This window comes from Cetorhinus maximus, chromosome 15, assembly GCF_964194155.1.
Source record: "Cetorhinus maximus chromosome 15, sCetMax3.hap1.1, whole genome shotgun sequence".
Taxonomy (NCBI): Eukaryota; Metazoa; Chordata; class Chondrichthyes; order Lamniformes; family Cetorhinidae; genus Cetorhinus; species Cetorhinus maximus.
The window spans coordinates 108,069,137-108,278,509 of record NC_135893.1 but is presented as its reverse complement, the minus strand read 5'-3'; the positions used below and the strand labels follow the sequence as shown (position 1 = coordinate 108,278,509).

The 209,373-nt window shown below is 45.5% G+C and overlaps 2 protein-coding genes across 5 annotated transcripts; one reads left to right on the top strand and one right to left on the bottom strand.

The window, feature by feature from the left end:
• The first annotated feature begins 41,968 nt into the window (after positions 1-41,968).
• Positions 41,969-56,887, top strand: gprc5ba (G protein-coupled receptor, class C, group 5, member Ba). Of its 3 annotated transcripts, XR_013579039.1 has the most exons (5): positions 48,556-48,618; positions 51,383-52,407; positions 52,890-52,999; positions 56,509-56,641; positions 56,760-56,887. XR_013579039.1 is itself a non-coding variant. In XM_078559178.1 (4 exons), exons 2-4 carry the CDS (start codon positions 51,396-51,398, stop codon positions 56,551-56,553), a joined length of 1,167 nt encoding a protein of 388 aa, XP_078415304.1. In that variant the 5' UTR covers positions 41,969-42,690; positions 51,383-51,395; the 3' UTR covers positions 56,554-56,887. The 3 variants fall into 3 exon arrangements, 2 of the variants coding, with proteins under 2 accessions (XP_078415304.1, XP_078415303.1); XM_078559178.1 differs by lacking the exon at positions 48,556-48,618 and adding an exon at positions 41,969-42,690 and having other exon boundaries at positions 56,509-56,887; XM_078559177.1 differs by having other exon boundaries at positions 56,509-56,887.
• Positions 56,888-57,820: 933 nt separating this feature from the next.
• On the bottom strand, positions 57,821-169,780 carry iqck (IQ motif containing K). Of its 2 annotated transcripts, XM_078559179.1 has the most exons (8): positions 169,650-169,774; positions 162,801-162,945; positions 157,466-157,563; positions 152,828-152,880; positions 147,306-147,383; positions 99,593-99,677; positions 87,208-87,322; positions 57,821-58,104 (listed from the first exon to the last, which is right to left on the bottom strand). In XM_078559179.1, the coding sequence occupies exons 1-8, from the start codon at positions 169,659-169,661 to the stop codon at positions 57,980-57,982; spliced, it is 711 nt and encodes a 236-aa protein (XP_078415305.1). In that variant the 5' UTR covers positions 169,662-169,774; the 3' UTR covers positions 57,821-57,979. The 2 variants fall into 2 exon arrangements, with proteins under 2 accessions (XP_078415305.1, XP_078415306.1); XM_078559180.1 differs by lacking the exon at positions 152,828-152,880 and having other exon boundaries at positions 169,650-169,780.
• Between the last annotated feature and the right edge of the window lie 39,593 nt (positions 169,781-209,373).

Here is a 209,373-nt window from a genome sequence, read left to right as displayed (position 1 = left end):
GGAAGGACAGGGAGGAGAGGGAGGAGAGGGAGTAGAGGGACAGGGAGGAGAGGGAGGAGAGGGAGTAAGAGGGAGGGACTGGGAGGAGAGGGAGGTGAGGGAGGAGAGGGAGGGACAGGGAGGAGAGGGAGGGACAGGGAGGAGAGGGAGGAGAGGGAGTGAGAGGGAGGGACTGGGAGGAGAGGGAGGTGAGGGAGGAGAGGGAGGTGAGGGAGGAGAGGGAGTGAGAGGGAGTGACAGGGAGGAGAGGGAGGAGAGGGAGTGAGAGGGAGGGACAGGGAGGAGAGGGAGAAGAGGGAGTGAGTGGGAGGAGAGGAAGTGAGAGGGTGGAGAGGAAGTGACTGGGAGTAGGTGAGGGAGGAGAGGGAGGGACAGGGAGGAGAGGGAGAGACAGGGAGGTGAGGGAGGTGAGGGAGGAGAGGGAGGAGAAGGTGGTGGATGGAGAGAGAGGAGAGGGAGGAGACGGAGGTGAGGGATGAGAGGGAGTGAGAGGGAGGAGAGGGAGGAGAAGGAAGGACAGGGAGTGAGAGGGAGGAGAGGGAGGAGAGGGAAGGACTGGGAGTGAGAGGGAGGAGAGGGAGGAGAGGGAGGAGAGGGAGAGGGACGGACAGCGAGGAGAGGGAGGAGAGGGAGTGAGAGGGAAGAGATGGAGGGACTGGGAGGAGAGGGAGGTGAGGGAGGAGAGGGAAGAGAGGGAGGGAGATGGAGGTGAGGGATGTGAGGGAGGAGATGGAGGAGACGGAGGGACAGGGAGGAGAGGGAGGAGAGGGAGGGAGAGGGAGGTGAGGGAGTAGAGGGAGGAGAGGGAGGGACAGCGAGGAGAGGGAGGAGAGGGAGGGAGAGGGAGGAGAGGGAGGTGAGGGACGAGAGGGAGTGACAGGGAGGAGAGGGAGGTGAGGGAGGAGAGGGAGGAGAGGGAGGGACAGTGAGGAGAGGGAGGAGAGGGAGGGACAGGGAGGAGAGGGTGGTGAGGGAGGAGAGGGAGGGACAGGGAGGAGAGGGAGGAGAGGGAGGGACAGGGAGGAGAGGGAGTAGAGGGAGGAGAGTGAGGAGAGGGAGGGACAGGGATGAGGGGGAGGAGGGGGATCGAGAGTGAGGAGAGGGAGGTGAGGGAGGAGAGGGAGTGACAGGGAGGAGGGAGAGGTGAGGGAAGAGAGGGAGGGACAGCGAGGAGAGGGAGGAGAGGGAGGAGAGGGAGGTGAGGTGGAGAGGGAGGAGAGGGAGGAGAGGGAGGTGAGGGAGGTGAGGGAGGAGAGGGAGGGACAGGGAGGAAGGGGAGGGACAGGAAGGAGAGGGAGATGAGGGAGGAGAGGGAAGTGAGGGAGGAGCAGGAAGGAGAGGGAGGAGAGGGAGGTGAGGGAGGAGAGGGAGGGACAGGGCGGAGAAGGATTGAGAGGGAGGAGAGGGATTGAATGGAATTGAGGGAGGAGAGGGAGGAGAGGGAGGGACAGGGAGGGGAGGGAGGAGAGGGAGTGAGAGGGAGGCGAGGGAGGCGAGGGAGTGAGAGGGAGGAGAGGGAGTGAATGGGAGGTGAGGGAGGAGAGGCAGGGACAGAGAGGAGAGGGAGGAGAGGGAGTGAGAGGGAGGAGAGGGAGGGACAGGGAGGAGAGGGAGGTGAGGGAGTGAGATGGAAGAGAGGGAGGGACTGGGAACAGAGGGAGGTGAGGGAGGAGAGGGTGAGGGAGTAGAGGGAGGAGAGGGTGGAGAGGGAGGAGAGGGAGGAGAGGGAGGGACAGCGAGGAGAGGGAGGAGCGGGAGGGACAGGGAGGAGATGGAGGAGAGGGAGGTGAGGGTGGAGAGGGAGGGAGAGGGAGGTGAGGGTGGAGAGGGAGGAGAGGGAGTTGATGGAAGGACAGGGAGGAGAGGGAGTAGAGGGAGGTGAGGGTGGTGAGGGAGGAGAGGGAGCAGAGGGAGGGACAGGGAGGAGAGGGAGGAGAGGTAGGGACAGGGAGGGGAGGGAGGAGAGGGAGTGAGAGGGAGGGACAGGGAGGGGTGGGAGGAGAGGGTTGAGAGGGAGTGAGAGGGAGAGACAGGGAGGGAGAGGCAGGAGAGGGAGTGAGAGGGAGGAGAGGGAATGAGAGGGAGGAGTGGGTGGAGAGGGAGGAGAGGGAGTGAGAGGGATGAGAGGGAGGTGAGGGAGGAGAGGGAGTGAGAGGGAGGAGAGGGAGGAGAGGGAGGAGAGGGAGTGAGAGGGAGGAGAGTGAGTGAGAGGGAGGAGAGGGTTGTGAGGGAAGAGAGAGAGGGACTGGGAGGAGAGGGAGGTGAGGGAAGAGAGGGAGTGAGAGAGAGAAGATGGAGGAGAGGGAGGAGAGGGAGGAGAGGGAGGGACAGGGAGTGAGAGGGAGGAGAGGGAGTGTGAGGGAGGAGAGGGAGTGAGAGGGAGGAGAGGGAGGAGGGGGAGGAGAGGGAGTGAGAGGGAGGAGAGGGAGTGAGAGGGAGTTGAGGGAGGTGAGGGAGGAGAGGGAGTGAGAGGGAGGAGAGGGTTGTGAGGGAAGAGAGGGAGTGAGAGGGAGAAGATGGTGGAGAGGGAGGAGAGGGAGGGACAGGGAGTGAGAGGGAGGAGAGGGAGTGACAGGGAGGAGAGGGAGGTGAGGGAAGAAAGGGAGCGGGAGAGAGGGACAGGGAGGAGAGGGAGGAGAGGGAGGCGAGGGAGGAGAGGGAGGAGAGGGAGGGACAGCGAGGAGAGGGAGGAGTGGGAGGAGAGGTGAAGTGAGGGAGGGACTGGGAGGAGAGGGAGGGACAGGGAAGAGAGGGAGGAGAGGGAGGAGACGGAGGAGAGGGAGGGACAGGGAGTAGAGGGAGGAGAGGGAGGGAGGGTCAGGGAGGAGAGGGAGGAGAGGGAGTGAGAGGGAGGGACAGGGAGAAGAGGGAGGAGAGGGAGGGACAGGGAGGAGAGGGAGATGATGGAGGAGTAGGAGGGACAGGGAGGAGAGGGAGGAGAAGGAGGAGAGGGTGGGACAGGGAAGAGAGGGAGGAGAGGGACGAGAGGGAGGGACAGGGAGGAGATGGAGGTTAGGGAGGAGAGGGAGGGACAGGGAGGAGGAGAGGGAGGAGAGGGAGGGACAGGGAGTAGAGGGAGGGACAGGGAGGAGAGGGAGGTGAGGGAGTGAGAGGGAAGAGAGGGAGGGACTGGGAACAGAGGGAGGTGAGGGAGGGACTGGGCGGAGAGGGAGGGACAGGGAGGATAGGGAGGAGAGGGAGGAGACGGCGGAGAGGGAGGGACAGGGAGGAGAGGGAGGAGAGGGAGGGACAGGGAGGAGAGGGAGGTGAGGGTGTAGAGGGAGGAGAGGGAGTGAGATGAAGGAGAGGGAGGAGAGGGAGTGAGAGGGAGGTGAGGGAGGAGAGGGAATGAGAGGGAGGAGAGGGAGTGAAAGGGAGGAGGAGAGGGAGGGAGGGACAGGGAGGTGAGGGAGGGACAGGGAGGAGAGGGAGGTGAGGCTGGAGAGGGAGGGACAGGGAGGAAAGGGAGTTGAGGGAGGAGAGGGAGGAGAGGGAGAAGACGGAGGAAAGGGAGGAGCGGGAGTGAGATGGAGGAGAGGGAGGAGAGGGAGGAGAGGGAGTATGAGGGAGGAGAGGGAGGAGAGGGAGTGAGAGGGAGGAGAGGGAGTGAGAGGGAGGAGAGGGAGTGAAAGGGAGGAGGAGAGGGAGGGAGGGACAGGGAGGTGAGGGAGGGACAGGGAGAAGAGGGAGGTGAGGGTGGAGAGGGAGTGACAGGGAGGAAAGGGAGTTGAGGGAGGAGAGGGAGGTGAGGGAGGAGAGGGAGGGACAGGGAGGAAGGGGAGGGACAGGAAGGAGAGGGAGACGAGGGAGGAGAGGGAAGTGAGGGAGGAGCAGGAAGGAGAGGGAGGAGAGGGAGGTGAGGGAGGAGAGGGAGGGACAGGGCAGAGAAGGAGTGTGAGGGAGGAGAGGGATTGAATGGAATTGAGGGAGGAGAGGGAGGAGAGGGAGGGACAGGGAGGGGAGGGAGGAGAGGGAGTGAGAGGGAGGCGAGGGAGGCGAGGGAGTGAGAGGGAGGAGAGGGAGTGAATGGGAGGTGAGGGAGGAGAGGGAGGGACAGAGAGGAGAGGGAGGAGAGGGAGTGAGAGGGAGGAGAGGGAGGGACAGGGAGGAGAGGGAGGTGAGGGAGTGAGATGGAAGAGAGGGAGGGACTGGGAACAGAGGGAGGTGAGGGAGGAGAGGGTGAGGGAGTAGAGGGAGGAGAGGGTGGAGAGGGAGGAGAGGGAGGAGAGTGAGGGACAGTGAGGGACAGGGAGTGAGAGGTAGGAGAGGGAGAAGAGGGAGGGACAGGGAGGAGAGGGAGGAGAGGGAGGAGAGGGAGGGACAGGGAGGAGAGGGAGGAGAGGGAGGAGAGGGACAGGGAGGAGAGGGAGGAGAGGGAGTAAGAGGGAGGGACTGGGGGGAGAGGGAGGTGAGGGAGGAGAGGGAGGGACAGGGCAGAGAGGGAGGGACAGGGAGGAGAGGGAGGAGAGGGAGGAGTGGGAGGGACAGGGAGGAGAGGGAGGAGAGGGAGTGAGGGGGAGGGACTGGGAGGAGAGGGAGGTGAGGGAGGAGAGGGAGCTGAGGGAGGAGAGGGAGTGAGAGGGAGGGACAGGGAGGAGAGGGAGGAGCGGGAATGAGGGGGAGGGAAAGGGAGGAGAGGGAGGAGAGGGAGGTGAGGGAGTGAGAGGGAAGAGAGGGAGTGACAGGGAGGAGAGGGAGGAGAGGGAGTGTGAGGGAGAGACAGAGAGGAGAGGGAGAAGAGGGAGTGAGTGGGAGGAGAGGAAGTGAGAGGGTGGAGAGGAAGTGACTGGGAGTAGGTGAGGGAGGAGAGGGAGGGACAGGGAGGAGAGGGAGGGACAGGGAGGTGAGGGAGGTGCGGGAGGAGAGTGAGGAGAAGGAGGTGGTTGGAGAGAGCGGAGAGGGAGGAGACGGAGGTGAGGGATGAGAGGGAGTGAGAGGGAGAGGGAGGAGAAGGAGGGACAGGGAGTGAGAGGGAGGAGAGGGAGGTGAGGGAGGGACAGGGAGGAGAGGGAGGTGAGGGTGGAGAGGGAGGGACAGGGAGGAAAGGGAGTTGAGGGAGGAGAGGGAGGAGAGGGAGGAGAGGGAGAAGACGGAGGAAAGGGAGGAGCGGGAGTGAGATGGAGGAGAGGGAGGAGAGGGAGTGTGAGGGAGGAGAGGGAGGAGAGGGAGTGAGAGGGAGGAGAGGGAGGAGAGGGAGTGAGAGGGAGGAGAGGGAGTGAAAGGGAGGAGGAGAGGGAGGGAGGGACAGGGAGGTGAGGGAGGGACAGGGAGAAGAGGGAGGTGAGGGTGGAGAGGGAGGGACAGGGAGGAAAGGGAGTTGAGGGAGGAGAGGGAGGAGAGGGAGGCGAGGGAGGAGAGGGAGGTGAGGGAGGAGAGGGAGGGACAGGGAGGAAGGGGAGGGACAGGAAGGAGAGGGAGATGAGGGAGGAGAGGGAAGTGAGGGAGGAGCAGGAAGGAGAGGGAGGAGAGGGAGGTGAGGGAGGAGAGGGAGGAACAGGGCGGAGAAGGATTGAGAGGGAGGAGAGGGATTGAATGGAATTGAGGGAGGAGAGGGAGGAGAGGGAGGGACAGGGAGGGGAGGGAGGAGAGGGAGTGAGAGGGAGGAGAGGGAGTGAATGGGAGGTGAGGGAGGAGAGGCAGGGACAGAGAGGAGAGGGAGGAGAGGGAGTGAGAGGGAGGAGAGGGAGGGACAGGGAGGAGAGGGAGGTGAGGGAGTGAGATGGAAGAGAGGGAGGGACTGGGAACAGAGGGAGGTGAGGGAGGAGAGGGTGAGGGAGTAGAGGGAGGAGAGGGTGGAGAGGGAGGAGAGGGAGGAGAGTGAGGGACAGTGAGGGACAGGGAGTGAGAGGTAGGAGAGGGAGGAGAGGGAGGAGAGGGACAGGGAGGAGAGGGAGTAAGAGGGAGGGACTGGGGGGAGAGGGAGGTGAGGGAGGAGAGGGAGGGACAGGGCGGAGAGGGAGGGACAGGGAGGAGAGGGAGGAGTGGGAGGGACAGGGAGGAGAGGGAGGAGAGGGAGTGAGGGGGAGGGACTGGGAGGAGAGGGAGGTGAGGGAGGAGAGGGAGCTGAGGGAGGAGAGGGAGTGAGAGGGAGGGACAGGGAGGAGAGGGAGGAGCGGGAATGAGGGGGAGGGAAAGGGAGGAGAGGGAGGAGAGGGAGGTGAGGGAGTGAGAGGGAAGAGAGGGAGTGACAGGGAGGAGAGGGAGGAGAGGGAGTGTGAGGGAGAGACAGGGAGGAGAGGGAGGGACAGGGAGGAGAGGGAGTGACAGGGAGGAGAGGGAGGGACAGGGAGGAGAGGGAGTAGAGGGAGGTGAAGGAGGAGAGCGAGGAGAGGGAGGGACAGGGAGTAGAGGGAGGAGAGGGAGGTGAAGGAGGAGAGGGAAGAGAGGGAGGAGAGGGAGTGACAGGGAGGAGGGGGAGGAGTGGGAGGAGAGGGAGGAGAGGGAGGGACAGGGAGGAGAGGGAGGGACAGGGAGTGAGAGGGATGAGAGGGAGGAGAGGGAGGGACAGGGTGTGAGATGGAGGAGAGGGAGGAGAGGGAGGGACAGGGAGTGAGAGGGAGGAGAGGGAGGAGAGGGAGGGACAGGGAGGAGAGGGAGGGGAGGGAGGAGAGGGAGGAGAGGGAGGAGAGGGATTGACAGGGAGGAGAGGGATGAGAGGGAGGAGATGGAGGGACAGGGAGGAGAGGGAGGAGAGAGAGTGAGAGGGAGGGACAGGGAGGAGAGGGAGGAGAGGGAGGGACAGAGTGGAGAGGGAGGAGAGGGACGGACAGGGAGGAGAGAGAGGGACAGGGAGGAGAGGGAGGAGAGGGAGGAGAGGGAGGAGAGGGAGTGAGAGGGAGGAGAGGGAGTTACAGGGAGGAGAGGGAGAGGGAGGGACAGGGAGGAGAGGGATGAGAGGGAGGGACAGGGAGGAGAGGGAGGAGAGAGAGTGAGAGGGAGGGACAGGGAGGAGAAGGAGGAGAGGGAGGGACAGGGAGGAGAGGGAGGAGAGGGAGGGACATGGAGGAGAGGGAGGAACAGGGAGGAGAGGGAGGAGAGGGAGGGACAGGGAGGAGAAGGAGGAGAGGTAGGAGAGGGAGGAGAGGGAGGAGGGGGAGTGAGAGGGAGGAAAGGGAGGGACAGGGAGGAGAGGGAGGGACAGAGAGGAGAGGGTGGAGAGGGAGGGACAGGGAGGAGAGAGAGGAGAGGGAGGTGAAGGAGAGGGAGGTACAGGGAGGAGAGGGAGGAGAGGGAGGAGAGAGAGGAGAGGGAGGGACTGGGAGGAGAGGGAGGAGAGGGAGGAGAGGGAGGAGAGGGAGGAAGGGGAGTGAGAGGGAGGAGAGGGAGGAGAGGGAGTGACAGGGAGGAGAGGGCGGAGAGAGAGTGAGAGGGAGGGACAGGGAGGAGAGGGAGGAGAGGGAGGGACAGGGAGGAGAGGGAGGAGAGGGAGGGACAGGGAGGAGAGGGAGGAGAGGGAGGAGAAGGAGGTGGTTGGAGAGAGAGGAGAGGGAGGAGACGGAGGTGAGGGATGAGAGGGAGTGAGAGGGAGGAGAGGGAGGAGAAGGAGGGACAGGGAGTGAGAGGGAGGAGAGGGAGGAGAGGGAGGGACAGGGAGTGAGAGGGAGGAGAGGGAGGAGAGGGAGAGGGAGGGACAGCGAGGAGAGGGAGGAGAGGGAGTGAGAGGGAAGAGATGGAGGGACTGGGAGGAGAGGGAGGTGAGGGAGTAGAGGGAAGAGAGGGAGGGAGAGGGAGGAGAGGGATGTGAGGGAGGAGATGGAGGAGACGGAGGGACAGGGAGGAGAGGGAGGAGAGGGAGGAGAGGGAGTGACAGGGAGGAGAGGGAGGTGAGGGAGGGACAGGGAGGAGAGGGAGGGACAGTGAGGAGAGGGAGGGACAGGGAGGTGAGGGTGGTGAGGGAGGAAAGGGAGGGACAGGGAGGAGAGGGAGGAGAGGGAGGGACAGGGAGGAGGGGGAGGAGGGGGATCGAGAGGGAGGAGAGGGAGGTGAGGGAGAAGAGGGAGTGACAGGGAGGAGGGGGAGGTGAGGGAAGAGAGGGAGGGACAGCGAGGAGAGGGAGGAGAGGGAGGAGTGGGAGGTGAGGGAGGGACAGCGAGGAGAGGGAGGGAGAGGGAGGAGAGGGAGGTTAGGGAGGAGAGGGAGTGACAGGGAGGAGAGGGAGGTGAGGGAGGAGAGGGACGAGAGGGAGGGACAGGGAGGAGAGGGAGGGAGAGGGAGGAGAGGGAGGTGAGGGAGGAGAGGGACGAGAGGGAGGGACAGGGAGGAGAGGGAGGGAGAGGGAGGAGAGGGAGGTTAGGGAGGAGAGGGAGTGACAGGGAGGAGAGGGAGGGACAGGGAGGAGAGGGAGGAGAGGGAGGTGAAGGAGGAGAGCGAGGAGAGGGAGGGACAGGGAGTAGAGGGAGGAGAGGGAGGTGAAGGAGGAGAGGGAAGAGAGGGAGGAGAGGGAGTGACAGGGAGGAGGGGGAGGAGAGGGAGGTTAGGGAGGAGAGGGAGGAGAGGGAGGGACAGGGAGGAGAGGGAGGGACAGGGAGTGAGAGGGATGAGAGGGAGGAGAGGGAGGGACAGGGTGTGAGATGGAGGAGAGGGAGGAGAGGGAGGGACAGGGAGTGAGAGGGAGGAGAGGGAGGAGAGGGAGGAGAGGGAGGGACAGGGAGGAGAGGGAGGCGAGGGAGGAGAGGAGGAGAGGGAGGAGAGGGAGGAGAGGGAGTGAGACGGAGGAGAGGGAGGAGAGGGATTGACAGGGAGGAGAGGGATGAGAGGGAGGGACAGGGAGGAGAGGGAGGTGAGAGAGTGAGAGGGAGGGACAGGGAGGAGAGGGAGGGACAGAGTGGAGAGGGAGGAGAGGGACGGACAGGGAGGAGAGGGAGGGACAGGGAGGAGAGGGAGGAGAGCGAGGAGAGGGAGGAGAGGGAGTGAGAGGGAGGAGAGGGAGTTACAGGGAGGAGAGGGAGAGGGAGGGACAGGGAGGAGAGGGATGAGAGGGAGGGACAGGGAGGAGAGGGAGGAGAGAGAGTGAGAGGGAGGGACAGGGAGGAGAAGGAGGAGAGGGAGGGACAGGGAGGAGAGGGAGGGACATGGAGGAGAGGGAGGAACAGGGAGGAGAGGGAGGAGAGGGAGGGACAGGGAGGAGAAGGAGGAGAGGTAGGAGAGGGAGGAGAGGGAGGAGAGGGAGTGAGAGGGAGGAAAGGGAGGGACAGGGAGGAGAGGGAGGGACGGTGAGGAGAGGGTGGAGAGGGAGGGACAGGGAGGAGAGAGAGGAGAGGGAGGTGAAGGAGAGGGAGGTACAGGGAGGAGAGGGGGGAGAGAGAGGAGAGGGAGGGACTGGGAGGAGAGGGAGGAGAGGGAGGGACAGGGAGGAGAGGGAGGAGAGGGAGGAGAGGGAGGAAGGGGAGTGAGAGGGAGGAGAGGGAGTGACAGGGAGGAGAGGGAGGAGAGGGAGGGACAGGGAGGAGAGGGCGGAGAGAGAGTGAGAGGGAGGGACAGGGAGGAGAGGGAGGAGAGGGAGGGACAGGGAGGAGAGGGAGCAGAGGGAGGAGTGGGAGGGACAGGGAGGAGAGGGAGGAGAGGGAGGAGAGGGAGCGACAGGGAAGAGAGGAAGGACAGGGAGGAGTGGGAGGAGAGGTAGGAGAGGGAGGAGAGGGAGGAGAGGGAGTGAGAGGGAGGAGAGGGAGGGACAGGGAGGAGAGGGAGGAGAGGGAGGTGAGGGAGGAGAGGGAGGGACAGGGAGGAGACGGAGGGACAGGGAGGAGAGGGAGTGAGAGTGAGGGACAGGGAGTGAGAGGGAGTGAGAGGGAGGGACAGGGAGGAGAGGGAGGAGAGGGAGGGACAGGGAGGAGAGGGAGGAGAGGGAGGGACAGGGAGGAGAGGGATGAGAGGGATGAGAGGGAGGGACAGGGAGGAGAGGGAGGAGAGGGAGGGACAGGGAGGAGAGGGAGGAGAGGGAGGGACATGGAGGAGAGGGAGGAACAGGGAGGAGAGGGAGGAGAGGGAGGAAAGGGAGTGAGAGGGAGGAGAGGGAGGAGAGAGTGAGAGGGAGGGACAGGGAGGAGAGGTAGGGACAGGGAGGAGAGGGAGGAGAGGGAGGAGTGGGAGGGACAGGGAGGAGAGGGAGGAGAGGGAGGAGAGGGAGGAGAGGGAGTGAGAGGGAGGAAAGGGAGGGACAGGGAGTAGAGGGAGGGACGGAGAGGAGAGGGTGGAGAGGGAGGGACAGGGAGGAGAGTGAGGAGAGGGAGGTGAAGGAGAGGGAGGTACAGGGAGGAGAGGGAGGAGAGAGAGGAGAGGTAGGGACTGGGAGGAGAGGGAGGAGAGGGAGGGACAGGGAGGAGAGGGAGGAGAGGGAGGAGAGGGAGGAGAGGGAGGAAAGGGAGTGAGAGGGAGGAGAGGGAGGAGAGAGTGAGAGGGAGGGACAGGGAGGAGAGGTAGGGACAGGGAGGAGAGGGAGGAGAGGGAGGAGTGGGAGGGACAGGGAGGAGAGGGAGGAGAGGGAGGAGAGGGAGCGACAGGGAAGAGAGGGAGGACAGGGAGGAGTGGGAGGAGAGGTAGGAGAGGGAGGAGAGGGAGGAGAGGGAGTGAGAGGGAGGAGAGGGAAGGACAGGGAGGAGAGGGAGGGACGGAGAGGAGAGGGAGGAGAGGGAGAGGGAGTGAGAGGGAGGAGAGGGAGGGACAGGGAGGAGAGGGAGGAGAGGGAGGTGAGGGAGGCGAGGGAGGGACAGGGAGGAGTGGGAGGGACAGGGAGCAGAGGGAGGAGAGGGAGTGAGAGTGAGGGACAGGGAGTGAGAGGGAGTGAGAGGGAGGGACAGGGAGGAGAGGAAGGAGAGGAAGGTGAGGGAGGAGAGGGAGGGACAGGGAGGAGTGGGAGGAGAGGGAGGGACAGGGAGGAGAGGGAGGAGAGGAAGGTGAGGGGGGAGAGGGAGGGACAGGGAGGAGAGGGAGGATAGGGAGGTGAGGGAGGAGTTGGAGGGACAGGGAGGAGAGGAAGGGATAGAATGGAATTTACAGAGTTGCAGAATCTCAAAAGTCTTACAGCACAGGAGGAGGCCATTCGGCCCATCCTGTCTGCACTCACTCTCCAAATGAGCGTTATGACCTAGTGTCATTGCCCTACCTTTTCCCCGAACCCCTGCACATTGTTTCTGTTCAAATAATCACCTAATGCTCTCTTGAATGCCTCGATTGAACCTGCCTCCACCACACTTCCAGGCAGTGCATTTCACACCCAAACCACTCGCTGTGTGAAAAAGTTTTTTCTCACGTCACATTTGCTTCTTTTGCAAATCACTTTAAATCTGTGCCCTCTCGTTTTTGATCCTTTTACGAGTGGGAACAGCTTCTCCCTATCTACTCTGTCCAACCCCCTCATGATTTTGAACATCTCTATCAAATCTCCTCTTAACCTTCTCCTCCCCAAGGAGAACAGCCCCAACTTCTCCAATCTATCCTCATAACTGAAGTTTCTCATCCCTGGAACCATTCTTGTAAACCTCTTCTGCACTTTCTCCAATGTGTTCACATCCTTCCTATAGTGTGGTATCCAGAACTGTACACAATGCTCCAGCTGAGGTCTAACAAGTGTCTTATATAAATTCAGCATAACCTCCCTGCTCTTGTACTCTATGCCCCTATGAATAAAGCCCAGGATACTATATGCTTTACTAGTGGCTCTCTCCACCTGTCCTGCCACCTTCAATGATCTATGCAAACATGTTCAAACCCTTCAAAATGTGAAATTTAACCCTAACCCAAAGAGCCTGTCACCATTTACATCGGACGCAGGCAAGTCCACCTCACACGTGTCTCATTTTGAAATTTTCATGGTGGGGCATCTCATTAACATATTCAAATCAGGTGCACACTCCTATTAGGAACCTGACTTGAATGTAACTCCTGCCCTGAGAGGGGAGCGATCAGCTCCAGAAGGTCAAGCTGACCAGGGTGAGTACAGCCGCCCCTCAGTGGACTCTCCGGCCCCCATCCTGCTGAGTGCAGCCTCTCTCCAGCCTTGGCCTTGATCCCCGAACTCTCCCAGTCACAAACTGCAGCCTGTTCCCAGTCACCATGGACCATCCACAAGGCTCCCCAGCCGTGGCCTCCTGCTCCTGGCTTTCCCAGACGCCCGCTGGCCAATCAGTGACTGGCTTTGAAGTGGTGATTGCATAAAATTAGCATAAAACCAGAACCACAATATCTAATTTTTCCATCAACATCAAAATATTAATGGGCAGATTGTGACATTCCCCTGCCGCTGGGTTTGCAGGCTGGGGGTGTGGGGCGGCTATAACATTCCCCGAATGGCCTTCCCACTGGGCTCCCACCCACTCCCACATCTCTGCATGTTCTGCTGGGAACCGGTGAGGCCCAGACTGGGCCCTCTGCCCTTGCCCCAATCCAGGCCCTTCAGTGGCCAATTAATGACCATTTAACAGCCATTTCCCACCCATCCTCAGGTTGGTGGGAAGAGTTCAGCAGTAAACACCCCCCCCCCCTCACAAGGTCTGGCCCCTGAGGGTGTTCCCTCCCCCTGCCCCACCTCTGGCCCCTACCCTGGGCTTCCCCTCCCCTCCCCTCCTCAAGACCCTACACTTCCCTGATCCTGGACTCCTAGGATGGAGATGCTGGGGACTGCTTGCAGTTCCAGTCCTGACCACTGCAGCTTCTGGCACTGTTGGGACTAGACAGCTAATGGCCAATCAGATTGACCGGCAGCTCTCGGAGGCGGGATTTCCTCCCAGGTGAGGGGCAGAGGTCCCGCTCCAGCCAATGGACACCTGTTGGAGACACCTGCAGGCCCGGGGTGGGGGCGGGTCCTCCAACACCATCCAAAATTTCCTGGCTAAACGAACAAATGGAATAAATTTGGCCGGGTTTGATCGGCTGGTTAGAGAAAATATTGTTAAAGTAAACACACCTTTAAAACACATTTTAATATTCAAACTTCTTTCTTAAATATTGACAGAAGAGGAAGAAAAGCATGTAAATGTATCATCAGTAAAGTAACGGAAGGGGTCATCAACAGTGCTATCAAGCAGCACTTGCTTAGCAATAACCTGCTCACTGATGCCCGGTTTGTGTTCCACCAGGGCCACTCAGCTCCTGACCTCATTACAGCCTTGGTTCAAACATGGACAAAAGAGCTGAACTCCCGAGGTGAGGTGAGAGTGACTGCCCTTGACATCAAGGCAGCATTTGACCGAGTGTGGCATCAAGGAGCCCTAGAAAAACTGCTGTCAATGGGAATCAGGGGGAAAACTCTCCACTGGTCGGATCATACCTAGCACAAAGGAAGATGGTTGTGGTTGTTGGAGGTCAGTCATCTCAGCTCCAGGACATCACTGCAGGAGTTCCTCAGGGTAGTGTCCTCAGCCCAACCACCTTCAGCTGCTTCATCAATGACCTTCCTTCCATCATAAGGTCAGAAGTGGGGATGTTCACTGATGATTGCACAATGTTCAGCACCATTCGCGACTCCTCAGATACTGAAGCAGCCCATGTCCAAATGCAGCAAGACCTAGGCAATATCCAGGCTTGTGCTGACAAGTGGCAAGTAACATTCGCGCCACACAGTGCCAGGCAATGACCATCTCCAACAAGTGAGAATCTAACCATCGCCCCTTGACATTCAGTGGCATTACCATCACTGAATCCCCCACTATCAACATCATGGGGGTTACTATTGACCAGAAACTGAGCTGGACTAGCCAGATAAATACTGTGGCTACAAGAGCAGGTCAGAGGCTAGGAATCCTGCAACGAGTAACTCACCTTCTGACTCCCCAAAGCCTGTCCACCATCTACAAGGCACAAGTCAGGAGTGTGATGGAATACTCCCCACTTGCCTGGATGAGTGCAGCCCCAACAACACTCAAGAAGCTTGACACTGTCCAGGACAAAGCAGCCCGCTTGATTGGCACCACATCCACAAACATTCACTCCCTCCACCACCGACGCACAGCAGCAGCAGTATGTACCATCTACAAGATGCACTGCATCTCCTTCAACAGCACCTTCCAAACCTACGACTGATACCACCTAGAAGGACAGGGGCAGCAGATAGATGGGAACACCACCAACTGGAAGTTCCCCTCCAAGTCACTCACCATCCTGACTTGGAAATATATCGCTGTTCCTTCACTGTTGCTGGGTCAAAATCCTGGAACTCCCTCCGTAACAGCACTGTGGGTGTACCTACACCACACGGACTGCAGCGGTTCAAGAAGGCAGCTCACCACCACCTTCTCAAGGACAACTAGGGATTGGCAATAAATGCTGGCCCAGCCAGCGAAGCCCACCTCCCATGAACAATTTTTTTCTTTAAGTTTAAAACAATTCTATACAATTCTACACAATTAAACCAAACAGGGGCAGAATGAATGGTCAGTGAAGACATCTTGAATTTTGGCCACAAAACAACTGAGGGAGGTTTGATAGAGAGAGGAGCCGGGGGAGTGAAGAAGGGAGGGAACGGGGAGGGTGAGAGATCCGCGAGAGGGAGGGATCCAGGAGAGTGAGGGATCCAGGAGAGTGAGGGATCCAGGAGAATGAGGGATCCAGGAGAGGGAGGGATCCGGGAGAGGGAGGGATCCAGGAGAGTGAGGGATCCAGGAGAATGAGGGATCCGGGAGAGGGAGGGACCCAGGAGAGGGAGGGATCCGGGAGAGGGAGGGATCCGGGAGAGGGAGGGGTCCGGGAGAGGGAGGGATCCAGGAGAGGGAGGAATTCAGGAGAGGGTGGGAACGAGGCAAAGGAGAGAACGAGTACAGGAAGACTACCGGGTGGGGGAGGGAACAGAGAAAAGGAGGGAATGGGGAGAGGGTAGGATCTTGGACATGAAGGGAATGGGGAGAGGGATAGACCTGGGAGAAAGAGCAGGCGGGGACAGGGAGGGAATGAGTGAGAGGCAGGGCACCAAGAGAAAGGGGGAACAGGGGAAGGGAGGGAAGCCTCTGATCCAAATGCTCCCTTAAATCACTAAACATTTAACACTGAACTTCCAAATTCTCAACCTTTAGCCCTCTAGTCACGAGAATATTTCTGCAATTTATGATCTGCTAAATCGCTCCCACTCCAGAACACACTCACTCCAGAACAGCGCCCTCCCCACACCATACCCACTCAGAAAGCACTTGGTCTAGAACACACCCTCTCTAGAATGCATTCAGTCCAGAATGCACCTTCTCCAGAATGTACTTAATCCAGAACGATCTCACTCCAGAACGCACTCGCTGCAGAACATACTCTCTCCAGCCACCGCTCACTTCAGAATGCACCCTCTCCATAACACACCCTCTCCAGAATGCACTCACAACAGAATGCGCCCTCTCCAGGACACATTCTTTCCAACAACTTTGATGCCTTTGACGCCATAAAAACTATTCCTCTCACCATGCTCATTGCCCCTGCTCCACACCTCAGGGATATACCCCAGTGTACCGCCCCCTTATACCTCTCTAGAGATCAATCATCTCAGCTCCAGGACATCACTGCAGGAGTTTCTCAGGGTAGTGTCCTCGGCCCAACCATCTTCAGCTACTTCATCAATGACCTTCCTTCCATCATAAGGTCAGAAGTGGGAATGTTCACTGATGATTGCACAATGTTCAGCACCATTCGCGACTCCTCAGACACTGAAGCAGTTCATGTCCAAATGCAGCAAGACCAGGACAATATCCAGGCTTGGGCTGACAGGTGGAAAGTAACATTCGCGCCACACAAGTGTCAGGCAATGACCATCTCCAAGAAGACAGAGTCTAAACATTGGCCATTGATGTTCAATGGCATTACCATCGCTGTATCCCCAACTATCAAAATCTTAGCATTTACCATTGACCAGAAACAGAACTGGATCAGCCATATAATTACTGTGGCTACAAGAGCAAGTCAGAGGCTGGGAATCCTGCAATGAGTAACTCGCCTCCTGACCCCCCAAAGCCTGCCACCATCTACAAGGCACAAGTCAGGAGTGTGATGGAATACTTCCCACTTGCCTGGATGAGTGCAGCGCCCACAACACTCAAGAAGCTTGACACAATCCAGGATAAAGCAGCCCACTTGATTGGCACCACATCCACAAACATTCACTCCTTCCACCACCGACACACAGTAGCAGCAGTGTGTACCATCTACAAGATGCACTGCAGGAATTCACCAAGGCTCCTTCCACAGCACCTTCCAAACCCACAAGCACTACCATCTAGAAGGTCAAGGGCAGCAGATAGATGGGAACACCACCACCTGGAAGTTCTCCTCCAAGCCACTCACCATCCTGACTGGGAAATATATCACCGTTCCTTCACTGTCGCTGGGTCAAAATCCTGGAACTCCCTCCCTAACAGCACTGTGGGTGTACCTACACCACATGGACTGCAGTGGTTCAAGAAGGCAGCTCACCACCACCTTCTCAAGGGCAACTAGGGATGGGCAATAAATGCTGGCCCAGCCAGCGAAGCCCGCATCCCGTGAATAATTTTCTTTTAAAGTGTAAAACAATTCTATACAATTAAACCAAACAAAAACAGAATGATTAGTCAGTGAAGACATCTTGAATTTTGGCCACAAAACAACTGAGGAAAGCTTGAGAGAGAGAGGAACCAGGGGAGTGAAGGATCCAGGAGAGGGAGGGATCCAGGAGAGGGAGGGATCCAGGAGAGGGAGGGATCCAGGAGAGGAAGAGATCCAGGAGAGGGAGGGATCCAGGAGATGGAGGGATCCAGGAGAGGAAGAGATCCAGGAAAGGGAGGGATCCAGGAGAGGGAGGGATCTGGGAGAGGGAGGGATCCAGGAGAGGGAGGGATTTGGGAGAGGGAGAGATCCAGGAGATGGAGGGATCCGGGAGAGGAAGAGATCCAGGAAAGGGAGGGATCCAGGAGAGGGAGGTACCTGGGAGAGGGAGAGATCCAGGAGATGGAGGGATCCGGGAGAGGAAGAGATTCAGGAAAGGGAGGGATCCAGGAGAGGGAGGGATCCGGGAGAGGGAGGGATCCAGGAGAGGGAGGGATCTGGTAGATGGAGGGATCCAGGAGATGGCGGGATCCGGAAGAGGGAGGAATCCAGGAGAGGGAGGGATCTGGGAGATGGAGGGATCCAGGAGAGGGAGGGATCTGAGAGAGGGAGAGATCCAGGAGATGGAGGGTCCTGGGAGAGGGAGAGATCCAGGAGATGGAGGGATCCGGGAGAGGAAGAGATCCAGGAAAGGGAGGGATCCAGGAGAGGGAGGGATCCAGGAGAGGGAGGGATCCAGGAGAGGGAGGGATCTGGTAGATGGAGGGATCCAGGAAATGGACGGATCAGGAAGAGGGAGGGATCCAGGAGAGGGAGGGATCTGGGAGATGGAGGGATCCAGGAGAGGGAGGGATCTGGGAGAGGGAGAGATCCAGGAGATGGAGGGATCCGGAAGAGGGAGGGATAAGGGAGAGGGAGGGATCTGGGAGATGGAGGGATCCAGGAGATGGAGGGATCCAGGGGGATCTGGGAGAGGGAGGATCCAGGAGAAGGAGGGAGCCAAGAGAGGGAGGGATTGGGGAGGGAGAGGGACTGGGGAGAGGGATAGATCTGGGAGAGAGTGGACGGGACAGGGAGGGATAAGGGAGAGGGAGGGCACCGAGAGAGAGGGGGAACAGGGGGAGGGAGGGCAGCCTCTGGTCCAAATGCTCCCTTAGGTCAAAAAAAATTTAACACTGAACCTCCAAATTCTCAACCTTTAGCCCTCTATTTATTAGAATATTTCAGTAGCTTCTGATCTGCTAAATCACTCCCACTCCAGACAACACTCACTCCAGAACATACCCTCTCCAGAACACACTCACTCCAGAATGCAGTAACTTCAGAATGTTCCCGCTCTAGAGCACACTCACTCTGGAATGCTCCCACTCCAGAATGCACTCAGTCCAGGACACGCCCTCTCCAGAACACACACACCAGAACAGCACCCTCTATAGAACAAACTTTCTCCAGAACCCTCCCATTCCAGAATGCATCCACTCCAGAACACACTCATTCCTGGATGCATTTGTTCCAGAAGACACCCTTTCCAAAATGTACTTACCCCAGAACAACACCCTCTTGAGAACACACCTACTCCAGAACACACACTGACCAGATCGGACTCGCTCCAGAATGCACCCACTCCAGGGTCATTGACTGTTCTCGACATCGTACAGGGTCACTGGCTGTTCCCGACATCGTACAGGATCATTGACTGTTCCCGTCGTCATACAGGGTCACTGACTGATTTCGACATCGTACAGGGTCACTGACTGATTTTGACATCGTACAGGGTCACTGACTGATTTCGACATCGTACAAGGTCACTGACTGTTCTCGACATCGTACAGAGTAATTGACTGATTTCGATATCGTACAGTGTCACTGACTGTTCTCGACATCGTACAGGGTCAGTGACTGATTTCAACATCGTACAGGGTCACTGACTGATTTCGTCATCGTACAGGGTCACTGACTGTTCCCGACGTTGTACAGGGTCACTGACTGATTTCGACATCGTACAGGGTCACTGACTGTTCCCGACGTCGTACAGGGTCACTGACTGATTTCGTCATCGTACAGGTCACTGACAGTTCTCGACGTCGTATACGGTAACTGACTGATTTCGACATCGTACAGGGTCACTGACTGATTTCGACATCGTACAAAGTCACTGGCTGTTCTTGATATCGTACAGGGTCACTGACTGTTCTCGACGTCGTACAGGGTCACTGACTGTTCTCGACATCGTACAGAGTAATTGACTGATTTCGATATCGTACAGGGTCACTGACTGATTTCGACATCGTGCAGGGTCACTGACTGTTCCCGACGTCGTACAGGGTAACTGACTGATTTCGACATCGTACTGTGTCACTGACTGTTCTGGACATCGTACAGGGTCACTGACTGTTCTGGACATCGTACAGGGTCACTGACTGATTTCGGCATCGTACAGGGTCACTGACTGATTTCGACATCGTGCAGGGTCACTGACTGTTCCCGACGTCGTACAGGGTAACTGACTGTTCTCGACATCGTACTGTGTCACTGACTGTTCTGGACATCGTACAGGGTCACTGACTGTTCTGGACATCGTACAGGGTCACTGACTGATTTCGGCATCGTACAGGGTCACTGACTGTTCTCGACGTCGTATACGGTAACTGACTGATTTCGACATCGTACACGGTCACTGACTGTTCTCGACATCGTACAGGGTCACCGACTGTTCTCGACATCGTACAAGGTCACCGACTGTTCTCGACATCGTTCAGGGTCACTGACTGTTCTGGACATCGTACAGGGTCACTGACTGTTCCCGACATCGTACAGGGTCACTGACTGTTCTCGACATCGTACAGGGCCATTGACTGTTCTCGACATCGTACAGGGTCATTGACTGTTCTCGACATCGTGCAGGGTCACTGACTGTTCTCGACATCGTACAGGGCCATTGACCGTTCTCGACATCGTACAGGGTCACTGACTGTTCCCGACATCATACGGGGTCACTGACTGTTCTCGACATCGTACAAGGTCACTGGCTGTTCTCGACATCGTACAGGGTCACTGACTGATTTCGACATTGTACAGGGTCACTGACGGTTTTCAACGTCGTACAGGGTCACTGACTGTTCTCGACATCGTACAGGGTCACTGACTGATTTCGACATCGTACAAGGTCACTGGCTGTTCTCGACATCGTACAAGGTCACTGGCTGTTCACGACATCGTACAGGGTCACTGACTGTTCTCGACATCGTACAGGGTCACTGACTGATTTCGACATCGTACAGGGTCACTGACTGTTCTCGACGTCGTACAGGGTCACTGACTGTTCTCGACATCGTACAGGGTCACTGACTGATTTCAACATCGTACAGGGTCATTGACTGATTTCAACATCGTACAGGGTCACTGACTGAATTCGGCATCGTACAGGGTCACTGACTGATTTCGGCATCGTACAGGGTCACTGACTGATTTCGGCATCGTACAGGGTCACTGACTGTTCTCGACGTCGTATACGGTAACTGACTGATTTCGACATCGTACAGGGTCACTGACTGTTCTCGACATCGTACAGGGTCACCGACTGTTCCTGACATCGTACAAGGTCACCGACTGTTCTCGACATCGTTCAGGGTCACTGACTGTTCTGGACATCGTACAGGGTCACTGACTGTTCCCGACATCGTACAGGGTCACTGACTGTTCTCGACATCGTACAGGGCCATTGACTGTTCTCGACATCGTACAGGGTCATTGACTGTTCTCGACATCGTGCAGGGTCACTGACTGTTCTCGACATCGTACAGGGCCATTGACCGTTCTCGACATCGTACAGGGTCACTGACTGTTCCCGACATCGTACAGGGTCACTGGCTGTTCTCGACATCATACAGGGCCATTGACTGTTCTCGACATCGTACAGGGTCACTGACTGTTCTCGATGTCGTACAGGGTCACTGACTGTTCTCAACATCGTACAGGGTCACTGACTGTTCTCGACATCGTACATGGTCACTGACTGTTCTCGGCATCGTACAGAATCACTGACTGTTCCCGACATCGTACAGGGTCACTGATTGTTCTCGACATCATACAGGGCCATTGACTGTTCTCGACATCGTACAGGGTTACTGACTGCTCCCGACATCGTACAGTATCACTGACCATTCTCGACATCGTACAGGGTCACTGACTGATTTCGACATCATACAGGGTCACTGGCTGTTCTCGACATCGTACAGGGTCACTGACTGATTTCGACATTGTACAGGGTCACTGACGGTTTTCAACGTCGTACAGGGTCACTGACTGTTCTCGACATCATACAGGGTCACTGACTGATTTCGACATCGTACAAGGTCACTGGCTGTTCTCGACATCGTACAAGGTCACTGGCTGTTCTCGACATCGTACAGGGTCACTGACTGTTCTCGACATCGTACAGGGTCACTGACTGTTCTCGACGTCGTGCAGGGTCACTGACTGTTCTCGATGTCGTGCAGGGTCACTGACTGTTCTCGACGTCGTACAGGGTCACTGACTGATTTCGACATCGTACAGGGTCACTGTATGATCTCGACATCGTACAGGGTTACTGACTGCTCCCGACATCATACAGGCTCACTGACTGTTCTCGACATCGTACAGGGTCACTGACTGTTCTCGACATCGTACAGGATCACTGACTATTCTCGATATCGTACAGGGTCACTGACTCTTCTGGACATCGTACAGCGTCACTGACTGATTTCGACATCGTACAGGGTCATTGACTGATTTCAACAACGTACAGGGTCACTGGCTGTTCTCGACATCGTACAGTGTCACTGACTGCTCCCGATATCGTACAGTGTCACTGACTGTTCTCGACATCGTACAGGGTCACTGACTGATTTCGACATCGTACAAGGTCACTGGCTGTTCTCGACATCGTACAGGGTCACTGACTGTTCTCGACATCGTACAGGGTCACTGACTGTTCTCGACATCGTACAGGGTCACTGACTGTTCTCGACGTCGTACAGGGTCACTGACTGATTTCGACATCGTACAGGGTCACTGTCTGATTTCGACATCGTACAGGGTCACTGTCTGATTTCAACATCGTACAGGGCCACTGACTGCTCCCGACATCGTACAGGCTCACTGACTGTTCTCGACATCGTACAGGATCACTGACTGTTCTCGACATCGTACAGGGTCAGTGACTGATTTCAACGTCGTACAGGGTCACTGACTGTTCTCGACATCGTACAGTGTCACTGACTGTTCTCGACATCGTACAGGGTCAGTGACTGATTTCAACATCGTACAGGGTCATTGACTGATTTCAACATCGTACAAGGTCACTGACTGTTCTCGATATCGTGCAGGGTCACTGACTGTTCTCGACATCGTACAGTGTCACTGACTGTTCTCGACATCGTACAGGGTCAGTGACTGATTTCAACATCGTACAGGGTCACTGACTGTTCTCGACATCGTACAGGGTCACTGACTATTCTCGATATCGTGCAGGGTCACTGACTCTTCTGGACATCGTACAGCGTCACTGACTGATTTCGACATCGTACAGGGTCATTGACTGATTTCAACAACGTACAGGGTCGATGGCTGTTCTCGACATCGTACAGGGTCACTGACTGTTCTCGACATCGTACAGGGTCACTGACTGTTCTCGATGTCGTGCAGGGTCACTGATTGTTCTCGATGTCGTGCAGGGTCACTGACTGTTCTCGATGTCGTGCAGGGTCACTGACTGTTCTCGATGTCGTGCAGGGTCACTGACTGTTCTCGACGTCGTACAGGGTCACTGACTGATTTCGACATCGTACAGGGTCACTGACTGCTCCCGACATCGTACAGGCTCACTGACTGTTCTCTACATCGTACAGGGTCACTGACTGTTCTCGACATCGTACAGGGTCACTGACTGTTCTCGACATCGTACAGTGTCACTGACTGTTCTCGACATCGTACAGGGTCAGTGACTGATTTCAACGTCGTACAGGGTCACTGATTGTTCTCAACAACGTACAGGGTCACTGACTGTTCTCGACATGGTATACGGTCACTGACTGATTTCGACATCGTACAGGGTCACTGACTGTTCAGGACGTAGTACAGCGTCACTGACTGTTTCCGACATCGTACAGGAACACCAACTGTTGTTGACATCGTACATGGTCACTCGACATCTTACAGGGTCACCGACTGTTCTCGACATCATACAGCGTCACTGACTGTTCCCAACGTCGTACAGGGTCATTGATTGTTTTCGACGTCGTACAGGGTCACCGACTGTTCTCGACATCATACAGCGTCACTGACTGTTCCCAACGTCGTACAGGGTCACCGACTGTTTTCGACGTCGTACAGGGTCACCGACTGTTTTCGACGTCATACAGGGTCACCGACTGTTTTCGATGTCGTACAGGGTCACCCACTGTTCTCGACATCGTACAGGGTTGCGAACCGCATTTGACCCACAGGATTGGGATCCTCACACTAACCTGATGTCCCTGCTCCTTATTCTCCAACTTGCTGTGTGTGAATAAGGAGATTGACTCATATACACAAACTATAAAATCGCAATTTTAGTTTGTCAGGTAGTGCAACACTTTCACACGAAAATGTCACAGTCCTGCCTTTGGGTGTAAAAAGTACACCACACAATGTGAATTTAATGAATATAGAATAGACAGAGAAACGTTCTCTCTGGTGGACGTAGTGCATGGAATCGTCCGAGATTTTTATTAAGTGCTCTAACGGGTACGAAAAGACATATTTCATTCACCGGCCACTTTGGCGGGTTTTTGTATCATATTGTCCCCATCCAGCCTCATAAATTATGCAGTCATGGGAGAAACACGCGATTGCTAGCAGCCAGCCTCCGAATTGCCCACCACGTGTTACTTTGCCGCTGCCTCGCGCCAGGCGCCATATTTAAACTGCAGCCACGCGCACACTTCTCAACGCCTGCAGCCCAGGACTGTCCCGGTGAGTACCTGGCCCCAAAAGCCAAGGCTGCGCCCCCCGACTGAGTGACACATCCCTCTGGACTCCATGGAGGCTGCTGCAATGCCTGATACCCCCGCTCTGGCTGCAGGAAGCCCATTAGTCTCACCACTCCGGCTTGGGGGGCAGTGGCAACGTGGTCAGTGCCAATACCACACACAAGAGGTCAGCCATACAGTACAGAAAGAGGATGAATGATCTCATCCATGCAGCCAGGGTAAGGCAACCATCTCATCACTCTAAACTCACACACTCACAAACCCATCACACATTCACTGGCATCTCACTCACTGCCAGCTCAAGGGACATCACCACTCACTCTCTCACACACACCCCCACATCTCCATCTGGCCTCATCTCCTCTGGAAATTACCTCCTCATCCCGTCCATGGCTGCACTCAGCACACACACACGCCTGGTATCTTTCTCATTTGGCCGGGCATGTGCCTTGCTCACACTCTCTCCATCTGTCTTTATGCCGGACAAGATGACGCACAATCACTGGGAGGGGTCCCAGACCAGGGGCGGGGTGCCGGACATCAAGATCCTTACCCCATTCGAGAGTCGCGCATCGGAGCTGGCCAGAGAGGACGTTCACCGTTCCTGCAGTTATGGTGAGGTCGGCAACAAACACCCACGTGAGGATTCTGCACCACATTATCCCTCCCTCCACGCTACTCTGAGTTCATTGTTCTGTGTGTATCATGGCTGCCAAGCACTAATAGTCTCCACTTTCTCCCCTAGGCACAGCTGACAAGTCGCCCTCAGGTAACCTTGGCCCTGACCCTAGCGCCAAGAGCACCTTGGATGAGGGCCCTGAGGGCAGTACCGTTGAAGTCCCGTCACAGCGCTCACCCACACCCCCCACCAGCGCACTGACATGCACCTCGGTGGGAAATAGATGTACAGCAGCAGGTCTCCCTCAGCCAGGTCCTCCCCTGGTTGCAGCGCCGGGTTGTGTCTCATGTAGCAAGCGATGATGATGCGCAGCCCCTTGGGTGGACTGTATGGCAGTGCTCCAGCTGTTATGGCACAGCCATTAGTAAATGCTAAGCCGCTCAAATCCCAAAGGTTTTGGTACCAGTGCAATAGACAAATTGCAGTTACTGCAACTAGACTCAATTATATCATTTGAAGCATGAATTCGATTTCTTTCTGTACTTGTGATAACTTTGCCAGATTTAACCTATTAAGATGTTGCCTTCACGAAGATGAAACTTCTACACTCACATCATGTGTAGCTAAATTTGTCCTCCCCAACTTATTTCCACAGATAGGTGTGTGTGACTGCAATAACTTCTCCAAATCACTTTGATACTTGCACCCCCTCATTATCCAATTTGATTAGAGGAAAATCAATTTCAGAATCCTGCATTTCTACTTCTTTCTCATTATCTACCAACACTATCACCTCTTTTTGGTCCTCTGCCCTGTCAAAGTGCTTTTTAAGCATATTTACATGATACACCCTCTGCTCCTTGCTTCTGTCTGGAGTATTTATTAAATAATTCACTTCACTCAGCTTCTTTTCCATCATGTCAGGCCCACTAAACCTTGCCTTTAATGAGTCACCCAGTACTGGTAACAGAACTAATGCTTTCGCCCCAGCAACAAAACTCCGAGCTGTAGCTTTCCTGTCTGTCTTCACTTCCATCACTCGCTGGGATATCTTTAAATGTTCCCAAACTAACTCACATACTCTGTCCAAACTTTCTCTGAAATTTGACGCAAAATCCAGGAGAGTAGTTTCTGAATTTTGACCCATCAATTTCTCATGAATCAATCCCCTTACCTCATGACCATAAACTTGTTCAAAAGGACTAAAACCAGTTGATGCATTAGGAGCGTCCCTGACAGCAAATAACAAGAACGGAATTTCCCTATCCCAATCCTGTGGATAATCCTGACTATACACCCTCATCATAGTTTTTAGAGTTTGATGTCATCTTTCCAAAGCCCCTTGTGACTCAGCATCATAAACTGTTAACTTAAACTGTTTTATCCCCAAACTGTACATTCCTTCCTTAAACAGCTGTGACATGAAATTTGAACTCTGACCTGATGGTATTTCTTTAGGTAAACCATATCTTGTAAAAAATGTAGTTAACTCTTCCACAATTTTCTTTGTTGTAATATTTCTCAAAGGTATCGCTTCAGAAAAGCATGCAGACACATCCATTATTGTCAGTAAGTACTGATTTCCACTTTTGGTCTTAGGGATGGGTTCTACACAATCAATCATGAACCTAGTGAAAGGTTCTTCAAATGCTGGAATGGGAATTAAAGGTGCCGGCTTAACCACTGCTCGTGGTTTCCCTATCACCTGACATGTGTGACATGTTCTACAGAATTTGACTACATCCCTATGCAATCCAGGTGATTTTCCATGAGTTCATAGAATGTACTCTGGGTAGAGGGCTTCAATCTCCATCACCAGGAGTGGCTCGGTAGCACCACTACTGACCGAGCTGGCCAAGTCCTAAATGACATAGCTGCTAGACTGGGTCTGCAGCAGGTGATGAGGGAACTAACAAGAGATAATAACATACTTGACCTCATCCTCACCAACCTGCCTGCCGCAGATACATCTGTCCATGACAGTATCAATAGGAGTGACAACTGCACAGTCATTGTGGAGACAAAGTCCCGCCTTCACATTGAGGATACCCTCCATCGTGTTGTGTGGCACTACCACCGTGCTAAATGGAATAGGTTTCAAACAGATCTAGCAACTAAAGACTGGGCATCCATGAGGCGCTGTGGGCCATCAGCAGCAGCAGAATTGTACTCAAACACAATCTGTAAACTCATGTCCCGGCATATCCCCCAATCTACCATTACCATCAAGCCAGGGGATCAACCCTGGTTCAAAGAAGAGTGCAGGAGGGCATGCCAGGAGCAGCACCAGACATATTTAAAAATGAGTTGTCAACCTGGTGAAGCTATAACACAGGACTACTTGCATGCCATAAGCAGCAAGTGATAGGGCTAAGCAATCCCACAACCAGCAGATCAGGCCTAAGATCTGCAGTCCTACCACATCCAATCATGAATGGCGGTGGACAATTAAACAACTCACTGGAGGAGGTGGCTCCACAAATATCCCCATCCTCAATGATGGAGGAGCCCAGCACATCAGTGCAAAAGATAAGGCTGAAGCATTTGCTACAATCTTCAGCCAGAAGTACCGAGTGGATGATCCATCTTGGCCTCCTCCAGAAATCCCCAGCATCACAGATGCCAGTCTTCAGCCAATTCGACTCACTCCACGTGATATCAAGAAACGGCTGAAGGCACTGGATACTGCAAAGGCTATGGACCCTGACAATATTCCAGCAACAACACTGAAGACTTGTGCTCCAGGACTTGCCACACCCCTAACTAAGCTGTTCCAGTACAGTTACAACACTGGCATCTACCATGCAATGTGGAAAATTGCCCAGGTATGTCCTGTACACAAAAAGCAGGACAAATCCAACCCAGCCAATTACCACCCCATCAGTCTACTCTCCATCATCAGTAAAGTAATGGAAGGGGTCATCAACAGTGCTATCAAACGGCACTTGCTTAGCAATAACCAGCTCACTGATGCCCAGTTTGGGTTCCGCCAGGGCCACTCAGCTCCTGACCTCATTACAGCCTTGGTTCAAACATGGACAAAAGAGCTGAACCCCTGAGGTGAGGTGACAGTGACTGCCCTTGACATCAAAGCAGCACTTAACCAAGTGTGGCATCAAGGAGCCCTAGCAAAACCGGAGTCAATGGGAATCAGGGGGCAAACCCTCCGCTGGTTGGAGTCATACCTAACACAAAGGAAGATAGTTGTGGTTGTGGGAGGTCAAGCATCTCAGCTCCAGGACATCACTGCAAATGTTCCTCAAGGTAGTGTCCTTGGCCCAACCATCTTCAGCTGCTTCATCAGTGACATTCCTTCCGTCATAAGGTCAGAAGTGGGGATGTTCGCTGATGATTGCACAATGTTCAGCACCATTCACAACTCCTCAGACACTGAAGCAGTCCATGTCCAAATGCAGCAAGACCTGGACAATATCCAGCCTTGGGCTGACAAGTGGCAAGTTACATTTGGGCCACACAAGTATCAGGCAATGACCATCTCCAACAAGAGAGAATCTAACTATTGCCCCTTGATGTTTAATGCCATTACCATCAGTGAATCCCCTACTGTCAACATCCTGGGGGTTACCATTGACCAGAAACTGAACTGGACTAGCTACATATATACTATGGCTACAAGAGCAGGTCAGAGGCTAGGAATCATGTGATGAGTAACTCACCTCCTGACTCCCCAAAGCCTGTCCACCATCTACAAGGCACAAGTCAGGAGTGTGATGGAATACTTCCCACTTGCCTGGATGAGTGCAGCTCCCACAACACTCAAGAAGCTCGACACCATCCAGGACAAAGCAGCCCGCTTGATTGGCACCACATCCACAAACATTCACTCCCTCCACCACCGATGCACAGTAGCAGCAGTGTGTACCATCTACAAGATGCACTGCAGGAATTCACCAAGGCTCCTTAGACAGCACCTTCCAAACCCATGACCACCACCATCTAGAAGGGCAAGGGCAGCAGATAGATGGGAACACCACCACCTGGAAGTTCCCCTCCAAGTCACTCACCATCCTGACTTGGAAATATATCACCGTTCCTTCACTGTCGCTAGGTCAAAATTGAGTCAAAACTCCCTTCCTACACCACATAGACTGCAGCGGTTCAAGAAGGCAACTCACCAGCACCTTCTCAAGGGCATCTAGGGACGGGCAATAAATGCTGGCCCAGTCAGCGAAGCCCACATCTCATAAATGATTTTTTTTTTTAAAAATCTCATTTCTATATCCAAATGCTGGTACAATCTGATGCACCTCCTTCCAGATTTCATTTGCTGAAACATGATAAGGCCTCCATTTTCTCACTAAAACATTTTACATTTTGCCTTTGGTTCTGAGTCCGCTGTCTGATATATATGTTATATTTGCGAATCCTTTTTCTGTAACTCCACTAACCTCCTTGAGTTAAACACTTCAGCTGAATTGTCTTCCAGACTTTCTTCCTGAACCAACTTTATCAAACACAGTGTCAACTAATTGGATTTCCACCCCTTCTCCCTGCCTTTGAACTTCCTGTGATCTCGTTATAACACAAGCTGGAAACAATCCAGGATGCTCTCTCTGCAACAGTTCTATTGAACACACTTCTCCAGGCTGTTAATCAGGTAAGCATAAGGAGGGCAGAAGGTAAAGTGTAAATTTGCATTTGTTAAAAGAAGCCATTCGAGGCTGCGGGTGAAATCTTACACCGAGCTAGGAGACACCAAGCAATGTGTTTATTTTTCAGCTTATTAATAAAATTGCTGGAATGAAAGGATGTTATTGTTAGAAGAAGTAAAGTTAAAATCCTAGTGATACAATGGAGAATTTACATTCAAAGAGATTTATATGTATAAAGGAGAAAGGGGATTGTGTATAAGGTAGAGGCATTTTAAGATCCAATAAGTGTGAGAAGCCTCCAGCCTGTAAGCCTCAAGCTGCTGTCTGTAAGGACCCAGAGCTGAAAGAAACTCATTTTGAATGTAACTGTCCAGGGTGTGCTTTGCCAGGTGTCTCTTTAAATCTATGAGATTTACAGATGCCTTAACAGGGGTGTAACTGAGAGTCAGATTAATTAGGGGATTTTTGTAGTTATTATGGTAGTAATTTTGTAGACGTATGTATGTGTTTACAATCCTTCTTGTATTAATAATTGTTAAATTTAATTTTATAAAAACCTCTTGGGGCTCAGTGGTCTTATTGCTATAGGCAGAATTTTGCCCTTGGTGGGCGGGCTCAGTGGGGGCGGGTGGGGACGGTCAGGAAGCTGACCACTGCCCACGATTGGCACAGCACCGTGATTTCACCCTGGTGAGCCAGATAGGTTCCGCCCAGCGTGAAAGGCAAGCGACAGCACTCAGCACTGCCTGTGCAGGTGGGGGGAGGAGGGCAAGCAGACTGAGTGTGAACTTTGTGCATGCACTCGAGTGAGCGCTGTATAATCTCCCTGAGGCACAGAGCTGTAATAAAACATATCCCCTCATGAGCAGGGACATGTTATTAATTAAATTTTAAAACTTTTATTTTATTTTTATTTGCTTTTGGAAACTTCATTCTGCCTGTGGATGAGGTTACCAAAAAATTGCAAAGGCCGCTTGGCCTTTTCACCTGCCCACCAACTGTTAGATAGGATGGGCAGCGAAAATTTTAATTTAATTGATTATTTAATGGCCATAACAGGCCCTTTAATAGTCAGAGGGTGTGCTGCCAACTCCAGTGTGCGCCCTCCGACTGAACTATTGCATAACTGTGCATTGACATCGGAATGCTTGGCTAACGTCAACATGCGTCATTTCAACGCTCGAGCAGGTCGGGCATGTGCCCACCCACCAAGTGAAAATTTCTGCCCTATGAATTCAAAGCCTGCATCTCAAAACATACACACTGTAAAGATGGGTTATGACAGTTGTTTCAAGTTTCCCTCTGGGATTTGAACAACTCAGCATTTAGCAACAGCTGTGTCATTATACCTGCTCCTGCAATACTCCCTCTGAACAACAAATGTCACTACTCCACAACATTAAGGATTGACTAGCCCTTGTGTCTCTTAATATTTTAACATCTTTACCAGCTCCACCCTGTACACATGGAAATACTTTCCCTTCACATACAAAGTCTTTAAACTTTTCTGCACAAATTGGAATTCTCCTCAGAATTCTCTTGGGTAAATTGTGAACACATTTCCACATCTTTATCTATCACTGGTTCTCCCCGTTTCACCTATACACAAACCATTGGTTTCACCTGTGCCTGAACCTCAGAACCCACAGCACTTTTACTTCCAGAACTTTTCTGCATCCCAATAATCCCAACAGGTTTTCCCTGCAACTTAATATGCCCAGATTTCAAGTGTCCCACTTTATTACAATGAAAACACCCCAATTTTCAAATGTCACTTCTACCTTCAGCATCTTCCTTTTTATTCTGGGAAAAAACTTCCTGGGAATTTCCACCTACTCCTCTTCCCTGACTACCCACCTTCCTTTCACCTTCCCACTTCTTATCCTTTTCAGATTTAAAAGAATGATGAAAAAAAGGTTTAGCTCCAAGAACTAACTCATAATCATCAGCTATCCCTGCTGCTTGTCTTAGTGTTTGAACCCTCTGTTCCTCCACATGAGTTCTCACTACCGGAGGAATTGAATCTTTAAATTCTTCCAAAAGAATTTCCTCTTTAAGGACTGTATATGTTGTCTCTATCTTTAATGCCCGTATCCACCAGTCAAAATTCTTTGTTTTACTCTCTCAAACTCAGTATAAGTTTGCTCAGGCTGTTTTCTCATATTCCTAAATTTCTGCCTGTATCCTTCAGGAACCAACTCATATACACTCAAAATAGCCTCTTTTTTTAACCAAAATCATAGATCACCGACATTTCTTCTGACAGTGAAGCATAAACCTCATGTGCTCTACCCACCAACCTGGATTGTAACAACAATGTCCAGTTTTCCTGTGGCCATTTCATCTGTTTAGCTGTTTTCTCAAATGAAATAAAGAATGCTTCAACACCTCCTTCCTCAAACTTTGTACAAATTTAAACATCTCTCCACTGGGTTTCAGGTTAAATGTTTTTTTCATCATCAGAACTTTCCTCAGAATCTGAGATCTCTTTTTTAGCTTCTAGCCTTCTAAGTTGATATTCCCTTTCTCGTTCCTTCTCTCTTTCCCTTGCCTCTCTTTCTTAATCCTTCTCTCTTGCCTGGAATTCCAGTTTCAGTTTCCTTTCTTTCTCCTGCCTTTCCACTTGCTCCCTTTGAAATGCCCCCTTTCTCTTTCTTCCCTTTCTGTTTCTGCTCCCTCAGGTTCCAATTTTTTCAGTTCCTTTGCTTGTTTAAGTTCAAGCGTCTTCATTTGTAACTGAACTCTCACTACCTCCAGCTGTGACTCACTAGTGTCAGGTATCGCTTCCAACTTTAAATGTTGTGCTACACCTTCAATTATATCTGATTTCCTTCCCCCCCACCTTGCAGGCAATCCCGATTGTTACTTATCCACCAATTCCATTAACTTAACTTTATTTACCTTTTGTGAACCAGCCAAAGTTCTAACTTCAACTCCCAGACAAGTCTTAGCAACTGCCAAAGCCATATTGCAGTCTCACTACTTGGAAAAAAACCTCATGCCAACTCCTGAATTCAAAGTGCTTCTCACACTCGTAATCTTAAAAGTCATCAACTCCAAACCAATCACAGAATTTCAAATATATCCTGCAAAGTGCCCCCAAGTGTGTTATGGCACAGCCGATGGTAAATGCTGAGCTGCTCAAATCCCAAAGGGAAACTTGAAACAACTGCTTCAACTGTTTTCCAATTTGTGTAAATTTCAAGATGCGTGCCCTGAATTCAGTATTAATAAGACCACCAAGTCTTATAGGTTTCTTATAAAACTAAATTAAACATTTATTAATAGAAGAAATTATTTTAAGCACATACATAGATCTACAAATTACTACAATAATAATTTCTAAATCCCCTACTTAATCTAACTCCCAGTTACACTTTCATTAAGGCAACAGTAAGACACACCGATTTTAACAGACCCAGGCAAAGTGACACACGATACCCTGAACCAGTCGATTTCTAAGTGAATTTTCTTAACTTCAGTTCTTTGTAGACAGCAGCTGGAGACATAGACGCTGAAGGCTTTTTCACATTTGTTTAGATCTTAGAATTCCTTTCCTTTCACACAGCCTTCTCTCCTTTATCCATATATACCCCGTTGAATGAAAATTCCCAATGTTTCACTATGACTTTGGACTTTACCTCTCTGATAATAAAAACCTCTCATAGTGCCAATTTTATCAGTAATCTTAGGAAAAATAAACAAACTGTTTCTAAACTTCTCCTGGCTAGGTGACAGATTTCACCCCTCCTTTGAAATCAATCTAGTCTGGCTTATTTCAAAATGCAAATGTTTCCTTCACACCCATGTTTACCTACTTAACATTTCAAACCGAGCTTATCTTCTGATACATCAAAGCCTTCAGACCAGCTGCCTTTAATCCAATTAAGTCCCACACACACAGACATGGACACAAACCCTCTATTACTATACTTTACAATAAATTCCAAGAACGTTATGAGAATTATTATATCTTCCTGACACAGCAGACCTGTTGAGCACCTGAATCTCATTTTGAAAATGCCTGTAGTTTGCTCCACCAAAGCCCAGGTTGCAGAATGAGCCTCGTTGTACTGTCGCTCTGCTGCAGTCTGAGGCCACCGCACAGGCATCATCAGCCACGTCCTCTCTGGTTAGTCCTTGTCCCCAAGGAGCCACCCCTGCAGCCTCTGTGGACCCTGGAAGGTGTCAGGGATCTGAGACCTGCTACGGATGTAGGAGTCGTGCACAGTCCCTGGGAGTCGTGCGCAGACCTGCAGGATGTGTTTGTGGTGGTCACAGACCAGCTGAACATTCAGCGAGTGGAAGCCCTTGCGGTTGATGTAGTTGACTGCTTGTTGCCATGGAGACCTAAGTGCCATGTGAGTGCAGTCAATGGCACCCTGCACCTGTGGAAAACCTGAGATCTGTGCAAATCCCAGACCTCTTGCTTCCTGGTTTTCCTGATCCCGGGTGAAATGCACAAATTTCTGTGCCTTCGCGAAGATGGTGTCCGTGACCTCCTGGATACACTTGTGCTTGGAGGCTTGTGAAACCACACACAGGTCACCTGGGGAGCCCTGAGAGGAGCCACTGGCATAAAAATTGGATGGCCAGTGTGTGGTGCGCTGATTGGCTGCCTGAAACCCCGCCCACCTCCGCCCCACTCCACTTGACCGATTGGCAGCAGCTTTGCCCACTGGACTGCAGGTTGTGCTCTCAGCTCAGGTACAGGCATTCTCCTAACCCACACTGCAAAGCTGCACTGTTAGCTTGAACCATGATGGAAACTGGTCCAACCCTGAATAAAGACATTACAAGGAGCTGTGAGCGTCTCCACCAGTGACTGCGCCATCGCCACCTTTCACAAGGGGATTGTACAACTTGCCCAGTCGGCCAATTGTTCTGCTGCCCCCTAAAACTCACATTAATTTGCAGTCTGTGCCCGAGGGGGTGAAAGGTTCTGGAGCATTTGGTGGCACTTTCATGCTTTTGTGTTGCTTGAATGGGCAGAAAAGCTTCAGAGGCTTGGATCCCAGCCAGTCAATGGAGCTGCAGCTGAACGGTCTCAGCACTGGAAGGATGCTCACTTCTGACAAACTTTTCCAAACGCGCGGCCACTTCCCTCACCACTCCCACCCCAGCTTGTGCTTCCTTCAGTTGATGCTACCTTGCTACTGCACCCCTCCACCCCAGTCTGACCCGCACTGGAGTCCTTGCCCCAGCACCACACTGAAATCCAGTCGGGAATAAACAACTTTCCAGTGCCCACCTCACAAATACCCGGCACCTCTCCCTCGATGTCCCACGGGTGATGTTCGTGAACACTGCGTGAGGTTGTGTGCACTCACCTCCGGGTTCCCCTCGAAGGTTCAGCTGCCCTGGTGCACTCCTGGCAGTCGTGAAGCACAGACTGTTCTAAAGTCACACTGACATGGGCGGTAGATTTGACGTGGGGGTGGGGGGATGATTCTCCTGAGCAGGGCTTATAATGAGATGCTAAAGTATTTAAATTAGGTTCCCGACAGGCAGCAGCAGGAAATGTGGCCCAACATTGACGGGTGGAGCAGACCATCACAAACTGGTTTCACAATGGCGTAAAACTGATTTTTGGCCTCCTCACCACATTGTTCACACCCGCCTCACCCTGACACCCAACGCCAATGGGACCAGGTGATTCTGCCCAGTGAGTTTATTCAGCTGCTTTCAGGGCTGCAGCCACATCTCAAGTTGTACTAGATTCCAATTACTACCTTAATATGATCGGTCCCTGGGCAAGGTCCCCAAATGTGTTAACTTCCCAAACAGGACCCCACTTTTGTTCTGTGGAGGAATGAGCTGAGCTGTCTGCCCTTCTCAGTTAGTGACAACAAGGTCAATTTAAAAAAGATCCCTTCCCTCCTGGATACCTTTTTCCAGTCCAAATGTATCTGTTTTAGCAGGAGCTAATTTAACCAGGCTGTCTTGAGTCAAAGAAAGAGCGAGTTTATTAGTTACTAAAAACCCAAGAAAACAATAAATATGCAACCCACACACACACAGATCAGAAATGAGAAGTTAAGAGTCCAAATAAAAGTTTTTTAAAAAATGAATCATTGGCTTGTTGGTGAGGAGTAGATGGTGATATATCGCAGCTGTTATGTTGGGTGATTCCGGTAGTGCTGACTTTGGTAGTTTGGCAGTGGGTTTGGAGACATTTGGTTCTGCAGGGTAGCTGAAGGAGCTGCACTATTTCCTTTATGATTGTCGCTTCTGCTTTAAGTGCCTGGACCTCCAGTAACAGAGAGACAGAGGCTTCACCTGCAGCTGCAGGGGTGACTAGTTGATCTTCTTGTACTCGAGTGCCCAGTGCTGATCCCTGTGGCACTCCAGTTACAGCTTGCCAATCTGAAAAGGACCCATTTATCCCTGCCCTCTGCTTCCTGTTAGCTAACCAATCCTTTATCCATGATCATATGTTACCCCCTAGACCATGTGCTCTTATCTTGTGTAGTAACATTTGATATGGCCCCATATCAAATGCCGTTTGGAAATCGAAGTACACCAAACATACAGTATCACAGTAACTTTACAGAGCAGGAGGACATTTAGCCCACTGAGTCTGCACTGTCTCTCTGAAAGAACATTCCACCTAGTCCCACTCCCCTGCCTTATCCCCGTAACCTTGCACATTCTCTCTCTTCAGGTAGCAATCCAATTCCCTTTTGAATTGGCTGAGGTGTTAAATAAATACTTTGCATCTGTCTTTACCTACGAGGTAGATGCTGCCCAGGCCATGGTGACAAAGGAGGGAACTCAGTAACTAGAAGGGTTTAAAATTGATAAGGAGGAGATATTGGATAAGCTGTCAGTACTTAAAGTTGATAAGGCACCGGGGCCGGGTGAGATGCATCCAAGGATATTGAAGGAAGTGAGAGTGGAAATTGTAGAGGCACTGGCAATAATCTTTCAATGATCCCTGGATTCGGTGGAGGTGCTGTAGGACTGGAGAATTGCAAACATTACGGCCTTGTTCAAAAAAGGTTGTAATTACAGACCAGTTAGTCTAACTTCGGTGATGGGGAAACTTCTAGAAGCAATTATTTTGGATAGAATTAATAGTCACATGGAAAAATGTGGATTGATTCTGAAGAGTCAGCATGGATTTGATAAAGGAAAATCATGTCTAACTAACTTGCTGGAGTTTTTTGAAGAGGTAACAGAGATGGTTGATGAGGGAAAGGCCGTTGATGTGGTGTATTTGGACTTCCAAAAGGCACTCGATACAGTGCCACACAACAGGCTTGTGAGGAAAGTTATAGGTTATGGAATAAAAGGGACAGTAGCAACGTGGGTACAAAATTGGCAGAGGGATAGGAAATAGAGAATAATGGGTAATGGGTATTTTTCAGGCTGGAAGAAGGTTTGTAGTGGAGTTCCCCAGGGGTTAGTATTGGGACCCTTGCTTTTCCTGATATATATTAATGATCAAGACCTTGGTGTGCAAGGGACAATTTCAAAGTTTGCGGATGACACAAAACTTGGGAGAATTGTAAACTGTGAAGAGGACAGTGTAGAACTTCAAAATTGACACAGTGGTGGAGTGGGCAGATAGATAGCAGATGAAGTTCAGTGTGGAGGAGTGTGGTGTGATACACTTTGGCACAAAGAACATGGAGAGACAGTATAAAGTAAAGGATACTATTCTAAAGGGTGTTCAGGAGCAGAGAGACCTGAGTGTATATGTACATAAGTCATTATAGGTGGCAGAATAGGTAGAGAGAGCTGTTTCTAAAACATACAGTATTCTAGGCTTCATTAATAGGGGCATAGAGTGCAGGAGCAGGGAGGTTATAGTGAACTTATATAAGACACTGGTTAGACCTCAGCTGGAGTATTGTGGACAGTTCTAAGTGCCATTCTATAGGAAGGATGTGAACACATTGGAGAAAGTCAGAAGAAGTTTATGAGAATAGTTCCAGGGATGAGACACTTCAGTTATGAGGAAAGATTGGAGAAGTTGGGACTGTTTTCCTTGGAGAGGAGAAGGCTGAGAAGAGACTTGATAGAAGTTTTCAAAATCATGAGGGGCCTGGACAGAGTAGAGAGAGAGAAACTGTTCCTGCTCATAAACAGATCAAGAACCAGAGGGCACAGTTTTAAAGTGTTTTGCAAAAGAAGCAAATGCGAGGTGAGAAAAAACTTTTTCACACAGCGAGTAATTCAGGCCTAGAATGCACTGCCTGGAGGCAAGTTCAATTGGATGATTATTTTAATAGAAACAATGGGCAGGATTACGGGGAAAGGCAAGAGATTAGCACTAAATTAAAATGCTCAAAGAGCCAGTGCAGACAGGATGGGCCGAATGGTCTCCTTCTACACCGTAACAATTCTGTGACTCTGTGACTCTGAGTATCTTGATCGAACCTGCCTCCACCACTCTTCAGGAAGTTTGTTCCAGACTCCGACCACCCTTTGGGCGAAAAAAAATTCCTTCACATCTACAGGTTCCCCTTTATCCACCTTGAATGTTATTACTGTTTAAAAAAACTCTCCCCAATTAATTAAACATGATTTCCCTTTCACAAAGCCATGTTGGCTCTGCCTGATCAAATCATGATTTTCTAAGTATCCTGCGATAGCCTCCTTAATAATGGATTCCAGCACTTCCTCCAGGACAGATGTTAGGCTAACTGGCCTATAGTTTCCTGCTTTCTGTCTCCATCCTTTCTTGAATAAAGGTGTTACATTAGCTATTTTCCAATCCGCTGGGACCCTTCCAGAATCTAAGGAAATTTGGAAGATTATAACCAATGTCTCTACTCTCTCTGCAACCACTTCTTTTAAGACCCTAGGATGCAGCCCATCAGGTCCTGGGAACTTATCAGCCTTTAGGTCCAATAGTTTTCCCAGTACCTTTTCCCTGGTGATGGTGACTGTTTTAAGTTTTTCCCTCCCTTTCACCTCTTGATATTTGAGTATCTTTGGGAAGTTTTCTAAGTCTTCCACAGTGAAGACAAACATAAAATACCTGGTCAATGCCTCCACCATTTCCTTGTTTTCCATTAACTTCCCAGAATCACTCTCTAGAGGACCAACACTAACTTTAGTTACTCTTTTCCTATTTAAATACTTGTAGAAACTCTTCCTATCTGTATTTATATTACTGGATAGCTTTCTCTCAGACTCTTTCTCCCTCTATTGTTTTTTTTGTAATTCTTTGCTGGTTCTTAAAGTCTGTCCAGTCCTCTGACCTCGCAGGTTTGTACAGAATTTCTTTCAATTCGATACCATCCTTAGTTCCCTTATTTGACCACAGACAATGCATCCTTCTCAAAGAGCCTTTTTCTTCTCACTGTAATAAATCTTTGCTGAAAGTTATTAAATATCTCCTTAAAAATCTGCCACTTCAACTCGACTGTGCTAGCTTTTAACCTCGTTTCCCAGTTCACCTTACCCAGCTCCGCCTTTGTTTCCTCATGGTTACCTTTATTTAGGTTTAAAACACTAGTCATGGACCCACACTCACAATGGTCTCCTCACTACCCTCCCAGTCTCCAACATTCACAAAACTTCAGCTTATCCAGAACTTCACAGCATACGTCTTCCCCTCCTCAGCCATCACCCTTGTGCCAGCTAAGCTATCCTGTCACCTTAGATAACAGTGAATTGACTCAATCTGTATGTAAAAACTCTTTATGGCCTCAGTTCCACCCACCCTCCAAACAATCTTCTTTAGCCTCATGTCCCTGGACCTGCCTTGACTTTATTCAATGTTTCTTTCCTTATTACCCCACTGAATCCTAACCATTTAGTCACAATATCATTGTACATTTCTCCAAAAGGCACATTGACTTCTTTTCAAAAGGCTTCTAAAAACCTAAAATAAAAGCAAAATACTGCAGATGCTGGAAATCTGAAATAAAAACAGAAAATGCTGGAAAAACTCAGCAGGTCTTGACAGCATCTGTGGAGAGAGAAACAGAGTTAATGTTTTGGGTATAATATGACTCTCTTTCAGAGCACCTTTGGCACTCCTTCTAAAAACCTATTATTGTCTTTGTATCTTCTCCCCATTCTCTGATGTTTTTCCCTTTTCCTACTTGTCCATTTCTGATATCTGGTGAAGTTTTTTTTCTGAGGCAGGTCACTGTCAACATCAGATCTGCAGGTTATATAAATAGCTCACACATCAGGCTCTTATTGAACTTTTTATATGTGCCAGCCCTCTGGTGAGCTGTGCAAAATAGCTTTTATTAAAACTTTTTATTAAATTTTAGTTTTGATAAAAATAGTCAGGACTTAAAGGTTACAAGTGAGTTGCACCTATCGGAGGAAATGAAATCCCAGTGCTCAGTTTAGCCTGTGGAGTGTGATGCTTTCATCTTTAACGGGCCTTGTACACGTCAGGGCTATTTTTGGTACTTTCTTCAATGTGTGGGTTAGCCGCTGTTGTCATTAGGCCCTGAGTTTTGATCTATTTTGAAGAGGACAATGAAAGCACATTCTTTTCATTGTGTGGTAATTTTATTTAATTCATTGCCACAGAAGGCTGAGGAGGGCAGGTCATTGAGTATATTTAAGACCGAGATAGATAGGTTCTTGATTGGTAAGGGGATCAAAGGTTACGGGGAGAAGGCGGGAGAATGGGGTTGAGAAACTTATCAGCCATGATTGAATGGGGGAGCAGACTCGATGGGCCGAATGGCCTAATTTCTGCTCCTATGTCTTATGGTCTTATAATATAAATATCATTTCAGCATTGTCTCTCTATGCTGAATAAATGTTAAATACAATTAAATATCTGTCACCCTTGTTGACACTGATCTACAACTTCAACTGCTTATCTCTTTCAGGCTATTCCTATAGAGAATGTTTTTGTCTCAGTTATGTGAGGATTTCATTCATTTCCCCTTAGGATTTGAACATGAATATATAAATCTCACCAGGACTTGTGTAGATCTGAGTGTCATGTTTTTTACTGATATGATTCTGCATTGATTCCTTGTCATGGACGTGATTCTCCCTCTTTTATATTGATCATTGACAAGCAGAGTCATCAATTAAAAAGGGTAATAAGGGACATCACTAATAAACTGTCAAGCACCTTCAGAATCTTCAATGTTTCAATGAGCAAGTGCATTCAAAGATTGGGTACGAATGCCTTGTGCATATGGTTAGTATGTCGATTGAATTCATTCAAAGCATCTCAAGCTGATAGCTTCCATATTTAATTTTTAAAAACGCCCTAAGAACTCATATCAAACTGGTGGTATAAAAGTGGATGACACCAGCAGTGTAATACGAAAATACTTCATTTCAGTCAATAATAATTGAATTATTTTTTAAAGTGCAGTCATTTTGTTATTTACATAGTCACAGCTGCCAATTTGTGTATAGTAAAATCAGATAAATAATATGATCTGCTTTTGGTGATGCTCGAGGGAGGAACACTAGACAAGACATCCTGGTCCCTCCTTGGTTAGGTGCTAAGGAATCTTTCATAGTCTTCTGAAACTTAGAAATGAGCAGCTAAAGCCTTGGGGTCACAGGATGCCGCATTGGGACAATGCAGCTGCACTGAATGGCAGAACTTCGATTAAGGATTCAAATCCAGGAGTGGGGCCTGACCAACTAGTTTCTGACAAGGAGGCAAGAATCTTACTAACTAACTTACTTACTAAGAATCTTACTAATCTTACTTAAGCTGACAACATCCACATCACAATCCACTGAATAACTCTAGGAAGCATAAGGCATCTAAGAAGCTCCAAGCAGACTAGTTTTAATAGCTGACATAATGAACAACATTCAAATGCCTTTAAAAGACATCTACTAAGGGAGAAGCCATTACAACTATGCCATTGAGTCAGAAAAAGTATTTTACTATCTACATCAGAGACCAATTCTTTCCTGATTTGATATGCAGTAACTTTTTGCCACTTCGCAGTTAAAAGTCTAAGAATTAACGATAATTGGGATGGCATTTACTGAAGCATTGCTACACTTAAGCACAAGGTGGTAAACAGTGGGATTCACACCTGCAGTTGATACAGAGAATTTTCAATCTCAGCTGGGAAAGCAATTCCTGACAAGAAGGGAAATTGAAAAGTGTTAAAAAGCTATTAGGGTGCTCTAAGCAAAGTCCTGGTGGCTGGTCAGTCTCTCAGTACCTAAGGACTTAAAAGGGCATCTTAATTTGCAATTCATTTTAAAATATCAATGTCACTGCAGAAACTGCCCCTCTGGCTGGATTTATCATAGTAAACATGAACAAATATATTTTTCTACAAAATGTAATTCTGCAGCTGGAGCTGAAACATTTATAATTTAAATAAAATATTACTGAGCAAATAGCTATACTAATCTGCATCTGTCCTTTTATCTTAACGATGTGTTAATTAAATGTTAATAACCAGCATTGTTTACCACGGTGGAGGAAGTTAATCAGTGAGTATAAAATTCAAACTAACATTTTATGTGAACGGCGAACGATTAGAAAAAGAGCGAAATGAGAAAACTACAAAAATGGCTTTAATGAATAATAAATTAACATTCTTAAACAAAAGAATCGTCTTCTCAGGGTCGGTTGTGAGGAAGCAGCGCCAGAGGGCAGCGTTGCTTGGTTTCAGCTGCTGCAGTGCAGATTTTCTATAAAAATCATCTCCAAGGGCTCCTGAGTTAAGATGCATCATAAACAACATTTATTCAGGGGGGAAAATAAAAACTTAACCCGCTCTTTAATCAACTCGCGCAGTTCTGTTTCTCCGCCGGCAAACATTGGCTCTGGGTCATTCCCACAATTGCTGCTGGTGAACACAGGGTCTGAGGATGCTGAACATTATTGAGACGAGCCTTATTGGTCATTTGTGACTGTGAACTGTAAATCTATAGGGGCTGCTCGCTGCTCACATGTGTCTTGTAAGAGCCAACGTCAGCGCCAATCGACCCCCTTTCAGCGCAATTGAATCAGTTCAGGTGAGGTGGTTATTGTTTTAATTTAAACGAGTGACTGTTGTCGTTTCACAGACAGAGAGAGAGACATGGAAACAAACCCCAGCCTCTGTGCGGCTGCCAGAGAGTCAGCGGCTTCTTTGAAGTGGTTTATCTGATGGACACAAAGAGCTGACAACACTTGGAACATTAAGAAGGTTGGAAAAGTTTTGACAGGGAGTCCGAGCGGAGCCGAATTCCCCTAAATGGGTCACGTTACAGTTTGTAACGAGTCAAACTCTGTTACACACACATTGTGACATCGCGGGGGGGGGGAATTATTATTCCCAACACTTGTCCTCCTGTCTCAGTTGCTCAGTCTTGGTGCAGGACCTGGGGTTTGTCAATTTCACAGGGGCCATGTGGCTGACGTCAGGAGTGAAATTACAATTGGGGAGCAGCCATTCGGAGTGAAGACAGACAGAGAGACAGACACAGAGAGAGACAGACACAGAGAGAGACAGACACAGAGAGAGACAGACACAGAGTGACAGAGAGACACAGAGTGACAGAGAGACACAGAGTGACAGAGAGAGACAGACACAGAGAGAGACAGACACAGAGAGAGACAGACACAGAGAGAGACACAGAGTGACAGAGAGAGACAGACACAGAGAGAGACAGACACAGAGAGAGACAGACACAGAGAGAGACAGAGAGACTGACTGACAGAGAGAGACAGAGACAGACACAGAGAGAGAGAGACACAGCCAGAGAGACTGACTGACACAGAGAGACAGAGACAGACAGAGAGACAGAGACAGACAGAGAGACAGACAGACAGACAGACACAGAGAGAGACACAGAGACACAGACAGAAAGAAAGACACACACAGAGAGAGAGAGAGACTGACAGACACAGACAGACAGACAGACACCGAGTCCCCGCTTCAGCCGGACACCAGTCACCCCGGGAGGATGAGCCACAGCATCGACCTCTCTCCACACAATCTCTGCGCCGCATTTTAGATCGAAATCCCGGCTCAAACCCGGAGCATTTCAGGTGTGTCCCGCTTCCGGCGAATTGGAATCTTTTTGTTGTTGTTATTTTGCATTTAAAAGTGGTTTGAAAGTGAGTGTGAGGGGGCTGATTGTCCGGGGGGGGTCCAGTGTGAGGGGGCTGATTGTCCGGGGGGGGTCCAGTGTGAGGGGGCTGATTGTCCGGGGGGGGGTCCAGTGTGAGGGGGCTGATTGTCCGGGGGGGGGTCCAGTGTGAGGGGGCTGATTGTCCGGGGGGGGGTCCAGTGTGAGGGGGCTGATTGTCCGGGGGGGGTCCAGTGTGAGGGGGCTGATTGTCCGGGGGGGGTCCAGTGTGAGGGGGCTGATTGTCCGGGGGGGGGTCCAGTGTGAGGGGGCTGATTGTCCGGGGGGGGGTCCAGTGTGAGGGGGCTGATTGTCCGGGGGGGGGTCCAGTGTGAGGGGGCTGATTGTCCGGGGGGGGGTCCAGTGTGAGGGGGCTGATTGTCCGGGGGGGGGTCCAGTGTGAGGGGGCTGATTGTCCGGGGGGGGGTCCAGTGTGAGGGGGCTGATTGTCCGGGGGGGGGTCCAGTGTGAGGGGGCTGATTGTCCGGGGGGGGGGGTCCAGTGTGAGGGGGCTGATTGTCCGGGGGGGGGTCCAGTGTGAGGGGGCTGATTGTCCGGGGGGGGGGTCCAGTGTGAGGGGGGTGGGGGTGGGGGGGGGTCCAGTGTGAGGGGGCTGATTGTCCGGGGGGGGGGGGGTCCAGTGTGAGGGGGCTGATTGTCCGGGGGGGGGGGGGGGTCCAGTGTGAGGGGGCTGATTGTCCGGGGGGGGGGGGGGGTCCAGTGTGAGGGGGCTGATTGTCCGGGGGGGGGGGGGGTCCAGTGTGAGGGGGCTGATTGTCCGGGGGGGGGGGGGGTCCAGTGTGAAGGGGCTGATTGTCCGGGGGGGGGGGGGGTCCAGTGTGAGGGGGCTGATTGTCCGGGGGGGGGGGGGGTCCAGTGTGAAGGGGCTGATTGTCCGGGGGGGGGGGGGGTCCAGTGTGAGGGGGCTGATTGTCCGGGGGGGGGTTCCAGTGTGAGGGGGGTGGGGGTGGGGGGGGTTCCAGTGTGAAGGGGCTGATTGTCCGGGGGGGGGGGGGTCCAGTGTGAAGGGGGTGGGGGGTGGGGGTGGGGGGGGGGGGGCGGGTTCCAGTGTGAAGGGGGTGGGGGGTGGGGGGGGGGGTCCAGTGTGAAGGGGGTGGCGGGGGGGGGGGGGTCCAGTGTGAAGGGGGTGGGGGGTGGGGGTGGGGGGGGGGGGGCGGGTTCCAGTGTGAAGGGGGTGGGGGGTGGGGGGGGGGGGGCGGGTTCCAGTGTGAAGGGGGTGGGGGGTGGGGGGGGGGGTCCAGTGTGAAGGGGGTGGCGGGGGGGGGGGGTGGGGGGTTTAAGTGTAAAACAACATTTCACCGTTTGGATATTTTCACAATGGCCCCTCCGTGTGAATTGTGAAGGATATTGAGTTAAAATCCAAGATAGTTCGGTGTAAAAGCGGCGGGAGGGGGGGGGAACAACCCCCCCTAAAGAGGCCCAGATGACTGGAGATTAGTGCGAGGAATTGTGATGAAACAACAGGCGTTTTGCTCCCGAGTCGGAATGAAAACAACCAGTTTGTGTGGAACTGGATCAGGGTCAGTGCCGAACACACGGGGACTGTTCGATCACACATGGGGCACCAACATGGGTCTGTAACTGGGGCTACACCTCACTCCTGGATCCTGTCACTCTTGCCAGAGACACTGGGACACTGACAGCTCCGTCTGCCTTGGAACTGGGGAATCGGATTCCGCTCCTGAAATGTGTGCACTGGTTTGTTATTTATGCCCAGAGAATGAGGTGGTTCATTGTTCAGATATGTGGACCGGGATTTCAGCTGTCGCTGCTAATTTTACACACGGTGGTTTATTCTGGTCCGGAATTGTAATGTATATCTGGCTGCACACGGTTCCTAGGGTCAATTTTGCATTGAAATGTTTCTTAACTCAACGTTACCAATAAAAACAAAAAGGCGCTGGGTTCAATGTGTTTATTGCGGATTTCCTGCTTTTTAAACATCCTGAGCCAGTGCTGGTGAATATTAACATCTCGTTAACTTACATTTTGTTTCTATTCTATCGGAAATACGAGCAGAGATTAATGTAAAAACGGCTTTTATATCATTGTAGGAATATATCATTGGTGTTTCCTGTCATTTTTAACCCTTTGCTTCTTGGTTTCCATGAGAATTATACAACCAGATTTGGTTTATCCTCTTTGTCCCAGTTTTGAACCAGCTGGAAGATTCGTCCATGCAGTTTGTTCACTGCCTGGATGTTTTTTTCCCCAAGTAGATCCCGAATCCCTTTTCAGAAGCTCTTATAAAATCATCTGCCACTTTTCCAATGCTGCAGTGCAAATCATTACCATTGCATTTTGACCTTGCTTTTTGTTATCATGTTGGGGCAATTTCCACCTTATCCAAAATGATTGAGGGAGCAGAGACCAAGTGGTTAACAAGGGACAATTTCATTTTATTTTAAAATGAGAGACTTGTATCAGAACTGGAATCACCATCAAGATGAGGTTCCTCCTCCTGAATCAGGGGTTCATATTCCAGGCCTGAAATCTCTGCAAATTAGAAACTTAAAAAAAAACACAGCAAAATGCCCTGTGACACCTCGACTATCAGCATCAGGGGGGTGTCGGTGATAACCCTCCCTGTCCGGGTGGGAGGGGGTGTCGGTGATAACCCTCCCTGTCCGGGTGGGGGGTGTCGGTGATAACCCTCCCTGTCCGGAGGGGGGCTATCGGTGATAATTATCGAGCTGCCAATGCCCTTTGGAAATAGAAAACCCAGAATCTGAATAAGATGCATGATCCTGATGAAAATATCTTGGGCCGAAGCGGGGAACCTAACTTAGTGAGAAAGCCCTGTAAGTGCTGGTAGAGACAGCAAATGCAGCAATACCAGTTGTGTCAGTGTTGACCTGGTGGTATCTCTCTCTCCTCCTGAGTGACAAGGTTATTGGTTTCAGTTCCCCTACAAGGACATGAATCCTCACTAACCATCATGAACCTGTCCGCTTCCACCTCTATAATATTTGCCAGTCTCCCTGCCTCATCCCAGCTGCTTCTCCGAGCCACTTCAATGCTTTTGTTGTCTCCCAGTCTTGATTATTCCAGTAGCTCATCAAAAACTTGCTGCCTCTGTCCTAACTCTCACTCAGTCCAGTTCACTCCCGGGTTTGCTGCTCTACTTTGCTTCATTGAACCATCAATGCCTTGAGTTGAAAATTCTCACCTTCTTGTTCAAATTGCTCTATGCTCTAATCCTCCCTATTTCTGTCCAAGAACTCTTCACTCCTCATACTCTGGCCTTCTGTGCATCCCCCCCTTCCCTTTGTTTCACCATTGGCAGCTGTGCTTTTATCCACCTCAGCCCTAAGCCTAAACATTCACTGCTCCATGCCACTACCTCCTTTTAAGACACTGCTTAAACCTATCTCTCTGACCCGGAGTTTGTTCACATATCCTAATGTCTCTCCTTTCAGCTCAGTATCAATGGTCTTTGCTGAATATGCCAGTTGTAAAGTGCTACAGGACATAAAGATACTTTATAAACACAAGTTCTTAATATTAAAGATGCTTTATAAGCACAAGTTGTTAATATCTAGTACAGATAGGAAATACAGTGGCCCATGTTGAAGTTCAGAGGACTATTAGTGCCTTAACCAAAGTGTCTCCTCCACCAAAACGGTAGCTGGTCTTTGATCTTGGTGCTGTTCATGGGACCTTGTCTGCATGTTGGCTGTTACTATGTTTTACAGAAATGCAGTCAACTGAAAGGAATAGACTGTGATACAAGCATAAACGCAAAATACTGCGGATGCTGGAAATCTGAAACAAAAACAGAAAATGCTGGAAAAACTCAGCAGGTCTGACAGCATTTTTCCAACATTTTCTGTTTTTGTTGATTGTGATGCACTTTGGGATGAGCTGAGGATATGAAAGGTGCTATGTCAATTCATGTTTTAGGATGGACAGGAGAATCAGAGGGGGAGGGTCACAAACAGCCCCCTCTCTTGCTCACAAAGAATGAAATATGGTGATATGAACATTATCTCAACAATATGAACATAATGCTCAGGACCTGTCAGAAATATGTAGCAACATCAACATCATGAGGAGCTACAATGGCACAGGAGAAGCATCTCTGCAGGAATATGTTCAGAATGTGCGGGTCACTACCCTGAATGCTGAGCACAGCTCACAAAAGGCATTTGCATTGAGCATTATTGCCCTTGGTAAAATGGGGTAGGCAGCCTGGATGGAGTGGTAGAGGAGCAGAAGCTGTGTGAGAGTTTGGGGATTCTGAAACCTTGCAGGTGCCAAGAAATATTTACATATTCATAGAGAACTAGAACCACTGCAAGAATTGAAGTATTTAGAAGCATCATATCTGCAGATGCAACAAGAAGGGAGGAGGTGGAGGTGGTGGAGGAGGAGGAGGAGGAGGAGGAGGAGGTGGTGGTGGTGGAGGAGGAGGAGGAGGAGGAGGTGGAGGGCAATGGAAAAGGCTGTATTTGGGGTAAGAGGTTGTGAACTGGAAAGCTGAATAAACAACTCGAGAAGCGATTTGTAAAGAGTTTGATTTGGAGCGTTGTTTTGTCTGGGTGGGAGACTTGGACCTCATGGAAACAGGAGACTAATTTGCTAAATAACTTTGAAATGTGGATTTGGAGGAGAATAAAAAGTATCAGCTGGACAGAAAAAATAACACATTAAGTGCTCAGGAGATGAATGAACAAAGAAATTTGCTGAATGTAATTAGGAAAAGACAGAGTCTGGGTGGGACACATCTTAAGAGGAGATGGCCTTGTAAGAGACGTGATGGAGAGAAGATTTCAAGGGAAAAGGGGGAAGAAGGGAATATGCCTCGAACCTTGAAGGAAGTCATTGGCAAATTTAAAAACTGGCACAGGATAGAGAGAAATGGAAAGGCTATAAACCAAGGAGCTGCCTCTGGGCAGAGCACACATGATGATGACAGATGCCAACTTTGCTATAGTTCTGCAGATTGAACATTGAAATGCCCTCAAACCATGTTATGCATGTATTGTAAGTACTCTCATGCTTGTTCTATGCCATTAAGTAGTTTTGCACAAATGACAATTGGTACTGGCTCTGAATGTACTGAGCCCACAAAGTGTATGGCGTCAGAAACGTCTGGCATGATGCAGGCTCATGCAGTTTTATGCAGGACTTTCTCGACAGCCTGCTTCTCTGCAGCTGCTTATCAATCAATACCAGTCCTAAATTTGGAGAATGACTTTCAGCACATTCGAAACTCAAAACTATCACAGCCGTTCATGACAACTTAGCAGGTTCTGATTCTGCATTTACCTCTAACCACATACACTGCTAATACTGCACAAAATAACTTCAGGATCATTTAGTCTACTGTTTCTTCTTTGTTCAGCAGATAAAGCATCTGTTGTTCGAAAGCAAAGCTGCATATGCAGCATTAACTAAATGGGGATAGTAAATAACAATCCTATTCAGTTGTAGAGCAGAGTTGGAGAACTGGGTAATGAGAATGTTATGGATCTGCTTTCCTGTACACACTGCCTGGTCTGGTGCAGTAATCTCTGCTGACCACTGGTCTCCATGGCTGTAGCTGCTACTCCTGGTGAAGCCTCTTATTGGGTGGTACAGATTTACATCACCATTTTTTAAATAAGTTCTCAGCAAGATGTTGTCGTGTATCATCTGTCCCTCTCCAGACCAGTCCCATTTTAGAATCTCAGATCTGTTTTTTTAAAAAACCACCACCTTCCTGGATGTGAGTGTTGCCATCAAGGCCAACATTTAATGGCTACCCTTGTTTCCATTGAGAAGGTGGTGGTGAGCTGCCTCAAACTGTGTCAGTTTATGTGGTGATGGTATACCCACAGTGCTGGTAAGTAGGGTGAGCCAGGATGTTGACTCATTGACAATGAATGAAAAGCGATTTAGGTCCAAATCAGGATGGAGTGTGACTTGGAGGTGGAATCTGGAGGACGTGATGTTATTCCCAGAGCCAGACTCTCTGCTCAATGCCTAGTTCTCTACTAGGTCTTGGGAGTTTGCAGACAAAGGGGCCATGATTACCCTAGTCCACATGTCACCAAGGAGTAAGCTATCTATAGGAGCAGGAGTAGGACAGTTCCTCAAGCCTGTTCTGTAATGCAGTGAGGTCATGGCTGATCTGTGACCTAACTCCATAAATCTGGCTTGCCCTGTATCCCTAACCATTGGGATAACGATCTATCAATCTTAGATTTGATCTAGGAACAATCACCATTTGTGGAAGAAAGTTCCAAACTCCTACCATCTCTTTTGTGTGTGGAAGTGTTTTTAAATTTCACTCCTGAAAAGTCTGGCTCTGATTTTTAGACTCCACCCCCTAGTTCTAGTTTCCCCAAGCAGTGGAAATCCATTTCCCTTAATACCTTCAACTTTCATCAAATCATTCTTTAGCCTTTTGTATCCTAGCCCTCTTGAGATAAGGGCCAACTTTCCAATTCCATTTAATGTTTTAGCTTGCTGTGCCGTTACTGCTTTCCTGTTTCTTAAACCCTTTGGCTGTAGTGAGGAAAATGAAGTCACAATGACGTGAAGTTTTAGAAACTTTTCCTTCAGTATCCTTTCAGAGTGGCAAAGTTCCTCTTGTCGAGGCTTTCGGCATAGCCTTTAGCAAGCTCTAGATTAGACCTTTTTTATTTTGACTTTGTTTTGAAGGTTGTAAATATTGAAGGTAGACCTAAAATGCATGTTTTTTGAAAATTGGATATGCAAACAAATTGGGCAGAATAGAATGATGGTTTGTGAAAAAAACTGGGTTCTGGTATTGGTGAAAAATAAAACCACCAAGTTAAAATGGACTATAGATTGGGTTATTTAGTACACAATCACAATAGATTGTTTTGGGTATACATGTTAACATATGTACTGAAATGATTGTGTAACCACCTTGTTACCTGTACATTAAGTGTACAGATCACAGATTTTTTTTGCATCATCCCTATTTCTATTGTAAACATTTTGGAAAGAATTATTTTGAAATAAATGCAGGAATGTTAGAGATTCCATGAAATGTTTGTTTGATTTAGTAACCATGGAAACCAGTATATGTGGTATATTAATTATAGGCTTCCAGCCTTATATTGCTGAAAGGGGCTTTTGTACTCCGATTCTCAAAAGCATGTCACTATTTAAACTGTGGCTCTCGGGCTACCACAAGTTAGTTTTCAAGTGTTTAAACCTCTCAAACCTCCTCTCCATTGAAAATTATTTCATTTAACTATCTATACTTCAGATCAGACGCACATTTATTGCTATGTTTATCAAATCTCTGTGCTGTGGAAACCAATTGCCTTCAGTTTGACACATGTAATCATTCCGAGGATAGTAGTCACAAGCCTGACTGACAGGACCGCTTTTGTACAAATTATTCTCCCTTATTAGATCTTGCACTTTATTTTATCTTTCCTCCTTTCTCCATTATGCTGATGGGCTTCAGTAGTACAGATAACTAGAAGCTTCTTCCTGATTATTATTCAGTACCATCCCTTATCCTATATTTATATTGCATCAGATTTTTAAGAAATTTAGGGTGCAAGTATTTGGAAATGGAAATTAATGAAGGCCATTTTGTGCAGCGAAACATTTTATAAGTTTAAAGTATCTTGCAACTAAATAGTCATTTTTTTCTTGTTAAATGTTTGATTATATTAAAGATACTTATAGAATAATTACAATCATTTACAAATGGCTTTATTGGTTTAAATTGTAAACTTCTCCACTTCTGATCAACTTGCTAATCTATGCAGAATTAAAGTGATTAAAAAGGCAAACAGCTTCCCCTGCAAAAGAGGAAACCATACAATTTATTTCTGGCTTTAGACTGATGTATCAATGTTAGAAAGGATTTTTTCAGTTGAGATGTGAATTAGAGGTATAAGACTTAATTCCTCCTCCTGGGTGTGAAAGGATTGCTTCAGAAGGAAACAGTTGGATGGCAGGATCTCACAGTTGGTAATGTTACCTGCTGAATATCTGCACATTAAATGGCAGGTGTGCGGACTGCTGTCCTCTCTGTTCTGCCCAGCCGATCTTCTGCACCCAATCATAATGAAGCAAGTCTACCTTTTTAAGACCACCACTTTTTGATCAATTGAAAGAAGCAATTTCATGGGTAGGGCAATTACTTTCTTGTGTGTACAACACTCGGTGCACAAATAAGACTTGATCTTACAGCCCAGGGTCCCAGGCTTTCTGTAGAACATTGATCAAATAGAGGTTCCTACCCTGAATTTAAAAATATCTCCTCTTGCTCACATTTTCTTTCTGTTTTCTGAAATTGACTGGTACCATTCTACAAGATGTCACTATAAAATTAAAGCTATTAATGCTGTACAACTTTCAGTTTAACTAATTTCATTTCTATGACATAAATGGAGGTGAGAATTGTTTGTTTCATTCTGTTTCAACAACTATGGAACTGAAGTGTTGTCTAATTTGAATGTTGGCCTCTTTACAAATAATGTGTGTTCAAACCAGCAAAAACTTATCATTCTGAAAGCAGCAAAGGTAAAAGAGGATAGTGTGCAATGTAGTCTGCTTCGAGCTAACATCTGCTTTTCTCTTTGCCTCCCCCGCCCCCACCCCCATTTCTTTTCCAGCATTTACTTCAATATGAAAATACTTCCGGCTGCTTCATTTATTCTTCTCTCGGTGATTAATTATGGATCCTCTCAGAACTCGAGCAATCCTCTTCCAGACAGGGGCTGCGGGTTAAACCTCCTTCCTCACTACCTGAACCTGTGCAGCCTGGATGTAATCTGGGGAATAGTTGTGGAGGCAGTAGCAGGTGCAGGAGTACTAACTGCATTCTTACTGATGCTGATTCTTCTGGTGAAGTTACCATTCATTAAAGACAAAGAAAAGAAAAGTCCTTTGGGAATCCAGTTCCTGTTCTTGCTTGGCACACTCGGGCTGTTTGGACTATCATTTGCATTCATTATACCAGAAGACAAAAGAACATGTCCCACAAGAAGATTCTTATGGGGAGTTCTGTTTGCACTTTGCTTTTCATGCTTGCTGGCGCAGGCATGGAGACTGCGTCAGTTGGTTCAGCACGGCAAAGGCCCATCTGGATGGCTGCTAGCTGGCATTGCAATCTGCCTCATGCTAGTTCAAGTTATAATTGCAGTGGAATGGTTGATCCTGACTGTTGTCAGAGATCAAAAACCTGCTTGCAACTACGAGCAGATGGACTTTGTCATGGCATCGATTTATGTTATGTTCCTGATGGCTGTCACCTTGTTGCTTTCTTTCTTAACCCTCTGCGGAAAGTTCAAGCAATGGAAGAAGAACGGAGCCTGCGTTATTCTAACCATCTTCTTCTCCATTTTGATTTGGGTGGCCTGGATGGCCATGTACCTGTACGGCAACAGAGAGCTGAAAAAACAACCCTTGTGGGATGACCCTGCTCTCGCCATTGCACTAGTCACCAATGGATGGGTGTTTCTTATTTTTCATGCCATCCCAGAAGTTCATTGTTCAATTATCCCATCAAAACACAACACACCAGATTACTTTGACGCAGTTCAGCCCAGAATACGTGAGACTAACTTTGAAGAAGATTTGCAACTTCCACGCACTTACATGGAAAATAAAGCTTTCTCTTTGGATGAATCTGGGGCAGGTAAGCAAAAGCTACGTTTGATTTGTTGATAGATATTGTTAAGCTGGGGGCTTGTCCTTGCTGCATTATTTTCCTCTTGTCCTTTCCTCCACCTTTCTTCCCCAACCAAAAGGAAATGCATGGTTTTCTGTGTAACACATAGAGACAACAGGAGTTAACTCAGTCCATTATTACTGCAGAAAATGGAGAGGTCTGAATGTTTTTAAAGATAGCAGCAGCTAGGAGGGGTTGTAGTGGCTTATTAATCAGAAAATGTTTTTGCTACTGTATTGTTAAACAATAACATAAGCTAATATATCTGCTTCATATTGATTCAGTGGGATTTTGGCTAAAAAAAAAAAATTCAGTTATACTTTACTACTTCAAAGCATAAAACAAAAATAGGAAATGTTTAAGTTTGAAATTGAGTAGGATTGTTATGCTGCTTTTATGTACTGTGCGAATTTGTGTGTCTCCTGTATTTCCTTACCTCCACCACGTAGCCTATAAATCTGGATTTCGCAATGGGAGTCTGGGACATAGACCCAACATTCAACTTCGGAGCAATGTTTATCAGCCTACTGAAATGGCAGTTGTCCTTAATGGTGGAAACGTAAGTTTTTAAAGAATCAATTTGTTGAACTTTTGAATTTTACGACTGGTGTTTTAACTTAAAGTCTAAAAGCGGAGAAATTAATTGATGTTGATTATAAAAGGATATGAATAAGATCATCTTTTGTAATTCCAATAGATGGATAATTATTGGGTAAAAGCAAATTATTTAAAATAAAAAGTGACCCTTTGGATCTATGCAATATAGTAATACAACTTTTTAATGGTAGTTTTAATCTCATCAAATTTTCAGATGTTAACTTTTTAAAACTCCAATGTATTTCAACAGATGGATCATTTGAGCCTTCAATGTCAGAGAGGGAGTTAAAATAAGCAACGATTTTGCAGGCACTCATATAGATAATACTGTAAAGTCTCTGGCCTTAAATCACCATCTTACCTGACTGCCAACTCGATCTGAGTCAGGCTGCATTAAATCTTACTTTTATTCTACCCTGAGCTCAGCTTCTTCCCTCATATCCTAATCTTTTTTTTTGTAAGATAAAGTTGACTGCTTAATTTTATAATCTTTTTAAAAAAATTGACAAGCACGTAAAGAAAATTCTTTGATTTCGAAAGATTAAAGGTGATTTACTCAATTGAACTAAACCTCTCTGCCATTAAGAATTTATTTTCCGCTTCAGAGTATCGTTTTATTTAAAGGGGATTAACTGAGTAAACTAACTGAAACTATAATTTTTTTTAGACAGTTTGGAATTTTTTGGATTGTGATATGCAAGTTCTAGTAGTTTGTTTGTATCCTTTACCTATAGTGCTGGGGTGCTGTGGTCAGTCTTTTCCCCACCTCCACCCCCCCCTGGTTAAAAGGTGGGAGGGTGGCATCCTCACAATCCAAACGCCTGCCCCGCGGTTATTTAATGCTGCGACCAGCATTCATTGCTTCAAGGTGAGACTTCCTCTTTTTCGGGAGGAAGGCCCACCTTAGCTGCCAGCTAATTGGATCGGCCAGCAGCTTTATACTCCCAGCAGTGGAAGCCACTGCACCACAATCAATTCCCAATGCTGAGGAGCCTGGATTGACAGGTAAGTCCAGGGCTGGGGGTGGGTATGGGAGCCGGGTTCAATGGAGAGGGTTAAAGGGATGGATGAACTTGTTGTGCAGCTGGGGTAGGGAGTGGGGGTGCCTGCCTTTTGTTTTCTTCATTCATGAGATGTGGGCTTCGCTGGCTGGGCCAGCATATACCCACCCCTAGTTGTCCTTGAGAAGGTGGTGGTGAGCTGCCTTCTTGAACCGCTGCAGTCCGTGTGGTGTAGGTACACCCACAGTGCTGTTAGGGAGGGAGTTCCAGGATTTTGACCCAGCGACAGCGAAGGAACGGCGATATATTTCCAAGTCAGGATGGTGCGTGACTTGGAGGGGAACTTCCAGGTGGTGGTGTTCCCATCTATCTGCTGCCCTTGTCCTTCTAGATGGTAGTGGTTGTGGATTTGGAAGATGCTGTCTAAGGAGCCTTGGTGAGTTGCAACAGTGCATCTTGTAGATGGTACACACTGCTGCTACTGTGGTGGTGGCGAAGGGAGCGAATGTTTAAGATAATGAATGGGGTGCCAGTCAAGTGGGCTTCTTTGTCCTGGATATTGAGCTTCTTGAGTATTGTTGGAGCTGCACTCATCCAGGCAAGTGGGGAGTATTCCATCACACTCCCTACTTGTGCCTTGTAGATGGTGGACAGGCTTTGGGGAGTCAGGTGAGTTACTCATCACAGGATTCCTAGCCTCTGACCTGCTCTTGTAGCCACAGTATTTATATGGCTAGTCCAGTTCAGTTTCTGGTCAGTGGTAACCCCCAAGATGTTGATGATGGGGGATTCAGCAATGGTAATGCCATTGAATGTCAAGGGGCAATGGTTGGATTCTCTCTTACTGGAGATGGTGATTGCCTGGCACTTGTGTGGCGCAAATGTTACTTGCCACTTGTCAGCCCAAGCCTGGATATTGTCCAGGTCTTGCTGCATTTGGACATGGACTGTTTCAGTCTCTGAGGAGTCGTGCATGGTGCTGAACATTGTGCAATCATCAGCAAACATCCCCACTTCTGACCTTGCCCAACACCAGTCCACACAGCCAAAGTTGCTGGACTTGTTGCTTAGCATAGGTCTCCCCCAACTGTGGGTAAAATACCAGTGGGGTCGGATTGAGGCCCTTAAGTTGGCATTAATTGATCACGTAAGGGCCTCATTTGGTCCAGGGGTGGATGGGCCACCTGATGACTCCCCGCCCCCTGCTTTTTAAAAAAAAAAAATTTCAGACAGGTCGAGAGCACTCAGGTAGGCGGGGGGAAGGTCACCAACTAGATTTTATGAGCCCCCTCCCACCTTCAAACCTGTCACAGAATTACAGAGTGCAGAAGAGGCCCTTCGGCCCATCGAGTCTGTACCGACACATGAAAAACACCTGTCAGTGGGGGAGGGTAAAATCCAACCCATACCTACTTTTCAGTATAATTGTCAAAGAATGTTTTTCATAGGTGTGGCTGTCTTTCTTTTGAATTGTGTGTAACCAATATATTTGGCCAGGTGTTGATGTAATACAGTATCTAATGGCCAGTTAGACTTGGCCCTGCACCTATTAACTCAAAAGAACTTTGCCCATGAATTGCTGAAAGTGCGAGCTGATAATGATATAGTAGGGGAAATAGGACATCTTGGACCTGAGTGAACAGGACAACCAACAGGGCATCTCCTTAATAAATGAGATTTAAGGATTGAGAAATAAACAGTGGTAGGATTGAGAAGGAGGGTGAATTAAAGGGGATGAATTCAATGACGAATCAGATACAGGAAGAGAAATAGTGAAGGAAGGAAGGATTGGATTAAAAGAAAGCAAAACAAGACCCAAAGAAAAAATAAGAAATATGAAATTTAAAACTTGATATTTGTAAAATGTCCCCCAAAAATTCAAAACCTGAAGGAATGAGACTCCACAATTGTAATAATTAACTTTCAGTGCCAGAGATGTTGATTGGCAGTAATTAACATTTATCACATTCTTAGTGCATTTGCACTTGTAATTACTAGCCCCAAATCTCTGGTGGGTGTAGTTGTGACCTATCGTACATATACAGCAAAATTCTGACATTTAATGCAGATCAATGGTGACAACAAAATGCCATTGTTACAAAGCTAACAGCAGAACGGCACAACTTTTAGGATATTTTCATTTAATTGCACATTTGTTCCTTGCCTGAAGTTGCTGTGCCATTTATGCAGAAATAATAGTCTGATTAGTCTCAGTGTTATTTTGACAGAAAAATCTGCCCTAGTGCAGTTCAATATTTGTTGCAGATATTATCTTTTATCTACATTTATGCAACTGTAGATACTCAACTCCTAATGAAATTACATTTTATTAAAATTGAACGCAAAAAATAATTTTGCTAAATTCAGGTTTTCAACCACCTATTGCACACTGTAACTATAAGTTGGCTGCAAGACTTCTCAAAATTAACTTCCAACAAGTACCTATAATTTTTTTAAAATTATCTTTCAGATCCCAACTGCTCCTCCGAGTTATGCAGGAAGGCACCTTTGGTGAAGGCTAAACTATTCAAGTTATAAGCAAATTCCAGCAGCTCAATGGACAAAATTCAATACAAGCAATGGAGACTGTGATAGTAACACAAGTAGGAGCTGTTGAAAGCCCAAGTAAATGGGAATTTATTCTAAACGGATAACTTTTTATAGGATGTACAGTGAAGCTTGTAGGGTGTACATACAAAGTACTTTTTCTTTCTTTTAAAGCCTCAAGACTGTAGTTGAAAGCAGCACCAGAGTGATGCTGAAGGAAACCTTGGCTCTGCAGTTTTTTGTGTTGATGTATATAGGGATTGCATTACATTTAATAAATTGTGGCAATGTGTAACTTTCAATATTGCTTCATTTCTGTAAAAACCAATATTTCACTGAGACTCCCTGGAGGAGATGGGGATAAGTTGTTTTATCTTTACTGATGCTGCTACAGTAAGACTAATGTATGTCACTAGTGGAGGTGAGTTAATTGAAATGGAGTAGTAACTTTGGTATTTTAAATTGATTGAGCATTCCATATTATCTGATAGAAAAGCTGTATTGTAAATTGGTGTGGCAATCTGCAGTGTAGTTTGTTCTAGACTCAAACAGTAATATTTCCTTTTGCAATGAAGATTCAGTCTGGTGCATGTGTACTGTATACTGAAAGTAAGTGAGATCTGAGAGTTTTAATAATTAAAACACTAGTATGCTTTGTATGCAATAAGTTTTTTGTTAATGCCATACTTGTTAAAATAGTGAACAAAAGATTATTAGTAAAGTGCAGACTTTTAAAGCTTGTATAAACCTCATCCTCAATTACTACATTTACCTACATTTTAACAAAAAAAGTTACTTTTGTAAAATGCCAATTTGCCAAATTCCTTGTAGCTACAAGTTGAAAGTTCCATTTGGCTCATTAAATTACAAAACCACTTTATAGTGTATATTGTAAGTTTAAAAAAATCTAAGCACAGATTTATAGATGATTCACAGAAACCAAGTAGGTTTTGGTGGTTTGCTCTTTTGCATTAATACTACGAAGCCTAATATTTTAGCTCAAAACCTGTCTTTGGTACACAAATTTTATTTATAACTAAACTGCTGCTCAATCTATTGACAAGTCTATTAAACATTGTGCTTTTTCTAACATACTATGAAATTTTGCACATATGCACTGTTTTTACAAGATATCCAATGAAGACAATCAATCTGTGCATATTCCAGAGTGTGTGTGTGTGTGTGTGTGTGTACACTTGCAGGAGTGCATACATATAATATAGACACATCACATGTTGACAATATTGAGCATGTGCAAAAGTTTTATTTTCAAAATGCTATTAAATAAATAACAATTATATTTACTTAGTGTCAAATCTCCTATTGTTTTTGAAATGCAGAACAAAATTTAATACAGATGAATATTATTGGAGGAGGAAAGATAATTCGTGCCATTAATCACAAGCTTTTCTGATGCTCAGCATAATCTCTTGGGGGATGGGTGGGAGCACTTTAACAGGCACTTCTTCTTCAGGAGGAGAGGGCGTGGACTCTTCGGCTTCCTCCATTTTCTGTCCAACTATATATAAAATAAAAGTGGATTAGTCAAATAACCAAATGTTAATTTTTTTGTTGAATAACGTTTTTTGTACTGTATCAAACATTGACTTTACTAAAGATTATGATTTATGCATTTGTTTAACATTTTTAATTCAGTAGAGAATTGTTCACTGCTTTAGCTGTAAGTTTAAATCCTGAATCTGATCATCATTCCACCTAGCTGATTTTTGATCTAATTTGGAGCAGGAGGAGGTTATCAGATAGTGGAGCAAACTGTGTTTCAATCTTGAAGTGTATCTCATTGACAGATAATTGGCTGCAGCTCTGTTTGTGCTCAAACTGAAACTTCACTCGGCTATACAAGATAGTGGTCAGGCCTACATAAATTATGATAAAGGATAGTTGCTTTCTACTATGATTTCTTAGCTTTCAGATTGTTTGAGCTGAAATAAATAAATGGTCACATGTTGTCTTTTATTTATACTGAGCTCAAAAACAATCTTTGTATGAACAGGAGGATATAACCATTTTTAAACTTTGGAGAGAGATTGTGAACATAACTGCTTCAATACACCAAATACAGGTGCATAAAGTTCAGCAGGAAGGAAAGTTGTTAGTAGAATATGTTCTCTTATTAGAAAATTCTGGAACACACTAAGTGCTTTTGAACTTCTCATCTGAAGTTTACACCTAGCCTGCAAGTGTAGTAGTGAATCAGCTAGGTTCTAACACACAGATTATTAAAATTGGAACACATGTGAGATTGTAATTCCAGACTGTCTAACCACATGAAACTGCTGTTTCTATGCCCATAAATTACTTATATGCTATCTCACATTTGTGCAGCCAATGCAATGCAAAGCTTTTCAGCTGTGCATTTTTTAAAAAAAAAGCAAATTCTATAAGTGTTTGGTGTTCAGTATTTTGCATATAAACTATGAATGCATTAGAGTAAAATGTGTAAATTAAATGTATACTTAACTTTAATTACTGTACCTATCTTCTGCATTTGATAATCCTAATGCCAGTTGAAATAACAGCTGTTACATGATGCCTAATACCACCAAGGGCCTTGTTTAAACAATGTATAGATGTCTCTGCTTCCCTTTAACAATCACAGCATGCACTGAATGTTAGGGGGCACTCCGGAAGATATCCCTTTGATCTTTGTCTCTTTTCATTAATTGCAGATACTAAATATATATTTTCATCTCTCATCTCAGTACATTTCAATGATGCTAGAAATTAAAATTGGCAATTTTTCTTTTGCAGGTACTTGAAATCTAGGACAGTTTTTTAACCACGTACACAGTAACAAATTAATATCATTATCTTAAGTTTTAAAATGTATTGCTCAGATGCTTACTGAGGATAATTGAATATTTTTCATAGGCACGTCAGAAGGGATGACTTTTAACTTTGACAAATGTGCAGAACATAATTGGGGAATGAGATACCTTCTTAAAAATTCAGAATTGCATGACTCACAGCAGCAAAATGTTAGGCACACAATGAAAGCTAAGCTAAAATGATTACAGGTTAGCACCTTAGCTGGCATGAAGAATCTCTTGCTCACTGTAGTATGCAATTAGAGTGGTGGGTGGACTTGGAGAAAATAATACATTTTTTGGAGCTATGTGGGGTGCCTAGAACAAAAGGTCGTAACCTTCTAATGAGAGCTAGGTTGTGCGGAAGTAATGTCAGAAAGCACTTCACACAAAGGGTAGTGGGAATCAGAAAGTCTTTTCTGCAAAAAGCTTTTGAGGTTAGGTCCATTTTCAAGTTTCAAAACTGGGATTGATTTTTTTTCAAGCAAGGATATTAAGGGATATGGAGCTAAGGCAAGGAGATAGAGGTAAGACACATAACAGTCATGGTCAAATTAAATTGTAAAACAGGCATAAGGGCCTGAATGGCCTACTCCTGTTACGATCTCATCACAAAGCAGATGCTGTTAGAGGGTAGCAATTTTCAGCACATGAACACAACCTCATCCACCGTGTTTGGCAGCAGGGACTCTGTGGAACTTTGTATGCATTAATTTATTGCTCTATTTGCCTGCGTGACAACAGACTGCAGTTCATAGACTATGAAGCACTTTGGGATGTTCCAACTCACCTCCAGACTCCCCCCTCCACCCCGTCTTTCTCTCCCCACACCACCCACCCCCCCCCCCCCCCCCCCCCCCCTCCAAAAGCCTGTCCTCATCATCTACAAGACACATGTCAGGAGTGTAATGGAATACTCCCACTTGCCTGGATCAGTGCAGTTCCCACAACACTCAAGAAGCTTAACACCATCCAGGACAAAGCTGCTCGCTTGATTGGTACCACATTCACTCCCTCCACCACCGATGCACAGTGGCAGCAGTGTGTACCATCTACAAGATGCACTGTAGGAATTCACCAAGGCTCCTTAGACAGCACCTTCCAAACCCAAGGGCAGTAAATACGTGGAAACACCACCACCTGGAAGTTCCCCTCCAAATCACTCATCATCCTGACTTGAAAATATATCGCCATTCCTCACTGTCGCTGGGTCAAAATCCTGGAACTCCCTTCCTAACAGCACTGTGGCTGTACCCACACAACAGGGACTGCAGGAGTTCAAGAAGGCAGCTCACCACCACCTTCTCAAGGGCAATTAGGGATGGGCAATAAATGCTGGTCCAGCCAGTGATGCCCATATCCCAGGAATGAATGTGAAAAAAAATGATCATCTTTCTATTGTAGTGGATCAAGCATCAGTCGGGAAACATTTAGGGGACAGTGATCACTGTATCATAAGGTTTAGGTTGGTTTTGGAAAATGGCAAGGAACAATCTGGATTAAGAATAATTAACTGGGGAAAGCCAACTTCAATGGAGTGAGAATGGATCTGACCCAGATGGGCTGGAATCAAAGATTGGTAAGCACAACAGTATCTGACCAATGGGCTGCTGTTATGGAAGATGGAGTTCAGGCACAGTCAAGGTATATTCGCACAAAGGAGAAAGGCAGTGCCAACAAATCCAGAGCTCCAGATGACAAAAGAGATTAAAATAAAAAGATAAAGTGTGCTTATGTCAGATGGACAACCGACAACTAGGCTGAATATCAAAGGTTCAGAGCAGAAGTTAAAATGCAAAAAGGGAAGCAAAGAGTATGAAAAACAAATCCAAAAGTCTTCTATAAGCATATAAGTAGAGAAAGGTTGGTAAAAAGGAGTGCAGAACCGATTAGGGACCAAAAAGGGGATTTACACATGGAGGCAGGGGACAAGGGTGAGGAATTAATTGAATACTTTGCGCCTGTCTTTGCCAAGGAAGAAGATGTTATTCAGGTCATGGTGCAAAAGGAGGCAATTCAGTCACTTGAAGAGTTTAAAATTGATAAGAAGGGGGTATTTGCTTGGCTATCTGAACTTAAAGTTGATAAACTCCTGGAAATAAAAGAGGCAGTAGCAACATGGGTATGAAATTGGTTGAGTGACAGGAAACAGACTAAGTGGTTAATGGGTATTTTTTTGAATTGGAGGAAGGTTTGTAGTGGAGTTCCCCAGGGGTCGGTGTTTGGACCCCTGCTCTTCCTGATGTTAATGACCTAAATCTTAAGAGTACAGGGCACAATTTTAAAATTTGCAGCAATACTAAACTTGGAAGCATTGTGAACTGTGAGGAGGATAGTGTAGAACTTCAAAAGGACATGGACAGGTTGGTGGTATGGGCAGACAAGTGGAAGATGAAATTTAATGCAGCGATGTTTGAAATGACTCATTTTGGTAGGATGAATGCAGAGAAACAATACAAAGTTAAAGGGGGTGCAGGAGCAGAGGGACCTCTGTGTATCTGTGCATAAATTATTGAAGGTGGTAGGACAGGTTGAGAGAGTGGTTAATAAAGCATACAGTATTCTAGGCTTTATTAATAGGGGCATAGAGTATAAGAGCAAGGAGGTTATGTTAAACTTGTATAAAACACTGGTTCAACCTTAATTGGAGCATTGCGTCCAGTTCTATGAAGGCATTAAAGAGAGCTCAGAAAAGAATCACGAGAATGGTTCCATTGAGGAGGAAGTTCAGTTTTGTAGGTAGATTGGAGAAGTTGGGACTGTTCTTGGAGAAGAGAAGGTTGAGGGGAGATTTGATAGAGGTATTCAAAATGATTGGGGATCTGGAGAGAGTTGACAGTGAGAAACTGTTCCCATTGGTGGAAGGATCGAGAGCAAGAGGACACGGATTTTAGATAATTGGCAAAAGAAGCAGTGGTGACATGAGAAATTTTTCACACAGCGAGTGGTTCGGGTCTGGAATGCATTGCCGGAGAGTGTGGTGGAGGCAAGTTCAATTGAAGCATTCAAGAAGGAATTGGGTGTTATCTGAGAAGGAAGAATGTGCAGGGTTACGGGAAGAAGGTGGGGGAATGACACTCGGTGAATTGCTCCTATGGAGTGCCAGTGCAGACGTGACCAGACGAATGGTCTCTCTCTGTGCTGGAACCATTCTGGGATTCTGGGATTTCTGACACACCAGCAGAAAATTGTTAGTGACTGTTTTCCTAGATCATAAAGTAGAAACCGTCACCAACTTGTCAAAATGAATCCTTCTGTCTATTTTACACATGGGTAAGCTAACCTTGTGGAAAAGGTAACACTGGGGAAAAAGTCACTTCCTAATTTACTCTATTTACACCATTAAATATCTAAAAGTGCTGGAGGCATACCCTTTTTGATTGAAGAAAATGCAAAGCTTGTGTTAAGAATGTACAAATAAATAGTGTACAATGAATGTATGAATGTACAAATAAATAAATATTAATAAACAGCGTTGCATCAAAACTACAGAAATATTACTGTATAAAGTACAGTAGTATTAAGTGTTACAAATGTGAGGTTTTGTAAGGTTATGTTTCAGGACTGTGTTTTTAATTTAGGGTAAGATGGCAGAATGAAGGGAGTTGTGTGACCTGCCCCAGGTTGTTTTACTGGGAAGCAGATGCAAGGTGTTCATACTTGTGGCTAATGGCAGAAGCATCTGTGCTGATAGTGGATTGATTGTTAGTTTCCAAAGTCCCAAGGAGGTGTTAAGAATGTCAGGTTTGGTAAACAGTTATACTTTAACTGTCTTTTGAATTTCAAGATAGAATGAAGTTGGGAGTCTAAAGGATAGCTGATTAGCATGTTTCCTTGGATACTAGGCCTTTGTGATTTATGTTACCATGGAGATGGGCTTTGAGAGGGGTAGGGTGTATAGGAAGCCATTGAAGGATTGGATTACAAGGTTCTCCTAAAAGATATCACTGAATTTTACAGACATGTCAGTCTGTCAGAATCTGAAAACAAGAGAACAGATAAAGGCAGCAAGTGTCTATGAATTACTGCGCAGGAATGCGGGTAGGAGATTGAAAATAGCAAATTTGCGAAGATTCAAAACGAGGCTGGAAGATTTGCCTAGCTTAAGTTGGAGGGGGAATCGCCAGGAAAACCCTCACCGTGAAAAAAAGTTCTGAGTTTCAAAGTTACTTGGCTAGAGAAAGAAAAGAACGGAAGTAAACTCTCCAGAGCTAAGAACCCCTTTGGACTGGTTCCTGGAGAATTAAATGTCGACTTAAGGCTTAGTAAAAGGTATAACCATGCTGTGGGAATTTGGATTGTGTTAAAAATAAAAGGAGAAAATTCTGTTCTGTAGTTTAAAATATAGATTGCCTACCAAAAATCATGATTAGTTAGTGTTGCTTTTGGTTTGTTTGTTGCTGTAAAAGTCTTAAAACTTGCAATCTTGTCATGTGATCCTTTAAGTTGAATACTGGGAATTCGAATTTCTTTTTTAGAGAGATCGTAATACACAAGTTAATCTCTAAAAACTGCAAAAGGGATCACGTGACAGAGAAATTAGGATTTTTTTTTATAAATACATGCTTTGCAGTTTGAGTGTTTATGGTTATTGACTTTTCCACAAGCATCTTGACAACACAGCATATTTACGTAATGTGTACAATTCAAATAATCTGAGTTAGTGCTAACCTCCAGGGAAACCCTATCTTAGGGCAGTGAAAGTAGTCAGAATTATCTTTTGTTCAAATCATCAAAGATAAGGTAACACATGAAGCAATTTTCCTAAAAAAGCAACACAACTTCTCATATTGATTGTTTGGGTATAGTGTGACGAATGTGAATAATAGGAAATTACAGAGCAGAATCTTTATATTTTGTAGTACAGTCTAAATAATCACAAGTTGTCTTTTATATGTTCATACTGGAAAGTCAAGTTTTTCATGAACTGGTGATTTCTGGAAGGAGATTCTGAATAATAAAACATATTTATTTTATTAACAAAGTATTTTGCCTCAATACACCAAATACTGTTGCCTAGATGTATGGTAAGAAAGAAGAAAGATGTAAATTTGACCATGTTCTCTTTATACTGCAGAACGGGTGGTGAACGTTTAAAAGTGAGTGTTTGATCTTCAGTAGAATTTTTCATACCCAAATTCAAAGAATATGGCATCTGTTGATGTTTCATTTGATAGTTTCTCTCCTACATGCTGTGAAGTGAAAATGGTAAATTATTTCTTATAGTTAGAATTAGTTTACTTTTATGAAGTGTGTTCAGAAAATGTACCTGAATTGGGGAACCTAGAGTATCTATAATTGGAAAACACACTATCAAAGATGTAAATATTTCCAATGTAAGCAATTTGCTTGTGTGGTTGTTCTTGAAAGTGTGAGTGTAGATAAAGCCATAAAAAAGGCCAATGGCATTTTGGGTCTTCAAAAAGGGGCATAGAGAACAGGAGTCAAAAAAAGGCAATGTTAAATTTCTACAGAGTATTGGTAAGGTTGTGCACTGTGTGTTGTGAGGAGTTTTAGGTATCCATAGGGCTAAATTTTACACTGGGGGTGGGGTTCCCACTCCCACCTCTCTACTGTGCAGAAAGGTTGGGGCAAGACCATTCCTGGCTGGCTTGCCCCACAGCCATTTAACGGCTAATTGGCTTGGTGCAAGACTTTGTCCCCAGTGGGGAGGAAGTTCTCAGAGAGCAGCTGGCCAATCAAATGATCCCAGCAGCATTGCCAGGGATGGTGGCCACTGCTGGGACTGCAGCGAGTCCCGGGGGAAGTGTGTTACGATGGACAGGACCTGAAGATATGTCCAGAGTACACGGGGGCCAGGCTGGTAGGTCCTGGTGGCAGGTGGGGGGGGGGGGGGGGGGGGGGGGGTAGAGGGGAAGGGATGGCGGCTCAGGGTGGACAAGGCAGGAGGGAGGGTAAACATAGGGGGTGGGGGCTCTCATGGGCACAGGGACCCAGCAAACAAGTCCTGCCTTGCCTGCCACCAATCCACCAGGTTTCAGTGGGTGACTGGACACTTGGGACTGACCTTCCTCGGCTGTGGATAAAATCCCAGGAGCAGCCAGAGGAGGCCCTTAAGTGACCATTAATTGACCACTCAAAAGCCTAAACTGGTCCCGCGGGTGAGTAGCCTCCTGACACCACCTCTTTCGCTGGTAAAATTGCAGCAGGGGCGGGCAGGTGGGAGCTGGCAATGGCACCACTACTATGGCATACAATTTTATGCCCTACTTCTGCCCTGGCAGAGCCATAAAATACAGCCCATTGAGTTCATAAAATCATAGAGTGATAGAATGGTTACATTCAGTGGAGATTCACCAGGATGGGAGGAGGAATGGGAACTATGGTTATGAGGAGGCTTGAGATATTTGTACTATTTCCACTGGAGCAGAAAAGACTGAGACTAGGGAAAATAGGTAAAGATTTTATTAAAATTATGAAGGTTTTTGATAGAGTGGACAGGGAAAGATTATTTCCTCTGGTTGGAGAGTGATGCGGGAATAATAATTTTAAAATTGTCACTGAGACTGAGACGTGAAAAACTTTACCACAGGAGTGATGGATGTAGACACCATTGCACCTTTTAAGGAAGAATAGAATAATATTTAAATGAGAGGAGCTTTGTGAAGAGAACTGTTAGATTTGTTTTGGATTGATCAATCCAAGAGCCCAGAACCCTCGTTCTGTGCTTCAAATATCAGCGGTTCTAAGAACCAATCAAATAGCTCAATTTAAAAAAAACATTCTTTTCTAATTTCTAATGGCCAAACTAAGGTTTTATACAAGTTTTAAAAGCCAGAAGATTACTTATTTCACAATAACATTAACATTTCCCACTGAATTGCTTCTTATGTTGTTTAATAAACTCACTAAAATGTCTGCTTCAAGACCTTAGCCTCTCTAAATGCTGAGCTTTAACTCTGTAATTTTACTTACAATAGTTGGAGACATCTTTCAATCACAGGTGCAAATTCTGAGAAAGTAGCTCTCAATTTTAACTCCCAGGCAGGAATACAGCAGAGTGAGCTACAGTGTCTGGGACCAGCAGCTGGTAGGCTAGACAGATTTTAGTGGCTGGACCTCAATAGCACACTGGTTGCTAAGGGTCCAAGACGATTGATGGGAAGTTGCTGTTGGGGTTGCAGGAAGCTATTATTGGGGATCCATGGGAATGGTCCCTGTAAAGAGGTAAGTTCCAGAAGGGAAATCCATATCGGGGGAGGGGCAGGTGAGGCCAAAGGCTTTGTTGTGGGGCCCATGAGAAACAAAAGTAAACTTTCTTGCTGGGCCTCTTCTGGGTCTGGCTGAAGTTTCAGGCAGGTTTTACCTGATGGGGAACCCTACTGCCCCCACCCTCCCCTCACCCCCAAGGCCTTGGGTTAACATGGTAGATAGGGCTCTGAGACCATCATCAGAGTCCAATCTCATAATTAACGGGGAATTCAAATTATCAGGACTTCAGTATGTAAATGTTATAGGAATCCCATTCTTGCAAATCTGCATTCAATATCTATTGAACACCAATGCATGAAGGTTAGTCGCTTTTACAAATTCACAAATAGCTGCATGATTTGATTAAAAATTCAATTGTATAAATAGACTGCTTTATTGACGATGCAATATCTTCCATTGTACATACCTCAGCATAGCTGAATAGTTTTTTTATCCTCTAAGTTGTGTTTAATCAAATAAGCTAACTTGCATTTATGAATAGCAGAGGAGAGGGAAGTTGGTGGCACTTTTATAGCTTCTTAAACACATTAGCTATCTCTTTGGGGAAAGATTTAAGGAGAAGGACACTTTGGGGAAAGTGTCTTTGCCGCCTGCAATTTAAAGCTGCGGTTGGCCAGATCACAGCAAGAAAGGAGTGGTGAGCTCCATGCTTCTGCCGGATGGGATCAGTTAAAATCAACCTGCACAGTTTGCAGAATTTCTCAGCATATATTCTGTACATCAACAGGAGTCGAAGAGTGGGTGTAGACCCTTATCCTGTAATAATTTGAGTTTCAGTTCGGGTTAGACAGGCTGGGCTTGTTTCCACTGGAGTTCAGTAGACTGATGGGTGACTTGATTGAAGTATATAAGATCCTGAATGGTCTTGACAAGGTGGACATGGAAAGGATGTTTCCTCTTGTGAGTGAGTCCAGAACTGGAGGCACATCTTTAAATTTGGGGTCATTCTTTTAGGACAGAGATGAGGGGAATTTTTCTCTGAGGGTTGTGCAACTTTGCCTCAGAAGGTGGTGGAGGCGGGGCCATTGAATATTTTTAAGATGGAGTTAAATAGATTCTTGTTAGGCAAGGGGATCAAAGGTTATCAGGGGTAGATGGGAATGTGGAATTCGAAACACAAACAGATCAGCCATGATCTTAATGAATGGCAGAGCAGGCTCGAGGGGCTGAATGGCCTACTTCTGCTCCCATTTCGTATGTTTGTACGTTCATATGTTCGTATATTTTTCAAAAAGATTAAATTCTCCAAGTTGGATTTCAGGAAAGGCTGGCATTAATTTAAATTAATTAACAAATTATATTATGAATTATTCAGATATAGAACCTGTTATGAAAGCTACATCCGCCTCGTCAGAGAGCGGGAGGTCAGGAACTCCCAAGTCCTGATAGACCTCCGAGTTTCCATGCATGTGCAAACCAGTAGCGGGCTGCACATGGGCAGTTATGCATTTTTAAATTCTTTGGGCCAAGGAACGGTCCAGCGTGCCTGTGCATGAAGAAAAATTATGTGATAATCTGGGTCAGGTGATGGGGAGTGGAGTGCCATTGAAGATAAGTGTTCCAGGCAGGGGACAGGGAGAGGTCCCAAAGGGAGAGGGGACAGGGAGAGGTCCCAAAAGGTCCCAGACAGGGGGCAGGGACAGGAAGATCTCCCAGTTAAGTTAAAAAACAGGAAAAGGCCTGTGGGTAGCAGGATTTAAGTGAAGTGGGCTCAGGAGAAGCCCTGAAGATCCAAGAAGGCGGCCAAAGGTCGGTGACTCCATGCCGCAAGCCACTTTGGAGCAGCGGGGTTCTGCTCTGCCTGGCTGCAGAGCTGAAATTGTGCTTGTGAGTTGATGTTTGGGTGCATACTCGGGAATCCAGTGAAACAGAATCTCGGGAGACGAGATTGAAACCCTGCGAGGTGGGCCATCATTGAGGCCGTCTGAATTGGAACGATTTGTGGAGAGAATTCCAAGCCAAGATCTTCGAAAGTGAAGATGGGAATCCTTCGTGAGAGAGACAGAGTTTCAGTAAGATTGGTTGACTCATAGTGTTTACTGATATCTGAGTGGATTGTTGAGAAATCCATGGACTCTCTTTTGGTCACCTCTGTCATTTATTGTGCAGTATGGTGTGTTTGACCACAGTTTGCCTGTTAATTCACATGTACCTCATACATACCCTGAATGTTTAGAGTATAAGATGGATATTGTAACTTGATTTATCTTTCTGACCTTGTACAGTAAAGCTTATTTTTGTTTGTTCAAAACCCATGGAATCTTGTGGCTTTATTCTCTTAGCAAGGTCTTGAATCTCAAACTTTGTCTATTTTAAACAAAACGTTATTAGTCCCAAACCGGATCTTATCAACAACTTGGGGGTTGGTCTAGGATCATAACATATAACTGTAAACAACAGCATCTATGATCACCATTTCTTGAATGACAGAAAAGTAAATGGATTGTTTATAGAGATAAGATTTTTTTGATGATAACTTGCTAATTGACCTGTTGAAGAGTCAATGAATAAATCTCTTCCTTGGATCATTTTAAGGCTTAAAGAAATTATATAGTTTTTAAATAGGGGACTAGTAGAATGAAAATAGGAACAACAAAGTAAAAATGCTAACTTGCCGCTGAATGTATGACTCTTCCAGTTTTTGAGTGGATATCACTGTAGTTGCAGCCATGCAGGGAGCTAATTAAATTATTTAAACAAAACTCAAGCGTTACAGTTAAAGCCCCAAGGCCATTTTCATGTCAATCAGTCACAACTCCCACAAGTAGGGAGGTGAACATTTCTAATGTTATTTAAAGGTATATTCACTTGCACTCAAATAAAATACTGCAAAGGTTTGGTGGGAATTGTGTTGTTAGTTCATAGTGGTTCTTGAAAAATTACTTGGTTTTAAAGTGCTTGTGGTGGCTGGACACCCTTCTGAAATCTTAAAAATACTTTTCGAGTCAAAACAATTAACTAAATTAACAATAACAAGGGATAAATCAAGCACAGCGCCTAATTCAGGTCAGCTGTAAAACCAAGGACAAAGTTTAAAGGAAACTTACAAACATTAAACCAAAATGTGATTAAAGGGGTCAACAAAACACACCAGTCCCCGCGGCACCCACCGGGCACGGAAGGCTGAAATCTTAAAGGGGGACTAGCAACACACTTTTTTAAATTGGCAATTATGGCTAGAGGAAGAGTAGCAGCAACAAGTAAAAGGAGCACTTTGAACTAGAGCTGCACACGTACAGGAGGATCAGCATAATGGGCATGAGCTCACAGGAATCCTTATCCTTCTAACATAATTTCTAGACTGTTATGAACAAAGTATAATTTTTAAGTTGAATATATATATATATATATATATATAAATATTTATCTGTTAAGAAAGGTAAACTAGTTTCAGTTTCCTTTAGGTTGTTTGTGAGCCTTGTTGTGTGGGAGTCTGAATAGACTCCTGACTAAAAAGTCAGGTCTTTTGGGTTTGTTTGTATATATACATTTTTAATGAGGTTTTACAACCTCAAGGTAAAGAGATGGGTTAAAAGGGGTAAGAAGTTTAGTGATTATAGGTAGAAAAAACACAAAGTAGAAAAACTTTACCATTGCCTAGCGACAGTGATCAAGTGACACAGACACAGAGAAAGACAGGGAAGAGAGTTCAGTGTGTGTCAGAGAGAGAGGACAGGAATTTCAAGCTCTGATAAGAAAGACTACAAGGCTATTGAGGACAATAGTTGACTGAATAGTCAGTTATAGAACTCAGTAAAATGATCAGTTTAGCAGAGGTGCAATAGGGAGAATAGTTTAGGGAACTCATTTGTTTGCTCTGCAGTTGAAAAAACGGAGTTTGGAGTGCAGTTTGGGTATCTCAGGGTGAGATACAAGTTGGGTGAAAAGCATCGAGTGAATGCTCAAGAATTCGCCAGAAGGAAACCATCTGCAACTGTGCCAGTCCCAAGTGAGAAGCCTGTGTGTCAAGCTAGCGGTAACATTTCACTGTAAAGATATTGCTGGGATAAAGGAATAGTGGGAATTTGAATCATCTTCTTGTGTTTAGACCTTTCCAACCATTTTGTCTGGTGTAATATAGTTCAATTTTTCTTGTTTAATAAATATTTTATTTTTCGTGTTAAAAGTTCATCAGCAGACTCCTGTGAATTTGTTCAGTAACTTTCTTCCATAGCTTTTAAAAAAGGTTAGGAACTAACAAACTAGGTTTCACTCTGGGATCTGGAATTGTCCAGTATTAACATCAGACAGGATTGTAACATAGGCCCAGGAGCAGTGCATAAGTAGGCTGTGCTTCTCCAGGGGGCTAGTTAAGAGTTGTCACCTCCTGAAATATCACAGGATGGGAACAAGTTGGAACAGGTTTAGAATAGTTGGTAGCCAGGAATATCCTTTCTGATAAAAAATGCTACTTCCCACCAAACACAACCCTTTATTTGTCTTCAACCATTTATCCATTCTTGCCTGAAGATATTCATACTAAGATCAAATAGGAATGGGAATAGATCATTCGGTTCCTCAAAGCTGCTGCACCATTCAATAAGATCATGGCCGATTTGAATGTGGCCTTAATACCACTTTCCTGCCCATCCCCCATGCCCATCCCCCATAACCCCTGACTCCCTTGTTGATCAAAAATCTGTCTAACCCTGCCTTGGATATATTCAATGACCCCGCTTCCACTGCTCTCTGGGGAAGAGAATTCCAAAGACTAATGACCCTCTGAGAAAAGAAATTCTTTCTCATCTCCATCTTAAATAAGAGACTCTTATTTTCAGTGCCCCCTAGTTTTAGATTCCCTCACAAGGGGAAACATCCTCTCAGCATCTACCCTGAACAGCCTCTTCAGAATCCTACTTGTTTCAATAAGATCACCTCTCATTCTTCTAAACTCCAATGAGTATAGGTGCAACCTGCTCAACCTTTCCTCATAGGACAACCCTTTCATCTCAGGAATCAGCCCAGTGAACCTTCTCTGAACTACTTACAATGTAAATATATTCCTCTGTAAATAGGGAGACCAAAACTATATGCAGTAGTCTGGTGGTCTCGCTATTGCCCTATACAGTTGTAGCAAGACTTCCCTACTTTTATATTCCAACCTCCTACCAATAAAGGCCAACATTCCATTTGCCTTCCTAATTACTTGCTGTACCTGCATGCTAACTTTTTATGATTCATGTACAAAGACACCCAGATCCCTCTACTGCAGCATTCTGTATTCTGTCTCTATTTAAATAATATGCTGCTTTTCTGTTCTTCCTGCCAAAGTGGACAACCTCACATTTTCCCACATTATATTCCATCTGCCAAATTTTTTGCCAGCTTATTTAACTTATTTATATCCCTTTGCAGATTCTTTGTTATTTAAAGTGGAGACAAAAACAGGTAGGCTTTCTCAACAAGGAATCAGCATTCTATTATTTATTAGAATACTTTGTACTCGCAAACCTCTGGAATTTTTGTATATTCTTTCTGGGTAGTGACTGCTGTGAGCAGCTGCCATCAGATGGAATCTGAAGTGATGCACCTAACCTATGACAACAGCACTGTGAATGTGGAATTCTATCCACTTGGAATGGAACGACATAGAAGAACAAGCAAAACCAACAACTTCTTTTGATGGTCGTAAGTTATTAATAGAAAGCATGAGCAAACCTCTATTAGACATGAGGGCCAACAACAGGCTGTCCTTTTGGGAAACAGAGTTCTAGATTTCCACTAACCTTCTACGTGAAAAATTGCTTCCTGAATAACCTAGCTCTAATTTTAAAATTGCTAGCTTTTAGTGATTTTTGTACCTGGGCATGCAAATCCCCTAGTTCCACTACCATTCTGTCTGTTGCCTCCTAACAAATTACAGACCCGCATTGTAAAGTTACCTTCAATTCTATGCACTTTTGTTTTTTCTAATACTCTTTTGTTCAGAACCATATCAAATGCCATCTGAAAGTCCATATTAACAACATCTATAGACATTACCAAATCCACCATGTCATTTTACTTCTCAAAAATTCAATGAGATTAATCAGATGCGGTCGATCCTCACAAATCCACGTTGGCTCTCTTTTCAACAGTTCATAGTTGTCTGAATTTTAGTCACGCTGTCCCTGATTATAGATAATATCCAGGTTTGGGCTGATAAGCAACAGGAAACAGTCACATTGCATAACTACCAGGAGCATCTCCATGGAACCATAGAATGAAGAAAAGTTACGGTGCAGAAAGAGGCCATTTAACCCTTTGTGTCTGCGCCCAACAAAATGAGAAAAAAGAAACTAGCCGCTCATTTTAATTCCACTTTCCAGCCGCTGGTCTGTAGCCTTGCAGGTTACAGCAATTCAGATGCAGATCCAGGTCCCATTTAAATGAGTTGAGCATTTCAACCTCAACTTCCAACTTAGGCAGTGAATTCCACACACCCACAACTCGCTGGGTGAAATGGTTTTTCCTCACGTCCCCATTAATCCTTCTACCAATCACCTTAAATCTATGCTTCCTGGTAATTGACTCCCCGCCCGCCCCCAGCTAGGGGAAACAGGTCTTTCCTGTCTACCCTATCTAGGCCCGTCACAATTGTGTACACCTCAATTAGGTCACCCCCTCAGCCTCCTCTGTCCTAAGGAAAACAGCCCGAGCCTATCCAACCTCTCACCATAGCTGCAATTTTCAGGTTCCGGCAACATTCTGCACTCTCTCCAGAGCAATTATGTCCTTCCTGTAATGTAGTGACCAAGGGGAGGTGGTGGCGTAGTGGTATTGTTGCTGGACTAGTAATCAAGAGACCCAGAGTAATGCTCCCGGTCTGGCCCAGATGTGACTCCATACCCACAGCAATGTGGTTGACTCTTAAATGTCCTCTGAAATGGGCCTAGCAAGCCACTCAGGTATAACAAACCACTACAAAGTCACAAACCCCCCTGCCAATCTAGTTTAACCCCTCCCACAACAGCACTAGCAAATCTCCCTCTGAGGATACTCATCCCAGTCCTGTCCGGCTTGTACAGATCCCACCTTCCCCAGAACCAGTCCCAATGCCTCAGAAATCTGATGCCCTCCCTCCTACACCAGCTTTCCAGTCACATGTTTAATCACTCAATTCTCCTTTTTCTATACTCGCTTGCACGTGGGACTGGGAGTAATCCTGAGATTACTGCTTTAGAGGTCCTGCTTTTCAATCTCCTTCCTAGCTCCCTATAGTCTGCTTTCAGGACCTCAACACCTTTCCTACCTAAGTCATTGGTACCAACATGTACTATGGCCTCTGGCTGATCACCCCTACCCCAGAAGAATGTCCTACAGCCACTCTGTGACATCCTTGACCCTGGCACCAGGGAGGCAGCATATCATCCTAGAGTAACATCTACAGCCACAGAAAACGTCTGTCTGTTCCCCAAACAATCAAATCCCCTATTACCACTGCTCTTCCCCTCTTCCTTCTCCCCTCCTGTACAGCAGAGCTGCCTGTGGTGCTGCGGGCCTGGCTCCGACTGCACTCCTCCGAAGAACCAACACCCTCACTGGAATCCAAAACAGAAAACTGATTGGTGAGCAGGACCCCAGGGAACTCCTGCACTAATTTTCTTGGACTTCCTTGTGGTCACCCATTCCCTATCTGCCTAAGCTCCTAAGCTGCAGTGTGACCACCTCTCTAAGTATGCTATTCACATAGCTCTCCGACTCGTGGATGCACCATAGTGACTCCAGCCACTGCTCGAGCTCCGAAACCTGGAACTTTAGGTTCTGCAGCTGTTGACACTTCCTGCACATGTGGTAATCTGGGACACTAGTAGCATCCACAACTTCCCACATATTACAAGACATGCATTCCACACAACCGAGATGTCCTGCCACGGCTGCAATTTACTTCCTTTGCGTTAGTTTTATTTTACTTTGGTTTAGTTATGCAACTTTATTTTATCTGGCCTTGACTTAAACTTTATTTCCCTATTGCTTGTGTTTCTTACTTAAATGTAATTAGCCCCTTCCTTTAAAAAGAATGTATTTTTCTAATTCTCAGCTACTCCCTAACAGCAATTTCTCACCAACCATTGAATTTATGTTTCTCCTGTGATGTTAGATGCTTGGTGCTGCTGACTGCCTGGCTCAGGATCCTCCTCCTCACATTCTCCTCTAGGTGCTGCTGACTGCCTGGCTCAGGATCCTCCTCTCACACTCTCCTCTAGGTGCTGCTGACTGCCTGTCCCAGGGTCCTCCTCTCGCACTCTCCTCCTAGTGTCCTCCTCTCACATTCTCCTCCAACAAGGGAGAGTCTAACCACTTCTCCATGGCATTCAATGGCATCATTACACAGTTTTTTAATGGTATTTACTGCACAGAAACAGGCTGTTTGGTCCATCAGGTCCAAATCGCCATTTACCTTTCTCATTCTTATTCATCTAATCTGATCAACATATCCTACTATTCCTTTCTCCCTCGTATGGTCATCCAGCTTTCCCTTAAATGCACCTATGCTATTTGCCTAACTATTCCTTGTGGTAGCGAGTACCACATTCTCACTGTTCCCTGGGTAGAGAAGTTTCTCCTCAATTCCCTATTAGATTTATTGGTGATCATCTTATAATAATGGCCCTAGTTCTGGTCTCCCCCACAAATGGAAATATCTTCTCTATGTCTGCCCTAGCAAATCCTTTCATAATTTTGTACACCTCAATTAGGTCACCCCCTCAGCCTCCTCTGTTCTAACGAAAACAACCCTAGCCTATCCAATCTCTCCTCATAGCTGCAATTTTCAAGACCTGGTAACATTCTTGTAAATCTCCTTTGTACTGTCTCCAAAGCAATTATGTCCTTCCTGTAACGTGGTGACCAGAACTGTACACAAATTCCAGCTGTGGCCTAACCAGCGTTTTATACAGTTCCCTCACTGCATCCCTGCTTTTGTATTCAATATCTCCACCAGTAAAGGAAAGCATTCCATAAGCTTCAGGAACCTCTGGACATGCAGTCCAAGGTCTCTCACTTCCTCAACCCCTCTCAATATCCTCCCATTTATTGAGTATCCCCTTGCTTTATTTGCCCTCCCCAAATGTATTACTTCACACTTTTCTGGATTGAATTCCATTTGCCATTTTTCCACCCACAACCAAACCATTGATATTATTCTGGAGACAACAAGCTATCCTCTTCACTATCAATTATGTGGCCAATTTTTGTGTCATCTGCAAATTTCCCACTCACACCTCCCACATTTAAGTGTGAGGTTTGTACTTGGGCAAGACAAACAAAGCACGGGAATACACGATGAGTGGTAGGACCCTGGGAAGTACCGAGGATCAAAGGGACCTTGGCGTACATGTCCACCAGTCCCTTAAGGTAGTGGGACAGGTAGATAAGGTGGTTAAGAAGGCATATGGGATACTTGCCTTTATTAGCCGAGGCATAGAATGTAAGAGCAGGGAGGTTATGATGGAACTATATAAAACGCTGGTTGGCCACAGCTAGAGTATTGCATGCAGTTCTGGAATCCACATTATAGGAAGGATGTGATTGCACTAGAGAGAGTGCAGAGGAGATTTACCAGGATGTTGCCTGGGCTTGAGCGTTTTAGTTATGAGGAGAGATTGGATAGACTGGGGTTATTTTCCCTGGAGCAGAGGAGATTGAGGGGGGACATGATGGAGGTGTTTAAAATTATGAGGGGCATGGATAGGGTAGACAGGAAGGAGCTTTTCCCCTTGGTGGAGGGATCAATAACTAGAGGGCATAGATTTAAGGTAAGGGGCAGGAGGTTTAGAGGGGATGTGAGGAAGAATTTTTTCACCCAGAGGGTGGTGGGAATCTGGAACGCACTGCCTGAAAGTGTGGTAGAGGCAGAAACCCTCATAACATTTAAGAAGTATTTGGATGTGCACTTGCTATGCCATAGCATACAAGGCTATGGGCCTAGTGCTGGAAAATGGAATTAGAATAGTTAGGTACTTGTTTGACTGGCACAGACTCGATGGGCCGAAGGGCCTTTTTCTGTGCTGTAGACCTCTATGACTTCTCTGCGCCCATGTTGCCGCTAGCCAGCAGCATGTTGCTGCAGCTGAAGTAGAGGCCAATACTTTTCTGCCATTTCCCATTCTCCACCAGCAAATGAACAGACAGCAGATTCCTGTTTCTAACAGGAGGCGCAGCAGGAGTCATCCAGCTCACACCTGGAATCAGTCAGCTTAATCAACTTAACCAAACTTAATCAAAAAATTACAGGTCAAGATCATAACCCATCCTTATTTCATTTTTTCTGTGGAAAAGTAATTTTTATTTAGCATGCCATTTTTCAGGAACACATTAAGAATGCTAGCAAAGGATATCTGTACTTTCCTAGACTTTTTGTATTCCCTTTCATCATTCTCTCTACTTTGTTGTCTATGTACCTAGTTTGTGCTTTTCTCTTCAGTTTTAATTTTGACTTTATTTCATTAATCATCCATCATGGGTCATTACTGGCTTGCTTTTTAGTGAGATATACTTCTCTTGGACTCTACTTACCATTTCAAATATTCTTCACTGCTGTTCTATTCATTTGTAAAACTTTCCAGTTTCTTTTCCCTAGGTCCATTCTCATCCCCTTAAAATCAGTGTTTTCCCCAATTTATTACTTTGGTCTTTGTCTTACAATCATTGTTCTTCCCAATCTTTGTCTTAAACCCTATGATGTTGTGATTGCTATTACCTAAATGTTCTCCTATGCTTACTTTTCTTATCAGAACTGATTCATTTCCCATCATTAGATCCAGCAGTGCTCCCTCTCACGTTAGGCTTTATTCACATTAGATAAGGAAAGAATCCTGCAAACATTGTAAATGCTCCAATCTCTGCCTCCCATTCTTTACCTCTTCTAGTCATATCCATATTATCATCACTAACTTCCCAACTATCAGCAATGACGGCCATTAATGACCAGAAGTTCAACTGGTTCAGCTACATAAATACCGTGAACACTTTCATAACACAGACTGCAATAGACCAAGAAGTTGGTTCACCACCACTTTCTCAAGGGTAACAAGGGAGGGACAAGAAATACTGGCCTTGCTAGTGATTCCCAGATCCCAAGAATGAATATTTTTTAAAAATGTCTTGTCAGGGCATTTCTGCAGCTTTAACAGTTAAATGGATGCAACCATGGCAACACAAAACCATGTTCTGTCCTTGAAAAATCATTTATACATGGATTTTGTATAGTCTGACTCAGTGAAATCTGAACTCTGACTTTCACTGGAAATTTAATACAACAGCTGAAAATAGCAGCAGATGCCGCTCCTCATTGATACTGCAGTGGCTTCTTGCAGCTACACAACATACACACACAACATAAAAAGGGCATAAAGTCAAAGTGCACACTTTCTGCTAACAGAGCACAGCACATTATAAATACAAACGCCATGGCAGCCAGGGTTTCCACAGTTAGGAGGAGTGCAGAAATGTCTGGACTTTATCAAATGCAGTTTTGGGAATATAGTAATGAACAAATCATCACTCATGGAGAAAGACAAAGGCAAAGGAAAAATGTTTTGTGCCCATGATTACTTTTATATTCACTGTAATAAAATATTTACAATTCTGGAGGGGAGGGATTTCCACTGTTCATTATTTTTGGCGATATTATTAATGTATTCTTTATCCTGTTTCAAATTGCAGAATGAAAACAGCAGAAATCTTCCCTCTGGGCCATGTATAACCAAGTTGGCCCCAATTTCTGCTAAGGCCACCCTTAAGGTGGTACATATTAGCATATGTCCAACTATCAAAGTATCAAGAGAGTTTACTCATTCTTATTCTGTGGCTGAGCTCCCAGCACAAATAACAGCAGTTAGTGACAACATGTCTCTTTGTGGGTAGGCAGACAGGATATAATGGGCCAGAATTTGTTTTGGCGGGGCATTTAACACTATCTGTCATTAGGCTTGCATCTTCACTGCAAAACAATTTATTCTTTCAAGGGATGTAGGCTATTTGTTACCCATTCCTAATTGCCCTTGAACTGAGTGGCTTGCTAGGCCATTTCAGAAGGCAATTAAGAATCAAAATATTGCTGTGAATCTGGAGTCACGTGTAAACCAGGCCAGATAAGGACAGCAGATTTCCTTCCGTAAAGGGAATGGGTGAACCAGATGGATTGTTACAACAATTGATGATAATTAAATGGTCAATATTACTGAGACTAGCTTTATATTCCAAATTTATTAATGCCCCCAAAGTATTAGCCTGGGCCTCTAGATTACTAGTCCAGTGATATTATCACTATGCCACCATCTACCCATGAAATTTTGCCCACAAAGTTGCTGAAACTATGAGCTGACAAAGCACAGGCAGGAAAATAAGGCATTTGAGGCTTACGTGAACAGTGTAACCAATAGGCTTTCTCCTTAACCAATGAGATTTAAAGATTGGGAAATAAACAACGGAAGCAGTGAGAAGGAGGGTGTATTAAATGTGGTGAATTCAATATCACATCAGTCGCAGAAAAAGAAATAGCAAGAGGGAAAGAAAGATTGGATTGAGAGAGAAAGGGGACCAAAGAGAAGAGCAACATAACTTAAATAGTTTAAAATGACATTTAAAAATGCAAAACCTGAAGGAATGAACCTCAGTTCATATACTAGTTATTTATTGGTGCCAGATAGGTTGCTCGGCAGTTGCTAACAATTATCATGTTGCTAAAAGGAAGCTTAAGTTCATAATGACCAGACAACTTTCCGTTGAGAATTTAATGAGCAAGATCCGAAAGAAAAATGTAGCTAAGGCCGAGATTCCACTTTTGCAAAGCAACAGGAAGTGCACAACTCTCCATGCAATTTTTGGATATTCACATTTAAATGTGCATCTGCTCCTCGCCTGAAGTTGCTGTACCATTTACCCAGAAATAATGGAGTGTGCCTTTACCCTTGTCTTTTAACAGAAAATTCTGGCCCAATTAAAAAGAAGGAACCTGCACAGGAAGGGGACACCACAATGTAGCCTTGTTGAGGAAGTGACCATGGAAATACTGAGAAGAGACAACACTGACACAGCAGATGGAATATGAGACAAAAGCAAAAAACTGCGGATGCTGGAAATCGAAAACAAAAACAAAAATACCTGGAAAAACTCAGCAGGTCTGGCAGCATCTGTGGAAGGGAGCACAGTTAACATTTCGAGTCCGCATGACTCTTCAACAGAACACAATATGGAATATGAGGCCTGGTCCATCTCTGGGTTATTATTCATATCAGTCTTCTCCTCATTGAATTTACTCATTCTTTAACTGACATCAAAAGAGAGACTGAAGTGCAATATAATGTCATGCACTTTACTAAAAGCTATACCAGCTAGTTTTGCAAAGCTGTGTCAGAAAAAGTCAGGGCCTTGTGATTCTGAGCAAAGCAACAATTCACAGGATGTAGCATCACTCCTAATCACCAAAGCACCAACTTAGGCACATCTAACTTGGGGAATTTCAAGACTGAAGTTGAGGGAGGTGACTTGGGTGATATACAGGGCAGGAGAAGGTTACGGTAGCAGAGGAACAGGAACCTGCTCTCTGTAAGCCAGCTATAATCCATCTTTAGTTAGTGAGGCAATGGATGCAGGCCTTGGGGGAATTGGTTTTAAAAGATGAGGTTGTTCTAAGCAACTTTCAACAGATGACAGCGAGCATTGTTAGGAAATAGAGATAATTCAAGTAAATTATACTGGTATTTGTGAGTGTTAGGAATGAGTTTTAGCTTTAATGTTTAAGTTTGATTTGTATTTCTATATGTGTGTGTTAAGAAAATGTCAAGTTGAGTTTTAGTTTCACTTTAAAAGGTGCCTGCATTTCTAATGAGAGTTTATGACTGTAGGAGGTGTTAGGCAAACACAAGAGTAGAAAAGCTGGGCTGTTGCCGAGCAACAGGGATCCAGAGAGGCAGGTCCTTCCCATAGACACATACAGAAGAAACTAGAAACAGCTGTTTTTGAGTTCAGTTTTGAAAACAGCTGCCAAGCAGAACACAGTGTCCAGCATTAGATGTGATTACCCGATTGGACAACATTTGCTAAGGAATCCTCACAGTGCTAAGAATTACGCTGACAATCAATCAGTTGGACTCGCAGTGTGGCACACTGTGTGTACAGGAAACTACATATATTAATACACAGGGCCCTGTTCTATACAGATAGAAAGAACATGTACACACATTATGCTTATTTCAGCTAAACAAGATAAGTGACTCAAGGCAATGCCTTGACCAATCATGGTCAAGCTGCCTGGTTTAAATTTCACACCTGCTTGGTAGTCACCATCACTGGTGCATTCCCCATGGCAATACCTCTACCAATTAGAGTCCACTTGCCAACAAATCAGAGTATCTCCACCTATTACTGGCTGCTTGTCCCAACAACACCCCTCCCCACCCCCTTAAACCAGCTTATATTTCACCCCTTTCCTATTTTTACTTAGTTCTGTTGAAGGGTCACGAGGACTCGAAATGTCAACTGTGCTCTTCTCCGCCGATGCTGCCAGACCTGCTGAGTTCTTCCAGGTATTTCTGTTTCTGTTTTTGCCAACAAATCAGCACTCTCTTCTCATACAGTATAAATTGTTGTTTTCTCCTTATATTGGTATTCTTGTGAAGTGTCCTGATGAGAGCGAGACGAAAAACTTTGACATGTCTCTTTTTTCAGCAATACTCAAGTTCTGTACACCAAATGACGAACAGTACTACTTCGCAGAATGCCAAAACATGTACTTCCAGACAGCCTTATTCTATCACTGCAAACGTGCCAAAACGTAGACCAAGTCAGGACAAATTCAATAAAATAAAAAAGCAAAATACTGCGGATGCTGGAAATCTGAAACAAAAACAGAAAATGCTGGAAGAACTAGCAGCATCTGTGGAGAGAGAAACAGAATCCGTATGGCCCTTCTTCAGAGATAGAGAGAAGTGATGAAACTTATGAAATGTCAACTCTGTTTCTCTCCACAGATGCTGCTAGACCTGTTGAGTTCTTCCAGCATTTTCTGTTTTTGTTTCTGGACAAATTCAAAATTGGAGAAGTGGCTGAACTGGTAACAGGGCCATATTGGGCCCTGGCTTACAGAGGCCATTGGCATCTCAATCCTACTGTTACAGAAGCACATTGAGCAGTCACCAGATTATGTTATAGAGCACATCAGTTATGCACTCTCACAAAAGAGAAGCAGCAAAACAGCAGTGATACACATACACACACCTTTCATACTTGGAAGAATTAAAATTTATATTGAATATAGTGCTGTGTTTGGAGAATGTTTTTTGTATGATGTTTGACAATATATCAACAGATGATAAGGGTATATTTTTTGCTCTTCAGTAGTACATCAAGGCAATGCAAGTAAAATAATATTTGTTGAGAGTATGATGGAGATATAGGGAGAATTGTTTATGCAGATATAGGGAGAGGAATTATCAGAGTCTCATACACAATACTAGTGGCTGGCAAAGATGCACCTTCAGCCTTTTTGAGCTCAAGATCATTTCTTTTGTGCTGTTCATTGTTTCCTCCTCTAGATACTCCATACTGTATTGATGCTTTGTAGGGTGTTGTGAGAACACTGCATGCAGCAGACTACTGTCAACCCCTACTATAGAATACCCCCAAACAGTCCAGGATGAAGAGTCACATGGACTCGAAACATTAACTCTGTTTCTCTCTCCACAGATGCTGCCAGACCTGCTGAGTTTTCCCAGCATTTTCTGTTTTTATTATAGGCAGCTGCATTTCTGATTTAACATATCTCTGTTGTGTTTTATGATGTTGCTGGTGGATGATTTACCCATTAATTCTCTGTGAAGCCAATCTACAGATGCCTGTATAGCTGCCTCTTAAGAACCTTGTACTTTTCTTTCTGGATCAAATAATGGCCTGGACTTTGTGGCAATGCAAAGGTGCTCCCCGATGGCCTGCAAGAAAACTGTGCTGAGAGCTCTAGCAATTTCTGTGGAGAGAACTTTACCCCTCAACATGCAATTAATTGTAGATGGAGTTTAGAAGAATGAGAGGTGATCTCATTAAAACGTACAAGATTCTGAAGGGGCTTGAAAGACAGGGTAGATACTGAGAGGTTGTGCAGGCTGGGGAATCTAAAACATGGGGATACAGGCTCAGGAAAGGGCCATGCACTCAGGACTGAATTGAGGAGAAATTTGTTCACTCAAAGGACTATGAATTTTTGGCATTCTCTACCCCAAAGGGTTGTGGATGCCCTATTGTTTATTATTTTTAAGGCTGGGATAAGCAGATTTTTATTGACTCAGGGAATTAAGGGATATGGGGAGTGTGTGAGAAAGTGGAGTTGAAGCCCAAGATCAGCCATATTGAGATCAGCAATCAGAGATCATATTGAATGGCAGAGCAGGCTTGACAGACTGTATGGTCCACTCCTGCTCCTACCCCTTGTATTCTTGTAGCGTTCTTTATTAGGGATTCCCAGTGACAAGCTGCAATGATGTCATCAAGCTGTCCGAGCAGCCAATCACACTAAAGGATTCTCACCGACAGCCATCCAGGAAATTAAAAGCATTTTCATGAGGGCTACATCCTACACTGGATGAATACTACTGAAGAAAAAGAAATGAAAAACTCATGGGAAAAATGGTCAAACGGTGGCTAACGAGAGAGAAATTAGCAATAGATTAAAGGAAGAGGCTTATAATGTTGTCAAGTGTTAGCGCCCTCGCTGTTTGTTGTATATTTTAATGATTTGGACTTAAATGACATACAGGTCTACAGCACAGAAAAACGCCCTTCGGCCCATCGAGTCTGTGCTAGTCAAACAAGTACCTAACTATCCTTGTATGCCATGGCATCGCAAGTGCACATCCAAATACTTCTTAAATATTATGAGGGTTTCTGCCTCTACCACACTTTCAGGCAGTGAGTTCCAGATTCCCACCACCCTCTGGGTGAAAAAATTCTTCCTCACATCCCCTCTAAACCTTCTGCCCCTTACCTTAAATCTATGCCCCCTGGTTATTGATCCCTCCACCAAGGTGAAAAGTTCCTTCCTGTCTACCCTATTTATGCCCCTCATAATTTTATACACCTCAATCATGTTCCCCCTCAATCTCCTCTGCTCCAGGGAAAATAACCCCAGTCTATCCAATCTCTCCTCATAACTAAAACTCTCCAGCCCAGGCAACATCCTGGTAAATCTCCTCTGCACTCTCTCTAGTGCAATCACATCCTTCCTATAATGCAGATTCCAGAACTGCATGCAATACTCTAGCTGTGGCCTAACCAGCATTTTATACAGTTCCAGCATAACCTCCCTGCTCTTATATTCTATGCCTCGGCTAATAAAAGCAAGTATCCCATATGTGTTCTTAACCACCTTATCTACCTGTCCCGCTACCTTAAGAGATCGGTGGACATGTACACCAAGGTCCCTCTGATCCTCGGTACTTCCCAGAGTCCTACCATTCATCATGTATTCCTGTGCCTTGTTTGTCCTGCCCAAGTGCATCACATCATACTTATAAATGTGGGAGGTGTGATCGGGAAATTTGCAGATGACACAAAAATTGGCCACATAATTGATAGTGAAGAGGATAGCTTGTCTCCAGAATAATATCAATGGTTTGGTTGTGGGTGGAAAAGTGGCAAATGGAATTCAATCCGGAAAAGTGTGAAGTAATGCATTTGGGGAGGGCAAACAAAGCAAGGGGATACTCAATAAATGGGAGGATATTGAGAGGGGTTGAGGAAGTGAGAGGCCTTGGACTGCATGTTATGGAATGCTTTCCTTTATTGGTGGAGATATTGAATACAAAGACAGGGATGTAATGATGGAACTGTATAAACCGCTGGTTAGGCCACAGCTGGAATTTATGTACAGTTCTGGTCACCACATCACAGGAAGGACATAATTGCTTTGGAGAGAGTACAGAGGCGATTTACAAGAATGTTGCCAGGTCTTGAAAATTGCAGCTATGAGGAGAGATTGGAGAGGCTAGGATTGTTTTCCTTAGAACAGAGGAGGCTGAGGGGTGACCTAATTGAGGTGTACAAAATTATGAGGGGCCTAGATAGGGCAGACAGGAAAGACCTCTTTCCCCTAGCTGAGGGGTCAAATTCTAGGGGGCATTTTTTAAAATTCGTTTATGGGATGTGGGTGTTGCTGGCTAGGCCAGCATTTATTGCCCATCCCTAATTGCCCTTGGGAAGATGATTGGTAGAAGGATTGGATGGGACATGAGAAAAAACGTTTTAACCCAGATGGTGTTGGGCACTGACTAAATTGGTGGTTGAGGCTGAAACCTTTCATTCATTTAAAGGGTACCTGGAACTGCACCTGAAGTGCTGTAACCTGCAAAGCTACGGACCAGGTGCTGGGAAATAGGATTAAACATAAGCGGCTAGTTTCTTTTCTTCTCTATTTTTGGTCGGAGCAGACACGATGGACTGAATGGCCTCTTTCTGCACCGTAACTTTTCTATGGTTCTAAGGTTCCAAGAACAGTAAGGCTGGGGATTGGAAAGATTTTAGAATTCAGCTATAGGTTGAGCAAGAAATTAATAAATAGAAAATAGGAGAGTAAACTAGTAAATAATTAAAAACTTTTATAGAATAGAAACATAGAATGGTTACAACACTGAAGGGGGCCATTCATCCAGTTATGCCTGTGCTGGTTCTTTGAAGGAGCAATTCCCCTTGTGCCACTCCCCTGCCTTTTCCCTGTAGCCCTGCAAATTATTTCCTTTTCAGATAACGATCTATTTCCCTCCTGAAAGCCTCAATTGATCCTGCCTCCATCACCCTGAGGCAGTGCATTCCAGATCCCAACCACGTAAAATGTTCCATAGATATGTAAAAGGAAGAGATTAGCAAAAGTAAGTGTGAGTCCCTTATGGGCACTGAGAAGAGAAATTGTGATGGGGAATAAGAAAATGGCAGAGGCAAATACTTTGCATCTGCCTTCAAGGTAGAAGACACAACCAAGGATCTATTGAGAATAAGGAACTTAAAGAGATTAGTATTTGTAAAGGAAATACTGGAGAAATTAATAGGACTGAGAGCCAACAGATCCCTTGGACCTGATGGCCTACATCTTGAGATTTTAAAAGAGATGGCTGCAGAGCTATTGGATGCATTGGTTTTGATCTTCTAGAATTCCCTAATTGCTAGAATGGTACCTGTGGATTGCAAGGTAGCAAAGGAAGAAATAAGAAATTTACAAATGGATATGGACAGGTTAGGTGAATGGGCCAAAATTTGGCAGAGGGAGTTTAACGTGGATAAGTGTGAGGTTATCCATTTTGGTCGGAAGAATAAAAAGGCGACTTATTATTTAAATGGAGAGAAACTTTACAACGCTTCAGTGCAGGGGGATCTGGGTGTCCTCGTGCATGAATCGCTGAAAGCTAGTATGCAGGTACAGCAGGTAATAAGGAAGGCAAGTGGAATTTTGGCATTTATTGCTAAAGGAATAGATTATAAAAATAGGGAAGTGTTGTTGCAACTGTACAAGGCATTGGTGAGACCGCACCTGGAGTATGTGCACAGTTTTGGTCCCCTTACTTGAGGAAGGATGTAGTTGCACTGGAGGCGGTTCAGAGGAGGTTCACTAGATCGATTCCAGAGATGCGGGGCTTGCCTTATGAGGAGAGATTGAGCAGTTTAGGCCTATACTCGCTAGAGATTAGAAGGATGAGAGGTGATCTAATTGAGGTATATAAGATGCTAAAGGGGATAGACAAAGTAGACGTGGAGCAGATGTTTCCCCTTCTGGGGCATTCTAGAATGAGAAGCCATAGTTTTAGGCTAAGGGGTGGTAGATTTAAATCAGAGATGAGGAGGAATTACTTTTCTCAAAGGGTCGTGAATCTGTGGAATTCACTACCTCAGAGTGCAGTGGATGCCGGGACGCTGAATGAATTTAAGGAAGAGATAGACAGATTTTTAACTAGTAATGGGTTGAAAGGTTATGGGGAGAGGGCGGGAAATTGGAGTTGAGGCCAAAATGAGATCAGCCATGATCGTAATGAATGGCGGGGCAGACTCGAGGGGCTGAATTGCCTACTCCTGCTCCTAGTTCTTATGTTCTTTTATTAACAGTTTGATACAACTGAGTGACTTACTAGGCCATTTCAGAGGGCAGTTGAGTCCAACGCATTGCTATGGGTCTCGGAGTCACATGAAGGCCAGACCTGATAAGGACTGTAGATTTCCTTCACTGAAGGACATTAATGAACCAGATAGCTTTTTACAACAATCAGGTAGTTACATGGTCACTATTACCGAGGCTAGCTTTTTATTCCAGTTTTATTTATTAATTGAGTTACCTCCCCCAGCTGCCGGGGTAAGATTTGAACTCTTGTTTCTGGAAGATTAGTCCAGGTTTCTGGATTATTAGTCCAGTTATTTTCAACTGAAAAGCACTATGCAACAGTGACTAACTGACCCAGTTTGACTGGGACTAATTAGCGTTGCCAGACAAACTGATGGACTGATCATTTCATTGCAGATTTGTCTTAGAATATTACCTTCTGAAAATCTGTTAAGGGTATCTTATACAATGATTTAATTCAAGTCTTGATAAAAGCTCATGTTACCTTTAGATTCTTGTTCAGCCCAAAATGTAATTACTTTTTCCTTAAAACCTCTTTTTTCTTCTCTCAGTTCTTTTTGCCACTGCCGCAGCTCTTGTATTTCTGGATCACAGCGAACCTGCAACAACACAATCAGATACAGGGGAAAATTAGTTCAAGTACTTTTTATCCAACATCAACTGTCTTTTTTCAGGGCTATATGAAACAAAACTGATTAAAACAGCTCTGATGTTCTGTTGCTTTGTGTTTTTAACGCTGTTTCAATTTAGAACATATTCTTCAATAGAAGAAGATGTAGCACATTACAGGAACAGGAAGAGGCCATTTAACTCCTCAAGCCTGTTCCATCATTCAATGCGATCATGGCTGATTTGCAACCTAACTCCATATACCCACTTCTGCCCCATATCCTTAATGCCTTTTGTTTACAATGGGCGGAATTTTCCCAGATTTGCACTAAGTGCGGTGGTGGGCGGGTAAAATAACGTTTTACCCACCGGCCACAATAGCGGGTTTTCATGCTGTAGCGTCCCAAACACACCTCCATCCGAAAGCACAGTGGTCATTGTTTCCAGCTCACCACTGCTGCACGGAAGACATGGCCAGCAAAGGAAAAAAGGCTGCAGCCTCCGACTTCAACAACAGTCGCTCAAGCAACTGCTGGTTGGGATGTACTGTACCCCCGCTCTGGCCACAGGGTGGGCAGCAACCTGACCAATCCAGTTTGGGAGGCGGTGGCAGGGGTGGTCAGCGCCAACGCCCTTCAGAAAAGGACAGCCACCCAGTGCCGCAAGAGGATGAATGATCTCCTTCGTTCCGCCAGGGTAAATCATTCTTCTCATCGCTCTCAGCTCTCACACTCACAAACCCATCACACATCCACAGGGCCCTCATTCACTGCCAGTTCAAGGGACAGCACCATTGACTCTCTCACACTCACCCTCATTGTCCTCATCCCGTCCATGGCACCATTCACCACCCACACAGACCAGGCATGCTTATCATCTGGCCTGGCAGGCATCTTGTTTACTCTTTCTCCATCTCTAACCATGCAGGACAAACTGGCACACGAGAGAGAGAGGTCACAGACTGGTGGCGGAATGCCCGAAATCAAGGTCCTCACAGACTTTGAAAACAGAACCATTCAGCTGGCTGGCCATGATCTGGACCGGTCCTGTGCTGATGGTGAGGTGGACGCTGATCTACCAAGTGAGGATCCAGCAGTGCAACATCCATCAGACAACAATGCTGTGAGTGATGTGTCCTCTTTCACAGGCCACTGCCATGCACTAATTATCTCCTCTAATTTTTACAGGCACATCTGCAAACACCCGGCAGACTCCAAGACTCAGGGCCTCCAATCAAGCCCCGAAGAAACCTCTGGAGGGGAATCTGAAGGCACCCTCCCTGAAGTCCTGTCACAGCGCTCACCCACACCCCCTACCAGCGCAGAGACACACACCTCGGTGGGACCTAGCTTTAGAGTAGCCTCAGGGTCACAATCTGGTGAGCACGTTGCACAGTCTGATCCACAGCAGGCGGCTACAGGGGCTTCCAAGGTCCCTGGCACTCGGAGGGCTGCTGGAGGCCAGAAATTTGCTGAGTCTGAGTCAGATGAGCAGCTTCCGGACTCGGTCATGTGACAGATGCTGCAGATGCAAAGGCAAACTCAGGAACATCAGGAAGGGATGTCCGCTGCACTCCTCAGATTGCAAGGCACGATGAAGGAGTCTGTCCACCTTCAGGCTGAGGTGATAGCGCCGGCATTGCCAACGCACCGAGGTCAACACTGGTAGGATGGTGGCCACCATGGAGACCTTGGTCCAGGACTTTGCTCCTGCACTGCTGTGCGGGCTCAACTCCATCACTGATGCCATAGTTAGCCTCCAACAGCGTGTAAGCGAGAGGGGTGCCAGGCAGCTCGATCTTACTCCAGCTACCCCAGCTCCTCAAGGAGTCAGCCAGAGACCCTCGGGCACTCATAAGGAGGAGATTCAACAGATGCACACTCCGAGTCCATCCATCCAAGTGACTCCGGGCATGTCCGGCCAATCCGACTCCCCTCTTCTTGTGACCTCAGCAGCTCCAGCTCCACAGGCCGAGGAGGGGGCCACTGCCACACAGCAGGACCCCGAAAGCAGGCTGGGGCTCTCCAAGTCTCGGCCCTCCAGCGGACGTCCGCCAAAGTCATCACAGACAGGGTATCGCAGTCAGCAGGCTGCCTCCACCTCCGCTGTGGATGTCCAGGGAGCACCAAGATGTAGCAGCAGAGTTAGGAAAGTTAAGGAGAATTAGTTGCACAGCCTGGGCACGGGTGTTAATCACTTGTACAGACTGTTCACCATTGCCAATAAACTCCAAAGAATGTCTCTCTGCCTGTGGCTCCTTGTTCTGATGAGCAGCGTTCTTGTCACTCAGATGTGAAACCTTTCTGCACAAGATAAAGGTGCCTAAGTCCAGGGCCTCTTGCCTGTGCTCTGTGCAGCCTTCAGATCAAAGTGTTGGTCCTTGCACTCCCTGGAAACATTACTGATGCCTGCGCCTTGGCAGTGCTGGTCATTGCTGCCAGAATGTAGTGGGCAGGTGCGACAGAGTTCTCTCATACTCTCTGTGTGCTCTCAGAACCTTTAAAGGTGGGGGGCTGGCCCCCACCACACCAGCATCTGTGACCGGTGACACTGTGCTCTAGCTCCTGAAGAGCTGTCAGGTGCTGAAAGCGGACAAAGCATCAGAACTTTGAAAGTTTCATGGCTGCGTTTTTTTTTCATTCATGGGATGTGGGCATCACTGGCTAAGCCAGCATTTATTGCCCATCCCTAATTGCCCTTCTTCAGAGGGCAGTTAAGAGTCAACCACATTGCTGTGGGTCTGGAGTCAGACCCAGGTAAGGACAGCAGATTTCCTTCCTTAAAGGACATTAGTGAACCAGAAGGGTTCAACAATTGACAGTGGTTTCATGGTCAACATTAGACTTTTATTTCTAGATTTTCATTGAATTTAAATTCCACCATCTGTTGTGGTGGGATTCGAACCTGGGTCCCCAGAGCATTGCCCTGGGTCTCTGGATTACTAGTCTAGCGACAATACAACTACACCAGCGCCTCCCCGCGTCTCTCTGATATGACCTTGATCATGGAACGCCCTCAGCCACACAGGAGTCAAACATTCTCAGAGGCTATGTGAAGATTTATGGAGTGTCCTCACTGCATTTCATCATCATCCTCTTCCGGCAATCGAGTGACTATTAAGGCCTCCACTGTGTTTCCATGACAGGAGCATTCTCACAGAGGGTATTGGCGCTGCCATAAGCCAGACTAGAGTCAAATGTTCTCAGATGAGGATCTATGGGGGTCACTTCACTGCATGTCATTATCATCCTCCGCAAATCTAGCAGCTATGAGGGCCTCCCGAGCACGCCTGCCTTGTCTAGCCAGTGCAAGGGCCTCCTCCCCGTCATCGTCGCCTCCGAGGACCTCCTCACCCTCATCCCCATCAGCATCCTCCTCATCGGAGGAGATGTGCAGCTCCTCCATCTCCTCCTCAGCCAGCTCCTCTCCCCGTTGGTGCGCCAGATTGTAAAGGGCACAGCAGACAACGAAGATGCGTGACACCCTCTGTGGACTGTATAGCAGGGCTCCACCAGACCGGTCCAGGCACCCCAATGGTCTGCTCCGCCAGGGAGCATTACTGAGGAGCACAGCATTTCATGTGGATGTTATACTGAAATAGGTGAGTGAGGGCAGCCTACTCATAAATCTTTCCCTCTCCATCCTGTAGGAAAAGAGAGCACATAATTCCAGGGAAATGTCTTGGATGGCTGGAGGTGTGCTGAAGCTCCACACTCTGACCCCAATGAAGTAGGAAACATTGGAGATCACGAGGCTGCCATCACATCAGGCAGTGGCAATGGCGAGATGGGAGGTCCTCAAGAGGAGAGTCATTTCATAGCTCAATCTTCAGCTGTAAGTTTTTTTTTGGAAAAGGTATTAAGGGTTACAGAACGAAGGCTGTTAAATGGAGTTAGGACATAAATCAGCTATGATCTAACTGAATGGTAGAACAAACTCAAGGGACTGAATGGCCTGCTCGAGGGGCCTCCTCAGGTTCCAATGATGTCTTATACCCATGATAATGAGCACAATTAATTCCAGTGAATATTCAGCCATCTATTAATGTAAGAAACAAAGCCAATTGCCCAAATAATGGCTTATAAACGAAGTAGACAAAAATGAAGGTACGGACTCAAAATGTTAATTTGGTTTCTCTTTCCACAAATGCAGCCAGACCTGCAGAGTTTTTCCAGCAATTTCTGTTTTTAATTCAGTATTCGATCCCTGATGTGCAACGTTATTTTCAAATATGATGTAAGAGGCAGCACAATGGTGTGGTATTCTAAATGGGCTATTTTACAGATTGGTAAAATAATCATGAATACAGGAAGGATATCAGTAAGATTGAAAGAGTGCAGAGAAGATTTACTAGGATGTTGCCGGGTCTTCAGGAGTTGAGTTACAGGGAAAGGTTAAACAGGTTAGGACTTTATTCCTTGGAGTGTAGAAGGATGAGGGGAGATTTGATAGAAGTTTACAAAATTATGAGGGGTATAGACAGAGTAAATGCGAGTGGGCTCTTTCCACTTAGATTAGGAGAGATAAACACGAGAGGACATGGCTTTAGGGTGAAAGGGGAAAGGTTTAGGGGGAACATTAGGGGGAACTTCTTCACTCAGAGAGTGGTGAGAGTGTGGAACGAGCTGCTATCTGACGTGGTAAATGCGGGCTTACTCTTAAGTTTTAAGAATAAATTGGATAGATACATGGACGGGAGAGGTCTGGAGGGCTATGGACTGTGTGCAGGTCAATGGGATTAGCGGAATAATATTTCGGCACAGACTAGAAGGGCCGAATGGCCTGTTTTCTGTGCTGTAGTGTTCTACGGTTCTATGGTTCTATGAGGTGTTGAACGGTCATTGGATGGAGGCTCAGCATTTCTTCTGAGGAGAGAAAAATCAGAGCTCAATCACCTGGACCACTTACACATAACTCAGACCTCAGGACTAACAACTTTAACTTTTCACAAAAGCCTTTTTTTTGTGAAGGCAACTGGCACTGCTGGAGCACAGCTTCCTGTAATATCCTATACAACTATAATATCCTATACAACTAACTATAATAATACAATATCCTATACAACCAACCATCGAACTGGCACTGCTGGAGCACAGCTTCCTGTAATATCCTATACAAACAAAAAAAATCTGAATTTACATCAGTGCACTTTCCTAAGGGACAGCACTAGATGGGCATTGGCCACTCATGGGGCCAAGCTTGTGGGAATGCTATCGGAGCATAGATAATGCATTGTGGATCTCTGCCCATATTTCCAATTGACTTTGCGTCTAGGGCCAAGGAAATCTGCTCTAATGTCTAATCTTTAACAAAATGTAAATGTTATACATCAAGTTTTAATTTAAGACAATTTATGAATCTTGGAAAGTGACTGCTTTTTTTCCCAAAGATAACAATTTGTGAAACACAATATTTGACTTCAAAAATCCCTTTGATAAAAACACAACCCCTGAGAATTGAAACAGGATAAATTGTAAAGACCCTCAGGTGAAGTTCAAACAGAAAGCTCAATGCAGAAAGGACATTCAGTACACTGCAGTTACTTCAATGTCACAGTCCGGTTATGTAATACTCTGAACAGGGAGACTGCCAGACTTAGGTTAGTTTCAAGCTGCCCTAAAGACACAGCCATGCATTCTGTATCACTCTGTATTGTTCACTCTTGTACATGATTTTCATTTTAAGCAGCCTGTTTTTTATTATGTTTCACACACTGTATTCTATGACTTACTGCATTGCTTAAATTATTTGTACATTTCCACTTATTTTGTGTACATTTTATTTACAACTAAAACATGTCACATTTCATTTCTCTGCTTTTCCTAATATATATAATAAATAAACTGGAGTTATTAAACTGTTCTTTCCTAACAATGACAATTTAATTGCAATTATGTTCTCTGTTTAAACATTAGTGGCAGTCAGTATCACTGGACACTAATGTTGCCTTAACAATCATGCATAATAACATTCTATTTTTAATGTATTAAAAATGTTCATTCAAAAATACAGTTAAGGCATGTCAGCAAGATAGTTAGCTTTTTAGAATGTGCGATTTTATGAACCAGCAAAGAATGACTAAAAAAAGGAGAGAAAGTAGTTTTTTTTAATATTCATTCAAGGGATGTGGGCTTCGCTGGCTGGACCAGCATTTATTGCCCATCCCTAGTTCCCCTTGAGAAGGTGGTGGTGAGCTGCCTTCTTGAACCACTGCAATCCATGTGGTGTAGGTACACCCACAGTGCTGTTAGGAATAGAGTTCCAGGATTTTGACCCAGCGACAGTGAAGGAACGGCGATATGTTTCCAAGTCAGGATGAGTGGTGAGTGATTTGGAGCGGAACTTCCAGGTGGTGGTGTTCCCATCTATCTGCTGCCCTTGTCCTTCTAGGTGGTAGCGGTCGTGAGTTTGGAAGGTGCTGTCGAAGGAGCCTTGGGGAATTCCTGCAGTGCATCTTGTAGATGGTACACACTGCTGCTACTGTGCATCGGTGGTGGAGGGAGTGAATGTTTGTGGATGTGGTGCCAATCAAGCGGGCTGCTTTGTCCTGGATGGTGTCAAGCTTCTTGAGTGTTATGGGAGCTGCACTCATCCAGGCAAGTGGAGAGTATTCCATCACAATCCTGACTTGTGCCTTGTACATGGTGGACAGGCTTTGGGGAGTCAGGAGGTGAGTTACTCATCGCACGATTACTAGCCTCTGACCTGCTCTTGTAGCCACAGTATTTATATGGCTAATCCAGTTCAGTTTCTGGTCAATGGTAACCCCCAGGATGTTGATAGTGGGGGATTCAGTGATGGTAATGCCATTGAACACCAAGGGGTGATGGTTGGATTCTTTCTTGCTGGAGATGATCCTTGCCTGGCACTTGTGTGGCGTGATGTTACTTGCCACTTGTCAGCCCAAGCCTGGATATTGTCCTGGTCTTGCTGCATTTGGACATGGACTGCTTCAGTATCTGAGGAGTTGCGAATGGTGTTGAATATTGTGCAATCATCAGTGAACGTCCCCACTTCTGACCTTATGATGGAAGAAAGGTCATTGACGAAGCAGCTGAAGATGTTATGAGAGATAGCTAGCTAGGAATATAAAAATAAATACTAAGAGTTTCTACAAGTATTTAAATAGGAAAAGTGTAACTAAAGTTAGTTTTGGTCCTCTAGAGAGTGATTCTGGGGAGTTAATGGAAAACAAGGAAATGGTGGAGGCGTTGACCAGGTATTTTATGTTTGTCTTCACTGTGGAAGACTTAGAAAACTTCCCAAAGATACTCAAAAATCAAGGGGTGAAAGGAAGGGAAAAACTTAAAACAGTCACCATCACCAGGGAAAAGGTACTGGGAAAACTATTGGACCTAAAGGCTGATAAGTTCCCAGGGCCTGATGGGCTGCATCCTAGGGTCTTAAAAGAAGTGGTTGCAGAGATAGGAACATAGGACATAGGAGCAGGAGTAGACCATTCAGCCCTTCCATCCCACCATTCCATGGCTGATCTGATCTTAGTCTCAGCCCCACTTTCCTGTCTGCCCCCTTGACTCCTTTATTTATCAACAAACATTGGGTGACCTTCCTGCCACCTTCCTGCACTCCCCACCCCCCGACCTGCCTGAAGTTTTACAGGGAGGGGAAGAGGTTTGGAGGATATCGAGCGGCCTGCCCACCTTTGGGCTTACTGAGGCCACTAAGTTGCCAATTAATTAATTTAGCTATGATGTGGCCCACGCTGAGCGGCCTATGGTACGTTATACGGCAGCTTTAGCTGCGCGGTCTACTGTCGAGCAGGTGGAAGCCCCTCCTTTGTGGGATCCCCAGGTCCCAGCAGAGACAGCCCGCCCCCACCAGGTCAAATCCCTTCCCTGCCCATGGCCTCTTGAACCTGGTCCCCCAACACTCTCACCAAGACCCCTGACCCTGGACTTACCTGGGCTCTTCGGCATGGTCAAAATGGCTATAGTCCCAGCAGTGGCCATCGCTCCTGGCTGGGCCTACAGAGCTGCTGGCCATCCTCCCGAGAAAGGGGCAGATGTCTCACCTTAAAGAAATTAATGCTGGTCCCAGCGTTAAATTGCTGTGGGGTAGCCGCCAGGATTATAGGCTGACTCCCCCACTCCCCCGCTCCCGTTGTTTTAGTGGGGTCAGGGACTACAGCACACAGTAAAATCCAGTCCATTCATTTGGTTATTTGGAGATGCATTTGAGCAACATGGAGAAGCCCAAATGCAAAAATATGTTGAGTCTGAGATTCAAATTCCAATTTCCTCATCAAGACTGAAATATTGATTCAATCTGGTTAATGTTTAACTTATTTTAAGCAGACCAAGATTTTTTAAATGTAATATGATCAGCTCCACATGATCTCCTACTGGAAAATAGCACATTTGATGTGTAAGTCATTCAGATCATTCCCACTGCAAAATTTGTGATTGATGAATAAATAGTTAAATATTTGCTCTGAGAAAACAATAAAATTATCCTAATTATTCATGGCTGGGGGACAGTGAGCTCAGTTACCTAGATAGCATGTGTTTCAGAATAACACCAACAGCATGAAGTAAACTTGGGGCCTGCCTCCTCACCCTGCCCCACAGCAAAATCAGCAACCCTCAAATAATCAAGGATGCTCCCCGGAGAAGAAGAATTATTCATATTTACACCAAATATTTTCTTTCTTTCTATTAAAGACAAGAAACTAAAAAGCCTAACTTTTGTTCTATCTTCACATGAAAATAAATGATGGTTAATATTTTTCACATTTTTAATTTAAGGTTTGTTCAGAATGATATGAAGATATGAACAAGGAGGAGTAGGCCATTCAGCCCCTCAAGCCTGCTCTGCCATTTAATAAGACAATGGCTGATCTGATAGTAACCTTAAATATGCATCCCGTCTACTCCCGATAACCTATCACCCCCTGCTTGCCAAGAATCTATCCATCCCTGCCTTAAAAATATTCAAAGATTCTGCTTCCACTGCCTTTTCAGGAAGATTTTGCCTTTGTGTATGTGTGTAGCCTTTGAGTAGTTTTGTATATTTGCTTTATATTTTTAAACTTGTATAGTTAATACAGGTGTTAAAATCTAGGCTTTAAAAATAAAGTGAACTTGGGCTAATCTTTGCCTGTATGCAAGTGTGTGACCTTCATGCATCTTTGTTCGTTAACTAGAGTTAATTTCAGGGTGAAAACATTACAGATCTAATGATACCATACCTTTCTTATTATCAGCCTACCTTGCTACTTTCTCTCGCTAAACATAGACAAAATAATGGGGAATCTTGTTTCAATCTGGTTTTAACGATATGCAAAGGAGCTAAAAGAACAATCTTTTTTCTTTCATTAAAAACAAGGAATTTACAGAAAGTCATTTGAAGCTAATGAAATAGTTATCTGCCTCACGTTTACTTGTCCTGATGTACACCTATTTCTCCCTTAGGTAAAATAAAAATTATGTCTAAGGGTGCTTGTTTACATAAATTGTGAAGCTTTAGTTTTGGCTCTCTTGCATTGATGTTAATGACCCTATTTTTGTCTCAGTTCATAGTGTTATGATTTCCTTCCAAATTAAGGACAGAGAATTTATCCAATCCAAATGCCCCAGGCAAATAAAGCATCAAATCATCCAATGATTAAAGCTGGTAAAACTTACTCCATAGAATGATGATGAGTATGTGCTTAGATGGTATCTGGTTCTTAATTACCTGTATCACTTTCATTAAATACCTTGAAGTCCACTTCAGGTATTAGTCATAGATTCCTAGAGTTTTACAGCATGGGAAGAGGCCCATCGGCCCATCGTGTGCATGCTGGTCATCAAGCTCCTATCTATTCTAATCCCATTTTCCAGCACTTGACCCGTAGCCTTGTATGCTGTGGCATTTCAAATGTTCATCTTGTTCATTTTACTTCTTAAATGTTGTGAGGATCCCCGCCTCTACCACCCTTTCATACAGTGAGTTCCAGATACACCCCCACCCTCTGGGTGAAATTTTTTTTTCTCAAATCCTCCCTAAACTCCTGCCCCTTACCTTAAATCTATGCCCCCCCCAACCCCCTGCTTATTGACCCCTCCACTAAGGGGAAAAATTTCCTCCTATCTACACTATCTATGCCCCTCATAATTTTGTACACCTCAATCAGGTCCCCCCTCAGCCTTCTCTGCTCTAAGTAAAACAACCCCAGCCTATCTAGTATTCATCACTATGTGTGAATAACTTCCCAAAATTAGCCCTATATTTGCCTATCTTCAGTTTAAATCTGTCACTTTGTCCTGTTTTAATTTGAAGTAGTTCTCCAAATTAACTTTTTCCTTACCATTATAGATTTATAGGCTTATAGATTTATATTATGATTCTCCCCAAGTTTCTCCTCTTTGTCTTCATAAGTCAACACTAATTCAGTATAATAGCTCCACTCTGCTTCAAACTGGCCCCAATTGCATCCTTTATACCTCTGTATCCAAACTGAATGCAGAGCTCAAATAGTGCTGCAATGATAGTTCTGAACAATTTAGTACATCATCCTAAACTTCCTAACTACACTGATTTATCCATATTGCCCACCATTATGTTTGCTTTGCTAATAATAGATTCAGTCACTAAATCAGTATAGTGACAAGTCTAGTAGCAATTCAATATCTTTTTCATCTTTTATTTTGTTTCATTTTTAAGTAATTTGATTTACACTGGTAGACACTTGAGCTAAACACCGATATAACAATTACAGATTATAAGGAAGTTTAATTTTAAACACAATTTTAAAAATACCGACACGACCCACACCCTGCAAACTATGGAATCAGTTACCACAAGAGTATTCTATGGGTAGTATTTGAAGTATCCCAAAGGGCTTTATATCTTATTAGTACTTTTTGAAGTGCAGTCACTGTAGGAACAGAGGCAACAAGGCATCCAATTTGCACACGGCGAAGGTCCACAAACAGCAATAAGATAATGACCAGGTTCTAAGGCCTGAATTTTTCGGATTGCTGGGGCTCACCTCCCGCCATCCAAAGCATTGGCGGGGATGACTCCGAGTGCCCTGAAGCCGGATCGTGATTTCACACTGGCGGGCCATTTAAGGCCGACCCAGTGTGAGTTTTGCACGGCAGTGCTCAGTGCTGCCTGTGTGGGTGGGGGAGGAGGGCAAGAGTGCATTCACGCATACGCGCACTGGAAAAGCTTCCTGAGGCACAGAGCTGACACAGGAGGAATGAGGTTTCCTTAATAATGTAAAGGCCACTTGGCCTTTTCGCCCGTCTGCCAACTGTAAGGTTGGGCAGGCAGCAACAAATTTCTTTCAATTTCTTTTCATTATGGGCAGGATTTCCTGGTTGGTGTGCAGGGGTGGGACCCACATGCCGTGTAAAATGACGCGGGCTGACGTCGGGCATGCTTCCCAACATCATCCCGCGTCATCTAGATTTTCAGTTCAGCAGGCATGCAGCCGATTTGGCTGCACGCCCGCCAAACTGTCAAAGGCCTATTAAGGCCTGTTAGTTACCTAATTGAGGTCGTTGTCAGGGCTGCCTGTCCAAACTTATGGTTGGCAGGTAGGTGAAGAGCCCAGGCGGCCTTCTGAAAAAGCGTGAAACCTCATCCACTGGCAGGATGAGGTTTCATGGGGGATTTTAAATGTTCGGAAAATTTTTAAATAAAAGTAATGGACATGTCCCAGCTCATGTGATAGTGTCAGATGAGGGGACACGTCAGGAAAATGTCTTCATACCTTTAATAAATTTTTAAAAGCTCAACCGATCTCCCTGAGACAGCACTTTGCCTCAGGGAGATCTGTGGGCTCTTCCGCGCGCATGCGTGAAAGAGTGCACAGACCTGCTCAGGGAATCCCCCACCCAGCCCACACACGGAGCGCACAGCGCTTCTGGTCGGACGTCACGCTGGGCGGGCCTTAATTGGCCTGTTCACGTAAAATGGCGGCACGCCCCCAGCCGGGGGAGCCGATCGGGAATCCGCCTGCTCCTGCACAACCCCCCCCACCCCGACGGGGGGGAAAACGTTGCCCTATAACTATAACGGCCTTAATAGGCCTTTTAATAATTGGCAGCATGCCCACCGACCGAAATATCGTGCGAGTGTGTGATGACATCAGGACGCTCGCCCGAAATCATCGCGTGTCATTTTACGTTCGGTCGGGTCAGGCACGTGCCCGCCCAACGAGCTAAAAATTCTGGCCCGAGGAAAGCAAATCTACTTTAAAAAAAAATCTGAAGGTTAAAGATTAAACAATATAAGGAACAGCATATTACCTGGTAACCTCTCCAGAAAGACTGAATTATAAGTGCAGCTTCATCATCTGACAACAAGAGAGACAGAGGAATTGGTGGCCTAGGGCTGGAAGAAAAGCAAAATAAATCTGTGATTATTCATAAATTATTAATCATTTGTCTTACGCTTAAGTGTAATGCAATCCTTCCCTCACAAGCAGATAATAAATTCAGGGAGAGCAGAATGAAGCAAACTGGGGAGAAACAAAATACTGATACAGTATTTAAGATTCCGTTACATCAGGGCTGATTAAATAGGCATTTCAGATAATAGGAATTAATTATTGTTAAGAGTCTAGAAAATCAATTGTTAACAAAGCATTTTTCTATGTAAATGTTTCATTTGTGAATTTTTGAAGTAAAGCCAGCAGGAGATGACAACAGACCAATATAGGCCTAGATTTCCCGGCCCTGTCATGGTGGGGCCCACTGCAGGAGATTTGGCGGCCCAGCCAAAAGTCTATTGACTTACCCCAGGATCAGAGGATCCCGGTGGCGGACAGGGCCGGAAAATCCCGCCCATCTTGTCCGATGAACAAAGTAGACAAAGATCATATGATGAAGGGTCCATTAGCTGGCACACTCGATTATCCTCACTAAAGAAAAAAAAAATGAATGGAGTTGCTAAGTAAGGGCATTGTATCAGGCCACCTTCCAACTTCCAAAACGGCACTTCTGACATGTCTTCCTTTTTTCCTTAACTGAGGGATCCCCCCAACGATGGTTGACAGGGCCCTCAATCATATCCGACCCATCTCCCGTACCTCTGTCCTCATCCCTTCCCCTTCCTCCCAGAACCATGATAGGGTCCCCCTTGTCCTCACTTATCACCCACCAGCCTCCGCATTCAAAGGATCATCCTCCGCCATTTCCGCCAACTCCAGCATGATGCCACCACCAAACACATCTTCCTTTCACCTCACCTCACCCCCCCACCCCAATCAGTATTCCATAGGGACGGCATCTGAAAATTGTGGGGCTGCCCTTGCCTGGGAACCTGATGTGCTGCTGCCTCGCTGCTCTCCTCTCTCTTCTATCCTTCAATAACTCTGTGACTACAATAATAGCTGCCATTTGCCATTTAAATTGCATCAATCTATATGCACCAACACCCCAATGCTAAAATGAAAATTCAGCCCAGGAGCTCTGAATTAAACATGGTTAGTAAGGATAAAAGCAAAATACTGCGGATGCTGGAAATCCAAAATAAAAACAGAAAATGCTGGAAAACGCAAAAGCGCAGCAAGTCTGGCAGCGCCTGTGGAGAGAGAAACAGAGTTAATGTTTCGAGTCCGTATGTCTCTTCTTCAGAGCTGACTTGAAACATTAACTCTGTTTCTCTCTCCACAGGTGCTGCTAGACCTGCTGAGTTTTCCAGCATTTTCTGTTTTCATATGGTTAGTAAGGACTTCAGTGTTGAGATAAACTTGGTGACCTGAATAAGATTGGCAGTGACAGAAAAATTGCTGATCTGTACAGATAACAGTAATTCCACTGCAAAATTAACAGCTTATAGCAAGGGCACATAATAAAGGAATAGTCAGCAACTCAACCATGTTCCTTCAGTTAGGTTAATTGGATGCTAAACTATACTATTGATAGGCCAATATTTAAACAAAAAGTTCATTTCAACTGCCCACTTCTCCCACCCCCCAAATATCTCAAAAACCCCAATGAACGAGGTTAGAGCTTTATTCTGCATGTTTAAGCAGAGTAGCACATGTTGCTTAACTGTAAGTAAATTATAAACAACACGCAGGAAGCAACATGCATTGCTAAAGAAGTACCTGCCAATGATAAATTCTGTCTGGTCAAGGTAATTCAGTTCAGTAATCATATTGATTAAATATGCACATAATATTGTTGCACAAAATAAAAGATAGAGTTGTTACTTCCGCAAAGGTCTATCCAGGATTATGATCTGATTATGGAGTAACAATACGTGACCTCCAGGGCAATGTCAGTATCCAAATTAATGCCTCAGATGATGTACATTAATGCTCCAGTTTATATTTAGTCTAATATGTGAGTATAGTTCCTGGATCTAAAACAATGTTCTGCTAAGACAAGGAGAGTTGAGAATGTTATATTCTCTGTCCATATACACTCTGTTACGATCATAGACCAGACCCCCAAGTTTTTGGTACGATCCGTTTAGGGAACAATAATGTTTAGTTTAAAGTAGACAAAGTTTGAGATTCTAGCTATTTACTAAGAGAATAAAACCACATGATTCTATGGGTTTTGAACAAACAAAAATAAACTTTACTATACATGGTCAGGAAGATAAAACAATTTACAATGTCTATCTTATACTCTAACATTCAGAGTTAATATGAGGTACATGTGAATTAACAGGCGAAACATGGTCGAACACACCACACAATAAATGACAGCTGCGACCAAGACAGAGCCCATGGATTTCTCAACAACCCACACAGATGCCAGTAAACACTGTGAGTCAACTAATCTCAATGAAACTGCCTCTTTCATGAAGCATTCCAGTCTTCACTTTCGAAGATCTAACCTTAGAATCCTTTCCAATTCGCTAAAACCTGGACGGCATCAACGCCGGCTCATCTCGCAGTGTTTCAATCTTGTCTCCCAGTCTGCAGTCAAGCACTAACTTACAAGGACAACTTTATCTTTTCGACCACATCAAGCAGAATACTACTACTCCAAAGGGGCATCTTCGCCCCATGGCCTGAAGCATGAAGTCACCAACCTTCTGTTGCCTTCTTAGATTACCAAGGCTTCTTCAGAGCCCTCTTCCATTGCCAAGGCTTCTCCTGAGCCCTCATCCATTGCCAAGGCTTCTCCTGAGCCCTCATCCATTGCCAAGGCTTCTCCTGAGCCCTCATCACTTAAAGTGTACCAACTGCAGCCCTTTTTCTGTTCAGAGCCTCTTTCTCTACTCCTTTCTTTTTCTTTATTTTAACTTGGACCTGTCTCTGTGCCCTGGCTGGGACTCCTCTTTGGGACCTCTCCCCGTGCCCTCTCCCTTTGGGACCTCTCCCTGTCCCCTACCTGGGACACTTGTCTTCAATGATGCTCTGCTTTTGCACGGGCTTTTGCGCCGTTTTCCCTTTTCTACACAATCTCGCTGGGCCCATACTCGTTCAAAGAACTTAAAATGCTGAATTTCGCATGTGCAACCCACTACCGGTCTGGGCAAGCGCAGACACTCCAAGGTCCATTGAGACTCAGAGCTCTCAGCCTCTGGGCTACATTTGCAACACATACACACACGCACACACACATACATACACGCACGCACACACACACACATACATACATACACACACACACACGCACACAAATACATACACGCACACACACGCACACACACGCATGCACACACACGCACGCATACATACACACACACACATACACACACACATACACACACGCACGCACACACACACACACACATACGCACACACACATACATACACACACGCACGCACACACACATACACACACACACACACACACACACACACACACAAATACATACACACATACATACACACGAAAAATGTAACAATGGACTTTCATAAGGTTGTTTAAGAGAGTGAATCTTTTTGCCTCTGTAATCTGGAAAATGGCTTATTTTTTTGTTACGCCACTGATGTGGTGACTTTGACAAACGGACCACAGGAGACTCAGGTACAGGTCACGATCGTCCATTCGAGCAATTGCAAGGGGAGCACCAACTCAATACAGCTTAAGACAGTACTCTGCTAAAGTACAAGTATTCAACATATTTATACATTATTGGTCACGTACAAGAACAGTTTCCGGATTCTGATCTCGTCAACACGACATTAAACAGACATCTCTGGTAATAAGTACATGCACCGTATGTCCCTATTTGTTTTCACCCAGGCAGAGACCTTCCCCTATCTGTTGAAGAGCACACTTAATCTTAGTTGTTATTGCCATCCCCTGACTACAGTCCGGCTCCAAGGCCTTTCTGTTGTTTGCAGGCCCTTAAGGCTATGCAAGGTTCATCTGGTAACCTTTAACTGCCAATGTGCTTGGAGATTTTAAGTAATTCATTCCCTTTCAATAAGTTCTTACTATACCCCTATATTCCCCCTAATAATTACTGTATCCCTTTATTTCCCCCTAACAGACCCCCTTTTGGCCCTTGGCTTAGCCCAAGGTAGCCAGCTACAGTGGTGTTGTCTATTCACCCCCTTTACATACCGCCGCCTATTGATACTGGCCAGGTATCCAGTTTTGGCACGTAAAGGGTACGGGTACTGGTCAGACCATCTGTATCATCTGGTCCTTTAATCCGAACCTCTGGCTTACCAGATTCCTGCTCCACCTACTAAAACTCCCCCAATGCCTTTTTTGTGACCTCTGGGTGCGGTATATCAAGTGCGCTAAATACATAATCAATATCAGCTGAAGTATGACTAGGGCATGGGAGATAATTTGAATCCAGGGGTGTATCTGTACGTTCGAGCCCCAATTCCACAGATCCTCCCATCAGGTGGAAACTTCTATTTGTTCAATATCCGTCTTTAAGGCTCTAACCTGTTGCTGCCGTGTATAGTAAGTTCTGAATATCTGCTGAGTCTGTCTCCAAATCATGGTTAGGTGCTCTGGTAATAGGGGAATTTCATAGGAGAACTGGTTCAAATACTGTCAGGTTATCCTTAAGGCTTTCCTTGACCTGAATAGTAGTCCTTCTTGTTCCTCTCTTGCATATTTCAACCAGTTCCACCTTCCCTGCCCTTGCTGGCTCCTGGGGGTGTAAGCACACCAAATGATTGTAGATGGGGCATATCCGCTTACCCCCATACTGGATTCTTTCCTGCCAGGTGGTGATACAATATTTCCCATTCCCTGTATATGCAACATGGGTTGGTTCTTTTGCAGCCCATAGAGTTTCCATTGTACAGTTTGCGGCTGCTTTAAATCCACACTTCGCTTCCTCCGTCTCATATATCGGATGTGCACATACTACTGCAGTGGCTTCTATGTTACACCCTTCTAATGTGGTGCTAACTATATTTTCTTCTAAGTCTACTGCGTATGGTGGAATATCGTGATACTTAATATAGTAATCCCCCCCGTATAACCCCAATATTTTCTACTCTATAGAAGGTCCTTCCGACTGTTGACATAGGTATGACAGGTTTTACTAATACAATGCCTTTTAGCATATTACTCTTCACTATACATTCGACATTCATTCTATATACGTGTGTTAAACCTCTGAGCTGGCAACCGGTCAAGTCATGATTCTTGTGTCGTGAAAGATTCGATAAATGCTCATTAGTTACCCATAAAGGAACTACCCCTTCATTAATCTGTCTTAAATTCTCTCGGGCTTGTTCCATTGCCCAAGATCCATAGGTGCTGCAAACATCATTTCTGCTCGCTTCGTCTGAAATATTTTTCCCTATTTCAATTAGTTTATTGATAGTCCCTGCATAACTTTCGAGCAGGGTAGCCAGGCTTTGGATTAACCGTGTCACATCCTGGTCCGTATCTAATTGGGTATCCTGGATCCCCTGTCCCCACCCTAATATCTCTTTAAGCTTAAAGTTCAGGGTATGGACCTTCTGATCTATAGTTGCTAGGTCAATGGAATTAACTATTGATGTCCCTGTATTGAATAACGTGGCAGCATCATTTATCAGGCTGCGCTTAGCTCGGTCCCCCTCTGGGCCTGATCACATCCCGCCGTTAAACTGGACCGCTTCAGCCATCAACTGGCTGGTCAGAGCTGTATTATGTGCTTGGGTGTGGGTTGGGCACCACTGGGGCAGGGCGACACCGGATATGTTCAAGACTACGGGTACCAGCTCGTGGTGTACATTATCATATAACACTTTATTTTGATTGATCAATACGAGACCATTTGTCGGCCCTGGATACATGGCCAGACAAGGTGGGTCAGTTAGTGTGGTTTGAGGGGCTTCAATTATCTCTACTCGGACTGTGGAAGTAGATGTGGAAGGTGGCTGGATAGTGGCGGACCTCCCACGCCCGATCTGAAGCAAACCCTTACTACAATTCGAAAGCACTTGTTCTCCTACTGTTACATTTGTCATTCTCCGTTGCGTGTCTCATTCAGCACTGTCCGTGCTGTACCAAAGTTCCTCCTGCGGTGCAGGATGAACAGTGATGATCCCCGACCTTGTTGCCAGTACTGATACGCCCACGACCAGGATTGTAGATCTGCAGAGACATTAACATCAGCTCCCATTCTCCAGGTTACCGCTTGGTCAATTGTCATATATCTTTAACTGTGTGTAATGCCTCCATTTACTTCCCGTTTTCATATCTACAAGTGCGCATGTATCACCTGTCATAATTACCTCGTATGGTCCATGCCTGTTCGCTCCGGGCTCACCTTGACCATCACCTTATTCCCCACTTGGTCCATTGTTGCTCTTTGGATTTGCCTGTTTCCATATCCTCAATCACCTGTCGGTCTCTGACTTCCTTCCTTAACTCATGCAATTGCTTACTTATTTCCCTCACATAGTCTCGCATCCTTTCTTTTAGTGGTCCTACATCTCCCACTCCTACTATGATTCCCTCGGGTAACTGCATTGCTCTCCTTGTCATTATTTCAAATGGGGTGAACCTGGTGGTCCTGCTTGGGGTAGTCCTAAGGCACATTAGAATATTGGGCAATTCCCTGTCTCTTGAATTGCTTTTGTTATTGATATTTTTTTTTAAGTTCGGTTCATCCTTTCCACCATCCCCGAGCTCTGTGGCTGGTAGGGAATGTGGAATTTCTGTTTAAAATTAAATTTATACATTTCTTTAATGACTCTTCCTGTGAAATGAGTTCCCTGATCTGAATCCATCTAGATAGGCCCCCTCCACTCCTTCCAGTCTACTGTCTCTTGCTGCTGTCCCACGTCAGACCTCAATTCCTTAAACTGCCGACACAACTCTACAATGCACCTTCTTATCCTATCTTTCAATGGCTCAGTATCTTCACTCCCAGTGATGGTTCTCTCTCGGAGCCGCTTAACTCTGTCTGTCATCATAGTGTTAATCCTGTGGTCTTACTTTTTGTACCTCGCAGGCTCATTAATACAATCAGTAATACATCTATTTAGCCTCTTTCCAGCTTTCCCTTTACCTATATCCATCTTGTGGTAAATTGTTGTTAAGTATTATTTCTCCCTACATTTCAATTCCTGAACTATAGATTCCACATAGTTTTACATCTAAGTTTTTTTCCCCTGACCATGATCATCCTAAGATTCTCTTGATGTCATTTTCTCTATTGTCTTGTTCGTTTATAATGTTTCCTTGCTCTTTTAGGCCGTATTAACTATTCCGTGTCAATGAGGATCTCGGTCTCTAGATCTTTGCTTATCTCCCCCTGTGCGTTTCCAATGTCTCAGTTGATGGCCAGATTATCAAATTCACTTCCCTTAAAACAGTTTGTATATTGTGTCCTCATTCCCTAACTCTTTCTCCTACTTGCCTCATGCCATTTTACACATGCAACAGCTACCATCATATCTTGTTCAGGTTGCTTGGAGAGGTTTTAAAATAAATAAAATATTCTCATAGTTTTAAAAACAGAAATCAGGCATTGACATGTTTCGCTTCCTTATCTTCTTCTCAAACAACATCTTGTTGTCTCAAAAGTAAGCCATTAAATTATGTCTGACCCGTTTCTTTTAGAATTATCCCAGATTCATTAACTCGGCCAAAAATTGGATTTCTGCCAAACTTTGTCAAGGTCTTGAGCTTAGCTTCATATTTTGGGAACAGACTTACAAACACAAAAGCTTGCAGCATTTGAATTAGTGCCAATTGTTGTCAAACCTTTTAAAATGAAAATTCCTTTTTGAGAAATTATCAGGAACCAAACCTCAAATTTTAAGCTTTGTAAGAAATGTAATTTACGCTATCAAAATTAAAACTACCTCTTTCTTATGTGTATTGATTTGTATCCAAGTTATAATTCCCGTATGTTTATCGACATATTCATTATCTTAGATAGCATCCTAGTGATTCAAAAGTAATCTTTTGTAAGTAAACTACACTGTACTTTACACCTCAAGCCTTGTCCCAACTTCAAATAACAGTGCTGTTGGGATGCAGATTTCCTTTCATATTTAATTCATCTCTTCAAAAGAAACCCCTTTTTATCCATTGGAACCACCTAGACCGTGTGTTTATGCCTTTTGGTTTTCCTAGAATCCCTTGAACTTCAGGTAATTTTTCCCCTCACAATTTTAGAAAACTAACTCGTATGAGTTAATGTAACTCGTATGTAGCAATCCCAATCAGCTTGGAAGGGGGTGGTACAAAGGTTGGTTCATCTAACCCTGTTTAATTACTTAAAACTCTCATATTCTAAACGAAACTTCAAATAGCAGTGGGGGAAATAAAGGGATCTTGAAGGCTCCACCTATAGGGACAATCAAACCGACGAAAGCTCACATTTCCTCTGCTACTGCCTGTGAGTGCTTTCCTTTTCTCTCTCTCTCTCTCTCTCTTCAGCACAAGCAGCTCTTGTAATTTAGATCAATTCATTTTTTTAAGTTACAGAAAATTCCGTAGCGGACCTTCCGGGTCCCAATCATCCTTCCATATTTTCAGGAAAATCTCGTCATCCCGCATGGGACATTATACACCCCCAATTCGTTTCTCCCTCCCCCAAGGCTTCCTTAACTGCCTCCTCATTGTCCCCGTGCAGGGCTGTCGCCTTCTCCTGATCTGGGCCTTCCATAGGTTTCGCCCAGTCTCCACTTCTAAACTGCAGGGTTAATCTTCCCCAGATATCCCTTGGGCCTTTAGCCTTCACCAGTATATGGGTATCAAGGGGGTGCATTGCATGGAAATCTTGCATTTCCCGCAGTTTGGTCCAAAAATCTGGGTTGTTATGCCGAGTTTTAAGTCTCAGCAGTTCTTTAAGCAAAAACCTGCTTCTCCCCCGGGCTGAATGGTACCTGCTTAACTTTCTCCATAACCCTCTCAATCTCCTCACCCTCCCCCTATTCCTCAGCCCCCCTTTTTTAATTTGCCTTTCCTGACTTTACTTTTCCTAACAGTTGCTGCCATCGGGGCCGTGGGATTCAACGGGCACAGTGGGGGCGGTTGGTTTGTATGAGGGCGGTTTTGTTCCAACCTCATCATAGATTTCTCCTTCGGAGCTTTTCCTCCTCTTGATCAGTATCACTACAAGCTGCTGCCGCCACTGCTCTGATCTGTCCTGAATCTGACTTTGTCTCTCTCTCTCTAATCGACTGGAACTTAGTATTAATCTGTCTACACGACTGCAGGTACAAGATAATAATAACCATCACCCCTTTCTTTTCCTTATCCTTTTTCTGCTCTATCCACCACTGTTTTTGTTCTCCAGGGGTTCCCGGTGGATTCCACCCCTCCTTCTGCATTTTTGTGATTAGTTTTGACTGTTGTCCCGCTATGAATCTCATAATGGAGTCCACGGTTCCCCAGTTGAGTTCCACAGCACTATTCTGTTTCCCTGACAGCATTCTGTTCCTATTTTCCATCTATCTCTATGCGGTACGTTCGCATGGCCCTAACAACTTAGTTTCTTGCGGTTTGTGTGGTTTCACTGGGGTCTGGCCTCCCTGTGCGGCTAAGGCTATATCTCAAACTGCAACCCGCCAGCCCGGCTCTGCCTCCTCTCTCTGGTAATGGTTCTGGCCCTCCCTGTGCGGCTTTGGCACCGCTAGCCCGCCAGCATGGCTCTGCCTCCTCTCTCTGGTAATGGTCCGGCCCTCCCTGTGCAGCTTTGGCACCGCTAGCCCACCAGCCCAGCTCTGCCTCCTCTCTCTGGTAATGGTTCTGGCCCTCCCTGTGCGGCTCTGGTCCCGCTAGCCCACCAGCCCGGCTCTGCCTCCTCTCTCCGGTAATGGTCCGGCCCTCCCTGTGCAGCTTTGGCACCGCTAGCCCACCAGCCCAGCTCTGCCTCCTCTCTCTGGTAATGGTTCTGGCCCTCCCTGTGCGGCTCTGGTCCCGCTAGCCCGCCAGCCCGGCTCTGCCTCCTCTCTCTGGTAATGGTCCGGCCCTCCCTGTGCAGCTTTGGCACTGCTAGCCCACCAGCCCAGCTCTGCCTCCTCTCTCTGGTAATGGTTCTGGCCCTCCCTGTGTGGCTCTGGTCCCGCTAGCCCGCCAGCCCAGCTCTGCCTCCTCTCTCCGGTAATGGTCCGGCCCTCCCTGTGCAGCTTTGGCACCGCTAGCCCACCTGCACGGCTCTGCCTCTTACACCTGGCGCCTCCTATCTCCTGTCCTGAGTCCTCCTCCTGACTGTTTGATACTTGACCGGACCGTTCTCGGGTAGGCTTACTGCACTAACTATGGGTGGTAAATAAATATACTCACCCACTTTGCAGAACCGAGCCGAGAATCCGATCCAAATATCCTGCCGACTAGGCCAAACTGATGTGGTGACTTTGACAAACAGACCACAGGAGACTCAGGTACAGGTCACGATTGTTTATTCGAGCAATTGCAAGGGGAGCACCATCTCAATACAGCTTAAGACAGTACTCTGCTAAATTACAAGTATTCAACATATTTATACATTATTGGTCACGTACAAGAACAGTTTCCAGATTCTGATCTCGTCAACACGACATTAAACAGACATCTCTGGTAACAAGTACATGCACCGAACGTCCCTATTTGTTTTCACCCAGGCAGAGACCTTCCTCTATCTGTTGAAGAGCACACTTAATCTTAGTTGTTATTGCCATCCTCTGACTACAGTCCGGCTCCAAGGCCTTTCTGTTGTTTGCAGGCCCTTAAGGCTGTGCAAGGTTCATCTGGTAACCTTTAACTGCCAATGTGCTTGGAGATTTTAAGTAATTCATTCCCTTTCAATAAGTTCTTACTGTACCCCTATATTCCCCCTAATAATTACTGTATCCCTTTATTTCCCCCTAACAGCCACTTTGAAACATTTGTAGACCAACAATGTGCTGTGTCCATTGCTTTCCCTAGACTGTCCCTCTCAACATATTTCCAATGTCCATTCACGCTAATGTCTCCACTTGGATTTGTAAGACAGGGGAAAAACACCGAGTATAACAATGGATGATGCTAATACTATAGGCTGGACTTTAACTAATTTGAATTCAGCTCTTTATCAGCCATTTTAATCATACAAAACATCAGCATTGGGAGGACTAATAGAGAAAGACCATAAACCATAAATGGTACAATTTTAAAACTAGATGAGCAGAGAGGTCTTGGTGTCAAACAAATAAATCCTTAAAAGGTTGCACAGCAAGTTGATAATGTGGTGTAAAAAAGTTTTTATAAATAAAGGAATAGAATATAAAAGCAAAGGTCCAGATTTTCGACCACATCCCACCCCAGCCCACTCCCTACTCCCTGGCTGGGAGAATTCCCAGCTCTGTGAACCTAACCTTTAAAAATGCATCAGAGTCGGAGTGGGTGAGTCTGGAAGTGGTGATGGGTCGGAGGCAAGTCGGGCACATATATAAAGCCTGAGTGTTACTTCCTGAATGCAGCACATCCAAAGCCTTGGAGGAGACATTACTGAGTTGTCAGGTGAGTGTCAAAGCTGTAAATGTTGTCCAACTGTTAGATTATTCTAGAACGGATGGCCCATCATGGGTTTTCCTTTTGGTTGATTTGTCATTGATGCTTAATTGTGCTGAACTAAATCACTGAGTGGAATTTTCAAGGCACAGCCATGGAGATGGCATTGGCTCTACTTGTCCCACTCCCCCTTAAACCAGCTTATATTTCACCTCTCTTCCATTTTTACTTCGTTCTGTTGAAGGGTCATTCGGACTCGAAACGTTAACTGTGTTCCTCTCCGCAGATGCTGCCAGACTTGCTGAGTTTTTCCAGGTATTTTGTTATGGAGATGGCATTGTCTTGCCACCACTAATTGATGCAGATAATATGCATTGATTTAGCAAGCTGGCTAGACTTAGTGGATGAATCAACAATATTGCTATGGTCATTATGCCATCCACTTGCCCTATTGCCTCTCATCTCTCTGGGTGCGCCCACACTATGAACCCTTGACCAGGTCTCTCACATTTGCACAGTGTTGTGGCATAACAGTCTAAGTAAGACGGAGTAAGCCAGTAGGACTGTCAGTTGTTGTTGAGTACAGCATATCACTTTGGAGTGACAGCTGCAACATACACGGCACCTTGTGTGTGGAGCCTTCTCTCAACCACATCATTAAGAGTGTTCATAGGTGAGATCATGTAAATGGTTAGTGCATGTAACAAAAAAGTGAATTATAGCAATGTATTTTGAATTGCTTATGACCCTTCTCGCCTTACATTTTCATTAATTAATTCATTAATTCATAGAATATCGCACAGAGCAGCCACATCTGAAAGGATGGGACCAGCTGCCCCAAACTTTTCTGACCGGGACATGGAGGTCCTGGCAGACGAGATGCAAAGGTGAAGAGACATCATCCATCCAGCTGGACATTGCAAACCGCCTGCTACGACCATGTAGGAATGGGTTCAGATTGCAGCAGCAGCGAACGCCACCAGAGACTGTCAGGGATTGTGGATCCAGTGCCGTAAAAGGTTCAGTAACCTTTTGCGTTCTGGCAAGGTGAGTAACTTGACTCATAGACACAGAGGTCCAAGGGAAGGGTCACATCTGCCACAGGTTAAGTGTGAGATCTGGCACATACAAGCCTCAATGCTGAAGCAGAAGAATGTGTATGCAGCTCATTTAGCTGTGCGCAAAATGGATGTGAATAGGCAGTATACTGCACAGACGCATTGAAGATCAAAATCTCTGCATGTGCCGTATATGAGGGTGGCATAAATTCATTTTGTGGTTGCAGAACAAAAGGGTGAAGGACATGAAAGAGATGGCCCAGACCGGGAGTGCGAGAGCCTACCTGAGGCCCATGCGCCCTGTGGAGCACATGGCCATGGAGATCACCAGAGTGCAGAACTGCTGGCTGTAGGAGATGGTGAAAGTCCAGTAGCAGGTGATGAAGGAGGTGTTGAGGTTGCCTTGGCACACAGTGGTAATGGTGGAGGTTATGCTGTCACTTCGCTGAGCACAATGGGACGTTGGCATGAGAGGGAGTGTAATGATGGGGTTCAGTCATGCGGGCAGCATGAACATGGTTAAGGCAGTGGTGTGCATCAGAGCGTGTTTTCACAATAAGAAGGGCTATACCTAAATGTCTCATTTTGTGTCTCACACAGTCCCAGCTCTGCTCGCTGTCCCCCCCACCACCCCCCCCACCCCCCAACCACCAGGTCCATTTCATTCCTCGGGCCTCAAGACAAGGAAGAGATGTCTGAAGATGCAGAGTTACATCCTACTAGCCAACACCCTGTCAACTCAGATACAGGCATGTCGGAGAGGTGTAGTGCGCGTTTGGAGTAGGTGGCACAGAGTGAAAGCCAGATTGCAGGAGGAGGTGTCAGAGTCAGAGATATTTGTGCACGGTCCCTCAGAGGAGGAGGGAAAGTCACCATGATGCTCCAGTGGGCAGGAATGTGGAACCTTGGGAGTCACCATTTGGGCATAGTATTTGTCCAATCAGGAGCAGATGTGTGGACATCTGACGGAGTTCCCTGAGACAGTGGGTGCTCTTGGACATCGATTGGAGGAGTCAGTCCATCGCTGTCATGAGCTCCCCATTGTCCCGGGGGCTCAACCACATGAGCTCTGACCATGAGAGGTTGGCCAATCTCAAGGATAGGCGCATACAGCAACACTCAGAGTGGACGCAAGAGCAGCATCTCGAACAGGAAAGGTTGCAAGCCTCCCACAGTAGCCTGGAGCAGTCCACTCAGAGTATGAGTGCTGACATCCACGGAGTACATGAGGAGCTGAGCACCTTTAACAGGACGGTTGCACTGTTGGCCCAGTGGTTACTGGATTGGGTGACTGCTGCGCATCAGCAGCCAGCCCCATCAACCCTACCTGAAGGGGAACTCAGGGCTGTGGAGGTCTCTGAGGAGGGTGAAGGTGCTGAGTGGTCCTCAGCACCCTCATCTTCCTGCACCTCCCCGGCCCCTCCGCCAGAGCCCCCATCTTCTCCACTTGTGTCACTGACCACCGCTGCCCATTCAGAGATGGAGAGGCTACAGCCTGAAGGAGATCCCCACAGGGCCCCTGTACAACGAGGCCAGACACCACAGTCCTCAATACCCTATAGGAGAAGTGAGCAGCCTGCCTCCATCTCCTCTGAGGCAACACGGGGCGGGGTGGCTGGGGGGGCACTTTGTAGGAATGTGTGCAAGTGCAGGGCGCTGTCTCGCCTAGAGCACTAATGATGGATTCACCGTGGTTAGCTGTATTCACATTACATAATACATATCACATTTGAGCAATTGTTGAACATATTTATTTTCACTCATACGTGACTCAGTCTGTGCATGTACAACAGAGAGCTCAAGATGAATGATTAAGATGTGAGGTTGCTCTCTACCAGTAATGTTGAGGGTGGCATGCTGAGATGCACCTCGACGTGGTTTCACCATGAGCAATAATGTGGCCTGATTGGCGAGGCATATGAGAGCTTCTTCCTTCTCTGTTGTAACCTATAAGATTCCAGAGGACAAAGGCTCAAGCACTAAGATACTCCTTGTATGCTTCAGTTTCCATCTATGCATGTCTTTAAAGGGAGACTAATTGATTTGAATCCATGACCAGATGCTGGTCAGCAAGTGCATCTAAAGCATGAGTGCTGGGTGCTAGACATTCATATGCTGCACATATGCTTCAGTGCTGCACTTTGGTCATGGTCTGGGCAGCACAGCTCAGTAGGCCATGTATAGTCCAGTTAATATAGCTCATCTGCTGTAGACACTTCAGTGGCTGCATTGTCATTTCCGGTGTCACAGGATGCGTTTGTGCCTTTTTTTAAAAATTCACTCATGGGATGTGGGCATTGCTGGCTAGGCCAGCATTTATTGCCCATCCCTAATTGCCCTTGAGAAGGTGGTGGTGATCTGCATTCTTGAACCGCTGCAGTCCGTGTGGTATAGGTACACCCACAGCGCTGTTAGGGAGGGAGTTCCAGGATTTTAACCCAGCGACTGTGAAGGAACAGCGATATATTTCCAAGTCAGGATAGTGAGTGTTCCCATCTATCTGTTGCCTTTGTTCTTCTAGAGTTTGGAAGGTGCTGTTTAAGACCATAAGATGTAGGAGAAGTAGGCCATTCTGCCCATCGAATCTGCTCTGCCATTCAATGAGATCATGGCTGAACTGATAATCCTCAATGCCACCTTCCTGCCCTTTACCTATAACCCTTGATTCCCTTACCGACTAAAAATCTGTCAATCTCAGTCTTGAATAAAATTAACGACCCAACCTCTACAGCCCTCTGCAGTAAAGAATTCCACAGATTTACTAATTTACTACACTCTGAGAGAAGAAATTCTTCCTCATTTCTGTCTTAAATGGGCAGCCCCTTACTCTGAGATTATGCCCTCTGGCCCTTGGTGAGTTGGTGCAGTGCATTTTGTAGATAGTATGCACTGCTGCTACTGTGCGGCGGTGGTGCAAGGAGTGAATGTTTGGGGATAGGGTGCCAATCAAGTGGGCTGCTTTGTCCTGGATGGTGTTGAGCTTCTTGAGTGTTGTTGGAGCTGTACTCATCCAGGCAAGTGGGGAGTATTTCATCACACTCCTGACTTGTGCCTTGTAGATGGTGGACAGGCTTTGGGGAGTCAGGAGGTGAGTTACTCATCTAAGGATTCCTAACCTCTGACCTGCTCTTGTAGCCACAGTGTTTATATGGCTGGTCCAGTTCTGTTTCTGGTCAACAATAACCCCAAGATGTTGATAGTGGGAGATTCAGTGATGGTAATACCATTGAATGTCAAGGAGCGATGGTTAAATTCTCTCTTGTTGGAGATGGTCATTGTCTGGCGCTTGTGTGGCGCAAATGTTAGCTGCCACTTGTCAGCCCAAGTCTGGATATTGTCCAGGTCTTGCTGCATTGGAAGACGACTGATTCAGTATCTGAGGAGTTGCGAATGGTGCTGAAAATTGTGCAATCATCAGCGAACATCCCCACTTCTGACCCTGTGACAGAAGGAAGGTCATTGATGAAGCAGCTGAAGATGGTTGGGCTGAGGACACTACCTGGAGGAGCTCCTGCGGTGATGTCCTAGAACTAAGATGACTGACCTCAAACAACCACAACCATCTGCCTTCGTGCTAGGTATGATTGTGCTAGATGTGATGAAGTTTATATTATTTAACGGGGGTGGAGCAGGTGAAGCTGGATAGAAGGCCAGTGATAGGTGGGGGCAAAGGAGAGATTGACAAAGATGTCATGAACAAGGAATGTTCCACAAAACCCATAAAGAGACAGGCATAACTGGGGCCCATGTGGGTACCCATAGCCTCACCTTTTATTTGGAGCAAGTAAGACAAGTTTTAAGGAGCAATTGTTCAGTGAGGGAAGAAGTTCAGCCAGGCGGAGGAGTGTGTTGGTGGATGGGGATTGTTCGGGCCTCTGTTCAAGGAAGAAGTGGAGGGCCCTCAGACCATCCTGGTGGGGGATGGAGGTGTAGAAGGATTGGACGTCCATGGTGAAGAGGAGGCGGTTAGGGCTAGGTAACTGGCTAAGATCAAGTGTAGTATCTGTCGCAGGGGCGACACCATGATCCTGCCAAGGCAAGGTAGGGAAGCAAAGGCTATAACCAATCGAAATCCATACCATGGGTTACCTATCACCGTCCGAGTCACGGTGAACGACAGCGAAGGAGGATCACCTATGGATTGGGTCTTCTTCGCCAGGAGGATCCTGTTGAAGGCGTGCGGCTTCGAAGCTCCGGAGATCGTATCCCTGCAGGACTTCCCCAAAGCTGGTTTTTTCGACGTGATGTTCAAGTGGGTGGCAGACTGCGTCCAGCTCCTGAGGGTGTTCGAGGAAAAGAGAGACCTGCCGGAGATGAAGATCCTGACGGCGGAGCCGCTCTTTTCTCTGCCGTTGCAACGGGAACGTGTGGTGATGGTGCATCTGTACAACCCCTTCGTCCCTGTCGCCGAAGTACTTCGATAAGGTGGGGAGCGGCACCGAGATTCGAGACGACTTGGGGATCTGGACAGGCAAACGCCTGTTTAAGGTCACGCTAAAGACCGATGGTAAGGGAGCCATTTTCCACCCTCCTTCCAGATTCGCTATCGGGGGAAACCGTGGCTACCTGGTCTACGCTGGGCAACCCAAGCATTGTCGCTCATGCGGCAAGGCTGGTCATGTGGCGGCCAACTGCAGCGCCTCCCTCTGCAAGATCTGCAAACAGGAAGGGCACCAGACAAAAGACTGCAAACAGGCCAAGTGCTGCAACCTGTGTGGCGAGGCAGGTCACCTCTACAGGACCTGCCCCAAACGCTGCCGTACTTACGCACAGGCAGCCAAAGCCAACGAGGGGGAAGCAGAAGAAATGGTTCGTGTCACTCCAACCACCAAGGCCCCCAGGGAGCTCAACGAGACAAAGGAGGACACAGAGAGAGACAAGGTGGAGAAAGAGATTGAGGCAACAGAGAGCCAATCAACAGCACTACCCCCTGAACCTCCCAGTCCTCAGGACAGCGAATCAATGGAGGAGGAGGCAGCAGTGGAAAAGCAGCAGGGGGAGTGGCGGACGGTGAAGAACACCAAAAGGAAGAAGGAGCGAAGAAGAAGCAAAGCCATTTCCCAGAAAAGCGGCAAGAGGCGTCTCCCATCCGACATGGACGACAAGGGCAGCAGCTCTTCGGATGAAGAAGTGCCAGGGCGGCACCGACAGAAGAGGCGGCAAAGCTCCAGGGCGTTGGAGGACGAGACACCCGAGCTCCAGAACATTGGAGACAACAAGGAGACCAGCGCACCCCAACTTTGCCTGCAACCTGAGGAGGCCAGTGCACCACAGCTCCTGGAATCTGGGAGCAGTGAGGTAATCATCGCACCCCAGCTCCAGGAAGCCGGGAACAGCAACACCCCAGAGGGGGTGAGTTTTGGAGAAGCTTCTCCAGCAAAGGTCATCTCAAAACCCGCTCTCTACGTGAACCTCCAGATGCCACCTGAGCAGAACACTGCCAAGGAGATCTACCTCAGCCCATCCAAAGTGAAGGAATTTGAGCTCACTACGGGTATGAAGGAGCAGACTAAAGGTCTGGGACTCTCAGAGACAGTGGGTTTGGTAGGAGAATAAATGCTTTAAAATGGGTTTAAAGATTGTATCCATAAATGTGCGTAGCATTAAATCTACTACGCGATGTGTTGCGACCTTGGACTACCTAGCCAAGGTCAAAGCTGACCTGTTGTTTCTGCAGGAGTGTGCGATACCGCACCTCAGCTCCTACAGGCAATGGTCACGATGGTGGTCCCATGGGCCATCGATCTGGTCGGGCGGAAATGACTCTCGTTCCTCCGGCCTGGGTATTCTGCTGCGGGGAGGCAACTTCACCGTCTCCGAGGTTAAGGAGGTGGTGGGCGGGTGACTCCTCGTAGCAGACGTAATGTACAAGAACGCTCCACTCCGGTTAATTAACGTGTATGGCCCGGCACAAGGGGCTGAGCGGCTGGAGGTTTTTCAGCAGCTCCCACTGCTGCTGGCGACCTCCAGGCCGGTCATTCTGGGCGGTGACTTCAACTGCATCATCGATGCGGCTGGACGATCCGGCAGGGCCGACAGCAGATTGGACGCTACGTCCAGATCCCTGATGGAAACAGTTAAGGATGCCAAGCTGCACGACGTCTTCAGCAACCCTGCAGACGGAGCGCAGCGTAGATACACCTGGTCGCGGCCAGATGGGTCCATTCGTTCCAGGATAGACTTCCTGTTTGTGTCCCGTGCATTCACAGTCAGATCCACCGATGTCAAGCCGGTGTTCTTCTCTGACCACTGCCTCCTACTGGCGGACTGCCACTTGGAGAAGGACCTGAGGGTGGGCAGGGGGGCATGGAAGCTAAATGTGCAACTGCTGACCCCAGAGAACATTGAGGAGCTCAAGAGGGATTACAAAGGTTGGAGAACCGTGAAACCCCTCTTTGAGTCCTTGACACACTGGTGGGAAGCGATCAAGGGAAACATCAAGAGGTTTTTCATCCTCAAAGGCACCCAGAAAGCTAGAAAGGAACAGAGGGAAATGTCCCGACTCCAGAAAAACATGCAGAATCTGCTCCGGCTGCAGTCGATGGGGGTCGATGTCAAGGAGGAGCTCCAAGAGGTGAAGAGCCAGCAAGCCTCGCACTTTGCCTCGGAGGCCTCCAAGATCATCTTCCGTTCCAGAGTCCGCTCCGTGGAGCAGGATGAGACGTGCTCACGTTTCTTCTTCCAAAAGGTACACAGAGAGAGCTCTGTGATCAGCAGCCTGAAGGAAGAAGACGGCTCAGTAAAGTCATCACGGTCCGACATTTTGAGGATCAGCAAATCCTTTTATGCCGGATTGTATGACGTGAAGCCCACGGACAGCACGGCCTCCCAGTCCTTCCTGTCCTCTATCACGGAGGTCTTAGACCACAGTACGCGGGAGAGCCTGGACAAACCGCTAACTCCTGATGAACTGACTAAGGCCCTTGAGTCCTTCGAGAAGAGTAAAACTCCCGGAAGCGACGGCTTGCCGGCGGAGTTGTATTCGGCTCTGTGGGACTTGATCAGCCCAGACCTGCTAGGAGTGTACGAGAGTATGCTCCTGGCTGGTAGTATGTCAGAATCCATGAGGAAAGGCATCATCACCCTCATCTACAAGCACAAGGGGGGAAGGGAGGAAATTAGAAATTGGCGACCCATTTCACTGTTGAATGTGGACTATAAGATTCTGTCCAAGGTCATCGCCAATCGGGTCAAATCGCTCTGGAATTGGTGATTCACCCTGACCAGACCTGCACTGTGCCAGGCAGGAAGATCTCTGACAGCCTCGCGCTGCTCAGGGATACGATTGCCTATGTACAGGACAGGGGTGTGGATACCTGCCTCATCAGCTTGGATCAGGAGAAGGCCTTTGACAGAATATCGCACACCTACATGGTGGATGTGCTCTCCAAAATGGGGTTTGGGGAGGGAATTCGAAATTGGATCCAACTGCTCTACACTAACATCAGTAGCGCAGTCTCAATCAATGGGTGGGAAACAGATAGCTTTCCGATTAAATCTGGAGTCAGGCAGGGCTGTCCTCTCTCGCCTGTTCTTTTCTTGTGTTGCATAGAACCCTTTGCCGAGTCCATCAGGAAGGATCCGGGCATAAGAGGAGTGACGATCCAAGGCAGTGGAGGCACTCAGGTAAAAGCCTCCCTGTACATGGACGACGTCGCCGTCTTCTGCTCGGATCCGCTGTCGGTGCGCAGACTGATCCACATCTGCGACCAGTTCGAACTGGCCTCGGGAGCCAAGGTAAATCGTGGGAAGAGCGAGGCCATGTTCTTTGGGAACTGGGCTGACCGATCCTTTGTCCCCTTCACTGTCAGGGCTGACGGCCTGAAGGTGCTGGGGATATGGTTCGGAGGGACCAGGGCATGCGTTAGAAACTGGAAGGAGCGAGTGTCTATGGTGAAAAGGAAACTGGGCATGTGGGAGCGACGCTCCCTCTCCATTGCGGGTAAGAACCTGGTCATCAGGTGTGAGGCACTCTCGCTGTTGCTGTACGTGGCGCAGGTCTGGCCCATTCCAGACTCCTGCGCGATGGCGATCAGTCGAGCCATCTTCCGCTTTATCTGGAGGTCGAAAATGGATCGTGTCCGCAGGGACGCGATGTACAAGCCTCTAGATAAAGGGGGAAAAAACGTGCCCAACATCGCCCTCATACTGATGGCCACCTTTGTGTGTGGCTGCATCAAGCGGTGCGTAGACCCTCAGTACGCAAACACCAAGTGTCACTACGTGCTGAGGTTCTACCTGTCCCCGGTGTTGCGAAGGATGGGTCTGGCCACACTGCCGCGGAACGCTCCAAGTAGTTGGACCGTGCCGTACCACCTGTCCCTCGTGGAAAAATTTATGCAGAAAAACACCTTTGACCACAAGTCCATCAGGCAGTGGTCAGCACGTAACGTCCTAGAGGCCCTGAGGGAAAAGGAGAGGGTGGACCCTGTGGGATGGTTCCCCGAGCAGACTGTCAAAGTCATTTGGCAGAATGCCTCATCGCCAGAACTTTCCAACAAGCACCAAGACGTGGCTTGGCTGGTGGTGAGAAAGGCCCTCCCCGTCAGATCCTTCCTACACGCCAGGAGTCTCACCCCCTCTGCACGTTGCCCTCGAGGTGGCTGTGGTGGGGAAGAGACCGTTGTTCACCTCCTTGTGGATTGTGCCTTTGCAAAGAAAGTCTGGAGAGAGATGCAGTGGCTGCTGTCGAGGTTCATCCCGAGCAGTTCTGTGACACAGGACTCTGTGCTCTACGGGCTGTTCCCAGGGACACACACCGAGACAAACATCAACTGCAGCTGGAGGATCATCAACTCGGTGAAAGAGGCGCTTTGGTCTGCCCGAAACTTGTTGGTCTTCCAGCAGAAAGAGTTGTCCCCGACCGATTGTTGCGGACTGGCACAATCCAAAGTCCAGGACTACGTGCTGAGGGACGCACTAAAGCTTGGGGCAGCTGCCGCAAAGGCGCAATGGGGAAGGGTTGCTGTCTAAGACCTTTCTGCCACAGCGCACCGAGAGACTGGGAACTGTTTAGAGCCCCTCGGGCTGTACAGCTCAAAATGAAAGGCTGTAAATGATTGTAATATTGTTTGTACTGATGCACCTGGTGATACATTTTGTAAAAGTTTAACCGGATTGTACCCTTGTAATGGTGTTTTTGAAATGGTTTGGAATGTGATTGAAGATATTTTATGAATAAAGTTTATTTTTGCAAAAAAAGAAAAAAATTCTGGGAGAAGTCACCGCAGACACCGTGACTCAGAAGGGGATCGAGGAGGAGGACTCTTGCGCTCAAGAGGAGGAAGAGCATCCAACAGAGGGCGGTAGTGAGAAGTGACTTGAGCGTTCTGGGAGAAGTCACTGCAGACACCGCGACTCAGAAGGGGATTGAGGAGGACCCACTGTCAAAGAACAGAATAACCCCAAACATTACATTGCTGCAGTGTTTCCATCCCTCCCTCCTCCTCAAACCAAAAAAAAGAGGGAGAGGTAGTACCTTCAGGAGTGCACCAGACCTGCGAGGGGCACTCTTCTGAAAGTGGATCTTTAAAAAAAGCAGTTGATTGGTGAGTAAATCCTGGTGAGTTTTTTTTTCTCAATCTATTAAAGTTATTCATTGTTTAATACTGAGGTAGGAGCTAATAAAAAAAGTATAGAGTAGTACTGTACAAGTATAGTTGGTCAAGAAACAAAGTTCCTAGCTAACATAAATAAGGCCCCAAGCTAGCGTATTTTTTAAGGGAGTAACGAGCTTAATAGAGAGGGACGTCATGGCAGGAGAACTCAGACCTGTGATATGCTCCTCCTGCAGGATGTGGGAAATGAGAGACGTTTCCAGCATTCCTGGTGACCATGTGTGTGGAAGGTGTGTCTAAATGCAGCTTCTAGCTAACCAGATTTCGGAGCTGGAGCTGCGGGTGGACTCATCGTGGAGCATCCGCGATGCTGAGCAAGTTGTGGATAGCACGTTTAGCGAGGTGGTCACACCGCAGGTGAAGATTACACAGGCAGAAAGGGAATGGGTGACCATCAGGAACAGTAAAAGACTCAGGAATGTAGTGCAGGAGTCCCCTGTGGTCATCCCCCTCTCTAACAGATATACCGCTTTGGATACTGTTGGGGGGGAAATGGCCTCTCAGGGGAAAGCAGCAACAGCCAAGTTCACGGCACCATGGGTGGCTCTGCTGCTCAGAGGGGCAGGAGGGAAACAAGTGGCAGGGCTATAGTGATAGGGGATTCAATAGTTAGGGGCACAGACAGACCCTTCTGTGGCCGCAAACGTGAATCAAGGATGGTATGTTGCCTCCCTGGTGCCAGGGTCCAGGATGTCACGGAGCGGCTGCAGGACATTCTGGGGAGGGAAGGTAAACAGCCAGTGGTCGTGGTACACATTGGTACCAACGACATAGGTAAACTAAGGGATGAGGACCTGCAAGCTCAGTACAGGAAGTTAGGAGATAAATTAAAATGCAGGACCTCAAATGTAGTAATCTCAGGATTACTCCCAGTTCCACGTGCTAGCGAGAGCAGGAATAAGAGGATAGGCCAAATGAACACATGGTTGGAGAGATGGTGTAGCCGGGAGGGATTCCGATTCTTGAACCACTGGGACTGGTTCTGCGGAAGATGGGACATGTACAAACCGGACGGGCTGCACCCAGGCAGAGCTGGGACCAGTGTCCTTGTGGGGGCTTTTGCTGGTTCTGTTGGGGAGTATTTAACCTAGTGTGGCAGGGGGATGGGATCCCAGGAGTAGGATCAGGTAGATCAGATGCAGATCAGAAAAATGGAGGTAGAACATTAGCCAGGGACGTTGTGATAGACATGGAGTTACAGGAGAAGCAAAGTTTACAAAGTGTCCAGCAATGGAAATTGACGGGGTTAAACTGTTTATACTTCAATGCAAGGAGTATTACAAACAAGGTAGATGAGTTAAGGGCACAGGTAGGCACATGGCAGCAGAATGTCATTGCTATAACGGAGACCTGGCTAAAGGAGGGACAAAACTGGCAGCTTAATATCCCTGGTTATAGAGTCTTCAGACACGATAGAGTAGGAGATAAAAAAGGAGCGGGGGTAGCACTAATGGTTAAAGAATCAATTCCAGTTGTGAGAAGGGATGATATACTAAATGGGTCAACAAACGAGGCTTTATGGATTGAGCTTAGAAATAAAAAAGGGGCAGTCACACTACTGGGAGTATACTACAGACCCCCAAATAGTGAAAGGGAAATAGAAGAACAAATATATAGGCAAATTTCTGCTTGTAAGAACAAGAGGGTAATAATAGTAGGAGACTTCAACTATCCTAATATCAACTGGGATTCAAACAATATAAGGGGCACTGAGGGAGAAAAATTCATGCAGTGTGTCCAGGAAACTTTTTCAACCAATTGGTGACAAACCCAACGAGAGGAGATGCAATTCTAGACCTAGTCTTGGGGAAAGAAGAAGGGCAAGTGGGTGAAGTGACAGTTGGCGACCATATCTGGGACAGTGATCACAATTCAGTTAGATTTAGCATTACCATGGAAAAGGACAGAGATAAGGCAGGAGTAAAAGTCTTGAACTGGGGGAAGACAAATTTTGCAGAAATGAGATGGGACTTGGCTGAGGTGGACTGGAGAGCACTGCTGGAGGATAAAACAGTGGAAAATCAGTGAGAAGCACGAAAAAGTGAGATCCTAATTGTACAAAGTAGACATGTCCCCTACAAAAATAAGAGTGGTACTGCCAAATCTAGACCCCCCTGGTTGTCTAGAGGAATACAGGGGAAGATCAAACAGAAAAAGAAAGCGTACGATAGGCACAAAGAACTAAGCACTGCAGATAGCCTAGACATATATAGGAAGTGCAGGGACGAAGTAAGAAAGGAAATAAGGAAATCAAAGAGAGAGCATGAAAAAAGATTAGCAAGTAAAGTAAAGATGTTTTACCAATACATTAATGCTAAAAGGTTAGTTAAGGAAAAAGTGGGACCTAGCAGAGATGAAGATGGAAACTTGTATGTAGATGCTGAGGCTGTGGGAAGGGTTTTGAATGAATATTTTGTCTCCGTGTTTACAAAGGAAAGGGAGGATGTAGATATAGTAGTCCAGGAGGAACACTGTGAGATATTGGATGGGATAGTCATAAAGAGAGAGGAAGAACTCGAAGGGTTGAAATCCTTGAAAGTTGATAAATCGCCAGGGCCAGATGGATTGTTTCCGAGGCTGCTGAAGGAAGTCAAGGAGGAGATAGCAGGCTTATATTTCACCCCTCTCCTAACTATACTCAGTTCTGTTGAAGGGTCATGTGGACTCGAAACGTCGACTCTTTTCTTCTCCACCGATGCTGCCAGACCTGCTGAGTTTTTCCAGGTAATTCTGTTTTTGTTTAGGAGATAGCAGGTGCTCTGAGGATGATTTTCCAATCTTCACTAGATACAGGGGAGGTACCAGAGGACTGGAGAAATGCAAACGTAGTTCCATTGTTTAAAAAGGGATCAAAGGAAATGCCAAACAATTATAGGCCAGTTAGTCTTATATCGGTGGTGAGCAAATTAGTAGAATCAATCCTGAGAGATAGGATTAACTGTCATGTGGAACGGCATGGACTAGTCAGGGATGGTCAGCATGGATTTGTTAAAGGAAGGTCTTGCCTCACAAATTTGATTGAATTCTTTGAGGAAGTGATGAGAAGGGTTGATGAAGGTAGTGCAGTGGATGTTGTGTACATGGATTTTAGCAAGGCATTTGACAAGGTCCCACATGGCAGATTGGTCAGGAAAATAAAAGCCCATGGGATTCAGGGTAATGTGGCAAACTGGATAAAAGGTTGGCTTTGTAACAGGAAACAAAGGGTAATGGTCCACGGATGCCCTTGCAAATGGAAAGTTGTCTCAAGTGGTGTTCCACAGGGCTCGGTGTTGGGACCCTTGCTGTTTGTGTTATATATTAACGATTTGGATGTGAACGTGGGGGGCATGATTGGGAAATTTGCAGATGACACAAAGATTGGCCGAGTAGTGGATAGTGTAGAGGATAGCCATAATCTCCAAAATGATATAGATGGGCTGGTGGTGTGGGCAGTAAAGTGGCAGATGGATTTTAACATAGAGATGTGTGAGGTCATACATTTAGGGAGGTCAAACAGTTACAGGGATTACACAATAAATGGGAATATACTAAGAGGGGTAGATGAAGTGAAAGATCTTGGCGTACAAGTACACAGGTCCCTGAAGGCAGGGTTGTAAAGAAGGCTAATAGAATGCTCTTCTTCATTGGCAGAGGTATAGAATATAAAAGTAAGGATATAATGTTGGAATTGTATAAAACTCTGGTGAAGCCACAACTGGAGTATTGTGTGCAGTTCTGGTCGCCACATTACAGGAAGGACGTAATAGCTCTGGAGAGAGTGCAGAGGAGGTTTAAAGAATGTTGCCAGGGTTAGAAAAGTGTAGCTACGAGGAGAGATTGGATAGGTTGGGGTTATTTTCCTTAGAACAAAGAAGGCTGAGAGGTGACTTGATTGAGGTGTACACAATTATGAGGGGAATAGATAGAGTGGACAGGATAAATTTGTTTCCCTTGGTGGAGAATTCTAGAACCAGGGGACATAGATTCAAGATAAGTGACAGAAGGTGTAGGGGGGACATGAGGACATGAGGAAGAACTTTTTTACGCAGAGGGTAGCGGGTGTCTGGAATTCGCTGCCCAAGTTGGTGGTAGAGGCAGAAACTCTAAACTCTTTTAAAAAGTACCTGGATCTGCACCTTAAGTGCTGTAAGCTGCAGGGCTATGGGCCAGGTGCAGGAAGGTGGGATTAGAAAGGGCACCTGGGTGTCCTCGGGCTGGCATGGACAAGATGGGCCGAATGGCCTCCTTCTGTGCTGTAACTTTTCTATGGCTCTATGAAATGGCCACAGGGAAACTGAACAGTATTATTGCAGTCTAAGTTATTAGGTAGGGGGCTTGAGGTATATGCTTTACTTTCAGAAGAAATGTCGGTGAATTATGATGTGGTGAAAAAACCTATATTGAGTGCATATGAGTTGGTTCCTGAAGCATACAGGTAGAAATTTAGGAATATAGAGTTTGCCTGGGCAAACTTATATTGAGTTTGAAAGAGTAAAATTAATTTTGACCGATAGATACGGGCCTTAAAAATAGAGACAACCTATGCAGCTCTTAGGTAAGTAATTCTTTTGGAAGAATTTAAAGATTCAATCCCTTCAGTAGTGAGAACTCATGTGGAGGAACAGAGGGTTGATTCTGTCAGACAAGCAGCAGAGATAGCTGATGATTATGAGTTAGTTCATAGAGCTAAACTTTTTTCTAACACCTTTCAAATTGGAAAAGGATAAAAATTGGGGAAGTGAAAGGAAGACAGGTACTCAGGGAAGAGAAGGAGTAGCTGGAAATTCCCAAGAAGTTTTTTCTCAAAACAAAAAGGAAGGTACTGAAGGTAGAAATGACATTTGAAAATTGAGGGGTTTTCATTGTCATGAAGTAGGGCACACAAAGTCAGTGTGTTGGAGGTTGGAGCAAATGGAAGGATGGTGAAGTTAGAGTTGGAGTGATGGAAAAAATGCCCATTGCAGGGGTTCAATTTATTCTGGGTAATGATATAGCTGGATCGCAAATGTGGGTGATGCCTATGGTAGTTGAGCAGCCTACAGAAGTGTTTTCAACCAAAATGCTACAGAAGGAACATCCTGGATTGTTTCCAGATTGTGTTATAATGAGATCAAAGGCCCATCAGGAAGAACAAAATAAACAAGATAAGCAGACAGTTCAAAGGCAAGAAGAAGGTGTTGAAATCCAATTAGCTGGCACTGTATTTGATAACATTGTTCAGGAGGAAGGAATGCAGTTCAGTTTAGTTGAAGTTTTTAACTTAAAGAGGTTAGTGGCATTACAGAAAAATGATTTGCAATTAAAACAGTTATATCAGAAAGCTTATTCAGAAACCGAAGCCAAAAGTATTCCAATATGTTATCTTCGAGGGAATATATTAATGAGAAAGTGGCGGTCGGATTATGTCTCAGCAAATGAAAGCTGGAGGGAGGTGCATCAGATTGTTATCCCATTAGGTTATAGAAATGAGATTCTGAGGATTGCTCATGACATTCCAATGGGGGGATATTTAGGAATTAGGAAAACACAGGAAAAGGTACAGAGGGTTTTTTTTTGGGCCAGGATTGGCTAGGGATGTAGTCAAATTCTGTAGAACCTGTCATATATGTCAAGTAACAGGAAAATCACAAGCAGTGATTAAGCCGGCGCCTTTAATCCCAATACCAGCATTTGAAGAACCTTTTATCCAGGGTCATGATTGATTGTGTAGGACCCCTCTCTAAGACTAAAAGTGGAAATCAGTATTTATTTACAATAATGGATGTGTCTACTAGGTTTCCTGAAGCGATATCTTTAAGAAATATTATAACTAAGAAGATCATGGAGGAGTTAATTAAATTTTTCACAATATGGTTTACCTAAAGAAATACAATCAGACCAGGGGTCAAATTTCATATCACAGCAAGTGATGGAAGTGAAAGCAGATAAGAAGGCTAAAATTCACAGCTTTGTTTCTGGAGAGAAAGTATTAGATTTGTTACCAGTACTAGGGGATTCATAAAATGCAAGATTTAGTGGGCCTTACAGGATTGAAAAGAAATTGAGTGAAGTAAATTATTTAATAAGTACTCTAGATTTAAGAAAGGAGCAGAGGGTGTGTCATGTAAATATGCTTGAAAAACACTTTGACAGGGAAGAGGAACAAAAAGAGGCGATAGTGATGGTGGATGATGAGGAAGAGGTAGAAGTGCAGGACTTTGAAATTGATTTTCCTCTCATCAAATTGGATAATGAGGGGGTGCTTGAAAATTTAAATATTGAGTTACCTTCCAGGCAAGTGTCAAAGTGATTTGGAAAAGCTATTACAGTCACACAAACCTATTTGTGGAAATAAGCCAGGAGAGACACATTTAACTTTTCATGATGTATCGCAGAATGACAGAATCACACAGAGCAGAAGAGGCCCTTCGGCCCATCGAGTCTGCACTGACATGTGAGAAACACCTGACCTACCTACCTAATCCCATTTACCAGCACTTGGCCCATAGCCTTGAATGTTATGACGTGCCGAGTGCTCATCCAGGTACTTTTTAAAAGATGTGAGGCAACCCGCCTCCACCACCCTCCCAGGCAGCGCATTCCAGACCATTATCACCCTCTGGGTAAAAAAGTTTTTCCTCACATCCCCCCTAAACCTCCTGCCCCTCACCTTGAACTTGTGACCCCTCGTAACTGACCCTTCAACTTAGGGGAACAGCTGCTCCCTATCCACCCTGTCCATGCCCCTCATAATCTTGTACACCTTGATCAGGTCGCCCCTCAGTCTTCCCTGCTGCAAGGAAAACAACCCAAGTCTATCCAACCTCTCTATGTATGGAAATATCATCTTCAGTGAGGCAACAACCTTATAGATAAAATCTGGCAAAGTTATCACAAGTACAAAAAAAAATTGATTTCATGCTTCAAAATGATGTCATTGAGTCTAGTTGCAGTAACTGGAGTTTGCCTGTAATACTGGGACCGAAACCGGATGGAACACAAAGACTGTGTGTGGGCTATCGAAAGGTGAATGCGGAGATAAAAGCGGATTCATATCCCATACCATAGTTGGAGAATTGCATTGAGAAAGTGGAACAATCAAAATTTATCACAAAGATTGACTTGCTAAAAGGACATTGGCAGGTACCATTGTCGGAAAGGGCAAAGGAGATATCAGCTTTCATAACGCAAGTGGATTATATCAGTTTAAAGTCATGCCGTTTGGTATGAAGAATGCACCTGTGACTTTTCAAAGACCGACAAACAAAGTAATTGTGGGTCTAAGCAATTGTGCTGTTTATATTGATGATCTAATTGTTTTCAGTCAGACGTGGGAGGAGCATTTACAGCAAAAGCGCAAGTTACGTATCTAGGCCACACCATAGGATATGGTAAGGTGGCTCTGAGAGATGTGAAAGTCAAGGCTATCGTGGATTTCCCAGTGCCTACAACAAAACGAGAAGTTTTGAGATTTCTGGGCATGAATGGGTTTTACTGGAAATTTGTACCAACTTCAGCCAAGTGGTTGCTCCATTGACTGAACTATTAAAAAAGAACAAGGAGTTTCATTGGACACAGGAGTGTCAGAAGTCATTCGATAGTTTGAAAACTGTATTAACTACGACACCAGTGTTGGCAGTACCCAATTATGCCAAGCAATTCAAGTTGACTGTTGATGCAAGCGATATAGGCATTGGGGCTGTACTGTTACAAGAAGATGACACTGGAATTGAAAAACCGATAGGGTATTTTTCACGGAAACTGAATATACAACAGAGAAGATATTCAACAATCGAAAAAGAGACTTTGAGTTTGGTGATAGCGTTGCAGCATTTTGAAATTTATGTTGCAAACAATTCATCAGAAACAATTGTTTATACAGACCATAATCCTTAAAGTTTTTGGACAAACGTTGTGGCAAAAGTGCAAGGCTTTTCAGATGGAGTCTATTGTTACAACTATTTAATCTACGTATTATACATATTGCTGGAAGAGAAAATCTGTTCACAGATGCATTATCAAGAGATTGAAGCTTAAAGGAAATTGGGACATTTAAAAAAAAAGGCCTGGACACTGAACCGGAGTGATTTCTGTTGATACCAAGGACTTGTGTGTGTATAGTTATGTTAATGCGTGCACCTGGTAATGTAATAGTGTAATAAGTGTAGAGGATAGTGTGAGATGGGTTATTAAAATGAAGCCGTCTTTTAGAATTATGATGGTTCATTGTTCTGATAAGGAGGGGGATGTCATGAAGCTATTAATGTATGTAATATTTTACATATATTTTAAGCTGTATAATTAATAAAATGTTTCATTTAGTTTAATGTAAAACTTCGAGAACTAGTGGTCTAATTCCTGAGTTTAGAGTCACATCTCAACCAATAATTTTAAGTGTTATTTTTATGACAGTTGTTTAAAGTTTCCCTCTGGGATTTTTAAAAATAATTCTGCTTTACCAACTGCATCGGTCATAGCACTGCTACACAGTTACTCACTCACTCTGCTCCACGGTTACTCACTCACTCTGCTCCACGGTTACTCATTCACTCTGCTCCACGGTTACTCACTCACTCTGCTCCACGGTTACTCACTCACTCTGCTCCACGGTTACTCACTCACTCTGCTCCACGGTTACTCACTCACTCTGCTCCACGGTTACTCACTCACTCTGCTCCACGGTTACTCACTCACTCTGCTCCACGGTTACTCACTCACTCTGCACCAAGGTTACTCACTCACTCTGCTCCACGGTTACTCACTCACTCTGCTCCACGGTTACTCACTCACTCTGCTCCACGGTTACTCACTCACTCTGCTCCACGGTTACTCACTCACTCTGCTCCACGGTTACTCACTCACTCTGCTCCACGGTTACTCACTCACTCTGCTCCACGGTTACTCACTCACTCTGCTCCACGGTGACAGTGACAGTGATATATTTCTTTGTCAGGATAGTGTGTGACTTGGAGGGGAATTTCCAGGAGGTGGTGTTCCCATCTATCTGCTGCCCTTGTCCTTCCCTTGCCCTGTCCTTAACACGACTATCAATTTTGATGACACAACAGACAGAAGCTAATATTTGTCAACTGGTTTGGCTTTTTATCAGAGAACTGTTGACAGCAAAACTGTGAGTCAAACAGCAAAACTATGAAACAAAAAAAGTTATGATTGCCAATCTGACCACGAACAAGAGGGAGAATGTTTGCCCCTTAAGTAGTAATGAAACAATTTCCCAAATGAAAATACTTCCTAATTGCATTTGAATGCCTTCATTATTTATTAGAAATAATTTAATGCAAGATAAGGCCCATATGGTGATTTGGAAGAATTCCCATGTTATGAGTAGATAATGATCAGTAGCCTAAATGGCAGGCATATTCTGTGTGGTCACTCAGCTGTATTTGCATCACATAATACAATATTAAACAACTATCTTAGTAAATCACAAGGCTTCGGCAAGAGATCAAAGCATCTACAGACATAACTTTTAATAATCGTTTGTTTAGCAATTACTGGATAAAGGAAATATTTAAAAGGCTCCTTCTGTAAGAAAGTGATTACAATATATCCAGTAATAAAAAGTATCTCTCTTTTAAGTTATTTGCAAGGACTACAGTCTTTGTATTCACATTTGAAATGAATGAAAAATAAATCAATGAAACTGCCTAAAAGGCTTATGCTAACAGCACTGCAAACTATAGATATATCAGAAAAAGCCATTCTCTGACACAAAGTTGAAAGTAATGTCTTTGAATCAAGGGAAAGTGAAAGATATCGTTTTTGACACGATTGATAATTGCCAACTTCAATCTTGTTCAGTATAATATATTTGAATAAACAGCTTTTGATAAATAGAACATTAGATCAATCAATCAGCTATCAGACAGAGAATACAAGGGGAGGAATATCACATTTCTCCCAGCAGGCAGATACAACACTTGGAACAGAAGTCATTTTTTTGCTTCATTCTTTAATAGGGTATGGACGTCATTGGCAAGGCCAGCATTTGGTTTCCATTCCCAATGGCCCTTGAACTGAGTGACTTGCTAGGCCATTTCACAGAATCACAGAATTATCACTGTGCAGAAGGAGGCCATTTGGCCCCTTGAGTCTGCACCGGCTCTCCGAATGAGTGCTATTCTCCTGCCTTTTCCCCGTAACCCTGCACATTGTTTCGATTTAAATAATCATCCAATGCCCTCGAGTACCTTGGTTGAACCTGCCTCCACCACACTTCCAGGCAGTGCATTCCAGACTCAAACCACTCGCTGTGTGAAAAAGATTTTTCTCACATCACATTCACTTCCTTTGCAAATCACTTTAAATCTGTGCCCTCTCGTTCTCGATCCTTTTACGAGCGAGAACAGTTTCTCCCTATCTACACTCTCCAGCTCCCTCATGATTTTGAACACCTTTATCAATCCTCCTCTTAGCCTTCTCCCCTCCAAGAAGAATTATCCCAACTTCTCCAATCTTTCATCATAACTGAAGTTTCTCATCCCTGGAACCATTCTTGTAAACCTCCTCTGCACTTTCTCCAATGTGTTCACGTCCTTCCTAAAGTGTGGTGTCCGGAACTGTACACAATAATCCAGCTGAGATCTAACTAGTGTCCTATACAAGTTCAGCATAACCTCCTTGCTGTTATACTCTATGCCACTATTAATAAAGCCTAGGATACTATATGCTTTATTAACTGCTCTCTCCACCTGTCCTGCCACCTTCAATGATCTATGCACATATAGACCTAGTCTTTCTGCTCCTGCACACCTTTTGGAGTCGTACCCCTTATTTTATATTGCCTCTCCATGTTCTTCCTACCAAAATAAATCACCTCACACTTCTCCATATTGAACTTCATCTGCCACCTGTCTGCCCACTCCACCAACTTGTCCATGTCCTTTTGAAGTTAAACACTGTACTCCTCACAATTTACAATACTTCCAAATTTTGTATCATCCACACACTTTGAAATTGTCCCCTGCATACTGAGATCTAAATCATTAATATATATCAGGAAAAGCAAGGGTCCGAATACTGAACCCTGGGGAACTCCACTACAAACTCCATTTCAGAGGGCAGTTAAGAGACAAGTACATTGCTTTGGGTTTGGAGTCACATATAGGCAAGACCAGGTAAGGATGGCAGATTTCCTTCCCTAAAGGACATTAGTGAGCCAAACAGGTTTTCACAACAATCAATGATAATTGTTACGGTCACCATTACTGAGACTAGTTTATTCCAGATTTATTAATTGAATTTGAACCCATGTACCCAGAGCATTAGCCTGGGCCTACAGATTACTAGTACAGTGATGTTACCACGACACTACCATCTCCCCCTATTTAAATAATCAGACATATTTGCAACAATAATCTGAAGAAATTCATATGCAAATTTTATGGAACTAATTCACATTCCACTAAGTGATTACTGCTTATAATGCAAGAAATTTAACAAAGTGAAAGATTTGAAATTTGATAAACCCAATAATCAATGTTACTTACAAAGGAATGGAGTTTCTTTTTTTTGCCATAATTTACATGAGATTGGGGGAACTAGCACAAGAGATTCTGAAATATGAAGTACAAATTGACTTACCGTGAACTTTTGCGCCTGTTTAAAAATAATCACAGTAGAAGCCAGCCCTGCCCACAAAACTGTATTGGGGAGCTGACTCAAAGCAGCTCCCTGCTATTTTCCCAGTCCCCCACCTCCCAACCCACAACCCAGGCCAGAGAATTCTGCCCATAGAGACATTACTACACAGAAGGAGGCCATTCAGGCCATTGAATCCATGCTGGTTCTCTGTAAAGCAATCTGCTTACCCCCATTCCCCTCTATCTTCCTAGCCCTGCAAGTTTATTTTCCGCAAGTGTCCATCCAATCATCTGCAATGGCGTTTTCCCCAGTCCCACAGTATTACCTCTGCAGTACCCCAAGAGCTTTAACCTCCTCCAATTTCGCAGCTACATGCCTCCCCTCGACCAGTTCATCCAAAAACGCATCAAGCTCCTCGTGTATACTGATGACGCTGACCTCACCAATATCTCTCTTGACACCTCCACTGTTTCTGATTTTTCACAATCCTTGTCCAACATCCAGGACTGGATGAGCAGAAATTTCCTCTGACTGAATACTAAAAGGGCAAAAGCCATTCATATTGTTGCCCGCCATAAACTCTGTTCCCTAGTCACAAACTCAATCCCTCTACCTGGCAATTGTCTGAGGCTGAACCAGACAGTTCTCAAATTTGGTATTGTATTTGACACAGAATTGAGATGTTAATTATATATTAATTGTGTTTAATTGTGGGCACTAATTGGCAATTTACTTGTGACCCTATAAATAGACACAGACTGAAACTGTCATTGTTGGGTTAGAAAATGTACGCTTGCAATAAGTAAATGAACATAAATACTTATAAAAGTGTGTAAAGATTGGCTCTAGTTTTATTTTTCGCCAGCATGCTTTCTGCATAATTACCATGGTCATGGTTGCCTAAAGGTGAAGGTTGGAAATTAAGAAACTAAGAAAAAATTTTCAAGTAGAAAACTGAAATCCTAGTGGCCATTGTGCAAAATGACAGAAAGTAAGTATCTTTCATCGAGGCTAAGGTCATGGAGAAAATTCAAAGAGCACTGAGACATCGTACAAGACCATCCGAGACAAGATTTAATTCAGGGGAATGTGTGTAATATAAAAATGAGAGTCATAGAGAATCACTGAGTCACAGAATCACAGTGCAGAAGAGGCCCTTCGGCCCATCGAGTCTGCACCGACACATCAGAAACACCTGACCTACCTACCTAATCCCATTTACCAGCACTTGGTCCATAGCCTTGAATGTTATGACGTGCCAAGTGCTCATCCAGGTACTTTTTAAAGGATGTGAGGCAACCCGCCTCCACCACCCTCCCAGGCAGCGCATTCCAGACCGTCACCACCCTCTGGATAAAAAAGATTTTCCTCACATCCCCCCTAAACCTCCTGCCCCTCACCTTGAACTTATGTCCCCTCGTGACTGACCCTTCAACTAAGAGGAACAGCTGCTTCCTATCCACCCTGTCCATGCCCCTCATAATCTTGTACACCTCGATCAGGTCACCCCTCAGTCTTCTCTGCTCCAACAAAAATAACCCAAGTCTATCCAACCTCTCTTCATAACTTAAATGTTTCATCCCAGTCAACATCCTGGTGAATCTCCTCTGCACCCTCTCCAGTGCAATCACATCCTTCCTATAATGTGGCGACCAGAACTGCACACAGTACCCCAGCTGTGGCCTCACCAAGGTTCTATACAACTCTAACATGACCTCCCTACTTTTGTAATCTATGCCTTGATTGATAAAGGCAAGTGTCCCATATGCCTTTTTCACCACCCCACTAACATGCCCCTCTGCCTTCAGAGATCTATGGACACACACGCCAAGGTCCCTTTGTTCCTCAGAACTTCCTAGTGCCATGCCGTTCATTGAATACTTCCTTGTCAAATTACTCCTTCCAAAGTGTATCACCTCACACTTTTCAGGATTAAATTCCATGGAAAGGCCCTGGTAAAGTAATAGGTCGTGATGGTAAGACAGTGCTCATCAAACATAGCGATCAAACTGCTAAGGGTCAATCCTCATTATTAGTTGGAATTAATTACAAAATCTCTGACTCTCAGCAGCTGATAGAAGTAAACAAGGCACCTTGCACATCAAATGCTAATACTTTTGTGAATGAAGGTCCTGAGGAATGGAATAAAATTAAATCAGTGACTAGATAGTGGTAATGTCTTTTTCTTAGGCAGTCCCTCAGGATTGAATGTGATATACATCCACTCCGATTTGATGGGTTCTGAAATGGCTGATAACTATTGTGTAAATTGCAGACTCTGCCACATGTCAGGCAGGTGGTGCATGAAGGGTTTGGTAGATAAGTTGTTTGGAGGTTTGTGCACTATCTCCTAACAATACTTTGGGTGTACCTACACCACATGGACTGCAGTGGTTCAACTTCACCTCTGCATGTTCCTGATGACGTCTCTCAATGTGTTTGGTGCCTTTCCGAACGAGCCTTCTCCATTTTGGTCGGTAACAAGTGAGGGTCTCACATGAGTCAGAGGGTATGTTTGACCTCTTCAGGGATGCTTTAAGGACATCCCTAAAGCGTTCCCGCTGTCCTTCTGGGAGTCTCCTGCCACAGCCAAGTTCCAAGTGGTACTGTGAGTGAATATGACACACACAATAGAACTATCATATACAAAGGTCAATTGCTCAAAGTGGTGACACACTTCTAGAGGGGTCCAGTGAATGGAGAGATGCGGCAATTGTGGAACATGCAGATAAAGCCGCTGGCAAGTTTAAATATTGATTGAATGTTTAGGATAATGTCCAAGAAGTGAGGTCCATGGGCAGAAAAATGGAGTGAAAGAGTGGAGAACAAGAAAGTAAAGTGCAAGCAGTGCTAGTGAGTCTGAAAGTGATATTTGGCGTCAGAAAACGGCTACTTGCCAGAGAAAGACCCTTCAACAGTACAACAGGGAGATCTTGCAATCGTAGTCCCAATAGACATTAAAGTGCATGTAGAAGCCGTAGCACAACAGAATAGAAGCAGAAGTGCTCATGACCATGAGGTTTTGGTGGTTGCCAATAGACTAATGAGGGTAAAAACAAAAGGTGTTAGATTGTTGGAGACAGCATGAAGTTTATTCTGAGACACTAGGTAAGGGACAACCAGCTTTGGCACTTTTTTCAAATTCTTTCATGGAATGTGAGCATCGCTGACGATGTCAGCACTTATTGCCCATCCCTAGTTGCCCTTGAGAAGGTGGTAGTGAGCTGCCTTCTTGAACCGCTGCTGTCCATGTGGTATAGGTACACCCACAGTGCTGTTAGCAAGGGAGTTCTATGATTTTCATCCAGTGACAGTGAAGGAACGGTGATATAGTTCCAAGTCAGGATGGTCATAAAGTCATAGAGGTCCACAGCACAGAAAAAGGCCCTTCAGCCCATCGAGTCTGCACCAGTCAAACAAGTACCTAACTATTCTAATCCCATTTTCCAGCACTAGGTCCATAGCCTTGTATGCCATGGCATCGCAAGTGCACATCCAAATACTTCTTAAATGTTATGAGGGTTTCTGTCTCTACCACACTTTCAGGCAGTGAGTTCCAGATTCCCACCACCCTCTGGGTGAAAAATTCTTCCTCACATCCCCTCTAAGCCTCCTGTCCCTTATCTTAAATCTATGCCCCCTGGTTATTGATCCCTCCACCAAGGGGAAAAGTTCCTTCCTGTCTACCCTATCCATGCCCCTCATAATTTTATACAACCTCAATCATGTCCCCCCTCAATCTCCTCTGCTCCAAGGAAAATTACCCCAGTCTATCCAATCTCTCCTCATGACTAAAACTCTCCAGCCCAGGCAACATCCTGGTAAATCTCCTCTGCACTCTCTCTAGTGCAATCACATCCTTCCTATAATGCAGATTCCAGAACTGCACACAATACTCTAGCTGTGGCCTAACCAGCGTTTTATACAGTTCCAGCATAATCTCCCTGCTCTCATATTCTATGCCTCGGTTAATAAAGGCAAGTATCCCATATGCCTTCTTAACCACCTTATCTACCTGTCCTGCTACCTTAAGGGATCGGTGGACATGCACACCAAGGTCCCTCTGATCCTCGGTACTTCCCAGAGTCCTACCATTCATCGTGTATTCCCATGCCTTGTTTGTCCTGCCCAAGTGCATCACCTCGCATTTATCCGGATTAAATTCCATTTGCCACTGATCAGCCCATCTGACCTTCCCGTCTATATCCTCCTGTAATCTAAGGCTATCCTCCTCACTATTTACCACCCCACTAATTTTCGTGTCATCTGCGAACTTACTGATCAACCCTCCTACATTCAAGTCTAAATCGTTTATATATACCACAAACAACAAGGGACCCAACGCCGATCCCTGTGGAACCCTTCTGGACACAGGTATCCAGTCACAATAATACCCTCAACCATCACCCTCCGCTTCCTGCCACTCAGCCAATTCTGGATCCAATTTGCCAAATTGCCTTGGATGGTGTGTGGCGTGAAGGGGAATATGCAGATAGTGGGGTTCCCATGTGTCTACTGTCCTTCTCCTTCTAGTTGGTAGAGGTTGTGGGTTTGAGAGGTGGTGTAAAAGAAGACTTGGTGAGCTGCTGTAGTGCATCTTGTGGATGGTAGGCACTGTGTGTTGGTGCTGGAGGAAGTGGATGTAGATGGTAGTTAGTGGGGTGCTGATCAAGCGGACTGTTTTGTCCTGGATGGTGTTGAGCTTCTTGAGGGTCGTTGGAGCTGCACTCATCCAGGCAAGTGGAAAGCATTCCATCACACTCCTGTTATTGTCTTCCAGGTGCAAGAATCAATGTTTAGGGCTTTCATATCATGTTAGCAAGCATCCTTGAAGCAAAGCTTTGGATGTCCTACTGGTCACATGGCTCCAGCTATCTCATTATACAGAAAATCCTTAGGTATGCAACTGTTTTTCATCCTGCGAACTTGCCCAAGGCAGTGAAGCCTCCTCTGATGGATAAGTGCCAACGTACTTGGGAGATGTGCCTTTGAGAGGTCTGCCACACTAGTGATTTTGTCCTACCCAGAATGCACTGCAAACAGCACAGATGACTGTTGAGCTTCCTTTCTTGATAGTTGTAAGTTGTCCATATTTCAGAGCCATACAGCAAGTTGCTGAGAACACAGGCCTCACAAACTCACATCTTGTCCTGAGTCATCTTGATGTTATTCAATGCATGTTTCTTCAGTCCACCAAAGATATGGGCTACTTTCCCTATCCATGTACCGAGCTCTGCATCAAGAGACAAAATTATCACCGTGAACTTGAGGTAGCTGAATTTGCTAACCACTTCCAGTGGGGTGTTATTTAGTGTGATCGGGGCAGAGCTGTGACATCCTGTGCCATGACCAGGGTTTTCTTGATGCTAAAAGTCAGAGAGGACAAGTTACTGGTAAGGGAGAGATGGTCCATAAGAATTTATAGCTGAGTTTCCGTGTGAGTGACTAGCACGGCATCATCAGTGTAGAGGAGTTCTCTGATCGACATGTGCTGTATTTTGCTCTTTGCTTTCTGTCTGAATAAATTGTAGAGCTTGTCATCTGACCTAGTATGCAGCTAAACTCCTTCCATATCTGCAGGGAAGGCAAAGTCTGGAGACTGGAGAAAAAGATGGCAAACAGAGCAGGAGCTAGGGCACAACCAGCCCTGTTTCACTTCATTCTTCACCCTGAAATTGTTGGAAGTGGAGCATCTGTACAGTGCAATGCATGTTGTCATGGAAAGAGTGGATGAGACTGAGGGCCTTTTTTGGACAGCCAATTTTCCCCAAAATCTTGTAGACACCTTTCCTGCCGATGGCGTCAAAAGCTTCAGCAAAAGTAAGGAAAAGAGGTATACCCTGTTCCCTACACTACTCTTGTAGCTGGTGTATGGAGAAGATAATGTCCACTGTAGATCTGTCAGCACAAAAACTTCACTGTGCTTCTGGATACACTTGCTCTGCAAGTAGATGAAGCCCTTTAAGCACAACCCTAGTGAAGGCCTTCACTGCGGAGCGAGATGCCCCTGTAGTTGTTGCAATCTCCTCTGTCACCTTTGTTTTTGTATAATTTGATGACTTTTGCAACATGCATCTCCAGTGGAACAGATCCCACCTTCCAACAGAGAAGGAGAAGATCTTGAAAGTGTGGCAGAAGATGGGCTTTCTGTGTTTGAGCAGTTCAGCTGCAATTTCATCCCTGCCGGGTGCCTTCCTGCTTGCTAAGCGATCAATGTGCTTAAGTGATGCAGGTTCTATTCATTAATCAGCCAAGACAGGAAGCTGTGGGAAAGCGTCAAATGCAGGCTGGGAGATGTCCATCTTAACCAATGGATCAGATCCAAGCTGCAGTCCTGCTACATCTAGTCGTGAATTGCGGTGAACAATTAAGTAACTCACTAGAGGAGGAGGCTCCACAAATATCCCCATCCTCATCGACGGAGGAGCCCAGAACATCAGTGCAAAAGATAAGGCTGAAGCATTTCCAGCCACCTTCAGCCAGAAGTGCCAAGTGGATGATCCATCTCTGCTCCTCCGGAGGTCCCCAGCATCACAGTTGCCAGTCTTCATCCAATTTGATTCACTCCACGTGATATCAAGAAACGGCTGAAGGCACTAGATACTGCAAAGGCCGTGGGCCCTGACAGTATTCCAGCATTAGAAGTGAAGACTTGTGCGCCAGAACTTGCCACGCCCCTAGCCAAGCTGTTCCTGTACAGCTACAACAATGGCATCTACCCAGCAATTTGGAAAATTACCCAGGTTTGTCCTGTCCCCAGCTAATTACCGCCCCATCAGTCTACTCTCGATCATCAGCAAAGTGATGGAAAGTGTCATCAACAGTGCTATGCAGTGGCACTTACTCAGCAACAACCTGCTCACTGACACTTAATGAGTGTTCTGCCAGGATCACTCAGCTCCTGACCTCATTACAGCCTTGGTCCAAACACGGAGAAAAGACCTGAACTCCAGAGGTGAGTGAGAGTGACTGCCCTAGACATCAAGGCTGCATTTGATGGAGTGTGGCAAAACTGCAGTCAATGGGAATTGGGGAAAAACGCTCTGCTGGTTAGAGTCATAGGTAGCACAAAAGAAGGTGGTTGTGGCTGTTGGAGGTCAATCATCTCAGCTCCAGTGGGGATGTTCGCTGATGATTGCACAACTTCAGCACTATTCGTGACTCTTCAGATACTGAAGCAGTCCATGTACATATACAGCAAAACCTGGACAATATTCAGACTTGAGCTAATAAGTGGCAAGTAACATTCACGCCACACAAGTGCCGGGCAATGACCATCTCCAAAAAGATAGAATCTAACCATCACCCCTTGACATTCAATGGCATTAGCATCACTGAATCCCCCACTATCAACATCCTGGGGGTTACTATTGACCAGAAACTGAACTGGGACCAGCCATTTATACACTGCGGCTACAAGAGCAGGTCAGAGGCTGGGAATTCTGCGGAGAGTAACTCACCTCTTGACTCCCAAAGCCTGTCCATCATCTACAAGGCACAAGTCAGGAGTGTGATGGAATACTCTCCACTTGCCTGGATGAGTGCAGCTCCAACAAGACTCAAGAATCTCGATATCATCTAGGGCAAAACAGCTCGCTTGACTGGTACCCCATCCACCACCTTCAACAATCACTCCCTCCACCGCTGATGCACAGTGGTAGCAGTGTGTACCACCTACAAGATGCACTCCAGCAACTCACCGCAGACCCTTTGGCAGCACCTTCCAAATCCACGATCTCCACTACCTAGAGGGACAAGGGCAACAGATACACGGGAACACCACCATCAGCAAGTCCTCCTCCAAGTCACAAACTATCGTGGCTTGGAACTATATCGCCGTTCCTTCACTGTCGCTGGATCAAAATCCTGGAACTCCCTCTCTAACAGCACTGTGGGTGTACCTACACCACATGGGCTGCAGCAGTTCAAGAAAGCAGCTTGCCACCACTTTCACAAGGGCAATTAGGGATCTCCCTCTCTTCTCTAAGGACCTTGAAACGCTGCACCTATCACTCCCAAAGCTCCTAGTCAAATTCCTCCTGCCTGACTCTATACTTCTTCAGCACTGAAATAGCCCCCAGTCACATTCATTCTTTGTGATCATGGTACTTAATTCCTCCTTATCCTCCCAGAGCATTCTGCAATGTTCAATACAGATAACCATAAGACATAGGAGCAGAAATTAGGCCATTCGGCCCATCGAGTCTGCTCCGCCATTCAACCATGCCATTGTCCTTGCCTCTCTCGTCATCCAGCTACATTGGATGGCCTTGCATGGTTCCATTCCCATCCCTTTGAACACAAGTTAAGGAATCTTCATCAATGGCTTTTCCCCCATGCCCAACACTGATAGGTCTCCCAAGGATCTTTCTGTCCAGAGTCACTCTTCCTTATCTGCACACTGGCTCTCAACAACTCCGTCCACAAGGAAGAGGTCAACTGTCACAATCAAGCAAAATTATACTAGATCAACTCTCTCAACCCTTTAAATGCTCCCAAGCTATACAACTGCCTGTCGAACATCATGGATGGACAAGTCACAGCTTTCTACAGCTCAACATCAAAAAGGTGTAGCCACTGTCTTCAGCCTTATCACAAACGCTGCTTTCTTGATGCTAATTCCATTCCATCCCCTTCCCTAAGTATTAACTACTTCGTCTAATCTTGGCAATCTGTCTTTAAACTTCACATCTTATTTATTCCCAAGACCACTTACCCGTGTGACTTTACAACCTCCACTATGACCTTCGCCACCTATTCCATCACTGAAATCCTTAAGCATGCTTGTGTCACCTTCATGCTTAACTTCTCTAATGCTCTTCTTGCTGACCTCCAATCTACATTCACCCTCCAAACTCCAGCTTGTCCAAAACTCTGCTGCATATATCCTATGCCACATCAAGATCCATCCATATAAGATTCATGTTCTCACCGATGACATTCCACCCTTCTGACTCAGGCCAATGCATTCCTCTTCCTTTTACCCTGCTACTGGTAACTGAACTTTCGGCCATCTGACTCCTACTCTTTGGGGCTCCTTACTTAAATTTCAATCTCTTTTTCAATTCCACCATCTCTTTAAATAAGCTTTAATTTAATTTAATCTAAACAAGATTAATCCCTGCTTCTGAGCTTTTCCTTCATGTATTTTTCTTACAATTATTTTTGAAGTGCCTGAATACATTCTTTACTTAAATTCACTATATTAATGCAAATTGCTTTACTATTACTCTAGGCAACATGCCAATTTTTGGCTCCATTATAATGGCATTCTTTATATACCACGTCATTTGCTTGGAAGATGAATGCATAATATTGTCAGTCACACGTTTATTTCAGCAACATGCGTTAAATAGCATTTGCAATTATTGCAGCCATCAATTTTCCAATATCAGTGCCTATTTTGAGTCTTCAAAGTGAAAGGAAGTGCCTTCCCTACCAATGTGTTTTCTAGATCACGAATATGAATTGGGCTGAGACCTTTATGCAGCACAGAAATATTAAGCACTTACATTATCTATTTAGACATATAATTTAGTATTTGAAATGAGATCTACTTCTGCATACATAAGAGTCAGAACACCAGAACACTCCAAGTATGACTCATGCCAGTGTGTGTGTGCACTTTGTGTACCTAAAAAATTGTGGTTGCATTTATACCATTGCCTTTAAAGTTGAAAGCCATTTGTGCAGTAAAATAAAAGGGAGGTTTAGTTTAATAAAAGTTTTACAACATGCATGCAATACCCAGTCCATTTATCATCACCTTTTATGTATATTCTTATAAATCTATTGTAAAAACCATAGACTGGTTTTAGATATTAATCAATTTTACTCCCTAATCTACTATGATAATTGATTTCGCTTTTGGTAAGAAGTTAGGCACTTCAAGTAAGTTATTCCAGCTTTGCTGTCGAAGTTAGTGGAATTCTGGAATGCACTGCCTAAAAGGGTGATTGAAGCAGATTCAATAGTAACTTTCAAAAGAGAATCAGATAATTTGCAGAGTTATGGAGAAAGAACAGAAGAGCGAGCCAAGGGCTGAGGTAGCCACCGAGGAGTATGAGGGTGTCACCTCTCACGGGGTGCCATTATCAGCATCATCAAACTCCTTGGCCCCTCTGGCTAAGGAACCATCTATGAAACAGGACCCAATGACTGAGTCTGCCCCTGCGTTAACACTGGCAGAGCAGCTTCTACATGTGCCTCTACTGGCACTCCATGATGAGGATGACCACTCTGTGCATCTCAGCTGTAAGCAGATGCAAACAAGCAGTTTGCCTCCACCTCAGCAGAGACCACAAGGTTGTGGGGCAGGGGGAGCACCGCGTAGGAGTGGCCAAGAGCGAAGGACGCCACATTGGGCAAAGCACTAAGTGATTCAATGGCGTTTGCCTCACATGTAAGTGCACACTTCACTTCTTGTACACAATGTAAATTTGGCACATGATGCCAGGCATGCGATCTTACATATTTTAGAGGCGGGATTGGTAAAGAGGAAGAGATGGTGAAGGGAAGCAAGGGCCATTGAAGGGGACAGTGAAATATCTGGACAGATGTGCATCATCCGGATCTATTCCAGGCTGCATCTTCAATGGAAGTGTTCTAACAGGCAGCTCAAAGCGTTGTCCATGCTGTCCTCCTGAATTAGAGGGCTCAGAGCTGAAACATGCCTAGATCAGATGACCATTGATTTGACAGCATCCTGAAGAGACCCCTGAGTCCTGCGCTGGGCCCCAGCCACTTCTCTGTGCAGCATGGACACCACTGTGTTCTGCATCTTCCTCCTCTTCCTCCAATGAGCTATGTCATTCCAGTATCTCACCCTCTTCAAGGTCCACACCTCTCGAGAGGGCATGTTATGGAGAGTGCAGCAGACCATCACAATACACAAGACCCTTGCAGGAGCATACTACAGGGCACCAAAACCGGATCCTCAGAAGACCAATGGCCTGCTTGTGAGTCCTTGTGAGTAAATGGCTTCAGCTGTAGTGCCTATGTGGTTCTGCCTCGGAGTCACGTAAAGGGTTGAGTCGCCATCTCTTCAAGGGAAATCCTTGTCCCCTAGAATCTATCCGCATAATCTGGGAGTTGGTAGGGGTCGGGCTGGTAGAATAAAGAGCTGTGACACTCTGGACTGCCAGATGATGAAGGAGTCATGGCAACTGCCAAGAAATTAAGTGTTCACTGTTGTGAAGCTCTTGCTGTGGTCGTACGTCAGTTGAACATTTGAGGGAGTGGAAGCTTTCCTGTTGATGAATCTCACTGGTAAGTCACTTGGTGCCTTGATGGTCACATAGGGGCAATCAGTGATGCCCTGCGCCTGGGGAAAGCCAGTGATGGAAGAGAAACCCACTGCCCTCTGTACCTATAAGGCCATGTCCACAGCTGATCCTTGAAGGAGCCAGAAACAAAGAGGTTCAAGATCACAGTGATGTCGTGATGTTAGCAACTATGAGCAAGGCTGCAAGATATGGGATCTTCCAACATAAGGGCACAAATCTCTGTGAGCAGAGATCTACATGGATAGAGACAGTCTCCTATGGCACTGGTTCTTCAATGTCTCAAGATAGCTCTGTCTTCACTGGTAGATCCTATGCTGAGCGTATGGCCTCCCTTGCCTTCATGTCACTTGACCCTCTCCTCTGCCCTTCTCTACCTCTCATGCAGGGGATACTGATCTTCAACGCCCCTAGACCCAAAATCTGAGAGTCATGCTCTCATTATCAGCTGTTGCCTTCTTTGTGCTCAGCTGGGTTCCCAATAATAACTGGAGCCTAACTCCTTCCTCTTATGCCTCTGCGATGCTAGGTGGAGCCACAACCCTCTACACTGCCCGTGCACGTACAAACCACACTTTCACAACGTCTGCACACACCATGGGCACCAGTGTGTCAATGGCTGCATGCCCCTCTCAGCCATGCTCCCTTTCATGCACCCACCTAATATCATGGTGTGGCCATGACTGGCTCCCTGCTGTGTTGCTGCCTGTCCTTGATCCAGCATGCAAGCCATGCACCAAAATTCCAAATTGACCTTCAACAAGCAGACAAAAAGCTCGTTAACAATATTAACTGGCTCCATTCCCAAATAGGGTTGGTTTCGGAGTCCCACCTTCTCCAGTTCTGAGGAAACCCGCCAGAGGCGGAACAGCAATGGGAAACCAGCACGCTGGCCTGAGCCACGATTTTCAGCACCACCCTCCCCTACCAGTTACCCTCCCCACTACCCCAACCGGTGAGACCTAAAAATCCACCCGTCAGTTCTGTTTCTCTCCGCATGACTGCTGCCTGCTCTGCTGGCTATTTCCGCAATTTCTGTCATTCTGTAAATGACTATTTACCCTCATAGTTAGAAATCCAACAGAAATGAATTTCAGCATAACATCAAGCTGTCTTTAATTCATTATTAATTGGCAGCTTCACCCAGAGAGGCCACAGGTTGCCTGATGACTGAAATGAAAAAAAAATCACATTGATGTTCCTCTTGAGGTTAAGACCAAAAGGAGTCTTTATCCTTTATAAAAAGTGTTCCATTTCCCAATATGCAATTCCAGCCCCTTGATTAGTATAAATTTAAATCACTCATTAGGGATTACATCCCTAGGACAGAAAAGGGATTATCAATGTGAAAAGGTTTGTTATTATGTTTTCCTTCATTTTTTTCTTCTATAGGTTTTTATGGTTTAACTTCTAAATTTTTAAACATTGTCTATTTTCTCCCCTCCTAGGTTCCCCTATTTTAGTGGTACACAATTTACTCTCAGACCTAAGTCAATGCTATTAAGAAATATCTCCAAGAAGAGTACAAGAGGATGTTCATTGAGTTTGTCCATTAATGTTACTGTCATGCAACAACAAATGCATGATGTAATCGCCTTGTAGTATTGATTGCCAAATGGTAGACTCAACAGCAGGAGAAATCAAGTCAATAAAATTGATGAAAAATAAAATGTTTTGTGACAGATTCCAAAGGATATTAAAATCAATAACGTTTTTGATATGAATTTTGAAATGTAGCTCCTTTAAATCTGATGGTTATATTTTGATTACTTATCAAGCTGGACTAGGGGGAAATGACTTCCGATAATAATCGTTACTCGCTGCGTGACTGTGTTCTTTCTTTAAAAAAAATCGCATTTCCAGTAGAGTGTCTAATTTTCTCCTCAATAAAAAATAAATAATTGTATACGCTGGGAGCATACACCTATGAAAGGAGTAGGTATGAAGTAACTATGAGCGGACATACTTGAACCTAACCACCCACCCTGCACGGTCATTCAGCAGTTTGTGTGGAGTTCCTCTTAGTTATTGATAAAAGCTCCTACAAAATCAGACATCTCCAAAACTATGCTCTAAATAGATTACCTCTATTTGTTTTAAAAAGCTATTGGTCATTTATTCCTAAAAAGTAACTTTCAATAAGAGTTATCATAAAAAGAAAGTTAGAATAATGATTGTCTTTTTCGTTGTACTAAGCAATATTTTGACACCTTTATGGTGGTTCCATGACATTTGGCCTCATTATGTAAATAATGCCAAGGGAACAGTAAGTAACCTCAGTGGTCTAGTCAATTTTCAAAAACAATTATGTGTGTGTGACTAATTAGGGCATTCTGACTCACATTTCACTGAAAATTTGACCTGATTAAGAATCATACAAGTTCTTTTCCAATAAGATGATTCATTCATCACCAATTCAATATTTGTTTAAAAATATATAGTTTTCCTGGATTTTGTTCTATTATCAATTATAAGTGTAATGGAGTAAATGGGCAACCCATATTCTTCAATTCTTGTCTTTTTTCACAGCACATCTTTTGATATAACCCTTATGACAGAACTATCTGTTGGCTTTGAAAGAGTCTGTCATTTGCAAATGGAAAGATACCTATTTTTATCAGATTGATTAAGTACTCACTGATCTTTAAGCCACTTCTTAACAAAGGGAATTTCATTGAAGGCAACAAATTCCTTGTCTGATCTCTTTAGGTTCTTGCTACAAAATGAAAAGATCAAAATTATAATTAGTTTTTCTTTCATTTATTACAAGTAATAATATGCTTTACCAAAAACAGAAATACATTACTTAAGCAAGTAAACAGATACGGGCGGAATTCTCGCATCCAGGACGAAGTCCTGTGGCGGCAGCAGCGGGGGTGGGGAGTGTCTCCCGCTGGGAGGCCGACAGGAAACCACGCCATATCTCCAGCCCCGACAGAATTAATAATGCATCCGGGGGTTTCGCACCGTCTTCCGTTGTGGGGTGAGCTTGATAGCGTGTGTCCCGCCATCATATCCGGGTGCCATATTGCACCAGTGATGACATGTCACAAAAGTGGGCTATCTTACGAGGGGAGGTATGATAAATGAACTAATTTCCACTGCTCCAATCCATGCAACATGCAACTCCTCTTAAACATATTTTCTTCTTTGAGCAGGAGAAGCTCCATCACAATTGCAGAGATAATGAGAAGATGGGAGGGGGGGCTACCATTTTTCACATCTCTGCTGGAATTCAAGGAGAGGGCATCTGAGCTCGCAGGAGTGGAGCAGAACAGAGGCACTGGTGATGGGGAGCTCAGCCTTGGGTGTTCACCTAGTAAGGATTCATCCACTCAATGTAAACCTGAGGGTCGAATGGCCTCCATGTTGGAGGCAGTTGATGCTGTCACTTGCACTCTTCTATCCCACTCCAGGAACACAGCAAGGCCCGAGAAGGAGGAGGGGTACTCCATATCAGGCGTCAGCCCCAGCCCCTGAGGAGGAGGGGGGAGGAGCAGCAACTGGACACCCCTGGGTCATCCACTTAGGAATCTCAGATGCTGTCCGCTCTCTCTGAATCCCCTTTGCCTGTGACCCCTTCAACCTCATCCTCTGTCACCGCAGAGGGAGCAGCTGACCCACAGGTAAGCCAGGGCCCTTCAGGTCTCAGCTCTCCAAGGATGCAAGCCGAAGCCATCAAAGACAACAGGGCAAACAACTCCAAAGGCTGCCTCCGCCCCTGCTGCGGATGTCAGGGCAGCACCTAGAAGGAGTGGTAGGGAACGCAAAATCAAGAAAATTTGATCTCAAGTGGTTTCACGAGTGAACGTTGTCACTGTATTAGCTGCAAATATATCCAATCTCACTAAATAATGGGCGGTAACTTCTAACTGGTATCAAAAAGTGATGGCCCGCAGGAATTAGAAGAAATAAATACATACTTACCTGCCATGGAAAATTACACTGATGCTGGAGCTGCTTGGGGCCTGCATCAAAAGACTCTTTGCAGGTCCCAGCAAAGTGTGGCTCTGCCAGATTCAAGGAGGCCACGACCCTTTTTTACGGCACTAGCTGCCGTGAAGCAGGTAAGTTTAAAGGGCCCAGTGAAATTGTCAGGCCAGGGAGAAGGTATGTGTTTAAGATAAGTGGATAGGATTTTGAGGGGGGGGCGGGGGGTGTTGTGGAGGACCGGAGAGCAGGGGTTATAAGACCATAAGACATAGGAGCAGAAATTAGGCCTTTCGGCCCATTGAGTCTGCTCTGCCATTCAATCATAGCTGATAAGTTTCTCAACCCCATTCTCCCGCCTTCTCCCCGTGACCTTTGATCCCCTTACCAATCAAGAACTTATCTATCTCGGTCTTAAATATACTCAATGACCTGGCCTCCACAGCCTTCTGTGGCAATGAATTCCATAGATTCACCACTCTCTGGCTAAAGAAGTTTCTCCTCATCTCTGTTCTAAAAGGTCTTCCCTTTACTCTGAGGCTGTGCCCTCGGGTCCTAGTCTCTCCTACTAATGGAAACATCTTCCCCACATCCACTCTATCCAGGCTTTTCAGTATTCTGTAAGTTTCAATCAGATCCCCCCTCATCCTTCTAAACTCCATTGAGTATAGACCCAGAGTCCTCAAATGTTCCTCATATGTTAAGCCTTTCATTCCTGGGATCGTTCTTGTGAACCTCCTCTGGACCCTCTCCAGGGCCAACACATCCTTCCTGAGATATGGGGCCCAAAATTGCTCACAATATTCTAAATGTGGTCTGACCAGAGCCTTATAAAGCCTCAGCAACACATCCCTGCTTTTATATTCTAGTCCTCTCAAAATAAATGCCAACATTGCAGTTGCCTTCCTAACTACTGACTCAACCTGCAAGTTAACCTTAAGAGAATCCTGGACTAGGACTCTCAAGTCCTTTTGCACTCCAGATTTCTGAATTATCTCCCCATTTAGAAAATAGTCTATGCCTCTATTCTTCCTACCAAAGTGCATGACCTCACACTTCCCCACATTGTATTCCATCTGCCACTTCTTTGCCCATTCTCCTAACCTGTCCAAATCCTTCTGCAGCCTCCCCGCCTCCTCAATACTACCTGTCCCTCCACCTATCTTTGTATCATCTGCAAACTTAGCCAGGATGCCCTCAGTTTCTTCATCTAGATCATTAATGTATAAAGTGAAAAGTTGTGGTCCCAACACTGACCCCTGTGGAACTCCACTAGTCACCGGCCACCATCCTGAGTAGGACCTCCTTATCCCCACTCTCTGCCTCCTGCCAGACAGCCAATCTTCTATCCATGCTAGTACCTTGCCTCTAACACCATGGGCTCTTATCTTACTGAGCAGCCTCCTGTGCGGCACCTTGTCAAAGGCCTTCTGGAAGTCCAAGTAGATAACATCCATTGGCTCTCCTTTGTCTAACCTACTCGTTACCTCCTCAAAGAATTCTAACAGATTTGTCAGGCATGACTCCCCTTGATGAAAGCATGCTGACTTTGCCCTATTTTACCATGCACCTCCAAGTATTCTGAAATCTCATCCTTAATAATGGACTCTAAAATCTTACCAACGACCGAGGTCAGGCTAATCAGCCTGTAATTTCCCGTCTTTTGCCTCACTCCCTTCTTAAACAGGGGGGTTACACTAGCGATTTTCCAGTCCTCTGGGACCCTCTCTGACTCCAGTGATTCCTGAAAGATCACCACTAACGCCTCCACTATCTCTTCAGCTATCTCCTTCAGAACTCTGGGGTGTAATCCATCTGGTCCAAGTGATTTATCCACCTTCAGACCTTTCAGTTTTCCTAGCACCTTCTCCTTGGTAATGACCACCATACTCACCTCTGCCCCCCGACTCTCTTGAACTTTGGGGATGTCACTCGTGTCTTCCACTGTGAAGGCTGATGCAAAGTACCTATTCAGTTCCTCCGCCATTTCTTTGTTCCCCACTACTACTTCTCCAGCATCATTTTCCAGCGGCCCAAAGTCCACTTTTGCCTCTCTCTTACCCTTTATATATCTAAAAAAAACTCTTGCAATGTTCTTTTATATTATTGGCTAGTTTACCCTCATATTTAATCTTCTCCCTCCTTATTTCTTTTTTAGGTTGGGGGAGATCGGAGGGTGGGGGGTTTGGGGGTCGGAGATTGGGGTGGTTGGGGGGGGTCATAGGTTGGGTGAGTGTGGGGTTGGGGTGTTGGAGGTCATGGGGATGGGGGTTCAGATGTCGGGGGTGGGGGGCGCCGTGGATCGGGAAAGCTGGAGACTGGTGGGATGGGGTGGGGAGTCAGAGGTTAGGGGGGTGGAGGTCAGAGGCTGGGGTTGGAGGTCGTAGTTGAAGTTTGGAGGGGTGGGGGTTGGGAGGAGTTGGAGGTCAGGAGTCTCGGAGGTCAAGGGGGTCTCGGAGATCAGGGGGCTGGTGGGTGGGGGAGTTGGAGGTCAGGGACGAGTGGGGGAATCCTTGTGGGGTGTGGTCAGGGGTGTGGGGGGAGTTCCATGGGGGTTGATCTGGGTGTTTACAATAGTTACCCAGAAGTTAGAAAAAGTTTTAATTCATCTAACTTTTTCTGGGTAATTATTGGTGTAACCCTGGTGGAACCATCTGAAGTTGGTGATTTAATTGAATTTTCAAATGGTTCCTAGAGCAGGGCAAATATCCAGATGAAGTTTGCCCTTCTTGGCAATTGTCATAAAAATTCTTACTTTGGGACATCTGAGAGGGATTCCCAGTGCATCTTTGGGGTACCCCCTAAATCCGACGCTGGGGATTTCGGAAGTTATGGTCCAATGTCTATTGTTGTCATTTAGCGTCATTATACTGGCTTCACGAGACCTCCTGCCCACACTAGCAGCTCAGTTGCACACATCCGGACCACGAGTGATTCTGGAGGGAGGAGTGTCTGTGGCAGGACCTTTCAGAGCCTTGTGCAAGCACTCTCCCACCCACGCGGAGCCTTCATCCATCACACTCATCTTACTGTCCCCAGCATTTTCAATGCTGCCTGCTGGGGATCGCTTTCAGTTGTTCAACTGAACTGAGCTGCATCTCCATCCACCCATTCATTGCTCTCCCATGCAGCACCTGTGCCTGTCCAACATGAGGCTCCGCTCACTTTCGATATCGCAAGGATGACAGCAGTCACATTTCTGATGAGCTCCCCCACCAATTCCCCTCCCCAACCACCCATGTCCTTTTCCCCAGAACAATAGGCACCCCTGGCATAACTATCGACCTCTCCAACATCACCTTACAACCTAAACCCTTCTCATTCCAGGATGTCCAGGTGAACATGCATGTTCTCTACCTTTCAGAGAACCCCACCCCCGTCCACGTTGAACTCTCCGTTCTCCTCCTTCCCACCCCCAGGGTCCGTGTCTATCTCCAAGTCCCCACCAACCACCCTCACCGCCCCTTCTACTGTTATTGACACACCCTCAAACTACTGGCTCCCTCTGCCCCCTGTCACTCTAACCATCCTCTCCGCCCCACTCCTTCGCCGCATCCCCCCCAGCCCATGGCAAAATCCATAAAGTTCCGAGGCAGGGCCAAAGCATCAGCGCAGACCATGAAGATCCGAAGCCTCAGCAAAGTTGAAGCTGCTGCGTGGAGACCTCCCACCTTCCAAGAGCTGCTTCATGGAGGAGCCACGTGCATGAGGGTCCACCCAGCATGCGATGCCACGTGTATCCAGGGTCTGGTAGCTGTCGGCCTTCAGCACCTTCTTCTTGGATGTCCACGACCTGAGCAAAGTGAGTCCCAACTTCTGCACGTCACGCTTCTCCAGACGCGTTCTGGGCTGGCGTAATGGAGACTGAGTGTAGGGGAAAATTCCAGTCGGGCCTTCATTTGCATCCCATTAGCTGGATGTAAATCAGCTTCACGCCTGCCTCCAGCGGGTTTCCCGATCTGCCATGGCAGGCAGCATCGGAAGATCCCACTGATAATTCACACCGGTGTGAAGCCGATTTTTAGGCCTCCCGCCAAATCCTCCCCCCTGCCCGGCATTGATCCTGCCAGTGGGGGCATGGGAGTATTCCGGCCCATATTTTAAATTATTGCTCACACCTCTGGCGTATAAGACACAGTTCAAATAATTTAAGGCCAATATACTAAGGCTGTTCCCCATCTATAATACTAAATAAATTGAAAGAGAGCTGCTAACAGACAAGAAACTTACTTGTACAACCATTCTGTCAGAAAGTCACAAGCATTAAACTTAGTTCTTTTTCTCTGCAAAGAAAAGCAAATGCGAGATTGCAAAATTAATTAACTACAAAGAAACACATGTTAAATGACTATGGACCTCAAACCAGTCAAGAAATCACAATTATCTTTGTGAAGAGCAAACCTGTAGCATTTATCTAGCCACTTTCTCCATTAATGTGAAAGTTGGGTTTCTGCCAAATTTCATCTCAGAAGACACAGCCTGTGTTTGAACTAGCAATTGGGCATACATGTGTATATAGAATGAAAGGCAACAGAAAACAAAAAAATAATTGATTTATTTGGCTTCTCCTAAGGGAATACAAACAGATCCAAAGGCCCGAATTTTTGCTCCCAGTTCAGGAATGCATAGTCGGGACACTTCCCGGATTCACAAGCCCGACCCAGGGGAAAGTGCCCCAAAAGTTGGGATTTTCATTCCAGTGTGGCAGACACTTAGATACATAGAAACTAGGAGCAGGATAGGCCATCTGGCCCTTCGAGCCTGTTCCACCATTCAATATGATCATGGCTGATCCTCTATCTCAACGCCGTATTCCTGCTTTCTCTCCATTACACTTGATGCCCCTAATATCCAAAAAGTTATCAATTTCTCTCTTGAATATACTCAGTGACCTGGCCTCCACAGCCTTCTGTGGTAGAAAATTCCCACAGGTTGACCACCCTCTGAGTGAAGAAATTTTTCTCAGACATCCCTACTTCTGAACTCAAATCCTCTTGCAATGAAGGCCAACATACCATTTGCCTTCCTCATTGCTTGCTACACCTGCCTATTTACTTTCATTGACTGGTGTACAAGGACACCCAGATCCCTTTGTACATCCACATTTCCCAGTATATCACCATTTAAATAATACTCTGCCTTTCTGTTTCTCACACCGAAGCGTATAGCTTCACATTTATCCACGTTATACTGCATCTGCCATTTGTTTGCCCACACACACAACTTGTCCAAATCGCCCTGAAGCCTCCTTGCAACCTCCTCACAACCCCGCTCAGTTATGTGTCATCAGCAAACTTGGAAATATTGCATTTGGTTCTCTCATCCAAGTCATTTATATATATTGTCAATAGCTGGGGCCCAACCTCTGATTCCTGCGGTACACCACTAGTCACCGCCTGCCACCCGGAAAAAGACCCATTTGTTCCCACTCTCTGTTTCCGGTCTGTCAGCCAATTCTCAATCCATGCCAGTATATTACCCCTGATGCCATGTGCTTTAATTTTACCAACTAGCCTCTTATGTGGGACCTTATCAAAAGGTCTTCTTGAAATCCAAATACACCACATCCACTGGTTCTCCCTTATCCATTCTACTAGCTACATCCTCAAAAAACTCCAGTAGATTAGTTAAGCATGATTTCCCTTTCATAAATCCATGCTGACTTTGTCTAATCCCGTTAATTCTTTCCAAGTGTTCTGTTACCATGTCTTTTATAATAGACTCCAGCATTTTCCCCACTACTGATGTTAGGCTAACTGGTCTGTAATTCTCTGTTTTCTCTCTCCCTCCTTTTTTTAAATAGTGGGGTTACATTTGCCACCCTCCAATCTGTAGGAACTGCTTCAGAGTCCATAGGATTTTGGAAGATGACCACCAATGCATCCAATATTTCCAGGGCCACTTCCTTTAGTACTCTGGGATGTAGATTATCAGGCCCTGGGAATTTTTCAGCCTTTAACCCCATTAATTTCTCTAGCACCTTTTTTTTACTAATGCTGATTTTCTTCAATTCCTCCCTCTCACTAGACCCTTGGTTCCCTAACATTTCTAGCCAATTATTTTTGTCCTCTTTTGTGAAGACAGAACCAAAATATGTGTTCAATTCTTCTGCCATTTCTTTGTTCCCCATTATAATTTTCCCCGGCTCTGACTCTAAGGGGCCTAATTTTGTCTTTGCTAATCTTTTTCTCTTCACATATTTATCGAAGCTTTTACAGTCAGTTTTTATGTTCCTTGCAAGTTTACTCTCATACTCCATTTTCCCTTCTTGATCAACCTTTTTGTCCACTTTTACTGATTCTAAACTGCTCCCAATCCTCAGGCTTGCTGCTTTTTCTGACAATTTTATATGTCTCCCCTTTGGGTCTAATAATATCCCTAATTTCTTTTATAATCCATGGTTGAGCCACCTTTCCTGTTTTATTTTTGCGCCAGACAGGAATGAATAATTGTTGTAATTCATGTATACATTCCTTAAATATTAGCCATTGCCTATCCACTGTCAATCCTTTTAGTAAGGTTCCCCAATCCATCATTGCCAACTCGTGCCTCATACTATCGTAGTTCCCTTTATTTAGGTGAAAGGCTAAAGCAGGTGTCAATAGCAGCATAAAGGTCAACCCTGTCTAAAAGCAAGACACCAGTGTGTTAATAGCAGAACAAGGGTCAGTGCTTTCTGAAAACAAAACATGAAAACAAGATACATATTGGCACCTGACAGCAGAGGGAGGGGGAGGAAAAAAAATCAAGATGGAGTACAGAGTTCATGGTCTGAATTTATTGAACACAATGTTAAGCCCAGCAGGCTGTAAAGTGCCTAATCAAAAGATGAGGTGCTGTTCCTCCAGTTTGCGTTGGGTTTCTCTGGAATATGGTCGTCTTTAATACTATCATTACCACTCCCTTTGTCTTGTGTCCGTGACATCTTTGTCATTTTATCTCTCTTGAGCTCCAACCTATCCCTGACCTATTTTGTGCCACCTGCTCCAGCAGCAATCCCCCTCCACTGAGTTTTCAACAGCATAAAACCCATCACTTTTCTAACTTTCTTCAGCTGTGAAGAAGAGTCATATGAACTCAAAATGTCAATCCTGTTTCTCTCTCCACAGGTGTTGCCAGACTTGCTGAATTTTTTCAGCATTTTCTGTTTTTATTTCAGATTTCTGGCAGTATTTTTCTTTTATTTTACTGGGAGTGGGTTGCAAGCAATGCCGTTACTCTTGCCGATGTTCAATGGAGATCAGGAAACATATAATGCAGAGTACATTAACACATGTGGCCAGGAAATGATGGCTGATTAATAATTAACATTTAGCAGCAAATGATATATTGCCTTGCAGGAATTGTACATTTTCTAAAAGGAGGCATTCAGCCCTTGGCTTTAATCAAACTTGTTTCCACTCCCAAACATATGGGAGGTTCATTTTGACTTTTGACCTCAATGAAAAAGAATGTTAAGAGAGATGTTAGTTCATTGTCACCTTAATTTGCTCAATAATACAAAATTACACACACAAATTGAAGGAAAAAACAAAGGAAGTCATCTCTACTGTACATTTTTTGTGATAAGCAAAATAATTTATGAGCTTGAATATGAATTTGAGTTGGAAACTTTTTGCTCATTTGGAAAAGTAAACTGGCAATGAAGTAATGGTACAGGAAAACAGAGGAAATATCTGCACAATGTGCATTGTTGCTGTCAGATGTCTTACTTAGATTACAGTGAAATGGAAACAGTTGCATAAGCACTCAAGGTTTAGAAACACGACAAAACCACTATAAATACTCTGTAGTCATTAAATACAATGCTCAGTGGGTGTGAATCTGAAAAATTGTCACTTTTGTTGGTTAGTCATTTTAAAATTTGATTCCATTGGAAGTTTAATTGTAAAGATTAACAATTAAACAGTTTTGCTTGAGCATACAAAGCTTATTAGAAATGTTAATGTGTGGACAGCAGTTCAAGTACTCAAGTGTGAGTGTCAAATAATAGTATTTAAGCGCACTCAAAATGTCAGTCACTTCAATTTATTTGCATTATTAAATTTCACCAGCTCTAATTCAGGCCAGTGGTGGAACGTGAGTAGGTATGGTTGCAAACCTGCTTAACTGGAAGCAAGGATAGAAATAAAACTACTTAACCTCTCTCATTGTGCTTAAATTGTACTTCCTATTGGTAGGAATTGAGTGGAAGGCAAGCTCCAAGTCCCAGCACACAGTGAGAGGTCAGGATTGTGGATTAGGGTAAAATGTGAATGCCGATTGAAGTATCCATCAGCTCTGGAATGGAGAGTTGGGAGGTGAGCTGTTGATCTAAATTTGCTGGGCTATAAGCAGGGAATGGACAAAAAGGTATGAGGTTTATTTTACCCATTGTATTTGATAGGTCAACACTGAATCAAAGTAGAACCAGAGAGCTAGAATATGAGCCTAGAAATGGAAACCGATACTTGTACCTCAAGATGAAGGTATGAAATTACCATGTTTACATGCACAAAACTAATTTTTAAAAGAAGATAAAATTGAAACAAGTGTTGGAGACAAGTAACAGCAAGGAAGCCCTGATTTGCTGTACCATAGTTAGAATTTTAATCTGAGATTCAGCAGTCTGTTGATTTTTGACACAAAGGAGATGTTGAGCATGGGCACAGCACTCTTGTTATGGGAAGTTGACTTGCATCACTCACATACACTTGTAACCAGATGTTATATTACAATAGTGGAAGCATGTCATTGTCCCCCCCTGGTAGTGGAACTGAGAAAATTTATGAAAACAAGATGAGAAAAATCCAATCATAATATCAACTAAAATATTGGTCTTAACAATGAAAGTTGCCTAAAAATATTAAACTGATAAAAGGCACTAACCTCAAAGCATTTCTCAATTTTAGCTTGTTTGAGGGTTTCAAACAGGCCTGGGAGAAGTACAGGAAATATGTAGTGTTCCAAATACTGTCTTGGAGAACCTTGACAAATTATGAGTAGAAAGAAAACAAAAATCACAAAAAGGAATCTGATATTCTTGATAACATAATACATTTCTTGTTTCAAAAGTGGCTACATTTAGATTGTAACTGAATGTTTTAGTGGGCACTTTTTGATGAAAGGATCACAGAAATAGCAGTTGGTGCATTGGCTTCAGGCATTGTAAAAATCACGAGGTCACTGGAGCTAAACCAAGGGAAACTAGTTTGCCTTATAGCACAAAAACTGCAGCCAATACTTCATACCAGTCCAGTTTTAAGCACTACTAAAAACAGGAATCTTTGGTGGTAACACACTGTTACTAGCCCCAGCCAGTTAATAAAGCTGTGGAAGGTGGCGGGGCAAGGAGGAAAGGTGGGTTTGGAGAAAGAGAAACCAAAGAATCTTTTTCCCTCATCACAATGCTGCAACTGCTGCAAGAAGGCGTGCATGAGGGAACATTGGGCGATGGGTTTGGTTCCATTATGGTGTCCTCAAACAATGTGCTTTCACTCACTGTCTGGACTCATACACTGGACTTCACAAATGAGGTATACGAGGCTTTTAACATCATACGTCATGAGGACGGGAGGGGAAATAACCAGGGAATATGAAACAGGAAATGTTTACTCATTTTGGACTTATTATAGCCTTATTGCACTCTTACACTATTGTGTTACAAAACCGTTTATTCTACTTTAGTTTTTGTGATCCATCCATTGTCACTGTGGGAAGACCGTGGGAAGTGCTGTGAACACAATAGAAAGCACAAGTATCAGCTTGGCTTTGTGGTAACATTCTCAATTCTGAGCCTGAAGTTTGTGGATTCAGGTCTCACTTCAGAAATTGAGTACATAATCTAGGCTGATAATTAAATGCAGTATTAAGGGAACAAAGCATTGTTGGAAGTGCCACAAACATAACCCAGATTCTATCTACAGAAAATGCTGGAAAAAACTCAGCAGGTCTGACAGCATCTGTGGAGGATTACAGAGTTAACGTTTCGAGTCCGTATGACCCTTCTTCAGAGCTCTGAAGCAGCTCTGAAGAAGGGTCGAATAGACTCGAAACGTTAACTCCGTTTCTCTCTCCACAGATGTTGTCAGACCTGCTGAGTTTTTCCAGCATTTTGTGTTTTTATTTCAGATTTCCAGCATCCGCAGTATTTTACTTTTACCAGATTCTATCTACCTGTGCATATGGAGGCAAAATATCCCATTGCAACACCAATACAGATTAATTGCTCATTCATTTTCTTGCTACTTGTGGAACTGCGCTGTGTGCAAATTGGCTGCCCTGTTTACTGAAATAACCATGACTAAAATTCAAAAGTAATTAATTGGCTGTGAAGCACTCTTAAATGTCCTAATGATGTAAAAGAAGCTACAATTATGGGCAATTTTTATCGACATTACAATTTTGCATGCCACACAATTTTCTTTTTCACTGAGTGCCAGCTTGTTTTGCATCACAGCCAAAAACCAGTCTCCTATCCACCTACCATAGACTAGTCTACTACCCACCTGCCAAAAACCAGTCTCCCACCCACCTACCATAGACTAGTCTACTACCCACCTGCCAAAAACCAGTCTCCCACCCACCTACCATAGACTAGTCTACTACTCACCTGCCAAAAACCAGTCTCCCACCCACCTACCACTGACTAGTCTACAACCCACCTGCCAAAAACCAGTCTCCCACCCACCTACCATAGACTAGTCTACTACCCACCTGCCAAAAACCAGTCTCCCACCCTCCAAAGACAAGTCTACCACCGACCCAACAAAAACCAGTCTACCACCCACTTGTGCTTTATTTTAATCCACTATACCGTCCAGCCATTTCCCAGCATTCAATCCAATCTTTGCCTCCATTTTGTGTACCTAATTTAAGACTAAACTCCAGTCTAAGTGCACTATTCAGGCAGTTAATAGGGCATTTTCCCAACTGATCTAGAAAGTAGCCTTTAGGCAATTTACAAGGCACCGTTCCTACATCATGATCTGTGATTTTGGTCCTACTACAATGTTGGGAAGATTTTCATACAATATTCTACCAACAAAATGGGCTCTGATCCAATATAGCAGAATACTTTCTGATTGGCTATAAATATTAAAAGTACTGTTATGATACCAGATGATGTTTCCACTGGACAAGCCTGATCCTAGAGTGGAACCCAGCTTGATAGATCCTAACTTTAATTGTTTGTTTAGATATGTGGAGAGTGGCCATTGAACAGAGTCACCAGAGTCAGCTAATGAACTTTTAACAAAAGCATAAAACATTTATTAAACAACTAAACAATAATCCTTCACCCACACCTATACCTTTACAGGTATATACAGATTTGTAAGGGCAACACAAGTTACAAAAGCTATGTCATACTCTAATGTTCACATTAAGTACACAGTCCATGTAAACCAATAGACGACCTATGGTCAGACACACCACACTCTGAAACCAAGTGACAGATGTTGCCCCAGACAAATACTATGGATCTTTTCTCAACTCCCCGCCAGACGCTTGTTTACACGGTGAGCAAACCAGTCTCACTGAACTCCATCTTTCACACGAGGGTTTCCAATCGCCACTTTCCAAGAACTCACCTTGGAATCTTCTCCCAAACCGATGTTTTCTTCAGACGCCTTCCGTAGGGGTTCACCTCCAGCGTTTCGAATTCTCCTTCTGATGTTCCTTTTCCCTTGGTCGCCACATGCATTCAAGCTTTCTTCCATGCACTCTCTCTCACCGGCTCAGCTGTCAGCAGTACACCACTGCTTCATATACCCATAGCTAAAAGTTACAGACCTTCAATTGTCTCTTTGGGCCTTCTGATTTTACCCAAGCCTTAATCTCTTTAAGCTTGAAGCTTGGAGACTTTCTCTCTACTCCTTACTTTTACTTCCACAGAACAGGACCTTTTCCAGGTTCCTGTCCTTCTTTTGACTAGAAGGACTTTCTCCTGTTCCACTTCCCAGGATTTTGGGGACTTTATTCTTCAGCTTGGGACTTGCTGTCCCCTTTGCTCCAGTCTCTCCCTGGCAGCTACCTTCAATCAGCTTTAGCTTGGGACTAGTTGTCTGCCACTTCTAGGTTGCGTCTGCCTGTCAGCTATCTTCAAAACTGAACTCAAAATTGCTGTTTCTAGTTTCTTGTGTGTATGTGTCTGTGGGAGGGAACTACCTCTCTGGACCCCTGTTGCTAGACAACAGCCCAGTTTTTCTGCTCTTGTGTTTGCTTAATTTCTCTTACAGTCGTAAGCTCTGATTAGAAATGCAGGCACTTTTTAAAGTGAAACTAAAACTTAACTTCACCTTTTCTTAAAACACAGATACAGAAATATAAATCAACTTAAACATTAAAGCTAAAACTCATTCCTAAGATGCACAAATACCAATATAACTTCCTTAAATTATCTCTATTTCCTAACAGTACTCTAAAATACTAATGTATTACTTGTGATTACAAAAAGCTTCATTGACCCACTAACACTGCCCACCCCTCATCCCCCTTATCTTCTCTTTATCTCCTTCATTCCTGAAAGCAATGACTTAAAACGGAATACAGCAACAAATGTGCATCTTTACATATATGCTAATATATAAGCCTAGCTGGTGGGCATTAGCAGACTGTTCAATAAAGAGTAATCAAATGTGTTGTCCACAAATGCTTGATTTTAAACAGAACAAGCTTTTAATATTAATGGATAGGAAAAGGGTTTCAAGGTGTGTGCTCTCTCCGGAGAAAAGTTTGGAAGAATGGTCATATGTGGACAATTGTTGAGAAATCCCAGATGCAAAATGGGAAGGGAGGCAGCATTTGGGTAGAATCTGTTCTTTGAATTAAACTGGACATAGGGCAATTGGTATGCCTATTCTGTCCGATTATGGGTAAAAGTTACAAATAGTTTCTCCTTTGGGAGATGCGTCGACAGGTAAATTTAATCATGTTTTGGGAAACTTGTCATTTCCTTACCGTTTATTTTGTTTAGAATCTTATTTTAGACATCAGAATTGAAAAAAACTTATGAAAATGTTTTCGAAAAGTACTCAGTGACTTAAACAGTTCATCAACAAACAATAACGGTGGAATCTTTACATATGGGGCAGGATTTTGATTGGGACCCCAAAGTCGGGGTGAAATTGGGTGTCAGGGCCACGCTCTGTGTGGGAAACAGTCACCTGGCAGTGACTTCCCCCCGAATCAGTCAATTCATGGCTAGATGTGGTTGGGGTGGGGAGGGGGCTCACTGTCCAACTGAGTAAGGGTGGTGGCCAGTCTCTTAAACCTGGAGGTCCAATAGGAGACCCTCCAACACAGAAGGAGCAACAAGCTGCAGTTCAGCTAAGAGATAGAGAGGGCATGTGCACCCAGTCTGCAACTTTTATAAGTTTTAAACTTTAAAAAGATGGAATCAGCAGCTGGGCCACTATTGTGGAGGGGAGCCCCTTACGCAGGGGGGCCCTCAAGACCTGTGTGAAGCACTGGCCCTCTGGTCTGCTGCCAGGAGGTCACCTCCAGACAGATGGCCTAGGTTCCAATGCCTTGGGGGCACACAGGCTTGAAAATTCTTGCCAATGGTTAACCTTTCCAAAATCTTGGCATGGTTAGATGGTATTTTCCCATTAATAATAATACTTACATGGGAGCTTTCACTGTGAATGTTGACATAATGCTACAGAGAGTAACACAATGAACAAAAACCACGCGACAAATGGAAGATTTTTAAATATACGGAAAAGATAGATGCAGTGATCCAAATTTCAAAAAATAGTATCACAAATTCGTAAGGGTAAACAGTCTGGATGAAACAGGGAAGCCAATATTAGCTGAAGCATTCTCCCCAAAATCTTCAAAAAAACAATTCTAAACAGTTCAGAGGGAAATAAATCAAAGCAAAATGTGTTACCCATTTGGATAACTACCAAAGTATAAACAAAGTACTAAATGTTGCTCATCCATTCTTCCCATTAAGTGTAATGATTGTAGCTCAAAAATATTTATCATGCACTACACCCAAGAGGGCTTTTTGAAGGTTAGGTCAAAAAGGAAATCAGTATAATCTCAGAATAAGAACTTATTTGAAATAACTACACAAGAGGCTCATATCATTTAAATTACACTATAAATAATTTGAACTAGTTTGTTTTATTACAATTTCCCTTCGATTAAAGAACTATTAAAGTTGGAAACAGTATACAAACACAGATATAAGTATTTTACTACTTGTTTTACTTACATGTTTTTTGATCAGGTGGTGGAACAGGTGGAGGTGGTGGTGGACTTGCAGGAGGAGGAGGTTTCTGAACAACTGCATAGCCTAAAAATGCTGGATGCGAGTATTCAGCGTTGAAGTTTTCTAACACTGATGTATCCACTGAAACCTGGAGGTTAAAAACATTGAAGTTTCTTATCAGCTTGCCACTCATTTTTACTTCATGAAACACAAAGGAGGGGAATGAAAAGAGACAAGGGGGACATACATACACAATAGGGGACATGAGAGAGTATGCATCTGCAAGGGATAAAGCAAGTACATGAGAGAAAGAGAAAAACAGAGAGAGATAGAGAGAGGGATAAATTGTTTATAGAGAAGGCAAACATAATATTTAGCTTCATAAATAAAGACAACAGGCAGAATTGTCCCAGATTTGCACAAAGTGCAGTAGTGGACGGGAAATAGGACGTGTTACCCACCGGTTGCATTGGCCAGCGTGTCCCACTTCATTAGTAATTAATTCCTGGGAAACATGCCGGGCCGCTGGCAGGGCAGCCTCTGATTTGCCCGCCCCCGCCCCCCCATCACCTCAGGCCTTCAGTAAACCAGGTGCCATATTTAAAGGGTGCCCCTCCACAGAGACAGCACTCTTCAAAGCATAGGAAGCTGCTGGAATCTGGTGGCTGCCAAAGGGAGGAAACATGCTGCCCCCAAATTTAGCGACGCCTCCCTCTAGCACCTGGAAGAATAGGGATAACACCACTAACTCTCACACACACTCTCACATCTCCATCAGGCTCATCCTCTGGAGCTCACGTCCTCATCCCATCCATGGCTCCACTCACCACACAGACATTCCACGCAGTGCCATGTGTCCTGCTCACACTCTCTCCACCTGTTTTCATGCAGGAGAAGCTGGCTCACAACAGCAGGGAGAAGTCCCTGACTGCGGGTGGAGTGGCCCACATTAGGCCCTTCACTCACTTTGAGGAGCCTGCCATGATGCTGACTGGTGAGGACATGGACTGTGCCTGTGGCGACAGTGAGGTCAGCGGCGAACACCCACATAAGGATCCTGTACCACATCATCCCTCTCTCAACACTCTCGCTCCTGCTTTTGACTCTGCTGCCACGCACTAATCATTTCAACATTGGATCGCAGGGAGCTCTGCCAAGCAACTGACCCCTCAGCCAGCCAGTCCCTCAGCTCCATCCAGGTCCTCATCTCCAGCCAAGAGCTCACCTCCTCCATTGCAGAGCTGGAAATAAGCAGCTGGAAGAGTGCTCACAGCGCTTACCCACACCCTCCACCAGCGCAGAGACACATACCTCTGTGGCACCTAGATATAGAGCAGGCTCAGGTTCACAATCTGGTGGTCACTGCACGGGCAGGTGTCCACAGCAAGAGGAGGCACGTTCAATTGAGCTCTCCGGCACTCGGAGGACTGCTGGGGTAGAGGCATCAGTGAGGTACCAGTCAGATGACGAACCTCTGGATTCGGCCTTCCAACGCATCATAGAGGGTCAGCAGAAGGCAGGGGAACATCACTCAGAGCTTTTGGAAGCCCTCAACAGAGTGGTACTTGAGTCAGTGGAGCGTGTCCGCCTGCTCTCTGATTAAGTGGTGCCCACATTTGCACGCATTGAGGTCTCCATGGGGAGCATGGCAGGTGCCATGGAGATCCTGATCCAACAGAACGCTGAGATGCACGCAGACCTGCACTCCATCGTGATAGTCTTGGATGATTTCCTGCAGAAACAACACAAGAGGGAAACGGGGCACCTCGATGTCCCTTCAGGTGGCCTTTCCCCTCAAAGAGTCAGGCCGGGGCCCTCAGGCACTCACAGGAAGGAGGAGCGGCAGCTGGACACCCCTGGGTCATCCACTCAGGAATCTCAGAAGCTGTCCTCTCCCTCCGAGTCCCCTTTGCCTGTGACCCCCTCAACTTTGTCCTCTGTCACTGCAGAGGGAGCAGCTGGCCCACAGGAGGACAGCCAGAGCAAGCCGGGGCCCTCAAGGCCTCAGCTTTCCAGGGGACCCACGCCGGACTCACGCAACAGAGTCAACCATTGCATAGGCTGTCTTCACCCCTGCTGAGGGTGTCAGGACAGCACAAACATACGAATTAGGAGCAGTGCTAGGCCACTCGGCCCCTCGAGCCTGCTCCGCCATTCAATAAGATCATGGCTGATCTGAATGTAACGTCAACCCCACATTTCTGCCCACCCCCGATAACCTTTAACAAGGGGGTGAGTCAAGAATCTATCTAGCTCTGCCTTAAAAATATTCAAAGACTCTGCTTCCACCGCCTTTTGAGAAAGAGAGTTCCAAAGACTCACAACTCTCAGAGAGAAAAAATTCCTCCTCACCTCTGTCTTAAAATAAGCGACCTTATTTTTAAACAGTGACCCCTAGTTCTAGATTCTCCCACAAGAGGAAACATCCTCTCCACATCTACCCTGTCAAGGAGTTCGAATTCGAGTTTTAAGAAAAGCTAGCTGGTAATATAAAGACGGATAGTAAGTTTCTACGGATATTTAAATAAGAAAAGAGTTAACAAAGTGAGTGTTGGTTCTATAGAGAGTGCATCTGGGGAATTGATAATGGAAAGTAGAGAGATAGTGGATGAATTAAAAAGCTATTTTGCTTCGGTCTTCACTATAGAGGCCACAAGTAACATCTCGGAAATATCTGTAAACCAGGAAATGGAAGGGAGGGAGGAACTCGGGAAAATTACAATCACCAGGGAAGAGGTATTGAGCAAATTGTTGGGACTGTGGGCTGATCAATCCCCAGATCCGAATGGACTTCACCCTAAGATCTTGAAAGAAGTGGCTAGTGAGATAGTTGATGCACTGGTTTTAATTTTCCAAAACTCCCTAGATTTGGGGAAGGTTCCATTAGATTGGAAAATAGCAAATATAACTCCTTTATTCAAAAAGGGAAGGAGACAAGAGCAAGAAACTATAGGCCAGTTAGTCTAACATCTGTCACAGGGAAATGTTAGAAGCTAATATTAAAGATGTTATTGCAAGGCAATTAGAAAAATTCAAGGCAATCAGGCAGAGTCAAATGGTTTTGTAAAAGGGGTATCATGTTTAACCAATTTGTTGGAGTTCTTTGAAGGAGTCGCATGTCCTGTGGATAAAGAGGAACCACCGGTAGATGTGTTGTACTTAGATTTCCAGAAGGCATTTGATAAAGTGCCACATCAAAGGTTATTGCAGAAAATAAAAGCTCATCGTGTCAGGGGTAACATGTTGACATGGATAGAAGATTCGCTAGTTAACAGAAGCAGAGAGTTGGCATAAATAGGTCTTTTTCTGGTCGGCAGGATGTGACCAGTGGTGTGCTACAAGGATCAGTGCTGGGTCCTCAGCTTTTTACAAATTAGGTAAATAATTTGGATGAAGGGGCCGAAGGAATGGTCACAAAATTTGCAGATGGCACAAAGATAGGTATGAAAGTAAGTTGTGAAGAGGATGTAAGGAGGCTACAAAGTGACATAGATAGGTTAGGTGAGTGGGCAAAGATCTAGCAAATGGAGTATAATGTGGGCAAATGTGAAATCGTTCATTTTGGCAGGAAGAATAAAAAAGAAGCTTATTATCTAAATGGTGAGAGATTGAGGAGCTCTGAGATTCAGAGGGATCTGGGTGCCCTAGTGCATGAATCACAAAAGGTAAGCATGCTGATACAGCAGGTAATTAGGAAAGCTAATAGAATGTTATCATTTACTGTGTGGGGAATGGATTACAAAAGTAGGGAGGTTATTCCTCAGTTGTACACAGCATTGGTGAGACCACATCTGGGGTATTGTGTACAGTGCTGGTCTCCTTATTCAAAGAAAGATGTAAATGCATTAGAAGTAGTTCAGACAAGGTTTACTAGATTAAAACCAGGAATTGGCAAGTTGTCTTATGAGGAAAGGCTAGACAGGGTAAGCTTGTATCGGCTGGAATTTAGAAGAGTAAGAGTAATTCCTTCCCTTACGCCTTCCTCCCCCCTTACACCAACCTCCCCAGTTGCCGGATTCTGCCCCGTTGCACCCTCCTCCCCCGTACCTCCTCCCACGAACTCCCAACCTCATCTCCCCAACACCTTTGATTCCCCCCCTCCAATCTCAAACTTCCTGATACCTTTGTTCCCCCACGGCCAACCTCACTCCCCTGGTACACCTTCCTCTGCCAATCAAACTTAGACCTTCCTCTCGCGCCAGCCCTCCCCAGTACACCTGTTCTCCCACTCACAGCTGAACCTTTCTCTCCCTCCCCTCGGCAATCATCCACAGCAGCCCATGGCCAAGACCGTGATGTCCTGAAGCAGACTCCAGACATCAATGGAGACCCCCCACGCCTTCTGTGAGCTGCTTCATGGCAGAGCCATGTCCATCAGAATCCACCCATGTGTTCCTCCAGGGTCCAGTTGCTGTAGGGCTCTAGCATCTTCTGCTCCTTGGATTTGATCAAGGCCCTACTGGTAAGTACTGACTTCTGCACATCACACTTGTCAAGATGAGTTCTGGGCCGGCATGTTTTCCTGCCGACGAGGGTAGTAAATTTGACATGAGGGGATCATTCCAGTGAGCAGGGCTTATAATTAGATGCAAATGTATTAAAATGGCATTCCTGACGTGTGGCGCTGGGAAAGACGCCCCCCTACCCCCCCACCCATCGACAGGTGGAGTGGACGATCGCAAACTGGCATCACGACGGCGTGAAGCCGATTTTTGGCCTTCTAGCCATATTGTCCACTCGCACCCGCCATGACGCCCAATGCTAATAGGGATGGAAAATTCCAGCTGTAAAGTATAAAAAAAGGTAAGCTATCCTAAACCTTTAGAAAATCACTGGTTAGGCCTCAGTAGATGTATTGTGTCCACTTCTGGGCACCAGATTTTAGGAAAGATGTCAAGGCCTCAGAGAGGATTCAGAGGAGATCTATCAGAAAAGTACGCAGGGTGGGGAACTTCAGCTATGTCAAGAGACTAGTGAAGCTGTGACTGTTCTTCTTAGAACAGAGAAAGTTAAAGAGAGATTTTGAAATGCCCTCATTATACCTCTACTTCCTCTTTAAGATTCTCTTTAAAACCTTCGGCTGGAATTTTCCAGCTGCCCCCACCCCCACCCTCCCTCCTCCCCCCATTGAAATCTCCCTTCATATTGGCGGGACCGGAAAAGCCCACCGGCTGAGGGGCTGGAAAATTCTGGCCTACCTTTTTGACTAAGCTTTTGGTCATTTATTCTAATATAACCTTATGTGCCTCAGTGTCAAGTTTTGCTCTATCACTCTTGTGAAACACCTTGGGACATTTATGGGAACAATGAGGAAAAGCTAAAATAAAGCATATAATTCTAAAAGGAGCGCAGAAACAGACAGACCTGGGGATTGATGTGTACAAATCAATGAGGGTGTCAGAGCAGGCCGAGAAAGTGGTTACAAAGGTATAAATTGAGGCATTGAGTACAAAAACAAGGAAATTATGATGAACCATTATAGAACACTGATTTGGCCTAAATTGGAGAACTATGTTCAATTCTAGGCACCGCATTTTAGGGAGGATGTGAAGATTTTAGAGTGCAGAAAGGTGCAGGAAAGACTTGAGAGAATAGTTCCAGGAATGAGGAACGTCAGTTACAAGGATAGACTGGAGAAGCTGGGCCTGTTTTCTTTAGAGAGGGTGGAGGTTGAGAGGAGATTTGATAGAGATGTTCAAATCATGAGGGGTCTGGACAGAGTAGATAGAAAAAACTGTTCCCATTGGTGGAGAGGTTGAGAACCAGAGAACACAGACTTATTGATCAGCAAAAGAACCAAGGTGAGATGAGAGAACATTTTTTTCTATGCGGAGAGTGATTAGGATCTAGAATCACTGCCTGACAAGGTTGCAGAGGAAGATTCAATTGTGGCTTAAGAACATAAGAAATTTGGCCCGTCAAGCCTGCTCAGCCATTCAATATGATCGTGGCTGATCTTGTGATTCAACTCCACCTTCCTGCCTGTTCCCCAGGTCCCTTGGTTCCCTGAGAGATCAAAAATCTGTCTATCCCAGTCTTAAATGTATTCAACAATGGCGCATCCACAACCCTCTGGGGTTGAGAATTCCAAAGATTCACAACTCTTTGAGTGGAGGAATATGTCCTCATCTCAGTCCTAAATTATTGGCCCCTTATTCTGAGACTGTGCCCCAATGCTTTCAACAGGGAGCTGGGTGAGCAGCTGAAGATAAATGAAAAATCGTAGAGCTATGGGCTGAATGTCCTCCTGTGCTGTAACCATTCTATGATTCAGTTGCCTGAAATAGTAGCTGCACTTAATATGGTTTAAGCAGCACCTTTGTCATTGATACCTATGGTATTGACAAATAGTTAACTCCATTTGCTCATTAAAGACAATGGTTGAATAAGGTAGGGATGGTGTAAGTACCGGGAACTATAGTATGATATAGTAAATATACAAATATTAAAATTTGCCCATAAGCAATCTCACAGAAGATCAAGTCATTTACTTTAAATTTAACAGAAGTATATTGTTCAAACAACAAATACTTAGGAGGTATAATCCCAGTGAATAACATTTATTTTGTCTTAATAGTTTCATTAATTTTAATCAAAGATTTAAACAATTCCTGCAATTTCACAAGCAGTGGAAGAAACCAATAAGAATAATTAAAATTACAAGAAGCTTGCTGTTAAATTTGGTTTTGATAAAGAAAGTTCCATTCCTGCTACATAACATTTATTGTAATTTTATTTTACATTTTGTTGTATCCTTTGTAATTTCTGCAAGCACTTTTGATGGCTACATAAACTAAATTGCAATTTACCATCTGATTGTACCAATAAATAAAGCATATATTTTAGAATTACCTTTGCTACCATATGACCATAAAAAACTGGGGAATGTTTGCTGGGATCATACTGAGATACTTCAGTCGACACAGATGCTGCATCCGGTCTTGAATCTTCTAAAAAATTAGAACTGATTGCTTCAAATTCTGTAAAAGCACAGAGAAGGGGTATTTCTTTAAAATCTTTTATTTAATGGAAGCTTTGAATTTATAAATACAAATAATTCTGAAACATATTCAAGAATTTAATAATTACTATATGAATTAGGTGTTCCAATTTCAGTCCATTGTAACACATAATTGTAAAATGTTAATTGCATTAATTATCATCATGTTCAGTGTTCAAAGTTGAAAATCTGAAACAAAAATAGAAAATGCAGAAAATTGATAACAGCTTTAAATAGAAAGGTTAGCATTTTAATGTAACATTTTGCTTGAAATTCTACCACCTAAAAAGGTCAAAAGCAGCGGATGCATTAGAACTCTCCAAGTCGTACAACATCTGACTGGAGTGGTTTAGGAAGGCTCATTATCACCTTCTCAATAGTAACTATGGATGGGCAAAAAATCCTGGCCTTGTGTCAGGGCTGCCCACATCCCAAGAATTAATTAAAAAACATACATTGACACTGATCTCCAAACTAAAACACTTTCTGGGCTGGATATTTTGATCCAGCAGGAATCCCACTAGATCAATGGCAAGGCCTCTTGAGGTCGGAATTCCTCCCCTCCCACCTTTGGCGTAGGGCGTCATTACAGACATAGCGGACAATATGGCGGGAAGGCCGAAAATCGATTTCACGTCGTGAAGCCAGTTTGCGATCATCCGCTCCACCCGTCAATGACGGACCGCATTTCCAGCCGCCGGACATCGGCTTCATCGTTTTAATTCATCTGCGTATAATTATAAGCCCTGTTCGCTGGAATTATCCCCCCTATACTGGATCATGCGGGCATGTCGGCATGTTTCACTATTATACATAAGTGATGTACACCTGGCAAGCTGCACTTCGAGGGACTTCGAGGCTTGTTCGCCACTTTGCTTCAGGCAGCACTCACAATCATCAGCGCCAGGCTTCGCAGGCAGCACCACATCACTGTTAGGGGGACTCACGGGCAGGTCTCTACCTACCAGACCAGCCGTAAGGCAGGGGTGACTTTTCAACGGCTGCAGGGCTAGGGCTTGCTTGGGTAAGGGGGAGAAGTGGCCTCAGGCAAGGGAAGAGGCTGCAAGGCGAGGGCTATACTGGGGAAGGGAGGGTATCCCAGGGTGTGTATGGGGCACATGTTGATCTGTGTGAGTGGCCTTAAGATGGTGAGGGCTGAGGAGGCAGCCTCCAGAGGAGATGAGGCCAGATGGAGATGTGAGGGTGTGTGTGAGAGAGAGAGTGGTGATGTCCCTTGAGCTGGCAGTGAGTGAGAAGCCAGTGAATGTGTGATGGGCTTGTGAGTGTGTGAGTTTAGAGTGATGAGATGGTTGCCTTACCCTGGTGGCACGGATGAAATTATTCATCCTCTTTCTGCATTGGGTGGCCATCCTCTCCTGTGCAGCATTGGCACTGACCACCACTGCCACCGCCTCCCAAACCGGAGTGATGAGGTTGCTGTGGCCAAAGCAGGGATAGAGGACATCATGGTGGGGCCTCCGAAAGACATTCCCAGATGGGTCACTGATCTCTTCTTGGCTTTCAGGGTCATGCCTTCACTGGAGCAGTCGTGGGCTGCAAGCATTGAGAACTGTGTGGGTGGCTGCAGTTTAGATATGGCGCCCAGAGTGAGCATACAGTGAGGTAAACGGCGTGGCGGGTGGTTCAGAGGCTGCACATCAGCGAGACAGTGTGTTTCCTGTGGCTGCATAATTAAAGAGGTGGGAAACAGACGATATGGCGTGAAAACCACCATTGTGGCTGGGGTAAAACGTCCTTTTTCCCGCCTGTGACTGCACTTTGTGCAAATCCACCCTGAGTGCCACATTAATAATGAATGCAGAAGACCCTGTGCATCGTCCTAGTTCACACTTATTTGCATATTGGTGCTGGGTATCTTGGTATTTGTACCACCATTGAGTCACTTGCCTCAGGTGGCATGAGAGAGAATGACCAGCTCCTATTACAGTGTAGTGTGGTTGGCAGCGTCAGAAGAAAAATAATACATTTGTTTAACTTCCTGCACAATCAATTGTGCTAGGAAATGTTCTCCTTTCAAATGAGGAGCTCTTTCATCAGTTGGGCTGATCATATAGCCAGAATGCCTCGAGTATGGGGTGCGCTCTCATGGCGGTCAAAGTGCTACAAGGATATTCTGAAGGCTTCCCTTATGGCTTTTGATATTGACTTCATGTTCTGGGAGAGGCTCACTCAGGATCATCGCACCTGGCGCAACAAAATAAAAAATGGTGCAGCCTCCTTCAAAAGCAAGCACATATCAGAAGCAGAGACAGAAACACAAGCAGAGGAAATCCTGAGCCAGCAACTCGTCCAAAACTCAATCATCAGCAGTATCCTGTACAATTAGCAACAGAATCTTCCGAGCACAGATCAACTTTAGCAGTCACCTACGTCCCCTCTGGAATCCGGGCAAACACCCCAGATGATGAATATGGTCACCTTTGCCTTGGAGGATGAACAAAAGGAGTTCCTCCTATTTGCTTCATCATACTGGACACCAAAAATGCAAAGTGTTCCTGACATGCAGCATTCCTTTAATTTACTGGCATTAAAACTATAGGACTCCCCAAAGATTCATAGACTACAATGTTTCAGGCCTTTCAAAAAAATGCATCAGATACCCTTCCTACAGCTGCTCTCAAATCATAAAATTTAATAATGCTGAACAGTGCACCTGACCAAGGACAACATTTCAGCTGTCACATCCACTACGGCTGAAGAATTGTTGGCTCAAGGGTTTATGTTTTGATGCTCAAGTTATCACAGAATCACAAAATTCTTACAGTGCAGCAGGAGGCCATTTGGTCTATTGTGTCTGCACCAGCTCTCCAAATGAGCATTATGACTCAGTTCCATTCTCCTGCCTTTTCTCCATAACCCTGCATATTGTTTCTATTTAAATAATCATCTAATGCCTTCTTGAATGCCTCAATTGAACCTGCCTCCACCACAATTGCAGGCAGTGCATTCCAGACCCAAACCACTCGCTGTGTGAAAAAGTTTTTCTCACATCACACTTGCTTCTTTTGCAAATCATTTTAAACCTGTGCCCTCTCATTTTTGATCCGTTTACAAGTGGGAATAGTTTCTCCATATCTACGCTCTCCAGCCCCCTCATGATTTTGAACACTTCTATCAAATCTCCTCTTAGTCTTCTCCCCTCCAAGGAGAACAGTCCCAACCTCTTCAATTTCTCTTCATAACTGAAGTTTCTCATCCCTGGAACCTTACTGTAAACCTCCTCTGCATTCTCTCCAATGTGTTCACATCCTTCCTAAAGTGTGGTGCCCAGAACTGTACACAATACTCCAGCTGATGTTTAACGTGTCCTATACAAGTTCAGCATAACCTCCTTGCTCTCATACTCTATGCCCTTATTAATAAAGCCCAGGATACTGTATGCTTTATTAACTGCTTTCCCCATCTGTCCTGTCACCTTTAATGACTTATGCACATATACACCCAGGTTCCCCAGGTCCTGCACACCATTTAGAATTTGCCCCTTATTTTATATTGTCTCTCCATGTTCTTCCTACCAAAATTAATCATCTCCCACTTCTCCACATTGAACTTCATCTGCCACCTATCTGCCCACTCCACCAATGTGTCAATGTCCTTTTGAAGTTCTACACTGTCCTCCTCACAATTTACAATGCTCCAAGTTTTGTATCGTCTGCAAACTTTGAAATTGTCCCCTGCACACCAAGATCTAGATCATTAATGTATATCAGGAAAAGCAAGGGTCCCAATACTGACCCCTGGGAACTCCACTACAAACCTTCCTCCAGCCTGTAAAATATCCATTAAACATTACTCACTGTTTTCTATTACTCGGCCAATTTTGTATCCACATTGCTGCTGCCCCTTTTATTCCATGAGCTATAACTTTTCTTACATTTCTATTGTGCAGCACTGTATTGATTGCCTTGGGGAAGTACATGTACATCACATCAACAGCATCACCTTCATCAGCCCTCTCTGTTACCTCTTCAAAAAACTCCAGCAAGTTAGTTAAACACAGAAAGAAATCCATGCTGGCTCTTCCCAATCAACCCACATTTTTCCATGTGACTATTAATTCTATCCCAAATAATTGTTTCTAGAAGTTTCCCCACCACTGAAATTAAACTGATTGGTCTGTCATTGCTGGGCTTATCCTTATCAAAAGAAGGGGGTTTTATCATCTTCTGATGTGCACCAATGGCTAACTCATGGATGGTGACTTTCTGGCTTTCGGGGCTCTTCGGAACCTTGATTATAAGTGGACAAGATTATACCCAACTATCTGATAATCTGGATCTCCCAAAATACTTTAAAACAGTACCCAAACACATACTGCAGGGCTATCTTCCTTCCAAGAAGGGAGGATCTAACCATCACCCCTTGACATTCAATGGCATTACCATCACTAAATCCCCCACTATCAACATCTAAGGGTTTCATTGATCAGAAACTGAACTGGATTAACCATATAAATACTGTGGCTACAAGAACAGGTCAGAGGCTGGGAATCCTGTGGAGAGTAACTCACCTTCTGATTCCCCAAAGCCTGTCCACCATCTATAAGGCACAAGTCAGGAGTGTGATGGAATACTCCCCACTTGCCTGGATGAGTGCAGCTCCCACAACACTCAAGAAGCTTGCCAGCGTCCAGGGCAAAGCAGCCCGCTTGATTGACACCCCATCCACAAACATTCACTCTCTCCACTACTGACGCACAGTGGTAGCAGTGTTTACCATCTACAAAATGCATTACAGGAACTCACCAAAGCTCCTTAGACAGCACATTCCAAGCCCAGGACTGCTACCACCTAGAAGGACAAGGGCAGCAGACACATGGGAACACCACCACCTGGAAGTTCCCCTCCAAGTCACTCACCATCCTGACTTGGAAATATATCGCCGTTCTTCAGTGTCACTGGGTCAGTTCCTTCACACTTACTTCCCCTTCCAAATTAAGTGCCCTACTGGGTCAAAATCCTGTAAATCTCTCCCTAACAGCACTGTGGATGTACCTACACCACAGAGACTGCAGTGATGCAAAAAGGCAGCTCACCACCACCTTCTCAAGAGCAAATAAGGATGGACAATAAATGCTGGACTCGCCAGCGACGCCCACATTCCAAGAATGAAATTTTTAAAAATCTAGGCTTGAACAATTTTCTACAAATCATCCAGGTGCTGTGGAAAATACACAACGGTTGTTTGAAAAAACATAGATGAAAATGTTCAACTAGGATTGTGATGTTACACATGAATTTCTTCAGACACATGCTGTAGCTTTTCTGGAGGCAATTCCAGTGCCCAAGGTTTTCCAGTATGTTATTCTCATCCATAACCTCTATTTTTGATTAAAAACTGATATGACAATTAGGACATTGAAATTATAAATTACTGCACCTTGTAGGCATTTTAACTAGAACTGTTGCTGACAATTACCAATCAGGGATGCTGCTGTATAGTTGTCAATGTGCAACAGTGCCTACTTTATTAAGAAAGGTTAGGATTCATTATAGTGTAGGTCGTACTACTTTATATTCTAATTAAACCAGGAACATACAATTCCAATATGCCCATCACATATGTCAATAGAATTATTCATGACAAGGGGAGGCTCACAATAAAACTACTCTACTGAGGGGGTTGGTGGGGGCTGTGCTAATTAATCTGAAAAATTAATACCAAAAATTAAAATCTTTCTGAAATGAGGGAAACCTTATTTGTTTTGTACAGCTTGCGGGGAGGAGTAGTAACATAAGCACTCCCTGGATGCTATCAGCCTTGTCAGAGAATTTCCCTAAAGAATCAGGTTTCCACAAGCAAGAAAAAGCAGCTACAGTCAACCTTAGCCTCATCCAACATCTGGGTGGTGGGTATAGCTTTGAAAAACTATTTTCACTGATTGAAAAGTTTCCATTCTATGAAACTAAGTGCAGTGGCAGGTAGCAAAGTCGAGTAATTCCCACTGGGAGGCGGGGTGGAATTTCGCGCCAGATCTTCCACTTTTCAGCTCATTAATTATACATCGGCGTGGAGCTCGTCCAATCTCGTGGCGGGACAGGCAGTGATTCGTCTCCGTCTACATGTCTCAAAGTCGTTGGTGAACTGAAGCTCGCCAGGTGCACACCACTTATACACAGTCGGGAAACAGACTGCTCTAATTATCTGCTAGCGGGCACTTAATTTGGATGGGGAAGTAATGTGTTGATGTTCAAAGAGACTTGGGTGTGCTTGTACAAAGAACGCAGAAAGTTAGCATAAAAGCAAAATTATGCGGATGTTGGAAATCTGAAATAGAAACAGAAAATGCTGAAAAGCTCAGTAGGTTTGACAGCATCTGTGGAGAGGGAAACAGAGTTAATGTTTCTAGTCTGTATGACACTTCTTCAGAAAGTTAGCATGCAGGTGCAGCAAGCAACTAGGAAGGTAAATGGCATCAAAAACAGAAAATGCTGGAAAAATTCAGAGTTTTTCCAGCATCTGCAGTATTTTGCTTTTATCTTAAGAAAAATGGCATGTTGGCCTTTATTGGAGTGGAAGAATAAAGAAGCCTTGCTACAGTTGTACAGGGTTTTGGTGATACCACTTCTGGAGTAGTGTGTGCAGTTTTGGTCTTCACATTTAAGAAAGGATATGCTTGCACTGGAGGCAGTACAGTGGAGCTTCACTAAATTGGTCCCTGGGATGAGGGGGTTGTTCTACGATGAGAGGCTGAGTATACTGGGCTTAAATTCTCTGGAATTAAAAGGCAATTTCATTGTAATCCATAAAATTCTGAAGGGGCTTAATAGGGTAGATACTGAGAAATTATTTCCATTGGTCAGGGGATCTAGAACACAGGGGCACTGGGTGGAATTGTCCCAGATTTGCACTAAGTGTGGTAGCGAGCGGGTAAAGCGGCATTTCACCCGCCAGCCACAATGGCAGGTTTTCACGCTGTATCGTCCAAAACCCACCATATTAGTTGTGCATTCGTGGGAAACACACCATTTCCATGGCGGGCGGGCTATCATTCGCCCGTTAAGCCATCACCTCACCGCTTCATCACACCAGACGCCAAATTTAAAGTCTAGCCGCGCGCATATATCTCAGTGCTCCCAGCCCACATCTGCTGCAGGGAAGATGTCCACGAAAGGCAAAAGGACAGCAGCCCCCAGATTTAGTGATGCATCACTGGAACCCCTTTTGGATGCCATGGAGGCCCACTACACCCCTCTGGCTGCAGGATGGCCAACCAGGCTTGGGAGGCGGTGGCAGCTGTGGTCAGCGCCATTGCTCTTCAAAGGAGGACAGCCACCCGGTGCCGGAAGAGGATGAATGATCTCCTCCTTTCCGCCAGGATAAGTCACTCTCCTCACACTCTCAACTCACACACTCACAAACCCATCACATAATTACAAGGATCTCACTCACTGCCAGTTCAAGGGACATCACCATTCACTCTCTCATACACACTGTCATTGTCCTCATCCCGTCCATGGCACCGCTCGCCACCCGTACATGCCAGGCATACTTATCATCTGGCCTGGCAGGCATCCTGCTTACACTCTCTTCATCTCTATTCAGGCAGGACAAGCTGGCACACAACAACAGGCAGAGGTCACAGACTGGTGGGGGAATGCTTGAGTAAAGGTCCTTGTGGACTTTTAAAACAGCCATCTAGTTGGCCAGCGATGGTCTGAGCCGTTCCCCTGTGCTGATGGTGAGGCCATCTCTGCTCTACCAAGTGAGGGTCCAGCAGTGCAACATCCATCAGACAACCATGCTGTGAGTGATGTGTCCTGTTTCACAGGCCACTGCCATGCACTAATTATCTCTCCTTGCTTCCGCAGGCACATCCGGGAATAGCCGATGGAGTCCATGACCCAGGGCCTCCGATCAAGCTCTGAAGAAAACTCTGAAGTGGAATCTGAAGACACCCTCCTTGAAGTCCCGTCACAGCGCTCACCCACACCCTCCACCAGCGCAGAGACACACACCTTGATGGGACCTAGCTCTAGAATAGCCTCAGGATCACACTCTGGTGAGCGTATCGCACTGTCTGATCCACAGCAGGCAGCAGCTGGGACTTCCCAGGTGTCTGGCACTCAGAGGACTGCTGGAGGCCAGACCTTTGTTGAGTCCGAGTCAGATGATGAGCCTCTGGACTCGGTCATGTCACAGTTGCTGGAGCTGCAAAGGCAAGCTCGGGAACACCAGCAAGAGATGTATGCTGCTCTCCTCAGATTGTAAGGTACGATGGAGGACTCCATCTGCCTCACTCTGAGGTGATAGTGCCAGCATCCCAACGCACCGAGGTCAACACTGGTAGGATGGTGGCCACCATGGAGACCTTGGTCCAGGATGTCGCTCCTGTAATGCTGTGTGGGCTCAACTCCATCGCTGATGCCATAGTTGGCCTCCAACAGTGTGTATGCAAGAGGGGTGCAGGGCAGCTCGATCTCACTGCTACCCCCTCTCTTCAAGGAGTCACCCATAGGGAGGAGGATCAGCAGGTGACTCCCCTAGGGCCATCCATCCAGGTGACTCCGGCAGTGTCCGGCCCATCCGAATCCCCTCTTCCTATGACCTCAGCAGCTCCAGCTCCACAGGCCGAGGAGGGTGCCAGTGCCACACAGCAGGACCGCAAAAGCAGGCCGGGGCTCTCCAGGTCTTGGCCCTTCAGAGGACGCCCACCAAGGTCATCACAGACAGGGCGTAGCAGTCAGCAGACTGCCTCCACCTACGCTGTTTATGTCCGGAGAACACCCCGACATAGCGGCAGGGTTAGGAATGTTAAGAGATAGTTGCACAGCCTGGACACGGGTGTTAATCACTTGTACATACTGATCACTATTGTCAATAAACTCCCCAGAATGTCTCCCTGCCTATAGCTCCTTGTTCTGATGAGCAGTGTTCATGTCACTCAGATGTGAAACCATTCTGCATAAGATAAAGGCAGGTGTCTCAGTCCAGGCCCTCTTCCCTGTCTCTGTGCAGCCTTCAGACCAAAGTGATGGGCCAGCCTCACACTCACTGAAAACATTACTGATGCCTGCACCTCGACAGTGCTCATCATTGCTGCCAGAATGTACTGAGCTGGGGTAACAGAGTTCTGTCATTCTCTCTGTGTGCTCTCAGCACCTTTAATAGCCCCAATCTCTTCAGCATCTGTGACCACTGATGCTGAGGCTGCTGAAGGGGTCAAGTGCTGAAGGTGGACAAAGGATCATGTGCTTCTAAAGTTTCATGGCTGTGTTTTTATGATATGACCCTGATCACAGATCACAGAGGGTATGCGCACCTCCATAAGCCAGGCTGGAGTCAAACGTTCATAGATGTAATGTGGGGATCTATGGTGTCTCCTCACTGCATGTCATCATCATCCTCCACAAATCTAGCAGCTATGATGGCTGCACAAGCACACCTGCCTCATTTGGCCGGTGCGAGGGCTTCATCCTCGTCATCGCCACCTTGGAGGGCCTCCTCACCCTCATCCCTGTCCTCCTCATCCGAGGAGACCTCCAGCTCCTGTATCTCCTTCTCAGCCAGCTCTTCTCCCCACTGTAGCATGAGGTTGTACAGGGCGCAGCAGGCGAAAACGATATGTGACACCCTCTGCGGACTGTATTGCAGGGCTCGATGTGAATGCTCTTCTCCTGAGTGGCCATTGAGTTTGTAGTAAGTCTTTCTTCTTCTGAATAGTAATCTCTGTTAACTCTGTTTCTCTCTTCACAGATGCTGCCAGATCTGCTGAGTTTTTCCAGCATTTTTTATTTTATTTCAGCATCCACAGTATTTTGCTTTCATCTGAACAGTAAGCCCAAGTTTCTATTGGCCTTCTCTCCAAAAATATTAACACTCTGCGGTTTCTCCTTACAATACTCTGATCTGTCTCAATCCTGTACGATCTTGGTTGTGGAGTTTTTTCAATGAATGTGCCTTCCTTCTGTTGATCGTGGACCCATACTCTCTCCCCGGGTTTCAGCACTGGTAACTCACGTACTCTGTGCCTGTGATTAAAGTTCCTCACACCCCCTTGGGGTTGTTCGTGGTGAAATAGGGTCTGACTCTTAGTTCTAGAGATGGAAGCTGTGTTCGCAATCTTCTACCAATTAGTAACTCTGATGGTAAGAAACCATTTTGTAATGGTGAGGTTCGATAACTTGGAAGACCTAAATTAAGGTTTTTATTTTCTTCAATAAATCTTTGACGGTCCATACCCCTCTCTCAGCTTCTCCATTCGCTTGAGGCTAGCGAGGTGAACTGGTTATATGAACGAAGCCATTTTTGTTTGCAAAATTATGGAATAGCTCATAGCTATTTGCTGATTGGCACACCATCCACAAACATTTACTCCCTCAGCCACCGACGCATAGTGGCAGCAGTGTGTACCATCTACAAGATGCACAGCAGGAATTCACCAAAGCGCTCCTTAGGCAGCACCTTCCAAACCCATGGCCACTACCAACTAGAAGAACAAGAGCAGCAGATACATGGAAACACCACCAACTGGAAGTTCCTCTCCAAACTCCAAAAGGGGTCATGAAAAGTCATTGGCAACCAGGGTTAAGGAAAATCCCAAGGCCTTTTATACATATGTAAAAAGCAAGAGGGTAGCCAGGGAAAGGGTAGGCCCACTCAGGGACAGAGGTGGGAATCTGTGTGTGGAGCCAGAAGAAATGGGAGAGATACTAAATGAGTAGTTCTCATTAGTATTCATCAAAGAGGACTTAGCAGTCGATTTGTCTAGGGAAGAGTGTGTAGATAGCCTGGATCATGTTGAGATCAACAAAGAGGAGGCGCTAGGCGTCTTGAAGAATAGTAAGGTGGATAAGTCCCCAGGGCCAGATGGGATGTACCCCAGAGTACTGAGGGAGGCAAGGGAGGAGATTGCTGGGGCCTTGACAGAAATCTTTGCATCCTCACTGGCTACGGATGAGGTCCCAGAGGACTGGAGAATAGCCAATGTTGTTCCATTGTTTAAGAAGGGTAGCAGGGATAATCCAGGAAATTACAGGCCGGTGGGCCTTACGTCAGTGGTAGGGAAATTATTGGAGAAGATTCTTCGTGACAGGATTTATTACCATTTGGAAGCAAATGGGCGTATTAATGAGAGGCAGCATGGTTTTGTGAAGGGGAGGTCTTGTCTCACTAACTTGATCGAGTTTTTTGAGGAAGTGACAAAGATGATCGACGATGGAAGGGCAGTGGATGTTATCTACATGGATTTCAGTCAGGCCTTTGACAAGGTCCCTCATGGCAGACTGGTACAAAAGATAAAGTCGCACGGGATCAGGGGTGAACTGGCAAGATGGATACAGAATTGGCTTGGTCATAGAAGACAGAGGGTAGCAGTGGAAGGGTGCTTTTCTGAATGGAGAGCTGTAATTAGTGGTGTTCCGCAGGGATCAGTGCTGGGACCTTTGCTGTTTGTAGTATACGTAAATGATTTGGAGGAAAATGTAACTGGGCTAATTGGTAAGTTTGCAGACGACACTAAGGTTGGAGGAGTTGCAGATAGTGAAGAGGATTGTCAAAGGGTACAACGGGATATAGATCGGTTGGAGACTTGGGCGGAGAAATGGCAGATGGAGTTTAATCCGGACAAATGTGAGGTAATGCATTTTGGAAGGTCTAATACAGGTAGGAATTATACAGTATATGGCAGAACCCTTAAGTGCATTGACGGGCAGAGGGATCTGGGTGTACAGGTCCACAGGTCACTGAAAGTGGCAACGCAGGTGGATAAGGTAGTCAGGAAGGCATATGGCATGCTTGCCTTCATTGGCAGGGGTATTGAGTATAAAAGCTGGGAAGTCATGCTGCAGCTGTATAGAACCTTGGTTAGGCCATACTTGGAATATTGCGTGCAATTCTGGTCGCCACATTACTAGAAGGATATGGAGGCATTGGAGAGGCTGCAGAGGAGGTTTACCAGGATGCTGCCTGGTCTGGAGGTTAATAACTATGAGGAGAGATTGGAGAAACTCGGATTGTTCTCACTAGAGCGACGGAGATTGAGGGGCGACTTGATAGAAGTTTACAAAATTATGAGTGGCACGGAGAGTAGATAGTCAAAAGCTTTTTCCCAGGTTGAAAGAGTCAATTACTAGGGGACATAGATTTAAGGTGAGAGGAGAAAACTATAGAGGAGATGTGCAGGGCAAGTTTTTTACGCAGAGGGTAGTGAGTGTCTGGAATTCGCTGCCAGAGATGGTGATGGAAGCAGGAACAATAGTGGTGTTTGAGAGGCAGCTTGACAAATACATGAATAGGATGGGAATTGAGGGATATGGACCCCGGAAGTGCAAAATGTTTTAGTCTGACAGGCAATATGATCAGCGCAGGCTTGGAGGGCCGAATGGCCTGTTCCTGTGCTGTACTTCTCTTTGTTCTTTGTAAGCCACCTGACTTGGAAATATATTGTCGTTCCTTCACTGTCGCTGGGTCAAAATCCTGGAGCTCCCTTCCTAACAGCACTGTGGGTGTACCTACACCACATGGACTGCAGCAGAAGGCAGCTCACCATCTCCTTCTAAAGAGCAATTAGGGATGGGCAATAAATGCTGGCCTAACCAGCAACACTCACATCCCATGAACATATGAAAAAAAGCTAATTGTAGCCCATTGTCGGAAACTACAATATCCCAAATGCCATGTGTTGCATAAATTCTCTTGAGGGATTGGATGACTGCTTCTCCTGCTTCTACTAAGCAATCTGTTTGGTTCAATCCGCCGTGAGTTTTAATCAATGACAATAGGGAAGGTTATCCCCCTAAATTCAAATAAATCCATTCCCAGGTGCTCCTGCAGCCTTGATGGAAAAGTAGAAGGTAATAGTGGTTCTTTTTGTTCTTGCCTGTTTACAGCACAAGTAAAACAGTTAGAAATAATTTCTTCTATAGAGCGAGTAATGCCTGACCATCAGATGATTGCTCTGTTCTTGCACAACATTTTGCTATTCCAAGATCACCTTGGTGAAGTCTTTGAAGACTATCAAGTTGAAGTGCTCTCATATAACCATTCCCTCATTGAAGACTAGTAAGTTGTCAATGACTATGAGGTGCTCTCAGTGTTCAAAGTACTGCCATAGTATCGGATTAGTGGGGATATAGGTTGATCATCCTTCCAGGTAATTTTCTCGGACTTGGAGGCATTCTTCATCTCATTGCTGGGCTTGTTTTATTTCCTGCTACTTTTTTACAGCAGTTGGTAAGTGCTGAGTGTTTCAGGATATATATGTTTCAAACTCCTCGAAGAAGTGTAAATCCTCTTGTTCGATCCCTTCTGATGATATTCGTGACAGTGCATCTGCCATCGTTTTATACTTCCCTTGCACATACTCTGTAATAGAATCATATCCCATCAATCTTAGTCTGAACCTCTGGATTCTGGGTGGCATCTTCACAATTTCTTTCTCATTCAGGAAGGTGACGAGTGGCTCGTGGTCCGAAATCCATAACATAGTCTAAAATTTTTTGCATGCCCACGTTGCTGCTAATGCTTCTTTTTCTATTGTTATTCCGTTTCTGTTAGTGACCTAGAGGCATAGACTGGTGTACACATGCCGTCACTCTGCACTTGAAATAAAACTGCCCCCAGATCTGCTGCTACTATGGTTGGTAGTTCTGGGTTGTAATGTGCCAAGATTTCAGAAGAGATTAAAAGTTATTTAATCCTTTCAAAAGCATTTTGCTGGTCCACGTTCCAACTCCACTGTTGACCCTGTCTCAACAGCTGTATCAAGGGCTCATTGACCTCTGCTAAATTTGGTATGAACTTGCCTACCTGGTTGACCATTCCGAGGACTTTTTGAAACTCAATTGTATTTCTGGATTGTAAAAATTCTCTTACCACTTTTATTTTTGTGGATCAACTGTGATTCCAGTGGCCTGTACTATGTGACCTAGAAACTAAATCATAGGTTTGGCAAATTTTTCATTCAATGTTAGGCCTGCGTCCTGTAAGATTCTCAGGACTGCACTGACTCTGCAAGACATAATCCTCTGGAAAATATCTACAGCGGACGTTATTCCAATGGGCAATCTATTGAAACAATAATTACTGAAGTGTGGTCAGCAACCTGGGTTCTTTGTCCAGAGGCAACTGCCTAAATTCACTGTTCGCATCCAATTTGGTAAATAAAATACTTTTAGCTAGTTTGGCTAGTTATCTTTTGAGGGCATTGGGTGGATCCCACGTTCCACTGCGGATGACTCTGAAGAAGAAGCTCTGAAGAAGAGTCATACAGACCCGAAACACTAACTCTGTTTTTCTCTCCACAGATGCTGTTAGACCTGCTGAGTTCTTCCAGCATTTTCTGTTTTTGTCTCACGTTCCACTGATTTGTTTAGTTGAGTTAAATCCACACAGGTTCCTTCAGATCTGTTTGGCTTTGGGACCGTAACCATTCCAGAAAACCATTTTGTTGGCATGATGACCGATGAGATAACCTCTTGCTGCTGCATCTTTTCAATTTCACCCTTGATTTTGTCCAAGAGTGGGTGAGGGACTTTCCTCAGTGAGAAGAGGCAAACTGGTTCAGCATCAGTTCGTAGGGTGACATGGTACTCGGTCTTTAACTTCCCCAGGCCTGTAAACAATTTTGGAAATTCATTTCGAAATGTACTGCTACAGTTCTCATCAGCAACTTTATCCACTTTAGTTTAATAGAGAGCACTCTTGATATTGAATGACATAGTGAGGTTCAAGGATTTCTCAGCCTTTATATTTTAGCTTTGTCATGATTTGGCCTTCGACATTTAAAGTTGTCCCACCAGAGCCATGTAATTTGATAGATGAGGTTTCCAATGTAATCTGAGCCATTTGACTTTGTCTGATAAAACAGAAATCTGTGCCCCTGTGTCCAGTTTAAACTCTATGAGGTGCCCATCCACTTTGATTTTAATGCTCCAATAATTGTTTTCAGTATCATTGACCTCCCCAAGAAGGTTAGTTCCTTTGCTTCTGGTTCTTCCACTTCTTGTATGTGGCTCTGTTTCCAAAATTTCTGCTTCTTTTTTTTTTACAAGTTATCAGCGTTTCTGAGCGACAGTTTAAAAATGGCCTCTCTTTTCACATTTGCAACACTCTGCCTCACCAGCTGGACATTCTTCTTGCTTCTGCTGTTGCTCTTGCCACATCGAAGACATTTCAAAATGGTGACTGGCTTGCATTTCCCCATTTTGGCAGGCTTAGGCTTTGGCATACTTTCTCTTTTATGGCCAACAAAGTGAATGGTCTCACTTGATCTTCTATATAGGACCTCTCCTTGTCTGCGAACAAATGCTCGATTCTGTTTCCTGACTTCCTGAGTGCTTCGCAATCTGCATTGCTTTTACCAGTGTTAAATTCTCTCTTGTCTGTAAGAAATCTGATGATGCTTCGTCTAGAACTCCAATTACGATTCTGTCATGAATCAGCTCAACCTTTGAGGTTCCATAATTGCAGTTGCCCGCCAGCCTATAGAAAACGTTGATGAACAAATCCATCCTTTCATCTGGGCTTCGCTTTCTTTTATTAAATTGAGCCCTCTCTAGTATTAAGTTCCAATGGATGCTGAAATAAGAGTCGAAAGCTTGCAGGAATTTCTTCATAAAAAGTTGAAGTTTCATCAACCCCTGCCTTGCCATCAGGTCATCAGCGATGGATCCTATTGTGTAAAGTACTGTACTAACCTAATTTTTCTGTTTTTTTTCTTTGCGTAATCCTGAAGCAGTTCTGTACCTTGTGAACCATTTTCTCCAATTGTCCCAGTTCTGGGCCTGTTGGCAGCCCACTGCAATCTGAAATGGTTTGGGGATTGGTAGTGTGGTTTCCATCTTCTGTTAAGCCTTGGAATTGTCCTGCTTCTGTGCTGCTGCTTGCTGCTTCAGTCCTGTGCTCACTGCTGTCCGGTCTCCTGGTCTGTGCCTCAACTTACATCTGTTGCTCCCAAAATGCTCTGACAACTTGGTGAGTCTTTTTTTTCTTTTGTCCTTCTTTCAAGGATCTCTTTTCTTACCAACCCTGTTGCTTCTTTTTAAGGTTTGTGGGTCTTTTGCTCGCTGCCACCATGTTTTGTTGTGTGGTTGGGGTCTAGACGGGGGTTTTGGGGATTGTCTATTCTCCCAAAGCCTACTGCTCAAGTCTGAAGTTTCTCAAAACCATTACTCTTTATTTACAGCAAGTATTTATGTGTTTGGACCTCTACACGAGGTTGGAGCTTCTCCTTCTTCCAGAATACTCTTACTTCTCAGTCATGTGATTTGACATCATTATTACATCAGCATGTATGCTCCTGATGTTAACCTTTTACTCTACAAGTCCATCCTCTGGCCACTTTTAGTTGGACACTCTAGGGAAAAGCGTATTCACTGTTTCCCACACCGTGCTGGCTTGTGATGAACATTTGAGCCTGAAGGCAGGATACAAAAGCCTGCAGGGAAAGTCTGTCCCAAGGTTTCTGTTACCATCGCAGAGTAAATAGAAATCAGCAATTTCTTCAGGTGGGTAAGCCTTTCTTGTTCCATATGTAAAGTATAGATATGGCATAGAGCCCCTTTTATATAACAGCTCCATTTGAAACACACTGGAATTCATCCTTCAATTTGAAAAACTTCACGTAAATATCTTTAAAATGAAATCCTCCCACACCAACTCGGGATGTTTTTATTGTTCAGTTGGCTTTGACAACATCGTTGTATAAGAAAAATAACCACTTCAAGGTAGCTGCATAAGGAGCACATTGCCAATCCATATACACATTATGACACAATTTCTGTAACATTCTTCCATTATACTATCAGTTAACTTTTTATACATTATACTTGCCTCAAGTGAGTCCTCCCAGCTTTGTTTCCAATACAAGCACAACAGTTCTCCACATCCCCTTTGCCTCAGATCCATCTTAAAAAATTACCTTCCCAATCTGCCCTTCTGTTCTCCCCCACAGCCCATTTCTTTCACTCTTCTAACTCAGTATTACCACAGTGCAACTCAACCTTTGGGTTTGCTAATGAAACGTGCAATTAGCCAATCACTGAATCCTCCCCCACCTGCAAAATCCTGAGGTTACCATGGACCAGAAACCTAACTGTACCTTAACTGTGGCTAAAAGGTCAGAGACTGGGAAGCTGTGGTGAGTAACTCACTTGCTGACTCCCCAAAGCCTGTCCACCATCTAAAAGGTGTAAGTCAGCATTGTGATGGAATACACGCCACTTGCTTGATTGAGTGTAGCTCCAATAACACTCAACAAACTCACACTATCCAGGACAAAGTAGCCAGCTTTTTTGGCACCCCATCACCACCTTAAATATTCTATCCTTCCACCATTGGTGCACAGTGGCAACAGTGTATACCATCTACAAGATGCAATGCAACAACTCGTCAATGCTCCTGCGACAGCTCCCAAACACAACAACCTCTACCATCCAGAAGAGCAAAAGCAGGAGGCACAAGCAAGTTTCACTTCAAGTCACCCATCATCCTGACTTGGAAATTTATCGCCATTCATTCATTATCACTGGGTCAGAGCTCTGGAACTCCCTCTCTGTTGAGCATCCCTACACCACAAGAACTGCAGCGGTTCAAGAAGGCAGTTCACCACCACTTTCTCAAGGGCAAATGGGCTTTGGACAATAAATGCTGACCTTGCCAGTGATGCTATTTCTCATAAGCACATATAAAAAATCATTTCCGTTTTTATACTCTTGACTGAAGGCCAGAATTTGGTTCACCATTATTTAACAGTGGACCATGCATTTAGCACCATGGTAAAAATGTATTAAATACTTTAAAGAGCTAATAAGCCAGTTTACACAAATTAAACTATAGTACCTTTCTTACTGATACCCTGTAACCCTTCCCACTGTTCCTTCTCCCTAGGGACTTCCATCCCATTGCTGAAACGTCCACCATCCACCCCCAATTCGCCCAACTGTCATCACCTACTGTTCCCACGCTAACACCAGCTTCCCATCACAGCCAACACTCAACGCCACTCCCAAATGAAAAACTTCCTTCATTATTCTAATACACAGACACTCTCCCCAGCATTCATATACCTTAGCTACACTCCATTCCTCTTAGCTACCACTCCCAAACTCTTAAACCACCAATCCAAATCTACTAAAATGGAAGGTTGGGAAAGGGTGGTGTAGTTATTACAGTGCAAGATTGTGACCAAAAGGAAGACATTAATAAATTTGCAGAATGAGCATGTAATTGGCAAATGAAATTCAATATAGATAAATAAGAATATAGACAAATTGGATCACAAGAATAAGGAGGTCATATATACTCTTTGAAAAATAAATGTCTAAATGGGCTTTAGGATCAGGGAGATCTGGATGCACATGTACACAAATCACAATGTAGCGAAGCAGATGAATAAGGTCATTAAAAAAAGCTAACAGAGCACTGGGATTCGTTTCTAGAGAGATAAAATTGAAAAGCAGAGAAAATACGTTAAACTTGTATGGAACCTTGACTAGACCACGCTTGGGGTACTGTCCAGACTTCAGGTCTTCATATTATAAAACAGAAATAGAGGCACTGAAGAAGGTGCAAAAGTAATTTACTAGGATGGTATCTCAACAGAGTGCAGGTTGGCGTCTTCTCTCTAGAAAAGGAGATCTGAGGGAGATCCTAAAAGCTGTGAAAGCGTTTGATAGGGCAGAGGTAGAGAAGAGGGCAAGACCAGACAAAGGGTCATAAATATAACATAGTTGCCAATAAAGCCAGGAGAAACTTCTTTACCCAAAGAGTGTTTAAAATATGGAACTCATTACCATAAGGAGCAGTCATGCATTTAAGGAGAAGCTAAATAATGGTTGTGTACAATTATGTCATCTGAATATTTGCATGGACATTCTAAATCTATGATCTTGAAAAGGATTTTTTTTATTATTATATCATAAGTCCTGGATCCAGAAGAAGAACAGGCTATGTTGATGGGTTAGTTGAAGAAGGTTGGGGGGATAGGTTGGCAGTCTATAAACAATAGCATGGAGCTGTTGGGTGGCGCTATAAATATTTTGTAAAAGCACATCACAGCTCAGGCCTATACTTTTACACCTCCAACTCCCCTTCTTCTTCCTCTGGATCCAGGACTTATGATATTTCAGATTTACAGCATCTACAGTATTTTTTTTTTATATTGCATTCATACATATTGTATTCCCATTTTCATAAATATTCTTATTTCAGCCCTATTTTAGCATTTAAATTAAAAGTCAGACACAATTTGAAATTGATTTAAAGGTGGATGAAAAATATCCCACGATTGGCTTACTCTTGTTCCTGTGTGCCATTCAGCACCTTGAGGCTCTTCTACTATTCAATGAGACCATGGTGAAACTGTATCTCAACTCCACCCATTTATCTCGTTGATGTTTGTGAGACATTTCATAAAACCTGCGTAGGGAGATGGTGATGTAGTGGTAATGTCAATACACTAGTAATACAGAGGCCCAGGCTAATGTTCGGGGGGGGGGTGGCGCATGGATTCAAATCCCATAGCAGCTGGTGAAATTAAAATTCAATTAATAAGTCTGGAATTGAAATTTCTCAGTAATGTTGAAGATGAAACAATTATTATTTTCTTAGTTCATTCATGGGATGCGGGCTTCGCTGGCTGGGCCAGCATTTATTGCCCATCCCTAATTGCTCTTGAGAAGGTGGTGGTGAGCTGCCTTCTTGAACCGCTGCAGTCCGTGTGGTGTAGATACACCCACAGTGCTGTTAGGAAGGGAGTTCCAGGATTTTGACCCAGCGACAGTGAAGGAACAGCGATATATTTCCATGTCAGGGTGGTGAGTGACTTGGAAGTGAACTTCCAGGTGGTGGTGTTCCTATCTAACTGCTGCCTTTGTCCTTCTAGATGGTAGTGGTCATGGGTTTGGAAGGTGCTGTCAAAGGAGCCTTGGTGAATTCCTGCAGTGCATCTTGTAGATGGTACACACTGCTGCCACTGTGCGTCGGTAGTGGAGGGAGTGAATGTTTGTGGAAGGGGTGCCAATCAAGCAGGTTGCTTTGTCCTGGACAGTGTCAAGCTTCTTGAGTGCTGTGGGAGCTCCACTCATCCAGGCAAGTGGGGAGTATTCTATCACATTCCTGATTTGTGCCTTGTAGATGGTGGACAGACTTTGGGGAGTCAGGAGGTAAGTTACTTGTCACAGGATTCCTAGCCTCTGACCTGCTCTTGTAGCCACAGTATTTATATGGCTAGTCAAGTTCAGATTCTGGTCAATGGTAACCCTAAGGATGTTGATAGTGGGGGATTCAGTGATGGTAATGCCATTGAACATCAAGGGGCGATGGTTGGATACTCTCTTGTTGGAGATGGTCATTGCCTGGCACTTGTGAGGCGCGAATGTTACTTGCCACTTGTCAGCCCAAGCCTGGATATTGTCAAGGTCTTGCTGCATTTGGACATAGACTGCTTCAGTATCTGAGGAGTTGTGAATGGTGCTAAACATTGTGCAACCATCAGCGAACATCCCCACTTCTGACCTTATGATGGGAGGAAGGTCATTGATGAAGCAGCTGAAGATGGTTGGACCAAGGTCACTACCTTGAGGAACTCCTGGGGTGATGTCCTGCAGCTGAGATGACTGACCTCTAATAACCACAACCATCTTCCTTTGTGATAGGTATGATCCAACCAGCAGAGAGTTTTCCCCCTGATTCCCATTGACTCCAGTTTTGCTAGGGCTCTTTGATACCACACTCGGTCAAATGCGGCCTTGATGTCAAGGGCAGTCACTCTCACCTTACCTCGGGAGTTCAGCTCTTTTTTCCATGTTTGAGCTGTTTGGCTGTAATGAGGTCAGGAGCTGAGTGGCCCTGGCGGAACCCAAACTGAGTGTCAGTGAGCAGGTTATTGCTAAGCAAGTGCCACTTGATAGCACTGTTGATGACCCCTTCCGTTAGTTTACTGATGATGGAGAGTAGACTAATGGGGTAGTAATTGGCTGGGTTGGATTTGTCCTGCTTTTTGTGTACAGGACATACCTGGGCAATCTTCCACATAGCCGGGTAGATGCCAGTGTTGTAACTGTATTGGGACAGCTTGACCAGGGGCACGGCAAGTTCTGGAGCACAAGTCTTCAGTACAATTGCTGGAATATTGTCAGGGCCCATAGCCTTTGCAGTATCCAGTTCATTGAGCCGTTTCTTGATATCATGTAGAGTGAATCGAATTGGCTGAAGACTGGCACCTGTGATGCTGGGGACCTCCGGAGGAGGCCAAGATGGATCGTCCACTCGGCTCTTCTGGCTGAAGATTGTAGCAAATGCTTCAGCCTTATCTTTTGTACTGATGCGCAGGGCGCCTTCATCATTGAGGATGGGGATATTTGTGGAGCCTCCTCCTCCAGTGAGTTGTTTAATTGTCCACCGCCATTCATGACTGGATATGGCAGGACTGCAGAGCTTAGATCTGATCCATTGGTTGTTTAATTGCTTAGCCCTATCACTTGCTGCTTATGCTATTTTGCATGCAAGTAGTCCTGTGATATAGCTTCACCAGGTTGACACCTCATTTTTAAGTATGCCTGGTGCTGCTCCTGGTATGCCCTCCTGCACTCTTCATTGAACCAGGGTTGATCCCCTGGCTTGATGGTAATGGTAAAGTGGGGGATATGCCGGGCCATGAGGTTACAGATTGTGTTCGAGTACAATTCAAGTACAGCGCCTCATGGATGTTCAGTCTTGAGTTGCTAAATATGTTTGAAATCTAACCCACTTAGCACAGTGGTAATGCCACACAACACGATGGAGGGTATCCTCAATGTGAAGGCAGGACTTCGTCTCCACAAGGACTGTGAGGTGGTCGCTCCTACCGATACTGTCATGGACAGATGCACCTGCGATAGGCAGGTTGGTGAGGATGAGGTCAAGTATGTTTTTGTTGGTTCGCTCACCACCTGCCGCAGACCCAGTCTAGCAGCTATGTTATTTAGGACTCGGCCAGCTCGGCCAGTTGTGGTGCTACCGAGCCACTCTTGGTGATGGACATTGAAGTCCCCCACCCAGAATACATTCTGCGCCTTTGCCATCCTCAGTGCCTCCTCCCAGTGATGCTCAACATGGAGGAGCACTGATTCATCAGCTGAGGGAGGGTGGTACGTGGTAATCAGCAGATCTTCTTGCCCATGTTTGATCTGATGCCATGAGATGTCATGGGATCCAAAGTCGATGTTGAGGACTCCAGGGCAACTCCCTCCCAAATCTATACCACTGTGCTGCCACCTCTGCTGATCCTGTCTGCCGGTGGTACAAGACATACCCAGGGATGGTGATGGTGGTGTTTGGGACATTATCAGCAAGGTATGATTCCATGAGACATCTCTCCCAGTTTTGGGACTAGCCCCCAGATGTTAGTAGGGAGGACTTTGCAGGGTTGACAGGGCTGAGATTGCCGTTGTCGTTTCACAGTGCCTCGATCGATGCCAGGTGGTTCATCCGGTTTCATTCCTTTTTCTGGCGGTTTGTTACAACTGAGTGGCTTGCTAGACCATTTTAGAAGACATTTTAAGAGTCAACCACATGTTGTGGGTCTGGAGAGGCCAGACCAGCTAAGGACTGCAGATTTCCTTCCCTAAAGGGCATTATTGAACATTATTGTTTTTACAACAATGAATTCATGGTCGTCATTTTAATTCCAGATTTTTATTGAATTCAAATTCCACCATCTGCTGTGGCAGGATTCAAATCCAGGGACTCTGGATTCCTAATCCAGTGACAATACCGCTACGCCATCGTCTCCCCTATTGATATTTGTTAAAAACCCATGTGACTCACTGATGGCCTTTAGGGAAGGAAATCTGCCGCCCTTATCTGGTCCGGCATAAACGTGAATCCAGACCCACAGCAATGTGGTTGACTCCTAGCTGCCCTTTTTCCATTAAGATTTTCTTTTGAAAGTTCTAGGTGAAGGACAACAGGTCACAATACCAGACGCCAGCAAAGATGAAATGAGCTAATTCAAAAAGTAGCGATTAAGTTATTTCAAATTTGAGTTTGAAAAGTCTGACAGAAGAAAAGAAGAATAATTATGGGAGATAGAAAAAAAGTTTTTATATCCAGGGAAAGAATGAATTAGAGTAGGAGACAGTCTAATGTGTCCGGATTTCAACACGATGCAAATTCAATGAGACAAACATCCCATTGATCATATTTGGACAATCTTCACTAAACACAATGTCGATCCTCCTCTTTCTGCTGCTCTTGGAGCTAGCTGTAGGACATTCTCCAGAGGAATCAGTTCTTGCAAAGCTAGAATCTGCTGTTGACCAGCTCACTCAGCTCCAAGTTCTTATGTCAGACCATGCAATCTCTTCACCGAATCAAATAGCAGTAATTCTGTCCCTTTCTACCTCCCACCCCCCATGCCTCCAGCAAATTGATAATAATGGTAAGGCACATGGCCCAATTACCTCAGATGGCCGAACTTGGACATGGTGATATTGTTTCAAGCTTAGGACAAGAACGCTCGTCATACAGCGTTATCTTTTTGTCCCCCAGGACGTTGCGTAAGCCAACAGTTTGTAGCTGACAGCAATGAGCTTTGCAAAGTTCAGCAGAGCAAAGGGCCATTTTATTTAATGAATTAGTTTATGAGTCCCAAAAGTTTAAAACTTTCATGAGAATGTAATAACTTGAAAGAATTGAATCATTTTGAACATTCTGATTTCCCATCATGCAATACTTGGTAAAGGAAATCTTTAAAATTCCTGTTTCGGTTTCAAGAAAAGTGTAAATAATCAATTACTTTGACAAGAAAGAAAAATGTTTACTGTCCAAATTTTATCTAACAGATAAAGTATGAACAAAGCTTTTAATATGGATAGAATAGAAATTTTAGACAGTAGCAAGGACAATTAAGGATTGCATTAATCTGACTAATGCCGTTGGAAATCCATTGGAGTATAAATTAATAATCTCTGCGTATATTGTCCTATTCCTCATGGCCAACATTTCAAATTAATTGCTGCATGAATCATATACAAGAATGAAACAACTGTAGAGAAAATTAAAGTTTTGGCATTATCCAAACACCTGAGGCAAATAATTAGTGTAACTTTTTAATGCCAAAACCAGAAACTACCTTAGACACTCATTTTAAATTATCATTGGAAAAATTGGAATTAGATGTTGGCAACTAGACTATGCTTGTTTTTACAAAATAACTCTCTCTGCTTCATTCCCAAGCCTTCATTCTTTGCATTCCCCTCCCCAACCTTGTCTATATTTACTTACGCTTTCTCTCTACATGGTGCTCACACAATTTTCTTCTTGTGATCACTGTGCAATTATTGTTCTACTTTGTCTCTATTTCCTTCAGTATTACTGATGTATTTATGTTCCATTAAGCCAGTGATATGCAGCAAAGTGGTAGGGATAGATAGCATGATTTAGCAGGCAGGGGTACATGGGACTGATGCAGCACACACGGTGAAAGATAATTAGTTGCCGGGGCTCAGAATGGGAACAAAAGCCGGCACTCCACTTGGAGAGGCAAGGTTTGATCAGAGATAGTCAGCATGGCTTTGTCAGAGGGAGGTCATGCCTAACAAATTTGATTGAATTTTTTGAGGAGGTGACCAGGTGTGTAGATGAGGGTTAGTGCAGTTGGTGTAGTTTATATGGATTTCAGCAAAGCCTTTGACAAGGTCCCACATGGGAGACTTATAAAGAAGGCAAATGCACATGGGATACAGGGTAATTTGATAAGGTGGATTCAAAATTGGCCTAGTTGTAGGAGACAGAGGGTGATGACAGAAGGATGCTTTAGTGACTGGCAGCCAGTGTCCAGTGGCGTACCACAGGGATCTGTGCTGGGTCCCCTATTATTCGTCATTTATATAAACAACATAGATGACTATGTGGGGGGTAGGGTTAGTAAGTTTGCGGATGACACAAAGATTGGCCAGGTGGTTAACAGTGAGGTTGAGTGCATTGGGCTACAGGAAGATATAGATGGGATGGTCAAATGGGCAGATAAGTGGCAGATGGAATTTAATCCTGAGAAGTGTGAGGTGATACACTTTGGAAGGAGTAATTTGACAAATAAGTATTCAATGAACGGCATGGAACTAGGAAGTTCTGAGGAACAAAGGGACCCTGGCATGCGTGTCCATAGGTCTCTGAAGGCAGAGGGGCATGTTAGTGGAGTGGTGAGAAAGGCATATGGGACACTTACCTTTATCAATCAAGGCATAAATTACAAAAGTAGGGAGGTCATGTTGGAGTTGTATAGAACCTTGGTGAGGCCACAGCTGGAGTACTATGTGCAGTTCTGGTCGCCACATTATAGGAAGGATGTGATTGCACTGGAGGGGGTGCAGAGGAGATCCACCAGGATGTTGCCTGGGATGAAACATTTAAGTTATGAAGAGAGGTTGGATAGACTTGGGTTGTTTTCATTGGAGCAGGGAAGACTGAGAGGCGACCTGATGGAGGTGTACAAGATTATGAGGGGCATTGACAGGGTGGATAGGGAGCAGCTGTTCCCCTTAGTTGAAGGTTCAGTCATAAGGGAACACAAGTTCAAGGTGAGGGGCAGGAGGTTTAGGGGGGATGTGAGGAAAAACTTTTTTACCCAGAGAGTGGTGATGGTCTGGAATGCACTGCCTGGGAGGGTGGTGGAGGCGGGTTGCCTCACATCCTTTAAAAAGTACCTGGATGAGCACTTGGCACGTCATAACATTCAAGGCTATGGGCCAAGCGCTGGTAAATGGGATTAGGTAGGTAGGTCAAGTGTTTCTCATGTGTTGGTGCAGACTCGATGGGCTGAAGGGCCTCTTCTGCACTGTGATTCTGTGATACCTAACCAAACAAATCTTGAATATTGTCAGTTACTGCCTTAACCACCAACCTCAGAAGGTAATTTCACAGCCTCATAACTCTAAGTAAAGAAGTTTCTTTTTATCTCTGGTTGCTCTCTACTCAATGTCAAATTTAAAACAAGTGCTGTATTGACATTTCCCTATGCCCTACACCAACACCTGCCAGCCACAAAGCAAATAGACACAGATGTCGGCTACTGCAAAACTACAATGAATATAAGCCTTAAAATTAATTACCTTTCAGTAATTTTGATACAAGTTTTTTTATATTAAAGCCCTTGGGCCGAATCGTCCTCTGGGCTCGGAAAAATCTGACCTGCGCATGTTTGTGGCTCGCAAACTATACACCTGACCCAAGTTTGACTTCACATGCCATTTTTGTCTTTAACACTAGGGTCAAGTCAAAGTGCAGTTTGTGAGTTGAGGTGTGGGTGTGGAGGCAGGCAGGTTAGAAGGCCCACCTCGGTTCTCCTACAAAGTATCCCAGCTCCGAACAGTGTTTAAAGGCCCCCTAAAGGCCAGCCCATGTCCTCTCAGATCTCTCGTGCCATCTCTATGCTCCCATGTGTCCTCCATGCAATCTCTATGCCCCCATGTATCTTCCATTCCTCCTCAGATCACCCCATACCATCTCTATGACCTCCATGTATCATCCTGAGCCACTCATCCAGAATGCACAATGTACAGTGCTCAGATCCTATGTAGTATCAATGAAAATATTTTACATTCATAGGGGAAAAAAACAAACTTCTAACCATCTAATTAAAGCCTCTGTATCACTGAGAAAATAATGCATTCTGCCATATGAAAAAAAACTTGTAATCCTATTGAATTGTGTCAACAAACCCAAAACCACATCTAGGACAATCTGTTATTACAAGATATTGCAATTATAATTCATTCCAAGATGAATGGAACACCTACTGTGCTAATTTAATTAGCACTTGAAACTCAGCTAAGCCTTAAGAATGGCCACATCCTTTCCACGTCCACCTTGTCAAGGCCATTCAGGATCCTGTATACTTCAATCTTATCACCCCTCACACTTCTAAACTCCAGTGGAAACAAGCCCAGCCTGTCCAAACTTTCCCCATAAGACAACCCATTCATTCCAGGTATCAATCTAGTAAACCTCCTTTGAACTGCCTCCAATGCATTTACATTCTTCCTTAAATAAGGAGACCAAAACTGCACACAGTATTTGAGGTGCAGTCTCACCAATGCCCTGTATGACTGAAGCCATAACGTCCTTACTTTTATGTTCAATCCCTCTTGTAATAAAGGATAGCATTCCATTAGCCTTTTTAATTACTTGCTGTACCTGCATACTAACTTTTTTGTAACTCATGTATTAGAACACCTAGATCCCTCTGCACCTCAGAATTATGCAGCCATTCTTCATTCAAGTAATACTGTTTTTTTTGTTTTTCCTGCCATAGTGAACAACTTCACATTTTCCTATATTAAACTCCATTTGCCAGATCTTTGCGCACTCATTCAACCTATCTATATCCATCTGCAACCTCCTCATCGCCTCTTCACAACATACTTTCCTACTCTATCTTTGTGTCAGCTGCAAATTTAGCTACCATGTCTTCACTCCCCTCATCTAAGTCATTGATGTAAATCATAAAAAGTTGCGGCCACAGCACAGACCCCTGTGGGACTCCATTCATCACATCTTGCCAATCAAGCTCCCCTTTATCCAAAGTGCATGTTACTCCTTCAGAAAACTTCAATAAATTGGTTAAACATGCTTTTCCTTTCACAAAAACATGCTGACTCTTTCCGATTGCCTTGAGCTCTTCTAAGTGCCCAGCTATAACCTCCTTAATCATCAATTCTAACAACTTCTCTACGACAGACGTCAAGCTAACTGTCCTATACTTTCTGTTTTCTGCCTCCATCCCTTCTTGAATAAAGGGGTTATATTTGCTACTTTCCAGTCTGATGGAACCTTTCCAGGATCTGGCGAATTTTGGAAAATTAACACCAGCGCATCTACTACCTCATTAGCCATCTCTTTTAAGACCCTAGGATGTAATCCATCGGGACCCAGAGACTTGCCAGCCCGCGGCTCCATCAGTTTGCTCAGTACTATTTCCCTGGTGATTTCAATTTCACCAAGTTCCTCTCTCCCTTTCACCTCCTGATTTACAGCTATTACTGGAATGTTTTTTGTATCCTCTATAGTGAACACAGAAGCAAAATAAATATTTTTATTTCTTCCGCCATTTCCTTATTATCTACTATTAACTCCTCACTGTCACTCTCTAGAGGACCAACACTCACTTTACTTACTCTTTTCCTTTTTAAATTGCTGTCAAAACTCTTGTTATCCATTTTTACATTTCTCGCTAGCTTCCTCTCATACTCTATTTTCTTTCTCCTGATTAACCTTTTAGTCATTCTCTGCCGTTCTTTAGATTCTGTCCAATCATCTGTCCTGCTACTCATCTTTGCGGAGTTGTATGCTTTTTCCTTAAATCTGATGCTTTCCTTAACTTCTTTAGTTAACCACGGAAGCTGGGTCCTCTCCTTAGAATTTTTCTTTGTAATAGGAATGTACTTATTCTGAATACTCTGAAATATCCCCTTAAATGTTTGCCACTGCTTCTCTATTGATCTATCCTCGAGCCTAGTTTCCCAGTTCACTTCAAGCTAGCTCAGCTTTCATCCCCACATAGTTGCCCTTATTTAAGTTTATTTGAGTCTCAGACCCACTTTTCTCCCTTTCAAACTAGATGTAAAATTCAATCATATTGTGGTCACTGCTACCTAGGGGTGCTTTTAGTCTGAGGTCATTAATTAATCCTGTCACATTACACAATACCAAGTCTAGTATATCCTGCTCTCTGGCTTGTTCCAGAACATGCTGCTCTCAGAAACTATCTCAAAAGCATTGCAAGAACTCATCCAGGCTACTACTGCCAATCTGATTTTTCTAGTCTGTGTGTAGATTAAAATCACCCATGATTATTGCCATCCCTTTATCACAAGTACACAATATATTCTCTTGAATACTTTGTCCTACACTGTGGCTACTGTTAGGGGGCCTGTAGACTACTCCCACTAATTACTTTGTTGCCCTACTATTCCACATCTCCACCCAAACCGATTCTACATCCTGATCTCCTGAACCAAGGTCATCTCTAACTATTGCACCAAAGCCCTCTTTGATTAACAGTGCTACCCCTCCACATTTACCTAGCTTCCTATTCTTCTTGAATATCATGTACCCCTCAATATTAAGGACCCAATCATTGTTGTCCTGCAGCCACGTCTCCGTAATAGCTATCGGATTGTATTTATTTACTTCAATATGGGCCATTAATTGATTTACTTTGTTATGAATGCTACGTGCTTTCAGATAGAGAGCCTTCAGTTTTGTCTTTTTGTTACCTTTGTAACATCTAGTCTTGACTGTTGATGTATTCTTAGGTTTTTTTCCCTCTGTCCCTTCCTGCCATTCTCTGACTCTCATTTCTCATATTATTATTTTGCTCTCCTGTCTTGACTCTACACTTTGAATTGCTACCTCTACCCAAGCTTGATCCCTCACCCCTCTTGTTTAGAATAAAGCCCTCTCTACTTCCCTAGTTATGCGATTTGCGAGGACACTTGCCCCAGCACGATTCAGGTGTAAACCATCCCAAAAGTACAGCCCCCACTTTCCCCAGTACTGATGCTAGTGCCCCACAAACTGGAACCCACTTCTCCCATACCAGTCTCTGAGCCACGCATTCATCTCTCTGATCTTATTTGCCCTGTGCCAATTTGCACGTGGCTCAGGTAATAATCCAAAAATTATTACCTTTGAGGCTCTGTTTTTTAATTTGGTATCTAGCTCCTCATACTGACTTTGCAGAACCTCTTTCCTAGTTCTACCTATGTCATTGGTACCTACATGGACCATGACAACTGGATTGTCCCCCTCCCACTGCAAGTTTCTCTCCAGCCCTAAGCAGATGTCCCAAACCCTGGCACTGGGCAGGCAGCATAGCCGTCTGGATTCTTGCTCTTTGCTGCAGGGAATAGTGTCAATCCCCCTCATTATACTATCCCCTGCTACCACTGCATTCTGTTTTGCTTCCCCCCACTTGAAAGGCTTCCTGTACCCAAATAAAACCCTGTCAGGCTGAGGGGCAGCTCGTTTGCATTCTGTGGTCAGGATCATACCATAGAGATACAGCCATGAAACTTTAAAAGCATCTAATCCTTTGTCCGCCTTCAGCACCTGAGCCCTTCAGGAGCTGGAGCACAGCGCCACTGGTCACAGATGCTGAAGAGATGGGGGCCAGCCCCACCTTAAAGTTGCTGAGAGCACATAGAGAATGACAGTACTCTGTGATGCCTGTCCACAACATTCTGGCAGCAATGACAAGCACCAACCAGGATCCGGCATCAGTAATGTGTCCAGGGAGTGTGAGGCCAGTTCATCACTTTAGTCTGAAGGCTACACAAAGCATAGGGAAGAGACCCTGGACTGAGACACCTGCCTTTATCTTGTGCAGAAAGGTTTCACATCTGAGTGACATGAAGACTGCTCATCAGAACAAGGAGCCAAAGGCAGGGAGACATTCTTGGGAGTTTATTGACAATTGTGAACATGACGTACAAGTGATTAACACCCATGCTCAGGGTGCGCAACTACATCTTCTTAACTTTCCTAACCCTGCCGCTACGTCTTGGTGCTCCCTGGCCATCTACAACAGAGGTAAAGGCAGTCTGCTGATTGCAACGCCCTGTCTGTGATGACCTTGGTGAGTGTCCTCTGGAAGGCCAAGACCTGGAGGGCCCCGGCCTGCTTTCTGGATCTTGCTGTGTGGCAGTGGCACCCTCCTCGGTCTGTGGAGCTGGAGCTGCTGAGGTCACAGGAAGAGGCGATTTGGATGGGCCGGACACTCCCGGCGTCATCAGGATGGATGGCCCAGAGGGGATACCTGCTGATCCAGCATCCTATGGGTGCCCAAGAGATCCAGACTGAATCCTTGAGAAGGGGTAGCTGGAGTGAGATCGAGCTGTCCCGTACCCCTCTCGTGTACACACTGTTGGAGGCCAACTATGGCATCAGTGATGGAATTCAGCCCACGCAGCAGTGCAAGAGTGACGTCCTGGACCAAGGTCTCCATGGCGGCTGCCATCCCACCAGTGTTGGCCTTGGTGCGTTGGCAATGCCGGCGCTACCACCTCAGAGTGAAGGTGGACAGACTCCTCCATCGTGCCTTGCAATCTGAAGAGTGTAGCGGACATCCCTTGCTGGTGTTCCTGAGCTCACCTTTGCAGCTCCAGCAACTGTGACATGATCGAGTCCAGAGGCTCGTCATCTGACTCAGACTCAGTAAATTTTTAGCCTCCAGCAGTCCTCTGAGTTCTGGACACCTGGAAGTCCCTGCTGCTGCCTGCTGCAGATCAGATAGTGCAGGGTGCTCACCAGGTTGTGATCCCGAGGCTATTCTAGAGCTAGAACCCATCAAGGTGTGTGTCTCTGCGCTGGTGTGGGTGAGCGCTGTGACAGGACTTCAAGGAGGGTGCCTTCAGATTCCTCTTCAGAGGTTTCTTTGGGGCTTGATTGGAGGCCCTGGGTCATGGATTCCATCGGCTGTTTCCCAGATGTGCCTGTGGAAGCAAGGGGAGATAATTAGTGCACGGCAGTGGCCTGTGAAACAGGACACATCACTCACAGCATGGTCTGATGGGTGTTGCACTGCTGGATCCTCACTTGGTAGAGCATCGCCAACCTCACCGTCTGCACAGGACCGGTCCAGATCCTCGCCGTCTAGCTGGATGGCTCTGTTTTCAAAGTCCATGAGGACCTTGATTTCAGGCATTCCTCCACTGGTCTGCAACCTCTCCCCGTTGTAATGTGCCAGCTTGTCCTGCATGAATAGAGTTGGAGAGAGTGTAAGCAGAAAGCCTGCCAGGCCAGATGATAAGTATGCCTGGCATGTATGGGTGGTGAGTAGTCCCTTGATGATGAGGACAATGAAGGTGTTTGTGAGAGAGTGAATGGCGTTATGGCACAGCAGGTGATAAATGCTGAGCTGCTCAAATCCCAGGGGGAAGCTTGAAACAGCTGCCACAACTGTTTTGCAATTTGTATTTTTATTTTGAAATGCGTGCATTTAATTCAGTAGAATAAGTCCACTGAGTCTTAGAGGTTTTTTTACTAAACTAAATTAAATATTTATTAATGTAAGAAATGATCCTAAGCGCATTCAAAGCTCTACAAATTACTACTATGATAACTCCTACATCCCCTAATTAATCTAGCTCCCAGTTACATTTGTTACGGTAAAACAAAATAGATTTCAACCGACCCAGGTAAACACACAATACCTTGAATAGTGATATTTAAAATGAATTCTCTTAGCTTCAGTTCCTGGAGACAGCAGCTTGGTACATAGAGGCTGGAGGCTTTTCACACTTGTTGGATGTTAGAATGACTTCTTCCTTACACATAACCTCATCTCCTTTATGCATGTTTCTCCCTTTTTAATGTAAATCCCATTGTTCCAAGATGTCTTTGCAACTTTACTTTTTCCATTATATAAATCTTTCATAGTACTCATATTATCAGTAATCTTTGGGGAAAATAAACACACTGTTTGGCTTAGCATCTGTTGGCTAGGTGTAACATCTTACCATCTCTTTGAAATGCATTACTCGGGTTTATCTAAAAATGCAAATGTTCTTCACATCTCCCATTCTAAAACTTCAACCACGTTTACATATTTAGCATTTCAAACCTAGTTTCCCTTCTGATACATCAAAGCCACCCAGACTAGTTGTTTGCAATTCAATTAAAACCCACAAACTATACACAGAAACTAATCCAAACCCCACTATTAACCTACCTTTACAATAAATTACAATAGTATTATGAAAATTCATATATTTTCATGACAGTGGTGATATACCTTGAACCGGCAGTGAGTGAGGGCCCTGTGGATGTGTGATGGGTTTGTATGTGAATTGAGAGTGATGAGAAGAGTGACTTACCCTGGTGGAACAGAGGAGATCATTCATCCTCTTTCAGCACTGGGTGGCTGTCCATTTTGAAGGGCGTTGGTCCTGACCACCATTGCCACCGCCTCCCAAGCTGGATTAGTGAGGTTGCTGCCCATCCTGCAGCGGGGTAGCGGGCAACATGGCAAGCCTCCACTTTGTCCAAAAGGCACTTGAAGGACGAATCACTGAACCTGGGAGCTGCAGTCTTCTTGCCTTTCAGGGCCATGTCTTCTGTGCAGCAGTCGTGGGCTGGAAGCACTGAGAGGTGTGCACACAACTGGACTTTAAATGTGGCGCCCAACGCGCAGAAGCAGCAAGATGATGGCGTGGTGAGCGAATGACAGCCCGCCCGCCATGGAAGCGACATGTTTCCCGGGAATGTATGATTAATATGGCGGGTTTGGGACGATACGGAGTGAAAAGCTGCCATTGCGGCCAGTGAATAAAATGTCACTTTGCCCGCCTGCTACTGCGCTTAATGGAAATCTGGGACGATTCCGCCCTAACTGTGACTATTTGTGCATCGAAATGTACCTCAGCACCCAGAGAAAATTTAGCCCCTTGTCTCAAATTATTCGCAATCGAATATTCCCTTCAATAATTTGGAATCAGTGTTTCATTCCATTGCTGAATAGTGCATTAAATACAATAAAAGTGAACTAAAAATCAAAGAGGAAGAATTATTTTTTGGGAAGTATAAAACTTAATTGTGGGTAAAACAGTTAGATTAGTTGGTTGAACATTGGCATAAAATTCTTAGAAGATTTATTTACCAGTAGCTATTCTGTAACAACTAAGCAATCAGTTACAAGGATGGCTTATGCTGCTGGGTATATTAAGACACGCCGCTAAAAGGTGAATTTTCCATGAACCACTGCATTTAGTTTTTAAAAAACAAAATTGTGACAATCTTTGACCTGGAAGCAGTACAGTAAGGAAAATTTGTAATTTCTGTGGAATTTATAATTGTTTTTAAGAATGTTTGAAAAGGACTTAAGGGTTTACATCAATTGTAAAGGGATCAATTACTATTTTCTTGGAAAATAAGAAATACTGATTCGTGTGACTTGGAAGCAATACCAACAGAAAGGAAGTTAGCATATGAAAGTCATGTAGTTGGCAGACAAAGGAGAACTGGAGGCAGAAGATGATCAACACACAGATGAGGGATCTCATGGAGGTACTGTATGAGCAGGCTAAAAACTTCTAAAACTCAGAAGGCTGTGTGAATAGCTCAGAGATGCTAAAGAGCTGGGTGTTTTACCAGAAATGGACCAGGGTGTTATTGGCTGCTTAGTTGAAAAGGGATTCTGGAGAGCTACACCATCAGAACTGTCATGACCTGAGAGAGGGTTTATAGCAGTGTGCCTTGCTGACGATAATCATACTCGTGAAACTCGACATGCGCCCTCGGATAACCCCCTTCCCCAGTACATCCCTCACCCTGCAGCTTCTTCCCTTGCCTGAAGCCATTTCTTCCCATTCCTCAAGCAAGCCTTACCTTGCAGACGTTGAAAAGCCACCACCGCCTTACAGCTGGTCTGGTGAGTAGAGACCTGCTTATGAGGCCCCCTAAAAGTGAGTCTGCTGTCTGCAAAGCCTGGTGCTGATGCCCGCGAGTGCTTCCCGAAGAAAGGTAGGCAAACAAACCTCGAAGTCCCAAGCGAAATGTAGCTTGCCAGGTGCACGTCACTTATGTAGAGTTGTGATATGCCCGGATGATCCAGTGTGGGGGGATGATTCCGGCGAGCAGGGCTTCCAATGAAATACAAATGCATTAAAATGACACTCTGGACGTCCAGCAGCGGGAAACACAGCCTGCCATTGATGGGCAGAGCGGAAAATCACAAGCTGGTTTCACGACAGCGTGAAACCGATTTTTGGCCTTCTCACCATATTGTCCGCTCACACCCGCCATGAGGCTCAATGCCAACAGAGGCGGAAAATTCCAGCCAGGGTATCGGGCCTTGGTTAAGGAACCAATCCCCCATTTATAACATTGTCCTTATGGGAAAATTGGTTCCGAGTTATGATGTTTCGACTAAGACATGGTTTTCATGAATCAACTGTGTTGTAAGTCCGAGGACTGCCTTTATATCTTGCTTTGATACCTTAAAAGATGAAATATGATCTACCTCAACGATTCCCTGGAGCAAACCATTCTATGTTCCTACAACCTTCTGTGTGAAGAAATTTATCCTAGCTATTCTCATCAAACTTCAATTGATTTTTCTCTCAGAAGAAATAATCTTTCCCTGTTCTTTCTATTTATTTCATTTTAAGAACTATTCATTCGTGGGATGTGAGCATCGCTGTCAAGGCCCATCCCACTCTTGAGAAGGTGGTACACCACTGCAGTCCATGTGGTGTAGATACATCCACAGTGCTGTTAGAGAGAGAGTTCCAGGATTTTGACCCAGTGAACAAACAACAATCTATTTCCTAGAGAGAGCGTTGTGTGATTTGGAGGGAAACTTGCTAGTTGTAATGTTCCAGGTTAGGAAGGTTCTGTCAAAGAAGCCTTGGTGAGTTGCTTCTTTTCCCTCATGGGATCAGGGCCACCCCTAATTGCCCTTGAACTGACCTTGCTAAGTCATTTTAGAGGAGTCATATGTAGGCTAGGCCAGATGGGTTTTTACAACAGCTGATAATAGTTTCATGGTCACCATTACTAGCATTGTAATTCCAGATTTATTAACTGAATTCATACTTCACCAGCTGCCGTGGTGGGATTTGAATCCATGTCCCCAGGGCATTAGCCTGGGTCTCTGGATTACTAGTCCAGTGACATTACCAATATGCCACCTTCTCCCCATGTATCTTGTAGATGGTACACACTGTGACCAATGTGTATTGGTGGTGGAGGAAGTGAATGTTAAAGGTGGTGGCTCAGGTGCCAATCAAATGGGCTGCTTTGTCCTGGATGGTGTCGAGCTTCTTGAAGATTGTGGGAGCTGCACTCATCCAGGCCAGTGAGAAGTATTCCATCACACTCCTGGCTGGTGCCTTGTAGATGGTGGACAGGCTTTGGCGAAACAGGTGGCTTGCCTGCAGAACTCTCAGCCCCTGACCTTCTATTGAACCTTCTCTTCTATCCTCCAAAGGGAAACAGTCCCAGGATTTCAAGTTTCCCCTCATACTTTCCCCATCCCTGGCATTGTCCTTGTGAATTTATGCTGTGTACTCTCTGCTGCTTTATCATGGTGACCAAAATTCTATGCAAAGTGAGGCCTACTTAATGCTATATACAAATTTATCATTACTTTTTCCTCTTTTGCACTTTCTGCCTCCATTCATAAAATTAAAAATGCTGCTGGCTTTTATGAAATAGTTTTATCCATCTTTTCTTATTTGTTCCTGGCATGTGGGTGCTGCTGGCATGGCTGGCACTTATTGCCATCCTTAATTGCCCTTGAGAAAATCCTTTGATTTATCCACATTCTTCAGCATCTTTCCATTGATTTATATAACTCAATCCTTGGCTCTTCTTAAAAAATATTCACATTAAAATTGCTTTTGCCACCCTTCAGCCCGTTCTGCTATTCTAAGTCTTCCTGAAAGTTTTTACACTCCCCCTCAATTTTGCCAAACCACCTACTTTGTGTCAACAAATTTTGAGATCCTGTTCCTCACTTTTATGGACATTGTTTGAAAACTATTATATGAGATCTTGAACTATTTAACTAAGAACCTTATTGGCTTCATTCTCAGTACTTGTTCAGAAGCACAGGTTAAAATTGAAGGTGTATGGTACACTCATAGGTAAATCACTGTCTATTTTAATCATGTATCAGAGGACTAGAGCTAGAACTATCCTTGCTGTTATATCAAGCAACCAAGCTTCTATTCATGCTGATGCACATCCTCTCATACCAGACAGTTCCATTTTTACAAGCCTCTTGTGCCAACAAACTAATAAAATGCTTTCTGAGAATCCACACACTATAATTACTGCATTCTCTTTATCTATGCAGTCATATCTTTAAAATATTCTTCCTATTTCTGAATAAAGAAGTTTCCCTTGATTTGTTTATTGACCCTACTATATTGTGAATATATTTATCTATTGTTATAATTTGCATAACCCAACAGGTTTACTATTAGAAATGATAATGCTAGTTTTGGCAATTAATAGATCTTTGCCAATTCGATTAAGTTCAGTATTTGCAGTATTTCTAGTAGCCCTAACTTCAGGATGTAATTAGTGACCTTAGAACAGTAATCACAGAATGCCAAACTTCACTCAGTTATACTGTCTATCTGAGAATCATATTCCACCCAATTTTGGACATGGATGGAACTCTGCTCCCCACAATTTGTGTTTTGAAAGTACTGCAGGAGCGGCCATTTACATTTTCGAGTTGGCTGGTAATGAATGGTAGAGTACCACAAGGGTCAATGCTGGGACCTCAGCTATTTACAATCTATATTAATGACAGAGATGAATAGACAGAGAGTAATGTATCAAACTTTGTTGATGATACCAAGCTAGGTGGAAAGATAAGCTATGGGGTGGATACAGGGAGGCTGCGAAGAGATAGAAACATACGGAATAGGAGCAGAAGCAGGCCATTCGGCCCCTTCACCATTCAAAAGTACATGGCTGATCTGTTTGTGTTTCGAATTCCACATTCCCATTTACCCCTGATAACCTTTGATTCCTTTGCCTAACAAGAATCTATCTAACTCTGCCTTAAAAATATTCAGTGACCCCGTCTCCGCCACCTTCTGAGGAAGAGAGTTCCAAAGTCGCACAACCCTCTGAGAGAAAAAAATTTCTCCTCATCTCTGTCCTAAAAGGGCGACCCCTAATTTTAAAACAGATAGAGGCAGATTAAGAGAGTGGGCAGCAAGATGGCAGAACGAGTATAATGTGGGGAACTGTGAAGTTATTCCCTTTAATTGAAAGAATAGAAAAGCTGAATATTTTTTAAAAGGTGTGAAACTTATAAGTGTTGATGTTCAAAGAGACTTGAGTGTGCATGCACGAGGAAAGCAGAGTTAGCGTGCAGGTACAGCAAACAATTAGGAAGGCAAATAGCATGTTGGCCTTTATTGCAAGGGGATTGGAGTATTGGGATAAAGAAGTCCTGCTACAACTGTGCAGGATTTTGGTGAGGCCGCATCTGGAATACTGTGTGCAGTTTTGGTCTCCGCATTTAAGAAAGGATATACTTGCATTGGAGGTGGAATGGCGAAGTCCCATTAAATTGGTCCCTGGGATGAGAGGGAGGGTGTCCTGTGATGAGAGGCTGAACAAGTTAGGTCCATTTTCTCTGGAATTTAGAAGAATGCGAGGCGAAATCATTGAAGCGTACTAGATTCTGAAGTGGCATGACAGGGTAGATTCTGAGAGATTTTTTCCACTGGTTAGGGAATCTAAAACATGGGGGCACAGTCTCAGGGTCGGGGGCCGATCATTTAGGACTGAGATGAGGAGAAATTTCTTCACTCATGGGATTGTGTATTTTTGGAATTCTCTGCCCCAGAGGGCTGTGGATGCTCCATCGTTGAATATATTTAAGGCTGGGATAGGCAGATTTTTGGTCTCTCAGGGAATCAAGGGATATGGGGAATGGGCAGGAAAGTGGAGCTGAAGACCAAGATCAGCCATGATCGTATTAAATGGCGGAGCAGGCTCGATGGACGATATTGTCCACCCCTGCTCCTATTTCTTGTGTATCCTTGTTGCACTTGAGAAGGTAGTAGGCTTTATTCTTGAGCCTCTGCAGTCTGTGTAGTGAAGGTGTTCCCACAATTCTGTTAGGGAGAGAGATCCAGACTCAGACTCAGTGATAATTAAACAATGGCAATATATGTCCAAATTGGGACGTTGTGTGGTTTGGAGAGGAACTTGGAGATGATGATGGAATTATCCAACGAGGAGAGATTGAGGAGACTGGGCCTGTATTCTCTACAGTTTAAAAGAATGAGAGATGATCTCAATGAAGCATACAAAAGTCTTACAGGGCTCGACAGGGTAGAGGCGTGAAGGATGCTTCTCCTGGCTGGGGTGTCTAGAGCCAGGGGACACAGTCTCAGATTAATGGGTAGGCTTTTAAGTTCTGAGATGAGGGGAAATGTCTTCACTCACAGGGTGGTGAATCTTTGGAGTTTTCTATCCCAGGCAGCTGTGGACGCTCAGCTATTGAGTATATTCAAGAAACAGATCAATAGATTACTAGAGAGTAAAGATATCAAAAGATATGGAGATAGTGCAGGAAAATGGCAATGAGGTAGAAGATCAGCCATTATCTAGCTGAATGGCGGAGCAGGCCTGAGGGGCCGAATGGCCTACTCCTATTTCTTCCGTTCTTATGACCCACAAACCTCCTGCCCTGTCCTTCTGGACATCGCCAAGTTCCTCTCCAAACCGCACAGCACCCCACTTTGGGTATATACTGCCATTGTTTAATTATCACTGAGTCAAAGTCTGGATCTCTCCACCTCTCAGAATTGTGGGAGCACCTTCACTACACGGACTGCAGAGGCTCAAGAAGAAAGCCCGCCACCTTCTCAAGTGCAACAAGGGGTACAAGAAAGAGGAGCAGGAGTGGACAATATGGTCTGTCGAGCCTGCCCCGCCATTTAACACGATCATGCTGATCTTGGTCTTCAGCTCCACTTTTCTGTCCTTTCCCCAGATCCCTTAATTCCCTGAGAGACCAAATACCCATCTATATTCGTGGGGGGACAGTCACAGGCTTGGAAGGGGCTGTTAGAAATGGTGGCAAGTTGTTGCAATTTA

Coding starts and splice junctions, on each gene's coding strand:
- gprc5ba (XM_078559177.1), top strand. CDS start 48,599: ATGGTATACCCACAGTGCTG. Junction 52,408..52,889: donor TTTGGATGAATCTGGGGCAG/GTAAGCAAAAGC, acceptor TCCACCACGTAG/CCTATAAATCTGGATTTCGC. Junction 53,000..56,508: donor TTGTCCTTAATGGTGGAAAC/GTAAGTTTTTAA, acceptor ATTATCTTTCAG/ATCCCAACTGCTCCTCCGAG.
- iqck (XM_078559179.1), bottom strand. Junction 87,323..99,592: donor CTTTCTGGAGAGGTTACCAG/GTAATATGCTGT, acceptor GTGTTGTTGCAG/GTTCGCTGTGATCCAGAAAT. Junction 58,105..87,207: donor GGCTGAACAAGAATCTAAAG/GTAACATGAGCT, acceptor TTTTATATATAG/TTGGACAGAAAATGGAGGAA.